The following is a 263736-nucleotide window of genomic DNA, read 5'->3' as shown; positions in this document are numbered from 1 at the left end:
TCATGGACACCTCGACACTTGGTCAAGTGGAACCGGGGATTGAACCACCAATCTTTCGGTTTGTAGACAACCTACATGAACCACTGAGCCACTGCCACCCCCGTATTTTTACAACATGTAAAAATTCACCCAGAAAGTGGCCCATTTTATCAATGTTTATAAACTTGCAACAACTTATATAATGGCGAGTTGTTGAAAAGACAATATAAATGTGACTCAACAGACTTAGTTGTCCATGATGCAAATACATCTGTGTATGTTTTACTGCCCTTCTGCTCTGAGGGAAGTTATGCTTAGGGTTAGGGTTAGGATCTCAGTAAAGGGGTAATTTCTCACAACATAGCAACACTGCTTTGTTAACTGAATGCATTACTTACATAATAATGACAGCAACACGTACTTTGCAACATTAAACAGTTTTTAATATGGGCTAAAAAATTGTCCAACCACAGCGAATCCTGCGGGTGCCAAGGGAAGGTCAGAGCCAATGACAACCCAACTGAGCAGATGCGTCACACTTACTTGTCCATATATGGTCATTTATGACAGAATCTTCCAGGTTCTTGAGGTGAATGAACAGATTATAATTTAAACATTTATTTGCCCCCATTAAATATCAAACTAAAACGACAGATTGCCTTTTGGGGTTAACCTGATGCCGCAAAAGATTTGTTGATTACAGTGAAACTTTTTCTTCCTTTGCTTACAAAAAAATAGTCTCATAATTAATAAAGCATTGCAGTATTTCTTGACCAAAGTGCAGCTACTCAAATGAAGTGCTTCTGTAATATTTAGTGTATCTACAGTCAATTAAAGGTATACATTTATTCACTTCTGTGTTTCCTGCATTTTTTTACAAAAGTTTTTTTTTTTAAACTTTTTTTTCAATTTCTTAACAATACATCTTAACAATAGGCCATTATCACGCTGATACGTAGTACTTCCGCATTCAGTGATCTTTGTGCACTGCCACTTCCGGTGAATCACTCATCACTCTGGCGAACCCACAATGGACGACCCTAAGTTTAGTTATACTGCATCCCTGGTAAATTTACCCAAAATAACTTTTTCTGACGTACATCGACTAACTGAACAACATTCCATCACAGCCCGCTCCAAAGTGGACAAGGGATACAGTTTCTTTTTCGAGAACTTCATCTACGATTATGAAGGTGAGTGGCTAACGTTACTAGCTAGCTAACATAACATTGCATTAGTAACGTTAGGTTAGCTTATCCTAACGTCAGTTTGGCGTCAGCTCAGATGTTCGTATGGTTATAAGATGTTTAACCTACGTCAAACACAACTAAAGTAAGATTATTCACATTTAAATGAGTCTGAGTCAATACTACAGAGTCCGGGAAGTCATCACAATCCGTTCCCCCGTGGACACGGTTTATGAATTTGTGCGTACAGATTTCAAAAACTGAAGGCACGGTTTACAAAATCTGAGAGCGCGGATTATAAACTCGTGGGTACGGTTTATTAATCCGTGGGCACGATCATTTGTTAAACCGAGGTAACAGTGAGAATTCGTGAGTACGGTTTATAAACTGAGAGAAAAAATTGCAAAACCGTCGCCACGGATTGTTTTTTTCTCTCCGACAGGTGACTTCCCGGGCTCCGTACTATTCACCCATTTCATTTGTATTCTGATAGGAAGAAAGAAGAATCCACAGTATATGCATTAATTATAGTTTTGTCTACCAGTGTCCAACATCATTGGCAGGGCGGTGGTTGTCAGGTCTAGGTGTTACAGGTCGATGAGGAAGAGAGAACAGCCCCATTATTTGAAGGTTTTTTTAGGAAGCTAAGGCATAATGGCAAGAAGTTTAACCCCTTCCACTGTTGCCTGTTTACATTAAGTCAGTCAACAGCCATGTGCAATAAATTGCTATACCTTTGTGACATACTACGGAATGCAAATATCAATATCATGATAATGTGACTTTGCATTTAAATTCTTTAATATCCTGTTTGTTGAATCCAACATGTTAATGGTGTAAGGGGTTAACTAACTCTACTGCGGTTGCAGATTTCCTAGAATTTTTTGTTAATTGAAATGCTCTTTCTTAAATAACTATATTATTCGCAACAAGATTTTCATTTTAGTTTTTACTCTACTGCGGTTGCAGATTTCCTAGAATTTTTTGTTAATTGAAATGCTCTTTCTTAAATAACTATATTATTCACAACAAGATTTTCATTTTAGTACTTTATCAACTAAAATTATTAGTGTTGTGTCTTTAATGTAGATTGTTTTCCAAGCTGATGCAGCCGAACTTCAAGAAACCTCATGCAGCTGTACAGCAGGCAAGGTTCTGTGCAACCATCTAGTGGCCTTGTTGTTCCAGAGTGCCCATTACAGCATGTTGCAGGTGAGGGCTGTGGTCTGGAATAATGTTTACATGGGCAGGTTGATTGGAGTAACACTGGTTCTAGAGGTCTACCTTTGATTGTTAACAAGCACATCCTCAATCCCGGTTTGCTGTTCTATCTCTTGTTCTGCAGTTGAGAGCTGTACCACCACCTGTGGCCTGCACAAGCTCTCTGCAAACATGGCATCGACCAAGGACAAAGGTAAGATTGTAGCCGCGCATTGCTGCACCGCATTGAATAGACTTCCAGTCTATTTTTCAGCTGTGGCATGAGCTGCTCCGCGTGCCACCCTTCGCTCCGCGAGCAGTGTGTCCCAAACGTTACACCTGGGACACACTTTTCGTGGAGCGAAGCATGGTGCGCGCGGCGGCTGAAAAATAGACTGGAAGTCTAAAGCGGTGCAGCGCGAGGGGCTGCGCAGCTGTACGTCTGGCTACATTAACATGGGGGTGAATTAGAAACGTTGCCACTCCACGTGGCTACCGTGAGCAGTGTGTTTACACCATTACAAGCAAGATACTATTACAATCATGGCTACTTGTTTATATCATTCCCAGGGTATCCATGCAGAGCCGGTTCAGGACTTGGTTGTTAGGAGACCAAAGCCATCTGCCAGGAGTGTATGCAAATCAACACTCTATCAAGCATACACGGGTAATGTTACTACTGTAACTAATATCATACTGTTGGCTGCCGTATAATACATAATTGTATCTTGCCACTTTTATACACATAGATTATGTAGCAAATATAACACTGCAGTGAGCAATTCTCCAGAAAAACTCTTAACATCAGAATTGAAAACCAAAACAAGCTTAGGGCTGGGTACCGACCGAATTGCCTCGATACTATCGAGTATCGAAAAATTACTTGTATTTCGGTACCAGATTTCGATACCTAAGTGAAGAGATACCTTGTTGATCACTCTGACAGTGTTTATATTGCAATAATGACCTACTGAATGTACACTGCCGTTCAAAAATGTGTTGGTTGTCAGAATTTTTTTTCAGTAAGGATGCATTAAAGTGATCAAATTATCTCAAGTCATCTTCATTTATATAGCGCTTTTAACAATGTAGATTGTTTCAAAGCAGCTTTACAGAGATAAACGTATAATTTAAGGTAACAGAGATTGTTTTGGCTTTGTAGCGGTTCTTTAAAGTTATTTTCGAGCTAAAGTTAGTTTTGATTGATTCGCTTCCATCGCAACGATCATTTGTTATTAAATTAGGGGCCGCTAAGACGACACCATTTTCTCTACAGACTTTAAAGGGATACTCCACCGTCTTTTCATATTAAACTATGTTATTCCCTTAACTAAGACGAGTTGATACATACCTCTCTCGTCTCAGTGCGTGCACTCAATCGCTCTGGCGCGCGGCGAAACTTTGTTCACTCAGTTCATTCAATATGGGCCAAGCAGAGAAGCTACCAAACACCTCCACGTTTTCCCTATTTAAACACAGTTACTCGCGTAGTGTAACTCGACCTAGGACAGTGACACAAAACAAAACGTTGCGCTTTTCTAAGCGTGTAAAATGGATAACTATATTGTATGGCGGAATACCATAGCAAGTGCTTATGAGCACTTCGACTTGGCGGAGTAATATCTTCACTCGTGAAAAATCCTCTCACCGGCCCCCGCTCCCTCTGGTGAAGATATTACTCCGCCAAGACGAAGTGCTTACAAGCGCTTGCTATGGTATTCCGCCATACAATATAGTTATCCATTTTACACGCTTAGAAAAGCGCAACGTTTTGTTTTGTGTCACCGTCCTAGGTCGAGTTACACTACGCGAGTAACTGTGTTTAAATAGGGAACACGTGGAGGTGTTTGGTAGCTTCTCTGCTTGGCCCGTATTGAATGAACTGAGTGAACAAAGTTTCGCCGCGCGCCAGAGCGATTGAGTGCACGCACTGAGACGAGAGAGGTATGTATCAACTCGTCTTAGTTAAGGGAATAACATAGTTTAATATGAAAAGACGGTGGAGTATCCCTTTAAACGCGAACCTGTGAGAAACGCTGATGGCGTTCACATGCACATCAAGAATTAATTCTATAGTTATGTGCGTTTGAATATATGTGCGCAGGTTTGTAATTCCCTACAGACCAAGTCTAAACAAAGTACAAGCTGCAAGAGATGTGTAGATAATTTAACTCTTACTGTTTTTAATTTTACGTTTCAGGATCCCTCCCTGACCCGCAAGTGTTGTCTCTTGGGAAAGGACTGAAAAACCTCAGGCCGCAACCACTAATATCCTCAGTGCTGCTTGGCTTGTCTCAACTCTCCATGGTCGACTCCAGGTTCGGACCTGTGCCGCGAGGTTCACCCCTGTCCTACCAGTGTCCTCCTGTGGTCAAACGCGGAAATTATGTCCAACACCCAGATACACCAACATTCCCTAAACTGCCTTTAGAGGGGTCAACATTTCCCACTACTTTTCCAAACTTTGACCCAAACTCCCAACAGTTTCTCCATTTGGACAGCTTAACTGTGACGCACGAGATGGCAGCTGGGAGAGAAGAGCAGACACGTGAACAGTCTGAGTGCCCATTATGGCAAGCCTTACGCAAGCCTAGAGTGACAGCTAGTAGGTTCTATGAGGTTAGCCATGTGAAAGGGCCATCTTCTGGTCAGACCCTGGCAGGGCGGATACTTAAGGGAGTAGGCCAAACTCCCGCCATGAAGAGGGGCCTTGAACGCGAGCCACAGGTGCTGGAACAATATTCAAAACATTTTAATGTAAATGTCTCACGCTGTGGATTTGTTATCCATCCTGATGCTCCTCACCTCGGGGCTAGCCCCGATGCAAGGGTATATGACCCTAGTGCAGTTCCCTGTTTTGGGCTTGCTGAAGTTAAATGCCCAGACATCTCTAACATTTCTGAGGCAGGACATGTAAAAATGGTGAATGGTCAGGCAAAACTGAAGCAGAATCATAAATACCACTGGCAGGTTCAAGGTCAATTGGCAGTAACTGGATTGAGTTGGTGCGATTTTATAACAGACACTGAGGGAGACTTCACCGTTGAAAGAGTCTGGAGGGATGATGAAATGATCAAAGAGATGAAAAAGAAGGTGGACCTGTACTTCTTTGGTACATATATGAATGTGTATCTTCAACAGAAAGTGAAATGAACTGAATGAATAAAGGATTTTATTAATTACCTTTTTCTGAGTACATTATTTACAACATTATTATATATTTACATCATTTTGAATACTTTCAGGACAGACTGACCTGAATTGATTATAGATGAATGACTTCTTATTCAACTATATACATCTTGTTCAATTATATACATCTCATTTAATTATATACATCTCATTCAATTATATACATCTTGTTCAATTATATACATCTCATTCAATATATACAATGTTTTCAGTATACAGTTAAATGCATGTGATCGGGGGAAACACTATTCAACAGGGATGTAGCCTTTTAAATCAAGTGGTCCCTGGAAGTTGGTCATCACACAGCAGACGGTCCACAGCTGGTTGACTGTCCCAGACAAGGTTAGAGGGACAGTGTGTTGCCAGATGCGGTATTCCTTGACTCTGCGTATTGCTCTTTCCACGAGGATTCGAAGTCGGGCGATTGCTTGTGTTTTTAGAGCATCCTCTTTGGTGAACTGCGCTGTGGTTAGAGATGAAATAAGTTAATTTCTATTAATTCAGTGAGTGCCTCAGCACTTTATAAACATTTGTCTGCACATCTTAATGATTATCATTTTGATCACAGTTTTAATTTGAAATGTTCATTCTTTTCATGCCTACCTGTCATCTTGAAGGGTGGTATAATCAGCGTTGCCCCACGGTCAGCTAGCAGCTTCTCGATGGTGAAACCCTTGTCTGCCATGCAGCCATCTCCTGGCTCCAGTAAGTCGAGCAGTCCACTTCGTTCAGTCAGCTCTCGGTCAGAGATAGAGCCGGTGAAGAGACTTGACACAAAAGTCACAGCACTACATGGGGCAATTCCAATTAATCCCTTCAAGGTTGTCGTGTTTTTGTACGATGAGAAAACCTCTGACTGGAGAGTGAGGGATGATGGATTCTGGCATCGCACCTCGGTGCAGTCGATGATTACCCGAACATCTGGACTGTACTGCACAAATTTGCTTGGCATGGTGTTCTTGACTTGCTGTTTACTCATCCAGATGGGAAGGGAGCCAAGGAGCAGGTAAAGGTAGTTGGCCCACGTTATAACAACACGGGAGACAGTGGACACACTGACCTGAAACATGTCAGCCAGCACCTTCTCTTGCAGGCCTGCAGCAACTCGGCAGCAGAAAAGAAAAAACTCATCAACCAGTTGCAGTCTACGCGTTGGACTGGGAGAAAGGGGTTCAAATGTCTGTCCCTTTTTCTGAGCTTTCGGCCAATAAACCACCATGGAGGCAGATGGTTGAATAGCCTCCCAGAAGTCACAAAAAACATATCTTGAAGTGAATCTTGTGTAAAAAAGGATGTCCTTGTCTGAGACACAAAATCGGTGAAAAAGCACTTGACTCACTTTCAGCTGTGACAGCTCTGTTGTCAGCTCCTTGACTTCGTCTTCCAATTGCTGTATGCGTGCAGCAGCAGCATCCAGTGCACCTGTATGAGATGAGAATGAGAGAAAAAAAATATTTATTTTGTCTTTGACTTGCATATTGGAAGTAGTTTGGACCTCTAAAGCAACATGAAATAGCTTTTTATAGCTCAATATTCACTTTTACGTTTAACCCTTGTGTGGTGTTCATATTTTTGTTATTCAGCCAGTGTTCGTGGGTCTGGTGGACCCACTTAATGTTTGGGTTTTTAATTCAACATAAAAAATTTATGTTAAAATACTCAACAGATGTTTACTTCATCCCAATTACAAGCAATATAAACTGCATATATGGTTAATATTTTCTCTTTACCTTTGTTAGATCACATTTAAGAATTAAAACTCTGTGCGGGAACGGCAGGGAAACACAAAACTCACTCTTGCACTCACACTTACACACACACTCTCATTCGCGCGCGCGCGCGCGCACACACACACACTCGCTTGGATATGTGGTTTACGGGGACTTTCCATAGGCGTTATGATTTTTCTAATGTACAAACTGTATAATCTACCCCCCTACACTAACCCTACCCCTAAACCTACCAATCACAGAAAACTTTTTGGCCTTTTTTGAATTTCAAAAAACACCATTTAGTATGTTTTTTTTAAGCCGTTTGGTTTATGAGGACACAGATGTCCTCATAAACCACATTTCAGAACACAAGCAAGGCGGCAAACAATGACATACCTGGTTTAGGAGCAGAACCATAATCATGTTCAGTCATCACCACCGCAGCTGCGACCTCCTCCATCGCCTCTTCCTCACATGGCAGGGACTGCTCCAGAGGAAGGGCTGGGCAAACGTCATGGCCTAAGCGAGTTGATGCTCTTTTATAAGCGGACTCCCTTCTTGGCAGTCCCCAGTTGTTCCACTGGAAACGGGAGGGCACGGACCCGATTTTCAGACGCTTGATGCGACCCCGGTTGGTAAAGTTAGCCATGTCAGCTAACGCTAGCCTGCTAACGTTAGTGTAGTAGTCTGATTCACTAAAGTGCCGGCTACAAACAAACGTGCTACCTTGTTTTATTTTAAAGTTTGGCCCTTCATCCCGGCGAACCGCTTTAATCCACTTCTTCCTTAGACTCAATTCAGTCGGGAATCCATGAAAACTTAAGTAGGGTTGGCGTTGTTTGTTAGATTTACAAAGTGGAACAGAGCAGTGACATCTAGCCTTCGTTTCAGCCATTGTAGAACTGCGCGCCGGAAGTGGATATGCACAGAGTTGACAAACCCCGCCCATGAAACCCGGAAGCGTGATAATCCCCTATACATTAAAGGGATACTTCACCTCTGGAAAGATGAATGTGTATTTAAAATAGGTCATTTATGTAGAAGAAATGTGAAGAAATTTTTGAATTTGGAGCTTTCTAGACTGAGAAAAGCCAGAAAATGTATTTTTGGCTTATGTGGATGAAAGACAACAACTCCCAGAATGCACTTGCTTCGCTGCCCTACGAGGCCACTCCCAAGCCACGCCTACCGGTAAGAGAGCGCAGCCGCAGTTGAAAACAACAAGGCTAGGCTACTATTGAGACTCCGTGATGAGTTTGCCAGGGATTTCGAGATCGCCCAAAATGTCCGGGATTCGGCTTTTGCGTTCTACAGTCGCCATTCATCATGTTTACTGTGGCGAGCAGGACGAGACTGACGGCCGCGGGAGAACGGCGCGAGGCCGGTGGCGTCATTACTGAGACGCGCCGGTCTCCTATCTCTCACGGAGGAGCGGGAATTTTCTTAGCAATGGTAAAACGCACATCAACTGATCACTTGTTTAGCGTTCATGTAAACACTAAATTCAGATTCACCAATCGGAATGAATTCAGTTAGATTGAAACAAAAGGTGTGCATGTAAGAAAAAATGCAGAAAGCAAAAGCCGAATCCCGGACATTTTGAACAATCTCGCCCGCCGGACAAGTCCGGGAAAAATAGGATGATAACCCCTAGGGCTGTACTCAACCAAAGAAAATCTTGGTCGACTGAAGTCCTGAAATTTTCGACTAAAAATCGACTAAAAATTACGTTAGAAAAAAAAAACGTTAAATTAATTAGATGCGCACTGTGCGCAGTACTTGGTAGCCTTGTTGTCCGCCTAAATGAATTATAAATAAACATAAACAACTAGTAGGCTATTTGCAGTATATTAAATCGTTTTTGACCTAATTATTTTGCACTGAAATGAGTCTGACACTCGAGTCTGTCAGCTCTGACAGCGCTGCATCACGTGCACCTGCGCAATATCATAGCTTATGATTTCCGAAAATAGTACTATGTTGTCAACTAGTGATATCATCACAAGAACTGTTGAGGAATATGCAACATAATTTAGACAATTATTTTTGTCATATGTTATAATAATAAGTTATAACTGTCAGACACTATCATTTCACCGTGCATGTCCTCGCACCGAGCGAGGCTGAACATGAGCTCAGCTTCGCAGCTGAGACACGAATAGACTATTAACTAAAGCTTTTACTCTTAATAAACACAAAAGGCACGTCCACTTTAATAAAAAAAGAATATTTATTAAACAAACCAGATCAAGAGCAGAAACGAAAAAAAGTGCATAACTGAAAAATAAAGCATCCTAGGCTCAAAACTAACACAACCAACAGCACAGCGCAATTGCGCATTAGGCTCCAAATAAAAAAATAAAAAAGTTAGGTTATCACACTAAAACATTGAAATATTCAAATTCTGATATGTTCATATAGCCTACTTAAAACAGACAGGGCAAGCTAACGCAGACAAGTGAGCTTACCACTTTTAGATGATATGTCATGTTTGTCGTCGAGCTGTGGAAAACTGTTGCTTGCAAACTTTGCATTCGACCTTTTTCCTGTTATCAATTTTAACAAAATGCTGCCACACTGTCGATTTCTTTGTTGTTGACATGTTAGAAGAGGACTGACTATTAAACGCTCTCACAATTAAATAAATAATATTCAGCATCAAACCTTCTACGCTCGACGCTCTCTCTTGGGTTGGGCTAATCCAAAAAAGGTGAAAACAAGGGGGGTGTTTTGAAGACAGACTGTTACAGTGAAACAAGGGTACTCTGAAAACACCCCCATTAGCAGTTAGTGCTTTCCACCTGATGAAATGAGCGCGCCTCAGCGCGGCAAAACTGATGAAATAAACGCGGCAGAAAATCGACCAATCAGAATTTTGGTCGAACCAGAACGTATCGACCAATTAATCGACTAATCGACTAGGACAGTACAGCCCTAACCCCTACTACTCAGCTTTCTCCTACTTCTCAGCTTTCTTCACAGAACAAGAGCCTGATAGCTTAGCTTCCAAAGAAAGACGGCTGAAACTGTGTGTACATTCTGTGAGTGAGATCCCACCCTCTATGGGCGGGTTGAACACATGCGGAACAGCTCCTCCTACTGGCTGGAGTCTTTAGCCTCTGGCCAGAAAAATATTTTTTCCAGACAAAAAATACATAAATCTCTTGTCTCAGGGGGATATGAGGGTGGAAAGGTAATTCGAAAATACTACAGGTTTTCTACTAATACAATGCTTAATGCTAAATCCTGAAGTATCCCTTTAACTATAACTTTTTGTCACCCAATTGAATTTTATCAGAAGGGATGAGTAAGAATTATTATTTGAAAAACCTCTCTGTTTTGTATTATTAAAAGAATTGTTTGACTATACAAGGGTAAATATTTGATAATTCTACTATGGTATTTACCAAATATTCTTATGCATTAATGCAGTAGTGATACTTCACTTTCTCTAGACTCAATCGCAATCTGTGTCTATGTGCTAATATATGACAATATAATATACCTTGTACATCTAGCCTCTAGTCTAGAGAGAATATGGTTGTTCAAATCCACATATTTACTGATAGACAAGTATACAGTGAGGAAAATAAGTATTTGAACACCCTGCTATTTTGCAAGTTCTCCCACTTGGAAATCATGGAGGGGTCTGAAATTGTCATCGTAGGTGCATGTCCACTGTGAGAGACATAATCTAAAAAAAAAAATCCAGAAATCACAATATATGATTTTTTAACTATTTATTTGTATGATACAGCTGCAAATAAGTATTTGAACACCTGTCTATCAGCTAGAATCCTTACCCTTAAAGACCTGTTAGTCTGCCTTTAAAATGTCCACCTCCACTCCATTTATTATCCTAAATTAGATGCACCTGTTTGAGGTTGTTAGCTGCATAAAGACACCTGTCCACCCCATACAATCAGTAAGAATCCAACTACTAACATGGCCAAGACCAAAGAGCTGTCCAAAGACACTAGAGACAAAATTGTACACCTCCACAAGGCTGGAAAGGGCTACGGGGAAATTGCCAAGCAGCTTGGTGAAAAAAGGTCCACTGTTGGAGCAATCATTAGAAAATGGAAGAAGCTAAACATGACTGTCAATCTCCCTCGGACTGGGGCTCCATGCAAGATCTCACCTCGTGGGGTCTCAATGATCCTAAGAAAGGTGAGAAATCAGCCCAGAACTACACGGGAGGAGCTGGTCAATGACCTGAAAAGAGCTGGGACCACCGTTTCCAAGGTTACTGTTGGTAATACACTAAGACGTCATGGTTTGAAATCATGCATGGCACGGAAGGTTCCCCTGCTTAAACCAGCACATGTCAAGGCCTGTCTTAAGTTTGCCAATGACCATTTGGATGATCCAGAGGAGTCATGGGAGAAAGTCATGTGGTCAGATGAGACCAAAATAGAACTTTTTGGTCATAATTCCACTAAACGTGTTTGGAGGAAGAAGAATGATGAGTACCATCCCAAGAACACCATCCCTACTGTGAAGCATGGGGGTGGTAGCATCATGCTTTGGGGGTGTTTTTCTGCACATGGGACAGGGCGACTGCACTGTATTAAGGAGAGGATGACCGGGGCCATGTATTGCGAGATTTTGGGGAACAACCTCCTTCCCTCAGTTAGAGCATTGAAGATGGGTCGAGGCTGGGTCTTCCAACATGACAATGACCCGAAGCACACAGCCAGGATAACCAAGGAGTGGCTCTGTAAGAAGCATATCAAGGTTCTGGCGTGGCCTAGCCAGTCTCCAGACCTAAACCCAATAGAGAATCTTTGGAGGGAGCTCAAACTCCGTGTTTCTCAGCGACAGCCCAGAAACCTGACTGATCTAGAGAAGATCTGTGTGGAGGAGTGGGCCAAAATCCCTCCTGCAGTGTGTGCAAACCTGGTAAAAAACTACAGGAAACGTTTGACCTCTGTAATTGCAAACAAAGGCTATTGTACCAAATATTAACATTGATTTTCTCAGGTGTTCAAATACTTATTTGCAGCTGTATCATACAAATAAATATCATACATTGTGATTTCTGGATTTTTTTTTTAGATTATGTCTCTCACAGTGGACATGCACCTACGGTGACAATTTCAGACCCCTCCATGATTTCTAAGTGGGAGAACTTGCAAAATAGCAGGGTGTTCAAATACTTATTTTCCTCACTGTATATATATATATATATATATATTATACTGTACACACACAATGAGCTGACACAATAAGCAGCCCTTCCTGATAGTTTCCCCAGTGTTGTGACTTTCCTGAGTACACCAGTGTCCTCCGCACTCCAAAAACATGCAGGTATAGTTAATCAAGAACTACAGGCTATATTGTACGTGTCATCTCTGTGACAGACTGGTCACCTGTTCAAGGTGATTTTATACTTTTGGCTTGTGGTAGCTGGGATAAGCTCCTGGATATTTCAGGCACAAAAATGGTCAAAAGACGTAATTGGACATTGTGAAAACAAAAACCTTTATTTGTCCACTATAACAGAAACTGTGGTTCAAAAACAAACAAACAAACAAACTGTCTTCATGTACCGGTAATGTAATTAGCATTGATTGAGAGTAATTTGAACATGATCTTCAGGCTGCCAGGTGGGTGGCCATGTCTTCTTACTGGAAAAAAGTAAAAACAACAATCAATAAATGAGAAATTTACAGAGGTGAATTAAGTTGCCATGTAGGTTTACTTATTCTTACCAGGATGGACAAGGCAACCAATGCACCAACACCTCTTTACGTCCCTGTGAATTAGGTAAAAAATAAAGAGCCAAACAATTACAATAGTGTTGGGTCCGAGTCCACCATTGTCGAGTCCGAGTCGAGTCCAAATCCTTAACAATCGAGTCCAAGTCCGAGTCCAAAGAGGGCCGAGTCGCACTTGAGTCCGAGTCCTTAACATCCGAGTCCGAGTCGAGTCCGGCCGAGTCCACAAAGATTTAAATGGTTTTAAATTGACCTTTCACAAAGACCCGCCCCTCTTACTGTCTTTAGTGACTTTAATCTACTATCTGGTTTGGTTTGTTTGTCGGACAAAAATGGCAGGTATCTGCATTATGATTGGTCAGATCGCATGTCAATCAAATTCCAGTGAAAGGTCTCAACACTGAGCTCTTAAATTAATATGTTAAACCTTACAAAATGACTCCAATGTATAGTTACAGTCATACGTTTACCTATCGTACATCTTTCAGATTCTGCAAGGTAATGCTCAAGAATATAAGAGCCAGGAGTAAACTTTTGAGCAAGATGACGTTGATTTTTAAAATTTTATTTATTTTGATTATCTTATTTTGTTTTACATGCTAATATCTTATTTAGCCTCTAAATGGCAGGACTAAATTAATTAATGAATTTTTAAATAAAATAAGAGCAATTTACACCAATGATCCAGTTCAAAAATGTACACTCCCTGGCTCCTAATGGTTGCTTCACTCTTGAGCATCACTAAATGTTTGCAGGGTTTGTAATAGTTGTGTATGAGTTGTCTTCAGTGTGACAAATAAATTAATCACGTTATTAACTTAATTAAGCCATCACTTACTTACCGCGTTCTGCACTCTCACTGAAACTCTCGTCATAAACACTGAAGTTGTCCGCACTGCACAGCGAATCTCTTATTTATATCGCGTCAAGACTTTGTCGTTTATGAGGAGATTTGCGAAAGGATAAAACTTGCGCTGATTCTGAACATACGTTTTGAGCGACTTCTCCGCATGGTGACTCAAAACGCCTCTGATTGGCCACTGTGTTCATGCGCTTAATATACATATCTGTGATTGGCTACAATGCTCAACACTGACACAACACAATGTAAGCAGTTTCGTTTCGTTTTTGAATAATATTGTGTCCTCCAGTGCCCGGACTCGACTGTACTCGGCAAATTTTCCGAGTCTAAAATGTCCGAGTCCATGTCAAGTCCGAGTGCAAATTCATCCGAGTGCGTGACAAGTCCGAGTTCATTAAAAATTGGACTCGAGTCCGAGTTCGAGTACCCCAACTCTACTAAATTACATAAATACATAAAAGATAGACGTCAAGTACACAACTTAAATTAAAGATTAATTTATCTTTGATAAGTATATAGTTTTTGAGAGCTGTGTGTGTATATACATAACACACACACACACACACATACAGACACACACACACACACATATATATATATATATAGATGTGGTGCCTCTCAAAAACTACATACTTATTAAAGACTAATTTATTTTCATTATCATCAAATGTTTTCAGGATTGGCCAAGATAAACAGTATTGGATGATTTTGCAGGGCTGTTAAAATCCACACATCTGTGATCTACACGTAATGCCTGGTATTGACTTAAAGTAGTGCAGTTATCTCATCATAAGGTAGCCACAAACATATGGTGCATCAATAAAAAGCAATTGTTGCGCACAGCAAACTCTTACACTACATTCTAACCTAAAATGTTTAATAATGAATTATTTTAAACAGACATTAATCGCCTGACAACTGTAGGGCTATACATGTGCATGCTCACTTTAAAGAATAACGTTTGATGCTGACAGCATTGAAAAGCATTAGATATCGGAAGCTAACACTTGCATTTACAATAATTTTGTGTTAACAAGAACTGAAATGTTTTATTCTTTTGCTAAATACTTACTTGTGTATTCTGATGATTCAATGGAAGAGACGAACTTGAGCACTGCATTGAGGGGCGGGAAGTGATGAGGGCGCTGAAAATGTTTAAACATTTGATTGGTTTCCAAGCGGTAGTGGGTGTTTCCTGGAGCAGCGAATGACTAAAATTCAGGCCAATGTACCTTTTTTATTAATTTATTAATTTATTATTATTATTATTATTAGTTAATACTTTTACCATTCCAAATACAATCACAAACAAAGAAACAAAAATGCGTGTATGAGTCAAAAAGACAAAAGCAGAGAGCAGAATGAATAAAGCAGACAGATATATAACTACAATAACTAGCATAAATTATTCACACTGAATTATTGAAAATTCTGCAAACATTTTGTTTCCCGGAAATGGATTGTTTAAACTGTAAAAACAGTCCCCTGACTATTAAAGGTGCTCTAAGTGATGTCACGCGTTTTTTAGGCCAAAATATTTTTTGTCACATACAGCAAACATCTCCTCACCATCCGCTAGCTGCCTGTCCCCTGAACACACTGTAAAAAAAACGCGGTCTCTCTAGACACCGCAGGCTCCACAAACAGCAACAAAAACAAACTGGGCTAACCTGCACCACGAAACATAACAACCTGTTCCAGCCAATAACTGACAAGAATGATTTGGGGGTGGGGTTTGGGGGGTTAGTGCGCGGATGAGGAGGAGGGAGGGTCTAGCTAGCCTCCGTTTTGTTTGACAATACTTCGAACGTCAACAAGAAGTGACGTCACCCAACATCACTTAGAGCACCTTTAATGAGCAAGCGTGTAATATTAGATGTAGTAACAACATTCGCCCCCATTAGAGATTATGAGTTATGTTTCTGTACAAAAAAATAAAAAAAAATAAAAAAAAATAAAAAAAATAATAATAACGCGTATTTCTGCATGCACCTTAGGCATCTGCACGAGATGGAATCGTGAATCTTCGTACGATTAAGGGGCGGGACGATGACGTTGACTATAATACATTTCTGCGTGCAATCCATACGCATTTTTCATCAATAGAAGTTTAACGGGAGGGTTTTGCGTACCATATGAATGCAAAATGTGACTTTGGCGTGTAAATACTACGCCAAATGAAAATGAAAACTCGTGGTATAGATACGCAGTAGTAAGAGACTGTTGGATTAACCGATGGGAAAATTTCCTCACGGCAGGTTTTGAGGTTGAATGTCAGAGAAAACGATGGCATTTTCTAGTAAATATCATTGAACTGCAACACATTATTTACAAAGGGTATTCCTGTACTTTGTGCCAAAAGAACTGTAAAACTGTTTATGCCATTAAAATATGATGCTAGCAAATCTGTAGAAGAAAATCAACCACATAAACCTCATTAAATATGATGTCAGAAGCCATATATCTGAATACAAAAAAAAATGAAACTAGTGTTTTTAAGCAAACAGCACAACACCGTTAAACCCCTTCTGTCTGTATCTTTTTCTAACTCGAAGTCTTGGCGTTCTAAATGCAAATTTAAACTAAATATGTATAATTTAAAACAAGTAGACCTCCTGTGGAAAGGTGAAAAAAAAACATTGTGTCTGTAAGACCTGTGTGGAAACGTATCTGTGGACAGATCTTCATGATGCTGACCTCCGTGATGTTCCATCAATCCACAATCTAAATGAAGAAAACTCAACACTTTGATAATGATAATAGTGTCAAGATGTTTCTGTTTTCATAAAATGCCAACATAGGCCAATATATTGTTAACCACTTCAGGTGAACAGAAAAGTGGTGTTAACAGGAAGCGAAGTGAGAGATAGAAAGGGGCGGATTGCTGGCAACAGGCATTTTAGGATTGTTTGTGATTCGGGGCAAGAGCAAAACGGAGGTGAGCATCCCTATGCCCTACTCCCTTCGAAGTGTAGTAGAGCCCTTGAATTGGGGACTTAGGAGGGAGCAGAGCACTTATTGCGTGCCGTTATGCTTATGTTATGCCGTTTGGAACGTACTTGGAGAAAGCAGAAATGAAAGACAATATATTTCCTCATTATCTTTACCTGGGATGTTCCAATGACAACGCAGCACGGTGTCCATCAGCTGTTCTCACGACAGAAATTTCTTATTATTGCTGTTATCATATGCTGTGGCAAATCAATATAAATTTTATATTAAAAAAAAAAGTTTAAAATAAAATAAAATAGCTTGAATGTAACTAAAATGCTTTGTGAAATACTCTTAGATCAAAAATGTAGGAGTCCTAAAATTAGGATTGAAGCCCATTATTTTTAAGTTTTTCAACGAAATCTGCAAGTTAGGAGCAACTTTTAGCCTTAAAATGGTTTGTGAATATGGCCCCTGATGTCCTGAGCCCGTATTCATAAAGATTCTAAGAATCCTCTCAGAAAACTCTTAATTTAGCTTAAAAACTTTTACGTAGGAGTCTTAGCTTAAGAGCGATTCGGGACCGATCTGAGAGCAACTCTGAGTAAGTAAAAGACAAAAACTTTCATCTTATTGAGGAGGCGGGGTTGACCCCGTTGCTATGTATGACACAATCTTTTGAAGACTGTGATTGGTTGGTTGTCCAAGAAAGGGAAAACAGTGATTTTAAGTATAGGGTCTATTCTAAGCCTTCACTTTGAAATTACATGCGTAATTTTTCCTATTTGACTGTTCACACACACACACACACACATTATATATGTGTATATAAATCCTTTTTTTTTATTTATTTACCATACTGTTAATTTCCTATAAGGTATTTGATTGGCTTAGAATGATAAAAATTGTTCCACTCTTTCCAGTTACACTGATAGTTGGCATGTCTATTTAAATGGTGGTTTGAATGTTGGTTTTAATGTATCAAACATGGAATTTTCCCAGTTGCCAAATATCGTAATGTAGTGATTACTTTCATTTCAGGCGCTATAGCATTTCTGCGCTGTGTCGGAGATATTAGCGTGTCTCTAATAAGATCAGTCACAAACATGATCCCTGCACTATCTAATCTATAGCGTCTTATTAACTCACTGTCATCCATTGTCTGCAACACATTTCTTCTCCCTCTTCGTCTTTCTGCCATTTTCTCCTCTGCTAAAGAAACTCTTAAGCCTCTTAAAAGTCCTCGTCCGTGCTCCTAACAATTTTGACCTTAAGTCCTCTTTTAAGGGTTAAGATGCTTCTGAATTACTTTTTTCTTTACTAGGATTTTTTCTTTAATTTTAAGAGTAAACGCCCACTTTTCTAAGAATTTTCTTAGAATTTTGTCACTAGGAGCTACTCTATGCATTAAGATTCTTTATGAATACGGGCCCTGATACGTAAAAGTATTCTTCTTTCACATTATAATTCATAATTCTTTTTTCACATTATGCATATTATATATATATATATATATATATATATATATATACATATATACTATTAGTAATAAAATATTATTTAAAAGGTTCTTAACAGCACTTTAAAAACATTGTTCTTTATGGAATTTTATGAAAAATGATTATATTTAGCAAAATGTGTTCTGCTATTGTTATAAGAACTCTAATCTGGCAATGTTAGACAGTTAACTCTTAAAAAACCTTTTAATTCTGAGTAAAGTATGATTACCTGGATGTTTGATTTGATAAAACAAAACAGAGAAAATTGTTTTAAAACTATTTAGAAACATACCAAAACCTTTTTATTACATTTTTTCCAAAACTGAGAACTCATTGTACCAAAACAGTTATTGTTGTTTTTGTTATAGAGATTCTTCATGCGGTTTCTTCCAGAAGGATTTTTTGTTGTTTCAGTCAAAAGTAGGCTTCACTCTACAGCGGGAACACAGTCTGTTGAGTTCGCGGGACGTCCTCAATCGCTGGTAAGAATGGAGACCTCCTCCAGATGCTGACGCACGACGCCGTCCAGCACTTTACTGAGGCCTTTGCATGCGGTGATGGCGGCCTCCATCAGCGCGTCCAGGTGGTCCTGGTGGAGCCGGGCGTCCATCTGCAGCAGGGCGATGTTCCCGCTGCGGGGCAGCAGCGCCAGGGCCAGAGCAGTGCCGCCTCCGCTCTCCTCCGCGTGACACAGGTCAGCCAGGGCCGTGTCCTCCACGAAGCCAGCGCTGCAGGCGCACACGTAATCCCGCATGGGGATGCCGGCGTCCACCAGCGCCAGAGTCGCAGCGTTCACACACGCGCTGTAGTTTCCTCCGTCCGCCTGCAGGATCTACACAATCACAACAGAGACAGACAGAGACTTTATTAGCTAATGGACCCTTTTTGGTTAATAAATGGTTTTCATTTGATGTGACTTGTTTAGATTTATAATATAACAAGAACTGATAAGAAAGTAAATGTGTACTTGAAATGCAATTTAAGTTGCTTTGGATAAAAGCGTATGACAAATGAATAAATGTAAATGTAAATAATGTTATATTTTGTTAACTTTGGCAGTAAATACTGTGACTGAGGGAGTGACGACAATTTTCTCCCGACATATTTCTCGCTATATATATTAGGGCTGTCACAAAATATATTACGTCTGTCACAATATATCGCAATTCAAAAATGCAACAGTATGTATCATTGATGGTGACAATATGTGTTGTGTATAGTTTATAGTAAAATTACTGTGTGAGAAAAAAAATTCAAGTTTTTAGAGTTTTAGTGTCAGTACTACATTAAACTACTATATATAATGTTGAATATAATGTATAATAATGCAATTGGGAAATGGGTAAAAATTGGCCTACATTACTTTAAATATATCTAGTCAGTGAAAGAGTGCAAGCATTTTCGTCTAAAATAATTCTGTATTTTCAGCTTCAGGATCATGAATATTGTTATTCTGGCGTCTCTATTGTCCTGTGCTTTGGGTTTCAGCACCAAGTCCAAGAATATTCATTTACACACACAATGTAACACCAAATTTAGCATTTTAATCAACAGTACATTTTTGTTATCCTTTTATCATATGTCCTGGAGAATCACAATAATATCATATCGTGAGTTCAGTATCGTGAGATGTATCGAATCGTGACACGAGGGTATCGTTACACCCCTAATATAATGTGATCTACTACTGTAATAAACTCACATTTTTGACTAATTTGATAATGCTCTTGCATTCATCTTTTGAATAAATAACTGCATCAAAGGAATGGATTTGCTTCTGTGCCCAGTGGAAACTCTGGGATAATCATGTGGCCAGTGCTGTTTAATGGGTCCTTGAGGGGAAAAATCAGAATAAACGCTCTTCATTTCAGATCGCACATTTCTTTCCCAGCGCAGGTCAGTAAAGTGTGTGACACCAGCATGCACACACACACACCTTGACGTAGATGTCGATCTGCGAGCGGGGGTAGAGCTCGGTCAGCACCGCGGCCTCGAAGGTCTGCTTGAGGTGCAGGCTCATCTCGCTGGACTTGCGGTCCCCGTGTGGACGCCGCTTCCTCTCCGCCGTGCTGAACGTGGCCATGCTGTACTGGCAGTTGATGACCGCTCGATCGTGCAGGGACTTACTGCGAGAGCCGCGCGTCTGCAGAGCAAAAACACCTCGCATCATTATACGTTATTACACGGCTCTGTGGAATACCAGATTCTGATTGGTCAATCGCTTTATCCAGTGGTGTGTTATTCCCAGATAACAGCCGCTGAACACAGAAACACCGGCTCATCCGGGTCACTGGCGTCAGCAGTGCTATACACTCGCTAGGAACGGCTTTCTTTGTGGAAGTTTTGCATTTGGTGAGCTAATAAAGTATTAAAACTCAAATCAATATTTTGTGTACAGTTGTTTAATTATGCCATCCAGTATCGTGGACTCGCTCTCTCTCGTTTCATACAAACACATCGGCGGCCATTTTGTGACTATTGTTTTGTATACTGTTGGATTATGAGATACAAACAGGTACGATTTTAAAACAATTTAATCTGAAATCAATATCTCTTATCCCCATAATTATTAATGGGATGAAATGCTGTGTAATAAGTGTATGACTGTATGCCATACCTCTTAAATGTCCGTCTAGTTTGAACTTTAACTTGAAACTGCTCTCTCCGCGAAAGCTTTGCGTTTAAAGAGCTAATAACATATTTGCTTCCAACACATATCCATTACTTTTAATTAATTTTACAAATAAAGTAGCTTGAAAACCTGCTTAAAACCTCCTGAATATGGAAATCACTTTTACTGTATCTTCTGATCACACTGCACAAAGTGATGTTCTTCCTCAGTGTTTTTTTTCTTCTGGTTTTCCAGTGCAAATGTCTAGAGATTCTTAAATCAAGATGAATTTACTTGAACTGCAATATTACACAAAATATGAAGTCTTGTTTTCTATGAAATTGATCAAAATTAAGTGAGTTTATGATTAAAACAAGAACAAACATCTGCCAATGGGCTCAGTAAAATCTACATAATTCAAAGGGAAGTTTTATTTTGCATTGTTGACTCAAGTAACCGTATCTTGCTTTAAAGATGTTTAGATATTTGTATATTGACAAACAGGACAAAAAAACTGAGGAAGTTTTTTTTTTTTTTTGCAGCGCATGCAACATTTAATACCATGACGATGACTTTATGAATTTAAAACTTTCTAATCTGATGAAAAACACACACAACTAAAACCAGTCTAAGCTGGTTGGCGGGTCTAGCCTGGTTTCAGCTGGTCTTTTTATTTTTTAGCTGGCCATTCTGGTCAAGCTGGGAGACCATCTAAAACCAGCTTGACTAGCCAGAAAGACCAGCTTACACCAGGTAAGACCCGCCATCCAGCTTAGACTGGTTTTAGCACTCTTGTTCGGCAGGGTTAGTCTGTGCCAGTGCGAATTAAGACTTTCCAAGAGCAGAAGCTCTGCTGATACATCAATGACTATCATAAAGGCTGTGAATGAACACACTGAGACAGTATCTCTCTCTCTCCCTCTCCCTCTCTCTCCCTCTCCCTCTCTCTCCCTCTCCCTCTCCCTCTCCCTCTCCCTCTCCCTCCCTCTCCCTCTCCCTCTCCCTCTCCCTCTCCCTCTCTCTCTCTCTCACACACACACACACACACAGACAGACAGACAGACACACAGACACACACACTCTCTCTCTCTCTCTCTCTCTCTCTCTCTCACACACACACTCACACACGCGCTCTCTCTCTCTCTCACCTCGTGTGGCCCGTACACCACGGCCAGGGCTTTGGTGTTGCCCTGCTCCAGGTAAGCGGACCCGTCGGCCTGAGCGAACACACTCATGCGGGCCTGCACTTTGCGCAGCTCGGGCGCTTTCCGTCCGTCCAGCCGGTATCCCTGATCCGACAGCAACTCAAGACCCGCCATCGTTCAGCAACAAAACGCGTGGGTCTTCTTCTGCTGCTGACTTCAGTCTCCGAGTGTGTATACCTCCGCCTGCTGGACAAATAATAACATTACAGTCTCCTAATCTAGTGTATACCCAGCTAACAATTTTAGGTTATAAGAACGTTTCCGTAACGTTCCCATTAAGTTATAAAAACGTTATTTCTGAATGTTCTAGAAACGTTCAAAGCGTCCAGTTTTTTAGACATTGTATTAACGTTATTTCTTAGTTATAAGAACGTTATTCAAAACGTTATTAGAAAGTTCAATTCTCCTGTTATATAAACGTTGTATTAACGTTCTTGCTTGGTTATAAGAACGTTATTCAAACGTTATTAGAACGTTCAATTCTTAGGTTATAAGAACGTTTCCGTAACGTTCCCATTAAGTTATAAAAACGTTATTTCTGAATGTTCTAGGAACGTTCAAAACATCCAGTTTTTTAGACGTTGTATTAACGCTATTTCTTAGTTATAAGAACGTTATTCAAAACGTTATTAGAACGTTAAATTCTCCTGTTATATAAATGTTGTATTAACGTTATTTCTTAGTTATAAGAACGTTATTCAAAACGTTATTAGAACGTTCAATTCTCCCGTTATATAAACGTTCTCTTAATGTTTTTCTAAGATTATGAAAAACGTTCTTAAAACATTCCATTCACTTGTTTAAATATTCTCAATGTTTTTGCATATAATGTATATATGACAATCATTTCATGAAAGCACCTTATGAAGAACTTTCAGATTTTAAAATTAAGACAAAAGATCTAGAAAGATAATTAAAATCAAAAAGACCCATGAATCATGTCTGTAATATGTGTAATGTAGTCCAATGAAGATGAGCTGAAGTGAACCAAAGTGTAGTTTATTTCAAGATACAGATACAATTGAAACCGACTTGGGTTAAATTGAAATATGAAATTAACATGAAAATAAACCTGGACTAAAACATAGAACAAACTGATTAAACTTCAAAATAATGAAACATGAAACAAAACTAAAACTACCTCTTTACCTAACCCTAACCTATCAGCAAGCTAAAAAATACAAACAAAAAAAACATTTTAAATGACATTATCCACAATCACATCAGCTTCCACTTCCGGCACATCGGACTGGACTGGACTGAACCCTGAGAGGATCTCCGGAGACACTGCAGGGAGAAAATAAAACAGTGTTGTATTAAAGTGTGGTGAGATTAGTATAAAAGCACTGGGATGCTGTACTTGCTCATGCACAATATCTTATTAGATTTTCTGACAATTTACAAAAAGTTTAATCTGCTTTGGAATATTGGGAGAAAACATGAAGATACAAGACAAGCTCTCTGCTCTTGTCCCTAAGCCCAGAGCCAGATGCTACTAAATTTATATTGCTTTTCATGCTCAAGGACTTTGCATTGTTTCTATTTTAATGCACTCTTAAAGTTTAAATTGCATTAATGAGCCGTGCCACACCCCAAAACTGCAATCTAATGATAACTTTGCTTAAATCAAAATTATTTTAAATGGTCATTAATGGATCATAATTATTGCACAAATATTATTAAGTAACAAAAAGATTAAAATATAAAATAATTATTGAACTAAAATATAGTACATTTATTGAATTGATGAAATGGTACACTTAAGGTGTTTGGTCACTTGAGTGTGACCCAATTATCATATAGGAAAACACGAGGGTTAAACTCAAGAAAAACATTAATGTTGTCTCTCCATCACTCCCCAGAATAAAATGCCCCAGTTAATGTGGTCCTTGTAGTAATCAATGCATATTATGCGTTAATATTTAGCAAAAATTGCTGCGAATATAATGAAAGTGCTCTCTATCCTGCTTAAACCATTTAAAAAGATTGAGCGCAGTTGTTTCGCACTATAGCTAGCCTAAGTCCCTCCCCTCTGCTTCCGGCTCATGGGACCTTATTTCGGAAAAAAATATGTATGGTAGTCAATGGCGAGAGACAACTTATCTTTTTATTCCATCTGAACTGTGCCCTGAATTACACATATGATGTTTGTCAATTTAAAAGATAATTGTGAAAATCGCTCAATGAACTACATCTCTCGTCTCGCACTACGTACGTCACCATCCGTTGCTTGTATGTGCAGTCTGGTACAAAACACTCAGGCATGACGGCGTAATGTTACGATTATAATGCAAGACTATAGAAAAAATGACAGACGTTAGCTTCAGTAAAGTTAGCTTCATTCATTGAGCGAAAAGGTATGACGTCACATGTGCGCCTTTTGGGTTTGTAGTCTTTGTAATTACGTATTTTCACAGTCTTATACCTCAACAGTTTTACATCAAACTGCAACTTTCTTGACTTTAAAATGTATCTTTTAAATTGACAAACATCATATGTGTAATTCAGGGCACAATTCAAACGAGATCAAAACATTTGTTGTCTCCACTGGTCTATATAGATCAGTGGTTGTCTCTCGCCATTGGCTACCATACAATATTATTTTATAATATTTATATAATATTATATTATTTTAACATTGAACTCATTTTTTTGTACATTTGGAGTGCTGTCAGTACAGAGAACAACGACAAATATCGGTGTTGCCTACACCATGTTATCCTCTTTTTAAAATTTGCACCCTGTTGACTTCAATAGGGCAAGTTTTAAACCTGCTTTTAGCCTCTTAACATCCTTGATGTGTCATTACAAGTGCACAGGTCATGTGAGTGATTCCTTCAGAGTGAACACGGGTGAATCTGACTGCAGTAGATGTGAAAGATATGAATAAAAATGATAATAATTCAGCCAGCGCATATACCTGTATTTACATCCTGTTTTCGGTCGAAGTCCATAGTAATCGATTGTCGAGTTCACGCGCATAGGTTTAGTACCTATGATCACGCGCGTGAACTCGACAATCAATTACTTTGGACTTCGACCGAAAACAGGATGTAAATACAGCTATGAGCGCTGGCTGAAATAACATCACTTTTATTCATATCTTTCTCATCTACTTCAGTCAGATTCACCCGTGTTCACTCTGAAGGAATCACTCACATGACCTGTGCACTTGTAATGACACATCAAGGATGTTAAGAGGCTAAAAGCAGGTTTAAAACTTGCCCTATTGAAGTCAACAGGGTGCAAATTTTAAAAAGAGGATAACATGGTGTAGGCAACACCGATTTTTGTTGTTGTTCTCTGTATTGACAGCACTCCAAATGTACAAAAAAATTAGCTCAATGTTAAAATTGACCGGAGTTCTCCTTTAAGGTCCCATGACTTAGGCTCTCTTTTGAGAGCTACATGAACCACGTGACCACAAGATCAAAGTTGTGAGCAACTCTCTTTCAACGGCTCTGCATCACTGCAATGCCAGAGGCGCAGGTTACCATAGAAACTCGCGCCTACAACTGCTGCACCAAGCCAAAAATACAAATTTTAACGCAATTTGAGCAAGAGAGGCAAACAGTGTTGTTCTCAGTGAAATATGTTATTTAACAGAGTTTGTTAAGCAGTTTTTGAGATTTCAGTATTCCCCAATTCAAATAGATAACGTTAGTACTTTCCCAAAAATAGCTGCCTGGAGGAATTGAAAATAGAGATGCACCGATTGATCGGTTGGTGACCGGAATTGGCCGATTTTCACGTGATCGGCCGTGACCGGCGACCGGCCGGTCAGTCTGACAAATGTCGATTTTATGCCGGTCAAATGCACTTGGGCGCCGCGCCGCATGATTAACATCGCGCAACATCAGCATCACACGTGCACACGGTACACACATGTAGAAAACCTCGTGAATTAGCGCGTAATTTTTTTCGCCGTGTATGTTAATCAATGAGTGCATTCACAACGGGAGCAGGAGCAGCGCGTGAGCGTCAAGCAGGAGCGTCGCGAGCAGTGAAGCGCGTGTTTCGGCGCCGAGTCTATTTGCTGCACTGCTCACGCTCAATTAAAGGGAAAGCACACTTTTGATGGACAAAATAGCCTAAATAGGGTTTCACAAAAAAAGTGCCCAAAATGCACAGAATTTGCGTATTTTAACAAGAACTGGAATAGGCTATGTCAGAAAAGAAAACGAAGACTAATATTTATAGAATGTACCCATTTAAACTTGTTTTATTATTCAGTTTGTAAGTGATTGCAATAGGCCTGTGTGTGTGTGCTTTGAGAAATATCTTTGTACTGCAAGGCTATATTTATTTTATTTTTTATTTATATATTATTTTATTGCCATTCCCTGTTTTCATACAGACGTTTAGTTTGCTAAATACATATATAAAAAAATTATTGGATATTGAATGTGAAAAGGAAATGGTTCTTCCATAACACTGCACTTTAGATGTGTGTGAATTACCCACACCTGGAGTAATTTATATAGTTCTATTTTATAGCGTTTATCGGTTAAAAAAATATGTACTATGCAAATTGTAAAATGTTCTATTACAGAAAAGATATAAAATAAATATTTGTGTGCTGTAAAGTGGTTAGAAAAAATGAAATCGGAATCGGCATCGGCAGGTCAAACTCAATAAAAATCGGAAATCGGAATCGGCCCAGAAAATTGTAATCGGTGCATCTCTAATTGAAAATATGGCCTTCCATACACTGTATATGATAAATTAGGACAATTTACGATACTGATGGTTGTTAAAACGCATAATTACAGTCTGTGAAAAGAGTCCATTACTGTTGTCAAGTGCTCGATCCAAATATCAAATTTAAGAGGAGCCTGGGGATATCCTTCCTTTTTTAAATGTCACATAGGAGCTTGTTATAACCTGTAAAACTGCAAACACTGTGGACAACTTACACAATAAAATTACAAATAAGTTACAGATTTCAATATGACGAACTTGACACATGAAACAGATAACTGGAGGGGGAAATACCCGGGCCATAGCTAAGCTAATTGAGCTAACGTTAGCCGATTAACTTTTGAATCTCAAGAACGCGTTCAAATTAAAATCAGTTTAGCTATATTGAAAAGGCGAACAAGGACACTGGAAAGGGTGAATCTAAATAAAGACATCAATGTAATTTCGCCTTTATTCTTCAGTTTTAACTACATATTTGTGTGTTGTTAACTGCTCTGTGGACTACGGGAGCAGTTTAACTTACGTTACTCAAGACAGTTCATGCAAACTGTTGATCTAGTTAACTTTATTAAAACAGTAGCAACTGCTGCAAAACTAAGTTAATTAGCACTGATTTCATACAACACGCAAAATTCAACTTACCTAAAAGCTGTCGTCTCCGTGTCCGACATCTTGTCCCGCTGACGCAACGCTGTGTTTGATTGACGGTGTTACAATATATTCGGTTCCTGAAATATTTGGTTCCAGTGGGTGGAGCTACCATGAATATTCACGAGACCATAGCGTGGGCGGGACGACAAATACCCAGCTAACACAGTTACGTTGTGAAGACGTAACCGGACCGGACCATATTCGTCGTAGCGACGTACCACATAACGTTCCAGCGACGTAACTTTGTGATTCCCATAATCGTCGTGGCGACGTTATAGTGGTACGTCGCAAGAACGTGATGAGGACGTCTCAATGACCAAACTGGCATGTTGCGAGGACGTAACATCAAAGGGCCATATTCGTCGTAGCGACGTACCACATAACGTTCCAGCAACGTAACTTTGTGATTCCCATAATCGTCGTGGCGACGTTATAACTGCACGTCGCTATAACGTGACGAGTACGTCTCGATGACCAAACGGGCATGTTACGAGGACGTTTCCTCAAAGGACCACATTAGTCACAGCGACGTGCCAAATAATGTTCCAGCGACGTAACTTTGTGATTCCTGTATTCGTCGTGGCGACGTTATAGTGGTACGTCGCTGGAACGTGGCTGGTACTTCCTAACGACCAAAATACAACGTCCACATTTATTTTTAATATACTTCTCACCTTTAGTCCTGGGAATTAAGATGTGCTTGATCCATAACTTCGAAATCCACATAGAACTGATAAACTCAAACATTTCATTCTCTGCTGTAAAACCTTATAAATTCTAATAGGGAATTGTGTACTATCGTTTCCAGTTAATACATTTAGGGATCAATACATATATGTAATGGAAACCAACCCCTATTAAATTCTAAATAGAAAATGGCCCAAAACCCACACTGTATTCATTTATTAATCAGAATTTATTCAGTGCTACTTTGTACAATTACTAAGCCAATACATTTTGAACATTAACGAATTTTTAACCATGTAAAGTGTTAACAAGTTATGAGTGCAGAAATGTAACATCAATTAATTAATCAAAAAACATAATCAATGAATAATGTAACCAACTATTAAAACGTATTCTTTTTATTGAAAAAAGTGTTGTATCATCAGGGGTGTAGTTAAATAATAATCAATACTCTTATTAATACTACTTTTTATAATTTGGTGGAAAAACAATAAAGACCTTAAAAAAAAAAAAAAAGATTCAGCAGTTTCTTTATTATTAATTTTATTTGCAGAAATAGGTTAAATTGTTTCCTGAGTGTCCTGTGAGGCTCCTGCTACAAATGTCTGGTGGTAATGTGCTTCATTGCTTCACTACCAGTAGCTAAACCTGAACAATGCAAATATTTACAAAGATCTATAGTCCTTGAGCTTCTCTGAAGCTAACAAATAAAAAATTATTGTTAGTAAAGAGTAAAGATATGTAAAAAATTAAAATAATTCTCTCCAGTATTATTTCACCCACCCAAATATACATCCAGAGTTTTTTGTTCAAGAAAATTAGTATGATGACTTTCTCAGAGAGAATCTGAGACCTCTCTTTCCTGACTGTGTCCCAGCTCGGCCAGCTGTGGTAAACGCTCCTTCAGACAGTGTTGAGGAGGCAGAGGGAGATGATGGAGAGCTGTGGGAGAAGAGGAGGAGTGTCTTTCTTACCCCACCAGCGGAGGGCAGGGTCTTCTGAGGCACGGATAGGCGGAGGGTCTCGCTCTATATATTCACTGGAAGCTGAAAAATAAATTGTACCATGCTATTGTAGTCAGGTTTATAGCTTTTTGTTAGAAAGGTATAAGAAAATTGTCTAACTTACGTGTTCCTCCTCCTCTTCCTTATCCCGGGCTGCACTCACCTCATCGTCCTTCTAGGCAGCTAAAACAGAGGAGAACTTTATTAATGTTGCTAATCTACAGCTTTTAATGCTTTTGAAAGTAATTTATGCTCACCAAGGCTGCATTTATTTGATCGAAAATACAGTAAAAACTGTAATATTGTGAACTTTTATTACAATTTAAATAACTGTTTTCTATGTGGATATATGTTAAAATGTAATTTATTCCTTGTGATCAAAGCATTTTCAGCATAATTGTGTGAATATATAGTGAAGATCAGTCTTCAATGTCACATGATCCTTCAGAAATCATTCTAATATGATGATTTGATGCTCAAAAAACATTACATTCTAACATTTCTAATACTATCCAGTCAAGTAAGTGACGTCATCGATTAACAGCAAATACATTTATCAGTTGGTTAAATTAATTAGCCAACTTCCAATCACCCATTCAACTGCCAGCAAATCCTTTACAAAACTAACAAAAAAATATCACCTACACATAAAGATGTGATTAAAAGCCCAAACTTTTATAAACAAGAGCTTAGGTTAGCCTGACAGTTAACGTTAGGCTACCTCTTCAGAACACGGTTGAGATGCTAACGGAGTTTTTCGAAGACACTAAACTATTTCTATGAAGTAACGTAAAATTTTCAATAGATGTGTGTCAATAACACGTAAGAAAAATGTCAGGAACAGTAGTGTGCATTATTTGTGTGATTTTAGATTAAACTCACCTGAAAGTAGTGAAAACAACAGCGAGAAATGGATTTCTGCTTTTTGTCAGTTGCAGAGGTCCTGCGCCGTTTCCATGGCAACCGCTCCAGTGTTTGAAAGCGACTCGCATGTTGAGTTCAACGCGCACGCCCATATCAGCCAAGCAGCATTTACATAAATAAACATCTAACACATTAGGCTACATTAATAAAAATCTCATGAATTTAAAACTCATTTTGAAGCTCGACCCGCTCATATGTGCAAAATGCCGCCACTCCACGTGAAGTGTCACTTTTATTTAAGATTTTGTATTGTTGTTTTTACTAACACTCAACCTCCTTAATAATAATAATAATAAAAAATACATATAATATTTTAATATATATATATATATATATATATATATATATATATATATAACGTTGTATAACTACTACGATAGTACTTGTAATGCAATTTTCTGGAAAATTATCTGCGGACCAGATGGGAAAAAAATGGAACTTTACCACGACGTCCTCACAACGTTCTCCATGGGATAAACTAGCGACGTCTTTTGAGGACGTGCCCACAACGTTTCTGGAACGTTACCCAAGATTCTAAAAAATGGAACTTTACCACGACGTCCTCACAACGTTCTCCATGGGATAAACTAGCGACGTCTTTTGAGGACGTGCCCACAACGTTTCTGGAACGTTAGCCAAGATTCTAAAAAATGGAACTGTTATGTTTGGGTAAGGATCACACGGACACAGGGAGTAGCATCAACTTATCATAACTTTTACTACCATATCACTGTCTTTTCAGACCCAAGTAAATGAACGCATACATTCGTCAGGCATAACAGAATGATTCAGCACAATCGAACTCTATGCATTACTGAACACTAACTCAATGCATTATTAAACCCCATTGAGAGAACACAACATTTCCCCCCCTCCTACGGGTTTTCAAACATGAAATGTTGACACAAAGTCCTGTAAGTGCCCCGGACGGGAACGAGTGCGAACAGGCCGCGGTGAAAGACGAGGATGAGGCTGGGCAGACTGTGATGGGCAAGCACACATCTCAGCTGGCAGGTTGATAGGGATATCTGGAGCCTGTGCAGGCGCTATCTGAGGTGTTGGCTGACTCGCTGTGTTGTTCTGCCAAGCTGAGGGTGTGGCTTGAGATGTGACACCTGTTGTATGTGCCGGGGCCGGTACTTTACGGAGACGGCTTGCATGCCACCGCGTGCCGTCACTGAGCAAGAAAGTGGCTGGGCCCAGCTGATGACTAACTTGGAGAGGGGAAGACCAATACGAAGCGAGTTTATGGTCTCTGTGGGGCCTGCGAACCCTGACCCAATCTGCGGCCTGTATGTCAGGGTCCTTTGCGTGTGCTGAGAGATCGAATTTCTGCTTCATCCGCCTCTGCTGGCGTTCAACAGAGGCCTTGACCCTTGGTAGTGGTCCCTGAGGCAGTGCTGGGCTGAGCCTGTCAAGGGGAAGGTGGAGCTCACGGCCAAGCATAAGGAAAGCTGGAGAGACCTCCGTTGTAGAGTGTTGGGTGGCCCTGTAGTGCAGCAGTGTGTGACGGATGGCCTGTGAGAAGGTCCATCCCTGGAACAGGTGTGCTCTGAGACTGTTTTTCAGCGACTGGTGGAAGCGTTCGACGCCCCCGTTAGCTTGGGGATGATAGTATGCCGTGCGGATGTGGCGAATACCCTTGTTTTTGAGGTATGAGGTGAACTCAGCTGAGATCAGCTGCGGGCCATTGTCAGTAGTGATAGTATTTGGGAGGCCCCAGCGGGAGAACAGAGAGTCCAGAAAGTTGATTATGACCAGAGAGGTCACAGAGCCGGTGGCGATGAGTTCGGGCCATTTCGAGTGCAGGTCATAGACAACCACTAGAAAGCGTTGGTGATGAGGAACTCCCTGTATCTCACCACATATGTCCAGCTGCAGGTGATCCCAGGGCTGTGATGGCCAAGCAAGAGGTTGTAAGGGTGGGGGGGCCTGGTGACCCGTCTTACCGCTCAAGAGACAGGCGGCACAGTCTTTCACCAAGGCCTCAATGTCTTTATCTATCCCTGGCCACCAAACCCGGTCTCTGCAGCGTTGTTTCAACTTCACAATACCCAGGTGGCCTTCATGAGCCATTGCCAAGACACGTGCACGTAGGGTGCTGGGGATGACTGTGCAGAGGCCGCGTGCCACACAGGTGTCGTTCCAGCAGGACAGCTCCTGCTTTATTCTGGCAAATGCTGCCAGCCCCTCCGATATCTCCTGAGGCCAGCCATTCAGAATATAGACACGGAGCTGAGAAAGAATTGGGTCCTGTTCAGATGCGTCCTTCAGTTCTTGTAATGATACGACGGCCTGTAGGGGTGTGTGTAACATCTGGACAATGTCCCGTTCCACCTGGTCCGTGTCGGTGTGTGTGTGTATGGCAGGGTGGGGTGGAGTAGCGCGGGACAGTAGGTCAGCCACAACGTTGTCCCTGCCAGGGGTGAACTTCAGGTCAAAGTTATACTGGCGAAGACGGTCGGACCAGCGGTGTAGCCGCAGTGGTCTGTGGCCTGTCCCAGACGTAGAAAGCAGTGCGGTCAGGGCCTGGTGATCTGTCCTCAGGGTGAAGGAGCGGCCATAGAGATACAAGTGCCACCTCTCGCAGGCCCAGATGCAGGCTAATGCTTCACGTTCCCCCACCGAGTACCGTTGCTCCGTCTGATTGAGGGCCCTCGACGCAAAGGCGATGGGCTTCTCCACGCCCCGCTGAGTCTGTGACAATACTGCTCCTATGGCTGTAGCCGACGCATCGCAGGTCACCAAGGTGGGGCTAGAGATATCGAAGTGAGCCAACACTGGAGCTGTGGTTAGCTGCACCTTGAGTGCCCGCACTGCCTCAGAGCATGCCTGTGACCATATCCAAGGCTCATCCTTACGCAGCAGACGTCGTAATGGGGCAGTGGTATCAGAATAATGTGGGAGGAACTTCAGATAGTAGCCCGTCATGCCCAAGAAGGAGGCGACCTGTGCAGCCGAGCTGGGTTCAGGAATTGCCAGTATAGCATCTACATTTGACTGAAGTGGTGTGATGCCATCCGCCGACAGTCGGAAACCCACATACTCAATGGTCGGTGCAGAGAAAACACATTTTTCAGCATTGACGGTTAGTTTGTGTTCAGCTAGGGCTGCAAAAACTCTGCTGAGGCGTTCATCATGACTCGCAGGGGAAGGCCCATGGATAACCACATCATCCAGGTAAATGGCCACCCCCGGTATACCAGCCAACACCGACACCATGATTTTTTGAAAGCAGCTGGGGGCGGAGCTAAGCCCAAACGGCATGCGTGTATAACGAAACACACCTGCATGGGTCACAAAGGCTGTGAGGTTTCTGCTGCTGGGGTGAAGCGGCACTTGTAGGTAGCCCTGTCTGAGATCCAGTTTAGAGAACACAGTTGAGCCATGGAACTGAGCAGTGAGCTCTTCAGAGGTAGGCAGTGGGAACCTGTCCGGGATCACTGCCTTATTCACTGCTCGCAGGTCGACACACACCCGTAGGGCCCCTGATTTCTTCTGAGCTACCACCAGGTTTGAAACCCAGGGCGATGCATCCACTGGTTCGATAATGCCAGCGTCCAGCAGCTGCTTAAGTTCAGCTGAGACACCATCACGGAAAGCCAGAGGAATGCGGCGAAGTGGTTGAATGACTGGTTTAATGGCGGGGTTCAGGAGAGGTTGGTGGGCAAAAGCAGTGAGGCAACCCAAGCCTTCAAACAGGGACGGCCATTTTTGCTGCCAAGGCGTGGAGACTGTCAAGATCGCAGCTCCCTTTGTGTCCACTAGGGAGAATCCCAGAGCCGAGAACAAATCCAGACCCATCAGATTGGCCCCGTGACGGGCAACATGGAAGGTAAAGTTGGGTACCAATTTGTTGCCATACCCAACAGTTACTTGCAGGGCACCCACTAGGTCAATTTTTGAGTCGCCATAGCCGCAGAGTGAAGCAGAGGGTGGCGAAAGTGGCAGCGACCTGAAAAAAAATCTGTATGTGTGCATGTTCAAGAGAGACACACTGGCACCTGTGTCCAAAAGCAGTGGGATGCACACATCATTTAGGCGCACTGAGCATGCTTTAAATGAGACTGGTCCAGAGTAGACATTGTGAATTATAGTGGGTGACTCAGCTGGAGCCGAGCGACAGACTGAAGCAAAATGGTTGCGTTTGCCACAATTGCGACATGTTTGGCCACGGGCTGGGCAGTTCTGTGCTCTAGACGGATGAGATGAAGATCCACAGTTATCACAGGGCCGTGACGCTAGTGTTTGTGGGCGTGGCCGAGACCGCTGCGGGCGTCTCAGTAGCATAACTGCAGAGGAGTCTGCTGCCGCCAATGTTTCGTTCTGGCCGGGCTGTAATATTGATGGAGGCACGGGGAAAGGGGCTGGGTAATCCGTGATTGTTTGCTGTTTAGTCAGCGCCGACGCACATGCAGCTGCACTCTCTATTTGTAATGCAATCGTGATTGCTCGGGATAGTGATAGATCATCCGGTTCTAATAGCAGAGTTTCACGTACTTTCGCGTTGTTGGTATGTTCAATTAACTGGTCGCGAATCATTTCGTCCTGCAACGCACCGAACTTGCATGTGCTGGCCAATCCACGCAAGTTGGCTACATACTGTTGCACTGACTCACCGGGCAGCTGTTGTCTTTGGCGGAACAGAAACCGGCGCAAGAGCGCACTCTGTGGGGCCGCAAAGTGCGCGGTCAGTAGTTCCACGGCTGTGTCATAATCGCTTGTGGCACCTGACTCAAGTGTTCCCAGCACCCGCTGACCCTCGGCTCCCAAGCAATGCAGTAACAGCGCCTTTTTGCGGGCTGTGCTCACGTCAGTCAGCCCCACTGCCAAGATGAAAGTTTCGAAGGACTGTAACCAGCGAGTCCAGGGAATTGGAGGCTCGCCAGGTAGAGCGAGGAAAGGAGCAGGAGGTGGTAGTGCGATATCAGCCATCCTCGTCGCCAATGTTATGTTTGGGTAAGGATCACACGGACACAGGGAGTAGCATCAACTTATCATAACTTTTACTACCATATCACTGTCTTTTCAGACCCAAGTAAATGAACGCATACATTCGTCAGGCATAACAGAATGATTCAGCACAATCGAACTCTATGCATTACTGAACACTAACTCAATGCATTATTAAACCCCATTGAGAGAACACAACAGGAACTTTACCACGACGTCCTCACAACGTTGTCATAAAGTAATGTCACGCTGACCAAATGACGACTAACTGACGACGTCGTCACAACGTACTGTGTTAGCTGGGTACAAGCGAGTGGAACGGAAATTATTATCGTGAGCGCCTGCTCGTTTTGTTTTATGGATTATTTATTTAAAACAGGTAATAAAGTTGAACGAAGTTATCTTAAACTACTCCTATATATATTATAAATAATTCATCGTTTTGTAGCATGCGTTTCAGTACTCTGAGTTTACCTGAACTGAACTAATCCTGTAGGAAGCGTTGCAAGACCTACAATAAAGGCATATTTCTCCAAATTTTCCCAGATTAGTTGTTGCTGACATTATAGAACTGTTGGGGATTGTTAAAGGTGTGTGATTGATGTTTAAATAAATATTTACAAATATATTCTTGTGTTTTTATTCTGTCTTCCAAAGTTGTCTGCATATTATTAAAATAGCCTTTAAATTATAGGCGACATAAGAACTTGGAGTTGCATGCTGTATGCTTTGGATGTTGCTTTATACTGACTTAACTGAAAATCTTTTTGATACACAACCTTTACTTTATCAAAGGTTGTCATAAATGTTAAGTTTCTGATGCATTAACAGTTGTTTTCTCTAGCAATGCTTTAGAACAGTTGTCAAATTAATTGATAATAATGACTAACCATTAATCATAAAAATTAGGCCTACATCTTATCAGTTTAATAATGTTATCATTCTTATGTAATCTTTTTGTAAACATGTGAACAGAAAATCACACTGGTGTAGAAGGCATGGGTATACCAAAATGTATATTTATAAATACATATTTAAATAATATAGTAAATATTTTATTAGTCCTGCTGTATTAATTTTGTCCTTGATCCCATTTTTTCTCTTATCTAACATTCTTGTTTTTACAGCTGAATATGAATAAAATATGTAATTTTAAGACACTGTATCTTACTATAAAAATAATTCCGAATTAATGAATGAATGCTTTAAAAAAAACAGATGTTTTTGTTAATCAAATTTAAACAGTCTAGATCATATTTAGGATAGGTATAACTTTATGCATATAGTTTTATATTATGAAAATTATATGTATTATATTCTTTAAATGAGAATACTTTTTAATTATATGTCCATATCCCACCACACCTGAGAAACTTCTTTTCTGACCTCTATGTCTGTGCAATTTACTATTGTACACATTTTTGGCCAATAAATAATTGGTTCAGTACATATAGTTTGTGAAGCATTCAACATCCAATTAGATATGGTGATGTTTTAAAAGAATAACGAGTCTCAACACTGTAAAAAAAAAATCAAGTCAAAAATTTCTAGTGACTGGTCACATCTAAATTTTTCAATTAGTCTGACGTATTATTTCTCATTGAGCCAATGTTAACAGACTATTGCAACAAGAATTGCACTTGGGCCAATTTAAAAATTTAGATGTGACCAGTCACTAGAAAATTTTGACTTGGAGAGGATAGATTTTTTAGCGCAATTTTCCAACGGACAAAATTGCGATTGTTAACTCATGATTTCTGTTCTGTCTGTGCGCACCAATCTTGCACTTCTATCTCCTCCTCAACCAGACCACCTAGAGACTTCGGGTTTTCGGCATTATGTTAAGGAAGGTCTAATCTCGGGAACGCACAAAAAAAAAAAAAAAAAAAAAAAAAAAACATAAAAAGATTTACTATCTCTTAGTGTTGTGGTCCCATGACGTCAGAAAATTGCGCTAAAACACTCACTGAGTTTTTATTACTTGTTTTACAGTGAACCACAATTCATATAAATAAACCTACCCATCTTTGTTGAATTTGTCACTTGGGCTGTCAATATAGATAAGGAAATGTTTAAAACCTTGTATGAATTGAAAAAATCTGGAAAGGTTCCTCATGGTGTTTCTAAAATAAATGAAAGATATGTCCTTCTTAGAAGGGCACAGAACTTCACAATGAGAGGTGAGTTATTAAGTAACACTTAGTGATTTCTGTCTCTTCATGATCAAAACATACTACTTTTAAATGAGGTCTTATAATATATTATAGTGAGGTTTTTATTTGCCCTAGATGCAAACACCCTTAATTTTGTACTTCCATGCATGATATCAATGAAAGAAAATTTGAAATTTTGAAAATAGAAAAAACTAAATTAAATTAATCAATTTGCTAGAGTTTTGTCTCTGTTTTATTACAATTAAGTGCACTTACCTATGGAATGGTACATTCAAAACTACAAATAGCGCAAACTGAGTAAAAAATTACTTTAGTTGGACCTTGCTATGTATACATCAATACAATTGAAATAATTATCACTTAATTTGACCACTGTTCTAAAGCATTGCTAGAGAAAACAACTGTTAAAGCAACTGAAACTTAACATTTATGATAACCTTTGACAGTTGTGTATCAAAAAGATTTTCAGTTGAGTGTAAAGCAACATTCAAAGCATGCAACAACATGCAACTCCAATTAGCCTATGTTGTCTTGAGCTATCATCCTATAAAAGCTATTTCAATAATATCCTACAGACAACTTTGAGACAGAATCAAAACACAATAATATATTTGTAAATATTTATTTAAACATGCAATAATAGACATTTAAAAAGCTTTATCTCAGAAAACGCGATCTGAGGCGCTAACGCTAATAATTTCTGTTCCACTCGCTTGTATATGCCCCGCCCATGCACGCTATGGTCTCGTGAATATTCATGGTAGCTCCACCCATTGGAACCAAATATTTCAGAAACCAAATATATTGTAACAACGGGTCGTGCCGTGCGCTGCAAAACCACGCCCATCTTAGGTAATAGGTCGTTCGGATTTGGGGAATGATCAGATAAAACTACAGTCTATGGATATAACACATTCCCTGTTTTCTCTTTGACTGTAATTGCAAAAGTTATTTAAAACGCTAGTTGTAATTTTTGTTTTTGTTTTTGGTAAAACCAAATTTATAATTGACTGTACTTTTTGAATTATTTCTTGTTGAATAAATAATTATTTTATATCTGGGATTTTTTTCTAAACTAATAATAATATTTTAATAAATATTTTAACCCCCCCCAAAAAAAATTTCAGTGTGTCACTGTATATACAAATTATGTTTCTGAAGTTGTTTTGCAGAAGATAAAAGCTGTATGACTAATTTGTAATTAGCCTACTAATATTTGTTTTAATTTAGTAACGTTTTTAAAACGTTCCACTAACAAGTAAGAATAACGTTTTGATGCTAACGTTTTTAGAACGTTTATCAATGACATGTTGGCACAACGTTAATTTGGTAACTTTGAGAGAACTTTTATCTAAGTTAATCAGCATTGTGATAAAAGTGTCTAATTCATACAACAAGCAAAATGCACTCAACTTAAATGAATACTGCTATTTTCCTGTACATAATTCTTTTATATTCTGGGATTTTTTATTCTGACCATAAAAAAATATTTTAATGAAATGGTTAAATAATGTCAGTGCATTGTGTCATTAGTTGTGTCACTGGATTTACAAATTATGTTTCTTAGGTTGATTTGCAGAATAAAAAGCTGTATAACTAATTTGTAATGACTAATATATATATATATATTTTTTTAACATAATAACGTTTTTAAAACGTTTATCAATGACATGTTGGCACAACGTTACTTTGGTAACTTTGAGAGAACTTTTATCTTAATATATATTTTTAAACATAATAACGTTTTTAAACCGTTCCACTAACAACGTAAGAATAATGTTTTAATGCTAGCATTTTTAGAACGTTTATCAATGACATCTAACGTTGGCACAACGTTATAATAACATTACAGCAAGAACGTTTTTGATAACTTTTAGAGAACTTTCAGAGAACGTTAGCCAATGTTCTAAGAACGTTCCCTGTTAGCTGGGACCCCGGCATCCTGGCCAAATTTGTCCCTTGGCCTCTGTCCATCATGGCCTCCTAATCATCCCCATACACTGATTGGCTTCATCACTGTCTTCTCTCCACCAGTAAGCTGGTGTGTGGTGAGTGTTCTGGCGCAATATGGCTGCCGTCACATCATCCAGGTGTAGCTGCACATTGGTGGTGGTTGAGGAGACTCCCCCCTTCCATGTAAAGTGCTTTGAATACCTAGAAAAGCGCTATATAAATGTAACAAATTATTATTATTATTATTATTATTATTATAAATCTCCCATTGAAAAACGAACTGCAGATCTACAATGGAGAATTCTACATTGGGCAGTAGCTACGAACAGACACGTGGCACATATTGATCCCACTGTAGAAAAGAAATGTCCCTTTTGTGATTTAGAAGAATCAATAGGCTATGTGCACAAGCGCCGCGACGAACTTCCGCTATTGTCAGTTGTCGGCATATCAGTTTCCGGTTTACGGCCGCTTCATCGGCATCCGCTGTAAACAAACAAGATGAGTGCTGCTGTTGTACGAAATAAAGAGATACTATGTGCGTGACACATCTAAGTTTCTAAGAACTGTAGGTGGATCTTACGGCCGTTTCCCACATACTCCGTGTGCAGTGTGTGTGTGTGTGTGTGAGTGCGGTGCAGGAGCAGCACGCGCTATAGTGCTTCATATATGCGTTCGCAGTGAATAACTGATTCACGGCTGTACCACAAACACTTACTATTTTTATTTAAAATCCAGAAGTTACGCTGCAACTTTTATTTAATAAAATGTTTTTTCAGCATTGCGATTCTCTTTGTAGCCTACACATATAACCTACACTCTTTAATGGACGCATGCACGTTTAAACACAATTTAAACAACGTAGGGCTATTATTCCATGCATTACTTATATTAAGTTGCTCAAGCAAGTGGTCAAATATTTAACTGTAAATTGACAAAAACAGCCGACTCTCATGCCTTTTCTTTTCCATTTAAATTTTAATAAAATAAATCTTGCATGTCACAAAGAACTTGTTTTTCCACCTCCACGAATGAGAGTGTTGATCATTATGTCGCCTTGTTGAAGTAAATTGTAGTTTACCTTGCTTTACCCCGGTCTTCTAAAAGTAAAAAGATGACTGTGAAAAATAGTAGGCCTATAGAATTAAATGCATTTATGGTGAGATTACTACAATTTATTGACAAATTAAAATTTATCTAGATCGTTTCCGTACCGAGTCTATTTCTGCTGTGCTGCAAACGCTGAATTGAAGTGACAGCGTATGTTTCGTGGTCAAAATTAACAAAGATTGACATCAAAATGTAGTAATTTCACCATAAATGCGTTTAATTAAATAAATTGTAGTCTCATTCGTGGAGGTGGAAAAACAAGTTCTTTGTGACATGCAAGATTTATTTTATTAAAATTTAAATGGAAAATAAAAGGCATGAGAGTCGGCTGTTTTTGTCAATTTACAGTTAAATATTTGACCACTTGCTTGAGCAACTTAATATAAGTAATGCATGGAATAATAGCCCTACGTTGTTTAAATTGTGTTTAAACGTGCATGCGTCCATTAAAGAGTGTAGGTTATATGTGTAGGCTACAAAGAGAATCGCAATGCTGAAAAAACATTTTATTAAATAAAAGTTGCAGCGTAACTTCTGGATTTTAAATAAAAATAGTAAGTGTTTGTTGTGGTACAGCCGTGAATCAGTTATTCACTGCGAACGCATATATGAAGCACTATAGCGCGTGCTGCTCCTGCACCGCACTCACACACACACACACACACTGCACACGGAGTATGTGGGAAACGGCCGTAAGATCCACCTACAGTTCTTAGAAACTTAGATGTGTCACGCACATAGTATCTCTTTATTTCGTACAACAGCAGCACTCATCTTGTTTGTTTACAGCGGATGCCGATGAAGCGGCCGTAAACCGGAAACTGATATGCCGACAACTGACAATAGCGGAAGTTCGTCGCGGCGCTTGTGCACATAGCCTATTGATCATCTGTTCTTATATTTTTCTAGACTGAGAGGTGTTTTTCAGACATTAGAAAACTGGATTGAAACACTAGGCGAAGAGTTTAATGACACTGGTTTTATTTATGGACCGAAGTATAAGGCTTCTGAAAAGAGCAGAATAGGTATAATTCATTTTTTAATAGCGGAAACCAAAATGGCAATCTGAGTAACATGAAAAAAAAAAAAAAAAATGATAAAAGTTGATAAAAATGATAAAAAAATGATAAAAAATTATCAATCTTTAGTTGATCCAGAGAGAATGTTAAGAGGTTTTGTGACTTCAAGGATCAGAGCAGAGTTTGTTTATTTTAAACTGACAAAAAATCTGGTTAGTTTTAAGGAAACATGGGGCTTAAGTGAAGTGTTGTGTACTATAGAGCATGAGGAAAACCTATTTCTGAATGTTTAAAAAAGGTGGTAGGTAATTTTTAAATTTTTTAAAAATTGTAAAGCAATATAGCCTATGCATTTTTTATTTTTTTTATTTTTTTTATTTTTTAGTGTCTTGGAATTTGATGTTTTTATGTGAGATGTTTTTTGTTCAATTGTAAAAGAAAAAAAGGGGGGGAATTTTTAAAACCAAAAACTTTTGGTAAAAAAAAAACAAAAAAAAGATTTTTTTTTTTTGCATAAATAAAGAGATTCAAACGTCTCTCTCTCTCTCGTTAATTTCATTTTAACGTGTTCCTGCCGAACTGTGTTAAACATAATTTAGTGTTTGTGACAATGGAAATTGTCCCTCATTTCAAATATCTTTTGCAAATAATTTTACTTGAATACTTGTTTATGCATTTTTTTTATCATGCTTCTTCTAACGGCACTGTTATACAGGTATAAGAATAGTTTTTTACTCGTTTACTGTTTAGATTGCATTTATGTCCGCATTCATGATCTTTCTCACAGAGCTATAATGTGTGTTATGGGTTAGTGATACAAAACATGGTTTTTGAAAAGGGCTGGGCAATAAACTATACCATATCAAGATCACGATTCTAACACTGAGCTCTGGTCATTTGTACTCTATATGGATTAATCAGTCTATCACACAGTATAAATCAACATGACAACAGCCAGTCAGTGCATGTTGCTAATAAATCTGCATGTTCTGCGTGTCTCAGTGTGAATGAGAGCATAGTTTTGTCTATGATCTAATCGAAGTTTTCAATGAAAATAATTGAAACTAAATAAATTATCTCTAAAACTGAAAAAGAATAAATCGCAGGCAAATTTTTTTACTTCGTTTTTAATACACTGCATGTTTTGCTAACTATTTCTCATATTTCAATCGCTGATCTGAACTTACAAATGCGCTTCCAGAGTTTTCATTTACGCTTCTGAAGTTTTCGTTTACGCTCCCAGAGTTTTCGTTCGCCGTTCTGACACATTTCTCTCGTGGGGGCGGGGCTAGTAGCAGTGTGTTCTCATTGGTTACTGAGCTTTTGATTGATAGCTTCGTGACCTGGAAGTGAAGACGTCAGTGGTGTGTTTATGTGTGGATGTGAGCGTCTGTAATCGCAGCTTTCTATTTCATTTTAGTGATATTAAGTTATGTTTGTTTTTTAATTTTATCTGTATTTACATGCTGCTACTACTTAGTTGGCAGAAGCTTTTTAGGAGCACAAGAGATCTATTCAGTCTATTCATGTGTAATTGCACATTAAAGTACTGTCTGTTTTCGGAGAATATTTGTTTATTCCTGATGATTATTTTGCATGTTAGGCTGTGATTAGGTTCAGCTGTTACAATTTAAAGAGAATACTAGCAAACGTGTGTGATATATTCAGCCGTCAAGAAAGTCAAACTTCAACCAAGTAATCAAGGTTGGCAACCATGGCCATCACACTACTCATCGTTAGCATGATATACGTTTACACCATCAAAATTAATGATCACTTATATAAGAGGAATTTAAACAATATGAAAATTACAATCGTGGCCTGCTGTCATTTCATTACATATGTCACACAAAGAATGTTCTTGTTAGTGGTCGACCGATATGGGATTTTTAATGGCCGATGCCGATATTGAGAAAGTAATCTGGCCGATTGGCCGATATGAGGCCGATACAAAACATGTGAATACAGTAAATGAGAGACATAAAGAATATTGGTGAAACTAAATGAACATTTATTGTACATACTATTCATGCAAAATTCTTTTTGCAATAAAAAATATTTACTAAGAAATTAAAATGTAAACAAAAAGGTAAGGTAACACTTCAATAAATAAAGTTTTAGTGCAGCTTCTTGTCTGCTTTAATATTTACAGTCATTTTTTCAGTCACATAAATAATTACTGCTGCTTACTGCAGGTTACAAATAACATTTATCATTAATGAACCAATCTGAACAATATTCATAAATTAATGACAAAATAGTATGTGAAATTACATACATTTTATGTACAATAGCTACATAGTTAAATATTAATCTCACATAGTTTATTTACACTATTTACTTTAAACAGGTTGTTTTACTTCAAGTATATTTAAGTAATAATGATTTATGTGTTTAGTTTTGCTTGTTTGTTTCTTTAAAACGTTAAGCCGTCACATGTATTTGCATGACATACATGAACATATGAAAATGTATACTACACACGATATTACGCCAATCATGGATAAATAAATACAGTAGATAGTGAATAACATTTTCAAGGATTTATTTTCAAACGTAATATTATTACATAGTGTTCTCTCATCCACCTCACGCGACCACTGATCTGTAATGCTTTTACAGATGACCCAGCTTTTCCGTGCACGCGAGTCCGTTGGAAAACAGCATCTAGCTTAAATGTAACCCGAGAAACAACGCGCGTATCTGAGGAACAGCCAGTCACAGGATTTTTGACTGTTTATGAGGTAAAATGTTTTCAGTTTTGTTTGAATTCATTTATATCACATCTGTGACCCCCACTGGAGCTACCGCTGGGCTGCGGATCTGACATATCACGGTACTGTTTGAATAGACTCTGCTGCACGCCAGAGTGTTTTTGTGTGTAACACAATGTAGCGTCAGGTTAGAAAGCGATTGCGAATGGTCATTTACTGTGTCTGTCAGATGTCTGCTTCACTTCTGAGTGGCTTGTCTTACGGTGCTGGGCGGAGCCTCTGTTCGCTTCAGTGGAAAAAAGCGCTAATGCACAGTCACAAACTGTTTTGAAATAACGTTATATCGGCCAAACGGAAAGATTTATCGGCCGATGCCGATATCTAAAAAATTCCAAATATCGGCCGATATATCGGCCTCGGCGATATATCGGTCGACCACTAGTTCTTGTTGCCATTTTTTTAAAATTGATAATTGTGTAGCAGCCCTTGGCATCAATAAAACCGCGTAGAGTTCGACCGGTGCAAATATCTTTATTGTTTCTGAGTTTGCTTATATTAGTTCCGGGGTGCGTCTGTTACCCGGACGTGACTAACTCATACTAACGACACAAGCAAAGTAACGTGCACTTACAAATTGTATTTAGTTATTTCATTTAATTAACACTATCTTCTAACATTTAAAATTGTAAATATATTTTAACAATCATCAACCGTTTCAATCGTGACTTATACAACCAGTTAAATTAATGTAATTGAAAATATGAATTCAAATAAATTTACATTCTTTATTGTCACTAAAGCATATACACAAGTATCAGAGTGAAGGTCTTGGATGCAATTATGTTGTGACCGGAAAGACCAGAATCCACAAAACATTAACTGCATAATATACATGTAATGCACAGTATTCTCATGATATACATTACTATACAAAATGCACAATTACAAATACAGAATACATTTAAAAAATTCATATACATTTTAAATGTTGCAATGATTCTTTGAGCAGTTCCTGTTGCAGTACAAGTAACAAAGCAGTGACTGGACACAAGCAGTACAAGGATAGTCCACCCAAAACATGAGCATTCTCTCATCATTTACTCACCTTTATGCCATCCCAGATGTATATGACTTTCTTCTTGACATAAACATAGACCAAGATATTTAAGGAAATAATCCATCTCTGTGAGTCCATAATACAAGTGGATTGTAACCCATGTACGTAAGACAGTTGGTCGGAAGTGATTTTTAATAGTTAAAACAGTCATATTATTAGTATTTTTCTTATCTAGCCTATATTGTTTGACTTCAGAAGGCATTGATTCATCCACTGAGGTCGCATAGATTACCGTCACGCTCACTGTGTGTGGTTTTTAAAGCATCTTTAGGACTCGCAGAGATGGATTACTTTCCTTACAATCTTAATTTGTGTTTATCTGTAGAAAGAAAGTAAAATTCATCTGGGACAGCATGAGGGTGAGTAAAATAAGTGAGAATTGTATTTTTGGGTGAACTATCCCCTCAACATTCATATGCTATTGGTATGCTAATCCAAGATCAGCATAGATTAATAAGAATGAAGTGAAACCTCTTGTGTACTTGTGAACTATGTTTGTTCAGGTGTCTGAAGATCAAGATCCCAGTCATTCAAAGGTGATGTGTCTGAACAGAGTAAGATTATTGTCTGATAGGGACAGTGGATCTCTGGTACTATCACTCCATCCTCTGTGTCAGCATCAGAATTTTGTTTATGGAAAAGTTGCTCCACTCCCTGGAAAATGAGAGAGGAAATGTATTATAATCTAACAATACAAACTGCTTTGAACTCCCCATACAGTAACAAGTTGCAGACTTAAAATATTTAGTATATTTATATTTAAGGGATTTTACAGTACTAAATATTTAAATATTCAAGCAGCATTTATCATCTGTAATACTGTTGTGTAACCAGTAGATGGCTGTATTGCCCTATATATAAACATATGGCTGTGTATTCCCTAGTTGCTGGATGTTTTCAGTCATAATTACTTGCATGTATTAAGTTTTTAATTTGGACATATATTTATTTTTAAAGACTATTAAAGATTTAACATTTGTCTCAGAAATGTTCATTTGAAGTGCACTTTTTTTCATTATTATTAGTCAAATATGGACACAGAAAAAGCAATTTGTTACTCATACTAGATACATATCATAGCTTTATCAGTCATCTTTATCACACAAATGTATTTAGAATAAATATTGCAACCAGGGCGATACTTCAAAATAATTGAGTGTTTACATATTACGAACAGAGACGTGGTCTGTGGTCAAGTCGTGTCTCTCCTCTTTCAAAAACTTTGCATCGCAAATTAATCAGCAATTGAGAAATTCAGGTTTAAATAGCTTTATCGGCATGGTATAAAAGGCTTTACATTGCCAAAGTTGAATCAGGCAGTGATTGACAGCGCTCTCGTCCTATGGCATCGGTCATTGACTGATACAGTACAGATAGGCTACTGTACAGTACTCTAGCCCAATGTTGTTTGGGGTGGCTGGGGTGAAATATGATCTTATCGAAGCAAATATGATCTAATCGAAGACTGTAACCGAATGTAGATAAACAAGTCATGTAATGATTGGGCTAACAGTTAAATCAAGACAACACAGCTCAGCTGTATAATGTTATGGGCTCTCACTGAGCTCTAAAATGCCTCTCCACCTGAAAAACGCCAGTACTGTATTATAAATAGTATTAGTATATAGTATTAAAAAAAAAAAAAATCAGACTTACCACGAGTAGGCTAACGTTATCCAGTATCCTCCTGATATAGCGACGATGACTAATGATAAATATCATTCGTCTGTACTATTCCTTCTATAGAGCTCGGGCGTAGACGTTATGGAATGATGCATTGTGGGTAACGGCGGCCATTTTAGAGGCAACGCAGAAGCGTTCGGAATAAAGTAATAGCGTAGCCGACCGGTCTCCACCGGCACCGAGAAAGAAAGAGAAAAAGTTATGGGCCGTGACAAAAAAAGTTGGCTATACCGTATACTTACAAACTTAATAATGAAGCCAAACAACGCTACTTAAAAAACAAATTAGATTATAGGCGAATCGATCCCTATGAATAAAGTCTGGAGTAGGCTAATATCAAGCCTCAGTTTCCCTGATATTTTCCTACCTGGTCTGTGGAGTGAGCGCTTACACCTCCGATCCAGAGCCGGATTTACAATTTCCTGTGCCCTCGGCAACAACATTCACACACACATTTTAATTGTTTAATAAACAAATGGGTTTTTTTTGTCACAGTCGGCTGCAAAGATGAGGTTGACGATGCTGATTGGCGATCTTCGCTGTAAGTGAACGCGCCAGAGAGAAATGCAAATTGCATACGGATTAACTTACATAAGCAGAGAGCTGTCTGTTTTCTTTCGTTTTGAATTGTTTGTTTAAAAGTAGACACTTTTAGAAAAGTAGAACCTGTCACTGGAGGCTCACTTGCAGTTCACAAATGGATGAGTGCAAGATCTCCAGATCTACAAAGTAAACGCGGAGAAAACAATCGTTCGCACCGTGAACCAAGCATCAGTGGTGACACACACACACACACACACACACACGCACTTGTCAGATTCTGTGAGCTACGAAGCTTGTCTATGTGGGTTTGTTACACTTCAGGAGTTATTTATTATACGTGCAATAATCCACTGTTTTCGTCCGGTTGACGACCAGCGGCGACCCAAGCCATATAGGGAAAACTAATATGATTTATGAGGCGTTTGCCCTGTCGATCATGAGACCGATTACAGCAGTTCACAATACAGCAATACTGAACCATTTTCCAAAAAATAACCTAAATTAATGACCAAATGATCAACGTTACCTACTGCCTACTATACGCTACTATACAGTACATCTACTTCCGTACCGTGATTCCCACAATGCATTGCGGCGTGACGCAACGATCCCGAGCTCTATATCTCAACAATATAGTGTAACAGCAAATAAATACAGATATAAACTTAATATCAGTAAAATGAAATAGAAAGCTGCGATTACAGACGCTCACATCCACACATAAACACACCACTGACGTCTTCACTTCCAGGTCACGAAGCTATCAATCAAAAGCTCAGTAACCAATGAGAACACACTGCTACTAGCCCCGCCCCCACGAGAGAAATGTGTCAGAACGGCGAACGAAAACTCTGGGAGTGTAAACGAAAACTTCAGAAACGTAAATGAAAACTCTGGAAGCGCATTTGTAAGTTCAGATCAGCGATTGAAATATGAGAAATAGTTAGCAAAACATGCAGTGTATTAAAAACGAAGTAAAAAAATTTGCCTGCAATTTATTCTTTTTCAGTTTTAAAGATAATTTATTTAGTTTCAATTTATATTTTCATTAGTTTCTTGAAAAGCTACGTTCATTTTTATTGGCACAAGAATAGCTCCATAACAATCCACATGATCTTCATCTCCAGAGCTGCTCTTCAGAGTCACTTCACAAGCTTTTCCCCGTTTCATCTGAGAAAAACCACTGACAAATACACACTGAAACTGATTAATTACATTTTAAAAGAAAGTTTTAATTCATTTCAAAAGTTTAAAATTTAAAATTAAAATTTAGAGATATATGTGGTATAATATCCCGCTCCAGTGCAGTAGGTGTCGGTGTGCAACTGTTCAGCTGTTCCAAACCCTCCTGTAAAACACACGAAGAAGAGGAAAACGAAAGTAATTTCTCAATCTGTGGGTGCTTCTCATTTCTTATTTGTGCATCCTCGTTTCCTTTCCTCGCTTCCTTTCCTCGCGTCTCAGCTCCGCCCCCTGTAGGATGCGAGGGAAGGTTGCAAGGAAAAGACGCGAGGATGGAGGATTCGAATGTAACTTTTTTTTATACATTGGAATACTTGATCACTCAAGCGTCACTTCATCGCGTCATCAGCAGCGCTCAAAGGATCTGCCCTTATGTTGTTGAAGTTTGTTTATTTAAGAAATTCATAATAAATAATAATAAAGCAAGATACCCTGTTGAAATATGTGAGATGTGTGGTTTATATAAACTGCAAAGGTAAAGTATAAATTAAAATGATTGTGACCGATGTGAAGGGGGAGGAGAATTTAGACGTGCGTCACGTTTAAGTCAATAAAACTCTTCCGCATAGGATACACCTGTGTATCCTCGCTCATGACTCCTCAGGAAGCCTCCTAACTCCTCGATCCTCGACTCCTCGCGGTGCAATTAGAGAATTGAGATGTCCTTCAAGATGGCTGAGCTCGATCGGTTTCCGGGTCATAGGATGGAGGACGGAGGAGCGAGGAGACGAGGAGGGATATTGAGAAGCACCCTGTGTTCTTGTCTGTACTTGTGTTCTTGTGAAACGTCATCTTTTGTGGCCCAAGTACTGTCCCAATACACAAGTTTGCATTTTGGCAAGAACGGTTAAAAATCCCGGAAGTGTTCTTGACACGCCCATTTTACCGAGGATGCATCGGTTGGTAACTTGTGTGAACTTGACGGCAGAAATATCTCAGCATTCATTTCGGCAGTCGAGGAAGGTAGAGGCAATACAGTAAGTCGTTTTTCTACAATTTCATCACTAAATTCACTTCTGAGAACATTTGATGCGAGAGGGTTAGGGTCTGCTCACAGACTCGAAGCAGAAGTATAAACAACAGAAGCAGAATGAATGGAGACAGGCGTTGCTTTACTGTTATGAATATACATTACATTGTAGTGTACACTACAGAGTTAGAGTAATCCCTTGAGCTGAGGGTAGGCTTGGGCGATAAAGCCTGGCTGTTATCGTCAATAATTCTCGTTATGTTTGGGTACTGCAGAAGGCGTCTGTGCGGGGGTATTATTGCGCAATACTAGCAAGAACACATCGTCTCAAACTGTCAGCAGCGTTCTGTGTGCTCGTCACCTTGTGAGTTCATTCTTCCAAGAACAACTAGCAAGAGCGTTCTCCCCAAGAACACAAGTCCGTTCTTTGCATTCTTGGTTTTGAGAAACAAACCTGTTGCTCACTAATAACACTCGCGGGCATTTATGAGTTTAATCCACAATCCATCGAGACCAGGAAGAGATTCTGAGAACGACGCGCGCGGACTGACAACAAGCGTTACTGAGTTTAAAATACTGATAAATTCTCTTCTTAGTGGACAAGACTGCAAGTAAGTTTAATACATTCTCCATTAAAGTCATTTGTAATTATTAGGAACTTAATATTGTATATTAAGCTTGATTTAAATGTGAAGTTACAGAAGGCTGTTCTTCTGCTACTCCGAACAGACGAATAATCTGCCAGAAATTACAATCTTTGTAATTGATTAGGTAATTTGTAATTTGCAGTAGGTTGTATTGAGAAAGGTTTATTGAAAAGGGTTATTGAAAACAAATATGTTTCTGAAAGTTTTCTCCCATTTCCTCGTTTTAGGCTGTTGTTTTTGTGGTGTGAAATCGAAAGTATTTTTGAAGCAGACATTTACAGTAGACAGAGATGAAGCCTAACGTCAATGAACAATCTGATATTATTAAACTTAATATTTCATAGTTCATATATAGCAATTATGATTAGTACTTATACAGTATGTCTATTATAATTCTGGTTTCTTTTACTTAATCAGTTATTTCAGGATCTTTTGAAAGTAATGAAATCAACCATCATTGTGAACTTGAAGTAATGATTAAATGACAAACGATTCAACAATTAATAGAGACTGGGTAAATATGATTGTAAAATGATATTATACTGTAATAGAGAATATGACAAATTGGGTTCAGTTTTCCCAGCACTGTGTAAATTTCTGTTCCCCAATGTATTCATATTTAGAGTCAGTTAAACTCATTAAACAATCAGAAATGATTAAGACCATTCAGTTATTTTACATGGCAATATATTTGTTTGTAACTCACTTTATTTTATAGATTGTTTTTGCTGTTGCTGTTGTTGATGATAACTCAGCATTCTTCATTATTGTCTTAAATAAGATGTTCTTCATCTGTGTAAAATGGTGTCATTTCCAGGTGATGCTGAAGGATTGAGTGTTTTCAGAAACCAGTGCTGATCAGTTTTCAGTGTCAGTTTAGCTGCAGTATGTCAGAGGAAAGAGGAAAGGACTCTCTCTCTCAGATGAGGCTCTCAGAGAAACACAGGTAAGACTGCGTCTGTTTTCACACTATCAGTTTAAACTCGACTGGACTTTGTGTTTCCGTCAATAACAAAACTTTAAGCATTGGTCTATATTTGCAAATATTTTGCACAACTTGAATTTTGAACTTCTTAAATTAACACTGACATTATCTATAAAGCCCTGTTTGCTGTATAGAAAATATCACAGTTAATAATTTGTTAATAACCTTCTAGACGCTTAATTAATCCAAATAAATGACTTTAGATTTTAGAACATAAAATTATTGGCAGACATTAGGAAACAACTATACACTTAATTTAATTTAATTTTCACAGACATTTCTGCTCTCCATTTCTGTCAATAAACAAACACTTGAAATGTTTTCTTAAATTAAAGTATTTTTTAACCTGATTAATATATTAAATAAATTGTTAAACCAGTGAGAGCCAGTAAATAAAATCACCGTTAACTATAAAACTGTTGATTATGTGAGTGTGTGTATTTCTGTGGAGGATTAGATAAAGACACAGATGTGTTTCACACACAGTTGATCCTCCTTTACTAAAGTGTTTTCTCTCTCTCTCTGTTCTTTGTGTCATCAGTGTAAGATCAGGCTCACATGTGTCCAGCTCTGTGTCTCTGAAGAGTGATCGGTCTAAAGGTAATCCACCAGACTTCAGTGAGAAAACACCATCATCTAATAAAAGGTATTTTGTGTTACAATTTTTTTGTCACACGTTGACTGTGTTTAAAAGTTGTATCAGTGAATACCAATCATGAAACATGTTTAGATCAAATATTTGTCAGAGTATTCACAGCTAATGCTTATTTCTCTTTCTGTAAGATATCTGTTAGTATTTTATTTTACTAATTTGATTACAGGCTTCAATATGAGACATTAGACTCAGACGTTCAGACTCACAGGAACCACGAGAATTTCAAAGACAATCTTCTAGGGATCTTCCAGGTAGGAAAACACATTTTTATAAATGTTTAATATTTCTAACAAACAAATATTTTATTGAACAAAGAATTTTTTTTTTTTTTTGATCACTTATTTTTCCTTTTAAACACATTTTAGCACAACATGGTTAGCATGTTAGTCTTTTAACTGGGTTTTGTTATGCACATGTATTATAATTATTGAATAAATAGTGTTGACCAAATGTAGATGTGCAATTTGGCTTAAATTGTGTTATTCTGTCTTTTCTCCTACTTTTGTTTGTAGGATCTTGAGAGCAAAATAATCACATTTCTGAAGAATGAGCTGGAGAAGTTAAAGAAAATATTACAAAAAGAGAACACGCAACACTTTGTGAAGGACTTTAATGAGAACAGATCCAGTATCAAAGAATCAGCTCTTGATCTCACACTACATTACCTGAGAGAGATGAAGCAAGATGAAGCTGCTGATACTCTAGAAGGTAAGATACTCATGATCATCTGTCAGATTGTCTCTTATAAATGTAGGAGAGAAAATGAAGACTAAAACTATCTATTGTCTGTTCCTGTGTTTAGATGAGCTGCTCTTCATTCCTCAGCTGAAATGTGTCCTAAAGAACAAGTGTCAATGTGTGTTTGAAGGAATTGCGAAGCAAGGTGACTCCACACTTCTGAATAACATCTACACAGATCTCTATATCACTCAGGGCGGCAGTGAACAGGTCAATACTGAACATGAGGTGAGACAGATTGAAGTTGCTTCCAGGCGTCATGAAGCACAAGAGATACAGGTTGATTGCAAAAATTTGTTTGAAGCGCCTGAACAAGACAAAGAGATCCGAACTGTACTGACAAAAGGAGTCGCTGGCATCGGGAAATCAGTCTCTGTACAAAAGTTTGTTCTGGACTGGGCTGAAGGAAAAGAAAATCAAGATATCAGCTTCATATTTCCTCTTCCATTCAGAGAGATGAACTTAAAGGAGAAAGAAAAACTAAGTTTGATGGACCTTATAACTCAATTTTTCCCAGAGACAAAAGGACTGAACCTTACAAGAAGGAATCAGTTCAAAGTGCTGTTCATCCTTGATGGACTGGACGAATGTCGCCTTCCTCTGAAGTTTGACAGTAATGAGACGTGGCGTGATGTATCGTCACCAGCCTCTCTGGATGTTCTCCTAACAAACCTCATGAAGGGAAATCTGCTTCCTTCTGCTCTCATTTGGATCACCACCAGACCAGCAGCTGCCAGTAAGATTCCTCCTGACTGCATCGACCGGCTGACAGAGATACGAGGATTCAGTGACGCACAAAAGCAAGAGTACTTCAAAAAAAGATTCACGGATGATATTCAAGCCAACACAATCCTAGATCACATTAAACGATCAAAGAGTCTCTTTATCATGTGCCACATCCCAGTCTTCTGCTGGATTTCAGCCACTGTTCTCCAGAACATTCTGGAGGAGAAAAGAAATAATGATGTGAAAAACACTCAGGCTGATGAAATCTCTAAAACACTGCAGGAATCAAACACTGAAGACACTCCCAAGACTCTGACACAAATGTACACACACTTTCTCCGCTTTCAGATCCAACAGAGCCGCCGAAAGTATGATGGAGAATACGCACCAGATGTTTCCTGGGATAAAGACGCCATCCTTTCACTGGGAAAACTGGCATTTCATCAGCTGGAAAGAAACAACCTGATCTTCTATGACACAGACCTGGAAGCCTGTGGTATTGACGTCTATAAGGCATCAGTGTACTCAGGCATGTGTACCCAGATCTTTAAGGAGGAAACAGGGATTGTTCTTGGTACCATGTACTGCTTTGTTCACTTGAGCATTCAAGAGTTTATTGCAGCCCTTTATGCACATCTGTTTCTAGACAACAACAAGACAAGTGTGTTTGATCATGAGTCTACTGAACAGGAAAACAGAAATGAAACCATGATTGATTTTCTCAAGACTGCAGTGGACAAGGCGCTCGAGAGTGACAATGGACACCTGGACCTTTTCCTTCGCTTCCTCCTTGGTCTGTCACTCCAGTCCAATCGACGACTCTTACGAGGTCTGTTGACACAGCAAGACAGCAATGACCAGAGCAACAAGGAAATAGTTCAGTACATCAAGCAGAAATTAGAAGATAATCTTCCTGCAGAGAGATCCATCAATCTGTTCTACTGTCTGAATGAACTGAACGACCAAACTCTGGTGAAAAAGATTCAGACCCACCTTAGCAGAGGAAGTCTCTCATCTGGTGCCCTTTCACCTGCCCAGTGGTCTGCTTTAGTCTTTGTGTTGTTGACATCAGAGGAAGAGCTGGAGGAGTTTGAGCTTCAGAAATTCAAGAAATCAGACGAGTGTGTCATTAGATTATCGGCAGTCATCAAAACCTCCAGAAGAGCTCTGTAAGTCTTTTAATATATTTTGTCATGTTTAGCTCTCATCTGAAAAATGCATTTATCTACATTACTCTATAGTGATTCCCCATCATAAACATGAACCTATCCCTGTAAAGCCTGACATTAAATAGTTTGTTTTGTGTGTGTGTGTGGAGGCAGTTTATCAAACCTTAAGACAAAAAATAAAATACCATAAAAAATGTTTGCATGTTTCATATGATACACCAGACTTGTATGACTTATATAGAATTATATATATATATAAATATATATATTATATATATATAATAATATATACTAGTGCAAAGTGCCCATGCAAAATCAGTTTTTGTGTGTGTTTTTAGTAATTGTTGGATTGGTGTATTTGAGTGCTCATTGTTACAATTACACAGCAAAAGTTCAGTGACATTTGTATTTGTGCATGGTAGAAAGCAAAAACTGAGACTAACATAATGACATACAATAAATATGGAAAATTGAACTACACGATTGAGGGAGCAGGCTACACAGTGAACTCTGAGAAAACGCTACGCTTGAGCAAACAGTTTGTGAATAGGCTACTACAAATGATGGCCGTGAAAGAGACTGTGAATGCATTGAATTAGGCTGACACAAATTACAAAATAAGGTGACACAAAATTGGGGGAAAATGTTTTCGCACTTTAAAAAAAGGGAAAAAATGTTTTTCGCAATTTTAATCACATTTCCTGCATTTACATACCTTTAGGGATTATGGTGATACAAAATCCAGAAAATAATTAAGTTGATTATAATGATAAATTCGGCCAAAAAGAAAAATGTCTTACTTTCTTTATTGTTTAATAGGGGCCGATTGCCAAGACTTGAGATAATCATTTTATAATGTCAAAAATGTGCACCATTAATGTTTTGTGTGTAAATAAAATTTAAATAATGTGAGACTCAATTTCCACTGTAATGTAGAAACAACATAAAGACAGTATATTTTAAATAATTGTTTAATGGCATCTTTTTATGAATGAAGGCCAGTAACACTGATATTAATATAGCTACTGATGTCTCAATGAAAATTATTTTTTACTTTTGAAAATTATAACAACTTTTAATGTAAGTGAACTTAAAACAATCCTCACGTAAACCCAAATAAATGTAATATTTACCTGTGCCCCTCCTGTCCAACAGGTATGAAATATACAGAAATTGAATATGGTTATCAAACAGTCCGCACTGCATAAATTATAAATTAAATATAGATTAATACTTATTAAAGCTACAAACGTTCTTTAGTCAAGAGCAGTGAGTGATTTTTCTCTGTTCCCTTTGTTCTTTGGTTAACTTTACTGACAGACAGAATTAGTGGCTGCTGTCACTTTAAGATCTGCCGCTGATGACAGGATCTTACACATTTCATTTTCTTATTTACTCTTGTTCATTTAAGACTTTATTTAACTAATTTAAGACTGCTTTTCTGTTATGAGGATACTCGACAAAACGGACATTTTGGCATAAATGTGTGTTATTGTTCATACAAGCACGAAAGAGAATTGACCAGCAAAACTGATTCTGGCACGCTGTCTGTGCGCTCGATACTGGCGTGAGTCTTTCTGTGCATCGTGTGTGTGAGTGTGTGCATCAGGACATTCACAGACATCGCAATACCTGCTCATTATAACTTTCAGTGAGGTATTTTTAGTGTGTGCAAGCGATGTTCCTGGACGCGGCTGCGCGCATTGACACAGGCAGGCTCTCAGGCTCTCTATTGCACAGTAGCGATAACGTTAAGAGCACCAGAATAAAATATAATATTCAGAAGTAAATAGTGTAGCTGACTTACAGATTCAGTTAACATCCACAAATGAATAAGCGTGACGATTGAGGGAGCAGGCTACACAGTGAACTCTGAGAAAACGCTCCTTAAAGGTGCCTTGTGTAATGTCCGGCAAAAAATCAATTCATACTCAACATTCCATACCAGATGGGGGCAGTATACCTCCAGAAAGTGAGTTGGTCTACTCTAGAGTAACAACCGAGAAACGGCATAGTCTCTATGCTCCGCCCCTACCTTCACAACGACCCTAGAGCCATAGCCGAAGCCGAGCCAACTCCTAACTGTACGTTCACACCGCCGCCGACTTGAGCTTCTAAAGTTACCGGAAGTCATTCATTTTCAGTGGAAGCTGGCTTCTCTTAGCTGCAAGGAGTGTCAAATCCATCGGCGTCGCATTTTGGGCGTTTTGAGTGTCAATCAGAAAGTTGAAAGTAGCTAAACTTTATGGTAATGAGCTACGACGCGGTTCAGCGGCAAGCAGCGGCAAACGCCAGCAACCAATCGGTATATAGACATCCTTCGTGCTGGCTGATTCCGGAGAAACATACGATGTAAACTTTCGTTCCTACCAAAACATTAGTTCTGAGAAAATGGAGGAGAAGCTGATCATCGCCGTTGCTGGGTTTCCTATCATTATCGGATTAATTGCACAGTTTAACCATCATAGAGTGAAAGTTTAGCATTTGTATGTGTTTTTAAGTCCTGTCAGTTTAACAGGGCGCGCTTGACAGGGCATATATAAGAACAAGCAGAGAGAGAGAGTGCCCCGCACTCACTATTAATAATAATAATAGCTAATTTTTCTTTTTTCCGCGACCAAATGTGACCAAAACAGTTATACAAATGCTGTCATTATAAAAGGTTTCTAGTGTTAATATATTGCTTGTTTTTTCTGTTTACATTTCATGGTGTGACTCTTCTCTTCTCCCATGATCGAACATAGAATGCTGCTACGTCACAGCGGCCAAAGCGACAACAAGCGTCAACAACCTTCCCCGTACTTTTTGACAAGCGTCCTTGACAGGGCGGCCAGAGCTTCTTTGCAGCTCAAGTCGGCGGCGGTGTGAACGTACAGTAATAGAGGACGTTTTGACTCCAGAGGAACGTTGGTTGATGTCAAGTGATTTTGAAATATGACATCTTCAAGCTACTCCCCTTCACCTTTACCAGTGAATATGTTCATATTCGTTTTGTTCATATTACATTTTTATTGTTAGTTTGAATTAAATTTGACAGACAGTATGTATTCCTCATACATAATATCGATCAATCAGTGTTTTTTATCAGCGTGAAGAGGTCAATAACATAGCTGGAGAACAATTCAGGAAAGCCATTTAATAAACATAATATAGGTCTCTTCACTGAACTGAAATGTAGTAGTGGGCTGTACTTTCCACACGATTGACATCAGGTTCAAGTACGCCCACAAGCCGTGCGAGTTATTCGTGTATTGCAGTTTGGCTGACCGTGTTATGTTGCCCGCATACTGCCTCCCATGGCCGAAACTGGTATTATGACACCTGTCGGGCTGTGGCTAGTAATTTAGCATGCTAATTCAGGTTGATATCTCTGCAGCACTATAACTTGTCATTTCTTTAATGACATCATCGCCCTTATTTCTTCTCATTCTTTTGATGCGTGTAGCTCATTTTTTGGATATTTTTACCTCAATTCTTACACATGGCACCTTTAAGCTCCGCTGCTTGCTTCGACCCTCTCTGTCTATGGTCCTGCGTTGTGCTCATTCAGTGTGCAGTGTGAGAGGGGGAGTGGTCTCTGGACCTGCGCTGTGCTCACTCAGTGTCAGTGTGAGAGGGGGAGTGGCCTCTGGTCCTGCACTGTGCTCACTCAGTGTGCAGTGTGAGAGGGGGAGTGGCCTCTGGTCCTGCACTGTGCTCACTCAGTGTCGGTGTGAGAGGGGGAGTGGCCTCTGGTCCTGCGTTGTGCTCACTCTGTGCAGTGTGAGAGGGGGAGTGGCGTCTGGTCCTGCGCTGTGCTCATGAGAGGGGGAGTGGCCTCTGGTCCTGCGCGGTGCTCATTCAGTGTGCAGTGTGAGAGGGGGCGTGGCCTCTGGTCCTGCGTTGTGCTCACTCAGTGTGCAGTGTGAGAGGGGGAGTGGCGTCTGGTCCTGTGCTGTGCTCACGCAGTGTGCAGTGTGAGAGGGGGAGTGGCATCTGGTCCTGCGCTGTGCTCACTCAGTGTGCAGTGTGAGAGGGGGAGTGGCCTCTGGTCCTGCGCTGTGCTCACTCAGTGTGCAGTGTGAGAGGGGGCGTGGCCTCTGGTCCTGCGTTGTGCTCACTCAGTGTGCAGTGTGAGAGGGGGAGTGGTCTCTGGTCCTGCGCTGTGCTCACTCAGTGTCAGTGTGAGAGGGGGAGTGGCCTCTGGTCCTGCGTTGTGCTCACTCAGTGTGCAGTGTGAGAGGGGGAGTGGCCTCAGGTCCGGCGCTGTGCTCACTCAGTGTGCAGTGTGAGAGGGGGAGTGGCGTCTGGTCCGGCGCTGTGCTCATGAGAGGGGGAGTGGCCTCTGGTCCTGTGCGGTGCTCATTCAGTGTGCAGTGTGAGAGGGGGCGTGGCCTCTGGTCCTGCGTTGTGCTCACTCAGTGTGCAGTGTGAGAGGGGGAGTGGCGTCTGGTCCTGTGCTGTGCTCACTCAGTGTGCAGTGTGAGAGGGGGAGTGGCGTCTGGTCCTGCGCTGTGCTCACTCAGTGTGCAGTGTGAGAGGGGGAGTGGCCTCTGGTCCTGCGCTGTGCTCACTCAGTGTGCAGTGTGAGAGGGGGAGTGGCCTCTGGTCCTGCGTTGTGCTCACTCAGTGTGCAGTGTGAGAGGGGGAGTGGTGTCTGGTCCTGCGCTGTGCTCACTCAGTGTCAGTGTGAGGGGGGGAGTGGCCTCTGGTCCTGCGTTGTGCTCACTCAGTGTCAGTATGAGAGGGGGAGTGGCCTCTGGTCCTGCGTTGTGCTCACTCAGTGTGCAGTGTGAGAGGGGGAGTGGCGTCTGGTCTTGCGCTGTGCTCACCCAGTGTGCAGTGTGAGTGGCGTCTGGTCCGACGTTGTGCTCACTCAGTGTGCAGTGCGAGAGGGGGCGTGGCCTCTGGTCCTGCGCTGTGCTCACTCAGTGTGCAGTGTGAGGGGGGAATGGCCTCTGGTCCTGCGCTGTGCTCACTCAGTGTGCAGTGTGAGGGGGGCGTGGCCAGCGGTTAGAGCAGCAAAAGCCAATGTGTGCTTCTTTTACCGATATATATTTTAACGAATCTTTTGCATTTCTAATCCAAACAACTTCAAACTTGGCACTGCACTTACTTGTGCCCGTAGCAAGACATCTGTCAAGTTTGAAATCCATCCGACTAATGGTTCGAGAGATATGACATTAAAAAAAGACAGCTGAGCAGCGACATGTGAAGACGTGTTCTTGCGAGCTCTGCTTGGATTGAACATTTATTTAATTTTTCCACTCTCCTTTTCGTTCTTTCTGGTGCGAACCTGTCTCTAGTGTGCCTAGTTCTTCGAATTAGTAGTATATATATTTTTTTGATTTAAGTCCAAAGCTGCTCAAAATGCCTAAATCGCACAAGCCGAGGCCAGGGCCTGATGCCCCAGACTTGCCTGATGTGGATCCGACCGCGGAGGTGGGGTCAGGGTCGGATCTCGGCGCAATCATGGCTGCCATTAAGCAAACGGAGCAGAATGTGCTAGTCAAGATCGACTCGTCTGTGATGGCAGCTGCAGGTGAATTACACAAGAAAATGGACAACTTAGCGAGTGATTTAAGGACAGAAATCCTGAATGTGCGCGCAGAGTTTGCGAAGGTTATTGAAGAAATACAGAAAGAAAGCGCCACATTATCAACCCGCATTGATGATCTTGAGGAGGAAGCTAATGGCCAGGCTAACCGTGTTGTAGCACTTGAAGCTCAAGTTGATACGCTATCTACTCAAGTTGCCCGGTTGGTAGATAAGACCGATGATCTGGAGTCACGACAGCGGCGAGATAACTGCAGACTAATCGGAGTAGAAGAGGGATTCGGAAATATACGACCGGAGAGAGCCGTGGCTGAATTGTTGAAGGAAGCGCTAGCCCTCGACTATACGCCGACGCTTGATCGGGCGCATAGGAGCCTGCAGCCGAGGCCAAAGGATGGGGATGCCCCGAGACCAATAATCGCCAAGTTCCACTACTTTCAGGAGAAAGTGGATGTTCTTCGGAAGGCCATGGGAGCAGGTCCCATCACCCACAATGGGAAGCGTTTTTACATCTACCCAGATTACTCGGCCGCCGTCAGGAAAAAGAGAGCAGCCTTTACCGAGGTGAGAGGATTGCTTCGCCGGTGTACGGGCGTGAAATATGGTCTCCTGTATCCAGCTACATTGAAGATCACGGCCCCAGCTGGCGAGCAGATGTCTTTCGAAGAGCCGATCAAGGCAAAGCACTACATCGAGACCAACCTACGCTCACGGGAGACGGAGGGAGAGTGACAGTTAATTCACGGACCATAACAGGTATCACACTGCACGTTAGCATTGCTGTAGTTTGTGCAGGCTTTGACTGGTAAACGTCGCCACGCTACAGTTGGATGCATTTTATGTTTGGACAATGCATAGTTTACTACAATATGTTGAGGGTTTATGTGGACATCATGTGGCCTGGAGAATATTTTATTTAAGAATATCTTTAGCATCCTCATTGGTTTTCCCTTTTCTCTGCCACGTCAGTGTGGATAACGCTGAGTCTCAACTTGACACTATAACCCTAATTGTACTTTTACTTTGTTTTCTAATTTATTCTGTTTAATTAATCCCATTATTACCACCAGTGTCATTCATTTTATTTGATTTTACTCTTTTCTTGTGGGATTATCTTCCAACTGTGAGTGTTTGAAACCGTATCAGCCTGTAAACAGATGGGTACCGGCATGCATGTAGCAATAATAGTGTTGAGACAAGGGTCCTATTACATTTTGTTCTACCTTTGCTGAGTTCATGTAAGAGTTGAAGTTAGTGTAAACGTGTTATATGCCTAGGAGAGAGAGGAGAGTTTTCAGGGCGGTCTCAGGTTTAAGGAAGACCAGCCCAGGGGCCCAGGATGGTAAGAGGTTTATCTATGTTTATCTGTTCGTTTTTGTCAGTTTTGTTTTGGGTTTATTTGTGGTTTATGATTTGACTCAAACAGGCATTGAAGTACTGAGGTATAGCCAATGTGTAGGACCGGTTCATTATCAATTGTGGCACTATGATTCTGGATAATGTAAATAGTCAACAAGAAGCGGTTTCATTTATTAGCTGGAACGTCAAAGGGCTGAATAATATGGTTAAAAGGAGCAAAGTATTTAGTCATTTGAAATCATTCAAACCTGATGTAATTTTCCTACAGGAGACGCACTTAAATATTAACTCCCATAAAAGACTAAGCTGTAATTGGATTGGACAAATATATCATTCTCGTTTTAACTATAAAGCCAGGGGAACGGCAATCCTAATTAGGAAGGGGATTCCATTTAAACACTCTGAATATACACTCTGAATATATTGTTGTAGTGGGCAAGCTATTTAACACACCATTAATATTGGCTAATATTTATGGACCTAACTGGGACAATGCACAATTCTTTCTTAATTTTTTTTCGACTCTCCCAGACCTTAACTCCTACAAACTAATTCTAGGTGGAGACTTTAATTGTGTCCTTCATCCTCAGTTGGACAGGTCAAGCGTAAGGTCGAACAATATTTTCTCGTCAGCTGCAGTGGTTATCAATTCTCTCCTTCGTTCTTACGGCTTATCAGACCCTTGGCGTATAAAAAATCCAACTACGAAGCAATTTTCTTTTTTCTCCCCTGTTCATAATAGTTACTCCAGGATTGATTACTTTATTGTCGATAACCAGCTATTACCCTTAATTTCCAGCACCAAATATCACAGTATAGTGATATCAGATCACAGCCCAGTACAGATGGATTTAGTTTTCCCAGGCAATGTAGCGCCCCAACGAACATGGCGGCTAGATCCCCAATTACTTTTATGTAAACACTTTAGAATATTTCTCAACAATCAGGTCGACTTCTTTTTGGAAATTAATGACACTCAGGATGTGTCAAGGGAGTTTTGTGGGAGTCTATGAAAGCCTATATTAGGGGCCAAGTTATTTCTTATGTGGCACATAGAGATAAGGAGCGTTCTAAACAACTTAAAGGACTGGCTGACAAAATTGCAGATATTGACAAGCGCTATGCTCTTTCACCTACGCCAGATCTTTTTAAGGAGAAATTACTGCTGCAAACAGAATTTAACACGCTTATGACATGGAAAGCCGAAAAAAATATTTTTAAATCCAGACAGGTATATTATGAGCATGGAGATAAGGCGGGGAGGCTCCTTGCACTGCAGCTCAAACAGCAGTCGGCTGAACAAATGATTTCAGGAATTGAAATAGGTGCTGACTCGATATCCCACAACCCCCGAGTCATTAATGACCAGTTTAAACAATTTTATTCTACCCTATATCAATCAGAGGTGGGTAGTAACTCGTTTGAGATCTACTCATTTCTTGATTCGCTGGATCTCCCCAAGCTTTCTCCAGATGCTCAGTCATCTCTAGAACAGCCGTTGTCGCTTGAGGAGATAGCGAGTGCCATCTAGATGTCTCAGACAGGAAGGGCGCCAGGTCCGGACGGTTTCCCCATGGAGTTCTACAAGGAATTCTCCTCTAAACTCACACCCATCCTGAAATCAGTCTATGATGAAGCTTTGGCTACTGGAAATCTGCCGCAGACACTTACCCAGGCCACGATTTCAGTCTTACTAAAGAAAGATAAGGATCCTGTACAGTGTAGTTCATACAGGCCAATAAGCCTTCTGTGCTGTGATTATAAGATTTTAACCAAAACTCTTGCACAAAGGTTAGACCCTATTATTTCCACCATTATTGATGAGGACCAAACAGGCTTCATTCCCGGACGGCAATCATTTTTTAATGTGAGAAGACTATTTAGTGTGATATTTTCCCCCCATTCAACAATACATCCGGAAGTTATTCTGAGCCTTGATGCTGAAAAGGCATTTGACAGAATCGAATGGACCTATCTTTTCGCAGTTTTAGAAAAATTCGGCATGGGGCCTACTTTCTGTAGGTGGATCAAAGTTCTATATTCAACACCTATGGCGGCAGTCAGGACAAATGGTCTGATTTCGGAATATTTTCCGCTCTACAGAGGAACAAGGCAGGGTTGCTGCCTGTCGCCCTTCCTGTTTGACATTGCGATCGATCCACTGGCAATTGCTATCAGATTTGATGGGAGGATTAAGAGTATATCCAGGGGTGAAATAAAACATAAAACTTTGCATTATGCTGATGATTTCCTTTTGCAGATATCAGACCCAATTGAGAGTATGCCCCATCTTCTCCACTGGCTACAAAAGTTTAGTAACATATCGGGGTATAAAGTTAATTTGTAAAAATCTTTATTGTTTCCATTAAATAATCTGGCAAAACAGATCACTTATGAAAATTTGCCTTTTAAAATTGAAAATGACAAATTTACTTATTTGGGAATAGAAATAGCTGGCTCAATTAAGGCTATTTTCCAGTATAACTACAGGTCTATCTTAGATCGTACCAAAACTGATCTGGATAGGTGGTCAAAAATTCCATTCTCCCTGGCAGGATGGATAAATGCAGTGAAGATGACTGTAATGCCCAGGTTTCTTTATTTATTCCAAATGATTCACATTTTTCTCCCCAAATCCTATTTTGCTCAGCTGGACCGCTGTATCTCTTTGTTCATATGGAACAAAAAACCTGCACGTATGAAGAAAGCAAGCCTGGAGAGAGCTAAATCTGATGGGGGTTTGGGTTTACCTAATTTCTTGTTTTATTATTGGGCAGCCAATATTGTTAAGCTGACATACTGGATAACCATGTTCGCAGATAAGGAGGGTCCAGTCTGGACTGATATGGAACTGAGAGCTACACTCCCAGTTTCTCCGATTTCGATCTTAACTGCCCCTCTCCCACTAAATATTAAATCAACTGAGCTGAACTCAAATTTGGTGGTTCAGAATTCGATTAAGATCTGGGGTCAATTCAGGAAACATTTTAATTTGACAAATACATGTAGCTTCTCTCCAATAATGTTTAATCATCTTTTTGTACCATCTCAAATAGACCATTCATTTGCAGCTTGGCACAGAAGTGGCTTGGTCTTCTTTCGAGATCTCTTCACTGAGGATGGCTTTGTTTCATTTAAATCTTTATGTGAAGACCATAATTTACCTAAGTCTCACTACTTTAGATACCTTCAGGCTCGGAGTTTTGCCTCTAAATTTTTCTCAGGGTACCCATCTCCACCCTCTAAAGACCTACTATATTTAGTTCTTAATGTGAGTCAACCTACTAAAAGAGCAATATCAAAGATCTATGCATTAATTCTTGATAGCTGAAGAGGTGATACATGCACCCAACACTTTCTTTCAATCTTCAATTGACCATACTTTGTCTGCATCAATGTCAAATTTCCTTGTTAAATTCAATCTGACTTGCTCAGTCACTATTGTGTCCATGTGCTCTGATAACAAAGACTTAAACTCCTTGTCTGTCCATAACGGTGTAGCTCGTCCAGCTTTTTCAGTTGTGGGAAATAGTCTCGCATTCCTTCTAACCATTTTGTGAGTTCCTTTGTTACTTCACAATCACAAAACACTAAAACTTCTCTCTACTGTCTTACAAACAGAGGGTACAATCTTGTTAACACAGCTTAACTATTGTTAACTTTGCAAATTACCACACTTAACTTCCCTGCCGACAAGAACAGAGGATCAACAGACATAACTAGCACGTAAAGCTAATTCTTCTCTGCCTAAAGCAAAGGATACCAACTATTAGCACTTGATGCTAACTTTCTCTAGCTTACAGATAGGTCTTCTCTAGCAAGAGCATACACACAATATTAACATGTAACTGTTAATCTTCCCTGCCAACAAAAGAGGATAAATTTCATCTCTAAAAGAAAAACTTTTTTAGAGGCTCATCTTTAGTTAACCAAACTCTACAGCTGTTTGTTAACTACTTCTCTGAACGGCGCAGAGGAAAAACACATTTGTACTGGTCTGCATTGGTTCTTTGAATGGAGTGAAACTCACCGAATCGTTGGTTGTACAGAAAAATTTCGTCTGGAACTCAGTCAGCTTTGTTGAGATCTTTGAGCTTGAAGTTTCAAGATTCAGTCTGGAACTCAGTCAGGCATTGAGATCTTTTTGGAGCTTGAAGTTTTCAAACTGGAGGAAGCTGCTTGAAGTTCTTTGAGTTTCCTTTTTCTCCATCCGGGTCACGGCACCATCTGTTGTAAAGTTTTCTTTCATCGACGCAAGACCAGGAGACAGCTGGGATCACGTTCAACAGAAGTTATTCTTTATTGAGAACTCTGCTGTACGTTGCTGCAGTACTTCCAACATGATCTAACTCTAATACTGTATGCATTGTAGTTATATACATTCCAAGGGGGAGGGATTACATAGAGGTGGAGATTCTGAACAAAGCATGCAAATTAAGTATACAGGTTAAGGTAACACCCTAGACTGTGAGGGTCTGGCCAATCCTAATTCAATCAGCATAAGGCTCCGAGAGCCATTTGGGTCCGAAAGCCATTTGCAGAACAAAAGGTGAGATTCTCAGTGAATTATTCGTGTGCTAATCCCATCAGTCTGACAATAAGGAGAGAACAGAAATTGCAACTTTGCTGAGATCTTAACCTTAAAAGATTCTTTACCATGATGTTATGTACAGAAGCATATTTGAAATAGATTCTTAAATTTGTAACCCTTCAAGGGATACAACTACGTGCTGCCTTCCACAAGCAACAACTTCTGATATAAACAGGGAACTTCAGAACATTCTGATGAAACATAAGACTGCAAATCGACTCATCATTCATGTGGGGAAGAATATTCATAAAGAGCAGTCAGAACTAGAGGTCTGCGTGGGACTGTTTTTTAAGTCCCGCTCCCGCCCGCTCCCGCTGGGGTTATATCCCGCACCCACCCGTTCCCGCTATATATACACTATTTGTTCACCCGCTGTCTCCTTAGAATAATTTTCTTCCCGACCCGACCATCCCGCTTAATATAGATCTCCCAGAATTTCACATGTACATTTTCACAGAGAAAATAAAAATGTAGTCTGCACAAACATTTTTTTATTATTATTTTATTCGCCTTGTCAATATACAAAATTTAACATTTTGCTGCAGACAGTAGGGGAAAAAATGTCGCAGCGAAAAAAAAATTAAGTGTAGGCTATTATTTTTATTCGTATTATCAAAATTCGTAACATTTTGCTGTCAACACAGGAAAAGTGTCAGAGAAAGAAAGAAAATATGACGTCATTAAGCAAAATATGTAGGCCTTAACCGAACAATATGTAGGCCTTAACCTTCTCATCCCTGAGAAGAATGTGCTGACATACGTCTCTCCAACAAAATATATAAATTCAACAATAACAAAAAAAAATAATTAACAACTCAAAATTGTAGGCAAAATATGTAGGCCTTCCATCGCGAAATTAAATCACTTTTTAACCAAACAATTTAAGAAAAGAATATGCCGACATCGATTTCAACGTCTATAAACGAAACGAAATAAATTCAACAATAACTAATAATAAATTAACAACTCAAAATTGTAGGCCTTCCATCGCGAAATTAAACCACTTTTAAACAATTTAACATCCCTGGGAATGTGCCGACATCGGTTTCAACGTCTCTCCTACAAACAAAACATAAATTAAATTCAACAATAACTAATAATAAATTAACATCTCAAAATTGTAGGCAATATGAAATGAACGAAAGCCGTACTTACTTGGAAAAATCAGCTTTTTCCAGACTATTTTAAATATCCATGCAAGAAAAGAATGTCATTGACTGATGACGGTTTCAATACCGAACGTCTTTCTTCCAAAATCCGACCGCAAAGGCTGAATGCTCTCTCGGAAGGTGCACTCGTGGCCGGAATGCAGAGGACATATCTCGCAAGGTTGCTCAGAGCAGGAAACTGGGACTGATGTGAATCCCACCACTGCAAAACTTTTTGTTGACTTGATAATTCAAGTCTCATGGTCATGTACTCCTGAATCTGAATATCTAGTGATTTCGATCCAACTGATTCTTCATTGTCCTCCCAATCAGAAAATTTTGAGAGAACAGTAGGCCTTTTGGCAGGTGTTGGCTCAACATCCTCCTCACCATGGGTATCAAACTTTAAATCTTCTATTATCTCCTTGACACCCTGTATCACCTCCTGACGCCCTCTTTCATCCAACATTTTCAAACTTCGCAGATTTGGCGTAAGAAAGGTTGCTATTCTATAAAGCATGTGAACTGAATTTGGCAAAGTGGTGTCTGTTGACAGTAGTTCTTTCAGCCGTTTCACACAGACTGTTGCGATTTCAGAGAGCAGAGGGTCTTTTGTGGCTGATGTACAGTGCTCAATTAATCGCACAGACCACGGAAGAACTAGTGAGGCACTTGGAGTTATGTTGTCGGTTTCCAAGTCGTCAGTTGCCTCTTTAAAGGGTTTTAGGAATGATACTAGTAACTTGAGCGTGCTGGCGTTGATGCGTAAGATCTTGTCATGATTTTTGCTCTCAGTCAGCACAGATGCGATGTCTTCGTACTGTTCCAAAACGGAATTCAGCATGTCAAAATTTGAGTTCCACCGTGTCTCTACGGATTGTTTCAGTGACATTTTTAGCTTGGCCTGCTGTCCTGAGTGTTTGAAAAATGTGACCAATTTTTTAACATCAGTTAGAAGCCCAGCGATCTCTGGAGACATTTCCATTACGGCAGGACCAAACGCACTGGACAGAGTCACGTTTAGTATGTGCGCTGTGCAGTTTAGTCTCGTGTATCCTCGTAAGGCACTGATCATGTTAGCTCCACGATCTGTCACAAAAACTATCTTTCTGCCCATTTCTGTCGCATCAATGCCAAATATTCTGAGATTCTGCAGCAGGTGGATTCGAATATTTTCACCCGTCTTTGAGGTGCTTGGGTCAAAGGGGACAGCAAAAAGCACTCTAGAATGTAGCTCAGATTGCTCATTAACATAATGGATGGTTGCCGACAAAAATGACGTTTTGCGATAAGTTTCTGTCCATATGTCTGTTGTAATTGCACATCCGAATTTGTGTATTACTGCAGTGATTGCGTCAACAACATGTCTACGCAGACTCTGAGCCCTATTTTCAACATTTCTTGACACTGTTGTTGGATGTGGAAGTATCTCACTGACATTAAACTTTCCAATTTTTGCTGCTGTGTCGACCAAATGTTGGGCCAGCTGATTAAAACCTTTTCCGGACACAGTATCATACGGTCGAATGTCTTGGCAAACAAAGTCAACACATTTTTCTGTGGTCTCTTTTTTTAAACTGCTCTGGCACCGGCCTAGACTTTGTAAATGCCAGTTTAGTTTGACCCTTTGTGATGATGCATGAGTGCCGCCTTAATCCCGAGGTTCCAGTCTTGTGACTGCTGAACGGGAACACTTTTAGGCATTTATCACATTGCGCAAAGGGTATTTTTTTCCCATCTGCGTCTATGATGCATGAAAAAGACTCCCATACATTAGACTTGCCTGACGTGGGTTTCTTAGCAGTAAACTGACCATTGTCCAGTCCAAGTTGAACGTCCTTCAAGGACAGCGCATCCACACTTTGCTCCACACTTTGTTCTGCCATTTTTTTATTTTGAGGGCCGTTTATCACATACAGTCTGCCCTGAGGAATCGGACCGTTATGCACATGCTGCGCGCGCGCACAGGTCCAGCAAATACAATCAATGCATGACAGAAAGAACCGTTACTGGTCCGTGCGTGCAGCGCGTGCATAACGGTCCTGAGTACAGGGCAGACTGTAGCCTATACCCGGTGGTCGATAAGATTAAGATTAGGTAAAGCGAAGATATGCTGTTCTGAAAGAACGTCGGCGTCGGGAACGTGATATTGAATGACCGACCGCTCCCGTTCAAATTACACCAGAGTTACCGACCGCTGCCGTTTTTTAGTCGGAAATTTAATCCCGCGGCGCAAAATATCTGGTCGGGTCCCGCGGATCCTGCGGGACAGCCGCGGGAATGCAGACCTCTAGTCAGAACTCCTTAAGAAGGATTTCAATGAACTTTTTGAAACACTTAAAAGACTGAAAGTTCAAACATTCATCAGTGGACCACTCCCAGCAAGAGGAACAAACAGGTTTTCACGGTTGCTTGGGCTTAATACATGGCTGAAAAAAAACTTATGTCTTTTCTGGAGTCAGAGACAACTGTTTTATCAGGATGGCCACCACTCAAACAAACTTGGTTCAAGAGTGCTAAAGGACAATATCTACTTCTCCCTCAATCATCCTTCTGCAGTGTGTGCCAATCCACTCAATCTGAACGGCACACACACACCTGGACACATTATGAATGACCACAGAACTTCACTTCAGCAGCAAAATGGACATGCGGTTGACATATCACACAAGGACAATGATAACACCACTGAGCCACAACAACCTCTGCTCACGGACACAATCTCAGCTGAGCCCTGCCCACAGAGCTCACCACAGACAGACATATTAGAACTGCTCCAAGATTCAGCACCCAAGGACGACTTCCTGGAAAACAGCCAGGGAAGCCAGGACAGCATATCACAGCCTCCGATAACACCAGAGCAACAGCCCTTCTCACCAGACACTTTATCCCTCTCTCCAGCATCTCCACTTCTGTGCTTCTCACAGAAAATGGAAGAACTGGTGATTGCTGGAACCAGACTATCCCACTCTTTTGCTGCAAGCCCCCAGATATCAACCAAAAAACGGAAGGCACTGCAACCACCAAAGCCTGCGGGCCCAGCTCACCCTCCCCCTCCTGTGAGAGCTCTTCGGCTTCTGCCACAACGCCAGGGCCCACACCCTCCTCCATCTGCTCGAGGTGAACCAAAAACAACTGATACCAGCTCTCAGTGATATGTGTTGGGTCCCTGCTATGATAACAGTAACTTTCTCGAATGTTTACAGAACAAGCGGGAACCCAGTGTGCCTGTATCTTTCTCTATTGCTGTTCTATTATAAGATAGAAAGTCTAAGGCCTTCAATAGCCGTACAGCAAACCCAACTAATCTGGTGCCTATTACACGTCAAACTAAGATTGTTATGGGGACAAAAAGTAAGACTGTTAAGTTAGCACTTTTAAACATCCGCTCACTTAAAAATAAATCACTTCTAGTCAACGACTTAATAACCACAAACAACCTGGATTTTATGCTTCTAAATGAAACCTGGCTAGAAGACAGCTGCAGTGCAACAATCCTCAATGAAACAGCCCCTCCTAACTTTACTTTTATGAGTGTCTGCAGAGCTGTTAAGAGAGGTGGGGGTCTAGCTGCTCTTTTTAAAGATATCTATCAATGTAAGCAAATATCATTTGGGAATTACCCGTCTTTCGAATATCTGGGTATTGTGTTAAAAGGTGCTCCACGCATTTTACTTATCATTATTTACAGGCCTCCAAAATACTCTCCAGCCTTTGCTGAGGACTTTATAGAACTGTTATCAACAATTACCTCAGAGTTTGACTGTTTTGCCATTGCTGGAGATTTTAACATTCACATAGATAATGCAGAAACCAATATGGCAAAATAAATCAAAACTGTTTAAAAACTTTTGATATGACTCAGCTTGTACATGGACCCACACACAATCGTGGACACACTCTAGATTTACTTATCAGTAAGGGTCTAAACATTTCATCGATTGTTATTAAGGATGTAGCACTGTCTGAACATTTCTGTATTTTCTTTAATATATTGATTTCTCCTGCCGTTGAAGCTAGATATGTGTCTGTCAAGAAGAAATGCCTAAATGAGAAAACTAGTGTACTATTTATGAAGGCTATATCCTTAACACCAAGCATATCTGCTAACTCTGTCGATTTTCTCCTTGATTCTTTTAACTCAAAAGTTAAAAGTGTAATTGATGATATTGCTACTGTGAAAGTCAGGAAGAAGAGTGGCAGACAAAAAGCACCTTGGAGAAACTCAACAGCAGTGCAAAATATGAAAAACAATGCAGAAAAGCAGAGCGCATGTGGCGGAAGACAAAACTTGTAGTCCATTATAACATCTACAAAGACAGCCTTCATGCTTTCAATATGGAACTAGGCAAAGCTAGACAGACTTTCTTCTCAAATATTATAAACAGCAATTTAAACAACACACGCACTCTTTTTGCTACTGTAGAGAGACTGACAAACCCCCCCAAGCCAGATTCCCAGTGAAATGCTCTCAGACAGCAAGTGCAGTGAGTTTGCTTCTTTCTTCTCTGAGAAAATCAATAATATCAGAAAGGTGATCAGCACATACTTGAGTTGCGCTGGGGTCAGACAGATCAGACCACCTGAGAAAGTAGTTATTATGTCTGATTTCAAAGAAATTGATGGCAAAATTTTGGAATAAACCGTACAGCACCTTAAAACATCAACCTGCGCTCTTGACACACTTCCCACATCTTTTTTCAACAGTGTGTTTAGCAGTTTAGAAGCAGATCTTCTAGAAGTGGTAAATGCCTCACTTCTCTCTGGGAGTTTTCCAAACTCCCTGAAAACTGCAGTTGTCAAGCCCCTCCTGAAAAAGAGCCATCTGGATAAGACCATATTAAGCAACTATAGACCGATCTCAAATCTTCCATTCATAGGCAAAATCATTGAAAAAGTTGTCTTCAGTCAGCTGAACAAATTCTTATGCTCGAATGGATACTTTGATAATTTTCAATCTGGTTTCCGACCGCACCACAGCACAGAGACAGCGCTCATAAAGATAATAAACGATATTCGCTTAAATACTGATTCAGGCAAATTATCAGTGCTGGTATTACTTGACCTCAGTGCAGCATTTGGCACTGTCAATCATAACATACTTCTTGACTGGCTGGAAAACTGGGTGGGGCTTTCTGGGACAGTCCTAAAATGGTTCAGGTCATACTTAGATGGGAGAGGTTATTATGTGAGTATAGGAGACCATAAGTCTGAGTGGACGTCCATGACATGCGGAGTCCCTCAAGGCTCAATTCTTGCGCCACTCCTTTTCAACCTGTATATGCTCCCAATGAGCCAAATAATGAGAAATAACCAAATTGCTTACCACAGCTATGCAGACGACACACAGATCTACTTAGCCCTATCGCCTAACGATTACAGCCCCATTGACTCCCTGTGCCAATGCACTGATGAAGTCAACAGTTGAATGTGCCAAAACTTTCTTCAGTTAAACAAAGACAATACTGACGTCATTGCGTTTGGAATCAAAGATGAAGTTCTCAAGGTGAACGCATACCTTCACTCTAGGGGTCTAACAACTAAAAATCAAGTCAGGAATCTTGGTGTGACACTAGAGTCAGACCTTAGTTTCAGTAGTCATGTCAAAGCAATAACTAAATCAGCATACTATCATCTGAAAAATATTGCAAGAATTAGATGCTTTGTTTCCAGACAAGACTTAGAGAAACTTGTTCATGCTTTCATCACCAGCAGGGTGGATTATTGTAATGGACTTCTCACTGGCCTTCCCAAAAAGACCATAAGACAGTTGCAGCTCATACAGAACACTGCCGCCAGGATTCTGAGCAGAACCAGAAAATTTGAACATATCACACCAGTCCTCAGGTCTTTACACTGGCTCCTAGTTAGATTTAGGATTGAATTTAAAGTATTATTACTGGTATATAAATCATTCAATGGCCTAGGACCTCAATACATTGCAGATATGCTCACTGAATATAAACCCAACAGATCATTAGGATCATATCAGCTAGAAATACCAAGGGTTCACTCTAAGCATGGCGAGTCTGCTTTTAGCTACTATGCCAGCCTGTGACGGGGCGCATAGCTACCGTCACGGCAGCGATGCGCTACCTATTCCAGTTCACAAAGACTGAGTGAAAATGTTGCCTGTATTTGTTTGTCAAGCGTGTCAATGTGTTCTGTTAATCCTCATACTGTTTCAAATCAGCGGTAACCTAGCCTTTTATCAAAACCCCCACAGTAATCCCGTAGCTTTCGTGTGCACACTTTTAATATCTAATACTACGGTGATTTATATGCTATAGCTACTACTATCAATACATATCTTACTGTTTAAAACCATGCCATTTATTTCACAATCATAACCAGTTTCAATAACCACGCAACATATGTTTTCGTTAATTATGTATCTGTTTATTTAGTTTAAAAGGAACATAGCTTTGACATACCATCTTTGTGTCTTACTGGCGTCTCCGGTTTGTTTGTGTAAAGGAATTTTTGCCGCAATTGTGGGGTTTAAATGACGCTATGACTTCCGGGTCAATTGGAAGTGACCCGGAGTTTGAGTTATTAATTTTTTGGCTGTTAATATGACTTGTGGCTTTGCCAGATGTTAGCTGGAACCATATAAATAATATTTTGTAATTTTCTAGTTTTAAAGATGTAGCATTACGGCTGTTTTGAAGCATTTATGGTCTATTCACCTGAGCCACCCCTGCATTGTAATATTGTGTTGGTATGTGCCAATTTCAGGGGTGGCTTCAGTCCTATAAAGACTAGTAGCTTTATTCTCTCTGGGGGAGTGTGAGATGAGAGGACATAAGTCTGTCGATGCTCTATGTATAGTGGCTTGTGCAAAGGTCAATTTCTAAGCAGCTGCAAAATTGTGATTTTTTTTTTGTTTTTGACTCTCATGTCAATTTACTTTATTTACTAAACAGTATTTTTTTTTTTTTTTTTTTTTTCTTGTAAATTTGTATTGCCTTTCTTTGGCCTTAATTGGGGTAAATCAAAGAACTTGGACTTCAGCGCCGTCCGCGATACATCCACAGAAGTTCCCGTCGAAAGTTTGTTTACCACCAGCCTGGCAATTCTGCTTCAAACATTCCCTCCTTCTGGACCACTGGTGCACGTCTACCGCGTCATCAGAGCAGTGCCGCTCTCGGTGCTAACAACACTGGAAACATCGCGAGCTCTCAGAACGCTCAGCTGAGCAGCACGGAAAACATCGCGAGATCTCTCCACATTAAGTTGGACAGAAAACGTGGAGTGGATCCTGGTGTACTACGGCCTCTACAAAGATCCACTACAGCATCAACACTCAAAATAGAACTTTTCAATACACAATCTCTTACAAATAAAGCAGCTTTCATACAAGACCACATCATGGAAAAGGGATTAGACTTAATGTGTCTGACAGAAACATGGCACCAGCCAGGGGTTTACTCAGCGCTAAATGAAGCCTGCCCCCCCGGTTACAGCTACCTGGAGAGAGCACGCAGCACTGGTCGGGGTGGCGGCCTAGCTGTCATATACCAACAAAACTTGGAGCTATCCCCCCTCCCCCTGCCTACATTTTCCTCATTTGAATGCCTTGCATTTAAATGTCAACCTCCCTTCCCCATGGCAATACTTCTGATCTACCGGCCCCCCAAACCAAACTCAGCTTTCATCCCAGAGATACGTGACCTTCTCACAACACTCTGCACCACCTCTACCAACATTACTATACTTGGGGATATTAATATTCATGTAGACAACCCCTCCTGCCACTTTACAGCTGAGTTTCTGCAAGTACTAGATTGCCTCAACCTCCAACAACATGTCGATGTCCCCACACACTCCAGGGGGCACATACTGGATCTGGTCATTTCGAACTCCGCCCCTATTAGCAACCTTCTGGTGTATGATTTGGGTGTATCTGACCATAAGGCCGTCTCAATGGAGCTGTCAATACTGTCCCCACACAACAAAGTCAGGCGTCAAATCTGTTATAGGGACCTGAGAAAGATCAGCCTGGACACCTTGACCATCGACCTCCAACATCTCTCCTCTGCCGACTTCTCTTCAGCCACTGAGTCAGCTGACTTCTACAACAAATCTCTAAGCAGTCTCCTGGATCTCCATGCCCCTGTCAAAACTAAAACTGTAAGCTTCTTACGCTCAGCCCCCTGGTACACAAATGAACTCCGGCAAATGAAAACAGCTGGGCGTGTCCTTGAGCGTCGTCTCAAGACCTCTGAACTCAATGTTCATAAGCAGGCCTACAGAGAACATCAGAGGTCCTATGCAAGGTCCTTGAGAAATGCACGTTCACTGTTCTTTTCCAACATTATCAACAACAGCCCTGGAAACTCCAAGCAACTTTTCTCTACCATACATGGCATCCTCAAACCGCAAACTCATTTTCATTCAGAAGCAACAGAGGAGAGGTGTAACAATTTCATTACTTTTTTCAGAAAAAAAGTAGACACCATTCGCTCCCTGCTATCTAGTTTCTCCACACTGCCTGCCCCGACTACTGAACCACAGCCCGAGATTTCCCAACATCTCTGTTGTTTTTTGGCCATCTCACAGCGAGAGGTTGAGGACATTATTAAAAAGATGAAACCATCCACCTGTGCCCTGGACCCCTTCCCCACAGCTCTGGTAAAATCCAACTCCCATGCCATAAGTCCCCTGATCACAAAGGTCATTAACCACTCCCTCCGGGCTGGCTTTGTCCCATCAACACTGAAAACCGCTGTCATCAGGCCAGTTCTCAAAAAACCCACCCTAGACCCTGAAGTCTTCGCCAACTACAGGCCTATATCCAACCTTCCATTTCTCTCTAAGGTGATGGAAAAAGTAGTTGCCGCGCAGCTCCAGGACCATCTAAAACAAAACAACCTATTCGAAAAGTTTCAGTCTGGTTTCCGCCCTGGCCACAGCACAGAAACAGCCCTGGTCAGGGTCACAAATGACCTGCTGATGACTGCTGACTCTGGCTCTCCATCTCTTCTCATCCTACTGGACTTGACTGCAGCATTTGACACTGTGGACCACAACATCCTCCTCCACCGGCTAAATTCTGTTATCGGTGTCTCTGATTCTGCCCTTGAGTGGTTCTCATCTTACCTAACTGGGAGAACTGAGCATGTCGCCTTGGGAAATACTAAATCTCTGTCACACAATGTCACCTGTGGTGTCCCTCAAGGTTCAGTGCTCAGCCCCACCCTGTTCATTCTTTACATGCTCCCCCTTGGCCACGTCATCAGCCGACACGGAATTTCATTCCATTGCTATGCTGATGACACTCAACTTTACATCAGGACAAGCCCAACTTCCTCTTCCGCCTTGATATCATCCACTCTGACCACCTGCCTGGAGGAGGTAGAGGCGTGGATGAAACAAAACTTTCTGCAGCTAAACAGCATGAAGACTGAAGCCATCTTAGTTGGCACTCCACACCAGGTTCGGTCATCTGACATTACTAGCATTACCTTCTCTGGCCAAAATATTCCACTTTTAACATCAGCCACAAACCTGGGTGTTAAAATGGACTCCCATCTGACATTTGAGCCTCACATTAAACATCTCTGCAAGACCTCCTTCTTCCACCTCAGGAACATTGCCAAACTTCGTTCCATACTCACCTCTGCAGATGCTGAAAAGCTTGTCCACGTCTTTATCTCCTCCAGGCTGGATTACTGTAATGCGCTCCTTACCGGGATCTCTGAAAAAAGCCTTCAGAAGCTACAGAACATCCAGAACAGCGCCGCTAGGATCCTGCTGAGGGTACGCAAATATGACCACATCACCCCCATCCTCAAATCACTTCACTGGCTTCCTGTCTCACTCAGGATTGAGTACAAGGTCTCTCTACTTACCTACCAGTGCATCCATGGTGAAGCCCCCCCCCTACCTCAAAGAACTCCTTACTCCACAGACCTCAACACGTGCCCTCCGATCTGCCTCTGCGTATCTCCTAAAACCTCCCAGGACCAAGCTTCGTACAATGGGAGATCGGGCTTTCTGCTCAGCTGCCCCTAGTCTGTGGAATGCTCTCCCTGACTACCTGAGGACACCACAGACTTTGGATGCTTTTAAACGAGGCCTTAAAACCCACCTTTTTAAGAGAGCTTTTGATTGAACTCCCCTTTTTCTGTTTTTTATTTTTATTTTTTTTTATCATGTAGCACTTTGAGATTTTCTTAAATATAAAGTGCTTTACAAATTAAATTTATTATTATTATTATTAAATAAAAAGATCCCATCTGTTCAAACTCATCCAACTTCTCCTGAGTGTTTACATCTGCTCACGACGACTCAGCCACATTTACCCTCAACACAGCCGCAGCTGGAACCAGCTTCCAGAAGAGATCAGATGTGCTCCTACAGTAGTCACATTCAAATCCAGACTCAAAACACATTTGTTTAGCTATGCATTTACTGAATGAGCACTGTGCCGCTGTTCGTCCGACTGTTTGTACTGTACTGTTTTTATTTTTTATTTTATTTTTCTAAACTGTTTTAATTATTCATATTTGTTTTAATTATTTTAATTTCTTCTATGTAAAGCACTTTGAATTGCCATTGTGTATGAAATGTGCTATATAAATAAACTTGCCTTGCCTTGCCTTATCGTACATATGGTTTTTGTGTTTGGTTATCGTGTTTATTGTTTCACATTGAGAAAAAAAAAGAAGAAATCCACATATTCGAGTGAGAAAATGCACTGCTCTGACCAGGGTTATTATAGTTTTGCATTTTTCATTAGTTTTTATTTTTATTTCGTTTTGACTTTTTGTTTTCGAATTCAGTTTAGTTTTAATTAGTTTTTAAAGTGGGTTTGCTAGTTTAGTTTAGTTTTTATTTTTTTGAAAATGCTTAGTTTTAGTTTAGTTTTTATTAGTTTTAGTGTTAGTTTTAGTCTTTTTTTGTCATTTGGGTTATTTGTCAGGGGCAAGATTCAAAAAGGTCAGAAAAAGTATTGTGTAATAATAACTCAACAAAAACATCATACAATATTAGAAAGAAATTCACACCCCATTGAAATGCCTTTAACTTACCTCTTACAAAATCCACACGCTGTACCAAAAATCTACACATCTTCTATACAGAATGCACACCCTATACAAATACCACAGCTGTACAATTTGTACACCCTACTAAATTTACCCTATACAGTGAGTCAGTAGCCTACTCATCTGGATTGAAGCAGCAAGCATTCAGTGTAAAAGTAAAAAAAAGACATAACATTATTTAATATCTGAATCGCAGCTTATATAACTTAGTGTTTTGACATCGACAACCACAACCAAAAAGTGCATTTTACCTCAAACTTGCGACTAGTTAACTTTCTAAAGAAGGCGCAATCGCTTCTCGGGTCGACATCAACACACTGACAAAATTATATTCAGAATTTAAAATATTTTAATACCACTTTTTAATGTGTGATTGTGTAACGTTAAAGGTATTCACGAGATAGAGATACCAACCTTTCGCGAACATGCTTCCAACGTCGAACGAACACTCGTTCTCATGGAGACGCGGTGTGCACGGAGGGGAGGGGCTGTGTGTGTGTGCGCGCGCGCGCATGTGAGAGACGCATGGGGAAAGGAAATGCCGCTGAACGAATACGCTGCGTGTTTTATGAAAGACATTGACAAAGACGAAAACTAAGGACATTTACTCTATAATTTTATTTTATTTTAGTTAGTTTTGCCAAACACACATTACAGTTTTAGTTAGTTATCGTTTTTTTGTAATGCCTCGTTTTTATTTTTATTTCAGTTAACGACAATGTTTTTTCCCACCTAGTTTTCGTTTTTTCGTTCGTTTTCGTTAACGATTATAACCTTGGCTCTGACAGACGTAGCAGGGACACAGATAACGGTGTGCTAAGCGAAGTTTCTAATGGCAGTTTGCGTTTTCTGTTATTAAACCTGTCTCCCTTAACGAAACTTAAAGGAAGCATAGTCTATGTCTCAAAATAATTTTGTTATCAGTTAAGTTGTCATCTCAGCTCACTCGGGGTACAGCGCTTACCTGCAGTCATGAATGCAGTGATGGACAGCTGTCTTTCCTCATTCGACTGCTGTTTGGATTTCATGTCATTTCTCGTTTTGGTGGTGATATGATAATTCAGTATAATTAATTAATTTGATCCATTTTGTAATATAATTTATTAAGATCATTTTCATCTAAGTAAGTCCAAACTTCGCGAGGCAGATGACGACATTATGTGAACAAATACAATCAACACGCTCCACAGAGCCACCCAGTGCATTTAATTATAACTGTGAGTTAGTGCTCGGATTTATCATGGATTCACAGCATTTACGGCCAGCAAAGCAATGTAGTAAAATTCTAATAGTATTTTATTTTTCAAATAATAATTAAAGATGTAATATTCGTGCACACCCCTAGTACTGACACTCTGTGTTTGAAGGACTTGCTCTGGTGCATCAAATCAAGCACTCCGTAATCACAGGTAAACTGTCTGACCAGTCAGGTGTTTGTCATGAGAAGTGTTCCACAAAATAGCTATGTTTTGCAGACAGTTATACAAGTTTATTTTACAAATAAATTTGTTCTCAAGAAATTATCTTGTGCTTCCTTTCCACCCTTCTGAATTATGTTGCATTGATAAGGAGTTATCACAAACTAAGACTGTTTAGTTGTGCTATCTTACAATCAATATATAGGAAATGTAAGGTGTCACCAATGTAAGGGTTAAAACTTGAAGTGGCGATGAGGTCTTAAAATGTATGGAAGGGGTCTTAAAAAGTATTCATTTTAACTTCATCATTCCTGAATATACCCTGCTCTAAGATATCGGCATCAGCCATCGGTTGACCTTAATCTTGAAATATTAAAAACAAATAAAATTTCTTAGGTTTAAGTAATCTTAGCTTTACTTAAATCATTAAAGATTTTATGTCAAAAAGACATGTACATGTGAATGGAAGCATTTTTAGAATTATAGAGAAAGGCCTTTAACTTGCCATAAAAGTGTGAACTGTCTCATAAAATAGTGTCGGTGCAGTCAAGTCAATAAAATTGTTGAATATTAAGTGTCCCCAACTAAGCAAGACAGAGGCAACAGTGGCAAGAACCTAAACTCCATCAGGTGACATAAATAGAAAAAAAATACAAAATTTTTTTTAAATCATTTTATCTAGGAAACCCCCCCCCCCCCCCACTAATGTACAGGAAATAGTATTTTTTAGAAGATGAATGTTAGTTTAACTTGGCCTCTTTGCTGTATATGCTGTTCATGTAAAAAATACATGTAAAATGTATTTAATATTTGTATATAGAACATGTATTGTATGTGTTCCATCTAATTCTGCGTTGTGACTTATTGTAGGTTAAATGATTGTAACTTAACAGACAAAAGCTGTTCAGCTCTGGCTGCAGTTCTTGGATCAGATACCAATCTGAAAGAGCTGAACATGAACAATAATAATCTGCAAGATTCAGGAGTGAAGCTGATCTGCACTGGACTGAAGAATATAAAGTGTAAATTGGAGATACTGAGGTAAGTTGAGCCACAGGAGTCACATGACTAGAGTGAGGTGCGATGACTGACAGGACGATGCCGGAGGCAAAAGCGCAATAGATCTTTTGTGAAAAATTCAAAGATCTTTTATTTATTTGTTACAACGTGGGTATACCATATCAGTCCTGTCATTGTGCTATTTTATTGTTGTTGTGTTTTTTCATCAAGTAATATTGAAGTGACATTAAGCATTAATTTTGTTCCAAGAAAAGGAAAGATCTAACATTAACTATCAGAATAAGAGCTACAGATCCTGAGAGTCATTGGGAAATATCCTTTCTTGTAAAATAAGTGCTCCACCGGCTCTGGGGGGTTAATAAAGGCCGGAAGCTAGTTATTTTAGTCGATAAAGTTTTATATAAGGATGTTTACATTTGAAAAGAGGTTTCTGCCTTGGTCTGAGTATTTAGGGAGATGCTGAAGAAGGCTTGTGGTGATTTGTAACTCAAATTTGCCTGTGATGCAGAGTGTATGCAGGCACTCCGCATCATGTATTTTATAATGTCAGGTACGCATCTTCTTTCTTCATTCCAGAGCATTTGGGGTTTTGCATTTTTTTATATTTGAACTGATTATGTAATTGGCATGATACATTTACCTGACATAATAAATTGTTACATTTGATTTTATTACGACTGACTCTGAAATTGTTTTCCCAAGTTAAAAGGATTCGTATGTTACCGCAAGTTTTGCGTCAGATTAGTGACGACTAATATTTTGGCGCTAATTCAAGTGTGCGTGTTTTGCAAAGACAAGAAGTGAATTTCCGTTTAGGGCAGCAAAAGTGCTGCTTGACCAGCCTAAATCTGGGTGTGTCTTACCTCTGTTTTAATTTAATGTTATTTTAGATAAGTGTACGTGGGAAACCACGGCATGGCCAATCCAAAGCTATTATAAGACAAGTAAAGTTGGTTGACTTATATGTGTAGTAGTGGCCATACCTCTACTGAAGTAAACGTTACTTTAATTTCAAGTGTATGCAATCACGGGGGCTATACCAAAGTATCTTTGATTGTGTAAGCGTTAATGCGACCAATCTCAGGTATATAGCAGTTACTTCTGTTTAGTGACCGAAGCTGGCGAGATTGTGATCGTGAGACCCACGTTAAACAAGGCGTGAGGACCTCTGAGTGACATAGCTTCCTAATATGAATGGGTAAAATATAAGTAAAGAGTTAAAAAGAACAATCAAATGTATTGCTAAACTATTATATTATTGACCAATAACCAATTGGCAATCTAACTTAAATTCGAGGTCGTGATAAAATGGAGTCAGATATAAAATGGAATCAGATAAAAGCTTAAATGGAATTAAATTACTTTGCCACGCGGAAAGACAGTAACACAGAGAGACCTTCACCCGTTCTGGCGGAAACCCCCATTTGGACCGATAAACGGGCTTACACAGTTTTAAATAATTGTAATCTCGAAAGTGATGTTGATGTCTAACATATTAAAGATTTCTGTGCCTTTTATTTGCCTCCATATTCAGTTGTCAGTTTTTGCAACTAACTTTCAATGCATTTCTGTAAAGAACAAAATAAAATTCAAGTTTAAGGATTTATATTGTTCAGGGTTTAACTGATTAATCAGCTGAATGTTTTCCTCTCTGTTCTAGACTCTCTAACTGCAGTGTAACAGAAGAAGGTTATAAAGCTCTGGCTTCAGCTCTGAGATCAAACCCTTCACACCTGATAGAGCTGGATCTCACAGGAAATGATCCTGGACAATCAGGAGTGAAGGAGCTCAATGATTTACTACAGGATCCAGACTGTCAACTGAAGACACTGAGGTGAGACGGGATCAAATAATTAACTAAATTACTTATATGGAGGCTAAATATTCATAACTAATATATTATTTTAGCTATACAATTAGCTTGACAATTTGTTGCATCAAAATGATCAAGATCAGATCAGATGCTGCAGGTTCTGTCATGATGATAAACGTCAACACAGTTTAGTTGTGATTAGGGATGGCCCGATACCGATACTGGCATCGGGGATCGGGCCGATACTGTCCTCATATACTCGTACTCGTACTCATAAAAATTTGCCGATACCACGCACCGATACCTTGTACATTTTGCGAAACGAAACTGGCTGCAGCGAGTGCTTTGTCGAGGTGAACTGAGGCATAGACGCGCGAGCTGGTCGAGCACATCCCTTTAAACAGACATCAGTGGAAAGTTTGTTCAGTCGGATGTCAATGGCAAAGAAAATAAAACGAGGCATGTAGCTTATTATTAACGTTAACTGACGAGAGAGAGAGAGAGAGCGAGCGAGCGCACTTCTGTTGAATGCTCTTGATTGCTGATCGTTCACTCAGCACATGTTATTTGGATGAAAACTAAATCGCATATGTAAGTAAAGTAAAACATGAACTGTTACCTGATTTATGTATAACGAGTGGTTCCCTACATTATTACAGGATGTGTGCAGGTCAAGAAGTTCCATGAACGCAAACATCCAAAGTGCGCGCCCCGCAAACCAGCGTCTGAATTAAATTGTATGAAAAAATTTACTGAATTAAATTGTCTTTCACGTCTTGCGCTTGTACGGACGAATTCACACAAAATTATGTAAAAACGCCCATCTGGGCGAGTATCCTATAGTAAACAAAGTCGGTTATATCTCAAATGAACGTAGCATGTTCAAATGCGGTCTGTGCGTTCGGTCTTAAAGGGGCAGCAGTCTAATAATCCTGCTTCTGTGTTTTAATGTTAATCAAACAAAGGACAAAGAAATTACTCACTGCTCTTGACTAAATAGGCTACCCTTTACAACTTTACAAAAATATCCATCTATATATAATTTATACAGTAATGAATATGCTTTTTTCACATTTGATTACTTTATTCAAATTTCTGTACCTGTTAGATCTACCTGAAAAACTCTAAAAACACTGTTTATTTCATTTGTAGTCTTTCTTTGTTCTATTGTATTTATTTGTCCTATTTGTAATTCGATTGTTCTTATTTCGTTACTGACTGCTTACTTGTTTAAATTCACATTAATTAGGCTGGTAGTTTTTGTTGTAGTATCAAAATTGGATTAAATAATTTATATTTCACTGGTTTTGACAAACATTTGAACCGCTGACCCAATCCTCAGCACTGAGCCCTGCTGAAGCTGCTCTAAATATGTGCTGTGGCTATTAAATGAAAGATAAAATATGATAGAGCAATAGAATGAACAGTGACAGTAACAGAAGCTCATACAATGCATTTTAGCAGGCTTAATTAAGCATGAAAATAACTGAAAGAAATATATATTTGATGAACAAATTAAGACAACTAATATGATTTATATTCTTTTGGTTTATCTACTAATACATTTAAAAATGGCAAATGCAGTGAAAATTCAGGGATCGGTTACGGTATCGGTATTGGCGAGTACCAAAAATGAAAGTATCGGTATCGGACTCGTTCTGCAAAAAGTGGTATCGGGGCATCCCTAGTTGTGATACGAGCTAAAGGTCAAATAGACATTATGGGTCAATATATGGGCTGCTACAGTATTCTGGAGTATACCTTGATAATTGAAATGCACAATTTTATTTTTTGTGCACACTTCTCATCAAAATTCTAGATAACCTTTTAGTGAAATAGTTTTCTGAACACAATTGTTTTCCATCAAGCCCAGATTCACTGCATCTCTCTACAGCAGGTCTATGAGTCTCCAGATGTTCACAATTATGCAGCTTCACAAGCCAGTTTTCTCTGTGCTGATGTTTCTCACTCCTCCTGCTTAAAAGCCAGAAAGATCTTAATTTCACACTCTGTATTCATACTGAAAACCATGATCTACTGAGCTTTTGCCCTTCTGATCTGTGAGACGTTTCTGTTCTTATGGGTTTGCTTTAGGACTGAGTGTCGCTCTAGTTTCTTTTAAATATATATTTATTTGCGTTTTTAAATGTAAAAAAAAAAAAAATTATTGTATCAATCATTTTTGTAATGCAACAGACATTTAGTTGAGAACTGAATTGACTCTTCTGCAGGTTTTTGAGTCCTGCTGCAAAGGAAGCCTGTCAGTATGTGAATAGAGTTGTGGGTAAAAACCCGTTTCTCCAGAAAGAGCTGAATCTGAGTGGACATAAACTAGGAGACACAGGAGTGAATCAGATCGCTGCTCTACTGCAGGATAAACACTGTCAACTCAACACACTGACGTGAGTATTGCTCATTTACTTATAATATTACTTTACTTTTAGTTGTAATGTTAGCAGATGATAATATTTCCTCCCTTGTTTGAGTCAGAGCAGTTTTTTCCTCAGAGTCACACAGAGCCACAACAATTTAAAGTAATAAAATTAAACATCAAATTAAAAAAACACAATTAAAACATGATATCAAGCTTTAAATATTTGGTTAAGACAGACAGTTGGATCATGGGTCAATAATTATTTCAGTTACTGTAGGGGGGGGGGGTGATGATCTCTGTGAACCCAAGTGCCTGTGAGTTTCAAGGGTCATGAAACCTTAAACCAAATTTTCTAAGATTTTAACAGAGGTATGTGTTTTGAACATCATTGAAGACAATGTTAGCATCTGTTAGATTTAATAGTAGGGTGAAAATGGTAACATTTTAGTTTTTTCTGCTATTTCCGTCTTCCGAGTTTAAAATCTTTTTAAACAGGCTGTGACGTGGCAGAGCACTGTAGTACTTTGATGACTCATTGGTGTCTCATAATTATTCTTGACTCTGAGTTCCCTTTCGAGGGAACTCGCACTGCATCGTTAAAAACGTCTCTTTGGGGACGCTCCCTGAGCTCGCGCCTCTGAAGTATGAATGAAACTATTCCAATCCTGATTGGTGTTGCGTCATGACGTAACATGTGGCGGCATACCCGTAAGTATAAATAGACACCGGCACACAAACGCGTTAGCTTTCGCTCCTCAGCAAGCGCTCTCTGTTCTGTCTGTTATATTTGGTGTTGTTTGTCACATATCTGATCATTTATTATGTCGAGTGAGCAGTTCAAGAAATGTGTACACCCCTGCCCTAGATATATCACGGGTGGGGACACACATCAGTTATGTGTGGACTGTTTGGGAGTGCAGCACGCCCGGACAGCTCTCGAGGGAGCTGCTTGCGGTCATTACGAGTCACTTTCTATCAGAGTGCTGCGCTCCCGCCTGGCTGTCTTTGATGAGGATGACCAGGCTCGCGTTCCCTGCGGTTCGTGGATCGTGGGGTTCGCAAAGGAACCTTGCAGACGAGAATGAGACTGCTGCGGCACCTTCTCATTCTTCATCTGAAAGTTCTGAAGCCCCTGTTCATGGTGCAGAAGCCAGCGCTGCAGCTTCTTCTGCCTGTGACGAGGGTCCAATGCTTGAGTTGTCTGCTTCCGAGGAAGTGGATGTACTCAGCATCGAGGCGGACGAACGTGAATTAGACTCGCCAGTTCACGTTCCCGCTTATGAGGAGCTCGTTGAGGTTGTGACGCGTGCAGTGGCCACACTCAACAGGAAGCGCAAAGTAAAAGCAAATTAGATGAGTGCTTCCTGCAGCACCGCTCACAACCTCAGTGCCGGGGCTTACCATTTTTCCCTGATTTACACAAAGAAATCTCGAAATCATGGGAAAAACCCCACTCATCTCGTGTCTCCTATCCTTCTGCTGTGGATTATAGCCATGTGGTAGGTGCCGAGAGAGTTGGGGTATGGGAAGATGCCGCAGATGGAGGAGGCTCTTGCCAGCTACCTCTCTCCTGAAGCAGCATCATCCCTAAAAGCCCCGACGCTGCCCAGCAAACCATGCAGAGATACCTCTGCATTGGTGGGCAGGGCATATATGGCAGCAGGTCGGGCTGGTTCATGTCTGCACACTATGGCCTAGGGGTGGGAATCTCTAGGCACCTCACGATTCGATTCGATTACGATTCAGAGGGTAACGATTATCGATTATTAATGATTTTTATTTTTTTGGACTTGGTACTTTTAAAGCAAAGTATTTATGATGATCCATAACGAACTTACTTCCAATCTTCCTATATTAATTTTATTAATAAAACAAATGGAAGTGATTTGGCAAGTCAACTGTAAGGTTACATTTGCCAGCATATGTCCCAACATTGCAAAGAACCAACATGAAAATAAATGTGCCTGTACTAGCAGCATACTTGTAGTAAATTAATACAAACTTCAGGCATATTCTGAATCTCTAGCATTTAATAATAGACTTCTAACCAACATCCTCTTGTTATTTCCAATGAGCAATATAATCCTTCAGACAAAAAACATTTTGCTGTAGCAAAATCACAAACAGTTTTCGTTCAAAAATATAGAATTATGTACCAGCAGCTCTCATATAATACTTGTGGACTTATGCATATTCTGAATAATTAGTAACATACAAAGCCGCTCTTATACACAACTAAATAATAAATAGTTATGACTTGAAATGTTTGCTGTATACCACAATCAAAAACAGCTTATACAAAAAAAGTGAATGAACATCTGCAGAGAGCACAGTCAAAATGTAACTTTTTGTGACTGGCATTGCACATATTGCAGGGCAGTATAACATACGTATAACAGATCGGTTTACAGTATATTGATGTGAAAACTAAACAATACAGAAAGCAGCTCTCATACAAAAAATACTAAATAGGTAACAATGAAATTGCCAATTTTCCATACGTTAGCTTTTAACGAAGAGGGTGCCGTTCGAATTTGGCGCTCAGCCATCATGCCAGGCCATCACTGTAAAGCAATTTCAAACACTGCACCTAGATGCTGGCCTTTCAGCTGGAGTGGTCGAGACTAGTGATGCGCGGGTCGTCTCATAACCCGCGGGCCCCGCGGGTAGCCCGCGGGTCGGGTTGGGGCGGGTAAAGAAATTGTCCCTTTATTTGCGGGGCGGGTTGGGGCGGGTCATTAAAAACAAAATAAAATAAAAATCCATTAATGTTGCATGCAATGTCCAGCCTATATTAAATATTTGGGAATATCAATCTAATCATATTTTAGTAGGTTCTTTGATAAGGCCGTAGCAATGCAACTTGCGTGATTTCCCCAAACCTTTGGCGTCACGTGACACAGCTCACGCAAAGCAGCTCGCGCCAAGCAGCTCCCCCCGCCAGCCACAACAACAAAGACGGAGAAATAAAAGTGAAGATGGAAGATGAGGTGCGGGAGAAATTGAGGTCGGGATTTTACATAATTAAAAGAAAAAAAGGTGAATGATGAATTAGATGAATACAAACACTGCATTGTAAATATTGAAAATGTTTAAATCATTATCTTATTAATATGACCTGATTTATGGTTCATATTCAGAATCGTCTGTTATTGCCAGTTTACATGGCGATGTTTCCAAGCACTTTCAGGCTGAAATAAAGGCTGTTTTCATTTACATTACAATGCCTAGTATGTCTATTTAATGATCGCGGGTGCGGGGCGGGGCGGGTTGTAAAAATAGATACAGTGGTGCGGGGCGGGCTGGGGCGGGCCAAATAATTTCATAAAAGCGGGACCCGCGGGTTGGAAAAAAAGCCGACCCGCGCATCACTAGTCGAGACCATACTTAGCTCCAGAGCTCCTTCCACGAGGAGATTGTATGGCCTAAAGACTGTATGGCAGTCTCTGGTGAAGACTGCCATAATGGACTCCGTGCAGGACAGACTGGATCCTTTACAGTTTGCTTATAGACCAGGTCGAGGTGTGGATGATGCCACGGGAACACTTTTAAATCTGTTTTTTAAACATCTCGAAGGGGCAGGTTCTCTGGTCCGTTTGCTTTTTGTTGATTTTTCTTCCGCATTTAACTGTATTCAGCCTCATGTTTTAGCTGATAAACTGAAACAAAACTTCAACATTGATCCAGGCTTGATCAGTTGGCTGATGGACTTCCTAACAGAGCGGCCTCAGCGAGTCAGGGCAGCTATCCAGGTCATCATGTTATTAAGTTTGCAGATTACTCTGTCATCGTTTCATTTCTAAGTCAGAAAGACTGTGGCATGGTCCTGTTTTATCAGATTTTGTTGAGTGGTGTGAAACTGCCTTTCTAAACATAAATGTAAACAAAACTAAAGAAATGTACATCAATTTTGGCAGGTCACCTGTGTCTCTTCCACCTGCTCTTATCAACAGCCAGGCTGTGGATCAGGTAGAGAACTACAAATACCTGGGGACGGTCATTGACAATAAGTTGCGCTTTGAGTCCCAGGTAGATGCTGTCTGCAAGAAGGCTCATCAACGTATGTACTTTTATCGGAAACTTAGAAATTTTAACCTGGACACTACCTTTATGAAAATGTTTTATTTTTGTTTTATTGAATCAATTCTTACTTTCTCATTTATCTGTTGGTACGGTTCCCTCTTGGAGAAGCAAAAGAACCGTCTTAATGATGTCGTCAAAGTGTGTAGTAAAATTGCTGGAATTGCCTTAAATGACCTTAGCGAGGTGTACAGGGTCAGATGTGTGAGGAAGGCTAAGGCTATCATTGCTGACCCTTCTCACCCCTTGTGCCAAGAGTTTTTACTGCTTCCTTCCGGGCGTCGTTATAATGTTCCACGGGGTAACACCAACAGGTTCAAAAAGTCCATGATCCCCAGAGCGATTAGTCTTTTAAATGAATGAGTATATTTAATGTATTATTTTATTATGTGATCTTTGTTTTGTGTTGATGGTACGTTGTATGTGACTGCTGGCTGTAAACTAAATTGCCCCATGGGGGATAATAAAGCTAAACTAACTAAACTAACTAAAGTGGAATGTGTTTACCACTTGGTGTAGAGAACATGAGTTAGACCCAGTTAACTGCCCAGTGGCTTCAGTTCTGGAATTCCTTCAAGATCGTTTCTCTGCTGGTCTCACCCCTTCCACCATTAAGGTGTACGTGGCTGACATTGCGGCTTTCCATGCACCACTAAATGATGGGCCGCTGGGGAGGAACCAGCTGGTCATACGTTTTCTCTGTGGTACATGGAGGATGAGACCGACAACCAGGACAAGAGTTCCTGCCTGGGATCTGGTGGTGGTTCTTGAAGGGTTATCCCTGGCCCCCTTCGAACCACTTCAGTCGGCTTCACCTAAGGACTTGACGTTTAAGATGGCATTTCTCTTAGCCATTACCTCACTTAAGAGGGTGGGAGATCTCCAAGCCCTGGCAGTTTTGCCAGCTTGCTTGGAGTTTGCCCCGGGAGGAGTTAAGGCCATCTTGCATCCGAGCAACCGAGGTGCCTTCCAACATGGCAAGGTCTATTGTCCTGCATGCATTTCATCCTCCACCACATGTGTCGGCAGAAGAAGAGAGACTCCACGTGCTTTGTCCTGTCAGAGCACTGAGTATTTACCTTGAGAGGTCCTCTTCTTGGAGGAGGTCGGACCAACTTTTAGTGTGTTTTGGGTCATCTAAGAAGGGGCTCTCTGCATCCAAGCAAACAATCAGTAACTGGATTGTACAGGCTATTGTCTCGGCTTAACAGGTGCACAGTCTGCCTTCACCTTTGGCCATAAGGGCTCATTCCACTAGAGGCATGGCCTCCTCTAGGGCCCTCTACTTGGGGGTGCCCCTCCAGGAGATCTGTGAGGCAGCCGGTTGGGCTACCCCACACACTTTTATCAGATTTTATAGTCTGCACCTCCCTAATATGCCCAGTGCACAGGTGCTCTCGCCCTAGCTTGTGCCTGATCAGTTTCACACAGGGGCAGGCATTTTGATGCGTGGCATAGTGGGTATTCGTTCCCAAAAGAGTCATTTTTAACGACGCTGTGCAAGTTCCCTCGAAAGGGGAGAAGGGAACGAGACACTGCGTCGCCTTGCCACACCCTTTCATGCCTGGGAGCGGCTTGCTTCATCACGAGGCTAACGCGTGTGTGTGCCGGTGTCTATTTATACTTCCGGGTATGCCGTCACATGTTACATCATGACGCAACACCAATCAGGATTGGAATAGTTTCATTCATATTCATACGCTCAGGGAGCGTCCCCAAAGAGTTGTTTTTAACGATGCAGTGTCTTGTTCCCTTCTCAGGGAACAAGGGTTACAGATGTAACCCGAGACGTTTTCTTATCCAATGAGAAGACACTTTCTCTTAATTATTCATGACACCACGTGGATGTTTCCAATGACAGACATGTCAAACTGTGATATCGCATAGTAGATGAGAGAAGTTCCAGTGCATCTTTCCCCTCGATGCTGCCAGAGCTAGACTCTGGCTGCGGGCGCTTGGTTGGCGCATCAACCATGGACGCAGGCATTTTTCTCGAGAGAGCTTCGATAACTGGAGAATGGTGGACTTCGGTCTTGTTCACCAATGCAGATTGCGTCTTGCGAGTGATGCGGTACCAAGTCCCGAGGACTTTTCTATCCCCTATCCCCTCAGAGTTGTGTGTGTGTGTCTAAAATGTAACACTGACCGTTTTACTTGCCTTTTGTTAAATAAGCACTCGTTATTAAAATGTAGATATTTCGATAATACCTCAATTGTACGGAAAGTACGTTTAATTTGTGCAAATTTTTATGTCACTGTCCATCTTAATTATGGGGGTTCAGGGGGCGCGTAGATCTAGGCCATGTACGGAACGTTTTTTTTTGTTTGTTTTTTTTTAAGCGGGAAATTAATTATTTTCAAATATATGCATTTATAGTGTGTATATAAACAAATATATATTTTATAATGACATTATAATTATACATGTACATTAATATGTTTTAAATACTATAGGCCAATATATGTAGCAGTGCATTCAGTTACTTTTGAAAGGACAAAAATAAGGTGTCAGTGTATTTCATTAGACTTTAACTTTGCCAGCTAAAAAAAAAATCCAGCATTTCCTCACGTTTTACCACTGATTTTTAGTGACAGTCGATATGCATGGGCCACTGGCGATGACAGTTCCCCCCCCTCCCCTGCCGTGCCACACCACACGCACTCCCCTCCCTTCTTCTCACAGCCATCCACGCCCATTGAAGTTGCATTTTTCAAAAAGATTGTGAGCTAGACTTGAGCTGAAAGAGGGGAGTTTCATGACCCTTTAACCTGATCTCTGATCAGTTTTATACATTTGTATATGTTTTAATTAGACATTAGTATAATTAAAAGGAATAGTAGTAGTTAATGGTTTCTTATTGGCCTGTTTAGCTGAGCCATCCATAAAATAAACAAAACAAGCACTGAAAATTTATAAAAGAGCACATATTATACAGACACTTGATATTTAATCATATTAGATGATTAGTTAATTGCATTTGATAGATTTTACTTTCAATAAAACAATTGTAATGGGTTTGTAGAAGGTGTTTTTATGCAGTTTTTGGCCAGCATGTGTCGTTTCGAAACTACACGCTTGCACGCTTAGACTACCCTTACGAAAAAGAAGTATACTTCAAGTTAATTTTATTAAGTATACTTAAGTAATGTTCAAGTATATTTTTAAGTATACTTTATGTAGTAAGTATACTAATATCAATGTATACTTGTGGTAAACTTGTAAGTGTACTATTTCAATACTGCTTGGGACTAAATTGGCCCACTTTTAGTATATAAAACTATAAGGCCTGGTTTCACAGACAGGGCTTAGATTAAGCTAGGATTAGGCCTTTGTTCAATTAGGACATTTAAGTAGCTTTTATAAATGTGCCTTAGACAAAAACATTACTGGTGTGCATCTTGAGACAAAACAATGACATTGACATATTTTAAGGTATGTCAGTGCAAGTTGCTTTCAGTTAAAACAGCTCAAATGGGCATTTTAGTCTGGGACTAGCTTAAGCCTTGTCTGTGAAACCGGGGGAATGTGTACTATAAGTGCAACAGTAGTAAACTTTAATTACACAACTAGGTTTGTCATTTGTAAAGCATCTGTACTACAAGTGAACTTATAAGTATACTTGTAGTTTACTATTTTAATACAAGTAGTTCATTTTTTAGTTTATGAACGTACACACTGAAGTGTACTCTCAGTAAACTACTAGTTTAGTAGTTTATACTGCAAGTATACTTGTAAGTTTTCTTTAAGTGAACATAACTGTGAGAAAGTGAACCTCACTTCTCACTGTTACGCACTCTCGCATTGACTGTGAATGACGTTACACGCGAGAGCGGGAGAGACTCTGGACATTTGAACACGCACACACATACACCTGCACGCTCCTTTATAAACATGATGCCATGCTTAGGCTAATTGTGTTATTTTGTGAAGGGGTATGGATGGCTAGTGAACACAGGGGGGGTTGTGTTTAAAGAGAAGGCTGGCGCGGGGCTATGCGCCATTAACGCATTCGCGTGCATTTGTTTGTAGAACGGTTAGTCCGCGATTTCATTCACAACACTCAAAACTAATTTGTCACTGCTTATTACTTCCTACTTTACCACCTTCATGACATGTAGTGCGGTACCCACTAGTTCATGTCTCATTTACTCCCTGTTTCTGTCTAAAAATCCTAGTTAATTCATACATATTGTGACTCACGCATTTCCTGCATCCCGGTCCGATTCGACTGCTCCTATGCGGATGCGCGCGCCGCTGTAGGGGCGGTATTTATCTCGGTCACAGGGCAGAGGGTGCAGAGCATTGTTCACAGGGGTGTCTGTTTGTAATAATGTGTTGTATGTATATGTGGGGTGTGAATAGGTGGTGTAAATGTTGTATAAAATGTTAGTGATATGATAATAATATTTTGTTTTCATGTAATGTTTATTTTCTACTTAGCTTATAGCTTATTTATGGCCTTAGGCTAAAGATAATACCCTGAATGTTGGTATGGTCCAATTTGGCTTAATGCTTTGGCCTATTTAAGAGGGCCTCATTCTGCATTCGGGAGAGTGAGGGTGAGTACTAGCTTGCTGTGAGGCTATGTACAAAGTGTTTGCTATTGTTGGAAGCTAAAAGCATTGTGCTATTCCGATTTATTTTTGATTATTTTGTTTTCTTGAATTCTGAGTTAAAATATAAATAAACTTTATTTTATTTTTTGGAACAATTGAGATCTGGTAGCCGTCTTTTCCACCTCCACCATCGCAAGCCAGTGAGCCTACACATCCCAATACTTGGGGTGACGCTCGGTTCCCCACAATAACATTATACTTATAGTTTACTATTCATATATTATTTTTGCACTTGCAGTATACTACTATGTTCAAATGTAGATATTATGTTTTATACTTGGAAAAATACTTTTAACTGTACTTTAATTTGGAAAACATTTTATTAGCTTCATGCATCCTTTTTTAATCAATACTTAAATGTCGGTAAGTTTCATAAAGAAAGGCAACATTTTAAACAAAAAAGTTGAGAAAATCACATTTTTGTCAAAGACTACGCCTTGATCAGATTCAGAACGATGATCAAAACACAGATGGAGGAGATCGAGTCCAACACCCCCACAGCTTCACAGTCATTTTCTCTTCATGGGTTCGACATTTCATTTGGTAACATTAAGCAGATTTGATTTACATGCTGTTTAATGTTTGATAATCACGTTATTTTACATTTGTGTGAGCAATCTTGTTTCAGCTTCTTCTCCTGTGTTTTGATCCGGAGATTCTGTACTAGAAGATGTGTCATAGCGCCCCCACCATATAACAGTGAAAACATGGATAGCTGGAATATTCAGTCAATGGTGGGGAAAGAGTAAAGTAAAATTAAAATAAATTCCTATGTACACTACCAGTAGACTAGCCTACACAAAAATTCAGATACACAGAGAAACATATCTGTTTTACTTCAATATTCGAATAAATATTTTCAAACAATGTAAGTTTCATAAGACTGTATATGAAAAACAATGTAAAAAAGGTATATTTAATAGGCTACTCGATCAAAAGAGTTAACACAACTACAAGGCCAGTATACTTTGAATAATTAATTATACTTTTAAGTATATTTTGATCAAAAGATTTAGTACATGTACAGGCCAAATATACTTGGACTTTTCTCTCAGTATAAGTCAAGTATAGGGCTGCACGATTAATCGCAATTTACATGTAATCGCACTTAAATCGAGATGGCTTATCGCGATTTTAAAATCGCAAAGGCTGCGATTATTTTTTATGCGCAGTTTGTCATTGATGTACGGCTCTGTAAACGTTGCTCCATCTGAAAGCACTGTGAGTTTGAGTCACTTATAACGTGCATTTGAAAAAACAACACGCGTCTAACATCTTTCCAAAACATGATAAGCATTTATGAGCCTCTTTTTTAATAACATGCAACATTTAATAACATGCATTTACTCCAAACTCACTTCATAACGACAGTTGAGCTCCTCCTTCTGTGAGATGATGTGCCTTCTTACACAGAATAAGGCAGTCGTGTATTTATAAGTCATGTTTAATCAAAGCGTTTCAATCTTCTGTTTATTCAGCTACAGCGATAGGGATTTCCTGGAATGATGCGCCGTTATTGTACTTCTGCGGCGGGGCAGTATTTACTACCAATCAGCCGCACTCCACTGACAAGCTGCGCATAAAATAATCGCAGCCTTTGCCAAATCGCGTGCGGTTTTATTGCGATTAATCGTGCAGCGCTAGTTAAGTACACTTAAGTGTAATTTTAAGTATATTTCTGAGAAGTACATAAAGTATATTTCTGAGAAGTATATAAAATGTAGACTGAAAGTATACTTTCTTATTTTTAGTTTAAAAGAAGAATTATAATAGAACACTTAAATAAACTTCTTTTTTGTAAGGGTAACGCTTCAAAACAGTGAATCATTTTTCAAAGAAATTGGTTTAATTGATTTGAAGCTTTGAAAAGCTTAGTATGGGGATAAATCAATGCCAAAACCATTGAAAATGGACAGACTAAAAGTCACAAATAGATATTACAACTTGTAAACACAAAACACAATCTACAAATAGATTAAAAATCCGGAAACAAACGCTTTGTGATCCACAAATATAAAGCATGATCTACAAAAAGATTAAAAATCCACAAATAAACACATCCTGATTCACAAATAGAAATCAGTGACTTGTACTTGAAAACCAGAATTTGAATGAATGTAAAGTGACTTGTTTGCAGGTGAAGATCATGTTCTGTTTGTAGATTGTGTCACATTTGTTTTCAGAATTCTGACACTATTGTTTCGCTGTTGTGACAAAATAATGCCATAATCATTGAAAACGAAGAGACTATGAGTCAAAAATGCATATTACAATTTGTAAACACAAAACAAGATCTACAAATAAATTTGCAAACAAACTCCTCATAATCTGCAAATGTAAAACACAATCTGTAAATAGATTCCAAATCTGCAAACAAACTCCTCATGATCCGCAAATGTAAAACAAGATCTACAAATAGATAAAAAATCCACAAACAGACTTTTCATGACATACAAATATAAAATGCGATCTACAGATAATTTAAAATCCGCAAACAAACTCTTTATGATTCACAAATAGAAATCAGTGACTTGTACTTGACAACCAGAATTTGAATGAATGCAAAGTGATTTGTCTGCACATGAGGGTCATTATTTGTTTGTAGATTGTGTTGCATTTGTTTTCAGAATTTTGGCACAACTGTTTTGCTGTTTTTTTCCCCCTGTAAAAACCACTGTAAAAAGACATTCTTACTGTTATGATCAGGCACACTGGCCACAACATAAAATGACCGCAAAGTCAGTTGGACTCGTTTGTCTAGGGGGTTTATTAAACAATTGAGTAAATTATAGCCTAGAAATCTAGACGCACCCTAGCGGCAGCAAAATGTATTTTGCAGCCAGGGCAGTCTAGCAACTCTCCATTGACTTTCGAGCTGCAAAAACCTAAATTGGGTCAGGCCAATCACGTCGTGTATAGAGTAGGCGGGGCGGGCTTAACATAATGACGACAGAGTTGCGACGGTTACCTGCCACTTGAAAACAAAGAATGACGGCTGCTGCTGGCGAACATCTTTCGAATCGGCTTTGTCCGCGACTCTGGAGGACTTGGAGTTAGGTTTTTCTTTGAGAAAAGAGCATAGAACGGCACTTAAGTCATTCTTAAAAAAAGGAAGATGTGTTTGTAGTTTTGCCGGCAAGATATGGCAAAAGTTGAATCTATCAACTAGCTCCGCTGTTGGGAAAACGCTCTGGTTGGTTGAAGCGCTGTCCTATTGCGTGCAGAGGGAATTTGAAAGACAGCCGTTTATCCCGCTCCTCGGATTGAGCCGTGTCTATGGTGAGTTGCCAGACCCAACATCTTGATGTAGGTCTGGCTTGCCAGGCTAAGTAAATTACCAACAAAACAGAAAATGGGAGATTAACTACAACAGAATAAAAACAATGCAGGAAGATCAATCACAGGCGTGGTTGCCAGAACACAAATCTCCGCTCTCTGCATGGAGTGCCTGAGATTTTAAAGGGTGTCTCTCCGCCCACTCGTTACAGATCACACCTGCACACAATAACAAATGAAAACATACTACAGAGCAGCCAAACATTAGAAAAGGAAACAGAGCCACCACAGGTAGTGGAGGGACATAACACTTACACATACTGTGCAAAGCTCAGCATGCAAGTGTTGAATCTGTGTTTGCAGATCACAGGGCATTCACAGATCCCTCTGCACACGTCTACAGATCTTTTTGGCACTATCTTTCCGCAGAGTGTGTGACTACGATCCACACGTGTAGTCAGCCAGTCGGGGTATTGCTTCAATGTGATGTCAAGCCCCCTCAATAAGCCCTTTTCAAAATAAGAGCTGACACTTCTCGGATGGGTGGGCTGGGCTCACTGCCATTTACCGTTGCCGGTGTTGTACCGAAATCCGACTCCCCGGACAAATCGCACTCCCCTTCGCGTGCACGCGCAAGCGAGTTTAAATGCACTTCCTTTGCTATATCCGTTTATCGATCGATTTTTCACACAGCAAGCACCCAGATCCTGCATGGAAGCTTTGTCTACACTTAAATAAATTAACAGAAAGTGAACTAGTGTGGATAAAAGATGCAAAAAACAAACACAAACAAACAAAAAAACATGGCAGATCGATTCAAAATATAAACTTCGACGGGTAAGGAATAAAGCTACCAGCTATCAAAACAAAACTGTTAATTTCACTTAATTTAACTGAACTTATCGTTTGTGTGTTAAACACGCTGTGGTTCATAGGAAAATATTGTATTACTCTCCCCATTGCACATGAATGTCATTAAAAAAAATAATATTTAACCTTTTTTCACGAAGATAGACTTTAAGAGTTCATCAAATACATATTGTATATATATATGAGGCAAATGTTTTGCTTAATTGCGTCTTAAAAATAGAAATAAAACAAATTATTAGTGATAATTGACACTTAAAGCTAAGAATGTAAAGAAACCTTAGACATTTTTTTTAAATTAATAGTTATTTTCCAGCACATTAGGGCCCCAAAAAGCATTATTTATTTAATTCATTCTTTCAATTTTACATCTTACATAGCTTATGGATATACAATTAAAATAGCTGTAGCAATTGCTTTGCGGTCAGGTGCCCTTTTTAAAAAAATAAAATAAAAAATGCTAAAAAACAAGATGGGTTTAGCAGGGGGTGTGGGATTTTCACAGCATTAAAATACGGACTGGTGAAATCACACTCCTCTCACCAGCACAGGTATATAAGGTCATAGACTCACCACACTACTGCCACTGTCACATCTTGGTTTAGAGATTGTGTGGTGACAAAAGCATTTGATTGTAACTTCATTAAGATGGGTTTAGCAGGGGGAGTGGGATTTTCACAGCATTAAAATACGGACTGGTGAAATCACACTCCCCTCAAAGCCTAGGACGGTCATCATGGTACTTTAACTCGTCGTCACGGTACTTTACCTCGATGCCGTGGATTCAAATAATGTAGCTAATAAATATGAATGTGGATATTGCATATGCATATCTGTAAATAAACATATTCACATAAATTGGGAAACTTGGAACTTTTAACACAACTGCAGTAGCCTACTGAATTTTAAACAAAATATAATTTAAAAATATTTTGTTGTGTGTATTAGAAGTAAAACTAGTAAAATTATGTATTCTTTATTATAGCTTAATTCAGTTATTCTGTTCTATTAAATAATTTAACTAAATCCTGATAACGCGGTGTGTATGAGCTGTATGCTATAAAGTGTACGGTAGGCCTATATTGAATTGGTGAAGCCAATGTAAATTTATATGAAACATTTTATGATATATCAATTACTATATATACTCTGTCAGGAACAGAATAGGTTTTTCACCTTTCTTTATTATTGTTTTTCTTTTGGTAAGGGATATATGCTTGAATGCATGGCTCTGTTTAGAGCAAAAAAATACTTTATATTTTATTAAGCTGCTCCATAGGTGAAATATCCTTTTCAGGCCCTTTTAGCACACCTCAGTTTCCATTTCGCTGCCTGTCGACCTAAGTTAATTTATTGATCAAGTCATTATTATATACAATAATAGTGCAGCTGCTAAGCGTAATATCTGATGCACCATGTACATGCAACTGGTTGAAGGTCTCTCTCCCTATGAACTTTCTATCTGAAGATGCCATGAGGAGTTTTCACCATCAGGTCCATTAACACTGATCCCCCTCTCACATTACCCTTTCAAAAAAGACGGCAACGGTAAATGGCAGTGAGCCCAGCCCAACCATCCGAGAAGTGTCAGCTCTTATTTTGAAAAGGGCTTATTGAGGGGGCGTGACATCACATTGAAGCAATACCCTGATTGGCTGACTACACGTGTGGATCGTAGTCACACACTCTGCGGAAAGATAGTGCCAAAAAGATCTGTAGACGTGTGCAGAGGGATCTGTGAATGCCCTGTGATCTGCAAACACAGATTCAACACTTGCATGCTGAGCTTTGCACAGTATGTGTAAGAATGTCTTTGTCATGATCCTGGTCTCTTTTCCTCTTTCTTTGTCTCCCTCTTGTGGTCACACACTCACTCGCACACACAATCACGCACACACATCCATTCCTCCGCTCATTATCTCTTACAGCTGTTTCCCCTTTCGTTCCCTTCTCACCTGTTCCCTTTTACCTCTTGATTGTTTCTGCCTCTTATTCTCTCTTCCTAGCCCTATCCTGTTGTCGGATTATTCTATGACCTCTCGTGAGAAACGTCAGCTCTCTAGTCCTGTCCTGTCCTGTCCTGTCCTGTCCTGTCCTGTCCTGTCCTGTTTGTGGAAAGAGAAACCATTATTTCTGCTGTGAGTAATACTGCCATCAGACTGTGAATTACCCAGCTGTGCCTGTTTGCAGAGTACCTGTTCTGTGCCTGCTCTATGCTGCTCGCCCTTTTCTGCTGCCTCACATCTCCTGACTGGCTGTGTGCTTCTCGGGGTCCCTGCCTCTGTCCTCGTGGAGGTTGATGCTGTTTTTCTAAAGTTCCAGTCGTCTGGCAGTTTCTGTTCTGGCTCTGATTTAAGCCTGTGATTTGTGTTCTATTATTGAGGACTATATCCTTTATTCATTAAAGACTGTTAACTGCATTCCGCCCTGGTCTTCCATCATTCTTACCATAACAGTCTTTTTACAGTGGTTTGAAAATACAAGTTAGACTGTGTTTGTTTGCAAATTGTGAGGAGGGCATTTGTAGATTTTTTAATAAAAAAAAAATTAAAAAAAACGCGAAACAGTTGTGCCAAAATTCTGAAAACAAATGCAACACAATCTACAAACAAATAATGACCCTCATGTGCAGACAAATCACGTTGCAGTCATTCAAATTCTGGTTATCAAGTAGCCTACAAGTCACTGATTTCTATTTGTGAATCATAAAGAGTTTGTTTGCCGATTTTAAATCTATTTGTAGATCGTATTTTATATTTGTATGTCATGAAGAGTCTGTTTGTGGATTTTTTTATCTATTTGTAGATCTTGTTTTACATTTGCGGATCATGAGGAGTTTGTTTGCAGATTTGGAATCTATTTACAGATTGTGTTTTACATTTGCAGATTATGAGGAGTTTGTTTGCAGATTTTAAATTTATTTGTAGATCTTGTTTTGTGTTTACAAATTGTAATATGCATTTTTGACTCATAGTCTCTTCATTTTCAATGATTATGGCATTATTTTGTCACAACAGCGAAACAATAGTGTCAGAATTCTGAAAACAAATGTGACACAATCTACAAACAGAACATGATCTTCACCTGCAAACAAGTCACTTTACATTCATTCAAATTCTGGTTTTCAAGTACAAGTCACTGATTTCTATTTGTGAATCAGGATGTGTTTATTTGTGGACTTTTAATCTTTTTGTAGATTGTGCTTTATATTTGTGGATCAAAGAGTTTGTTTGAGGACTTTTTATCTATTTGTAGATCTTGTTTTATATTTGCTGATCATGAGGACTTTGTTTGCGGATTTTTTATCTATTTGTAGATTGTGTTTTGTGTTTACAAATTGTAATATCTATTTGTGACTTTTAGTCTGTCCATTTTCAATGGTTTTGGCATCAAGTGCAGCTTTATTCAAATAAACGTGAACAAAACTAAAAAAACAAAGACTTGACTGAGAAACATGAACGGCGGTTACAGGGAACAAAGCCAGACAGAAGATTCTTAAACATGAGAATCAGGTTAAATGTTGCAATGAATGATCTACACTACAAAATTGAAATACAGAAATGTTATGTTTATTGTTGACAAAACACAATCACTTATTCCAAACAGGAATGATAAATGATTCAATGATTATTTTGAATAGATGTTACATTTCAGTCAAACGCCAATGTAATCCTTCTGTGTCCAGAGGCATATGAGCAATAAGTATGAGCATCAGGGGCGTAGCACAAGATCCCGGGCCCTATGCATAGGCAGTCCTGATGGACCCCATGTCCCCCCATGTCCCCCATGAATCTGTAGGCCTAGATGTTTATAGGGTAATAACTATTAACTATAAACTGTAATGCTTAGAGTAGCCTGATAATTTGTCATGTGTGCATATGTCTACACACATTTCAAACCTCCTTTCCCAACATTCTCTAGCCTACTTTACTGTGGTTACTAAGTTTAAGCTAAATGATATTACAATATTTTTTTGTATATATAACACCCAACGTAGGCTATAAAACATCTTAAAATACCATTTTAGTTTTCTAATCCCTACATGAACAAACTGCTTACTGTATGATAACCAAACAAGACTTGATTCAGTCATACTTTATTTGCAGAATGAACAAGACAAAAGGAACAGGTAGCTTATACTGTACATGACATTGGAGTTTTCCCCCCAGTAAATGTCACTGAAGGTAGCCTAATATTAATGCCACATGTGCTTAAGTCATCATTTCAGACTTTTTTAACATATCTCTTGACATGATATGTAGCTACTGATGAGCTACCAAGCTACCTATGACACTGATTAGCCTATTATTGCTAATTTTAGATATTACAGCCCATTTATATAAAATTAAATATGTTTCAAATTAGGCTATTAAAACGGTGTGTTGTATGCAAACAGCATTGTTAGTGTACAGTTTATTTATTTAGCCTTTACCTCAGATTATATGTATAACCAATTTATCATGTGAAAGTGTATGTTCTGCTCTTTCAATGCTTAATTGTCTCAGTTAATTTTTAGCACTAATGATCGCAGAGATATTCAAGCAGTTTAGCACTATAGATTTCGTGTTCTAGTTTGTGCTCACCTTTCTTTGAAAAGAAGTCAGTTACCATTTTTTCCCCCTCATTTTGTTTTCTTTCCTTCTCCTGTCTTTCCTTTCTTTTTTGATGGCCTGATTTGACTTTCTTTGAGAAAGACATTTCTACAGCAGAAGTTTGCGCTCCACCAGATGCTCAACTAACTAATGCGTGCAGATGGACTAAACCATTTCGCACATTAGCAATGGGTGGGACCGTGAGACATTAGATAGTCTTTACTTTTTTGTACAAAATGTAGTCAGCCAATCGCTAACTTTACATTTAATCTGACATTCATTATGAAATTTAATTAGGAAATGAAAATATCCAGGTAAAATAAAATATATTCCAGACTTTTCAAGGGCCCTCTCTCCCCTTGGGGACCTGGTAATCAGTACTGGTTTTATCCCCAGTCCGATGCCCCTGATGAGCATCAAAGATCAGTTTCAGCAACTTGTTTCTTTCCTGAATTAATCATTGTTTTTGACACTAATCAGTTCAATTAATGGTTCAATTGCTCACTCATAAAGACAGTCACGTGTCGCCCCCTTCTGGCTTAATGATGCAAGTTGCACAAACACAGACAAGTGGAGTAATACAGTGAAAAGTCCCAGTGCTGATACTGGTGAAAAATTCAAACATATATTTAATATATTTATACAATAATACTATTATGGAAGTATATTTAATAGGTGCTTGTGCTGTTAAATTGAGCTTATATTTCGCGCTGTAATAGGAAGAACATATATCTGTGTTAAATATGAATCCATTGTAATAATGCTAATCTCACCCTGGGCACAGTGTGCAATACCTGCTCTTCCTCTCTCATCTCCATCACATTCTCTCTTTCTTCTTCTCTCAGTCTCCTTATCTTCACCTGTATATCTTCCCTTCCCAAAGCTGAGCTTTGATTGATACAGTCTTTGCAAACTGATTATTTCTGTGGGTTGTTTAAAACTTCTATCGTAAAACAGCTGTTTAGTTTCGCTGCTTACATCATATCTCACACTTTATGAGCGTTAACTGAAGCGTGTCGTGAAGCGTCGTGCTGGAATTCACGCTCGACTCGCAGCTTCTGTGAACATAAAGCCCGCCTACTTTGATTTGATTGGTCATCTCAAACATTTTGACATTGACGAGTGTTGTTAGTCCGCTGAAGCAGCTCAGATGAGGTTATTTATCGTGGTGATGTGCAATATCATTACAGCACCAAAGTAGAGTTAATAGTAGGCAATTATTTCACAACCTTCATTATATAGACCATATATAGCCCCTTTTCAGCTGCGCTCATTGTCTTTTGACTTCCGGTCTGCATTTTCACAGCGATCTTGCGTATTTATGAATGAACGGCTTGTTTTAAAATCTTCCCGGTCTGCTGACATTTGTTAAGACATCTGCTTAAAACATGACCATGCTCATGATAACTTTCATTAACTCTACAATAAGTAATTCCACTTCTCCAGCTAATTACCTTACAACCGGCGGGAAGTATCAGGAAGTATCGCGTGATATCAGGTCTCGCGATGTAACGAATTGCTTTACGGCACTGCACACATACATTAAAATGCTAGCCTTCGGTGTATCATACATACCTCAGTAGACATGGCTGTCACATGAACCACATATGTCCCAGTGAGCAAACCAAAGGTGACACTGACACGAAAGAACCTTAAAGTGTCATGAAACCCCCTGTTTTAGCTGGTCGTTCACATCTCAGAGCTGAAAAAGTCTGAGGAAATGTGTGTGTAAAGCTGTGAAAAAGTGGGAGTGTAGAGGGTGGGAAAAGGGGAGACAACAACCAATAAAACACAGACCTGCAACACACTCATTATACAGACACATGAATATTAAAATATGACTGCAGAGGGAAATAAATAAATGGATCTGAAGGCACCTTGATGCAGTTTAAAAATATAACCCTATATAACACACTCACCAGAACGAGGGAGAATTGCGGAAGAATGTTTAAAAGATCTAATAATATTTTCATTACATTTATGAGCACTGTAGTCTCTGAGTCTGAACAAACGACACGCGTTAGTTTAACACAGAAATAATAAAGACACAGTTACTTTTTTGTCCATTGTTCTTTTAATTGTCGTCTACATCATTGTGTTCTGTGTATCATAATAATCCATTGTATCATCGCATTCATGATCAGATGTACGGCTGTATCAGTGTCTTTATTTGCACATATATTTAATTTGAAGAAGTGCGGTGCTGGTTCATGTTTAGAGCACTAGAGTATATGAAATATGTACATAAAAACTTGAAAAGCGCTTGCTCTGGTCCGTATATGAACTATATGATCCGCGTTGCGAGCGTTGTTAAACTCATCATGGCAGAAACCGCCTTCATGCTCCACATGTTGTTTGAATTCTCCGCTGTGATGCGATGATTGAACAAGCTCTTTCTCATGAATAAATGCAGAGAGTCGCTCAGAACCGGCTGACGTACAGAATCGTTCTCTTCAGCCCCGGCAGCCAATCACACGCTCCGAAAGCACGTTTCTACCTCACATTCAGCCAATCACACGCTCCGAAAGCACGCTTCTTACTCAGATCCCGTGACGTCGATTCCACTTTACTTTTCATCCTGGAAGAACCAAATTGCTCAGAAAAACACAAAAATAACCAATTTCGAATACTTATGAGTGCTTTTATTATTTTCAGTGATGTGCAGCCTGTACATATTGGTTCACATCTCAAAATCGGATCTCAAATTGTTTTAGGGGGTTTCATGACCCTTTAAAAATGATATGAAATGAATGTGTAAACTAACATAAATAGATCAAGACAATCTTTGTATTGTTACAAAGTTGGTAGTATATTTAAATGAACAATGTGTAGTCTTTCTGTGTGTTACCTGAACCTGGATATCCCTGTTTATTTGTCAGCAAAAGTCTGCTGGATGAAGCTAAACACGTTAGTTGATCATCATAAATCTGATTCATTTTCTTTTCTCTTTCTGTCTTCAGTCTGTATAGATGCAGAATTACAGAGAAACAGAGTCTCATCCTGACTTCAGCTCTGAAATCAAACCCGTCATACCTGAGAGAGCTGGATCTGAGCTGGAATAAACTAGGAGACTCTGGAGTGAAAAACCTCAGTGATCTACTGATGAACCCACAATTCAAGCTGGAGAAACTACAGTTAGTATCATTATACTGTAGACCAGGGCTATTCAATTAGTTTCATTCGAGGGCCGCATTATCAAATCGAAAAGTTGAGGTGGGCCGGTGGGTTGGTTTGGGGGTTTATCTTATTTATTGAAACATAACAGTTTCAATAAATACGTTAAAGTAACCCTAAAAAAATGTGGTATTTACTTGGAAATGTGGTACCCAACAGTAGCCTATGCAAATATATAAAACCATAATAAATAAAAAACTTGATAATTTACAGCTGTGTACAACTATTTTCCTTGGAACAAATAAATTATTTATACAAACTTATAGCTGTTGGTGAGAAATAATAATTATTTTATTTATAATTGTTATGCTTAAATGAAAATATTCTGACAGTGAGACTTGTTAACCACAGGCTACTCACTCCCAATGTATAAAAAATGCCTAAACAAGTTAAAAACTATATGCACATTTACAAAGAAACTGACATAATTTCATAACAAGCATTAATTATATATTCCTCTACCCACCTAATAAAACTAATGCAATATAAATCACTATATTTACTATTATACTATATAATATTATAGTATATATATATATATATATATACTATATTTATTTATTACTACATAGTATTCAATATAAATATTGCACATTTCTGCCCAACCATGGTAAATTACTACAGTACATTCATGGTAAATGTTTGTAAGGGTGATTAGGGGATTTAAAGTCTTCTAATTTCGTTCATGCCACAATGTTTCTCCTGCTTTCCTCATCAGTCTTGTTGGGAATGTTGAGGCTGTTTCATCCGATTTAATACTAGTTAAACCATCGAGTGATTTGTGGTTTGTAACAGAGAGGTTTCTGTCGAACTGAAACGCTTCCCACTGGTTTTCGCAACGGTGTTTAATATAGTGTCCGGGACCGGGAGTAAACGCAACTCCGTGCTGGGCCGTGTTGAAACAACTAGTGAAACAACTGAAAACATCGCTATTTGTTGTTATACTGTACTGAACGAGAAACCGCTTCAGATGATTCAGTGACGGAGCGGTCCGAATGAATCCGAATAGTTTTAGACCGTTATCCAAGCAGAATCGAATTGGTAGCCTATTGCTGGTTCAGTCAACATAAATTTGGGACACATATAATAACTGCAGAAATATTCGCACGTAAAACGTTTCTCAGGTCAATCGGAGCGAGTATCAAACTGAATTAGCCGCACCGCCAGGAAAAGAGGAGGAGGGAGGTTGGTGCCGTCCGGCCGCATGGAGATGATTGGCGGGCCGCATTTGGCCCGCGGGCCGCCAATTGAATAGCCCTGCTGTAGACTGAAGTTTATTTATTTGAAGACAGCAGGGCTTATGTTTCATTGTTTATAGCAGTGCACTTTCTGGGTTTTCATTTTTGTGTGTTTTTTATCTAGATAGTAATTGTTTAATTTCCAGCATTTGATACAATGTACTGATTGCGTACATGCAGAAATCTGCCTTTTCAACAGAGAATAAAGAAGAGAGACATCAAATAAATAGTTAAAAAAGAAAGAGAAGAAACAGTGTCTTCCAGCATGAGTGTGAACTAGTGTGACTGGGTTTCAGAACAGACTATTGGAAACTAAATGCTGCTGTAGCTCTTCAATAAGATGATCATCATAGATGTGAACTATTGTTATTTCTCTGTCTTCAGTCTGAGTTATTGCAGTATTACAGAGAAACAGAGTCTCATCCTGACTTCAGCTCTGAAATCAAACCCCATCACACCTGAGAGAGCTGAATGAAACGGATTCGTATGTTACCGCAAGTTTTGCGTCAGATTAGTGACGACTAATACTTTGGCGCTAATTCAAGTGTACGTGTTTTGCAAAGACAATAAGTGAATTTCCATTTAGGGCAGCAAAAGTGCTGCTTGACTAACCTAAATCTGGGTGTGTCTTACCTCTGTTTTAATTTAATGTTACTTTAGATAAGTGTACGTGGGAAACCACGGCATGGCCAATCCAAAGCTATTATAAGACAAGTAAAGTTGGTTGACTTATATCTGTAGTAGTGGCCATACCTCTACTGAAGTAAACGTTACTTTAATTTCAAGTGTGTGCAATCACGGGGGCTATACCAAAGTATCTTTGATTGTGTAAGCGTGAATGCGACCGATCTCAGGTATATAGCAATTACCTCTGTTTAGTGACCGAAGCTGGTGAGATTGTGATCGTGAGACCCACGTTAAACAAGGTGTGAGGATCTCTGAGCAACATAGCTTACTAATATGAGCGGGTAAAATATAAGTAAAGAGTTAAATAGAACAATCAACTGTATTGCTAAACTATTAAATAATTGACCAATAACCAATTGGCAATCTAACTTAAATTCCAGGTCGTGATAAAATGGAGTCAGATATGAGTCAGATAAAATCTTAAATGGAATTAAATTACTTTGCCACGGCGAAAGACAGTAACACGCAGAGACCTTCACCCGTTCTGGCAGAAACCCCCATTTGGACCGATAAACGGGCTTACACAGTTTTAAATAATTGTAAACTCGAAAGTGATGTTGATGTCTAACGTATTAAAGATTTCTGTGCCTTTTGTTTGCCTCCATATTCAGTTGTCAGTTTTTGCAACTAACTTTCAATGCATTTGTACAAAGAACAAAATAAAATTCAAGTTTAAGGATTTATATTGTTCGGGGTTTAACTGATTAATCAGCTGAATGCTTTCATTCCTGTTCTAGACTCTCTAACTGCAGTGTGACAGAAGAAGGTTATAAAGCTCTGGCTTCAGCTCTGAGATCAAACCCTTCACACCTGATAGAGCTGGATCTCACAGGAAATGATCCTGGACAATCAGGAGTGAAGGAGCTCAATGATTTACTACAGGATCCAGACTGTCAACTGAAGACACTGAGGTGAGACGGGGTCAAATAATTAACTAAATTACTTATATGGAGGCTAAATAGTCCTAACTACTATATTATTTTAGCTATACAATTAGCTTGATAATTTGTTGCATCAAAATGATCAAGATCAGATCAGATGCTGCAGGTTCTGTCATGATGATGATGATAAACGTCAACACAGTTTAGTTGTGATACGAGCTTAAGGTCAAATAGACATAGCGCCCTATCTTGCACCCAGCGCAGTTGACTTTGTACACTGACACATGTATCATTCCTATTTTCCCTCCACAGACGCACGTCGGTAAATTAGGGAATGAACTTGCGCTCCCGGGGGCGGTTCAGCGAAAAGAGGAGGCGTGTTCCGGCGCAAAAGTTCCCTGATGCTATTCTGCAGGTTTAGAAAACAATTCCGCCACAGACCAGGAAAAACCTAGTCTAAAGTCAGCGGGGCGTTGCGCATGTTATTCATATGCTATTTTGAGGGCGCATGCTTGGCCATAATGTAGCGTGTGCACAACGCGTATACACTTTGATTCTCTCATCTACACAGAAGCAGCAGTTTTCATTTTTGCAAATCATAGGCTACATTATTACAAGGAAAAATATTAACACACGAGGGAAATCATTGTTGTGTCCATGAAGATGTGAAAAAATAGGCATAAATCTAGCTTACACATTTACCCAAATTATCATACGCCTGTTTAACCGAAGCTAATTTGGGTGTGTTTCTTCCATCCCCAATGTCACTTCTCTGTGTTTTACGGCCCTGACGGGAACGTCGGTCTCCTCGGCTGTGAACCGCTCCTGGCGTGCGCCTGGCAAATCCGCTGTATAATACAAATCCGCCATGGAACAAGCGCGCCTGCTCTTAAAGGGAATGTGAGATGACGCTCTGATTGGTTAATTTCACGTTACGCCCAAACCACATCTATGAGTAATGTCACAACTTCAGACCAACCCATTTTAGATTTGCGTCGGGTGCAAGAGTCATTTATCCTGCCGGTATAATAGCAACAGCACCCGAGATCCGCCCACAAAGTTACTTGCGTTTCAGATCGTTAAAATAGGGCCCATTATGGGTCAGTATATGGGCTGCTATTCTGGAGTATACCTTGATAATTGAAATGCACAATTTAATTTTTGTGCAAACTTCTCATCAAAATTCTAGATAACCTTTTAGTGAAATAGTTTTCTGAACACAATAGTTTTCCATCAAGCCCAGATTCACTGCATCTCTCTACAGCAGGTCTATGAGTCTCCAGATGTTCACAAACATGCAGTTTCACAAGCCAGTTTTCTCTGTGCTGACGTTTCTCACTTCTCCTGCTTAAAAGCCAGAAAGATCTTAATTTCACACTCTGTATTCATACTGAAAACCATGATCTAGTGAGCTTTTGCCCTTCTGCTCTGTGAGACGTTTCTGTTCTTATGAGTTTAAATTTATATTTATTTGTGTATTTAAATGTTCAAAGAAAAATAACAAAATGTTATCGTATCTATCTTTTTTGTAATGCAACAGACATTTAGTTGAGAACTGAATTGACTCTTCTGCAGGTTTTTGAGTCCTGCTGCAGAGGAAACCTGTCAGTATGTGAATAGAGTTGTGGGTAAAAACCCGTTTCTCCAGAAAGAGCTGAATCTGAGTGGACATGAACTAGGAGACACAGGAGTGAATCAGATCGCTGCTCTACTGCAGGATAAACACTGTCAACTCAACACACTGACGTGAGTATTGCTCATTTATTTATAATATTACTTTACTTTTAGTTGTAATGTTAGCTGATGATAATATTTCCTCACTTGTTTCAGTCAGAACAGTTTTTTCCTCAGTGTCACACAGAGCCACAACAATTTAAAGTAATAAAATTAAACATCAAATTAAAAACACACAATTAAAATGTGATATCAAGCTTTAAATATTTGGTTAAGACAGACAGTTGGATCATGGGTCAATAATCATTTCAGTTACTGTAGAGGCAGAACAATGTTTTTTGTGACATCAGAATCAGAAATGTTCATAACTGCTTTCAATTCAATGTTTGTATTTCACAAAAAGTAAAATGTCTAATTTTGGTGCAGCATATACTGTAACTTGTAAAAATGTAACAAGTGCATGTTAAAAGTCTGTGATCAGTATCTGCCTGTAATAAGATCCACTGAACGCTAGTGATGGGCGCTTTCGAAACACGCTTCATGATGCTACGAAACCTTTACGAATCTTTTGTTTCGAATCAGTGGTTCGGAGTGTGTATCAAACTGTCAGAGTCACATGATTTCAGTAAACGAGCCTTAGTTACGTCATAACTGTTTCGAAACGTTTGGAAATGTCAATGGTTCACCACTGGGGGGGGGCGATGATCTCTGTGAACCCATGAATCATGCAGATTTACTGAGATTGAACAAGTGTTTGTGGGTTTAACCTGATCTCTGATCAGTTTTATACATTTGCTGACGTTTTAATTAGACAATAGTATAATTAAAAGGAATAATAGCAGTTAATAGTTTCTTTTTAAACCAAGAAATTGGTTTAATTGATTTGAAGCTTTGAAAAGCTTTGTTTCTCCCATCACTACTGAACGCAAGTGCAGCTTTATTCAAATAAACGTGAACAAAACGTACTCGGTTACCTAATGTAACCTCGGTTCTCTCTAGAAGAGGGAACGAGTATTGCGTAAGTAGCTTACGCTTCGGGGAAAGTTTTCTTTCTTCGAGATCTGAAGCCAAAAAATTATCCTTAATTTTGCATTTATTGTCAACGCAGTGCAGCAGCAGGCAGACCAAAGCAAGCTGTATAAGCGTATATTGGCTGCCAGGCGGCAACTGCTTAAGCCTACCAGTGAGCCCGGCGTGACGTCACACCCAATGAGGGTGTGCTTCGCGCCCTCCACACCCTTCTAACCGTCAAGAAGGGTGTGGCCAGTGTGTATATATTGAGGGCTCACAGGCTGAACTCTGGTTTTCATAGTCTGAAGCGCAAAAGCTCGTGGCACGTCACGGCAGGTTACGCAATACTCGTTCCCTCTTCTAGAGAGAACCGAGGTTACATTAGGTAACCGAGTACGTTCTCTTACGAGAGGTTCTCTCGTATTGCGTAAGTAGCTTACGCTTCAGGAACCCATTGTCAACGCCGTGCGCGCCGAGCATCCAACACATGAATCCCAGGGAGACCGGGGAAAAACATAGCGTTGAAACAGGTGGCCGGTGGGGCCAACACCTGTACCAAGCACTTCACTTCACATAAATGATAGAGCGGCATAGCCGGTCTGTATACATCAGTGTAAATGGTGTGGCCGGCAGCGCGGGCCCACACAGTGCATAAACACGTATAGGGAAAGGGAATAGAGCAGAAACACTGGTCTATTTGTGGAAAAGAATCCTTCCCCTGGTGCCAACCAGAAAATGAACCAGTATGTGGACATAGTCTGCACTTATACTGATAACAGTTTAGCCTGCAGGGCGGGAACTTCCAGGTTATAAAACCTCACGAATGTAGATGGGGAGGCCCAGCCTGCCGCCATACAAATATCGTGAATAGAAATTCCGCTGGACCAGGCCCACGAAGAGGCCATGCCTCTAGTGGAGTGGGCTCTGACACCCAAAGGACACTGCAGGTGTTTGGAGGCGTAAGCTGCTGCAATCGCGTCCACTATCCACCTGGACAGGCTCTGTTTCGAGGCGGCGAGACCCTTGGTGCGTCCGCCAAAAGAAACAAAGAGCTGCTCGGACCGCCTGAAAGCGGCGGAATGCGTGATATAAACTCTCAGCGCCCTAACAGGGCATAGGAGGTTATCACTGTCCCCGTTATCGGATATTGGCAGAGCCGAGAGGGAGATGATTTGTGCCCTAAAGGGGGTACCAATCGCTTTGGGAATATACCCGTGTCTCGGTCTGAGAATGACTTTAGAGTCATTCGGTCCGAACTCAAGACATGCAGGGCTAATAGATAGCGCGTGCAGGTCCCCCACGCGTTTTACTGAAGACAGAGCTATCAGAAAAACGGTTTTGAGCAAAAGGTACTTAGGATCCACAGATTCAAGCGGTTCAAAAGGAAAAGCCTTCAGGGTCTCCAGGACCAAGGACAGATCCCAAATAGGAACCGAGGGGGGCCGTGGGGGATTCATCCGCCTGGCTCCTCTGAGGAAACGGATAATAAGCTCATTCCTTCCGAGTGCCAGGCTGCGTGTCGTCTCAGCGAACGCTGCAATAGCCGCCACATACACTTTGAGCGTGGAAGGGGACCTGCCCTTTTCCAACAGCTCCTGTAGGAAGGAGAGCACTTGCGGAACCCCACATGTGCGTGGATCAAAGCTCTTAGTAGCGCACCATTTAGAGAACACAGACCACTTAGACGCATTGAGCCGTCTCGTGGAGGGAGCTCTAGACTGCGTGATCGTGTTCACGACCCCTTCTGGCAGGTCAACGGGTATCCGTTGATTACCCATGCATGCAGAGACCATCGCTCCGGATGGGGATACCAGATTGACCCACCGGCTTGAGAGAGGAGATCCTTTCTCACCGGGATCGGCCATGGGGGTGAGTGCGACAGCCTCACCAGCTCTGGGTACCAAATCTGGTTCTCCCAGCGCGGGGCTATAAGGAGCACTGGGTGCTGTGTTTCCCTGATCCTTGTTAAAACCTGAGGTAACAGGGAGATCGGGGGAAAAGCGTACAGCGGGAGGCTGGGCCAGGTCTGGGACAGCGCGTCCTCGCTTTTCGAGAAAAATATCGGGCAGTGAGCGTTGTCTTTCGACGCAAAGAGGTCGACCTCCGCCCTGCCGAATAGGCGCCAGAGGAGCTGGACTGTCTGAGGATGCAGGGACCAATCTCCCGGGGGAATGATGTCCCTGGACAGTCTGTCTGGGCCCACATTCAAGTGGCCCGGCACGTGCGCGGCTCTCAGCGAGCGCAACGAGCGGTGAGCCCACACGAGAAGGCGTTCTGTCAGTTTGCACAGGCTCTTGGATCTGACACCGCCCTGTCGGTTCACATAGGATACCACTGACATGTTGTCCGAGCGGACTAACACATGAAGATCCCGTATGAATGGGAGGAAGTGCTTGAGCGCGTTCTCGACCGCTATCATCTCCAAACAATTTATGTGGAGGCATTTCTCCTGGTCCGACCACAGGCCAAATGCCGGCTTGCCCTCGAAAAGAGCGCCCCAACCTGAGGTGGAAGCGTCCGTCGAGATAACTTTGCGGCACGAGACGGCTCCCATTGTCACTCCCCGCTTGTACCAGTCGGCCGCTAACCAGGGCTTCAGTGCTGAAACGCAGCTCTGAGTCACTCTGATTCGAATGCCGCCGGAAGCCCAGGCTCTGTGAGGCACTCGGGCGTTCAACCAGCGTTGAAGCGGGCGCATACGCAATAGACCCAGCTGAAGCACTGCTGCAGCTGAGGCCATGCAACCCAGCATCCTCTGAAATGTCTTTAGAGGAGCGGTGCTGCCCGACCGGAAGGAAGCGGCCAGGCGTTGAATGCAATGCGCGCGCTGTGTCGACAGACGGGCCGTCATTGCCACAGAGTCCAGTTCCAAACCCAGAAAGGAGGTTGAACGACTGGGCACTAATGAGCTCTTGGTCCAGTTGACCGTAAGCCCCAGGCTTTCCAGGTGGCTGAGGAGCACTGTTCTGTGAGCGATGAGCTCGGCCTCTGACTGTGCTAGAATCAGCCAATCGTCCAAATAATTCAAAATCCGCATTCCCCGACCTCTCAGGGGAGCGAGAGCCGTGTCCATGCACTTCGTGAATGTACGGGGTGCTAGAGACAGGCCGAATGGTAGGACGGTGTATTGATATACCTGACCGTCGAAGGCGAATCTCAAGAATGGCCTGTGACGGGGTATTATCTGCATCTGAAAGTATGCGTCTTTTAGATCGAGAGAGATAAACCAGTCCCTCGGGCGAATTTGCACGAGGATCTGCCTGGTTGTGAGCATTTTGATCGGTCTTCTCATGAGAGCTTTGTTCAAATATCTCAGATCCAAAATCGGTCTGAGAGCTCCGTCCTTCTTGGGAACGAGGAAATAACGGCTGTAAAAGCCCGACTCGCTCATAGAAGGGGGAACCGGTTCTATAGCCCCTTTGCACAGAAGTGTCGCTATTTCTGCTCGAGGCAGATGTGCTACTTCCCCATTCACTCTCGTCTCGGTACGCGCCTGAAAGCGCGGGGGGCGGCGAGTGAACTGCAGAGTATAGCCCTGTTTTACTGTGTTTAGCACCCATTCTGATGCACCTGGGATAGCCTCCCACGCTTCTGCGTGCGCAGCCAGGGGCAGGATGGCCTCCGGGCTCTGATCGCCGCACATCGCGGGCTCGAGAGCTCGAAACGGAGGGGCGGGTGCAGCGCGCGCGCTCTCTGTGCTTAGACACACAGCGATAACTGGCCGTTTTACACGTGGTGTCCCGGTGGCTTTGGACGGGGAACATACAGCGTGAGGGGCGGTGTCGGGGGCGAAATGTTCGTTAGTATGTGTGAGCGCAGGGGAGCGGGCACAGCATTTGTATTTAGAACATGACCGGTTGTGAATGGCCGTGTGACAGAGCGGGCAGTGAGTAGACGGGGGCACCGTGAGGTGGACACGTGACCTACTTTCAACACTCGAGCGGATTCTACTCGCTTTATGAGAGTGGGCTCTGTGAGAGACACGGGATTTATAGTGCTTGTGTGCAGGGGTGAACACAGAAACGTGGGCACATTCACTGCATTTGAAACACATGCGGCGCGCCGTGCAACCAGACATAATGCTCTTTTTGAGATTTCTCTGGGTCGCCGTGAGAACGGCGGTTGTATGCAGGCGAGAGGGTGAAATTACCGGCTCGTTGGCTGCGAAATGAGTGTCCGCAGTAACCGTGGCAACGGGGACTGACAGGACATGAAGCTTTAACGGTGGCCCGGCCGCAGCGGGACACAGCCGTCGCTTCTTTCCTCGGGCTAGGAGGTCTTAGCGGGCTCAGGTTTCACCGTAATCCTCTGCCGGGGTCCCCGGGGAGGAGGCGGTCTGTTTTGGCTGGAAGAGCGCGATCTAGGGCGGCCGCCCTGTCGTCGCTGCGAGGACAGAGGTCGAGCTGGACGCTGGGTGGAACTTTGCGCAGGCTGGTCGTGAGGACCGCGTGCTGCAGAGCTAGAGCGTCGAGGCAGAAAGAGATTCATAGCCTGTGTAGTCTTCTGTACCTCCGAAAAACGGTCAACAATCCCGCTAACCGCTGGACCGAACAGGCCGGTGGGAGAGAGAGGGGCGTTGAGAAACACCGCGCGCTCAGACTCTCTCATGTCGGCGAGCGTCAACCAGAGATGCCTCTCTGTAACAGTCAGAGAAGCCATGCACCGTCCGATGGCCTGGGCAGCGGATTTCGTAGCGCGAAGGGACAGGTCCGTCGCGCTTCTTAGATCCGTAATGGAAGCAGATTCCAGACCTTTCTCGTCCATATCACGGAGGAGATTGGCCTGGAGAATATGCAGCACGGCCATAGAGTGAAGGACAGAAGCAGCTTGACCGGCGGCGGAGAAAGCGCGGCCGACAAGGGCTGATGTGGTCCTGCAGGGCTTAGACGGGAGGGCAGCCTTTGAGCGCCAACGAGAAGGCGGGCAAAGGTGCGCTGCTACCGCCTCTTCCACAGGGGGAATGGCATTATACCCCTTCTCAGCGGCGCCGTCAACCTGTGAGAGCGTCGATGAGGCGTGTGAAGAGACCCTCGCGGAAACCGGTGCATTCCACGACTTAGAAAGCTCGCTGTGGAGCTCAGGCAGGAAAGGCGTGGTTCTGGAAGCTGGCGATCGGCGGCGGCGATGAAGAAAACAGCCGTCGAGCCTGTTTGGTGCTGGCTCCTTAGGAGGAGACCACTCGAGGCATAACTGGTCAACAGCCCGGGTAAGGAGGCGCAAAAGTTCCGCGTCCTCGCCCGCTCGAGAACGGCCAGAATCCTGGACTGTAGAGGAGGCGGTGGACCAGTCCTCGCTGTCAGACGCCAGGATGGAGCAGCTGTCAGCGGCGCGTTCGTCAGACTCATCCGCCTCGTCCCCTGAAACGGCGGCGGCGCGGGCGAGAGCCGGCGGTTGAGCGGCCGGGAGGGGGGGCGGAGAGGGCGAGAGAGAAGCGCCCTCATTGGGTGTGACGTCACGCCGGGCTCACTGGTAGGCTTAAGCAGTTGCCGCCTGGCAGCCAATGAGCACGCTTATACAGCTTGCTTTGGTCTGCCTGCTGTTGCACTGCGTTGACAATAAATGCAAAATTAAGGATAATTTTTTGGCTTCAGATCTCGAAGAAAGAGAACTTTCCCCGAAGCGTAAGCTACTTACGCAATACGAGAGAACCTCTCGTAAGAGAACTAAAAAAAACAAAGACTTGACTGAGAAACATGAAGGTCACCAACAGCAGTTACAGGGAACAAAGCCAGACAGAAGACAATGGTAACATGAAGGCAGGGCCGTACGCAGGATTTTATAAAAACTGAGGTCCCAATTGATGTTGATGGTGATGTTAAAATCATGTCAGTGGACAGTAGCATAAATTATTTGTCATGCAGAAAACAGATTCTTAAACATGAGAATCAGGTTAAATGTTGCAATGAATGATCCACACTACAAAATTGAAATGAAGAAATGTTATGCTTATTGTTGACAAAACACAATCACTTATTCCAAACAGGAATGAAAAATGATTCAATGATTATTTTGCATAGATGTTACATTTCAATCAAACGCCAATGCAATACTTCTGTGTCCAGAGGCATATGAGCAATATGTATGAGCATCAAAGATCAGTTTCAGCAACTTGATCTTTCCTGAATTTATCAATGTTTTTGGACTAATCAGTTCAATTAATGGTTCAATTGCTCACTCATAAAGACAGTCACGTGGCGCCCCCTACTGGCTTAATGATGCAAGTTGCACAAACACAGACAAGTGGAGTAATACAGTGAACAGTCCCAGTGCTGATACTGGTGAAATATTCAAACATATATTTAATATATTTATACAATAATACTATTATGGAAGTATATTTAATAGGTGCTTGTGCTGTTAAATTGAGCTTATATTTCGCGCTGTAATAGGAAGAACATATATCTGTGTTAAATATGAATCCATTGTAATAATGCTAATCTCACCCTGGGCACAGTGTGCAATACCTGCTCTTCCTCTCTCATCTCCATCACATTCTCTCTTTCTTCTTCTCTCAGTCTCCTTATCTTCACCTGTATATCTTCCCTTCCCAAAGCTGAGCTTTGATTGATACAGTCTTTGCAAACTGATTATTTCTGTGGGTTGTTTAAAACTTCTATCGTAAAACAGCTGTTTAGTTTCGCTGCTTACATCATATCTCACACTTTATGAGCGTTAACTGAAGCGCGTCGTGAAGCGTCGTGCTGGAATTCGCGCTGGACTCGCAGCTTCTGTGAACATAAAGCCCGCCTACTTTGATTTGATTGGTCATCTCAAACATTTTGACATTGACGGGTGTTGTTAGTCCGCTGAAGCAGCTCAGATGAGGTTATTTATCGTGGTGATGTGCAATATCATTACAGCACCAAAGTAGAGTTAATATTGGGCAATTATTTCACAACCTTCATTATATAGACCATATATAGTCCCTTTTCAGCTGCGCTCGTTGTCTTTTGACTTCCGGTCTGCATTTTCACAGCGATCTTGCGTATTTATGATTGAACGGCTCGTTTTAAAATCTTCCCGGTCTACTGACATTTGTTAAGACATCTGCTTAAAACATTACCATGCTCATGATAACTTTCATTAACTCTACAATAAGTAGCCTAAATCCACTTCTCCAGCTAATTACTCCTCGACAGCGATGCCATGGAAATATACAGAGCGACCGCAAAAACGAAGTTCAAAGACAATATTCTAAAGATGCTGCGTGCTTGTTTCTCTGGCGTATAAGGTCTATACATGTCGAAAAATGACCAAGGTCTGGACCTCAATGGTATGTACGGCCCTACATGAGGGCTAAATATACACACAGACACTATTAAGCACACAAGAAACACCTGAACACAATGAACCACATTTGTCCCAGTGAGCAAACAAAAGGTGACATTGACACGAAAGAACCTTAAAGTGTCATGAAACCCCCTGTTTTAGCTGGTCGTTCACATCTCAGAGCTGTAAAAGTCTGAGGAAATGTGTGTGTAAAGCTGTGGAAAAGTGGGAGTGTAGAGGGTGGGAAAAGGGGAGACAACAACCAATAAAACACAGACCTGCAACACACTCATTATACAGATACATGAATATTAAAATATGACTGTAGAGGGAAAAAATAAATGAATCTGAAGGCACCTTGATGCATTTTAAAAATATAACCCTATATAACACACTCACCAGAACGAGGGAGAATTGCGGAAGAATGTTTAAAAGATCTAATAATATTTTCATTACATTTATGAGCTCTATAGTCTCTGAGTCTGAACAAACGACGCGTGTCAGTTTAACACAGAAATAATAAAGACATAGTTACTCTTGTCCATTGTTCTTTTAATTGTCGTCTACATCATTGTGTTCTGTGTATCAGAATAATCCATTGTATCATCGCATTCATGATCAGATGTACGGCTGTATCAGTGTCTTTATTTGCACATATATTTAATTTGAAGAAGAGCGGTGCTGGTTCATGTTTAGAGCACTAGAGTATATGAAATATGTCCATAAAAACTTGAAAAGCGCTTAATCTGGTCCGTATATGAACTATATGATCCGCGTTGCGAGCGTTGTTAAACTCATCACGGCAGAAACCGCCCTCATGCTCCACATGTTGTTTGAATTCTCCGCTGTGATGCGATGATCTCATGCGTAATACAGTGCAGTGATTGGATTGAACGAGCTCATTCTCATGAATAAATGCAGAGAGTCGCTCAGAACCGGCTGACGTACAGAATCGTTCTCTTCAGCCCCGGCAGCCAATCACACGCTCCGAAAGCACGTTTCTACCTCACATTCAGCCAATCACACGCTAACGAAAGCACACTTCTACCTCACATTCAGCCAATCACACGCTCTGAAAGCACGCTTCTTACTCAGATCCCGTGACCTCAATTGACCCTTCGCTAAACCATGCCCGAAAACCGCCACAGGCCAATCGTGGCTTAGCAACCGTAACTAGGCGCGGGTGGTCTGGCAAGCTTTCGAGCGAGGGAAACATGCCGAAGCGTTGTGCGTATGGATTGTGCAAATCTGATACCCGGTATCCTAAAAGTTTGGACGGGGTGGTGGATTTTGTTCCCTTCCCGAAACCTAAAACCCAAAGGGAGAAATGCCGGGCGTCATCTTCATTTATATAGCGCTTTTAACAATGTAGATTGTTCCAAAGCAGCTTTACATTGATAATAGGAAATTAAAAGTAAAGTGTTTTGGCTTTATAGCAGCTCTAGAATAAAGTTATTGTCCAGCTCGTGGATCAAGCAGTGTGAGTAAAGGCAAGACGGATGCTCACTGACATAATTTAACGTTACTTAAAAATATATTTCAGCATTTTGTTAATCGACGGCCAAACTAGTAACGTTACCCCAATCCGATCGCGACTCTCCCGGTGTTAGTAGTTAGTAAAAGAAGGGAACATCAGGGGGCTTGCCGGAGATCTCCAAGGAAAAGGTTGGTATGCAAACTTAATCCGTTCATAACAGTAGTCACTTATGTGACCCACGACGTGTGAGCAGTAACGTTAGCCTGGCGCACTACAAATATAAGCGGGAGAATGTTATCATTGCAAAGTGGTCAAGCTAATGTCTTGTGTTTATTCCACAATACTTATGGATAAGCTGTTTGATTTATAAATATTATAATATTTTCACATTTCACTTACCCTGCTGTGCATGCACTTGTGTTGCATGAAATTGTTCCTCAATTTGTGTTTCCCATTTGAATGGGCAGCGTATGAGGCGGCTGCTGCGTGCGCTATGACCTAACGTTATAGGCTTTAGCTTCAATTTTGATGAAATTATTCTCTAATCGTTTGCATATTATGTCGTGGATATAGCCCTCGAATGCATACTGCAGTCTTGCTCTCTCATATTTTCACCTGTTCGCCAAAAATGACTAATTATCTCCTTAGGAATGTCTGAAACCAGTGCATACATACTGTAATAGACGTGCCAGGCGCAAAAGCTTGACAGGCGTAGCAACAGTAACTAAGGAGGGCGGGGCTTAGCGAAGGGTCAATTCCACTTTACTTTTCATCCTGGAAGAACCAAATTGCTCAGAAAAACAGAAAAATAACCAATTTCGAATACTTATGAGTGCACATCTCAAAATCGGATCTCAAATTGTTTTAGGGGGTTTCATGACCCTTTAAAAATGATATGAAATTAATGTGTAAACTAACATAAATAGATCACGACAATCTTTGTATTGTTACAATGTTGGTAGTATATTTAAATTAACAATGTGTAGTCTTTCTCTGTGTTACCTGAACCTGGATATCCCTGTTTATTTGTCAGCAAAAGTCTGCTGGATGAAGCTAAACACGTTAGTTGATCATCATAAATCTGATTAATTTTCTTTTCTCTTTCTGTCTTTAGTCTGAGTGGATGCAGTATTACAGAGAAACAGAGTCTCATCCTGACTTCAGCTCTGAAATCAAACCCGTCACACCTGAGAGAGCTGGACCTGAGCGGGAATAAACTAGGAGACTCTGGAGTGAAAAACCTCAGTGATCTACTGGTGAACCCACAATTCAAGCTGGAGAAACTACAGTTAGTATCATTATACTGTACAGCAATTACAGTGTGACTGAAGTTTATTTATTTGAAGACAGCAGGGCTTATGTTTCATTGTTTATAGCAGTGCACTTTCTGGGTTTTCCCTATTGCTCACATTTTTTCACTGATTGTGTACATGCAGAAATCTGCCTTTTCAACAGAGAATAAAGAAGAGAGACATCAAATAAATAGTTAAAAATGAAAGAGAAGAAACAGTATCTTCCAGCACACAGAACTAGTGTGACTGGGTTTCAGAACAGACTATTGGAAACTAAATGCTGCTGTAGCTCTTCAATAAGATGATCATCATAGATGTGAACTATTGTTATTTCTCTGTCTTCAGTCTGAGTTATTGCAGTATTAAAGAGAAACAGAGTCTCATCCTGACTTCAGCTCTGAAATCAAACCCATCACACCTGAGAGAGCTGAATGAAACGGATTCGTATGTTACCGCAAGTTTTGCGTCAGATTAGTGACGACTAATACTTTGGTGAATTTCCATTTAGGGCAGCAAAAGTGCTGCTTGACCAACCTAAATCTCTGTTTTAATTTCATGTTACTTTAAATAAGTGTACGTGGGAAACCACGGCATGGCCAATCCAAAGCTATTATAAGACAAGTAAAGTCAGTTGACTTATATCTGTAGTAGTGTCCATACCTCTACTGAAGTAAACGTTACTTTAATTTCAAGTGTATGCAATCATGGGGGCTTTACCAAAGTATCTTTGATTGTGTAAGCGTGAATGCGACCGATCTCAGGTATATAGCAATTACCTCTGTTTAGTGACCGAAGCTGGCGAGATTGTGATCGTGAGACCCGCGTTAAACAAGGTGTGAGGACCTCTGAGCGACATAGCTTCCTAATATGAACGGGTAAAATATAAGTAAAGAGTTAAATAGAACAATCAAATGTATTGCTAAACTATTAAATAATTGACCAATAACCAATTGCAATCTATAACCGATTGCAACCGATTGCAATTGCAATCAATAAGCAATCTTAACTTAAATTCCAGATCGTGATCAAATGGAGTCAGATATAAAATGGAGTCAGATAAAAGCTTAAATGGTGTAGCGTCTGGACCAATCGGACACACACAAATTATTCATTTATTTAATGAATAATCCAGCAAACTCACTGTGAAACCTTCACCAAAAACTAACATCCCAAATGAGGCTAACACACTGGCAGGACGGTGTCTTGTTACAGGGAACACAGACAGTTTTTACGATCGAAAGGTATGTGGCCGCATGTGCAAGAGAGAGACAATGGGAAGAAACAATCTTCCATGCAGACTTCGCTGCATTAATCAGAGACGAACTGAGCTAGAAATGAACGTGCATCCCAGAAACTGTGTGAATGAGTGTGATGTTTTGTGTCCTATTATGTATACCCCATGGTATGTATTTTATTATACAACCAACGGTCAATGTAACTTTACCTGTTTCATGTCTCCTATCTAATTAATCCTCATTTGATGACTCATGCTTTGATGTACATCACCTTCTCTTAGAATGCAGTGTGGATTTGTTATATCTATCTGAGTATTAATTAACAGAAAAGAGGTAAGGCAGATTTGAGATAGCGTCATAAATCTTCACCACAGAGGAAACTCCCGCCAGACAGTCCACCCTTCTCATTGGTACAGCAAACCCAGAGAGGGGTGGCCATTCTCAGGCTTTATTAGAGACTGACCACAGTGACCGCCCTCTCTTCTCAGCGCTTCTCATCCGACAACAACGCAGTTTCTGCTGTTACTGGGGGAGGGGTAACAGCAGGGAGCTGGGCACCAGTGGTGGTGGTGGGGGGGCTCCCTGGGCCCAACAGGCCTGAGCAATGCCTGCCATGCTTTCATATTCCCAGAAGGGAGTCAGACTTTTCTTCAATCCAGAAAACAACTGCAACTTTACCATCACTGACGCAACGATCCACTCCTGGTCTTCTCGGCACTTGGGGACGCCGCGCTGTCCAGCGTGCCCTCAGCAGGCCAGGGCAGCAGGCTTCGACTCACAACAGCCATGTGCTCGAAGCCACCATGCTCTTCTTCAATGCCACAGACCCATCAACGAATTCAATCTTCAACCACTTCAAGAATTTTCCACGATTGCAACTGCCATGCAAGTATTCTTTGATGAGATTGCTCTGAAGATAAGCTTATGGTTCTTTTCATACTGAAATAGATCTTGCTCCATAGTTCTATTTCCTGTTTCCGGTTCCACATCACTCACCCCTTTACCTATGCATGTATGTATGGATGTATGAATGTATTTATGTTTGTTTAGTGTTAATTATGTTTGTGATTTAGTTAATAAAACTTGTGCACAATTATGAATTTGATTTCTGATCCTCTGTTTGCATACAAAGTCCCTTTTACGATTTTGATTTTGTTACAGTATGCTCTAATTTCTGTACATGCTAAGGAATAATTATTTTTCAGTGACGATGAAAGATACACTTTTCTTAGAATAAATGAATAATCAAAGAGTTCATTGGAACTGATTAATTGATTGTAATATTAATTAGCTTACCTCAAAGTTAATCTAATTAACTGACCCAAATATTAATAATTAATCATAATTGGTAATTATGGATTATTATTAATATTTCCCCTTTGAGCTAATATTGTTACATATGGTGGAGAATCGTAGGCATCGTATTAAACATTGTATGCAAGCAGACAGTAATCAATCATATGTTGTCCCATAAGTTTTTATTAACATCTCATACATGCACGTACAAGTTTCTGATTAAATCAGCAAAACTATAGCTTGAATATGCCTTCCTACGAATGGCAGAAAGTTTCTCAAAGGCTATAATGCATGTTTAAATCGTATAAGAAACTTCTGATATTAGCGAAGAAATCCTAACTTCAGATATAAATCGAGCGTAAGCCTTCTCTGACGAAGAAATCTCAGATTAGCCGCGCGTATAAATGGTTCCTGATATTAGCGAAGCAACCCTAATTTCAGTTCTAAATTGAGCGTAAGCCTTCTCTGACGAAGAAATCTCAGATTAGCCGCACGTATAGATGGTACCAGAACAAATAAAATGAGATGGGCGAAGAAATCCCCATTTTCAGCAATTTTTAAGGTGATTGAGCGATGTTCCTCCTCACCGATTTAAGGCCATATTATTATTCGTTACGTCATTGTATTCATATTAAACTGCTAAACCGCTCATATGAAACAATCGCGTCGAATTAGTGGTATAAATTCTAGCCTAGCTAACTAGTAATTTGCCATTGTCTGTGAAAGAACGGTGCTGTTTGATTTGTGAAAGAATCACTTACATGCAACGTCATGTGTCTAAACGACTCAGTGCAAATTTTCAGCACAACGCGAGCGCTGCTCCGGTCGAGTTGTGTTGTTGGTTGGCAGTGTGTCTGAAATGCGAGCAGGCATTTCTGTTTACCTGAGAACAGCACCAAATCTCACAGACCCTTGTTTAAACAAGTGAATGCGTGTAGCCAAAGCCAGCTTTCTAGCAACCCTACGCGCATACAAGTAAAGCCCTTTTACCTCGAGTGATAGCTTTTAGCACCGACTAAAACTTAAGACACGTGCGAGCATAAAGTGTAACCTTTAAACCAAAGACTATAGACTTTGAACCTTGGCCCTTGAAACAAAGGGATAGTGATTTGAACACAAGAGTCAAAGCTCCTCGAGGCGTTGAATCAAAGGAGTCAATTGCGTCACAAATGATTCTTTGTTTTGAAGCGCCCTCGTTGGCGACCCCCGCTGGTCAGAACAGTGTAAGTGTAGAGAACTCAGCTTAATGAAACACCTTTAACAAACCAATCGCAAAGGTTTGATCAAAGGTGTAAGCACGTTATAGCAACGCACAAACTATCTAATACTATGAGGTGTCTTTCAAGGCACGATAACTTAGTAAACTGTAGGGCTCGTGTTATGAATGCCTGGTCAATTAGACCAATAAGAGACTATTAAATTCGCCTCTTCCTTTATCAAATGCGGCATTAAATGTGTACAAATCTGTAAAGTGATACAAAATCACATAGAGATCAAATACACACTGGTTCACGAACCGTTGAAATTTAGAATGATTTCGAAACAGCTCTGACTCGCAACGAAGCCCGTTTACTGAAATCCCGTGACTTTAGCAGTCTGATACACGATCAGAATCACTGATTTGTGACAAATGATTTACACTGGTGTCAGAGCTTCATGGAGCATGTCTCAGAGGCGGTTGAAACTACTCCGTCCTCTCTCTCTCTCTGTCTCTCTCTTTCTCTCTCGACCCCCTCCCTTTTTGGTTTCACTTTTAGTTGAAACCCAGATACCTTGGTTTTTATTTGTGTTTCATTTATTTCGACTTAAGTCTACCCCTATTTTTATTTTGTGTATTTACACCTGATGAGCCTGAATATTCCTATTCAGTTAAGTTGAATTTAATTAAATTTGAAATTTAATTAAATCAATTTGCTTATTCAATTTCCCTTTTAGTTACCAGGGCTATGAGGACAATCCCTGTTTACTTTTGATTTTGATTTTATTTCAATTTATTTACTTACTTTATTTCAGCCTGAATTTCCATATTCAGCTAAATAAAGTTTAACTAAATTTGAGATTTAACTAAATCAATTGTTTTCCTTTCCTTTGGTTTTTGAGCTATAAGGACATTCTACCTTTACTTATACCTTATCTTAGGTACTTCCTATCGACATCTTCCCTCTCTCTATAGGATTACAGTAGTTCTAGCAACTGTTTTTTCTGTAACGACCCAGGTCATTAGAATCCTAACCCCTGTCTGTGCTTTAACCCTCCTCACTCCTTAGCACCAAGTTAAGTACATGAAGTACGGTTAATGTAAACGCACAGTAGGCCACAGACAGAGCGGGAGACACTTCCCGCTGTTTCTTCTTCTTTTGATCTTTTGTCTGATGTTTGATGTGTCCCTGCTAGCTTCGTCTAACAGCAGCTTAACCCATACGTGACACCTGTTTACCTATGTCTCCTAGCTAAACTTAAATAGGTAGAACACTCCTTCCTTCCCTTCCCTTTCGGATTTCTATTGTTTCTATTTTGTTTTTCTCTATTTGCTACTCTCGTAGTAAAACATGTGAAAAGAACCATCAGTTTTGAGTAATAGTTTTAGGACATGTAAAAGGCCAGTCATCAGTCGATGCTGCTTAAAGCACATCAACTTGAATACTCAAAACCCTTTTGTTGTGTGCTCACCAACCCTAAATTTAATGGCCCACATAGCTGTTCTCCCACAGAGCTTACCACCTCTGTAGAAACTTGCATTGGCCTTTGTCACTCCTCTCTTGTGTTCCGACAAGTATGCCAGTAGGCCTCAGACATCCAGCCCTGCCACTCACCAGAACCACCTGGAAACCGGCAGAGCCACGTCCTCAACATCCTCCAGCCTGAAGCAGACAAAGACCTGCCGAGGCAGAGAAGGGAACCGTTAGACGACAACGAAAGCGGACGTCTGACACCCAGCCTGAGCCACCAAGAACTGACCGGCATCATCTTCTCCTTGGCCACGCTCCCTCAGGCCTCAAACAGGAGGTAAATGAACTTAAAGAACTGGTTGAGCTCAAAGAGAGACACTAAAGCCATCAGTGTCCAGCCAGAGCTGAAGTCCAAACACTGACTCAGCAATGCTGCAACATTATAGACCAACGCACTGTGGTCCTGAACAGAACTGAAACAGTCCAACCACCTGCAAATGGACCCCGCAAAAAAAGATGTATCCTGCTAAACTTCACATCAGCCGTGTAAGCTCCCCCAGCCCTGCACAAAGGGAGGAGGAGTCAAACCCTCGGCTCGACAATCACCCGCCAGTGTCCTGAGAGCCTCTGCAGGCGCAGAGGAAAAGGTTTAATTCAGACAAACCCTGAAACGACACATGAAGTGATGCTCCAAGATCTCAAGCGAATGGTCAGAAACATCGCTGCCAATCCATGAGACATTGATTTTCACCTGCAGTCTTCGACCGGTGTGACACACCAAGACAGACTCCATCTGCTCTGGATCACATCCAGCCCAGAGTGGCACCGCATTCTGGCTTTGGCTGTGGCACCACCAGCAGCTGGAACAAGCCATCATAAAAGGATTCTCAGACTTAACCCTTTAGGCGCCAGAGGTTTTTTCCTAAAACGTTCGATTTTGACATCTTAATTTTAAAAGGCTATATCTTAAAAGTGATAAAAGATAGAGACTTTCTGTAAATTAGAGAAATATTAAGGATGACCCAAAGTTTATGTAGGGATTACATTTTCCCATCTAATTTGCATATTATGACATCATATGGTGGCGGCCATCTTGGATTATAGAATTTTCATGAAAAGTCACATGTTTAAATGATAAAATGCAGCACTTCTTTCCCCCAACATGTCCCTCACCTTCTTTATGCTATATTGCACAATACTGAATGCTCAGGTAAATAGTAAGTAGTAAACAAACTGTGTAAATCACTACTAATAAATAGTAGAAACAAACCGAATGCATGTAGCGGTTGGCCTTTTGCTGTAGAGATTTTCCATTTACTACATACAGTAGGCACTCTGATTCCATGTATGGGGCACATATATATTATTCATATGACACACAAACACAAGTAGACAAGACCTGTTTAGTTCAAAAGCTCACTCACCACGGCAAGGCACAGATCATGAGTGAGATGACGAGACAAGACGAGAGACAATGTTAGTATTTTTTTTTTTTTTTTTGGTTTTTGTTGATGTTTTTTTGGTTGGTTTTTTTTTAGCTGACAAAGACGCACACATCACAAGAACATGAACACACAAAAAAGAACACATAGTACACTACTAAATGGTCAGGGAAATAGATAGTAAATCAACAGTGTAAATCATTACTAATAAATGGCAGACAAAAAAAAAAAAAAAAAAATTATGTAGCAGGCCTTTTGCTGTAGAGATAAGGGGCCCTATTTTAACGATCTGAAACGCAAGTGTCAAAGCGCAAAGCGCAAGTAACTTTGTGGGCGGGTCTCGGCGCTGTTGCTATTTTCCCGGCGGGATAAATGGCTCTTGCGCCCGGCGCAAATCTAAAAGGGGTTGGTCTGAAGTGGCTTCATTATTCATAGGTGTGGTTTGGGCGTAACGTGAAATAAACCAATCAGAGCGTCATCTCACATTCCCTTTAAGAGCAGACGCGCTTTTTCCTTGGCGTATTGCTATTATAACGGCGGATTTGCCAGGCGCGCGCCAGGAGCGGTTCACAGCCGAGGAGAGCAACGCTCTCGTCACGGCCGTAAAACACAGAGAAGTGACACTGGGGATGGAGAAACACACCCAAATTAAACAGGCATATAATAATGTGGGTAAATGTGTAAGCTAGATGTATGCTTTTATAATAAATTGTCTATCTATCTATATCTATCTATCTATCTATCTATCTATCTATCTATCTATCGTTTGTAATAATATGATTTGCAAAAATGAAAACTGCTGCTTCTGTGTAGATTAGAGAATCAAAGTGTATGCGCGTTGTGCACGCTATACATTATGGTCAAGCATGCACCCTTAAAATAGCATAATGAACAACGCGCGATGCGCCACTGACTTTAGACTAGGTTTTTTCTGGCCAGTGGCGCAATTGTTTTATGGAACAGTAAAATAGCACCAGGGATTGTTTGCGCCGGGACACGCCTCCTTTTTTGCGCTGAACCGCCCAGGGAGCACAAGTTCATTCCCTAGTTTAGCGACGTGCTTTTGTGGAGGGAAAAGCGCGCTTTGCGCGGGTGCAAAATAGGAATGAAACATGCGTCGGTGTACAAAGTCAATTGCGCTGGGTGCAAGATAGGGCCCAATGACTCCCTATCCATCCAGGTGACATTTTTTGTAGTGTTTAATGGTGTGGTACCTCTCATTGCAAGGCACAACACAAAGACCCACCCCACACTGCCTGCACATGTATTTTGTCTGACGGCGGCCTTTAGGGCGGGTCTGATCAGAACAAACTACACAATCTGGGTAACCATCAGCCTGGCAGATAAAGTGGCGCTCAGTGAGTCTCTGTGGCAAGTCTCCCAGTGAGGACGACTTTCGGCCTTTGTTGCTCTCTTTCCTGGAGAAGCCTTCCAGTAAAGCAGTGATGACATCCTGCACAAAGACTTTCAGGGGCTTGTGAGGAGCAGCAGTGCAGCGGCAGTAAATGATGTGGGCATTCACCATGCTTACACTGAGAATGGCATTAAAAATCCTGTAGTACCATTTCCTTGACCTATGGGGAAAGAGGTAGGTCTTCATTCTCTGGTCTGCTGTGTCGACACCCCCCATGAACGAATTGTAGTCATCAACACAAACAGGCCTATTTATCTCCCTATAGCCACTATCAGTGTGTTTGGTCCTGATGCGCTTTCTGACACATGTGTTGGAATGCAGTGTAGAGAGCATTGTGAGGCGCTTTGTATCATGCCACGCACAAGCTAGCATTTTCCCCTTCCTCATGAAGACTGGGTCATCTCCCTTACTCAACGGTAACTGTTCACGGGTGAGGCCCTTTGGCATCCCCTTCCTCTTACTGCTGACAGTCCCACACAAACCCGAATCATTGCTTGCCAGCTCATCTGCTATGGCTGGCGAGGTGTAATAGCTGTCCATGTACACCTCATGCCCTTTCCCTGTGTACGGGGCCATCAGCTCACGGACAATAAGGTGTGTAGCACCGAAATCACCTGCATCAGGCCTACTTTGTCCAGTGTACATGGACCACTGTAGCACATAGCCTGACTTGGCTTCACTCAGAACAAATACTTTGTAGCCATATTTGTCTGGTTTGTTTGGATTGTACATTTTTAGAGTTGATTTTCCTTTGAACGCAATGGTCATTTCATCCAATGACAGCTGCTTAGATGGACCATACATTGCTGAAAACCGGGGGATGACCAAATTGATGATTGGGAGGATTTTGAATAGCCTGTCATACCCTGGCTGACCCCTGTCAACACACTCTTCATTATTGGTGAAGTGAAGGAAAGACAAAATCATCTCAAATCTATTCCTGGACATCACCTTGCCAAATCCAGGTGTTGCTGTTGGCCAATATTCGGCCCAATAATCCTCCAACTCTGAAGATAATATAGCCCCTCTTCCCCGTGTCACACCGCCTCTGCTCCTGCTATGAGCAGCGCGGGCGCGGCCAGATCTGCCTCGCGCGCGCGCCGAGTGTGCACAGCTCGGACTACTGTTATTGTCATTTCGACTCCCCACCCTGCCTCCACGTTGCCCCCGAACTGTCCTATGAATACTTCGACCTCGTCTAACATACCCAGTGGCATTAGACAGAGTATCCACCACAATACTGTCGCCGCGATCGCGGATGGGCACGCGTTCAGAAGACAAAGCTACGTGGCTAGCGCGGTAAAAATCTCCCGCCTCGTTCCCCACAGCACTAACACGGCTGCTAACTTCGCGATGAACACTCCGACCCCGGGAAACATTGTTCCCACCACTGACATCGGGCAAAGGACCATCTAAAGTGACATTGGGCAAAGGATTCACCGTTTGTGCTTGGTGTAGGACTACACTTTCACTTTCAGAATCACCGTCATCTTCTGAAGGCAGATATTCCCCTTCAGAATCAGGGTCCGCGAATAAAACACCCAACACTTCATCGCGGGTAAGCTTTATTGATGTCATTATATAATAATAATAATAATAATAATTAATAATAATAATAATAATCTAATGTAAATACTCGCTGACGTTGACAATACTGCTCTGATAAAATGGCTCACTCTTACACTAGCTCCACTTTTGTTCGCACTGATTCAATGCGCTCTAGCTCGTAGATTTTGTATAGAAGCATGATGTTTTTTTGAGTCGGGGATGAAGTATAACATGTCTGACATCTAGTGGATGGGAGGTCGAACGAAATTTGACACCCTATTTGACAAAATCGGCCGTTTTATTCAGTGCCGCATCTTGTCGAGTAAACTCGACCGTGGCGCCTAGAGGGTTAAGAGTCTGAATGCAGACTGGGCACTGCCCAGACACCAAACAGATCTAAAAGTGCCTGTGCTACTACCACAGACTCCGAACGAGCTTACCCTGGAGCGTGCAACAAACCTGTGACAGAGGAAAACACCAGCTCCAAGAACCTTTTCCTCCAAAACCAGTTAGTCACCATTTCTGGCAGCTCCATGCAATGCCCACTCAACGATGTGTGACATGACGCAGAATGCCTTTAACACACAAGGTCTCCTCAGAAAGGGTTCCTAAACCCCACTGACTCTGAACTGCAAAGATCAGAAGACACACAGCACGACCATAATGCAAGCCGCTGCTACAAAGTTCATAGTCAACATAGGACTTTTAAAGTAGATGAAAATGTGTGCTCAAAAGAAGCAGGAAGCAACATTAGTAAAATTAGAATTTTACTGACTTAAAGAAAATCTTGAATGCATACGTAAGCCCCACGTGCCAACTGACTATGCACTGCTTTCGAACCATACAGACATTTGCCACCATCTGGTTGAAATTGGCCCTGCTGCATATTACTTTACATGACAATGACTTGTTACAGGAAATCCTAACCTCAAATAGGGCATGCGTCACCCCGACGCCAGAAAGTAATCAAACCACCTGAACTGCGTAAACTAACACAACCTAGCGTCCCTTCGTTTAAACTACTGTTATCCTAAAAGTGCGCATTTGAACATTCCGATCCAAACAGGATACAACATGCGATACGCATTTTGATCACTAGTTACTGGCTTGTTTAAGTGCAGATAAAACGATAGCTGTAATTGACATCTCTACTAAGAATAAAAAGTCTTAGATTTTTAACTAGTATCGGCAATTTCAGCATTAAAGCGTAAGTCTGTTTGACAAAGGAAGCTCAACTCAGCGGCATGCTGTACCGGTATTTATTATTCTGCTTGATTGGAGAAATCCAAAGTGCAGCATTGTTTAATCTGTTCGGACGAAGAAATCTCAGTACAGTGTTATATACACGTAGACTTGGGTGATGCCCCCTCCTTTCTACAATGTAAAGGCCTTACAAATTGTTCCACCGTCCCACCCAGGCGGCTGACATCCTACAGCACCAGAGCCAAACGTAACTGCACCTTGAGAGAAGAGGACCAACGACCCATGACCCAAACCAGAGTTATAGCCTCACCAGGCTGATCAAGAGTATCATCTCCTTACCCCACCTTATGGGTGTGGAACAGAAGGTACACAACCTTACATAAAGATCACAGCGTCCCACAAGGCGCACCTGTGCTTAAAGCCTCACATACCAGCTAGAGACTGAGTTTCAAACCAGATTCAACGCAGCTGGACTGAGCATGCCCAGCACCAGCGCAGAACTGTCACCATGGCAACAACCCAGGTACCAGCCAAGCCCCTTGGAGAAGCCATGGAGGACAGCACCCTCCACCTGCAAACACCACAGGATGACCAACGGCTGTCAACGACAGCATCCTCCTCCACACCATTCACACAGGTGTCAATCGGAGGCTCCACAAGGACAGCTGGACACACCGGACGCAGAGCTACAGGAGCTGCTGACACACACAAACCAGCTCCCTGAACAGGACTCACCAGAGGAGTCCTGTAAAGTACAGGCATTCAACTCCTTGCCTACCCCAGCATAGGCAAGCTCACATCGGCACCGCCATAAGGACAGAGCAACACTCCAATCCTTCAGACTTCTCGTGACTGAGAGGTTAACAACTACCTTCTGACCTCCTGCCACCAGCACTAGGTCGGCCTGAAAATCTCTCTATGCTACATAGAGACCTAACAACTTCCTGCAACCACAAGCAAACACCTGCCCCAAAACTAATGGGCTTCAGAATGAGAGGTGACACTCTGTCAAGGCACCTACTGCCTCGACACCTGCTGCACCAACTCAAAGACCTGTACTTGGCTACTGTCTACATCACCTGATGGAACGACCCCCGCTCCAGGAAACACAAGCAACCAGTGGCCACCATGGCCTTCCAGCCTTGTATGACAGAGTTGTGTCTGATTTTTCTGCACTTTAAACGTCGTTCGTGGTTGTCCTTGAGAGGGACAACAACGAGCGAAAGGGGGGAAATATGTAGCGTTTGGACCAATCGGACACACACAAATTATTCATTTATTTAATGAATAATCCAGCAAACTCACTGTGAAACCTTCACCAAAAACTAACATCCCAAATGAGGCTAACACACTGGCAGGACGGTGTCTTGTTACAGGGAACACAGACAGTTTTTACGATCGAAAGGTATGTGGCCGCATGTGCAAGAGAGAGACAATGGGAAGAAACAATCTTCCATGCAGACTTCGCTGCATTAATCAGAGACGAACTGAGCTAGAAATGAACGTGCATCCCAGAAACTGTGTGAATGAGTGTGATGTTTTGTGTCCTATTATGTATACCCCATGGTATGTATACCCCAACGGTCAATGTAACTTTACCTGTTTCATGTCTCCTATCTAATTAATCCTCATTTGATGACTCATGCTTTGATGTACATCACCTTCTCTTAGAATGCAGTGTGGATTTGTTATATCTATCTGAGTATTAATTAACAGAAAAGAGGTAAGGCAGATTTGAGATAGCGTCATAAATCTTCACCACAGAGGAAACTCCCGCCAGACAGTCCACCCTTCTCATTGGTACAGCAAACCCAGAGAGGGGTGGCCATTCTCAGGCTTTATTAGAGACTGACCACAGTGACCGCCCTCTCTTCTCAGCGCTTCTCATCCGACAACAACGCAGTTTCTGCTGTTACTGGGGGAGGGGTAACAGCAGGGAGCTGCCCCCCCCCCCCCCCCCCCCCCCACCACCACCACTGGGGCCCAGCTCCCTGGGCCCAACAGGCCTGAGCAATGCCTGCCATGCATTCATATTCCCAGAAGGGAGTCAGACTTTTCTTCAATCCAGAAAACAACTGCAACTTTACCATCACTGACGCAACAATCCACTCCTGGTCTTCTCGGCACTTGGGGACAGCTGGTCAGCAGGCCAGGGCATTAGGCTTCGACTCACAACAGCCATGTGCTCGAAGCCACCATGCTCTTCTTCAATGCCACAGACCCATCAACGAATTCAATCTTCAACCACTTCAAGAATTTTCCACGATTGCAACTGCCATGCAAGTATTCTTTGATGAGATTGCTCTGAAGATAAGCTTATGGTTCTTTTCATACTGAAATAGATCTTGCTCCATAGTTCTATTTCCTGTTTCCGGTTCCACATCACTCACCCCTTTACCTATGCATGTATGTATGGATGTATGAATGTATTTATGTTTGTTTAGTGTTAATTATGTTTGTGATTTAGTTAATAAAACTTGTGCACAATTATGAATTTGATTTCTGATCCTCTGTTTGCATACAAAGTCCCTTTTACGATTTTGATTTTGTTACAGTATGCTCTAATTTCTGTACATGCTAAGGAATAATTATTTTTCAGTGACGATGAAAGATACACTTTTCTTAGAATAAATGAATAATCAAAGAGTTCATTGGAACTGATTAATTGATTGTAATATTAATTAGCTTACCTCAAAGTTAATCTAATTAACTGACCCAAATATTAATAATTAATCATAATTGGTAATTATGGATTATTATTAATATTTCCCCTTTGAGTTAATATTGTTACAATGGAATTAAATTACTTTGCCACGCGGAAAGACAGTAACACGCAGAGATCTTCACCCGTTCTGGCGGAAACCCCCATTTGGACGGATAAACGGGCTTACACAGTTTTAGATAATTGTAATCTCGAAAGTGATGTTGATTTCTAACATATAAAAAATTTCTGTGCCTTTTGTTTGCCTCCATATTCAGTTGTCAGTTGTTGCAACTAACTTGCAATGCATTTCTGTAAAGAACAAAATAAAATTCAAGTTTAAGGATTTATATTGTTCAGGGTTTTACTGATTAATCAGCTGAATGCTTTCATTCCTTTTCTAGACTCTCTAACTGCAGTGTAACAGAAGAAGGTTATAAAGCTCTGGATTCAGCTCTGAGATCAAACCCTTCACACCTGATAGAGCTGGATCTCACAGGAAATGATCCTGGAAAATCAGGAGTGAAGAAGCTCAATGATTTACTACAGGATCCAGACTGTCAACTGAAGACACTGAGGTGAGATGGGGTCAAATAATTAACTAAATTACTTATATGGAGGCTAAATAGTCATAACTACTATATTATTTTAGCTATACAATTAGCTTGATAATTTGTTGCATCAAAATGATCAAGATCAGATCAGATGCTGCATGATGATGATAAACGTCAACACAGTTTAGTTGTGATACGAGCTTAAGGTCAAATAGACATAGCGCCCTATCTTGCACCCAGCGCAATTGACTTTGTACACCAACGCATGTATCATTCCTATTTTGCACCCGCACACAGCAGACTTTTCCCTCCACAGACGCACGTCGGTAAATTAGGGAATGAACTTGCGCTCCCGGGGGCGGTTCAGCGAAAAGAGGAGGCGTGTTCCGGCGCAAACGCTCCCTGATGCTATTCTGCAGGTTTAGAAAACAATTCCGCCACTGATCAGGAAAAACCTAAGCTGCGTCCGAAATACGTACTATGTGAGTAGATACTACATTTAAATTAGAACGTACTTCGCGACCGTTAAAAAAGTATGTTCTATATAGTATGAATACGGGTAGTATGAATGGAGTCCGGACGTACTACATGCGCCATGTTGGTATTGTCACGTAACATACGCGGGCACATCAGCTTGAAAATTTAAAGAGCCCATTCCACTGACTGCACCAACTTAGAGCAATGTTTTTAGTTCTTCTTTCCGCTTTCGTCTGCGTTTTTACATCGTTTGTGCTCACAATTCAGAGGAGTCGTCGGTCAGCTGCTTGCAGATCACGCCTTTGTTGAGAGCTTTTGTGTAATTTCTCAAATAAGTTAAATATCATTTGGCCAATACATTTTACCTCAAAAAAAAAAAATACACACACACAAACCTGTGAACAATGACAGATGTTGATTTTTGGTAAGGAAAAAGTAATTTATTTGCTTGTGATATTACCATCAACGAATAAACATGAATGAATCAATAGTATGCTTTTGTGTATCTCTATTGATTCATTCATGGATGGCAATATCACAAGCAGTGTGTGTGTATGTATATATATATATATATATATATATATATATATATATATATACACACACACACACACACACACACACACACACACACACACAGTAGGGTAACACACTGAGGTCAGATACAATACACACATTTACACAAACACATTCATATACATGTGCATATATGAAGACTTCAGATGTAAAAGAAAAAAAAAATCTTCTAAAATGAGCATTTTTATCAAGCTTGTATATTTAGGTTCAGTAATTTCACTTTAATGACAATTAATAGGTCCTTTTCATTGCCATTAAAGTGAAATAACTGAACATAAACATACAAGCTTGATAAAAATGATCAAACTAGAAGAAAATTTCAGATGATACTTAGAGGCTTTTACATCTTAACCCTCTGGGGTCTGAGGGGTTTTCTGGCCCTGGAAGTGTTCTGACATGCTCTGACATTTGTGCTTATTTCTGTTACTTGTGACATTTTTATGGCTAAAGTCTGATTACACTGTATTCAGCACAAACTCTGCTACAATAATATATCAGCAGCATGTATGTAAAAGTTTGTAGTTTTGAGATAATGACATTTATGCGTGGTCTGTGAAAATACAAAAAAAATTGTCACTGAAATAAGGTCATGAAACCCATACTGATTATTTCTTCACAAGACTTTTGAAAATTGTATCACGTAGCCTAGAATATTTGCTCCAAAACTATGTGAAAATCACCCTGACTGCTCATTCAGATAAGACTAAGATAAGATTGATTTAAAATTTATAAGACGTGTTTTGTGTAAGAAAGCTTTATGCGAGGAGGCGTGATCACATCATTAATATGTATTGTTTTCACACCTGAGAAAGACAAAGACCCTCCCTAATGGCCCTATTAGGAGCTATCAGGCCCTGTCATTCTGAGCAACCTTGCACAAAGAATGAGGAGATTTAAAAAAGAATGGCTGTTTGATTGTTTGGATTTATTTACAACACAACATAATCCAAAGATACACAACAAATGACAAAAAAGCACATTTTTGAAAAAATGACCCAAAGACAGAGACCTTTGTGCCATTCCTAAAAACATTGTACATGCCTTTCATTTCCAAGGTGTTTGATTTTCACTTTACCATGTTCATATACAGAGACTCATGTGAATGTTGAAGTCAGCAGGACTCAGTGGCATCTGGTCACTGAAAGAAAAAAAAAAAAGTGAACATACTGATATCAAGAGAAATATAGGGCTGCACGATTTTGGGAATAAATTTTAGATTTTTCTGGTTAAAATTGCTTTTTAAAATTCACAGAATACACACACACAAATGTTTCCAACAATATATAATATAATGAACACCAGGTTTGTTGTGCCTTGTAGGCATAGGCTACGCGCAGTGCAACATAAAATAATAATACCAATAACCTATAGCAGCCTATAAATCTTCCAAAAGATTTCAGTAACAACTACGCTAGAAAAAAATATATTGATTATCATATGTTACTTCAAATGTTTCCATTCGTTGTGATTATATGAAATGAGATAATAGTAAAAACATGAAGCCTAGTGTTTGGTGCGTTTTGCTTTTCAAACGCGATCGCGCTCCAAAATATGAAACATTCAAACGCGATCGCGCTCCAAAAATATGAAACATTCAAACGCACAGCATGCTCCAAAATATGATACATTCAAACGCACAGCACACTCCAAAATATGAAACATTATGGTTACCATATTATACATATCTACGTTTGAGCAGATATCCACAAACACAGTAACAGTAAACACGGGTCTAAATATTATAATATTCACCATATATCTAGCAACAGTTCAACTGCAATGTGAAGTTTATGCAACAATAACATAAACTAATAAGTAAGAATTTCTTACCTTACATCTTTCTTGTCTTCAAATCGCGTTCTTCTTCTTCTGAGGTAAATCCAATGTAAGCTCACGGCGCGTCTTTCAAACTCGATGAAAAGCAGAGACTTGTGTAGTGTTTTGGTGCTTTGTGTTTGAAGGTAATGAGCGCGATCGCGTTCCATGTGGAGATTTGCATGTCAATCTCTTTTGCGCGCGTGGGCGTGGTCAAATTAAAAATAATGAGCAAGCGTTTGAGATACTGGACATCTTGTTGGTTTTATACAAATTACTTAAACAGAGAATATTTGTTTTCAGTTTGAATCCAATCATTTAAAAGTACACACTTAAATGTTTATAAAGGTATATGGCTCATAAATGTGTGACAAGTATTCGCTGAATTTTGTTTCAGTTTATAGACGTGCTCAAGAAAAAAAAGTTCACCGCGACGGAGAGCCAGAAAGCACACCCTGTTTATTTTCTTTATTTTATAAAAGCACAATGTTTTGATTTGATTGTAAGTGGACACATACAAAAGTAGAAATATCACAGATTGTTTTTTCATATTTCTTTTTTCTGTATGACCATAAATGACTGAGTAATTTAAGTTTATTGTGCTACAATGTGAAGAAAATCCAGCAAAACGCGCCAGCGCATTTGCCGACCTCAGAGGGTTGAGTATTCATGTGTGTGTGTGTGTGTGTGTGTGTGTGTGTGTGTGTGTGTGAGAGCCCTACAAGCTACTGTGCCAATTCTTCATCTATATTTTAAAGATGGAGCTGACCTCCACCCCAAAAAAATGGATATCAAGGTGCTGGTGTTCTAGCTACAGTGAGGAAAATAAGTATTTGAACACCCTGCTATTTTGCAAGTTCTCCCACTTAGAAATCATGGAGGGGTCTGAAATTGTCATCGTAGGTGCATGTCCACTGTGAGAGACATAATCTAAAAAAAAAAATCCAGAAATCACAATGTATGATTTTTTTAACTATTTATTTGTATTATACAGCTGCAAATAAGTATTTGAACACCTGAGAAAATCAATGTTAATATTTGGTACAGTAGCCTTTGTTTGCAATTACAGAGGTCAAACATTTCCTGTAGTTTTTCACCAGGTTTGCACACACTGCAGGAGGGATTTTGGCCCACTCCTCCACACAGATCTTCTCTAGATCAGTCAGGTTTCTGGGCTGTCGCTGAGAAACACGGAGTTTGAGCTCCCTCCAAAGATTCTCTATTGGGTTTAGGTCTGGAGACTGGCTAGGCCACGCCAGAACCTTGATATGCTTCTTACAGAGCCACTCCTTGGTTATCCTGGCTGTGTGCTTCGGGTCATTGTCATGTTGGAAGACCCAGCCTCGACCCATCTTCAATGCTCTAACTGAGGGAAGGAGGTTGTTCCCCAAAATCTTGCAATACATGGCCCCGGTCATCCTCTCCTTAATACAGTGCAGTCGCCCTGTCCCATGTGCAGAAAAACACTCCCAAAGCATGATGCTACCACCCCCATGCTTCACAGTAGGGATGGTGTTCTTGGGATGGTACTCATCATTCTTCTTCCTCCAAACACGTTTAGTGGAATTATGACCAAAAAGTTCTATTTTGGTCTCATCTGACCACATGACTTTCTCCCATGACTCCTCTGGATCATCCAAATGGTCATTGGCAAACTTAAGACGGGCCTTGACATGTGCTGGTTTAAGCAGGGGAACCTTCCGTGCCATGCATGATTTCAAACCATGACGTCTTAGTGTATTACCAACAGTAACCTTGGAAACGGTGGTCCCAGCTCTTTTCAGGTCACTGACCAGCTCCTCCCGTGTAGTTCTGGGCTGATTTCTCACCTTTCTTAGGATCATTGAGACCCCACGAGGTGAGATCTTGCATGGAGCCCCAGTCCGAGGGAGATTGACAGTCATGTTTAGCTTCTTCCATTTTCTAATGATTGCTCCAACAGTGGACCTTTTTTCACCAAGCTGCTTGGCAATTTCCCCGTAGCCCTTTCCAGCCTTGTGGAGGTGTACAATTTTGTCTCTAGTGTCTTTGGACAGCTCTTTGGTCTTGGCCATGTTAGTAGTTGGATTCTTACTGATTGTATGGGGTGGACAGGTGTCTTTATGCAGCTAACGACCTCAAACAGGTGGATCTAATTTAGGATAATAAATGGAGTGGAGGTGGACATTTTAAAGGCAGACTAACAGGTCTTTGAGGGTCAGAATTCTAGCTGATAGACAGGTGTTCAAATACTTATTTGCAGCTGTATCATACAAATAAATAGTAAAAAAAATCATATATTGTGATTTCTGGATTTCTTTTTTTTTTTACATTATGTCTCTCACAGTGGACATGCACCTACGATGACAATTTCAGACCCCTCCATGATTTCCAAGTGGGAGAACTTGCAAAATAGCAGGGTGTTCAAATACTTATTTTCCTCACTGTACATATCACATATTTGAGCTTAATTTTTTACAAATTATTTACTTTAAATTTGGGTAGGAAAAATTAAAGTGGAAATCCAAAAATTACCCAAGGTGTAAAGTTCTCATCTTGTACACATGCTTTTAACCCCCTGGGGTCGGCGGTATCGCCGGCGATACCAGCTCGCTTTTTTCCTTATCAGTGCAAAAGAGACTCAAAATACTCTGTTGATTTTGATCTTACATACTTGTGTTATACATCAATCGATCCTGTTAAGTGTGTTTTTTTTTTTTGTGTATACTCACAATAAAAACAAACTGTTGTGCTTTTCGCCAAATAAAGAAAAATAAACATGATGCGAGTTCTGCCTACTCTCTGTCAGTGAATTCCATTCTGAAACGCGTCTGAAAATGAACTATAACTCAGCGAATACTCAGTCAAACAGGCATACAGACACACAGGCATGAAGCTTGAATTCTCTTCTTTTAAATGGAGTATTTTTTATAAAAAACAAATATTCTCAGTTTATGTAATATGTATGAAAAGAGAGAGCTGTCAGTCGTTCTCTTTCAGCTCATTATGTTTTAATGTGACCCCGCCCACGGAGAGCGCGCGCTATTCAAATGCAAATGATCTGAGGTGATCCATGCAAACATGTGAACGCCCACACGCTGGATAACACACACAGCGAGTTATCAGAGTCATGTAATTTACGCTGTGAGGAATAATACTATCTTAATAATAATCCTGGAAAATTTACCTCAGAAGTGCTGGAAGTTTCATTTTGAGGAGCAACGGATCCAGCTGAGGAATAGGTCAGTTCTATATTTGCTTTGTTCCAATCGCAATAGTGTCTGTACACACAAAAAGACTGTTTAAATATGAATCACGTTTCTGTGTGTGAATGAATGAACAGCTTTACCAAACTCTATTGCTATACTGAGATGAGTAAAAATCGACTACAAAAATCGGATAGATTATAAAGTTTTTACTGTAAAATACTGCCACATCTCTCTCTCTCTCTCTCTCTCTCTCTCTCTCTCTCTATATATATATATATATTTATATATATATATATATATATATTATGTTTTGTCAAAAATTAAGTCATCAACTAAGATGTTTTTGTTTCAATGTAGGCTATATTCAAACTAATGAATCCTTAACTTTAAAATACGTATGATAAAATGTATACTTTAGTTTTTACAAAGAAAGATTACACTGGAAATATTGTTAAAATTTAAATGGTTAAAATAGCAATATATCTATATATATATATATATATACAAGGATAGAACAAAATCTTAAAAGGTCAATATAAGCCTTCTCTTTAAATTATTTTTATTGTGCTTTATTAGACACTTTTGGGTAGAGAATATATTCCAAAACTTACTGAAAATACAGTATGACAACAATTAACTGCACAATTACTAGAAATGTTTACCTTGGATATTATACAATTTGCAAGCACAATTTGTGAAAAAAACAACAACTGTGTTTCCAACTGTGAACCAATTTTATATTATATATATATATATATATATATATATATATATATATTTTTTTTTTTTTTTTTTTTTTTTTTTTGTCCCTGCATTCTTTCTTGTGGCTCAGTGACACACCTGAATGAAAGGCTAATTATGCGAGTCGTTGTCTTCTCAGGTGTGAACTACTCAATATTCATGATGGTGTTGGAACGTTTACGCCCACCCGCATATTGCCTTTCCAAACAAAAAGTGTCTTACAAAATTTAAATCAATGTATTGTTTTATGTGAATGATTAGGCAGGATGATTTTCACATCATTTTGAAGAAAAAACTCTAGGTGACAAAATGCATTATTCAGAAGTCTTGTGGACACATATTTAGTATGTGTTTTGTGGCCTTATTTCAGAAACTTTCGATTTTTGTTTTTTCAATAACCATGCATAAACATTATTCTCTCAAAAATACAAACATGTACATACATGTTGCTCACATATTATGGTAGCCCTGTTTGTGCTAAATAGAGTGTAATTACACCTTTTCCCTTAATATGTTTATAAGCAACTGAAAAAAGCACAAATGTCAGGGCATGTCAAAACATCTCAAGGACCCCAAAAACACCTCAGACCCCAGAGGGTTAAAGAAACAGATTTTGAATTATTTTAAAGTGATGCCCTTCAAATGAGATTGTTAGTAAAAAAGTCCCTTTAGATTTTTTAGAACTTTTGCTTTTGGTGGTGCTTTAAGCTCTATTATACTACTTTGTGCCAAAGTTTTGTGGTTTTGTTTTAAGATTTGTATTCTGTATCCATTTAAAAGTTAAATAATATACAAAAATAAAGCAAATACATTTTAAAGGTGTCTGGAGTGTGTGGGTATTTCTCTATAGTGCGGCACTCATATTTTCAGATATACCTGCAATTTGCTTGTTTCAAAAACCATCTGGAATCTGCCACAAAATAAGTGCATACACAACACCCTTTACAAATATTAATTACTCAATGCCACATATTAAACACTTTACAACTGACAATCTAGCTACTGTAAATCCCTGGGAATTACGTGTTTGTAATAAAACTTGCTAAAACAGCATGACAAAATGAACTTACTAACAAATAAATGGAAAGAGAGTGTGTAACATTTGTTTTCTTTATAAAACAATTTTTTTTAGCAATTATTTCTAAAAGCTGAAGGAATCTTTCCTCTCTCTCTCTCTGGCCTCCTGTTCTTGTCTCTCCTCATGCTCTCATCGCTCTCTTTCTTTTCTTTCCTCCCTTTCATTAGCCACTCTCCACTCTACAAGAACACAGGTGTGTTCATCAGCCCCCTGCAAAATCAGCACAGAGTTTAACATTAGTGATGAACCATGGTCAATTTATATTATTATATTAATATTAATGTTACATGGACAAGTTGAGGTACACTTGATAACAGTAGCTTGCTACGTAGCCAACACATATTAACTACAACACTGGTAAAGGAGAAATAAAATCTTTGTAAAATAAAAAATAAAAGTTTTGTAACTATCTAATTTAACTGAGAAACAACGTCGTTTAAATAAAACAGTGTTAACTAGCTGACAGGCATTAGCTCGTTCTGTTCGGTAATAATAATGATAAAATTGTCATTTTGCAGCCAATTCACAAAATTGTACCCTCGATTTACATTATTTAAACTTTTAACAAGTCAATCGTTCACTTATATGATGTTAAACAAATACAATTTAACCACAAAGAAACAAGAAGTGTTTTGTAAAATACTTACACTTGAAAACAGCCGCGTCTCCGTTTTCCACCATTTTCAAATATAACGACGACAACTCCTCTCCCGTGGCATCATGGGATAGTAAAGTGACCATCTTATGCGCACTTCAGAATCTCGCCGAAAGTAGTAGGTCATCCGGGTACTTTTCGCCTACTGCTTTTCGAATTCTATGATTTCGGACATAATACTCTGCTTGCATACTGTTTTTCACATACTATATAGTAGGGAAGTATTAGATTTCGGACGCAGCTCTAGTCTAAAGTCAGCGACGCGTTGCGCATGTTACTCAAATGCTATTTTGAGGGCGCATGCTTGGCCATAATGTAACGTGTGCACAACTCTACACAGAAGCAGCAGTTTTCATTTTTGCAAATCATAGGCTACATTATTACAATGAAAAATATTAACACACGAGGGAAATCATTGTTGTGTCCATGAAGATGTGAAAAAATAGACATAAATCTAGCTTACACATTTACCCAAATTATCATACGCCTGTTTAACCGAAGCTAATTTGGGTGTGTTTCTCCCATCCCCAATGTCACTTCTCTGTGTTTTACGGCCCTGACGAGAACGTCGGTCTCCTCGGCTGTGAACCGCTCCTGGTGCGTGCCTGGCAAATTCGCCGTTATAATAACAATCCGCCATGGAACAAGCGCGCCTGCTCTTAAAGGGAATGTGAGATGACGCTCTGATTGGTTTATTTCACGTTACGCCCAAACCACACCTATGAATAATTTCACAACTTCAGACCAACCCATTTTAGATTTGCGTTGGGTGCAAGAGTCATTTATCCCGCCGGTATAATAGCAACAGCGCCCGAGATCCGCCTACACAAAGTTACTTGCATTTCAGATCGTTAAAATAGGACCCATTATGGGTCAGTAAATGGGCTGCTATTCTGGAGTATACCTTGATAATTGAAATGCACAATTTAATTTTTGTGAAAACTTCTCATCAAAATTCTAGATAACCTTTTAGTGAATTAGTTTTCTGAACACAATTGTTTCCCATCAAGCCCAGATTCACTGCATCTCTCTACAGCAGGTCTATGAGTCTCCAGATGTTCACAAACATGCAGTTTCACAAGACAGTTTTCTCTGTGCTGACGTTTCTCACTTCTCCTGCTTAAAAGATCTTATTCTGTATTCATACTGAAAACCATGATCTAGTGAGCTTTTGCCTTTCTGCTCTGTGAGACGCAGAGGTGGACAAAGTACACAACTTCCTTACTTGAGTGAAAGTACAGATACTACTGGTCAAATATTACTCCGTTACAAGTAAAAGTTGTAAAGACCGATTCTCACTTAAGTAAAAGTACAGAAGTACTCGTTTTTAAAAGTACTTAACCCTCTGGGGACCAAGCTGTTTTTGGGGTCCTTGAGATGTTCTGACATGCCTTGACATTTGTGCTTTTTTCAGTTATTTATAAACATGTTAATGGCAAAGGTGTACATTCACTCTATATAGCACAAACAGGGCTACCATAATATGCGAGCAACGTGTATGTAGATGTTTGTATTTTTAAGAGAATAATGTTTATGCGTGGTTATTGGAAAAAATTAAAATGAAAGTTGCTGAATTAAGACCACAAAACACATATTAAATATGTGTCCACAAGACTTTTGACTAATGGATGTTGTCCCTTTGAGTTCTAGCTTCAAAATGATGTAAAAATAGTCTTGCTTTATCGTTCACAAAAAAAAAATACATTGATTTAAATGGTGTAAAACAGGTTTTGCTTGGAAAGCCAATATGCGAGGGGGAGGAGTAGTTTACACCTTAGATTATGAATGTCCCACCCACTCTGCATAATGAGCCATTCACTCAGGTGTGAAACTGACTGAGCCACAATGCAAGGACAAAAGATGTATTTAGAAGAAGACTTATATTGACCATTTAAGATTTCGCTTACATCTCTCTTGTAAATATGTTTTGCTATTTTATTAAAAATGTTACAATTACAACAATAATTACAATTTCAACAATATTTCAAGTGTACTCTTTCTTTGTAAAAAAAAAAAAAAAAAAAAAAAAGATTATAGGCCTACATTTTATCATATGTATTCATTAGTTTGAATATAGCCAACATTGGAACATCTAACATCTTAGTCTATGAATTTATTTTTGACAAAAATAGTATTTTTTTTTTTGCAGTTTAATACGTTGCTTATACAAATACATTTTATTTCAACATATTCCAGTCGATTTTTACTCATCTCAGTAGGCTATAGCAAAGCAGTTTATTCTTTCACACACAGACGCGCGATTCATATCAATCTGCTAAACAGTCTTTACAAATATGTCCCCTTCATTCATCTCACAGAAAGGCGAGTCATATTATAGAAATGCGATTCATCTTTTTGCGGTTTACATAGGCCTACACTAACGTTATTCCATAACGTTATTCCACACGTGAGAAAAGAAAACAGCCTACCTCACTCCTCAGCGGAATCTGCTCCTCATTTCAGGAGATATTGCTCCTCATCAGCACTGTTCTGAGGAATCTTTTCTCCATAAGGTAGGCTATAATGTCTCACTCGCGAGGAGTCGCGACGCGCTTTGTTTACAGCTGATGTGGGCGTTTCACAGCTCTGAAATAGTTCTCAGAATTTGCGTTTGAATAGCACGCGCTCTCCGGGGAGTGGTCACATTACTGTGAATGAGCTCGTAATGAGCTCGACAGGAGTCGCTCTCTTTTTATACAGATTACAGAAGCTGAGAATATTTGTTTTTTATATAAATGACTTCATTTAAAAGATGCGATCTCAAGCTTTATGCCCGTGGGTCTGTTTGCCTGTTTGACTGAATTTTCGCGGAGTTATAGATCATTTTCGAACGTGTTTCAAATGGGAGTTTACTGACAGAGAGAAGGCAGAAATCGCATCATGTTAATTTTTCTTTATTTGTCAAAAAGCAAAACACTTTATTTTTATTGTGAGTATACAGAAAAAAAATAGAAACTGAACAGGATCGATTGATGTATTACACGAAAATGAAAGATCAAAATTAACAGAGCATTTAATGTTTATTTTCATTGCTAAAAAAAAAAAAAACGAGTAAAACGCGCGGGCGCGTTTGTGGTCCCCAGAGGGTTAAGTATCAAAAGTAAATGTCAATGCATTGTTTTATTATTGTTGCATTGTTGAATGTAATACTTACAGTACCTTATGCCTCTGAATCTACGCCTGCCCTCATATCAATATCACATTTATTTCTAAACACAGTTCCAGTAGTGGGATTGAATATGAGATTGAATAAGTGCACTCAATAACGTCTACAATGGTTTCGGACACCCAAATGGCTGTTCCCTCAAATAGTGCCCTTGGCTTAGTTTTTTGGCTTTGACGTCAACCCGACTTTCATTTCCAACCAAAATCCAACGTCTGTCCGACGTCGGGTTCTGACGTAAATCTGACGTCGGGTTTTGACGTCAACCCGACTTTCATTTCCAAACCAAAATCATCCCCTGACTGAAATTACTACTTTCTACTCAAGGACCTTGACAGAAACGTAGTGGAGTAAAAAGTACGATATTTGTCTTTCAAATGTAGTGAAGTTAAAGTAAAAAGTTTCCAGAAAAGATAATACTCAAGTAAAGTACAGATACTCAAAAAGTGTACTTAAGTACAGTACTCAAGTAAATGTACTTTGTTACTGTCCACCTCTGGTGAGACGTTTCTGTTCTTATGAGTTTGCTTTAGGACTGCATGCCGCTCTAGTTTCTTTTAAATTTATATTTATTTGTGTATTTAAATGTTCAAAGAAAAATAACAAAATGTTATCGTATCAATCTTTTTTGTAATGAACAGACATTTAGTTGAGAACTGAATTGACTCTTCTGCAGGTTTTTGAGTCCTGCTGCAGAGGAAGCCTGTCAGTATGTGAATAGAGTTGTGGGTAAAAACCCGTTTCTCCAGAGAGAGCTGAATCTGAGTGAACATGAACTAGGAGACACACGAGTGAATCAGATCGCTGCTCTACTGAAGGATAAACACTGTCAACTCAACACACTGATGTGAGTATTGCTCATTTATTTATAATATTACTTGACTTTTAGTTGTAATGTTAGCTGATGATAATATTTCCTCACTTGTTTGAGTCAGAGCAGTTTTTCCTCAGCATCACACAGAGCCACAACAATTAAAAGTCATAAAATTAAACAGCAAATTAAAAACACAATTAAAATGTGATATGAAGCTTTAAATATTTGGTTAAGACAGACAGTTTGATCATGGGTCAATAAATATTTCAGTTACTGTAGAGGCAGAACAATGTTTTTTGTGACATCAGAATCAGAAATGTTCATAACTGCTTTCAATTCAATGTTTGTATTTCCCAAAATGTAAAATGTCTAATTTTGGTGCAGCATATACTGTAACTTGTAAAAACTTGAACAAGTGCATTTTAAAAGTCTGTGATCAGTATCTGCCTGTAATAAGATCCACTGAACGCTAGTGATGGGCGCTTTCGAAACAGGCTTCATGAAGCTACGAAACCTTTACGAATCTTTTGTTTTGAACCAGTGGTTCGGAGTGTGTATCAAACTGCCAAAGTCACATGATTTCAGTAAACGAGGCTTAGTTCCGTCATAACTGTTTCGAAACGTTTCGAAATGTCAATGGTTCACCTCTGGGGGGCGATGATCTCTGTGAGCTCATGAATCATGCAGATTTACTGAGATTGAATAAGTGTTTGTGGGTTTAACCTGATCTCAGATCAGTTTTATACATTTGTAGATGTTTTAATTAGACAATAGTATAATTAAAAGGAATAATAGTAGTTAATAGTTTCTTTTTAAACCAAGAAATTGGTTTAATTGATTTGAAGCTTTGAAAAGCTTTGTTTCTCCCATCACTACTGAACGCAAGTGCAGCTTTATTCAAATAAACGTGAACAAAACTAAAAAAAAACAAAGACTTGACTGAGAAACATGAAGGTCACCAACAGCAGTTACAGAGAACAAAGCCAGACAGAAGACAATGGTAACATGAAGGCAGGGCCGTACGCAGGATTTTATAAAAACTGAGGTCCCAGAATTGATGTTGCTAGGGGGGTTCGTGGGAAAAAAATTATTTTCCTGATCTACACATGTGCAATTTAAGGTTTTTGAAGGACAAAAAAATTGGATATCAATAGCTTTAAAAGCATGTCAGTGGACAGTAGCATAAATTATTTGTCATGCAGAAAACAGATTCTTAAACATGAGAATCAGGTTAAATGTTCCAATGAATGATCCGCATTACAAAATTGAAATGAAGAAATTTTATACTTATTGTTGACAAAACACAATCACTTATTACATACAGGAATGAAAAATTATTCAATGATTATTTTGCATACATTTCAATCAAACTCCAATGCAGTCCTTCTGTGTCCAGAGGCATATGAGCAATATGTGTGAGCATCAAAGATCAGTTTCAGCAACTTGTTTCTTTCCTGAATTAATCAATGTTTTTGGACTAATCAGTTCAATTAATGGTTCAATTGCTCACTCATAAAGACAGTCAAGTGTCGACCCCTACTGGCTTAATGATGCAAGTTGCACAAACACAGACAAGTGGATTAATACAGTGAAAAGTCCCAGTGCTGATACTGGTGAAAAATCCGAACACATTCGAGGTAAACAAATATATATTTATACAATAATACTATTATGGAAATATATTTAATATGTGCTTGTGCTGTTAAATTGAGCTTATATTTTCCGCTGTAATAGCGAAGAACATATATCTGTGTTAAATATGAATCCATTGTAATAATGCTAATCTCACCCTGGGCACAGTGTGCAATACCTGCTCTTCCTCTCTCATCTCCATCACATTCTCTCTTTCTTCTTCTCTCAGTCTCCTTATCTTCACCTGTATATCTTCCCTTCCCAAAACTGAACTTTGATTGATACAGTCTTTGCAAACTGATTATTTCTGTGGGTTGTTTAAAACTTCTATCGTAAAACAGCTGTTTAGTTTCGCTGCTTACATCATATCTCACACTTTATGAGTGTTAACTGAAGCGTGTCGTGAAGCATCACGCTGGAATTCGAGCTCGACTCGCAGCTTCTGTGACCATAAAGCCCGCCTACATTGATTTGATTGGTCATCTCAAAAATTTTGACATCGACGAGTGTTGTTAGTCCGCTGAAGCAGCTCAAATGAGGTCGTTTATCATGGTGATGTGCAATATCATTACAGCACCAAAGTAGAGTTAATACTAGCTAATTATTTCACAACCTTCATTATATAGACCATATATAGCCCCTTTTCAGCTGCGCTCATTGTCTTTTGACTTCCGGTCTGCATTTTCACAGCGATCTTGCGTATTTATGAATGAACGGCTCATTTTAAAATCTTCCCGGTCTACTGACATTTGTTAAGACATCTGCTTAAAACATTACCATGCTCATGATAACTTTCATTAACTCTACAATAAGTAAATCCACTTCACCAGCTAATTACACCTCGACAGCATTGCCATAGAAATATACAGAGCGACCTCAAAAACAGAAGTTCAAAGACAATATTCTAAAGATGCTGCGTGCTTGTTTCTCTGGCGTATAAGGTCTATACACATCAAAAAATAACCAAGGTCTGGACCTCAATGGTGTGTACGGCCCTGCATGAGGGCTAAATATACACACAGTCACTATTAAGCACACAAGAAACACCTGAACACAATGAACCACATTTGTCCCAGTGAGCAAACCAAAGGTGACATTGACATGAAAGAACCTTAAAGTGTAAAACCTTGTTTTAGCTGGTCTTTCACATCTCAGAGCTGGAAAAGTCTGAGAAAATGTGTGTGTAAAGCTGTGGAAAAGTGGGAGTGTAGAGGGTGGGAAAAGGGGAGACAACAACCAATAAAACACAGACCTGCAACACACTCATTATACAGATACATGAATATTAAAATATGACTGCAGAGGGAAAAAAATAAATGGATCTGAAGGCACCTTGATGCATTTTAAAAATATAACCCTATATAACACACTCACAAGAACGAGGGAGAATTGCGGAGGAATGTTTAAAAGATCTAATAATATTTTCATTACATTTATGAGCACTATAGTCTCTGAGTCTGAACAAACGACACGCGTCAGTTTAACACAGAAATAATAAAGACAGTTACTTTTGTCCATTGTTCTTTTAATTGTCGTCTACATCATTGTGTTCTGTGTATCAGAATAATCCATTGTATCATCGCATTCATGATCAGATGAATCAGGCTGTATCAGTATCTTTATTTGCACATATATTTAATTTGAAGAAGAGCGGTGCTGGTTCATGTTTAGAGCACTAGAGTATATGAAATATGTCCATAAAAACTTTAAAAGCGCTTTCTCTGGTCCGTATATGAACTATATGATCCGCTTTGCGAGCGTTGTTAAACTCATCGCGGCAGAAACCGCTATCATGATCCACATGTTGTTTGAATTCTCCGCTGTGATGTGATGATCTCATGCGTAATATAGCGCAGTGATTGAATTGAACGAGAGCTCTTTCTCATGAATAAATGCAGAGAGTCGCTCAGAACCGGCTGACGTACAGAATCGTTCTCTCCAGCCCCGGCAGCCAATCACACGCTCCAAAAGCACGCTTCCACCTCACATTCAGCCAATCACATGCTCCGAAAGCACGCTTCTACCTCACATTCAGCCAATCACACGCTCCGAAAGCATGCTTCTACCTCACATTCAGCCAATCACACGCTCTGAAAGCACGCTTCCACCTCACATTCAGCCAATCACACGCTCTGAAAGCACGCTTCTACCTGACATTCAGCCAATCACACGCTCCGAAAGCATGCTTCTACCTCACATTCAGCCAATCACACGCTCCGAAAGCACGCTTCTACCTCACATTCAGCCAATCACACGCTCTGAAAGCATGCTTCCACCTCACATTCAGCCAATCACACGCTCTGAAAGCACCCTTCCACCTCACATTAAGCCAATCACACGCTCCGAAAGGACGCTTCTATCTCACATTCAGCCAATCACATGCTCTGAAAGTACGCTTCCACCTGACATTCAGCCAATCACATGCTCCGAAAGCACGCTTCTACCTCACATTCAGCCAATCACACGCTCTGAAAGCACGCTTCCACCTCACATTCAGCCAATCACACGCTCTGAAAGCACGCTTCTACCTGACATTCAGCCAATCACACGCTCCGAAAGCATGCTTCTACCTCACATTCAGCCAATCACACGCTCCGAAAGCACGCTTCTACCTCACATTCAGCCAATCACACGCTCTGAAAGCATGCTTCCACCTCACATTCAGCCAATCACACGCTCTGAAAGCACCCTTCCACCTCACATTAAGCCAATCACACGCTCCGAAAGGACGCTTCTATCTCACATTCAGCCAATCACATGCTCTGAAAGTACGCTTCCACCTGACATTCAGCCAATCACACGCTCCGAAAGCACACTTCAACCTCACATTCAGCCAATCATATGCTCCGAAAGCACGCTTCTACCTCACATTCAGCCAATCACACGCTCCGAAAGCATGCTTCTACCTTACATTCAGCCAATCACATGCTCCGAATGCACGCTTCTACCTCACATTCAGCCAATCACACGCTCCGAAAGCACGCTTCCACCTCACATTCAGCTAATCTCACGCTCCGAAAGCACGCTTCCACCTGACATTCAGCCAATCACACGCTCCGAAAGCATGCTTCTACCTCACATTCAGCCAATCACACGCTCCGAAAGCACGCTTCTACCTCACATTCAGCCAATCGTACGCTCTGAAAGCATGTTTCCACCTCACATTCAGCCAATCACATGCTCTGAAAGCACGCTTCTACCTCACATTCAGCCAATCACACGCTCTGAAAGCGTGCACGCTTCCACCTGACATTCAGCCAATCACACACTCTGAAAGCACGCTTCTACCTCACATTCAGCCAATCACACGCTCTGAAAGCACGCTTCAACTTCACATTCAGCCAATCACATGCTCTGAAAGTACGCTTCCACCTGACATTCAGCCAATCACACGCCCGAAAGCACACTTCAACCTCACATTCAGCCAATCACACGCTCTGAAAGCATGCTTCAACTTCACATTCAGCCAATCACACCCTCTGAAAGCACGCTTCTACCTCACATTCAGCCAATCACACACTCTGAAAGCACACTTCTACCTCACATTCAGCCAATCACATGCTCCGAAAGGAGGCGTCTACCTCTGATACCGTGATGTTGCTTCCACTTTCCTTTTCAGCCCGGAAGCAAAATTGCTCAGAAAAACACAAAAATAACCAATTTTCCACTTATTTATAATACTTATGAGTGCTTTTATTATTTTCAGTGATGTACAGCCTGTACATTTCTGTTCACATCTCAAAAAATGTGTTTTAGGGGGTTTCATGACCCTTTAAAAATTATAAAACGGATAGTTTCGGCCCTTGATTCTGATTGGTTGAGCACGCTTGAAGGGCAACGGCACGTTTGGCAACGGCACGTTTGAAGCCGTTGTAAATTACTCCACAAACACACACCTGTGAGCGCATCACATTAGTGTTACTGCGCAACTGCCGCTTGTGATGCTTTGTTGCTGCATGTGTTGCTTGGAAACCTCTTTGGAACTACATTGCAGAGGAATAAATGTGTTATAACATTATATTTTTTGTTGCTGGTGTTTATTTTATGAATGAAATAAATTTTAGAATGAATATTTTTATGGAGTAACCGTTTTATAAAAGCAGTAAAGCCCTTGAACTCGTGATTTACAGTGGATTTAGAACAGCTAGGGGGGTTTTAACTCTGCTCCACGTCGTGCCTAAAAACGCCTCTTAGCTGTTCTAAATTCACTGTAAATCACGGCTTCAAGGGGCTTATTGCTTTATGAAATGAATGTGTAAACTAACATAAATAGATCAAGACAACCTTTGTATTGTTACAATGTTGGTAGTATATTTAAATGAACAATGAGTAGTCTTTCTCTGTGTTACCTGTACCTGGATATCCCTGTTTATTAATTTTGTGAGTAACGCGAGTAATTTTCTTTTCTCTTTCTGTCTTTAGTCTGTATAGATGCAGTATTACAGAGAAACAGAGTCTCATCCTGACTTCAGCTCTGAAATCAAACCCATCCCACCTGAGAGAGCTGAACCTGAGTGGGAATAAACTAGGAGACTCTGGAGTGAAAAACCTCAGTGATCTACTGATGAACCCACAATTCAAGCTGGAGAAACTACAGTTAGTATCATTATACTGTACAGCAATTACAGTGTGACTGAAGTTTATTTATTTGAAGACAACAGGGCTTATGTTTCATTGTTTATAGCAGTGCACTTTCTGGGTTTTCCCTATTGCTCACATTTTTATGTGTTTTTATCTAGATAGTAATTGTTTAATTTCCAGCATTTGATACAATGTACTGATTGTGTACATGCAGAAATCTGCTTTTTCAACAGAGAATAAAGAAGAGACACATCAAATAAGTAGTTAAAAATGAAAGAGAAGAAACAATGTCTTCCAGCACACAGAACTAGTGTGACTGGGTTTCAGAACAGACTATTGGAAACTTAGGGTGCTTTCACACTGGAAATTTAGTTCGGAACGGGGCACGGATCGCATGAAAAATCGCTAATGTGAACGCTGTCATGTGGACCCGGGTGCGCACTGGGGTACTGAACCCGAGACTGCCTGGAGGAGGTGGTATGAGTTTGGTTGCACTCGAACCATGCCGCGGTTCGCATGAATGTGAAAGCAACACGAACTCAGGTGCGCACTTGTTCAGGAAGAAAAGTGACATGTGCATGCGTTTTAGCTGATTATGATGAATTTAGTTAAATAAAACACATGTAAGGGATTATAGTTAGGGATGTCCCGATCCGATCACGTGATCGGAAATCGGGCCCGATCACGTGGTTTCAGACTCGATCGGAATCGGACGTTACCTCCCGATCAGGACTCGGATATATATGTATATATATTCTCATTATTATTTAACACATCTATAGTTATGCGGTGGCACAGAGTTACGCCGGTTTCACACTGCACGCGTTAGCAGAGCGTAAGCAGCGCAGGAGCAGTGCGTATGGTGAGCAGGAGCAGGACACGCGCGTTTTGCTTTCACACTGGCAGCGTTTGTCACGCGCGGCTGAACCGCAGGTTGTGTACAGACAGAGTAGCCTACTCTATAATGGATAAGTTGGCATTGCTTTATTTCGTTTTCAAATACATTTAAGAGAAAATACTTGTCAAGAAGCTTATTTTATTAATAATTTCATAAATATAACTTTTGGTTCATCTTTGTTTTTATTGTTCTGGCAACAAGTTTGTTTTTGGACATTTGTTTTCTTTTTAAATTGATGTTGGTCATTTGATCGACTGTTTAAAACACAATAGATATCATCAATGCACTTAGAATAGAATAGAATAGAATAAATCTTTATTGTCCACCGGGGTGGAAATTTTTCTTTGGCTCACAGCAGCATACAAAACAGATAAACATACAAATAATGTCTCAGACATAATAAAAAAAGATATATCTAGATAAACAGAGAAAGATACAATGTAAAATATCATATTGAGAATAAATATACTTAAATACATTAAAATAGCAGCTTACTTTTTGGATAAAACTGCGGTGTATTTTGGCCATGATCAATGCATATCACTTTAATTCAGCGTAAGCGGCGCAGCAAAAATAGACTCTGCGCCGAAACGATCGCGGCACTGCTGCTGCTTCTGCTCTGCTCCTGCTACGCGCTGCCGCGCCGCCTCTGCGTGCGGTGTGAATGCTCTAATCTGTTAACATGGGCGCAGAAAAAAATACGCGCTGCACGCTCTGCTAACGCGTGCAGTGTGAAACCGCAGTTCCTAAAAGCACATTACTGGCTTTGCAAACACTGTGGCACTTTATTTTTTTATTTGTTTACATGCCTGCTGGGTATTTTAAGTTGAGGTGCTATTTGTTTATATATTAGATTTTTTTTTATATTTACTGTTGCACTAAGTCCAAAAGTGAAGAATTTATGTTATTTATTACTTGATTGTTCAAGCTACCTCACAGAAGTGCTCTGTTTGTTAACAGAGTTGTTGAATGTAATAAGGTGAATTAAATAAAAAATAAGGAACATCCTGGATCTGTTTTTTGCTCATCTTTATTCTTTTTTTATGTATTATAGAAGTATCGGATCGGGACTCGGTATCGGTAGATACTCAAAATCAAATGACTCGGACTCGGACTCGAGGGCAAAAAAACCTGATCGGGACATCCCTAATTATAGTGTTGATGATTTACTTTGAATATGAGCGAGAGTGATCCTGCAGTGCACTCGTGCATAGAGCGTGGAATCAGGGCAACAAATTAATGGAAATCCACCATCTCCTCAAAAGAGTCCGTTTGCAAGAAGCAGAAAACCACCTTATGCATCACACACACACACAGTAAACTTGTGTTGTTCACTCAGCTGTGCATAATAGCACCAAAATAACAAAAAAACACAATATATTGACTCGCGTTCTATTTTCTATCAGGCGCCATGCACGTTTGCGATGACGTAAGATGCACGCAAACGCACCAGGGTTCAATAGAATCAAGTTGAGTGTGAAACCAGACCAACGCTGTGGGGGGCACCGGGAACACTCGGACTCGGACCGCAGCAAACAAGCCCAGTGCAAAAGCACCCTAAATGCTGCTGTAGCTCTCCAATAAGATGATCATCATAGATGTGAACTATTGTTATTTCTCTGTCTTCAGTCTGAGTTATTGCAGTATTACAGAGAAACAGAGTCTCATCCTGACTTCAGGTCTGAAATCAAACTTGTCACATATGAGAGAGCTGAACCTGAGCTGGAATAAACTTGGAAACTCAGGAGTGAAGCACCTATGTGACATACTGAAGGATTCACACTGTAAACTGGAGAGATTGAGGTCAGTCACATTCATATATAAGAATCAAAATGCTTAAAATCACTTCAACAGTTTAAACTAAAACACTTTATACTCAAAATCTCACAATGAGTCTAAATTCACATTATATTTCTGCAAACATTTTCACCTTAGTATTTTGTGATCTGGTGAAATAAAGATGAAGATCTCTCTTCCTCTGTTTTATTCAACAGTTTAAACTAAAACACTTTATACTCAAAATCTCACAATGAGTCTAAATTCACATTATATTTCTGCAAACATTTTCACCTTAGTATTTTGTGATCTGGTGAAATAAAGATGAAGATCTCTCTTCCTCTGTTTTATTTGCTGATGAAGATGATGTGACTTTACAGAATAAAGAGTTTTCTTTTCTTCTGTCTTATTTTCTTCTCTCTCTCTGCTAATTTAGTTTAAGATACTGTGATATGACAGATGGAGGTTGTTCTGATGTGACTTCAGCTTTGAAATCAAACCCATCACACCTGAGAGAGCTGGACCTGATCGGGAATAAACTTGGAGACTCTGGAGTGAAAAACCTCAGTGATCTACTGATGAACCCACAATTCAAGCTGGAAAAACTACAGTTAGTATCATTATACTGTAAAGCAATTACAGTGTGACTGAAGTTTATTTATTTGAAGACAGCAGGGCTTATGTTTCATTGTTTATAGCAGTGCACTTTCTGGGTTTTCCCTATTGCTCACATTTTATGTTTTTTTTATCTAGATAGTAATTGTTTAATTTCCAGCATTTGATAGAATATACTGATTGTGTACATGCAGAAATCTGCCTTTTCAACAGAGAATAAAGAAGAGAGACGTCAAATAAATAGTTAAAAATGAAAGAGAAGAAACAGTGTCTTCCAGCACACAGAACTAGTGTGACTGGGTTTCAGAACAGACTATTGGAAACTAAATGCTGCTGTAGCTCTTCAATAAGATGATAATCATAGATGTGAACTATTGTTATTTCTCTGTCTTCAGTCTGAGTTATTGCAGTATTACAGAGAAACAGAGTCTCATCCTCACTTCAGCTCTGAAATCAAACCCATCACACCTGAGAGAGCTGAATTAAAGGATTCGTATGTTGCCGCAAGTTTTGCGTCACATTAGTGACGACTAATACTTTGCCGCTAATTCAAGTGTACATGTTTTGCAAAGACAAGAAGTGAATTTCCGTTTAGGGCAGCAAAAGTGCTGCTTGACCAGCCTAAATCTGGGTGTGTCTTACCTCTGTTTTAATTTAATGTTACTTTAGATATGTGTACGTGGGAAACCACAGCATGGCCAATCCAAAGCTATTATAAGACAAGTAAAGTTGGTTGACTTATATCTGTAGTAGTGGCCATACCTCTACTGAAGTAAACTTTACTTTAATTTCAAGTGTATGCAATCACGGGGGCTATACCAAAGTATCTTTGATTGTGTAAGCGTGAATGCGACCGATCTCAGGTATATAGCAATTACCTCTGTTTAGTGACCGAAGCTGGCGAGATTGTGATTGTGAGACCCACGTCAAACAAGGCGTGAGGACCTCTGAGCGACATAGCTTCCTAATATGAACGTGTAAAATATAAGTAAAGAGTTAAATAGAACAATCAAATATATTGCTAAACTATTAAATAATTGACCAATAACCAATTGGCAATCTAACTTAAATTCCAAGTCGTGATAAAATGAAGTCAGATATAAAATGGAGTCAGATAAAAGCTTAAATGGAATTAAATTACTTTGCCACGTGTAAAGACAGTAACACGCAGAGACCTTCACCCGTTCTGGCGGAAACCCCCATTTGGACCGATAAACGGGCTTACACAGTTTTAAAAAATTGTAATCTTGAAAGTGATGTTGATTTCTAACATATTAAAGATTGCTGTGCCTTTTGTTTGCCTCCATATTCAGTTGTCAGTTTTTGCAAATAACTTTCAATGCATTTGTACAAAGAACAAAATAAAATTCAAGTTTAAGGATTTATATTGTTCGGGGTTTAACTGATTAATCAGCTGAATGCTTTCATTTCTGTTCTAGACTCTCTAACTGCAGTGTGACAGAAGAAGGTTATAAAGCTCTGGCTTCAGCTCTGAGATCAAACCCTTCACACCTGATAGAGCTGGATCTCACAGGAAATGGTCCTGGACAATCAGGAGTGAAGAAGCTCAATGATTTACTACAGGATCCAGACTGTCAACTGAAGACACTGAGGTGAGACGGGATCAAATAATTAACTAAATTACTTATATGGAGGCTAAATATTCATAACTACTATATTATTTTAGCTATACAATTAGCTTGACAATTTGTTGCATCAAAATGATCAAGATCAAATCAGATGCTGCAGGTTCTGTCATGATGATGATAAACTTAACGTCAAATATATACCTTATAATTATATATTATAATTATATATATAATTATAATTATATATATGAGTATACCTTGATAATTGAAATGCACAATTTTATTTTTGTGCACACTTCTCATAAAAATTCTAGATAACCTTTTAGTGAAATAGTTTTTTGAAAGCAATAGTTTTCCATCAAGCCCAGATTCACTGCATCTCTCTACAGCAGGTCTATGAGTCTCCAGATGTTCACAAACATGCAGTTACACAAGCCAGTTTTCTCTGTGCTGACGTTTCTCACTTCTCCTGCTTAAAAGCCAGAAAGATCTTAATTTCACACTCTGTATTCAAACTGAAAACCATGATCTAGTGAGCTTTTGCCCTTCTGCTTTGTGAGATGTTTCTGTTCTTATGAGTTTGCTTTAGGACTGAGTGCCACTCTAGTTTCTTTTAAATATATATTTATTTGTGTATTTAAATCAAAATAAAAAATAAAAAAAATTATTGTATCAATCTTTTTTGTAATGCAACAGACATTTAGTTGAGAACTGAATTGACTCTTCTGCAGGTTTTTGAGTCCTGCTGCAGAGGAAGCTTGTCAGTATGGGAATAGAGTTGTGGGTAAAAACCCGTTTCTCCAGAAAGAGCTGAATCTGAGTGGATATGAACTAGGAGACACACGAGTGTATCAGATCGCTGCTCTACTGCAGGATAAACACTGTCAACTCAACACAGTGATGTGAGTATTGCTCATTTATTTATATTACTTTACTTTTAGCTGTAATGTTAGCTGATGATAATATTTCCTCACTTGTTTGAGTCAGAGAAGCAGTGTCACACAGAGCCACAACAATTAAAAGTAATAAAATTAAACAGCAAATTAAAAACACACAATTAAACGTGATATCAAGCTTTAAATATTTGGTTAAGACAGACAGTTTGATCATGGGTCAATAATTTTTTCAGTTACTTTAGAGGCAGAACAATGTTTTTTTGTGACATCAGAATCAGAAATGTTCATAACTGCTTTCAGTTCAATGTTTGTATTTCCCAAAATATAAAATGTCTAATTTTGGTGCAGCATATACTGTAACTTGTAAAAATTGAACAATAACATTTTAAAAGTCTGTGATCAGTAGGGCTGTGCTCAGAATATCGATACAACGATACATGTCATTAACTCCTGATGATGCGCGTATCGATACTGTTGTGCTTATGTAGCCAATTCATTATGTAGCCAATAAAATATTACCATGCTCATGATAACTTTCATTAACTCTACAATAAGTAAATCCACTTCACCAGCTAATTACTCCTCAACAGCGATGCCATAGAAATATACATAGCGACCGCAAAAACAGAAGTTCAAAGACAATATTCTAAAGATGACTGTGCGCTTGTTTCTCTGGCGCATAAGGTCTATACACGCCGAAAAATGACCAAGGTCTGGACCTCAATTGTGTGTACGGCCCTGCATGAGGGCTAAATATACACACAGACACTATTAAGCACACAATAAACTCCTGAACACAGTGAACCACATTTGTCTCAGTGAGCAAACCAAAGGTGACATTGACACGAAAGAACCTTAAAGTGTCATGAAACACTTGTGTGTAAAGCTGTGGAAAAGTGGTAGTCTAGAGGGCAGGAAAAGGGGAGACAACAACCAATAAAACACAAACCTGCAAACAAACTGATTATACAGATACATGAATATTAAAATATGACTGCAGAGGGAAATAAAATAAATGGATCTGAAGGCACCTTGATGCATTTTAAAAATATAACCCTATATAACACACTCACAAGAACGAGGGAGAATTGTGGAGGAATGTTTAAAAGATCTAATAATATTTTCATTACATTTATGAGCTCTATAGTCTCTGAGTCTGAACAAACGACACGTGTCAGTTTAACACAGAAATAATAAAGACATAGTTACTTTTGTCCATTGTTCTTTTAATTGTTTTCATCATTGTGTTCTGTGTATCAGAATAATCCATTGTATTATCGCATTCATGATCAGATGTACGGCTATATCTGTCATGATCCTGGTTCTTGCTTTCTCTTTTTCTTTTCTTTGTCTCCCTCTGCTGGTTGTTTTACGCCCTACCTTCTCTTTTCTTACACGCTTACGCACACACCCATTATCCCTTCCTCTCATTACCATCAGCTGGCTCTCATCCACCTCTCATCATCACACCTGTTCTCTATCTTTCTCTTTTGTCTACACTATATCTAGCTCTCTCTTTCGTGTCTGTGTTGTCGGATTATTGTTTGACCGTGATGCACGTCGAAGACTGCAACCGTTACTTTTCAGAAGTTTTTTCCTGTCTTGTCCTGTCCTGTCTAGTCCTGATTGTTAATGTGCTACAGTTATCTGCTGCAGTGATTTACCACTTCTGTGCTGTATCCAGTTGCCTCCGTAGAGTGTAGCAGAGGGTTCCACATCTCACCTGTTTTCCAGTCCACGCTGCTCAAGAGCCGTCCGGATCTACGGCTGATATCATCTATATCTGTATATAGAGAAGGCAGCGAAGTACTCCTTGGTTACTTTATGAGAAGAGATTTTCTGTTTATCAGCCTGAACGGCGTTGCCTAATTTTCTCATTAAAAGACTGTACCGGCTTTCGTCTCTGGACCCCTCTGTTTCTTGACAGTATCAGTGTCTTTATTTGCACATATATTTAATTTGAAGAAGAGCGGTGCTGGTTCATGTTTAGAGCACTAGAGTATATGAAATATGTCCATAAAAACTTTAAAAGTGCTTGCTCCGGTCCGTATATTAACTATATGATCCGCGTTGCGAGCGTTGTTAAACACAATGCGGCAGAAACCACACTCATGCTCCGCATGTTTTAATTCTCGGCTGTGATGCGATGATCTCATGCGTAATACAGCGCAGTAATTGGATTGAACGAGAGCTCTTTCTCATGAATAAATGCAGAGAGTCGCTCAGAACCGGCTGACGTACAGAATCGTTCTCTCCAGCTCCGGCATCCAATCAAATGCTCCGAAAGCACATTTCTATCTCACATTCAGCCAATCACACGCTCCGAAAGCATGCTTCCTTTTTATTAACAGATTGTAAAGCACTTTGTGACTTCTTGTCTGTGAAAGGTGCTATATAAATACATTTTACTTACTTACTTACTTCCACTTCACATTCAGCCAATCACACGCTCTGAAAGCACGCTTCTACCTCGCATTCATCCAATCACACGCTCCGAAAGCACGCTTCCACCTCACATTCAGCCAATCACACGCTCCGAAAGCACGCTTCCACCTCACATTCAGCCAATCACACGTTCCGAAAGCATGCTTCCACCTCACATTCAGCCAATCACACGCTCTGAAAGCACGCTTCCACCTCACATTCAGCCAATCACACGCTCCGAAAGCACGGTTCCACCTCACATTCAGCCAATCACACGCTCCGAAAGAACGCTTCTACCTCACATTCAGCCAATCACACGCTCCGAAAGAACGCTTCCACCTCACATTCAGCCAATCACACGCTCCAAAAGCACGCTTCTACCTCACATTCAGCCAATCACACGCTCCGAAAGCACGCTTCTACCTCACATTCAGCCAATCACATGCTCCGAAAGCACGCTTCTACCTCACATTCAGCCAATCATACGCTTCGAGAGCACGCTTCTAACTCACATTCAGCCAATCACACGCTCCGAAAGCACGCTTCTACCTCACATTCAGCCAATCATACACTCCGAAAGCACGCTTCTACCTCACATTCAGCCAATCACACGCTCCGAAAGCACGCTTCTACCTCACATTCAGCCAATTATACGCTTCGAGAGCATGCTTCTAACTCATATTCAGCCAATCACATGCTCCGAAAGCGCGCTTCTACCTCACATTCAGCCAATCACACGCTTCGAGAGCATGCTTCTAACTCATATTCAGCCAATCACACGCTCCGAAAGCACGCTTCTACCTCACATTCAGCCAATCACACGCTCCGACAGCACACTTCTACCTCACATTCAGCCAATCATACGCTTCGAGAGCATGCTTCTAACTCATATTCAGCCAATCACACGCTCCGAAAGCACGCTTCTACCTCAGAGACCGTGATGACGTGCCGAAAACACAAAAATAACCAATTTCCACTTATTGGTAATACTTATGAGTGCTTTTATTATTTTCAGTGATGTGCAGCCTGTACATATCTGTTGACATCTCAAAAAAATGTGTTTTAGGGGGTTTCATGACCCTTTAAAAATTATATGAAATGATTGAGTAAACTAACATAAATAGATCAAGACAACCTTTTTATTGTTACAATGTTGGTAGTATATTTAAATGAACAATGTGTAGTCTTTCTCTGTGTTACCTGAACCTGGATATCCCTGTTTATTTGTCAGAAAAAGTCTGCTGGATGAAGCTAAACACGTTAGTTGATCATCATAAATCTGATTCATTTTTTTTTTCTCTTTCTGTCTTCAGTCTGAGTGATTGCAGTATTACAGAGAAACAGAGTCTCATCCTGACTTCAGCTCTGAAATCAAACCCATCACACCTGAGAGAGCTGGACCTGAGCGGGAATAAACCAGGAAACACAGGAGTGAAGCACTTATGTGATGTACTGAAGGATTCACACTGTAAACTGGAGAGATTGAGGTCAGTCACATTTACTTAAAATAATTAAAATGCTTAAAATCACTTCAGAAGTTTAAACTAAAACTCTTTATACACAATATCTCACAGTGAGTCTGAGTTCACATAATATTTCTGCGAACATTTTTACTTTAGTATTTTGTGATCTGGTGAAATAAAGATGAAGATCTCTCTTCCTCTGTTTTATTTGCTGATGAAGATGATGTGACTTTACAGAATAAAGAGTTTTCTTTTCTTCTGTCTTATTTTCTTCTCTCTCTCTGCTAATGTAGTTTAAGATACTGTGATATGACAGATGAAGGTTGTTCTGATGTGACTTCAGCTCTGAATTCGAGCCCGTCACACCTGAGAGAGTTGAACCTGAGCGGGAATAAACTAGGAGACTCTGGAGTGAAAAACCTCAGTGATCTACTGATGAACCCACAATTGCAGCTGGAGAAACTACAGTTAGTATCATTATACTGTACAGCAATTACAGTGTGACTGAAGTTTATTTATTTGAAGACAGCAGGGCTTATGTTTCATTGTTTATAGCAGTGCACTTTCTGGGTTTTTCCTATTGCTCACATTTTTATGTGTTTTGTATCTAGATAGTAATTGTTTAATTTCCAGCATTTGATACAATTCACTGATTGTGTACATGCAGAAATCTGCCTTTTCAACAGAGAATAAAGAAGACAGACGTCAAATAAATAGTTAAAAATGAAAGAGAAGAAACAGTGACTTCCAGCAAGCAGCACTAGTGTGACTGGGTTTGAGTGTGACAAAACAGACTATTGGAAACTAAATGCTGCTGTAGCTCTTCAATAAGATGATCATCATAGATGTGAACTATTGTTATTTCTCTGTCTTCAGTCTGAGTTATTACAGTATTACAGAGAAACAGAGTCTCATCCTGACTTCTGCTCTGAAATCAAACCCATCACACCTGAGAGAGCTGGACCTGAGCTGGAATAAACTGAATTAAACAGATTTGTATGTTACCGCAAGTTTTGCGTCAGATTAGTGATGACTAATACTTTGGCGCTAATTCAAGTGTACGTGTTTTGCAAAGACAAGAAGTGAATTTCCATTTAGGGCAGCAAAAGTGCTGCTTGACCAACCACAATCTGTGTGTGTCTTACCTCTGTTTTAATTTAATGTTACTTTAGATAAGTGTACGTGGGAAACCACGGCATGCCCAATCCAAAGCTATTATAAGACAAGTAAAGTTGGTTGACTTATATCTGTAGTAGTGGCCATACCTCTACTGAAGTAAACGTTACTTTAATTTCAAGTGTATGCAATCACGGGGGCTATACCAAAGTATCTTTGATTGTGTAAGCGTGAATGCGACCGATCTCAGGTATATAGCAATTACCTCTGTTTAGTGACCGAAGCTGGTGAGATTATGATCGTGAGACCCACATTAAACAAGGCGTGAGGACCTCTGAGCGACATAGCTTCCTAATATGAATGGGTAAAATATAAGTAAAGAGTTAAGTAGAACAATCAAATGTATTGCTAAACTATTATATAATTGACCAATAACAAATATTAAAGATTTCTGTGCCTTTTGTTTGCCTCCATATTCAGTTGTCAGTTTTTGCAACTAACTTTCAATGCATTTGTACAAAGAACAAAATAAAATTCAAGTTTAAGGATTTATATTGTTCTGGGGTTAACTGATTAATCAGCTGAATGCTTTCATTCCTGTTCTAGACTCTCTAACTGCAGTGTGACAGAAGAAGGTTATAAAGCTCTGGCTTCAGCTCTGAGATCAAACCCTTCACACCTGATAGAGCTGGATCTCACAGGAAATGATCCTGGACAATCAGGAGTGAAGAAGCTCAATGATTTACTACAGGATCCAGACTGTCAACTGAAGACACTGAGGTGAGACAGGATCAAATAATTAACTAAATTAGTTATATGGAGGCTACATATTCATAACTAATATATTATTTTAGCTATACAATTAGCTTGACAATTTGTTGCATCAAAATGATCAAGATCAGATCAGATGCTGCAGGTTCTGTCATGATGATGATAACCGTCAACACATTTTAGTTGTGATACGAGCTAAAGGTCAAATAGACATTATGGGCCCTATTTTAACGATCTGAAACGCAAGTATCAAGCGCGAAACGCAAGTAACTTTGTGGGTGGGTCTTGGGTGCTGTTGCTAGTATACCGGCGGGATAAATGACTCTTGCGCCCGACGCAAATCTAAAATGGGTTGGTCTGAAGTAGCTTCATTATTCATAGGTGTGGTTTGGGTGTAATGTGAAATAAAACAATCAGAGCGACATCTCACATTCCCTTTAAGAGCAGGCGCGCTTGTTCCATGGCGGATTGCTATTATAACGGCGGATTTGCCAGGCGCGCACAAGGAGCGCTTCACAGCTGAGGAGACCAGCGTTCTCATCAGGGCCGTAAAACACAGAGAAGTGACATTGGGGATGGGAGAAACCCACCCAAATTAGCTTCGGTTAAACAGGCGTATGATAATTTGGGTAAATGTGTAAGCTAGATTTATGCTTTTATAATAAACTGTCTATCTATCTATCTATTGTAATAATGTTTTATGATTTGCAAAAATGAAAGCTGCTACTTCTGTGTAGATGAGAGAATCAAAGTGTATGTGCATTGTGCACACGCTACATTGATTATGGCCAAGCATGCGCCCTTAAAATAGCATTTGAATAACATGCGCAACGCGCCACTGACTTTAGACTAGGTTTTTCCTGGTCAGTGGCGGAATTGTTTTCTAAACCTGCAAAATAGCATCAGGGAACGTTTGCACCGGAACACGCCTCCTCTTTTCGCTGAACCGCCCCGGGGAGCGCAAGTGTATTTCCTAGTTAACGACGTGCGTCTGTGGAGGGAAAAGTCCGCTGTGCACCGGTGCAAAATAGGAATGATACATGCGTCGGTGTACAAAGTCAATTGCGCTGGGTGCAAGATAGGGCCCTACGGGTCAGTATATGTGCTGCTATTCTGGAGTATACCTTGATAATTGAAATGCACAATTTTATTTTTGTGCAAACTTCTCATAAAAATTCTAGATAACCTTTTAGTGAAATAGTTTTCTGAATACAATAGTTTTCCATCAAGCCCAGATTCACTGCATCTCTCTACAGCAGGTCTATGAGTCTCCAGATGTTCACAAACATGCAGTTTCACAAGCCAGTTTTCTCTGTGCTGACGTTTCTCACTTCTCCTGCTTAAAAGCCAGAAAGATCTTAGTTTTACACTCTGTATTCATACTGAAAACCATGATCTACTGAGCTTTTGCCCTTCTGCTCTATGAGATGTTTCTGTTCTTATGAGTTTGCTTTAGGACTGAGTGCCGCTCTAGTTTCTTTTAAATTTATATTTATTTGTGTATTATGTTCAAAGAAATTTTTTGTGGATTGTATCAATCATTTTTGTAATGCAACAGACATTTAGTTGAGAACTGAATCGCCTCTTCTGCAGGTTTTTGAGTCCTGCTGCAGAGGAAGCCTGTCAGTATGTGAATAGAGTTGTGGGTAAAAACCCGTTTCTCCAGAAAGAGCTGAATCTGAGTGGACATGAACTAGGAGACACACGAGTGAATCAGATCGCTGCTCTACTGCAGGATAAACACTGTCAATTCAACACACTGATGTGAGTATTGCTCATTTATTTATAATATTACTTTACTTTTAGTTGTAATGTTAGCTGATGATAATATTTCCTCACTTGTTTGAGTCAGAGCAGTTTTTTCCTCAGCATCACACAGAGCCACAACAATTTAAAGTAATAAAATTAAACAGCCAATTAAAAACATACAATTAAAACGTGATATCAAGCTTTAAATATTTGGTTAAGACAGACAGTTGGATCATGGGTCAATAATTATTTCAGTTTCTGAAGAGGCAGAACAATGTTTTTTGTGACATCAGAATTAGAGATGTTCATAACTGCTTTCAATTCAATGTTTGTATTTCACAAAATGTAAAATGTCTAATTTTGGTGCAGCATATACTGTAACTTGTAAAAATTGAACAAGTGCATTTTAAAAGTCTGTGATCAGTATCTGCCTGTAATAAGATCCACTGAACGCTAGTGATGGGCGCTTTCGAAACACGCTTCAAGAAGCTACGAAACCTTTACGAATCTTTTGTTTCGAATCAGTGGTTTGGATCATGTTTCAAACTGCCAAAGTCACATGATTTCAGTAAACGAGGCTTCGTTACATCATAATTGTTTCGAAACGTTTGGAAATGTCAGGATGATCAATGTTTGGATGATCTCTGTGAACTCATGAATCATGCAGATTTACTGAGATTGAACAAGTGTCTGTGGGTTTAACCTGATCTCGGATCAGTTTTATTAATTTGTAGTCGTTTTAATTAGACAATAGTATAATTAAAAGGAATAATAATAGTTAATAGTTTCTTATTGGCCAGTTTAGCTGAGCCATCCATAAAATAAACAAAACAAGCACTGAAAATTGATAAAAGAGCACATATTATATAGACACTTGATATTTAATCATATTAGATGATTAGTTAATTGCATTTGATAGATTTTACTTTCAATAAAACATTTGTAATGGGTTTATAGAAGGTGTTTTTTTATGCAGTTTAACTGGCCAGCGTGCCATTTATGGAGTTTTTGGCCAGCGTGCGTCGTTTCGATACTACATGCTTGCACGCTTACTGTTCGTTCACACCTCCGCTGGTGAGAGCGGCAAAATTCGCCGCCCTGCCAACGACTCCGCAGAAAGATTCAGGGATGCTCTGACATAGATCAAATTACTTGACTGAGTTCTCTGGAATCCTCTCAAGCGGAGGACTTCTACATTCCGATTGGTTGCCGCCAAACCGCGTCATAGCTCATTACCATAAAGTTGACCTGATTTAAACTCTTCTCGCCGCTCTCGCCGTCCAAGACGCGCCATGCCGCCCTCGCCGCAGCTCGCCGCAGCTCGCCGCCGACTCACATTGAAAATGAATGACTTCCGGACACTTTTGACTCTCTCATCGGCGGCGGTGTGAACCCACAGTTACACTAACGCTTCAAAACAGTGAATCATTTTGCGAAGAAATTGGTTTAATTGATTTGAAGCTTTGAAAAGCTTTGTTTCTCCCATCACTGCTGAACACAAGTGCAGCTTTATTCAAATAAACGTAAAAAAAAAAGAAAAAAAAAAAAGACTTGACTGAGAAACAAGAAGGTCTCCAACAGCAGTTACAGGGAACAAAGCCAGACAGAATTAGAATTAGAATTAGAATTTCTTTATTGTCATTGTACACAAGATACAACGAAATTGCAGAGCTTCTGCATAAGGTGCATGGTACATAAAAATAAATAAATAAAAATATACATAATACGAAGTGATGTACAATTAAAATATTTAAGCTAAGACAATGAATAAAGAAAAAGAACATAGAAAGAGTTGCTTGTATATATATATATATATATATATATATATATATATATATATAAGAGTAATAATAATAATAATAATAATAATAAGCCACAGTTTGTCAAAATGGTTAATGCCCTAATATGAGGTAGACTTCTGGCTCTGAATGAGAATATAAAAAACATTGCACAAAAAGTGAAGATATTTCACAGAAATACAAGACTGTACTAGACTGAAGGTATAAAGAAATGGAGATTGCACAGAAATATGATACATAAATACACATATTGTACTGAGTAAGATGTCAGTGCATCCGAGTATTCAGTACATATGTGTGTTCAATGTAATTATCGCTCTGGGGAAAAAGCTGTCCTTGAGTCTATTGGTCCTTGACTTAAAGCATCTGTAGCGCCTACCAGAGGACAGCAGTTTAAACAGGTGGGAACCAGGGTGAGAGTGGTCTTTTCCAATGTTCTGGGCTCTGCTGAGGCAGCGGGAGTTGTAAAGGTCCTTCAGGGAGGGAAGAGGGCAGCCAATGATCCTCTGCGCGGTGTTAATGATCCGCTGTATTCCCTTTCTCTCTGCCTCAGTACAGCTACAGTACCATACTGAGATACAGTATGTCAGCAGGCTCTCCACTGCAGAGCGATAGAAAGTCTCCAGCAGCTTCTCCTTTAAGTTGTTCTTCTTTAACACTCTCAAGAAGTGAAGGCGCTGCTGTGCCTTCTTGATGATTGCTGTGGTGTTGGCTGACCATTTCAGTCTGCTGAGATGGTTGTGCCAAGGAATTTGAATGTTTGAACCCTCTCTACGCAGTCTCCATTGATGTAGAGGGGAGTGGGGTCTTCCCTGTGCCTTCTAAAGTCGAGGATGATTTCCTTTGTTTTGGTGGTATTTAGTGTCAGGTTATTGGCTGAACACCACTCTGACAATCTCAGGATCTCATTTCTATAGGCAGCCTCATCCCCCTTTGAGATTAGACCCACCACTGTAGTATCATCTGCGAATTTGATGATGTTGTTCTGGTGATGGACTGGGCAGCAGTCATGCGTATAGAGAGAGTACAGAATTGGGCTCAGCACGCACCCTTGAGGGGAGCCAGTGCTGAGCATGCGGGTGGAAGAGAAATGGGGACCGAGTTTAACAGTCTGAGGGCGGTCCGTCAGGAAGTTCCTGATCCAATTAGAGGTGAGTAAAGGAAAGCCCAGATCTGTGAGTTTGCTGAAGAGGATGTCCGGTATGATAGTATTGAAGGCTGAACTATAATCAATAAAAAGCATCCTCACATAGCTCTCCTGATGTTCCAGATGGCACAGCGCATTGTGGAGAGCTATGGCTATTGCATCCTCAGTTGATCTGTTAGCTCTATAAGCAAACTGATGTTCATGGAAGGTGAAGGGGAGGCAGGTTTTCAGGTGGTGCAACACCAGCCTCTCAAGGCACTTTGTGATGATCGGTGTAAGGGCAATAGGGCGATAGTCATTGAGGCTATCCATGGCTGATTTCTTTGGTATGGGGATAATTATGGAGGATTTCAAGCAGGATGGAATTGAAGCTTGTGTAAGAGAGAGGTTGAAGAGGTTTGCGAAGACTCCTGAGAGCTGATTAGCACATCCCTTGAGCACCTTCCCTGGAATGCCATCAGGGCCAGAAGCTTTCCGTGTGTTCACTGTTCTAAGCACCTGCCTCACTTCATGCTCCTGGACAGTGAGTGGGGGGGTACCAGGGTCTGGTGTAGGCTGAGGTGGTGTGGTTTTTTGCAGCTGTGGTTTGTCAAAACGAGCAAAGAAGCAGTTCAGTTCCTCTGCCAGTGGAGTCGAGCTGTTTCCTGCTGCACAGCTGCTGCCTCTGAAGTTTGTTAGGTGCTGGAATCCCTGCCATACCTGTTGTGGTTTGCAGTCTGTGAAATGATCTTCTACCTTATTTTTGTAGTCCCTCTTTGCATCATTAATTCCTCTCTTCAGGTTGGCTCTAGCAGCACTGTAAAGAGCTCTATCACCTGACCTGAAAGCAGCTTTCCGGTCTTTAAGGAGCTTGTAGACTTGGCTGGTCATCCAAGGCTTCTGGTTGGGAAAAACCCGGATGATTTTATTCACTGTGACGTTGTCCATGCAGTACTTGATGTAGGCCAGTACCGCCTCAGTGTGAACAGCCAGGTCATGATGTTTAAAGACTTCCCAGTCAGTGTGTGTAAAGCAGTCCTGGAGCTGAGAGAGTGCATTTTCGGGCCATATAGAAACAGTCTTTGTGAGTGGTGTTTTCCATCTTCTGAGGGAGATGTATGCTGGAGTAAGAAGCAGAGAGAGGTGGTCTGAGTGGCCTAGGTGAGGGAGAGGAATAGCTCTATACGCATGTTTAATGTTGGTGTACACACGGTCCAGTGTGTTATCCCCTCTGGTCGGACATTTAACATGTTGGAAGAAATGTGGAAGTACTGTTTTCAAATCTGCCTGGTTAAAATCTCCAGCTATAATGTGTACTCCGTTGGAATGAGCACATAGCTGTTTATTTATGGCATCTAGCAAGAGAGCGAGAGCTGTGCTAACATTGGCGTCGGGTGGTATGTAAACAGCGGTGACAATCACTACTGTTAGCTCTCGCGGTAAAAAGAACGGTCGGCATTTAACAGTCATGAATTCCAGGTCCGGAGAACAGTGGCTATCTAGGATTATACTATTGTTTGACCTGTCATTGTGCACAAATATACACACACCACCCCCTTTGCTCTTACCAGAGTCGTTGTTTCTGTCACAGCGATGTAAAGTGTGACCCGCCAGCTGCACTGCAGCGTCTGGGATCCTTGGGTGAAGCCAGGTCTCAGATACTATCATAATGCAACAATTGCGGATGTAGTGGTTCCCGGCGATGTAAAGCTCCAGTTCGTCCATTTTGTGAGCCATGGATCTTGCATTGGTGAGAAACATACTTGGTAGAGGAGGCTTATGTGGTTGTTTTCTGAGTCTCGCAAGAAGGCCGGCCCGGCAGCCCCGCTTTTGTTTTCTTTCCCGACGCCATCTGCGTCGTCTGCCAGGACCGACAACAATCCACGGAGATCCCGGTGGTCTGGTGATATCCTTCGAGATATTGTGTGTGCGATAAAAGTCAGGTGTGACTGTAATCTTGTGTTGAAATCCAATGTCTAATAAGTTCTGACGGCTGTAATTATGCTTCACAGAAGCAACAAACAAAAAACACACGAGAAAACAAACAAAAATGCACCAAAAGCGAGAGCTGTAAGCCGCTGCGTCCGTACGCACCGCCATTTCTGCCATATATTCCGCCATATAAGACAATGGTAACATGAAGGCAGGGCCCTACGCAGGATTTTATAAAAACTGAGGACCCAATTGATGTTGATGGTAATGTTAAAAGCATGTCAGTGGACAGTAGCATAAAATATTTGTCAAGCAGAAAACAGATTCTTAAACATGAGAATCAGGTTAAATGTTGCAATGAATAATCCACAATACAAAATTGAAATGCAGAAATGTTATGCTTATTGTTGACAAAACACAATCACTTATTACAAACAGGAATGAGAAATGATTCAATGGTTATTTTGCATAGATGTTACATTTCAGTCAAACGCCAATGCAATCCTTCTGTGTCCACACTAGAGGTCTGCACGGGCTTTAAACTGAAGCCCGAACCCGGCCCGTACCCGCGGTCATTTAACCCGACTCGACCCAACCCGACAATTACATTTACATGTTAAGCCCGAACCCGACCCGAACCCGAGGTCCACTCTGTTTCTCACAGCAAATACCATTTTTGCAATATGTTGTATTTAATGATTGCTTGAAACGGTAAACAAATACATGTAGGCGCAGCGGCCCTATCAGTACAGCAGTAAGAGAAAAACTTACCAATTACGTAACTTTGCTGAGGTCGAACAGGTGTAACAGTCACAAATTTCTCTGGAACTCAAACTTTAAACTTTAAAAAGTTCACGCAGTGTTGCAAAACTATTTACACAAATATATCCTTCTCAGTATGAGTTATGAAAGAAGAGAACGGCATCGACAGTCTGTGTAGCCTATGCACATTGCACATCTGCGCACGCATGTACTTTCTCTCGCGCGCGTGCCGGTCACCACAACACAGCAAGCAGGAAAAAAAAAACCTATTTAGTTTTTCTTAGTTACAAACCGGAACCCGACCCGAACCCGAGGCTGTTCATTAAACATTAACCCGAACCCGACCCGAAACCCGCACATTTTTCGGGACCCGTCGGGCTCGGGTCGGGTAGCAGACCTCTAGTCCAGACGCATATGAGCAATATGTGTGAGCATCAAAGATCAGTTTCAGCAACTTGTTTCTATCCTGAATGAATCAATGTTTTTGGACTAATCAGTTCAATTAATGGTTCAGTTGCTCACTCATAAAGACAGTCATGTGTCGCCCCCTACTGGCTTAATGATGCAAGTTGCACAAACACAGACAAGTGGAGTAATACAGTGAAAAGTCCCAGTGCTGATACTGGTGAAATATTCGAACACATTTGAGGTATACAAATATATTATACTATATTATTATACAATAATACTATTATGGAAATATATTTAATAGGTGCTTGTGCTGTTAAATTGAGCTCATAGTTTCCGCTGTATTAGCGAAGAACATTTATCTGTGTTAAATATGAATCCATTGTAATAATGATAATCTCACCCTGGGCACAGTATGCAATACCTGCTCTTCCTCTCTCATCTCCATCACATTCTCTCTTTCTTCTCTCAGTCTCCTTATCTTCACCTGTATGTCTTCCCTTCCCAAAGCTGAGCTTTGATTGATACAGTCTTTGCAAACTGATTATTTCTGTGGGTTGTTTAAAACTTCTATCATAAAACAGCTGTTTATTTTCGCTGCTTACATCATACCTCACACTTTATGACCATTAACTGAAGCGTGTCGTGAAGCGTCGCGCTGGAATTCGTGCTCGACTCACAGCTTCTGTGAACATAAAGCCCGCCTACTTTGATTTGATTGGTCATCTCAAACATTTTGACATTGACGAGTGTTGTTAGTCCGCTGAAGCAGCTCAGATGAGGTCGTTTATCGTGGTGATGTGCAATATCATTACAGCACCAAAGTAGAGTTAATATTAAGCAATTATTTCACAACCTTCATTATATAGACCATATATAGCCCCTTTTCAGCTGCGCTCGTTGTCTTTTGACTTCCGGTCTGCATTTTCTCTGCGATCTTGCATATTTATGAATGAACGGCTCGTTTTAAAATCTTCCCGGTCTACTGACATTTAAGACATCTGCTTAAAACATTACCATGCTCATGATAACTTTCATTAACTCTACAATAAGTAAATCCACTTCACCAGCTAATTACTCCTCGACAGCGATGCCATGGAAATATACAGAGCGACCGCAAAAACAGAAGTTCAAAGACAATATTCTAAAGATGCTGCGCGCTTGTTTCTCTGGCGCATAAGGTCTATACACGTAGAAAAATTACCAAGGTCTGGACCTCAATGGTGTGTACGGCCCTGCATGAGGACTAAATATACACACAGACACTATTAAGCACACAAGAAATACACACAGACACTATTAAGCACACTATTAAGCACACAATGAACCACATTTTTCCCAGTGAGCAAACCAAAGGTGACATTGACACGAAAGAACCTTAAAGTGTCATGAAACCCCCTGTTTTAGCTGGTCGTTCACATCTCAGAGCTGGAAAAGTCTGAGGAAATGTGTGTGTGAAGCTGTGGAAAAGTGGGAGTGTAGAGGGCAGGTAAAGGGGAGACAACAACCAATAAAACACAGACCTGCAACACACTCATTATACAGACACATGAATATTAAAATATGACTGCAGAGGGAAATAAAATAAATGGATCTGAAGGCATCTTGATGCATTTTAAAAATATAACCCCTATATAACACACTCACAAGAACGAGGGAGAATTGCAGAAGAATGTTTAAAAGATCTAATAATATTTTCATTACATTTATGAGCACTATAGTCTCTGAGTCTGAACAAATGACACGTGTCAGTTTAACACAGAAATAATAAAGACATAGTTACTCTTGTCCATTGTTCTTTTAATTGTCGTCTACATCATTGTGTTCTTTGTATCAGAATAATCCGTTTTATCATCGCATTCATGATCAGATGTACGGCTGTATCAGTGTCTTTATTTGCACATATATTTAATTTGAAGAAGAGCGGTGCTGGTTCATGTTTAGAGCACTAGAGTATATGAAATATGTCCATAAAAACTTTAAAAGCGCTTGCTCCGGTCCGTATATGAACTATATGATCCGCGTTGCGAGCGTTGTTAAACTCATCGCGGCAGAAACCGCTCTCATGCTCCACATGTTGTTTGAATTCTCCGTTGTGACGCGATGATCTCATGAGTAATACAGCGCAGTGATTGGATTGAACAAGCTCTTTCTCATGAATAAATGCAGAGAGTCGCTCAGAACCGGCTGACTGACAGAATCGTTCTCTTCAGCCCCGGCAGCCAATCACACGCCCTGAAAGCACACTTCTACCTCACATTCAGCCAATCACACGCTCCGAAAGGTCGCTTCTACCTCACATTCAGCCAATCACAAGCTCCGAAAGCACGCTTCTACCGCACATTCAGCCAATCACATGCTCCTAAAGCACGCTTCCACCTCACATTCAGGCAATCACACGCTCCGAAAGTACGCTTCTACCTCACGTTCAGGCAATCACACACTCCGAAAGTACGCTTCTACCTCACATTCAGCCAATCACACGCTCCGACAGCACGCTTTTACATCAGATACCGTGACGTCGCTTCCACTTTACTTTTCAGCCCGGAAGAACAAAATTGCTCAGAAAAACACAAAAATAACCAATTTCCACTTATTGGTAATACTTATGAGTGCTTTTATTATTTTCAGTGATGTGCAGCCTGTACATATCTGTTCACATCTCAAAAAATGTGTTTTAGGGGGTTTCATGACATTTTAAAAATTATATGAAATGAATGTGTAAACTAACATAAATAGATCAAGACAACATTTGTATTGTCACAATGTTGGTAGTATACTTAAATTAACAATGTGTAGTCTTTCTCTATGTTACCTGAACCTGGTTTTCACTGTTTATTTGTCAGCAAAAGTGCTGGATGAAGGTAAACACGTTAGTTGATCATCATAAATCTGATTCATTTCCTTTTCTCTTTCTGTCTTCAGTCTGAGTGATTGCAGTATTACAGAGAAACAGAGTCTCATCCTGACTTCAGCTCTGAAATCAAACCCGTCACACCTGAGAGAGCTGGACCTGAGAGAGAATAAACTAGGAAACACAGGAGTGAAGCACGTATGTGCCGTACTGAAGGACTCATACTGTAAACTGGAGAGATTGAGGTCAGTCACATTCACATACAAGAATCAAAATGCTTAAAATCACTCCAACAGTTTAAACTAAAACACTTTATGCTCAGTATCTCACAATGAGTCTAAATTCACATATTTCTGCAAATATTTTCACCTTAGTATTTTGTGATCTGTTGAAATAAAGATGAAGATCTCTCTTCCTCTGTTTTATTTGCTGATGAAGATGATGTGACTTTACAGAATAAAGAGTTTTCTTTTCTTCTGTCTTATTTTCTTCTGTCTCTCTCTCTTTTCTAATGTAGTTTAAGAGGCTGTGATATGACAGATGAAGGTTGTTCTGATGTCAATTCAGCTCTGAAATCAAACCCGTCACACCTGAGAGAGCTGAACCTGAGTAGGAATAATCTAAGAAACTCAGGAGTGAAGCACTTATGTGACGGACTGAAGGATTCATACTGTAAACTGGAGAGATTGAGGTCAGTCACCTTCACATACAAGAATCAAAATACTTAAAATCACTTCAACAGTTTAAACTAAAACACTTTATGCTCAATATCTCACAATGAGTCTAAATTCACATTATATTTCTGCAAACATTTTCACCTTAGTATTTTGTGATCTGGTGAAATAAAGATGAAGATCTCTCTTCCTGTGTTTTATTTGCTTATGTAGATGATGTGACTTTACAGAATAAAGAGTTTTCTTTTCTTCTGTCTTATTTTCTGCTCTCTCTCTTCTAATGTAGTTTAAGAGGCTGTGATTTGACAGATGAAGGTTGTTCTGATGTGACTTCAGCTCTGAAATCAAACCCGTCACACCTGAGAGAGCTGGACCTGAGCTGGAATAAACTAGGAGACTCTGGAGTGAAAAACCTCAGTGATCTACTGATGAACCCACAGTTCAAGCTGGAGAAACTAGAGTTAGTATCATTATATTGTACAGCAATTACAGTGTGACTGAAGTTTATTTATTTGAAGACAGCAGGGCTTATGTTTCATTGTTTATAGCAGTGCACTTTCTGGGTTTTCCCTATTGCTCACATTTTTATGTTTTTTTTATTTCTTTTATCTAGATAGTAATTGTTTAATTCCCATTATTTGATACAATGTACTGATTGTGTACATGCAGAAATCTGCCTTTTCAACAGAGAATAAAGAATAGAGACGTCAAAGTTAAAAAATAGTTAAAAATGAAAGAGAAGAAACAGTGTCTTCCAGCGCACAGAACTAGTGTGACTGGGTTTCAGAACAGACTATTGGAAACTAAATGCTGCTGTAGCTCTTCAATAAGATGATCATCATAGATATGAACTATTGTTATTTCTCTGTCTTCAGTCTGAGTTATTGCAGTATTACAGAGAAACAGAGTCTCATCCTGACTTCAGCTCTGAAATCAAACCCATCACACCTGAGAGAGCTGAACCTGAACGGGAATAAACTAGGAGACTCTGGAGTGAAAAACCTCAGTGATCTACTGATGAACCCACAATTCAAGCTGGAGAAACTACAGTTAGTATCATTATACTGTACAGCAATTACAGTGTGACTGAAGTTTATTTATTTGAAGACAGCAGGGCCTATGTTTCATTGTTTATAGCAGTGCACTTTCTGGGTTTCCCTATTGCTCACATTTTTATGTTGTTTTTTAAACTAAAACACTTTATGCTCAATATCTCACAATGAGTCCGAGTTCACTTTATATTTGTGTAAAATTCTTCACATTCATGATTTGTTTGTAATATAATCTCTCTTCCTCTGTTTGTGTCTTTCTAGTCTATATGACTGTGGCATTACAGGTGTTTCTTCTTTAACTCAGTCTTTGACTGACTCAAAAGCACTGCAGTTTTTAAAAGAGCTTAATCTGAGACTCAATAAGATAGGAGACTCAAAGCAGCGGCTCAGAGATGTAATACGAGACTCAAACTGTGTCCTGAGGTGAGGAAACATCACTTTGAGATATTAAAGAGATCTTCATTTACCTCTGATATGTGAACAAACCTTTCAACCATTTGTGAAAGGAAATTATCAGTAAGCTTTATTGCAACAAAGGGTTTGTGTGAGAACAAAATGTGAAGTTATTGAAATGTTTAACACAAAGGAGGAAAGAGAACAAAAGCTCACTGTCACAGCTTTATAAATCAACACCTGCTTTATTAACTGTGTCAGTAGAAGTGAATCATTTCAGTGTGAAAATAGACTTGGTCAGATTGTAGGAAAACGCTGCACACACATCAGTGCAGTTCCAGCTTTAGCTCCAGCTCACATGAGAAATGTCTCTGTCTCTAGTGTGTTTTTACTGTGACAAGCAACACGTCACACTACTTTACACTTACTTTACTCTTAGTTATTTACTTAGAGCCTACAAACATGTTTAAACTAAGAGGACAAACGGCTTTAACTAAAGGTTTGTGTTTGAACTCAAAATAACATTTGTATTTGCTCCCTGTGGTTTATTCCATACACCGTACACTTTGTTCCACTGAACACTGATTGTTTTCTCTTCTGTTCCACTTTACAGAGTAGATGAAGATCAGTGGCCAAACGTCAGTGGATTGTTTACATCAAGGTTTAAATCTATGAAATCATCATGAGAGGAACAGAAACCATCAGGTGATCCACAGAAGAGTCTCACTACTGTCTATGAGGAGAAATAAATGTGTAAATGTGTTTCAAACAGGTGGAAGAGACTCAGACTTCACAATTAAATAAAGCAGCGTGTGTGTTAGCATGCGTATTAGAAACATGTGATATTGAATGATTCATGTTGGTTTATTATTCAGCCAAATGATGGTTTAGTTGTAATTAAAGGTGGAACAGAGGAAGAAGCTCAGATGAGTGTCAGCAGAAATCTTCAGTATCAGGCCTGCAAATATAATAATGTTTGGATTGAACTCATCCATAATTATTAAAATATTTCTAATCATGAACGTGATTGTCAAGTATAGCACATAAATGTTTCAAAAGATATAAAGTTTACATGCAACTTTTAAACATTTACATTATCTCTCTAACATTTTATACACAGAATATCTTTATTGTTATTGTTTTATTGTATATGAAGTTAGTTATGTGTGTGTCTGTTGCTGATGCACAGATCTACAGTATATTGTCTTTGTTCTGTGGATGAAGTCTCTTCTCCTTGAAGAATAACAAATTTTAAGAATCTATTTCAAATATGCTTCCATACATAACATCACGGTAAAGAATATTGTATTTAGCTTTTAAGGTTAAGATAATGATTCAGCTCAGCAAAGTTGCAATTCCTGTTTTCTCCTCATTGTCTTTAATGGCCCTTGGAGTCCCAGTTTCACTCAGACTGATGGGATTAGCACACGAATGATTTGTCTATGCAATTTGAATGATAGTGTTATGCTGACTGGGCCTGTTTCTCTTGAGCAAGCCAGATAACCTGCCTAACCGGTTTTCACTTGATATGAGTCTGATCACTGAGAATCTCACCTTTTGTTCTGCAAATGGCTTTCGGAGCCCAAATGGCTCTTGGAGCCAAAGTCCCAGCTCCAGACGTTGAATCGTTAGGCTGATTGGATTAGCAATGCAATAGACTGTTATGCTGATTGAATTAGGATTGGCCAGACCCTCAGTCTAGGGTGTTTTACCTAAACCTGTATACTCATTTACATGCTTTGTTTGAATTTGTCTCCACCTTCAAAAGTCCCTCCTCCTAAAATGCCAAGTTATGTTACTTTAGACTTTGGTGACTGCAGCTACCGACAGCTCGTGTTCTCAATAAAAAATCCTGCTGAAGAAAGAACCAAGTCTCCTGGTTTTTGCTTCGAAGAAGGAAAAAGTTTCCTACATCCTCTACAGACCGACTAAACATTTTTACCAGTGTAACACTGTCAAAGTCAACCAAACACCATAAGAGTTGTATCACTAAATATTTAGAACTAGGTTCGACTCTTGGGAGGATAAAAATTAAGTTTAGGCCAAATAGTGTAGATCAGCAACAGCCAGCACATTTATTGTACATAGAACAAATTAAATAAAAAAAATGCCAAATATATTGAGGTCTCGTCACAACACTCTGAAAAGGGGAAAAGCAGTATTTAGTCTAGGTTGTGTACGAAAAGTCCAAGAATTAAAAAAAATGAAAATAAGAAAAATAAAATGTCCAAAGTTCTCCTCGTTCCTTGGAAAATTGGTGTGTGTGTAAAGTTAATTGTATTTAAGGCCTTTTTTCTACTACCCGGGTAGTGTGTGTATAAAGCAACAGCTTAGCTGTAATTGAATGGAATCCCACGATGCAAACAGATGCAAACTGGTCCGGGTTGGACGTCAAGTAGAATGCAGTAGGACCTTCTCTAAATCATGGACTGGCTCGCCTTGGCTCACAGCTCATTTCACAGACCTTTTCACAGGATGGAATCAGGCAACAACAAAAAAAAAACAGTCTACACAAAACACAATTTACAGTTCACAGTTAACATCTCTCAAAATTCAAATATGATTTTTTCTTCATTCAATAAACTCCTTATGAAATCGCAAAAGCATCACTCACATGTTTATACACGTGTTAGCTCAGCTAATTAACATCAGTACACGTGAGATTAACGTCAGTACACGCGAGCATACTAATTAAGCACACAGATTTATCATCTGCAACTTCAAAATACACTTTCATGTATAAATACATTATTTGTCCTCCATATGTGTACAGGAAACATCATAAAATAAATGTATCAAGAATCAAATCTATCAGTTTCCCCGATCTCCGTTTGTATAACGTGAATTTAAATACAAAAAAAACATTTTGACTTTCATTAAACATCACATTTTAACTCTGACTGTTTTTTTTCTATTCAGTATAACATATATACAATTTTGATCGTTAATCAGTTAAAGCACATCAACTAAACATTTCTTTAAACACAGAAACTCACCAGAGTTCGCAGAAGTTTCTCAATAGAATCAAATGGAATTCCTTTTGGACTCACAAACATACTTCATAAGACTTATGGAAAGTTTAAACTCTTTTTGTTCAGAAAAAACACACTCTTTTTAGTAATTGCGGCACTGCAGGCCTTCTTATGGCCCGGACTAAATGTATGTGAGCCTGAAGTGGCCCATATGATAAATAATGAATGTGAACCTAAAGTGGCCCACACATGTCATAGCAAATATGGCCCGATTACATTGCAAAATAATTTGGACAGCATTTGGCAAATGAATGGCACAGTCAGCACTGGCTAACCAGGGTGTAAGCCTTATGGCACAGTAAGCAACGTGTGTGTGTGTGTGTGTGTGTGTGTGTGTGTGTGTGTGTGTGTGTACTGTGCAGCACAAACACAGACGTGCACTAGCTCTTACAGTCAGTTAACTAGTTGTACATGTTGGTAGAGTGTCTGACTGAGATTTTTTATTTTATTTTTTATGGTCTTGGAACGTAACTGAATATTACACTGAGATACTTTGTGAGTTGCTGTATGTAAAAATCTTTGCTGTGGTTTCAAGCAGGACATATTCTTGGGTCAATTTTTTTTTTTTTCATCTTGGAACACAATTCCTGTCCAGAAACCCTAACCCTACACATAACTTATCCTTAAAGAGGGAAATGACAGGTAAATAACCAGCACCAAACCCTGGTTGTAAGCATAAACTTAACATAAAGTGTAAACTTGTCACTCAAATATGATTTGTTGATTGAAATGCAGGATTAACAAAGATGTTTATCCAGAAACATATTTGTTGAAATCACATTCACCTGTAAGGCAGTGTCATCTTATAAACTGCTTGACTCTGATATTCTTAAAATAAAAAAAAATAAAAAATAAATATTTAATTTGTCTTACATTTTGTCTAAATATTGAAATTTATATGATTTTTTTTTATAAATAACAATAGCCTATCTGTATATCAATTGATAAATTAATTTATGAGTGAGTAAATTAATGACAAATCAGCACAAACTGGTATGAGAGCATTTTACTTTTATTTTAAAATTAACCTTTTCCAACCCTTTTTTATTATGCATTCATGAAAAAAAAAAAAAAAACCCTAGAAAACCCTTAGGCTTCTACTTTGTTAGAGATAAGTTAAGTAAATTGTAGTTGATCTCTCTTTTTTTTTTTTTAATTATCTCCACCGAATGCAAAGACGGCTTCCGACGCACCGGATGTAACTGGGCGATTGTGCATGGAGCCTATTGTATTTGTAGCTGGCTAAATTCAAACTGGTTGGAGGTTTCTTATTTCCGGCCCTTTAAATGTAAAATTAGCCACAGAAAAGAGAGCGGAGGATTGTTGTTTGGAGAATTGAAAGAAGTGGAAAACTGCACAAGTAAAGTTAAGGTAAGATTTCATAAAAAATAATGGATAAATGTTGGCTGTTGGCCAAATCTTGTAAATCTTTCTGTTGACGATTTATTCAGTTGGAGTATTGCATGTTATGTGATATTAGAGTTCTCTTACGAGAGGTCTCTCGTACTGCGTAAGTATCTTACGCTAGGGGAAAATCTCTTTTCCGCGAGATATTGAAGCCAAAAATTATCCTTAATTTTGTAATAATGTAAAACGCGTTGCAGCAGCATGCAGCTCGCGTGCCTATTGGCTGACCTGCGGCAACTGCAGCAGCCTATCGAGAGAGGCCTCTCGTGACATCAGATCCAATGAGGGCGCTTTGCGCCCACTGCATCACGTCCCACCGAAACAGGCGTGGCTTAGGCCTATAAATACAGCTCGACAGGCTGATAGAATCTGATTTTTCATCTCTTCAGCGAAACTCTCGCATCGCTGGATCCTGTGAGGAAGAAGCCGCGCCGTCAGAAAAAGCCTTCTGCGGGACGAGCCTTTGCATCTGAAGCCGCTGGTCGACAACTCGCCGCCTTCAGTCACCGTTCCTGCTACGCTATCCGGCGTATTATATCCTTTTCTCTGCTAGTGTGTTCTCGCCGCTGCAACACACTCTTCTAAAAGAGTAATTTCCTCCGAGTCGTTGTTTCAAATGCCTCGCACCTCACTTCCCGCTCTCTCTCTCCCTCTGTTCGAGCCGCGCAAACTGCGCCGTTCACAAGGGATGTCAGAAGCAGACAGTCACGGGGCTAGTTTTCTTTACGTTACAAGAAAGCTACCCCGCCCTTGCGCCCCATTCGCGCGCGTCACTCACCGGCGAAAGGAGAAAAGAGAGTGTTTTAGTCCCGCCGAGGCCGGACCAACCTCCATTTCTCACACATTTCTCAGTCCCCTCTTAAGTTCAGGTGACTGGAAATATCAATATTGCAGCAAACGAGCCTGTTATAATACATGCACGCCTGCAAACAAACGCCGACGCAAAACATGATGACGCTCTTCCCGCTCTCTCTCCCTTTGCTCGTGCCGCGCAAACTGCGCCGTTCACAAGGGATGTCAGAAGCGGACGGTCACTGGGCTAGTTTCTTTACGTTACAAGAAAGCTACCCCGTGCGTCGCCGGCGAAAGGAGGAAAGAGAGTGTTTTTAGTCCCGCCGAGGCCGGACCAACCTCCATTTCTCACACATTTCTCAGTCCCCTCTTAAGTTCAGGCGACTGGAAATGTCAATATTGCAGTAAACGAGCCTGTTATAATACACGCACGCCTGCAAACAAACGCTGTCACAAGACATGTTGACGTTCTCTGGCTATTCGCCTATTACGACCCCTCTTCCCGCTCTCTCTCTTTGCTTGAGCCGCGCAAACTGCGCCGTTCACAAGGGATGTCAAAGTGGACGGTCACGAGCAATGTTCAGCACCCCGCGTGCCTCACTCACCGGCGAAGAGAGGAGAGAGAGTGTTTTTTAGTCCCGCCGAGGCCGGACCAACCTCTAATTCTCACACATTTCTCAGTCCCCTCTTAAGTTCGGGAGGCTGGAAATATTAATATTGCAGTAAACAAGCCTGTTATAATACACGCACGCCTGCAAACAAACGCCGACACAAAACATGACGCTCTCTTATATGCTCACGCGAACTGGAAGCTTATGTGTTTCCCCCTGTGGCTCAGTGGCGGAATCTTAGGCTTTCGCGCCAGAGACCTGTGTTCGAATCCTGGGTCTGGCGGCAGATAAAAATTATGCCGTCAAAGCTTTTCGCTCTGTCAGTCCCCTTAAAAGGCGACTGCAGATGTGTATTTTGCAGCCAACGAGCGCGTTGTACAACCTGCTCGCCTGCACCCAAACACCGTTTCTATGGCAACTCAGATAAATCTCATAAGAGTACAACTCTGGTTATCCGGCTCACGCCGATGGTGTCTTGAGTGTACAAAATGTGCCCGCTTCCCAGTGTTCACCCCTACACACAAGCACGGTTCCCCCTGTGTCATTCACTCATGCAGAGCCCACTCTAGAGCTGGCGTATGCCGCTCGAGTGTTAAATGTAGGAAATGTGCCCACAAAACAGTGCCCACACCTACTCACTGCCTGCTCTGCTACACTTTTATCCCAGGGGACAAAACCTATAAAGCCGACACACACCGGCTATGTTGTAAGTCTTGTGTCCGCCCGTGAGCGCCCTCCAGGGCTCGCACTCATAAAATCGACTCATTTCGATTGTGCAGTCCTGCCGTTCGGCTTGTCCCTAGCACCCCGTACACTTACGATGTGCATGGATGCGGCGCTTGCACCCCTGAAACTTCGGGGTATGCGAGTTTTGAACTACTTGGACGATTGGCTGATTCTAGCTCGATCACACTCAGAGCTCATAGAACACAGGAACATATTACTCAAACATCTCGAGAATCTAGGTCTCAAAGTCAATTGGGCGAAGAGTTCACTGTCTCCCAGTCAGAGAATATCTTTTCTGGGCACAGAACTGGACTCGCTGTCTATGACAGCACAACTGCCACAGTGCAGACTGAATAATCAGCGCATGACGAAATCCTTCCGCTGCGGCACTATAGTCCCGCTCAGAGAGTTTCAGAAAATGCTGGGTCTTATGGCCTCAGCATCATCAGTACTCCAGTTGGGTCTGCTTCGCACACGCCCACTGCAGGTCTGGCTGAAAGCGCGAGTACCGCGTCGAGCGTGGACCTCCGGTCTTTTTCGCCTCAAGGTCGATCAGAAATGCGTCTCAGCTCTGAAATCTTGGAGAGCGACCGACTGGTACCGGTCAGGTGCAAGCCTGAGGACTTCCTCGAGTGTGAAGGTGGTGTCTACGGACGCCTCCACCTCGGGATGGGGAGCTCTGCTCGAGGGCAGACCGTTCTTCGGCCAGTGGTCAGAACGGGAAAAGCTTCTACACATAAACTGCCTGGAGATGATGGCAGTCAACAACGCGCTGAGGCGCTTTTGTCCCCAGATAAAAGGACACCACGTCTTGGTCCGTTCGGACAACATGACGGTGGTGGCCTATATAAATCGCCAAGGAGGTATCAGGTCCCGAAACCTTTACAGGCTGACGGAGCGCCTCCTGGTCTGGGCTCAGCACAATCTGCGCTCGCTGAGAGCAGCGCACGTGCCAGGCCACCTGAATATAGGACCAGACAGACTGTCCAGGAACAATGTTCCGACAGGAGAATGGTCTCTACACCCGCAGACAGTCCAACTGCTGTGGAAGAAGTTCGGCAGAGCGAAGGTAGAACTGTTTGCGTCTCAAGAAAACGCTCACTGTCCGGAGTTTTTCTCCAAGAGCAGGGATGCGCTGGCCCATGTCTGGCCCCGCTGCCCGCTCTATGCTTTTACCCCCGTCACGCTCAGTTATTAGAGCGAATCAGGGAAAATGGATGCTCACTGCTACTCGTGGCTCCGCTCTGGAAGAACTAGGCCTGGTTCCCAGTTCTGATGTAGCTGACAAGCACTGCCCCATGGCCAATACCAGTGAGGAGGGACCTCCTCTCTCAGGCCGAGGGCTCGATTTGGCATCCTCGCCCAGAGCTATGGTCCCTACATGTGTGGGTTATCAACAGGTACCCGCTAACCTCCCGGTGGGAGTGTTAAACATGATCACGCAGGCTAGGGCCCCATCTACCAGACGGCTCTATTCCTCAAAATGGTCGGTGTTCTCTAGCTGGTGCACAGCTCGTGGCATATCACCCCCAGACTGTGGGGTGACGGAGGTTCTCTCCTTCCTACAAGAGCTGCTGGATAAGGGCAGGACCCAATCCACGCTCAAGGTTTACGTGGCGGCCATAGAAGCGTTTACTAAACCGGCGCTCGGCCAGTCACTTGGAAGGAACGATTTAGTCATCCGCTTCCTTAAGGGAGCTAAGAGGCTGAATCCTCTTAGACCTCCTTCAGTCCCCGTGTGGGACCTTTCTACGGTTTTGGAAGCCATGAAAGGTGCCCCATTCGAGCCAATCCAAACGATAGATATTAAACACTTGTCTTTCAAGACAGTGTTTCTTCTGGCTCTCGCTTCAGTGAAGCGCATAGGGGACTTATAAGCGCTCTCAGTGAGCGCGACGTGTATGGAATTTGGACCAAATGACTCGAAAGTCATACTCAAACCAAGGCACGGGTACCTTCCAAAATCCCTCAACACACCGTTTAGGGCGCAGGTGATTTCCCTGTCAGCCCTGCCGGCCTCTAATGAGGAGAAGGACGCAAGCTTCCTTTGCCCGGTCAGGGCATTAAGGGCTTATGTGTCTCGCTCGACTGTCTTCAGACAGACGGAGCAGCTCTTTGTTTCGTTCAGCGGACGTTCTAAGGGACTAGCTGCGTCGAAACAGAGTCTATCCAGATGGATAGTTGATGCTATAGCGCTGAGAGGCATGGCCTCGTCGTGGGCCTGGTCCAGTGGGATTGCCTAGCAAGATATATGTATGGCGGCAGGCTGGGCCTCCCGGTCTACATTTATAAGGTTTTATAACCTAGAAGTTCCCGCCTTACAGGCCAAGCTGCTGTCGGTCTAAATCAGTATAGTTTGTTCTGATGCTATCGGCTCAGAATACTGAAACTGCTGAGCGCTGCTCGCTGATCGACTGAATAACTCTATGGGCAGTGTGTAAGACCCACAATATTCATCAGTTCAGGCCGAGTTTTTTGCCCTGTCTGTATGGAATACTATTAATGTAATTTGCGCCTTATAGGACGCTACTAAATCTGGGAAAAAATGCTGTTCTAGCCCCCTTTTTTCCCGGACTCTCTGTGAGTTCCCTGGTGATCGTGCACTATATGAGCCCCGGGCACCTGCCCTTGGGACTTTGGTGTTGGATCTCAGCACGCACGGCGTTTTACATTGGGTTCCCCTAGCGTAAGATACTTACACAGTACGAGAGACCTCTAGTAAGAGAACGTACTCGGTTACTAACGTAACCTCGGTTCTCTCTAGAAGAGGGAACGAGTACTGCATATCTTAGCCGTGCATGCAACATGCTCTGGTTCGCTTCGGCGATGAAAAACCAGATTCTATCAGCCTGTACCAGCTGTATTTATAGGCCTAAGCCACGCCTGTTTTGGCGTGAATTAATCCAAATAAATGACTTTAGTTTTTAGATCATAAAATTATTGATAGACATTAGAAAACAACTATACACTTAATTTAATTCAAGTATGCTAACAAAACTGTGTCGCACAGACATTTCTGCTCTCTGTTTCTGTCAATAAATAAAAACTTGACATGTTCTCTTAAATTATGGTCAAGTATATTTAAAATCCTCAACATATTTAATCTCACTCATGTATATTAAAGACATTGTAAAAACTAATGTGAGCCAGTAAAATAAAATGATGGTTAACTATAAAACTGTTGATTATGTGAGTGTGTGTATTTCTGTGGAGGATTAGATAAAGACACAGATGTGTTTCACACACAGTTGATCCTTCTTTACTAAAGTGTTTTCTCTCTCTCTCTGTTCTTTGTGTCATCAGTGTAAGATCAGGCTCACATGTGTCCAGCTCTGTGTCTCTGAAGAGTGATCGGTCTAAAGGTCATCCACCAGACTTCAGTGAGAAAACACCATAATCTAATAAAAGGTATTTTGTGTGTTTACATTACATTATAGGGTTGTATTATTTGTCCACTATTTGCAACATTAAACCTTTTCAAATGAGACTAAAGTATCTCCTGTACTAAAGTGTTTTCTCTCTGTTCTTTGTGTCATCAGTGTAAGATCAGGCTCACATGTGTCGAGCTCTGTGTCTCTGAAGAGTGATCAGTCTAAAGATTATCCACCAGCCTTCAGTGAGAAAACACCATCATCTAATAAAAGGTATTTTGTGTTACAAATTTTTTGTCACACATTGACTGTGTTTAAAAGTTGTATCAGTGAATACCAATCATGAAACATGTTTAGATTAAATATTTGTCAGAGTATTCACAGCTAATGCTTATTTCTCTTTCTGTAAAATATCAGTTAGTATTTTATTTTACTAATTTGATTACAGGCTTCAATATGAGACATTAGATTCAGACGTTCAGACTCACAGGAACCATGAGAATTTCAAAGACAATCTTCTAGGGATCTTCCAGGTAGGAAAACACATTTTTATAAATGTTTAATATTTGCAACAAACAAATATGTTATTGAACAAAGAAATGTAATTAAAAGGAAAAATAAGTGATCAAGAAAAATGTAAACACATTTTAGCAAAACTTGGTTAGCATGTTAGTCTTTTAACTGGATTTTTTATGTACATATATTATAATTACTGAATAAATAGTGTTGACCAAATGAAGATGTACAATTTTGCTTAAATTCTGTTACTCTGTCTTTTCTCTTACTTTTGTTTGTAGGATCTTGAGAGCAAAATAATCACATTTCTGAAGAATGAGCTGGAGAAGTTAAAGAAAATATTACAAAAAGAGAACACACAACACTTTGTGAAGGACTTTAATGAGAACAGATCCAGTATCAAAGAATCAGCTCTTGATCTCACACTACATTACCTGAGAGAGATGAAGCAAGATGAAGCTGCTGATGCTCTAGAAGGTAAGAGACTCATGATCATCTGTCAGATTGTCTCTCATCAATGTAGGAGAGAAAATGAAGACTAAAACTATCTATTTTCTGTTCCTGTTGAAGGATTCAAATTTAAGAATCTATTTCAAATATGCTTCCTTACATAACATCACGGTAAAGAATATTGTATTCAGTGTTTAAGGGTAAGATAATGATTCTGCTCAGCAAAGTTGCCTTTCCTGTTTTCTCCTCATTGTCTTTAATGGCTCTTTGAGTCCCAGTATCACTCAGAACTGATGGGATTAGCACACGAATGATTCACTGAGAATCTCATCTTTTGTTCTGCAAATGGCTTTCGGACCCAAATGGCCCTTGGAGCCTTATGCTGATTGAATTAGGATTGACTAGACCCTCAGTCTAGGGTGTTACCTTAACCTGTATACTCATTTACATGCTTTGTTTGAATTTGTCTCCACCCCCAAAAGTCCCTCCTCCTAAAATGCCTATAAGATACCATGTAAAGTTATGTTAGATTAGATCATGTTGGACGTTTCTACAGCCGCGTACAGAGGAGTTCTCAATAAAGAATAACTTCTGTTGAACGCGATCCCGACTGTCTCACTGGTCTCTGCTTCGAACAAAGAAAAACTTTACAACAGATCAGTTTATTGCTAAGTTAACCGATCAGAACAAACAATTGCAGACTCACATGTCCTGTCTCAAGACAAAGGTGGGCCATAACAAAGCCTCAACCAAATGTGATTTAGAAGACCAACAGTCAGATGAAAGCTATCCTGATTTACAGTCTTTTGATAGTATAGAGGACAAGGTCAATGCAGATGTAAATGCAGTTGAAGTGTGCGGAGCTAGACAAAAGCCTCAGGGAAAAGGTGTTCATACAGTTTCATTTGCAACCCCCATATTGCAGCCACAAGCAGTCAAAACATCTTTAGGTCCTAAGGATATAGATAGACTCTCCCAGAGTTTACCCTCAGCACGCACACATTTTTCTGAATTTAGAAGAGCATTGTTCAGTAAAATGCATCTTTACGACATGTCGTTGCCGGAAGTCACACAGCTGATGTCACAAATTCTAACTGAATCTGAATTCAACAATTTTGAGTCTGCTGTTACTTCCGAACTGCAACATGTCAGTAAAGGCGATTTGAGAGAAGGTGTTTTGAAAATCCTAAAGAATATCTTAGGACCCAAAATCGATTGGTAGAAAATTACCAATTGTGTACAGAAGAAGGGGGAAACTGTTTGTGAGTACACAGAAAGATTTTGCCAGACCGCTGCCGCTTACAGCGGAATCGCTGACACTTCAGAGCAGGTGCTAGGTGATAATGGTCCCCTAGTTCGCGCATGGTTTCAGGGTCTTCTGTCAGAACATAAAAAGGCCTTGCCTTACTTAGAACTAACATGGTCCAGTAGAACCCTGCAAAGCAACTTGGACAAGTTAGCTACTTGGGAAAGAGACTCTGATGTAAAGGCAAGAGTAAAAATTGCAGCAGCTTCTTTTAAGGTCAATTCAGAGAAACAGAAACGCAAAAGTCCTAGAGAAGCCAGTTGTTCTTACTGTGGCAAGCACGGACATTTTGGAAAAGAATGTAGAAAAAACAAAAATAACTTAAGACAAGTTAACAACGTTATGCAGATTGCACTACATTTGTTTGCTACTTTGAAGCAACCCCTCCCCTCGTCACTGGACTCGTGGGTAAGCTTTTTGAGGTGTTAACCATTTGGGCTGTGATTGCTTAATCTCCCCAGTAACTCACAACAAAGATGAAAGACTTATTGACTGTCACAGCCTTTGTTTGGGGGACATTCAGTATAGTCACGGCCTTAAATGTTTAACTGCAGAACATTACAATCAGACATCATCCTCTGTTAATGATGTTTATTAGGACTGATGTTTCACTGGAGAATGGAAATGTGCCAATTTTCTCACACACTGTACAGTGTGTACACAACACAGGGACAGAATAGGACACGGACAGTGAGGAGCCCAGGAAGAACTGGAAGCAACAGGCTTTCGGGGGCCAACCCTGTGGTGAAGATTCCCTTATAGGCCCTTCCCAACCATTAGTCCATCCTTACCTCACTGGTCCATAGGTGTCAAATAAATTAAGAAATAGGGAAAGAATGAAACGACAACAGTAGACTCTGAAAACGATAGAACCATAGTGTTTAAACTGCTACAACCGTAGTGTTTTGAAAAAATACTGCTCTCTGTTTTTCTGTTTTCTGTCTTACAGTGTGCAGATAAAACTTGATGGTCTTTTTTTTCGAGATCCATATGCAACGAATGAACGAATATTCTGCGTATGAAGCCCCAACCTCAAGAAGACAACCAGACCCACTGCTGAACGAACTATCACAAGAGAAAATGAAAAATACACAACGCAGAGAAAATTCACGGACCCTAAATTGCATGTTTGTTTCTGTGTCAGCATGCAATTACAGATGAACAACACAGAGCAAGTTATATGTGCCTGTAACTTACACCAGTTACAAGAATGAACTTTACGTGTCTAAATTTGTATTTTTGTGAGAGTTTTTAAGAACTATCAAAGAGGGGACTGAAGGATTCAAATTTAAGAATCTATTTCAAATATGCTTCCTTACATAACATCACGGTAAAGAATATTGTATTTAGTGTTTAAGGGTAAGATAATGATTCTGCTCAGCAAAGTTGCCTTTCCTGTTTTCTCCTTATTGTCTTTAATGGCTCTTTGAGTCCCAGTATCACTCAGAACTGATGGGATTAGCACACAAATGATTCACTGAGAATCTCACCTTTTGTTCTGCAAATGGCTTTCGGACCCAAATGGCCCTTGGAGCTTTATGCTGATTGAATTAGGATTGGCTAGACCCTCAGTCTAGAGTGTTACCTTAACCTGTATACTCATTTACATGCTTTGTTTGAATTTGTCTCCACCCCCAAAAGTCCCTCCTCCTAAAATGCCTATAAGATACCATGTAAAGTTATGTTAGATTAGATCATGTTGGAAGTTTCTACAGCCGCGTACAGCAGAGTTCTCAATAAAGAATAACTTCTGTTGAACGCGATCCCAACTGTCTCACTGGTCTCTGATTCGGTCAAAGAAAACTTTACAACACTGTGTTTAGATGAGCTGTTCTTCATTCCTCAGCTGAAATGTGGCCTAAAGAAGAAGTATCAATGTGTGTTTGAAGGAATTGCGAAGCAAGGTGACTCCACACTTCTGAATAACATCTACACAGATCTCTATATCACTCAGGGCGGCAGTGAACAGGTCAATACTGAACATGAGGTGAGACAGATTGAAGTTGCTTCCAGGCGTCATGAAGCACAAGAGATACAGGTTGATTGCACAAACTTGTTTGAAGCACCTGAACAAGACGAGGAGATCCGAACTGTACTGACAAAAGGAGTCGCTGGTATCGGGAAATCAGTCTCTGTGCAAAAGTTTGTTCTGGACTGGGCTGAAGAAAAAGAAAATCAAGATATCAGCTTCATATTTCCTCTTCCATTCAGAGAGATGAACTTAACCCTCTGAGGTCTGAGCTGTTTTCTGGGCCCTGGAGGTGTTCTGACATGCTCTGACATTTGTGCTTATTTCTGTTACTTGTGATATTTTCATGGCTAAAGTCTGATTACACTGTATTCAGCACAAACTCTGCTACAATAATATATCAGCAGCATGTATGTAAAAGTTTGTAGTTTTGAGATAATGACATTTATGCGTGGTTTGTGAAAATACAAAAAAAAAATTGTCACTGAAATAAGGCCATGAAACCCATAGTGATTATTTTTTCACAAGACTTTTGAAAATTGTATCACGTAGCCTAGAATATTTGCTCCAAAACCATGTGAAAATCACCCTGACTGCTCATTCAGATAAGACAATATATTGATTTAAAAATTGTACAACGTGTTTTGTGTGAGAAAGCTTTATGCGGGAGCTCATTAATATGTAAGCTTTTCACACCTGAGAAAGACAAAGACCCTCCCCTAACGGCCCTATTAGGAGCTATCATGCCCTATCATTCTGAGCAACCTTGCACAAAGAATGAGGAGATTTAAAAAAGAATGGCTGTTTGATTGTTTGGATTTATTTACAACACAACATAATCAAAAGATACAAAACAAATGCCAAAAAAGCACTTATTGAAAACAATGATCCAAAGACAGAGTCCTTTGTGCCATTCCTAAAAATATTGTACATACCTTTCATTTCCAAGGTGTTTGATTTTCACTTTACCATGTTCATGTACAGAGACTCATGTGAATGTTGAAGTCAGCAGGACTCAGTGGCATCTGGGCCCTGAAAGAAAAAAAAAAGTGAACATACTGATATCAAGAGAAAGGCCTGCACGATTTTGGGAATAAATTTTAGATTTTTCTGGTTAAAATTGCTTTTTAAAATTCACAGAATACACACACACACACACACACATGTTTCCAACAATATATAATATAATGAACACCAGGTTTGTTGTGCCTTGTAGGCATAGGCTATGCGCAGTGCTGCATAAAATAATAATAACAATAACCTATAGCAGCCTGTAAATCTTCCAAAAGATTTCAGTAACAACTAAGCTAGAGAAAAATATATTGATTATCATATGTTACTTCAAATGTTTCCAATCGTTATGATGATATGAAATGAGATAATAGTAAAAACATGAAGCCGTTTGGTGCGTTTTGCTTTTCAAATGCGATCGCGTTCCAAAATATGATACATTCAAACGCGATCGCGCTGCAAAATATGATACATTCAAACGCGATCGCATTCCAAAATATGATACATTCAAACGCGATCGCGCTGCAAAATATGAAACATTATGGTTACCATATACATATCTACGTTTGAGCAGATATCCACAAACACAGTAACAGTAAACACGGGTCTAAATATTATAATATTCACCATATATCTAGCAACAGTTCAACTGCAATGTGAAATTTATGCAACAATAACAAACTAATGTAAGAATTTCTTACCTTACATCTTTCTTGTCTTCAAATCGCGTTCTTCTTCTTCTGAGTTGAATCCAATGTAAGCTCACGGCGCGTCTTTCAAACTCGACGAAAAGCAGAGACTTGTGAAGTTTTTTCGTGCTTTGTTTTTGAGGTAACGAGCGCGTTCGCGTTCCATGTGGAGATTTGCATGTGAATCTCTTTCGCGCGTGTGGGCGTGGTCAAATTAAAACTAATGAGCAAGCGTTTGAGATACTGGACATCTTGTTGGTTTTATACAAATTACTTAAACAGAGAATATTTGTTTTCAGTTTGATTCCGATCATTTAAAAGTACACACTTAAATGTTTATAAAGGTATATGGCTCATAAATGTGTGACAAGTATTCACTGAGGTTTCAGTTTATAGACGTGCTCAAGAAAAAAAAGTTCACCGCGACGGGGAGGCAGAAAGCACACCCTGTTTATTTTCTTTATTTTACAAAAGCACAATGTTTTGATTTGATTGTAAGTGGACACATACAAAAGTAGAAATATCACAGATTCTTTTTTTATATTTCTTTTTTCTGTATGACCATAAATGACGGAGTAATTTAAGTTTATTGTGCTACAGTGTGAAGAAAATCCAGCAAAACGCGCCGGCACGTTTGCCGACCTCAGAGGGTTAACTCAGCCTCTTTGCTGTATATGCTGTTTATGTAAAAAATAAATGGAAAATGTATTTAATATTTGTATATAGAAAATGTATTGTATGTGTTCCATCTAATTCTGTGTTGTGACTTATTGTAGGTTAATTGTTTGTAACTTAACAGACAAAAGCTGTTCAGCTCTGGCTGCAGTTCTCGGATCAGATTCCAATCTGAAAGAGCTGAACATGAACAGTAATAATCTGCATGATTCAGGAGTGAAGCTGATCTGCACTGGACTGAAGAATGTAAAGTGTAAATTGGAGATACTGAGATAAGTTGAGCCACAGGAGTCACATGACTAGAGTGAGGTCCGATGACTGACAGGACGATGCCGGAGGCAAAAGCGCAAGAGAACTTTTGTGAAAAATTCAAAGATCTTTTATTTATTTTTTACAACGTGGGTATACCATATCAATCCTGTCATTGTGCTATTGTATTAGGGGCCAAGCACCGAAGGTGCGGAGGCACCTATTGTATCTGTTCCCGTTCTTCTTCTTATTATTCTTCTGCTTCTTCTTCCGCTCTGGGAGTCTATGGCAGCGCATAGAACCGCTTGCGGGAAAGTTATGAAATTTGACAGTCCAATCTGTCACCATAGCAAATTTGGTGTCTTAAAACCAATCCCTCTAGCGCCACCAACTGTCCAAAGTTGCACTCATGTTTATGCTAATAACTTGGCAAGGGCTAGAAACTTTTTTCCTCTGATTCCCTAGCTCAAGACGATTCGATTGCACCCTATGACCCCATTTTGAATTTTCAGAAAAACCTACTTTTTCGAACTCCTCCTAGGCTGTTGCTCCGATTTTCATGAAAATTTAACCAAATCATCTCCTGACCAGGGTGGGAATTATGTAATTTTAGGGGCAAGGCCATTTGGCCTCCACCTTTTTTTTTTTTTTAGGGGGCACCAAGGCCATATGACAGGGCACAAAGGCCATCATACAATTCTATGGTTTTCCCATTTAGATTGATAGCATAACATCCTAATTTGGAATAAGACATGGATTATGACTTTTTTAATAAAAAAAACATTTTTTAATGAGAGAGAGAGAGAGCGCCATTACATCCAGAAGGTATACACCCTCACACAACAATAGAAACAACATAAATGCCAATAAAAGCATTCAGAAACAACACAAATGCCAATAAAAGCATTCAGAAACAACACAAATGCCAATAAATTAATAATTTCCTGCATTGTCGAACGCTCTTCTTCATGTGTTTCAAATATGGACTATAATGTTCAGTAGAGCGCCCTCAGGCTGCTGGTATGAATTGAAAACACAGCACATCAGTATACAGCGCTCATAATGATTACATCGACGCATTTGGCTATAAATTCAATAAAATATTATTCCTGTCAATAGAAATCTTATGTAAACTGAGAATATATCAATATTTCTCCAAATCTGCACACTTTTGAGCTAAAAGCCGTGAGGGACGTTGTTTTGTGAATCGCTTTCATGACGACAGCACAGGAGTTTTTTATGAATGGGAGCGTCTGACGCTCATAATTCATATTAAAGGTATCGACTCATTTTTGCATTTCATAACTCCTGACACAAATTAAGACATAACTGTCAATATAAATTTCTCAGAATACAATAGTGGTCAAATACTGAAACGTGAGTCTTATATCTTTTTAATGATGTAAGTTATAGTTTGTCAAGGTAATAACATTAAATCTTATAGTAACTTTGAACTATTAAAAAAAAAAAAACGCTTCAGTGCGCCGACGCCGTTACCTCTGGAACCTTGCATAGGGCCCTTTTCTGAAAAGGGCACTTATCTACTAGCAAATAGATTTTGATATTTTTAGGTCAAACCGTTCTTGTCTGTCAGTCATATAATGCAGGTCTATGGTCACGGTCTCAGAGAGCATCCACAGAGTCCAAATTAAAACAATTCCCCATCGTCCAAATTAAACAATTCCCCATCGTAAGTACACATTGATGGCCTAAGACACGAAACGAGCGGTTTGTGTGAGAAAACGAACAGTATTTATATCGTTTTTACCTCTTGTAACACAGCGACGTCCAAGTGATCTGAGGGCGCCCGCGCTTCCTGCTGTGTGACGTGTGCGCAGACTGGTGCATAGATAGACATATAGATTTCGCCTTGGCTACGGCAGTTCATGAACGAATGCCATAGCCAAGGCGAAATCTAGTGTATATATCTATGCACCAGTGTCGACAACAGAGTGTCGTTCTTCTGTTGGTGCTGACGTTACATGCTTCTTGCACTGCTGTTTTGATGCGTGAGATCATCGATGTGATTATGACACTGCACCTGCGCGAATCCACAAACTAATTGAAGTTCAGAGACTACTTGGGTGGAACTTGGACAGGGCCAGGGCACACAGGCCACTGTGGCCGTACGATGATTTTTTTTTCACGGGGCATGAAGGCCAAAGTGTAGGGCAACGGCGGCCATGGCCGCGGTATAATTCCCACCCTGCTCCTGACCATGCTGGCAAAAAGTTATGGATTTCAAGTTGATTCGTCAAACTGTTTTCGATAAAGCCATTTACAAATTTTACGTAGCGTTTGCGAAAACAGACATAAGGCTGTATCTCTGCAACACTTTATCGGATTCAGACCAATCTTGGTACATGTCATCACAAGATTGACCTGAGGCTACATGCTGCGTTTCGGCGCAGCGCCACCTACTGGTCCGGAGATATAAAAAATGCTTATATCTTCTGAACAGTTTGTCTAACAATCATAAAATTGGTCTCGTTAGATTCAAGGCAACATGCCGAGTCGACATGATATCCAATTTTACCATATCGGCCATTTTGGCTGTTGGCCATTTTGAATTTTGTGCAAAAATCCTGTATTTTAAGAACGCATGAACGAATTGTTACGAAACTTGGTATGGGTCATCAGCACGATGCCCTGAAATAGCGTGATAAGTTTCAAACCAGCGCCACCTAGTGGTCAAAAGTTATAACAAAATTTCTAAAAAGCTTTTGAATAAATCTGGCTATTGAAATGCCACTGGTCTTAATAGATTCCTTGGGTCAAGCCGAGAACATAGATACCATGTTTTCCTTATTTGGCCGAACTTCCTGTCTATGGAGGGATTATTGGGTCAGATTTAAAACTAAAAGTCTAAAACTAAAAGTCTAAGTCGAAAATGAATTTGGTATTTAGGATTGGGCATTTGGTATTTAGAATAGGGCATTTTGTATTTAGGATTGGGCATTTGGTCATTTAGGATTTAGGATTGGGCATTTAGGGATTTAGGATTGGGAATTTGGTATTTAGGATTGGGCATTTAATCATTTAGCCATTTAGGATTTAGGATTGGGAATTTGGGGATTTAGGATTGGGCATTTGAGGATTGAGGATTGAGGAGTGTATGCAAATAAGGAGGCGTGGCCCAAATACTGGAGGCTGGGTTTGAAATGGCTGGTGCGCAGAGGCACTTTATGGACAGCAGAGGGAGCTCCCAGTGCTAAGGAGCACTGTAATGAAACCAAACAGAGCAAGTGAGCAGGGCTGGAGCGAGGACTGTACTTTACAATGTGATAACTTCAACTTAATGACAGCGTTGTAACATTTATGTGGCCTTACACACAAAGTCACCAGTGAAAGGAGTGCTATCGGTCTGACGACGAGAATAACTATTATTATTATTATTATTATTAATAGTGAGTGCCCGCGCGCGGCCGGGGCTCTCTCTCTCTGCTCGTTCTTATTTATGCCCTGTCAAGCGCGCCCTTGTTAAACTGACATGCAAATGATAAACTTTCACTCTATGATGGTTAAACTGTGCAATTAATCCGATAATGATAGGAACCACCAGTTTAAGCATACGTTGTAATAGATAGCACACAGCACAGGTATAGTAATAAAGAAGCTTGTCTCTTGCCACGGCTTTCACAATATCACTGTGTACTGTTACAATAGATCTGCACGCGCGCACTCACTATCAACAACTGTTGTCATTGTCAACAAGCGTCAACAAGCTTCCCCGTACTATTTGACAAGCGTCGTTGACAGGGCGGCCAGAGCTTCTTTGCAGCTCAATTCGGCGGCATTGTGAACGTACAGTTACTGTTTCCTAACCTTGTTTTTTCTGATGCGTTGCATTAAAATATATATATATATTTTTACTTGGCTTGGTTGAATTCCAATGTAGAATAACAGACCGCTGCGAAGTATAACACACCGTTGCCATGAAAAACAGAGCGTTGCTATGGACGCGGAACGGACTATTTTCTTTAGCGGAAGCAATACAATCGTTTTTAAATCAATAAACTCCTTTTTAAATCAATATTTTGTGTCAAATTATTTATGTATTTTGTAGGTAGCCATGTAATAAGTGGAATAATGTATAGCGAGGCAGTTGTTATAGTGAATAACAACCCCGACGACAGGCTGATTCAAGTTCAGCCTGTCGGGGTTGTTATTCGCTATACCAAATGCTATACATTATCCCTTACATAAAGTACAGTCCTCGCTCCAGCCCTGCTCACTCGCTCTGTTTGGTTTCATTACAGTGCTCCTTAGCACTGGGAGCTCCCTCTGCTGTCCATAAGGTGCCTCTGCGCACCAGCCATTTCAAACCCAGCCTCCAGTATTTGGGCCACGCCTCCTTATTTGCATACACTCCTCAATCCTCAATCCTCAAATGCCCAATCCTAAATCCCCAAATTCCCAATCCTAAATCCTAAATGGCTAAATGATTAAATGCCCAATCCTAAATACCAAATTCTCAATCCTAAATCCCTAAATGCCCAATCCTAAATCCTAAATGACCAAATGCCCAATCCTAAATACAAAATGCCCTATCCTAAATACCAAATGCCCAATCCTAAATACCAAATGCCCAATCCTAAATACCAAATTCATTTTCTACTTAGACTTTTAGTTTTCGACTTAGACTTTTAGTTTCAAATTTAGACTTAGTTTTCGTTTAAGACTTTTAGTTTTAGACTTTTAGTTTTAAATCTGACCCAATAATCCCTCCATACCTGTCCGCCATCTTGATTTTCATTCAAAACATACTTTTTCGAACTCCTCCTAGACCGTTTGTCCGATTTTCACCCAAATCGAATCGTATCATCTCCAGACTGTGCTGAGTAAAAGTTATGGATTTCGTGTCGATTGACAAAACCGTTTTCGTATACCGCAGCAGCAAAGTTGAGGCATGATGCCAAAAGGACTATTCAGGCTTTATCTGCAATGCCTTGACATATTGATACCAAACTTTGTATGTGTCATTGTCACTTCACTCTGACCACATCACATCAGTTTTGTAAATGCGCCACCTATTGGTTGAAAGTGATAATCAATTAAATATTTTTTTTTTATTACTGTTTATATGATTTTTAAGCTATTTTGCCTAAAATCATCTTTAAATGTCTTTAATTGCTCATTGATGCAGTTGGTCTGACACGTCTTGTCATCTTATTCTGCTTGGCCCCAATAATTGCTGCTTGCAGCTATATTTGTTGTTGTGTTTTTCATCGAGTAATAATGAAGTGACATTAAGCATTAATTTTGTTCCAAGAAAAGGAAAGATCTTACATTAAGTATCAGAATAAGAGCTGAGGGTCATTGGCAAATATCTTTTCTTGCAAAATAAGTGCTCCACATGGCTCTGGGGGGTTAATAAAGGCTGGAAGATAGTTATTTTAGTCAATGAAGTTTTAAATATTTTTCTTACACGAATGCATCGCTTCACTTCAGAAGGCCTTTATTAACCCCTCAGAGCCGTGTGAAGCACTTTTATCATGGATGGATGCACTTTGATGGACTTGAAAAATATACAGCCATTCACTGCCATTATAAAGCTTTGAAGAGCCAGAACATTTTTTAAATATAATTCCGATTGTATTCATCTGAAAGTAGAATGTGATATACACCTAGGATGACTTGAGGGTGAGTAAATCATGGGCTAATTTTCATTTTTGGGTGAATTATCCCTTTGTATATTCTACTTCTTATAAGTTAACACTTAAATTGTGCTGTTTTTGTTTATAGTAATTTATACTTTAGTAATGTAATCATTACTTGCATTCCTAGTGTTGAGTCATAATTCAGATGATTCTGTTAGAGCTGGTAAATCTGCCACAGAATGGAGGGCGATATCTGGTAGAGATCACTTCTCTTAATATTTTATGTGACAGGGTTAATGTATTTTAGTGCTTTTGAGGGAGCTGTGTATCTTTGATTCTGCTTTCAGCTTTGCAGCTAGTCTCGACTAAACACTTCCTCTAGTTTATGAGTGTTTTACACCACTGTGAAGGTATTTTGGTCCATTTGTCCCACTCCTCCTTACAAAGCTGCTTCAGCTCAGTGACATTTGTAGACTGAAGAAGGCTCATGGCGATTTGTAACTCAAATTAGCCCGTGATGCAGAGTGTATGCAGGCCCTCTGCATCATGTATTTTATAATGTCAGGTTTGCATCTTCTCTCTTTATTCCAGAGCGTTTGATGTTTTGAATTTATTATCTTTGAACTGATTATGTAATTGGCATGATACATTTACCTGACATAATAAATTGTTACATTTGAATTTATTCCGACTGACTGTTTTCCAAAAGTGCTGCTTGACCAACCTAAATCTGGGTGTGTCTTACCTCTGTTTTAATTTAATGTTACTTTAGATAAGTGTACGAGTGAAACCACGGCATGGCCAATCCAAAGCTATTATAAGACAAGTAAAGTTGGTTGACTTACAGTGAGGAAAATAAGTATTTGAACTAGAGTCCTGCACGGGTTCGGGTACCCGCAAATTTTGCTCAAACGGGTGAAAAATATCCAACTGTGTCGGATACGGGTGCGGGTCGGGTCGGACACGGGGGAAACACGGGTCTAAACACGGGTTTAAAACGATCACGTGCAAACGTAAAAATATATGCATATTTTTAGGAACACATCTACAAAAATATTTCTGTATTTCAAGTTGATAAAATAATAAAAAATCCACATCAGTTTATTTGTGCCCACGCGCCACGCCCTACCAGGATCTATAACGTTACCTAGGCTACTACTTTCACTTTTAAAAATTCCTCATAACCGCGAGCGCGATCTGCAGTCGTCGAGATGGATGCTGAGGAGTTGAAGAAAAGAATAGCTAGTGGAGATTGTAAAGTTGTCGACAATACGTCATCAAAAGTCAAGTCCAGAGTTATCTGAAGAAAACAATATTGTGAAAGGCTTTGCTGCATGCATTTTTGTGTTGGATAGCCGCAAATGTGGAACTTCATCGCTGAGGAAGCACACAGATAACTGTGGTAACAAACCAAGCAGTTCTATTGAACAGTATTTTTCAGATTTAACACTGTTCAGTATGTGTGGTGTGCAGTGTTTGAACCCAAAATTGTCAGATGTAGGCTAGACGAAATTGCGTGGCAGATATAGGGCCCTATTTTAACGATCTGAAACGCAAGTGTCAAAGCGCAAAGCGCAAGTGACTTTGTGGGCGGGTCTTGGCGCTGTTGCTAGTTTCCCGGCGGGATAAATGACTCTTGCGCCAGGCGCAAATCTAAAAATGGGTTGGTCTGAAGCAGCTTCATTATTCATAGGTGTGGTTTGGGCGTAACGTGAAATAAACCAATCAGAGCGTCATCTCACATTCCCTTTAAGAGCAGGCGCGTTTGTTCTAAAGCGGATTCCTATCAAAACGGCGGATTTGCCAGGCGCGCGCCAGGAGCGGTTCACAGCCGAGGAGAGCAACGCTCTCGTCAGGGAGGTTGGGGATGGAGAAACCCACCCAAATTAACTTCGGTTAAAAAGGCGTATGATAATTTGGGTAAATGTGTAAGCTAGATGTATGCTTTTATAATAAATTGTCTATCTATCTATCTATCTATCTATCGTAATAATGTATGATTTGCAAAAATGAAAACTGCTGCTTCTGTGTAGATGAGAGAATCAAAGTGTATGCGCGTTGTGCACACGCTTCATTGATTATGGCCAAGCATGTGCCCTTAAAATAGCATATGAATAACATGCGCAACGCGCCACTGACTTTAAACAATTTTTTCCTGGTTAGTGGCGCAATTGTTTTCTAAACCTGCAAAATAGCATGAAGGAACGTTTGCGCCGGAACACACCTCCTTTTTTGCGCTGAACCGCCCAATGAGCGCAAGTTCATTCCCTAGTTTAGCGACGTGCTTCTGTGGAGGGAAAAACGCGCTTTGCGCGGGTGCAAAATAGGAATGATACATGCGTCGCTGTACAAAGTCAATTGCGCTGGGTGCAAGATAGGGCCCATAGTGTTGTAGCCGCGTCTGTTACTCAGTTTTGTGGTAACGTTAGCCATGTTCTTCATGTACCGGCCTTTTGACAGCTTCGGCTGAAGTTGTCCTTGTGTTAATTGTCGTTATAACTTCTGTTTGACCTGGCAATAAACATTTTTGTAAGTGTGACTATAATGTGATTGGCTAAACTGATTTTATTTCGGGTGCGGGTCGGGTGTCGGTTCTATTTTAAGCGGGTCGGGTCGGGTCGAGTGCGGATTTTAATTGGTGCTGTTGACGGATAACGGGTCGGATGCGGTTTGAAGCACTGCGGGTACGGGCGGGTGCGGATTTACAAAATCGGACCCATGCAGGACTCTGATTTGAACACCTGCTATTTTGCAAGTTCTCCCACTTGGAAATCATGGAGGAGTCTGAAATTGTCATCGTAGGTGCATGTCCACTGTGAGAGACATAATCTAAAAAAAAAATCCAGAAATCACAATATATGATTTTTTAACTATTTATTTGTATGATACAGCTGCAAATAAGTATTTGAACACCTGTCTATCAGCTAGAATTCTGACCCTCAAAGACCTGTTAGTCTCCCTTTAAAATGTCCACCTCCACTCCATTTATTATCCTAAATTAGATGCACCTGTTTGAGGTTGTTAGCTGCATAAAGACACCTGTCCACCCCATACAATCAGTAAGAATCCAACTACTAACATGGCCAAGACCAAAGAGCTGTCCAAAGACACTAGAGACAAAATTGTACACCTCCACAAGGCTGGAAAGGGCTACGGGTACTGGGGGTGGTAGCATCATGCTTTGGGGGTGTTTTTCTGCACATGGGACAGGGCGACTGCACTGTATTAACCCTCTGAGGTCGGCAAACGCGCGGGCGCGTTTTGCTGGATTTTCTCCACATTGTAGCACTATAAACTTAAATTACTCCGTCATTTATGGTCATACAGAAAAAAGAAATATAAAAAAAAGAATCTGTGATATTTCTACTTTTGTATGTGTCCACTTACAATCAAATCAAAACATTGTGCTTTTGTAAAATAAAGAAAATAAACAGGGTGTGCGTTCTGCCTCTCCGTCGCGGTGAACTTTTTTTTCTTGAGCACGTCTATAAACTGAAACAAAACTCAGCGAATACTTGTCACACATTTATGAGCCATATACCTTTATAAACATTTAAGTGTGTACTTTTAAATGATCAGATTCAAACTGAAAACAAATATTCTCTGTTTAAGTAATTTGTATAAAACCAACAAGATGTCCAGCTTCTCAAACGCTTTCTCATTATTTTTTAATTTACCACGCCCACTCGTGCAAAAGATATTCACATGCAAATCTCCACATGGAACGCGAACGCGCTCATTAGGCCTACCTCAAAAACAAAACACCAAAACACTTTACAAGTCTCTGCTTTTAGACGCGCCTGAGCTTACATTGGATTTACCTCAGAAGAAGAAGAACGTGATTTGAAGACAAGAAAGATGTAAGGTAAGAAATTCTTACATATTAGTTTGCTATTGTTGCATAAATTTCACATTGCAGTTGAACTGTTGCTAGATATAGGGTGAATATTATAATATTTAGACCCGTGTTTACTGTTACTGTGTTTGTGGATATCTGCTCAAACGTAGATATGTATATGGTAACCATAATGTTTTATATTTGAGCGCGATCGCGTTTGAATGTATCATATTTTGCAGCGCGATCGCGTTTGAATGTATCATATTTTGCAGCGCAATCGCGTTTGAAAAGCTGAAAAACGGCTTCATGTTTTTACTATTATCTCATTTCATATCATCATAACGAATGGAAACATTTGAAGTAACATGATAATCAATATATTTTTCTCTAGCTTAGTTGTTACTGAAATCTTTTGGAAGATTTATACTGCTGTAAGGTTATTGTTATTTTATCCAGCACTGCGCATAGCTTATGCCTACAAGGCACATTATATTATATATTGTGTGTATTACATTTGTGTGTGTGTGTGTGTGTGTATTCTGTGAATTTTAAAAAGCAATTTTAACCAGAAAAATCTAAAATGTATTCCCAAAATCGTGCAGGCCTTTCTCTTGATATCAGTATGTTCACTTTTTTTTTTCAGGGCCCAGATGCCACTGAGGACTTCAGTGAACATGAACATGGTAAAGTGAAAATCAAACACCTTGGAAATGAAAGGTATGTACAATGTTTTTAGGAATGGCACAAAGGTCTCTGTCTTTGGATCATTGTTTTCAATAAGTGCTTTTTTGGCATTTGTTGTGTGTATCTTTGGACTGTTGTGTTGTAAATAAATCCAATCAATTTAAAAGCCATTCTTTTTTAAATCTCCTCATTTACAGTATTGTGCAAGGTTGCCCAGAATGACAGGGCCTGATAGTTCCTAATAGGGCCGTTAGGGGAGGGTCTTTGTCTTTCTCAGGTGTGAAAAGCTTACATATTAATGACCTCCCGCATAAAGCTTTTTCACACAAAACACGTCGTAAAATTTTTAAATCAATATATTGTCTTATCTGAATGAGCAGTCGGGGTGATTTTCACATAGTTTTAGAGCAAATATTCTAGGCTACGTGATACAATTTTCAAAAGTCTTGTGAAGAAATAATCAGTATGGGTTTCATGGCCTTATTTCAGTGAGAATTTTTTTTTTGTATTTTCACAAACCACGCATAAATGTCATTATCTCAAAACTACAAACTTTTACATACATGCTGCTGATATATTATCGTAGCAGAGTTTGTACTGAATACAGTGTAATTAGACTTTAGCCATGAAAATGTCACAAGTAACAGAAATAACCAGAAATGTCAGAGCATGTCAGAACACCTCCAGGGCCCAGAAAACAGCTCAGACCTCAGAGGGTTAAGGAGAGGATGACCGGGGCCATGTATTGCGAGATTTTGGGGAACAACCTCCTTCCCTCAGTTAGAGCATTGAAGATGGGTCGAGGCTGGGTCTTCCAACATGACAATGACCCGAAGCACACAGCCAGGATAACCAAGGAGTGGCTCTGTAAGAAGCATATCAAGGTTCTGGCGTGGCCTAGCCAGTCTCCAGACCTAAACCCAATAGAGAATCTTTGGAGGGAGCTCAAACTCCGTGTTTCTCAGCGACAGCCCAGAAACCTGACTGATCTAGAGAAGATCTGTGTGGAGGAGTGGGCCAAAATCCCTCCTGCAGTGTGTGCAAACCTGGTGAAAAACTACAGGAAATGTTTGACCTCTGTAATTGCAAACAAAGGCTACTGTACCAAATATTAACATTGATTTTCTCAGGTGTTCAAATACTTATTTGCAGCTGTATCATACAAATAAATAGTTAAAAAATCATACATTGTGATTTCTGGATTTTTTTTTAATAGATTATGTCTCTCACAGTGGACATGCACCTACGATGACAATTTCAGACCCCTCCATGATTTCTAAGTGGGAGAACTTGCAAAATAGCAGGGTGTTCAAATACTTATTTTCCTCACTGTCTGTCTGTAGTAGTGGCCATACCTCTACTGAAGTAAACGTTACTTTAATTTCAAGTGTATGCAATCACGGGGGCAATACCAAAGTATCTTTGATTGTGTAAGCTTGAATGCGACCGATCTCAGGTATATAGCAATTACCTCTGTTTAGTGACCGAAGCTGGCGAGATTGTGATCATGAGACCCATGTTAAACAAGGTGGGAGGACCTCTGAGCGACATAGCTTCCTAATATGAATGGGTAAAATATAAGTCAAAAAGTTAAATAGAACAATCAAATGTATTGCTAAACTATTATGTAATTTACCAATAACCAATTGGCAATCTAACTTAAATTTGAGGTCGTGATAAAATGGAGTCAGATGTAAAATGGAGTCAGATAAAAGCTTAAATGGAAATAAATTACTTTGCCACGCGGAAAGACAGTAACATGCAGAGACCTTCACCCATTCTGGCAGAAACCCCCATTTGGACCGATAAACGGGCTTACAGAGTTTTAGATAACTGTAATCTCGAAAGTGATGTTGATGTCTAACATATTAAAGATTTCTGTGCCTTTTGTTTGCCTCCATATTCAGTTGTCATTTTTTGCAACTAACTTTCAATGCATTTGTACAAAGAACAAAATAAAAGGATTTAAGGATTTAAGAAAAAGTTTAAGGATTTATATTGTTCGGGGTTAAACTGATTAATCAGTTGAATGCTTTCATTACTGTTCTAGACTGTCTAACTGCAGTGTGACAGAAGAAGGTTATAAAGCTCTGGCTTCAGCTCTGATATCAAACCCTTCACACCTGATACAGCTGGATCTCACAGGAAATGATTCTGGACATTCAGGAGTGAAGAAGCTCAATGATTTACTACAGGATCCAGACTGTCAACTGAAGACAATGAAAATGAGTTATATGGATGCTAAATATTCATAACTGATATATTATTTTAGCTATACAATTTGCTTGACAATTTGTTGCATCAAAATGATCAAGATCAGATCAGATGCTGCAGGTTCTGTCATGATGATGATGACTGTCAACACAGTTTAGTTGTGAAATGAGCTAAAGGTCAAATAGACATTATGGGTCAGTATATGGGCTGCTATTCTGGAGTATACCTTGATAATTGAAATGCACTTTTTTTTTGTGCACACTTCTCATCAAAATTCTAGATAACCTTTTAGTGAAATAATTTCTAAACACAATTGTTTTCCATCAAGCCCAGATTCACTGCGTCTCTCTACAGCAGGTTTATGAGTCTCCAGATGTTCACAAACATGCAGTTTCACAAGCCAGTTTTCTCTGTGCTGATGTTTCTCACTTCTCCTGCTTAAAAGCCAGAAAGATCTTAATTTCACACTCTGTATTCATACTGAAAACCATGATCTATTGAGCTTTTGCCCTTCTGCTCTGTGAGACGTTTCTATTCTTATGAGTTTGCTTTAGGATTGAGTGTTGCTCTAGTTTCTTTTAAATTTATATTTATTTGTGTATTTAAATGTTCAAAGAAAAAAAGAAAAAAAAGATCGTATCAATCATTTTTGTAATGCAACAGATATTTAGTTGAGAACTGAATTGACTCTTCTGCAGGTTTTTGAGTCCTGCTGCAGAGGAAGCCTGTCAGTATGTGAATAGAGTTGTGGGTAAAAACCCGTTACTCCAGAAAGAGCTGAATCTGAGTGGACATGAACTAGGAGGCACACGAGTGAATCAGATCGCTGCTCTACTGCAGGATAAACACTGTCAACTCAACACACTGACGTGAGTATTGCTCATTTATTTATAATATTACTTTACTTTTAGTTGTAATGTTAGCTGATGATAATATTTCCTCACTTGTTTGAGTCAGAGCAGTTTCTTCCTCAGCATCACACAGAGCCACAACAATTTAAAGTAATAAAATTAAACAGCAAATTAAAAACACACAATTAAAATGTGATATCAAGCTTTAAATATTTGGTTAAGACAGACAGTTTTATCATGGGTCAATAATTATTTCAGTTACTGTAGAGGCAGAACAATGTTTTTTTGTGACATCAGAATCAGAAATGTTCATAACTGCTTTCAATTCAATGTTTGTATTTCCCAAAATGTAAAATGTCTAATTTTGGTGCAGCATATACTGTAACTTGTAAAAATTTAACAAGTGCATTTTAAAAGTCTGTGATCAGTATCTGCCTGTAATAAGATCCACTGAACGCTAGTGATGGGCGCTTTCGAAACATGCTTCATGAAGCTACAAAACCTTTACAGATCTTTTGTTTCTAATCAGTGGTTCGGAGCGTGTATCAAACTACCAAAGTCACATGATTTCAGTAAACGAGGCTTAGTTATGTCATAACTGTTTCAGAACATTTGGAAATGTCAATGGTTCTCCACTGGGGGGCGATGATCTCTGTGAACCCATGAATAATGCAGATTTACTGGGATTGAACAAGTGTCTGTGGGTTTAACCTGATCTCTGATCAGTTTTATACATTTGTAAACGTTTTAATTAGACATTAGTATAATTAAAAGGAATAATAGTAGTTCATAGTTTTTTTTTATTGGCCTGTTTAGCTGAGCCATCCATAAAATAAACCAAACAAGCACTGAAAATTGATAAAAGAGCACATATTATACAGACTTGATATTTAATCATATTAGATGATTAGTTAATTGCATTTGATAGATTTTACGTTCAATAAAACATTTGTAATGAGTTTGTAGAAGGTGTTTTATGCAGTGTAACTGCCCAGCGTGCCATTTATGGAGCTTTTGGCCAGCGTGCGTCATTTCGAAACTACACACTTACTGTGCGTTCACACCTCTGCCAGCGAGAGCGGCAAAATTTGCTCAACACGTCTGCCAACGACGCCGTAGAAAGATTCAGGAATGCTCTGACGTAGATCGAATTACTTGACTGCGTTCTCTGGAATCCTCTCAAGCGGAGGACTTCTACACGCCGAACCACGTCATAGCTCATTACCATAAAGTTTACCTGACTTCAACTCTTCTCGCTGCTCTCGCCGTCCTCGCCGCTGACTCACATTGAAAATGAATGACTTCCGGCCACTTTGACGCTCTCGCCGGCGGCGGCGTGAACGCACAGTTAGACTAACGCTTCAAAATAGTGAATCATGTAGCGGATGAGCAGATCATTAATTTCATTGGTTCTGAATTAATGAATCATGGCGCGTTGAATCTGAACACAAATGCACATTCCTTCTTGCTTTCACACTCTGAACCCCCGAATGCAAATCATTTGTGTTGGCTCCAGCTAGTCTGCCATAGACGCATTAATTGCTTGGCTTGGTGGCCACTTTTATGGCTCTCCCGACACTTTATGGCACCCTGGAGTATTAACAGGACAACACACACCGCATCTCCTAGCTTTGCAAAGTTTCAAGGAATTCCAAACCCCCTTTCTCTCAGCCAGAGAGATAACGAAACTTTCTATAGACACACCACACACACACACAAACGTCCTGTGTATGTAACTCAGACTTGTATCTGACCTTCCTGTATGCATGCATGTTTGATTAGTTTTGTTTTGATCATATAGTTATGATTTTCTGATTTGTAACTTGGAAGTGTTTCTCCTATTTAATGTTCTCAAATAGAATCATGGTCTTGTAACCCGACCCCCTGCTATAGGATAACACTTTACAACCCCCGGGAGACTGAGAAGTCACCTCACACACACACACACACACACAAACACCACACATGGACCCCTTTTGATGAAAAGGACCTGTAAATGTAGTAAATGTATTCCTTTTGTGCTTAGATGTCTTCACATGTCACCCTGGAAGTATCTACAATTTTATCGTGACAATTTTAATGTAAAATGCCTATAATCGTGCATTTGATTGTAACTTTGTATCCTTAACTGTTTTATATTTTATTCTTGGTATCTGTTTAACCGTCTTGTTTTGACTGAACCACTCATACATAGGAGATTACAGTAAAATGTATTGTTCTGTGTGTACAATCTTTCTGGGTAGAAATGACGAAATTTTATACCATCATAAACTATGCGAATAAGTTCTCCTGACAAGACTAAGAAGAATTTTTCCCGCTCGAGATACTCTAAGGTGATTGGTCCACGTACGCGAAGTAGGCGTAAGTTAAGAAACTCCATAAAAGACCGACTCAGGAAATTTCTCGTGAGCACTTCGTCTGAGAGAATTTCTGGTTCCATGGCTCCTTAGAGAGCTCTCATCTCCGTTTTTCTTTTCTTTTCTTTACTAAGTTTTATTTTAATATTTGCCTCTCCCTCCACGAGGGAGATGAACTCTGAATTGTTTCTTTGGTAACTTCACGTTCGGTGGACCTTTAAATCTTCCCGCGAGTCTGCTCGCCCCGGAAGACACGAGAGAACACGCCCCGCTCTGAATGAACGACACACGCGCCGCCTTTCCTCAGCAAATACAAAGAGAACCATATGCAAGTATTGATTTTTGATTTGATTGATGTGATTTCTTGTTGTCTCTCTCAAAGGTTACCTGGTCTGTGATTTTTGCCTAACTGTGATCTTTCTCTGATCGCACATGTTGCTTTCACTTTCGCTCGCTCGCTCATCCTCTCTCTTTTTCATCTCTCTCTCTCTCATCTGTTATCCGTTTTGTCTTGTATTGTTTTTACTGTTTGTATATACATGTATTCCGTGTGTTAACTGTAGTTTGATGTATTCTTAGTTCAATTATTAAAACCTAATATATCCTCGATTGACTGTTTTCTGCTCACATTACGAAGTCAATGAAATGTTGATCCAAGCTACAAAGCTTTACGATTTGTTACTTTTCAGTAACCTAAATTTTATAAGGACAGGAGAATTTTTTCCTGAAATTATGAGAAGTGATAACTTTATTGAGTAGTTGATAAGTTAATCTTACGGCCGTTTGCTGGACAAACAACTGTTTGATAATTACATTAATTTCCATTAAGGGTTGAATGTGTATTAAAATTGGGTCATTTATGTAGTAGAAATGTGAAAGTTGAAGTTGGTGCCTTCTAGACTAAGAAAAGCCAGAAAATATTTTTTTAGCTCATGTGGATGAAAGACAACAACTCCCAGAATGCACTTGGTTCGCTGCCCTACGAGGTCACTCCTAAGCCACGCCTACCAGTTACAGAGAGCAGTATCGGAAGAAATGATGCAACTAGGCTACTCGAAACTGAAAAGACACTGTTTTGACACGTACGTGCCAGCTTTGCAGGTCATGCATTCTGCTTCACACGGATCCCGACCGAGACGAAAACACAGGAATTTTCTTAGCAATGCTAAAACGCACATCAACCGATCACTTGTTCAGGGTTCATGTTAACACTACATGCGAATTCACTAATCGGAATGAATTCAGTCCGATTGAAACAAAAGGTGTGCATGTAAACATAATGAATGAACCACATTTGTCCCAGTGAGCAAACCAAAGGTGACATTAGCCGCGTTTCCATTACCCTTCAAATTGCGCAAATTTAAATTGCGAATTGGAAATACGCTCAATGGAAACACGTCAATTTCGCAAAAACTCCCATTTATCGCAAAAAAGTTTTCACGCTCGCATGAGGTGGTTTTTCAGGCAATTCGAAAAAGGAATATTTCGCAAAACTGCAATGGAAAGTTTTTGCACATTTACAGGTCACCTGACTTAGAAGGCGCGGTGTGTTTGGACAGAATACGAGACAGAGTTCTTTATTAAATTCATAAAAGACAAAAGAATTACAGAAATACTGGATTCTAAACCCCATAGAGGTGCCACAATCAAGACCTCAGAGCAGAAATAGTGAGAAACACCCAGAAACACCTCATATGTGCTGTAAATAAGGGTCTTTCCTTGACATTAATTCTTGGATAACAAGCCTACGTTTCCTTCCATTAATAATATTAATGTCTAGTGCGGTACATGCAGGCCCGGCGCCACGAGGGGGCAAAAGGGGGCATTGCCCCCCCAGATCTGATTTGTGCCCCCTCAGTTTCATTTTTGTATTCATGGTTACAAATGAAATGTTTAACCTTTTGAGCGGTACAGTCCCATATATGGGATTTTTTATTTCTGTGCCCCTGAGAGTACGGTCCCACATGTGGGATTTAGAGTGTTCAGTGACGACATAACTGCCAGATTCAAACTGTGCTTTCGCGCGTTGGTTGGCACTGAGCCAGAGTCGGACGCGCTCAGCGCTGTCATATATCACAACTATGCAGTGTTTTCAACCGCATCAATGTTTATTTTAGGTTTCAGACATTTAAATACACATTAAGCACTAGTAAAACAATACATTTGGAGTTTGTAAAATACACACTGATGTCTGTGGAAGCAGCAATAACAATCTATTCAAATATAATTTGCCGACGTGTGTTATTCATATCAGACAAACACAGTGGAAGTAACTATAAAGTAGTTTACTCTATTCTTCTATTCCACTTTCTTGCATGTATTTCGGGAGAAATTGATGACTCACAGCCAGGATTCTCTGAACTGCGGCGCAAAGAAACAGCCATCTCACGTTATAGATCAAGATCAAGATTATTTATAAAGGTTTTTAAATGACCAGACACACTCACAAACACATTTTCGGAATCGGAATATCAGATAGTTGATGACATGGTAAGCAAGTTTGTGAATATTTTGAATAAAAAAGGGAAAAGGAAATAAAAGCGATACATCCGCGGTGTGTCACGTGACAAATATGACGCGTTGCCATGGAAACATTAAGGGGGAACGTTCTAAATTCTCACTATGGGGAGTCAGTTAGAATTTTTAAATTAAGCGCGAAAGGGTTAATATATGCATAATAAATGACGCTGGCTTATCTTTTTTTACTAAGCAAGTTATCAGTGTGTATTGTTCATTGATGGTATAAAGTTAAGCCCCCTTAACAATTTCACATGCCCCCTCAGTCATTTCATTCTGCAGCCGGGCCTGGGTACATGGCTGTGATATATATAAACCTACCAACGTCCGTTGCCATGATTTTTGGAATGACTTATCGCGAGAGGAAAAAATTACGCTGTAGTCGCATAACATCGGTTAATGGAAACGCTGTCATTTCACAATAGTTTTTTATCGATATTTTAAAAAAAAATCGCAAAAGTTTTGCGTAAATCTGTAATGGAAACGCGCCTATTGACACGAAAGAACCTTAAAGTGTCATGAAACCCACTGTTTTAGCTGGTCGTTCATATCTCAGAGCTGGAAAAGTCTGAGGAAATGTGTGTGTAAAGCTGTGGAAAAGTGGGAGTGTAGAGGGCGGGAAAAGGGGAGACAACAACCAATAAAACACAGACCTGCAACACACTCATTATACAGATACATGAATATTAAAATATGACTGCAGAGGGAAATAAAATAAATGGATCTGAAGGCACCTTGATGCATTTTAAAAATATAACCCTATTTAACACTCACAAGAACGAGGGAGAATTGCGGAAGAATGTTTAAAAGATCTAATAATATTTTCATTACATTTATGAGCACTATAGTCTCTGAGTCTGAACAAACGACACGCGTTTAACACAGAAATAATAAAGACACAGTTACTTTTGTCCATTGTTTTTTTTAATTGTCGTCTACATCATTGAGTTCTGTGTATCAGAATAATGCATTGTATCATCGCATTCATGATCAGATGTACGGCTGTCTTTATTTGCACATATATGGCGCTTTTCCACTACACAGTACCAGCTCGCCTCAGCTCGCCTCGGCTCGACTCGACTCGGCTCTGTTTGGTTTTCCACTGTGTAAAAGTTGTACCTGTACCTGCTTCCAGGTACTTTTTTTCGGACCACCTCCGGCGAGGTTCTAAGCGAGCTGAGGCGATACTAAAATGTGACGTGAAAACACGGCAGACTGCTGATTGGTCAGAGAGAATCACTATTCACTGCGTCATCATTGCACGCGCCAGACGGAGTATCCCGAATAAAAAAACAGCAAAAACAAAAACATCCAAAAACAGCATACACTCGATTTCCTCCATTGTCCTGTGTGTGTGGGTAGCGGGTGTGTCTTGCGCGTCTCGCGTAAAAGATTAAGTCACGGCAGTTCCCTGCGGCGTCGCTATGACGACCAGGTACTATTGTGGAGGTACTATCTGCAATGGAAAACGGAGCGAAAAGCGAGCCGAGCCGAGCTGAGTCGAGGCGAGGCGAGTCGAGTTGAGCTGGTACTGGTAATGGAAAAGCACCATTATTTAATTTGAAGAAGAGCAGTGCTGGTTCATGTTTAGAGCACTAGAATCTAGAGTATATGAAATATGTCCATAAAAACTTGAAAAGAGTTTGCTCTAGTCCGTATATGAACTATATGATCCGCGTTGCGAGTGTTGTTAAACTCATCGTAGCAGAAACTGCTCTCATGCTCCGCATGTTGTTTGAATTCTCCGTTGTGATGCGATGATCTCATGCGTAATAGTAGAGTGACTCAGAACTGGCTGACTTACAGAATCGTTCTCTCAAGCCCCGGCAGCCAATCACACGCTCAGAAAGCACGCTTCTACCTCACATTCAGCCAATCACACGCTCCGAAAGCACGCTTCTACCTCACATTCAGCCAATCGCACGCTCCGAAAGCAAGCTTCTAACTCACATTCAGCCAATCACAAGCTCCGAAAGCACGCTTCTACCTCAGAGACCGTGACGTCGCTTCCACTTTACTTTTCAGCCCTATTCTGCTCTTGCTTTGACAGGTTAGCGTAGCAGATAGCTAACATAATATCCATGAAATAAAGACCCAGGAAACCGGAGTAGAGAGAGGCCTTTAGTAAGGATCTTTCCAATTTTGTAAAACTGTAGAAACCTAATAATATGGCATTACAAACTGCCCATATATACATATACATGAATATGCAACTCAAGTCTAACATATATAGCTATCCCATAAGAAAAATTAGCCATTATAATGAGACTTGCAGGACTAGTAAGCATTTTAAGCTAACTTTAACATGGGTGTCTATGGAGAAATGCTAATCGCGATTAGCATCTATTAATACAACATACATATTATGCTAAAACGGACAATACACAAAGACTATAGCAAAGTAGATATACTTCCTACAGAAATACTTACAGACTTAGACTTTCAAAAACTACCAAAGGCAAAGAGAAAAGAGTAACTGCTGCATGTCCTCTCAGTAGACCAGAGTCAGAAGCAAACAGGAAACCAACGGCAAGAGAGGAGCGACTAAAATATGAAAAATCAAATGCAATACAACTTTACACCACTAGATGTCTCTAATGCAACACAAAGTGGGGGCAGAACACTCCCCGCCTGGTATTAAATAATACCACTATGTCACTTTACTGAGAAGCAGCACAACGTCTGAAACAGGTCTTGAATACACCTTGGGAGTACCCTGTCTCATGATCTTCACATTGACTTTCCGAATCCTGCCATCACGGCTGGGGATGGTTTCCACAATAACACCTGTGGGCCACTCATTCCTTTTCACTTGAGTATTTTAAGGAGTACCACATCTCCAACTTGCAGGTTCAGATTTTGATTTCCACTTCTTGCGGGGCTGGAGCGTCTCCAAGTACTCTTGCTTCCAGCGTCTCCAGAAAGTTTCAGCGAGGCTTTGGACTTGCCTCCATTGCTTGCTATAGAGATCTTTGAGATCCATGTTCCCCACAGGAGCAGATACTGGGTCAATCTTCTGAGTGAGCAGCATTGCTGGTGTGAGAACAGCTGGCATCCTTGGATCAGAGGACACTGGAACTAGAGGTCTTGCGTTCATGATTGCCATGACTTCAGCCATGAGAGTCACAAGTACTTCATGAGAGAGGCGACAGTTCTCCTTCAACAACATGGCATCCAAAATGCGGCGTGCAACACCGATCATCCTCTCCCACACTCCACCCATGTGAGAGGAGTGTGGAGGATTGAATGTCCAGGTGCAACTTTTTTCTTGCAGGTGAGCTTTCAACTCTGGATCTTCTGAGTTTATTGGCAGTTCTTTGCAAGCTCCAACAAAGTTTGTGCCCCTATCGGAACGGAGTAGTCTCACAGGACCTCTGATAGCGGTAAATCTCCTCAAAGCGACAGGTGAACATAACTGCCCAGCGTTTGTTTTCTACATGACCACCTCTGGTCCTGCGCAGCGAGATGGTCCAAGGTCCGAAAACGTCAAGTCCAACATTCGTGAACGGAGGATCCATGGTGAGTCTATCTAGAGGTAAGTCAGACATTTTTTGTTCTTCCAACTTTCCTCTTAATCTTTTGCAGATCACACACTTGTGAATCACACTTGACACCAATCTCTTACTTCCTGTTATCCACAGTCCAGCTGTTCGAACTGTGCCTTCAGTGAAGTGTCGTCCTTGGTGAGCAACCTATTCATGGTAATGTCTTACTAGCAGAGTAGAGACTTTTTAGGAAGAAGGATTGGATGCTTTTCTTCTCAGGGGCCTCATTTATAAAACTTTGCGTAGGATTTGCATCAAAAGTGGCGTACGGATGAAACATAGGACGTGCGTACGCACAGAAATATTCGGATTTATAAAACCGGCTTTGCGGCTTCATGTCACGCCCATAGTTGCCCATGAATAGTCCGTGAAACGCCCACAAATTAATATTCATCGATTGCGAAATCATGGCAAACACAGAGAGGAAAACCAAGAAACATCTTCTAAGAGCGCAAGATCAGCCATTGTGCGTCATTACGCATTTTGATGGCATCATGGCATTTTATTACCATCCATTTGATTGCATCTGACAAGCTACAGATGTGTTATGAGGATGAATTGCATAACATGCCAATATTATTGCAGAACATATTTCACTTTTTTTTTGCAAATATGTGTTCATTTCCATTTCTGTTGTAATCTTCGTTTTGATTTTGTTTGTTTTACACTGCAGATCGATCAAACGGGTGTTCGTGTAGGCTGTTAATTGTAAGACTTGCTTTGTGAAGTCTTCATGTTATTTATGAGAGGCAGTATTGCCATTTCTTTTACACAACGGTCTACATTTTCACACACTTTCACACACTTTCATGTGTTTCTTCCATCTGCCGACAGTGTCGCCATTTCTCATTTCACCCGTTTTTGTGCGTACGCCTGGGTCAGAGTTTGCGTGAAGGACCGTGCATTTTTCTGTCAAGTTTGCTTTTTATAAATACCAATTATTGCGTAGAGAGCGGCGTCAGCCTTCTTTTGTGCGTACGCAACGTTTATAAATGAGGCCCCAGGACATGTCTGCTGACGATATTCGGCCTCCAACTCTCAGCAAACCATTGTCATCAATGATGGGATCCAAACTTCTGATTGAACTGTGTCTTGAGACTTCTTCACCCTTTGAGAGGTTTTTAATTACCCTCTTTAAAGAAGTCCTGTTGTACGCTTCTCATAATTATGAGTTTTGCTTGAGGAAGCTCACCCATTCTCTGTTTATGGTCAGTATTTTTGGAGTAGGCTCTGGCCTTTTGGATGAGCCTGGCTGTTGCACGGGTAAGTGATTTCCAACTGGAGAATTTACTAAACCGATAAGAGCCGATACCTCCACCTGTAGCTTTTGTAGCATAGGTTGAAACGTGAGGGCGAATTTCTGCATCAGACTCTGGATGTAGAAGGTCAAATATCTCTGGCTGAAGAGACTCATCCAACTCAGGTTTTGTCAGAAAAGTTGGACCTGAAAACCAGTTGGTGTCTTTTAGGAGAGCAGCTGGGACAGACCTGGATCCATGATCTGCAGGATCATGGCTGGTGCTGATGTAGTGCCACTGATTAGGGTGCAAGAATTTCCTGATGCTTGTCACTCTGTTTGCGACATAGACATAGAAGTTCCTGGACGTGTTATGAATGTAGCCAAGTACAATCCTGCTGTCCGTGTAGAACTTGACTGTGTGAATCTCCACATCGATTTCATCCATTATCAGGTCTGCAAGCTCTGTTGCCAAGACAGCTGCACACAGCTCCAAACGAGGGACAGTGTGCGCAGGACGTGGAGCCAGCTTGGACTTCCCCATGATGAACCCGACATGACTGTGTCCTTCTGTATCAACTGCCTTAAAGTAGGCTACAGCTGATATAGCTAGAGTCGATGCATCCGCCGAAGACACAAATTTCTCTGTGTACAGTGGCAAGCAGAGAAACAGAAAGGTAGCTTAAGTTCCATCAGGGAATCTTTCCAGGCTTTCCACTGGATTATTTTGTCGTCTGGTAGTTAAGTGTCCCAATCGTACTCTTCTGTGGAGATATCTCTCACCAAAGCCTTTCCCTGAATCGTGATTGGTGCCACAAACTCCAAGGGATCGTATAGACTGTTGACCGTCAAAAGGATGCCCCTTCTAGTGAATGGCTTTTCCTCATCAGACACGCAAAAGGTGCAGCTGTCTGTTTGCAGGTCCCATCTGAGGCCTAGACTGTGTTGGAGAGGCAAAGGATCAGATGACAGATCCAGATGCTTAAGATCTTTGCCACGATCTTCAGATGGGAAAGCATTCATAACAGTGATGCTGTTTGATGCTATCTTGTGCAACATGATGCTTGACTCATCTAACATCTCCCTTGTTCTTTTCAGAATGTCGATGGCTTCTTCTGCAGTGGAGAATAAGGCGAGTCCATCATCCACATAAAAGTTCCGCGTGACGAACTGCTTAGCATCTTGGCCATGTTCTTTTTGTCCTTCTTGCGCTGCCCGTCTCAAGCCATAAATGGCCACAGCTGGTGAAGGGCTGTTACCGAATACATGTACTGTCATTCGGTATTCAGTCACTGGTTTTGTGAAGTCGTTATCTTCGAACCACAAGAACCTTAGGAAATCATGGTGGTCCTCACAGACTGTGAAACAGTAAAACATCTGTTGCACATCTGCTGTGACTGCAAAAGGCCCCCTGCGGAAACGAAGAAGAGTATTATTGAGGTCTGGTCCCTTTAAGAGGATGTCGTTGAGGGAGACACCTTCGTGCCTGGCACTGGAGTCAAACACCACCCGTATTCTTAGGGTGGTAGACACCAAATGTTGGTAGATACCAGCACTCTTGATTCTCTTTCAATGGCGGAGCTAGTTCTGCCTTTTTTGACTCGAAGATTTTCTGCATGAAATCCATATATTGTTTTTTCATGTCTGGCTTTCTTTCCAGTGTGCGACACAGAGATGAGAGACGTTTGGCTGGGAGACGGCCAAACGTTTTATTATTTGGGAGACGGCGCCTTGAGGAATGGAATGGGAAGGGAGCTACCCAACTGTTTGCATCATTCATATAGACGTTTTTGTCCATGATCTCAAGGAAGGCTTGATCTTCAATAGACAAAGCTATTTTCTCATCCTCTTTTGTTCTTTTGAATACTGTGCTTCCAAGATCATCGGTGTCATCTGCCAGTATGCCCATCTCTTTCAAGGTTTGTATACTGTGACTTGATCTCCTCTTGTCAAACTTTTCTTGGATGTGAATAACACTATGACATGGTCTAAGGAAAGACATACGCCCAGTAGGTAGGACGTCGGTCCTGTAAACATTAATGCTGCTAGGCTTGTGGGCTCCTCTGAGACATACTTCTCCAACAATGACCCAGCCGAGGTCAAGTTGTTGAGCATATGGAGCATTGTTGGGTCCATTATACTGTTTACGTACTTTGTGTACGCGCAGTATGTCTCTGCCGAGTAGAAGAAGAATGGCTGCATCCGGATCAATGGCTGGGATTTTATCCGCCACTGGCTTGAGGTGGGAATAAATTATGTGCTATTTCTGCTGAGGGGATCTCTGAACGGTCGTCTGGCATCATGTCACACTCTATGAGTGATGGAAGCGAGATCTGTATATTTCCATCTATTGACTCAACTATGAGGTTGCTTGCACGTCGTCCTGATGTTTCCACAATCCCTGAGCATGTTTTAAGGGTGTATGGTGCAGCATTTGCACCAATGCCCAAAAGGTCGAATAGCTCGGTCTTGGCCAGGGACTTATTACTCTGCTCATCAAGGACAGCGTATGCTTTAACAGCTTTCTCTCTTTGGCCTGCAGGGTAGACTCGGACCAAATATATTTTGGAGCATGATCGGGAGCCGAATGAGTCCCCACAGACTTCTGTGCACTTTGACATAACCTCTGGAGTCTCATCTTCCTGCTGCTCCCCGCTGTGATCCTCCTTAACAGCAGAGCTCAATGACTTCCATGGCACTGGCCCTGGGTGAAGTGCAGCTAAGTGTTTGTTGCTGTTGCACTCTTTGCACTGCACAGATTTGTCACAGTTCTTGGCGAGGTGACTTGTTGAGGCACAACACTTGAAACAGATATGTTTCTCTTTGATGTAAGCTTTTCGTTCATCTAAGGTCTTGCTGCGAAAGCCACAACATTTTCTTAGAGGATGGGGCTTATTTATTATGTAACGGACATAATCTATCTGGATCCTCAACCCTTTTCTCCATAATGTTTTGCTTATCACCACTTTCTGAAGAAACCTCAGTCTTCCTGGTGAACACAGATGATTTGGTGGGTTTCAGAGGTTTATCCATCTTGACTGAACCACTCATGGTCAGTTCGGCAAAGCTGGGGTTCTTGTCTTTGCTTGGTCTCTGATGAACGTTACAAAGATGCAAAAGGGGGGATATTGAACCTGATGGTCGTCTTTATATTTAGAGCCAACTGAGATCCATTTCTCCAGAAGGTTATAGGGGAGCTTCTGTGCAATGGGATTCCTTGTGGTGTGTTGAGGTAAGATATTCCAGGTAAGAATCCATCTTTCCTAGCTGCCTCCAGCTCTAGCAAAAGGTCCCCTAGCTCCCATAGCTTCTCATTGTCCTTGTTTGATATTTTTGGAAACTCCTCTAACTTCTTAAGCAGAGCATTTTCTATCATTTCTGCTGATCCAAAGCATTCTTCCAATCTCTGCCACACCATTTTGAGTCCTGAGCTGGCATTGTTGATGTGAACTGCACGGATGCGTTTGGCCTGCTCTGCAGACTGTGGTCCCAGCCATTTAGTCAGTAAATCTAGCTCTTCCCTGGGGGTTAAGTTCAGATCACTGGTGGAGTTGACAAAGGAAGCTTTCCAGGCCCAGTAGTTCTCTGGATTATCGTCAAACTTTAGGAGCCCAGAGCTAACTATTTCTTTGCGAATCAGGTATCTGGCTAAGTCTGTTGTGTCTGACTGATCATGCAGGGGTGCTCTAGAGGGCATGAAGTAGGTTTTACCTTTAGATTGTGTGACGTGAGTCTGTAGAGGGCGGCATTCGTCTTGGTAGAACTTCAAAGGGCGTGCATGGCTTTGCTGAGCGTAGGCTGTGCTCGTGCTCTGGCGTTGTGCTGGTAATTCTTGGAACATGACATCGCTAATTTCTTCCATACTGTGTGTCTGGATTCCACGATTATCTGTATCACCGTTGTCCATGTTTGGCTGGTGCTCTGGTGAAAAGATGGGTTGTGGTTCCATGAGCTGAGACTGTTGCTCCCCATGCTCCTGAGAATGTTGTTGCACATACTCACTAGTGCGTTGATGTGAGTGATACGGAGCTAATTTGGTCACATTCTGCTGTGTTGGTTTTCCAACTTCTTCCTCATAAGCTGCTTCAAGGATTTCAGCCTCTGTAATAGCTGCTTCAGCAGCGCCCTGTATTTTCAGTGCTTTGAGGTTGGCCTGTAACCAGTGGCGGCTGGTGAAAAATATCTTAGGTGGGGCTGTCATATTCAGCCGGTTTCAATAGTCTGGTAACCATGGGAGTATTAGGCCTACTTTCTGCCCTTGCTATGTGTATTGTGCTTTGATGTTTATTTTGTTCTATTCCTTAACCCAGTCCCAGTGGTTCTCAATTTTTTTAGAGTTGTACCCCAAGAGGCTTTAATATCCTTCTGCGTACCCCCACTCTTCAGTCACACCTTTTTCAGTAAGGGACCATATTTGCCCCCTTAAATCGATTTTTTCAAGTGCATTTTTACCTTTATAAAATAAATAATGCTTTGAATAAAAAAAAGAAAAGTTAAATAGATAAATATGCAGTGATGGTAAAAACGAAGTGATGCTTTTAAATATTAAATTAAAACCGCCAGTAGGTGATGAGTCATCGAGTCATTCATTCAGTAACGAAGCAAGTTGCTGTATTTATGAATTAATCATTGAATCATTGACTCTAAAGATTCGTTCACAATCATTGCTGTGTGCTGCAGTTCTGCTGTGGCTTTCATTGGAGCTATTCATTTATTGTAAAAATACTGACAACTCTGTTGAAAATGAACATCACTTAATATTAATATTTCGTTTGTTGAACTGTTGTATAAAATCAATGTCACATTCGCAATCATGTGGATCTTATGTGATCAACATTAAACACAGGAACTCACACAGGGTCCTATGTACGGTGGCCGAGAGAGCTCAACGCGCTGCAACTGAAGAAAACACATGCAAATAGAAAAAACACCCGCAAATTAAGAAAACATCTTCATCAGTTTCACAACACATGTGTGCTCCAAATACTCACAACACAACCAAATACAGAAACGCGCTGCAAATAGGACAGAACACAACGGAAATGTTTCCGGGGAACCCAATAAGTGACGGACGGACGGCTGGGACGTGCTTATTGATCGTGAGCTTTACCTATGCCCTACTCTCTTAAAAGGGCAGACGGCAGAGCCCTTGAATTGGGCACTTTGGAGGGAGCGGGGCACTTGTGTGCCATGTTGATGAAGGGAGCAACGAAAGACAACGTAATTTCCTCATTATTTTCACCTGCGATGTTCCCATGACAACGCAGCGCGTGTCCATCAGCTGAATAGCTGTTCTTACCAGAAATATAGTATTATTGCTGTTAACATAACTGTTGCAAATAAATATACATTTTATACAACAAAGTTTTTAAAATATGCGTTATATCTGTGTGTGAGTGTCTCAACTTTAAAACTTGCCGTCTCATATTTGGACCATATATTAGCTGCATTCTAACATTTCTTATGAAACTTATTTTAACATAACATGACAAAATGTGTACAATGTAACTGATGTATAGATTAATGTCTTTCCCTCATGTTCTTTTTCTCTATCTTTTTTTATTTATTTATTTTAGTCTTCAGCTCATTGTTCTTTTTAGTATTCTTATGACATTGAACATATTGTAAATACATTTTGTATATTGTATACAAAGTTGTATGTCATAAACGTGTCATCTCTGTATGTTTTGCAAAAAAATTAAATAATAATAAAAGTAGACAGCTGTAAGCACGTCCTAGCCGGGTCCGTCACTTTTTGGGTTCCCCGGAAACATTTCCGTTGTGTTCTGTTCTATTTGCAGCGCGTTTCTGTATTTGGTTGTGTTGTGAACTTTTGCAGCGCGTTTCTGTATTTGGTTGTGTTGTGAGTATTTGGAGCACACATGTGTTGTGAAACAGATGAAGATGTTTTCTTAATTTGCAGGTGTTTTTCTATTTGCATGTGTTTTCTTCAGTTGCAGCGCGTTGAGCTCTCTCGGCCACCGTACCTATGTGTTTGTATCGAAGAGAGTTTGAATCTTATATCGATCTCCATGCTCAGCCTGTGTCTATATTTGTTCTTCATGCTAGTAAGTGCTAACTTAAATCCCTACTTTTACAAAGGTAACGTACATTGTCGAGAACGGCAGTATAGCGCGATTTGCTGAGGCAGCAATCTGCACGAGACCTGTCATACACGCTGCTTAAATGCAGAAAGTTTTGACCGCAAAAGATGAGGTAATTTGATCGTATGTCATGTATTTACAGCATTTAACCTGAGAGAAATGCATGCTCAGTTTAAATCTTATTTTAAGATGAGGTAGTATTAACGTTAAAGGAACGGCAAAATTCAGCATTTTGTTCCCGCACCACCTTCTGTCACCTCACGGTTTGAGAACCACCACAAACCCAGTTTGAGAACCACTGCCTTTACATATCTTTGTAAAACGAATAATAATAATAATATTACAAATAATTATTAGTATTAACGACCCAAACACAATTTAACACAAACTGCATGATACCAGCGCTCTGTGAAAGTAATTATTTAATGCCATATTACAAGACTGAAGCATTCTTACACAAGAACAAACAAATTGCACAAACTTTCCATTTGCATTTGAAATTTAACTCAAAAAGTTTAGTTACTTTCTCAGACAGGTCCCTCACTTCGGTAACTGTCCATGCTGGATCTGTCCCTGTTGTTTTAAAAAGTAATCACGGAAAGCAAAACAAGGCATTAGCATGACGCATCCAGCTAGCCAGGCCGATAGACCGCTGTCTGATGGAGATAGGCGCGCATGAGCGCGGGCGGGCACGCGCAGCTTGGGGCGCTAACAGAAGCGCCCATAGCTGACTAGATTTGAGCTCGCTGATTGGCTACAGTTTATGTCAAACATGTATATCTTAAATCAGCAATTGGCTAAGCTGCTCCACAGACCCGCCTCTCTGGGGCGATTTCTCCAGCGCCCCAGAGCTGATGAGACGTGCACGCAGATGGAGGAGATGTGTTGAAAAAGCAGAAATGTTTAATTTATATCATATTTTTCACATATACTGGGTGTATTTAATATCTTAAACACACAAATACTGACAATTTGTATGTATGATTTATGTATGTGTTTACTTATTTATTTTATGAGTGTGGCTCATAAACTGTGGTCTGGCTCATGGGGGGGGGGCGGTGCCCTAGCACCCTCTATTGGCCAGCCGCCCCTGCCTGTAACTCAGTTGCCCTACGTTTCAGTTCCACTTCAAGCTCAGTTTTTCTCTTAAATTCTTCTGCTTCAATCCGTGCATGCTTTATTCACATGTCTGCTGCTTTTTGTGCATATGAAGCTTTGACTTTTGCAGCTTCCGCTTTTGCTCTAGCTCTTGTGGCAGCAGAACCGTGTGATGAGGCACGACTAGAACGGGTTGAGCGTCTGGAATGGTAGGAGTATTGAGACTGGCCATCTTTTGTGTATAGCAGAGGTTTTTCTTTGCTTTGTTCCTCCATGATAGATTGTTGAATCTATGCTGAGCTTCTGGGCTGCAGTGTTGATAACTCACTCTTCTTATGATAGCAGACTGAATTTTAAGTCTTTCTACTATTCTGCTCTTGCTTTGACAGGTTAGCTAACATAAGATCCATGAAATAAAGACCGAGGAAACCGGAGTAGAGAGAGGCCTTTAGTAAGGATATTTCCAATTTTGTAAAACTGTAGAAACATGATAATATGGCATTACAAACTGCCCATATATACATATACATGAATATGCAACTCAAGTCTAACATATATAGCTATCCCATAAGAAAAATTTGCCATTATAATGAGACTTGCAGGACTAGTAAGCATTTAAGCTAACTTTAACATGGGTGTCTATGGAGAAATGCTAATCGCGATTAGCATCTATTAATACAACATACATATTATGCTAAAACGGACAATACACAAAGACTATAGCAAAGTAGATATACTTCCTACAGGAATACATACAGACTTCAAAAACTACCAAAGGCAAAGAGAAAAGAGTAACTGCTGCATGTCCTTTCAGTAGACCAGAGTCAGAAGCAAACAGGAAACCAACGGCAAGAGAGGAGGGACTAAAATATGAAAAATCAAATGCAATACAACTTTACACCACTAGATGTCTCTAATGCAACACAAAGTGGGGGCAGAACAAGCCCGGAAGAACCAAATTGCTCAGAAAAACACAAAAATAACCAATTTCCACTTATTGGTAATACTTATGAGTGCTTTTATTATTTTCAGTGATGTGTAGCCTGATGTGTAGATGTATAACAGAGATGATCTGTTCTCATCTCAAAAATGTGTTTTAGGGGGTTTCATAACCCTTTAAAATTATATGAAATGAATGTGTAAACTAACATAAATAGATCAAGACAACGTTTGTGTTGTTACAATGTTGGTAGTATATTTACATGAACAATGTGTAGTCTTTCTCTGTGTTACCTGAACCTGGATATCCCTGTTTATTTGTCAGCAAAAGTCTGCTGGATGAAGCTAAACACGTTAGTTGATCATCATAAATCTGATTCATTTTCTTTTCTCTTTCTGTCTTCAGTCTGTATAGATGCATTATTACAGAGAAACAGAGTCTCATCCTGACTTCAGCTCTGAAATCAAACCCGTCACACCTGAGAGAGCTGAACCTGAGCTGGAATGAACTCGGAAACACAGGAGTGAAGCACTTATGTGCCGTACTGAAGGATTCACACTGTAAACTGGAGAGATTGAGGTCAGTCACATTCACAGACAAGAATCAAAATGCTTAAAATCACTTCAACAGTTTAAACTAAAACACTTTACACTCAATATCTCACAATGAGTCTAAATTCACATTATATTTCTGCAAACATGTTCACCTTAGTATTTTGTGATCTGGTGAAATAAAGATGAAGATCTCTCTTCCTCTGTTTTATTTGCTGATGAAGATGATGTGACTTTACAGAATAAAGAGTTTTCTTTTCTTCTGTCTTATTTTCTGCTCTCTTTCTCTGCTAATGTAGTTTAAGAGACTGTGATATGACAGATGAAGATTGTTCTGATGTGACTTCAGCTCTGAAATCAAACCCGTCACACCTGAGAGAGCTGAACCTGAGCTGGAATAAACTAGGAGACTCTGGAGTGAAAAACCTCAGTGATCTACTGATGAACCCACAATTCAAGCTGGAGAAACTACAGTTAGTATCATTATACTGTAAAGCAATTACAGTGTGACTGAAGTTTATTTATTAGAAGACAGCAGGGCTTATGTTTCATTGTTTATAGCAGTGCACTTTCTGGGTTTTCCATATTGGTCACATTTTTATGTGTTTTTTATCTAGTTAGTAATTGTTTAATTTCCAGCATTTGATACAATGTACTGATTGTGTACATGCAGAAATCTGCCTTTTCAACAGAGAATAAAGAAGAGAGACGTCAAATAAATAGTTAAAAATGAAAGCGAAGAAACAGTGTCTTCCAGCACACAGAACTAGTGTGACTGGGTTTCAGAACAGACTATTGGAAACTAAATGCTGCTGTAGCTCTTCAATAAGATGATCATCATAGATGTGAACTATTGTTATTTCTCTGTCTTCAGTCTGAGTTATTGCAGTATTACAGAGAAACAGAGTCTCATCCTGACTTCAGCTCTGAAATCAAACCCATCACACCTGAGAGAGCTGGACCTGAGCTGGAATAAACTAGGAAACACAGGAGTGAAGCACTTATGTGCCATACTGAAGGATTCACACTGTAAACTGGAGAGATTGAGGTCAGTCACATTCACATACAAGAATCATAATGCTTAAAATCACTTCAACAGTTTAAACTAAAACACTTTATACTCAATATCTCACAATGAGTCTGAGTTCACATTATATTTGTGTAAAATTCTTCACATTCATGATTTGTTTGTAAGATAATCTCTCTTCCTCTGTTTTGTGTTTTTCTAGTTTACAGAACTGTGGCATTACAGATGTTTCTTCTTTAACTCAGTCTTTGACTGACTCAAAAGCACTGCAGTTTCTAAAAGAGCTTGATCTGAGACACAATAATATAGGAGACTCAAAGCAGCGGCTCAGAGACGTGATACGAGACTCAAACTGTGTCCTGAGGTGAGGAAACATCACTTTGAGATATTAAAGAGATCTTCATTTACCTCTGATATGTGAACAAACCTTTCAAACATTCGTGAAAGGAAATTATCATAAAGCTTTATTGCAACAAAGGGTTTGTGTGAGAACAAAATGTGAAGTTATTGAAATGTTTAACACAAAGGAGGAAAGAGAACAAAAGCTCGCTGTCACAGCTTTATACATCAACACCTGCTTTATTAACTGTGTCAGTAGAAGTGAATCATTTCAGTGTGAAAACAGACTTGGTCAGATTGTAGGAAAACGCTGCACTCCTGCTAAAATCAGTGCAGTTCCAGCTTCAGCTCACAGCGTCCAGCTCACATGAGAAATGTCTCTGTCTCTAGTGTGTTTTTACTGTGACAAGCAACACGTCACACTACTTTACACTTAATTTACTCTCAGTTATTTACTAAGAGCCTACGAACATGTTTAAACTAGAGGACAAACGGCTTTAACTAAAGGTTTGTGTTTGAACTCAAAATAACATTTGTATTTGCTCCCTGTGGTTTATTCCATACGCCGTACACTCATTAGTTTCTCCTTTACAGAGACTCAATAGGAGTCGCACCGACACACACAGACAAACATATGAACATGATTCAGGTTTTAAATCTATTATATTTAAAAACACAAATATCTATGCAAGATCATGTAAAGTCGATAATTAATCTGATTACAGGAATTCAGTTTAACTTATTTTTACTAAAAAAAAAAAAAAAATCAGTAATTGAAATAGAATAATTTGCACTTTGTTCCACTGAACACTGATTGTTTTCTCTTCTGTTCCGCTTTACAGTGTAGATGAAGATCAGTGGCCAAACTCTGATGAAGATCAATCACCAAACTCTGATGGATGCGTTATATCATAGTGAGAAATGATCATGAGAGGAGCAGAAACTATCAGGTGATCCACAGAAGAGTCTCACTACTGTCTATGAGGAGAAATAAATGTGTAAATGTGTTTCATACAGGTGGAAGAGACTCAGACTTTACGATTAAATAAAGCAGCGTGTGTGTTAGCATGCGTATTAGAAACGTGATATTGAATGATTCATGTTGGTTTATTATTCAGCCAAATGATGGTTTAGTTGTAATTAAAGGTGGAACAGAGGAAGAAGCTCAGATGAGTGTCAGCAGAAATCTTGAGTATCAGATTTGCAAATTTAATAATGTTTGGATTGAACTCATCCAGAATTATTAAAATATTTATAATATTTCACATTCACCTGTAAGGCAGTGTCATCTTATAAACTGCTTGATATTCTATAAAAAATAATAATAATAATAAAAAAACGAATAAATATTTTAGTTGTCTTACATTTTGTCTAAATATGACATTTTTTTATAAATAACAATAGCCAATATCAGTATATTAATTGATAAATTAATTTATGAGTAAATGAATGACAAATCAGCACAAACTGCTATGAGAACATGTTACTGTTACTTTAAAATGAACCTTTTTCAACCCTTTTTTATTATGCATTCATAAGTATTGCATGTTATGTGATATTAGAGTTAACAATGATAACTCAGCAAATTGTTAGCAAACACTAGTTATTTTGTCAATTCAACTCTTGCCATCTCAGGTATTTCAGGGAAAATGTTTAAATATGAATGTTTCTGCAGAGAAATTAGCTGAATGATTTTGTAAGTAACCATGACAGTACTTCGCGATGTGTTAACCTTACAGTGCCCACGTACAGTAACAGTAGGCACTGTGGATGAGAGCATCAATTAACAAGATATTTCATTATGCTATTTGCATATTTCAAAATGCTATATTTCATTTTTACTTAAAGGGTTAGTTCACCCAAAAATTAAAATTCTGTCAGTAATTACTCACCCTCATGTTGTTCCAACCCTGTAAGACCTTTGTTCATCTTCGGAACACAAATTAAGATATTTTTGATTAAATCTGAGAGCTGGATCACTCCTCCATAGGCTTCTAAGACATTATAACTTGCTGGCCCAGAAAATGTATTAAAGACATCGTTAATATAGTCCAAGTGACTACAGTGGCTCAATCTTAAGTTTATAAAGTGACGAGAATACTTTTTGTGCGCAAAACAAAACAAAAATAACGACTTTATTCCACTATTCATTTCCTTCTCTCTGGGCCTTGAGTTTTGTCACGTAGTATAACTGTGTAGCGCTTCTGGGTTGTACGTCACACGTAGGCTCACTATTGGCCGACGCTGGTCATGTGTGTGATGCGTGTGACGTACAACACAGAAGCGCTGCACTGTTTTATTACGTGAACTCACTCGAGGCCCAGAGAGAAGGAAATGAATAGTGGAATAAAGTCGTTATTTTTGTTTTGTTTTGCGCACAAAAAGTATTCTCGTCGCTTTATAAACTTAAGATTGAGCAACTGTAGTCACTTGGACTATATTAACGATGTCTTTAATACATTTTCTGGGCCAGCAAGTTTCAATCCCTTAGAAGCCTATGGAGGAGTGAGCCAGCTCTCAGATTTAAATATCTTAATTTGTGTTCCGAAGATGAACGAAGGTCTCACGGGGTTGGAACAACATGAGGGTGAGTAATTACTGACAGAATTTTCATTTTTGGGTGAACTAACCCTTTAAGACTCTGCTATGGCCAGTAGTGATGGGTCGATCAATAATGATTAGTTCATTGTTTTTTTAATAAACTTTTATATGGCTCGTGAATAAAGTTGATTAGTTCACCTCCCGAGTCACGTGATGTGACATATGGGCGAGCGGGGCACAACCTAACGCTTTTTGAAATTCTCAGTTTGTGTAAATCTACTTAGGGTTCAGAGTATTTATTTTTCCCACATTAATTTCACGCATGTCTAGTTCAAATATGTGGTTTTGTTTTATTAATACAGTTTATACTTTTTTCTTAATATAGCCCGAAAGAATGGAAGTGAAATGTGACAACATGCCCCATAGGTGTGGTACATTGTAACATGACCATATGACAGATTAAAATGCTATCTGATCTAATCAAAAAAATATACAAGACAAACTAAAATATTTTCTCAATAAAATACAATTATTAACTTTAATATAAAATAATGGCATTTTTTTAATAATTAAAAATAAAATAATTTGAGTTTGACAACGAACACAAACTAAAACAGTTGATTCTACCGCTATTAAAAAAACTGTTGCTTTAATTAGCTTTAAAAAAACTGAAAATCATTAACAAGATCTTTGTCTCAAAATTTTGTCAATAATTTTAGCGATTCTCATTTGCTACTTAAATCAACAACATAAAAATACAAAATAAAATTTCATGTATCAGGCCCAAATTATTTTAGCTTTAACAAGGTTGTCACAGGGGTGGTTGTATACACACACACACACACACACACACACGAGGATGATGATGAAGGTAAATATCTGATGTTTAATAAATCCAACAGGTAATCTAAATGGACCAGAGCAACAACACATCCATTTACTGACGACACCGGACACTGAAGTGAAACCGAACTGAACACACTATATATGCAGGTGATAATGATGGTGATGGATGAGTGCACAGCTGAACATAATTAGTGTCCGGGACAACAGATGAATGAGTAAGGCAGACGATGACGAAACACAAAGAGTCCAAACTAGAAGTAAATTCCTCCCTGTGTGGTGCGTATCAGGCAGACGGAGAGTGGTTTTGTTTTAGGAGTTTTCTGTATGTTGTAATGTGCATACAGTATACTGGTGGCATGTGTATGTATATGAATGTTAAGTTTATTTTTGTATGTGTACATATGTGTGTATGTGTACATATGTATGTATAAACAGCCTATGAACATGTAGTTAATAACTGCAGAGGGAATTATTACTTGTGTTTGTTTTTTGTTTGCATAAGGAGAATACGGAGGATCTTCGGATTCGATTTCTGTTAAGTTTATCTGTAGGGGACACCGGAACAGTTGAAACACTTTTCAGATACATGTCGTTTTCTAAGATAAGGTTACAGATAGATTTTTTATTTTTATTTTTGTGATCAACAACTCATATATGTGTTCTCTTAGTATCATGTGTTATTCGGTAAATATAGAATGATTTAAGTAAAACCAAACCGTAGGTGTGCTTTGTTTCAATCGTCCCGCCTGAGCGGGAAAAAAGAAAAAGAAAAGAAGAGGAGAGGAAGAGGATGAAGCACAGAGAGGTAGCAGGCGGCTCTGGAGGAGGACGGACAACAAAGTCCAGGGTGGTGATGAATTATTATAAAGCCAAAATGATATTTAGCGTCCATTCATTAACAACCATATAAACATTCACTGCGTTTACTAGATATTCAGCTTGCTGACGAATCAGAATTTTTGGTCAAATACAGGCTATATTTAAATCAAGTATATCAAATCAAGTATATTTGTATAGCGCTTTTCACAATACAGATTGTATCAAAGCAGCTTCACAGTATTAAAATAAAATAATACAACAAAGTTTGTTTCTAGTGGAATTTATTGATTGATAGAATAAAATTAAATATCCCCAAAATATCCCCAACTGAGCAAGCCAAAGGCAACAGTGGCAAGGAACCGAAAAAACTCCATCAAGCGGCCTAATGGTGTCCTAAAACTCCATCAGGTGACCTAATGGAGAAAAAAAAAACCTTGAGAGAACCCAGGCTCAGTCGGGGGCCAGTTCTCCTCTGGCATTTATGAACTAGAGGCCGGATTGTAGTTTGAAACTGTGAGATTAACAATATTATATGAATGCCTGGCTGAAAATATGCGTCTTTAATCTAGTTTTAAACTGGGAGAGTGAGTCCGAGCAACGAACAGTATCAGGAAGGCTATTCCAGAGTTTTGGAGCCAAATGTGAAAATGCTCTCCCTCCTTTGGTTTATCTGGATATCCTAGGTATGACCAAAAGCCTTGAATTTATTGATCTTAAAGAGCGCGATGGATTATAGGGTGATAGAAGATCCGCTAAATAGACTGGAGCTAAGCCGTTTAGGGCTTTATAAGTCAGTAGCAATACCTTGTAATTAATACGGAACTTTATAGGTAGCCAATGTAGTGATGATAAAATTGGTGTTATATGATCATATTTTCTTGATCTAGTAAGAACTCTAGCAGCTGCATTTTGGACTAACTGTAGCTTGTTTATTGAGGATGCAGGACAACCGGCCAACAAAGCATTACAGTAATCTAGTCTTGAGGTCATGAATGCATGAACTAACTTTTCTGCATCAGAAACTGATAGCATATTACGTAGCTTAGCAATGTTTCTAAGGTGGAAAAAGGCTGTTTTTGTAACATACGAAATATGATTTTCAAAAGACAGGTTGCAGTCTAATATAACACCCAGGTCTTTTACTGTAGAGGATAAAGTAACAGGACATCCTACGATGTCAAAGTTGTATTGTGAGAGGTTCAGTCTCTTCACTCACGGCCTGATCCCCTCCCCCTGTATCGGTCCCTGTTCAGTCGGATGGAAGCTGTAACGAGTGGAAATAAGGTGTGTCCCCTTTAAGAGCTGCGCGCGCCCTGTTTAACTGTCGGCAGTCTGTATTCATTGTATGTGCGCCTCGAACACCCATAAGCGGGTTCTTTCTGTTTGATGCTCATTCTTGTCCTATTTTTGTCTATCAAGTAATGCTGTGGACGATAGAACGTGTGACAGACAGTTACACGAGTTCGATTGGGGAATAAACACAACGCGTTACAAATCGTCGGACATCGAACAAGCACAGCTAGCCTCCGAAGATGTCTAAGTTACTAATCCATCAACAATAACGCCAGGTGCTTTTTAGCTCACACCACCGAGTGAAAGCTTGTCCGAGTGATATACAATATAAGCAATATACTTACAAGTCCAACATGAGGACGTGTTGGGGGAAGTGAGGTAGCCTATGCTGTAAAGCAGTCGAATTTTGTAGTTCTTTTTGTGCTCGGGTTACCACCCGAACCCCGAAGTTTAAAAGTACGATTAAAAACGATACAGACCCCGTCAGGCTATGGCAGACGTGTCATTCAACCTATTGTAAGTCGATGTACCATCAAAACAGTCTTGGAAATATATTATGAAGGTTGAAAAGTTACCTGGTGCTGCTTTAAAATGATGGACAGAAATTTAGATTTTGCACGGGTCATTTCCCTTGATAAAATCAAGTAGATTATTAAATAAATGAGTAAATAATCAAGTGCGCAGATCCCCGAGGAGGGCCTCGGACTAGCGGGTCGCAGGGCCCCGTTGATTTGCACTAAAACTGATCCAGAAACTCCTCTAAATGCTCCTCGAGGGAGCGTTCCCCTGATCAAGGCACATTTCATAATTACATTTATTAGTTAAATAAATCTTATTATTTAAGCAGCCGTTGATACTGGATTATTGGAAATTGACAATATTCAATTTGGGGAATAACACATGTTAACTTATAGACTGTTTTCCACTGACTTATAGATCTTTAATAACATTTTAATCTCGATAAAGAACAATCATAAAATGATTGTATGAATGACTTTTGAGTCTTGAATGGTTTAGACTTTTTTTAGATGAAAAAGATTAGATGTTCCAGTTTTATAGTTTTATATGAATTTATTTGTATGACTCTGTATTCCTCTACTGTAAATAATAAAATCTATTGAATCGTAGGCTACGACACAAGTTAGTATAGAAGAATAAAACATCAGCAGCATGTGTTAGTGGTGAACAAACAGAGCAAGATGAATCTCACTTTGGCAATTGTGTTTTTTATGTGTGCTGAAAAAGAGGAGGAAGCGAAAGAGAAGAATATGGACGTGTTCATGGAGAAAGAGGACAACCTGACATGACAATTCTGCAAACGGAGCTTGAGGAAAGTAGTTTTAAGTTTTAGAGCCAGGTGGCGCCATTTCATATTGCATTTTTATTAGCTAGTCAGTTTACGCAGGCCGTAGCAGCAAACACACTGTGAGATGATCATGCTGAATTTATGACACTGTCAGACAATTATCACAGGCTATTTTTGTTTGCAAGACTGTGAGAGTGACCGTCTTTTCTTGAGAAGCTGCTTCAGGAAGTTGGATATGGTGAAGATCTGGAAATCACAGCAAACATGAAGGTCATTGTGTCTAAATTGCAATTTAAATTTCTTGACAGATGTAGATCTGTTGCATGCATACAAGAACATGACAAACGGAAGGATCTCCTCGCGTTCATAGAGAAACAAACACAATTATTGTATTGATCCAGTTTTTGGAGAAGTCCAGGGGCCCGTTCTTCGTACGTCGCTAACTCAGTTAGCTGGATTTGATTGTTGACGATTTGGCTTGATCTTGGATTGTTTGGTTCTTCGAAGCTCATCCTGGACTTGCTGTCATAGCAACAGGTGCGCAAACTTAAACCTGCTCGCGAGCAGGCTTATTTCATGTAAACAGGATTAGATCGCGGCTTCACAAGCGGAGCTGATACGGGAAGTCCAGCGCAGCGCGATAGTGCACTTTCTGAGATATATATTTTTCTCGTCACTCGTGAGATTGTCGTTTACATTATTAATTTGTTGGAAACGCACATTTATTTTCGACTTGTCAGAGTCGGGCTTTAACTACAGCACACACTGTGCCCTAAGATTATTTGCGAGTGGCTCTTTCCTTTACACTATTGGAGACGGGGAGAACTTGATGGAAAGTGCTGTCTGTCGTTTTTAGGTTTACAAAACAGTTTTATGTTTTTTTGTGGCATTTCCAAGCCACTTAAGACCCAATGTTGTAAAGCAGTTTTTTTAAGCAGTTTTTTTTTTTTTTTTTTTTTATTATTAGGCTATCATATTTTTTTATGAAGATCATGCAATCATGACCATGCTGATTACAGTATATGTCACTCAGGTTTATAGGCCATAGACTGCCATCAAGGCCTCAATGAAGGGGATTATGTGAACAGAAAGGGGGTTCACAATGTAAATGTGCAGCCCAGTTACTATTGTGATTCTTAATCTTAATATTCCAGATTAATAATATTATATCAAATAAAAAAGGCAGTTGACAAATCTTCCATATCACAAATGTGAAAGTAAAATGGCCAGGATCTGTGCATGACTTAAGAATTTTCAGAAATTCACATTTATGCACATTATTTAAAAGTGGTAAGGAAAGTTCCACAATTAAATATCAAGCTCACTGTATTACATACACTTATGCTGATCCTAACAGAACTGCATTTTTTCATAGGTGATTATGACATGTTCCTGCCTGCAGACAGGTGTTTTATGACCCCATTCCCTGACCCAAACCAGTTACAATGCAGCATAGCCAGGACAAGGGCACACAATGAAATTAACTTTGGCTAACTAAAGGGAAGATTTCAGTGTCTGAAAAGTCTGAGGGTTGCACACCTGACAGGGCCTGTGACATTGTTGCATGTGCCATATTACACAACACTGCCAAAAAAACACTTTTCATTAAATGTTTAATAAAAGACAAATAGCCTATGCTTAGTTCCTTGAGTTTTATTTCAATTGTTCTTTGTAAAGAAAAGCCAGTGGTCAAGTGCCTGCAACAAGAGATATTAGACACATGCCTCATGCAACAAATAAAAAGGAAAAGTTGGCTATACACTGCCCACCTGTAGGCCTATGTCTGCTCTGTCTGTGCAGACTCTTCTGTAGGCCTTTCTGTAGATGTGGAATCCTGCAACTTATATTGCAGCCATAAAGCATTCAAGTATAAATTAAGTAAAGTTATTTATGCACTTGCAGGTAGGCTAGTTCCTCCATATGACAGTTATCTGAGAGGGTTTATTCACTGTCCAGTGCAATGGAAACAAATAGACATTACAAAGTCCTTTTCCTTTGGAAAGTTAGAAAATGTCCACTTACTGCACATATTTCAGCCACCACTTTCTTGGGAACAGATACAAGTGTTGGTGTATTTTGTAAAAGTGCACAAAAGAGGAAAACACAATGTCATTACAATGAACTACACTGGGGAAAAATGTGATCAATAACATTTTTTTACATTAACATAAGTTTATCAGTTTTCACTTTCACAAGTCAAAGCAATTCATACTCAAGATTTAACAGTTGAAATGACTATACGGCCTTAATTTAATGCAGCAAAAATTATTTTACAGTGTAGGCTACTAAGATATTTTTTCTCAGCCTTTTTCTTGGTTGCTTTTATAAACAGACAACCATTTATTTAACAGTGCCTTTTATAAAAGAGACTATACTATAACTAAAAATTACCATTATGTAGAATATTTTTGTACTTCACTTTTATTTGTTCCCGTGTTCTAGTGTGGTGACTCTGACATTACAATGAACAAAGTAATTATGCAATTATTAAAATACAAAAATATAGGTGATATTAAGTAATAAAAACATCTAACATGGCCACTTCTAACGGATTTAAATTGTCTACTACTTTTTGCCAGCCCTCTATCCTGGCCTTTGCAGACTTTGAGGTGTTCCCTGGCGTTTTGATTAAACATTAAAAATCCGAATAAACTTTTAGTTCTTGCTCGGCTGAGGAGAAAAACTGAGCGCCCTCTTTGGCCACGCTGAACAGCCAATAGCAGCGTTGCTGGTCAATGTTTCTACTATCGATACATATCCCCTTTTAAGCCAGCGCATGAACGCGCAATTATCTCAGATAACTCAATCCAGCTATACTAATCATAAACAACAGGTGAGTTCGAAGAACCCAATTAGCCGGATCATGATTAGCACGATGAAATCATCTTGGATGTGTCATTTGATCTCGGATGTAATAAGCAACGTACGAAGAACGAGCCCCAGCAGATAATAGATTAATTCCTAAACATACATCTTCAAAACTCAACTTCTCCTAGCAGGTGTTTTATATGGAACAATGGTAATATCATTCCTCTTACTGACAAGAATGGGCAAGTATACACATAGCCTACCCTAATTTTATTTTAAAATGTTTTTTTTTGTTTTTTTTTAATGTTTTTTTTTGTAAATGAAATAGAATTTAACAAAGTAATAATATTAACCAAATTCTCAAATGTAAATAAATATTAATAATACAACCTTACAAAATTCTCAACTTTTTGTAAATGGTCTCTCCTTTTTTGATAAGCATTTTAATAACAATTGTATAAGAAATTCCTTTAATGTCGGATCCAATCCTCCATGTAAATCAAAATGGCTTAAACCTCATTGTATGCTGTTTCTCGGCACAGCATTTGGACATTACCATATAAATCTGAATAATTTTGTAAATTATTTATTTTACTTTTTTAGAAATAATTTACAAAATTATTCATAGATGTTATCCTGTAAATGCAGCCATTAGTAGATATATTCATACTGTTTGTGATAAATTTACTTTTTGTAACGCATCATTTGAAGATATTAAACATTGATTCTTTGTATTGCACCTTTGTCTATTTCTTTTTGAACTGACTTTAAAATAGACATGACAACCTTTTAATTTAGAAACTCATGACATTTTTCTCTGTTTTGAAAATCCATATTTTTCTGAAAAACTAAATTGTATTATTCTTTTGGCAAAGTTTTAAATTTCATAAAACAAAAAACCCTCATCTACTACCTTTTATAATATTGATCTCACAGTATACATTGAAACATTTCAAACACAAAATCACAAAACAAAAAGCTTATAAAAACAATAAAACATTTTCAAAATGTAACTGCCCTAATATTATATAGCACCTTTTATCCCAGTATTTTTTTTTTACATGTTATATTTTAGTTTTTGTTGTTATTCTTTGTTTTACATACTATGAACTGTACCACAATGCCTTGTATTTGTCTTGTACTTTTTGCATTGCACTTGTCTGTAAGTGAACTAAATAAATAAAAAGATAAAATAATAAATAAAAAAAACTTCAAAACTCATCACTAAAATGGCCAGCAGAGGGAGCAGTTTTGCCACGGCAGTCACTACAGAAGCTGGACAATCTAGTAGTTAAACTAAATTAAACTTCAAATAAAGACCAACGTTTCCTCAAATTATGTTTTTTTGATGACAAATGATGACAAATTTTGTGTATTTTGTGTTAAAGACCACACATATGTGCACAAGGAAATTCAGTTGAGAAAAGGTGGAGTTTAAGGGGCACATGAGCATCAATTGTCAGAGACATTTGACATGTCAGATTTGTAATACCCATCATCCTACAGCACTTCGTATTGATAGAAAGGAAAATCTAATGAATCAAAAGTTGGCAAGTTTTAATCAAAAGAATCATCACTGTCAAGTGCTTTAGTTTCCATGGACCGGCTCAAAGTACTGTGCACAGTTCCAGTTATAAAGAAAGGGAAATAAAACTGTACTGACTTACACATTTCTTGATCTAGGCAGCTCGGCTAAATTTTGCAATGAGCAACTGATGACAGAATTGAACGCTCCTGGAAGGAAGATTGATGTACTTTTAAAAACAACGGGTCAGGAAAAAACAGTTTCTAGCTACAAAATCTCTTGACTTGAAGTAGCTGCACTGAAGGGAGACACTTACCTGACATTACATCACAGTTTAAAGTCCACAGATGAAGAAGAGTCAAAAAGGTTCCAATACGAATATATTTAATAATAAAATAAACTCCGATAGTGTGTATGTAACACAAACAATAACCGACAATGAACAGAGGAAACACAGGAACAAACAAACTCAAATACGAACAGCAGCCATGATTAAATAAATATACATGGTAACAAACAAGTGTCAGGAAACGTGAACAAAGACAACAGGAAATAATGACAATCAAACCAAAAGTCCATGAGAATGAAAACTAAACTGACAGTTCGTGACACATTTCCTGATGTTTACAATCCCAGTCACCAAAATTAACGTTCCCAAAATGGAAGACCTGTAAAAGGTGGATTTTACAATCTCTTTCTGATCTTTTTGAAGCGTCAAAGTGGTAGTTGCATAGCCGTCAATGGAGGAACAGAAAGCTCTCAGATTTCATCAAAAAGATCTTTGTGATTCGAAGATGAACGAAAGTCTTACGGGTTTGGAACAACATGAGGGGGAGTAATTGATGAATTTATCATTTTTGGGTGAACTAAACCCTTTAACACCATTCGATGTAGGCATTGGGTTACTTATTGGAGTAAATGCTCAGGAAGCCTTGAATCCTTGGAGTGATTACCAGCGAGGGCGGTGGACCGAACGCTGACCGAACGCTCCTTGGGTGGGACATTACTGGTGCATTGAGTCGCAGTGTGGATGGTGATGTATGGGATGTGCCAACAGTTCAAGTCATAATATTGAATATCATTACTTGGAGAGCTGTTAATTAGACAGTATAACCAAGACTTTGCAGAACAGCCGTATGAACGTCAACTTTCTACGGTTTCTGTGGTGGCCAGATGGAAATATCAATGCAGAGCTTGCAATGCTCGTACACATTTTCTGAGCTGTATCGTCCCCAAGCTGGGCCACATTTGCTCTTCTAAAGGGTCATGAAACCCCAAAACACATTTTTTGAGATGTGAACAGATACACACAGGCTGTACATCACTGAAAACACTAAAAGCACTCATAAGTTTGATGATTAATTGGTTATTTTTACGTTTTCCTGAGCAATTTTCATTCTTCTGGGTTGAAAAGCAACGTCAGAGCAAGGTCAGGGAGTGTGAGGTAGAAGCGTGCCTTCGGAGTGTGTGATTGGCTGCAGGCACGATCCTACGTCAGCTGGCCCTCGAGTGACTCTCTGCATTTATTCATGAGAAAGAGCTCATCCAATCCAATCACTGCACTGGATTACTCATGAGATCATCGCATTACAGTGGAGAATTCAAACAACATGCGGAGCATGAGAGTGGTTTCTGCCGCGAAGAGTTTAACAACACTCGCCACAAGGATTACATCGTTCATATACGGACCGGAGCAAGCGCATTTCAAGTTTTTATGGACATATTTCATATACTCTAGTGCTCTAAACATGCAGCGTGACACTTTAAGACAGCAGATGCTAATCAGGATTATTCAAATGATGTTATAAGCACAATCAGGCAAAAGTTCTATGTTGATGACTGCTCAAAATCTGTTAGGAACCGGCAGTGTCCCTATATCGACAGCTAACAGAGTTGTGTGCCAAACGGGGCTTTAGATTTTGGCACTTGCTGTTGTAACCCAGTCAGCATCATAGTGTCGGCCCTGATCCGTCCCAGTGATCCGGAAGTGATCCACTGAGGCAAGTTGAAGTGAGAACCCAAACGCAGCTTTATTGAACTAAATCCATAATATTAAAGGTCCCGTATTATGCCCCTTTTCACAAGATGTAAAATAAGTCTCTGATGTCCCCAGAGTGTGTATGTGAAGTTTCAGCTCAAAATACCCAACAGATCATTTTTTACAGCATGTTTAAATTGTCATTTTTTGGGGCACAGAAAAACGTGCTGTTTTAGTGTGTGCCCTTTAAATGCAAATAAGCTGCTGCTGGACGACCCAGGGGGCGGAGCTTCACAAGCTCGCGCTCAGTCTGTCAGGACAATTTCATCTCACGGAATGATGATAATATCAGAAACTCTCAGTAACGGTGTTCATTTCGAGTCGGACAATAATGCCTACAGAGTCAGAGTGCTGTATAGAGATGGAACAGGTATAGTTTAGTAGTTTAATTACGGTTATTATAACGTATTTGTCATCTGCTTGTATGTATCCATTATTTATTAATAGCCTACAAGTCTGCTGTCTGAATGATGATCAAACATATACTGATGAGTTTAATAAAGTTTATTGTACATCACACAAAAGATGAAGCGTCAGTTTTACTTCAGAAAATCACCGTAAGAGCTGAGTAAACACAGTAAGTTATAAGAAGTGCGCAAGTACATAAACGAATTTCGGTAGAGTTGAGGGAGCATTCCTGTGGGCGGAGCTTAGTCAAAAAACGGTTCTAGTGACGTCATTAAAGAAGGAAGTAGAGGGATGTAGTCCAAACGGGCCGTTCGATGTAGGCGACTTCTGTTAAATAAAATATCTCGCTTGGCATTGAACTTTGAGCTTTATAATTTTACAGATATTATTTATGCTCTAACAGCAACATTACACACTAACTAAAGTTTGAAACATGGGATCATGAAGAATGGGACCTTTAACAAAACTATAACTAGACTAGACTAGACTAATAAACATGAAATAAACTTGACCCTAAACATGAAACTCACGAACAAAAGTAACTAGGGGTGTGCACGAGTATTCGAATTTTCTAATATTCAACCTTTAATTATTATTCGAAAAATAAATTTTACTACGTTGCTTTGCTGGCCGTAAATGCAATAAATCCATGTGGATCCCATGCGCTAACTCGCAGTTATAAGTAAATGCACTGGGTGGCGCTGTGGAGCGTGTTTAACAATTTGTTTGTAGTTGATCACATAATGTTGTCGTCTGCCTCGCGAAGTTTGGAATTACTTAAAAATGATGAAAACTATCTTACTAAATGATCTAACAAAATGGAATTACATTTGATCAAATAAATTAATGAATCTGAGTTATAATATCATCACTACAATGAGCAATCACATGAAATCCAAACAACAGTCGAATGAGGAAAGACAGCTGTCCATCACTGCATTCATGACTGCAGGTAAGCGCTGTATCCCGAGTGAGCGGAGATGATTATTATCTGATAGCAAAATTATTTTGAGACATATGCTTCCTTTAAGTTTTGTTGAGGGAGACAGGTTTCACAACAGAAAACGCAAAGTGCTGTTAGAAACTTCGCTTAGCACACCATTATGTGTCTCTGCAACGTCAGCGCAGCACAGTGCGTTTTCTCACTTGAGAATGTGGATATTAGGCCTATTGTTTTTATCAGCATAAACGTGTAACAATAAAAACACGATAATCATGCACTGACTCGAGTCAACATGTACGATAACTGGTGCAGTCTGCTTTATTAGGCTTTTTTTTTTTTTTTATTCGCGCTGCTTGAGCAAATGCTTTTGTTCTTTTTATTTTTTGTTTACACATTATGTTTTCAACTAAAAGAAAACTTGACATTTATTGTAACCTTGTTGTGTATATTGCCAGACACATGCCAAACATGAGAGCTTAAATACACACAAGGACTAATGACTAACAAGACACACCTGAAAGCAATGAACACAAAGACCCAATGAGAACCTGACACAAGAGACTAGGGAAGACGAAGGATCACATGAGGGCAAGGGAATCACATGACAAGACAGGAAACATTACTGACATGAAACATGAACCAAAACCAGACAGCTGTGTGAACACACACACACAAAAAAAAAAATCATGGGCATGATTCGAACAGGTTAAATGGGCCTGTAAAAAAATAGTCACACTTGTGCTCCTCGCGGTCAGAGCGTATTGGAAATTAATGGGAGACGAATTTCATCTAGTGGAAACTTTTGGTACTGCGGCCAAACACAATCTTACTGAAAGCTAATTTTTGTAGATACCAGGCTCAAATTTTGAACACAACTTGTTTAGGTTTATGGCTTTGATTTTCTCACCGTTTTAGAGTAAAACATTTTATTTTAAATAAATAATTCATATAAAAATGTATATAAAATTTTTTCATAACAATACACTTTTAAAAATATATATTTTTTGTAAGTTTACTTTTTAAAACTTTTTCATTTCAGCAATAATCTGCCAAATGTCATCTTTGAAAAGACATCAAACTTAATAAGTCTGTTGCTCTAAAGCATTCAAGATTTACGACAGTTTAAGTTGGAAATTTTATTTTCAGGTCTATATGCTCAAAAAGTGAATAAATGGATTATAAATACAGTGTAAATATAATTTAGCACCATAAAATCCCCTAAAAATACAAAATATTAAATAAAAAACATAATAAACAAATCGAATATTTAAAATCGAACTAATATATAGTACATACATTTCATTGAAATAATTTTTTTTTTATTTCTGTCATTTTTGACCGACACGCGAAGAGCACCAGAGGGTTAACAGGGTTAAATGCACTTAGTGTAAATTGGTGCTTCATTCCCCAAGGCTCAGCAGAGTTGCCCCGTGTTTGAGATGAGGTTGCCTTTGGTGCAGTGTCTTACCTGTGAACTTTAGACAGCAGTGGTGAACATGATGCTACATCTGTCATGGGAATAGCTGTTCGTCTTAACAAAACCCTGAAAAGCGAGTTGCAATTTCAGTTAGATGAATCTGGTCAGACAGCACAACAGTTCTGAGGTGCATCAAAAACACTACAAAGGGATTCAAAACCTTTGTAACATTCATTCAGTCCCTCTCGACAACAACTCATTGGAGACTGTCAGACACATCATTTCCAAGGTGAACCCGCGGAGGCATGAGGACTGATGTCTTTCTAAAGTTTAAAAGCTTTCTTTCCCAACCACATAGTCTTTTCACAGACTCTGGCCTTTAATGAAGGTTGTTATAGACCTTCATCAGCAACAAATGAATCTCTTTCATCTTTGATTACTTTTTTATCAACATTGAATTTTAAAAGTCCCCCTGTATTCAATCATTTTATCCCTTAAAACTCATCTTTTATCACCAAAATTACATATTTAAACGTTTCGTTTTTTTCCTTTTTTCCAAAAAAACCTTGTCATGTCTTAAAATAGCTTGAATGTAAGGCAACGTTCAGACTCTCAGTCCAAATCCAATTATTTGTGTATCCGATTGGAATCTGATTTAAAATGATTGACGTCAACACTGTGTATCATATCTGTTCAGATCCGATTTGTGTCCATGCCAACCTTAGTTTTGCGGAATATCTGCATTGGTTTCTATGGCAATGACGTTGCGATGGTATGCAAACCACATATGAATGTAGCTTGAAACGGATTTGTAAAAATCACATCTCATGTGATTTTTTGCCGTTCACACCAGCTAAATATGATTGCATTTTAATCGGATATGCAAAATAATCAGATTTAGACTGACAGTGTGAACGTAGCCTTACTCTACACCCTTGCCTCATTTAGTATTCGCGGTTCTATGAATATGCAAATTAGCCCCGCCTCCACCCACTCAGCTCAGAGATCCACTGGTTGACGATCACACGTTGATCTGATTGGTTACAAGGTAGTTTGTGACGTCAGAAACACCAGCGATTTCAAAGCGTGTTTTTGAGACTGTCTTTGGTTCACTGCAGTTTTAAGGAGGAAATACTCAGCAATGCTGTCGACTTATGAATTTACACATGGATTGTCTTAAAGCATATTAAAAACACCACGTAGACACATAAACAACAGCTGGATTTTCACCACAGGGGGACTTTAATAAAATAGTTTTAAGTGGAATTGGCTGCAGCCTTTATCTGTTGAGGTTAAGTTATTTTGTCATATCCTACTTTTAATATTCAGAAACTTTTTTTCCAAGGATTAAACCTAAAAAATCATTATTTCTTGATCTTATTTATTTATTTATTTTACAAATGTACTTCATAGATATTCAGTAGCATCTGTTATGCACATGATATTGGTGATCATTGTGCCAGTGTAATAGTTAGAATTAGAAATGCAAAATTACTTTTTATTATCTCTAAGCAGTGAATGTCTCAATTTAGTGAACACGGTTTTGTTCATGATCTTGCTCGGCTCGATAGATGTGCTCATCTCAAAAATACCATGTAGAGGGCCATGACAACCCTTGGTTTACACCAACATTATCAAACTTGATTCATGAGTGTGATGTTTCTGGGCTAGAGCGAGGCATTCTGATCTTACAACTATATAACAGATGCACTGTATAGGAGAGCTAAAGCTGAGTACTTTTTAAATGAAACATCAAGCCGTGTCTGCTTTCCACATTGTGCAACCAATGCTTTGTTGCTTGAATTTTATTTTTGAATGCTAAGTCATGTTATTTTCAAGATCAAAGAAACAAGCAGCACATCTATGATCCGTTGTTAAAAGAAGATGTGACAGAATACAGATATCTTGGTTTTATATTTGATGAAACACTATCTTTTAAATGTAATGTAAAACAATTAGGGACTAAACTCAAGCTAAATCTGGGGTTTTATTTTAGAAACAAAACCTATTTTTCATTTGAGGCAAAAAAGCAATTAGGCAATTAGTTTCTGCCAACTCAATGCCAGTTCTTGATTATGGAGATGTTTTGCACAAAAGCATTAGCAATGATATTATACACAAATACTCAAACACCTTACAATGGCCTTTTTCTGGATTTTGACCATGCAAACTGGCATTCAATGTCTTCAAAATCCATGCCCCTAACCAGCTCAGATTCAAAGGCAAGCAGGGAAAGGGCAGAAAGCGGTGTCTGTGTCATTGTGTGTCATTTTTCACTCATTTTAGAGTAAAAAAGACCTCTCTCCTTCACAGTTAGACACAGGCAGGGTTAACAATAGTCTCAGTGCAACAAAACATTAGGAAATGTTGTCTTAAGTCCATTATGATCAACAATTTACAGTGTAAATTTCCGTTAAATTTACAGTAAAAAAATGGTAGCTGTGGTTGCCAGAAATTTGCCGAAAAAAAATATGGTAAAAACATTTCAGGTTTTACAGACTTTACTCAAATTTACAGAAAAAAACTTATGCCATTAACAGATATAATGTTAATTTACCGACCTATTGAAATATTAATATCTGTTTTGTACCTGTTATGATGTGGCAGGAATGAAGCGGAGAGAGAATCCATGTGCAAGCATTAATTTTAATAAAACAAACAGGTAATCCAGGCAGACAACAGAACACAGAACTTAGGACAGGAACATGGAAACAGCTACAACGACCGACAAACAACAACTGAAGCACAGCGGTTTATATACACAGGCAAACAAGCTAAACAAGATAACAAGGGGGTGTGGTTAATCAGAAACACCTGGGGAGACTAATAAACAAGAAAAACTACAAAGGACTACAAAACATGGCACAGAACAGGAAATAACAACAGTCCACACAAGACAAGGGAAACACAGACAGGAATCATGACATAGCCCCCCACTTAAGGAGCGGATTCCAGACGCTCCTCAGGAAATAGTTCAGGAGGGTGGTGGAGCGGAGGCGGACCCGGGGGGCGGGATGGAGGGCCAGGCCCGTGGAGCGGAAGAGGGCCTGGAGACTGCAGTGGTACGGGAGGCCAGGGCGGAGCAGGCAGTGCAGGCGACCAGGGCGGAGAAGACCCTTGAGATGGAGACGACCATTCAGGCAGCCAGGGCGGAGATGACCCCTCAAGCGGAGACGGCCCCCAGGGCGGAGACGACCCTTCAGGCGGCCAGGGCGGAGACGACCCTTCAAGCGGCCAGGGCGGAGACGACCCTTCAGGCGGCCAGGGCGGAGCTGGCTGAAGAGGCAACCATGGCAGCGCGGCCTCCATGGTCCAATCGCGGGACCTACTGCCCCCCCTCAAAATTTTCTTGGGGACAGCTACGGAGTCATAGGCTGGAGCAGGCACCGGCTCAGGAACAGACACCGGCTCAAGAACAGACACCGTCTCAAGAACAGACACGTCGGCAGCCATCTCTGGTGACGGCTGAGGTTCTGGCATGTCGGCGGCCCTCTCTGGTGAGGGCTGAGGTTCTGGGATGGAGACAGACTCAGGACTGGGCAGAACCAGCGGCGGAAAAGTCTCTGTGCTGGACGGGACCAGCGGCGAAGAAAGCTCTGGGCTGGACGGGACCAGTGGCGAAGAGGGCTTTGAGCTGGGCAGGACCAGCGGCGAAGAGGGCTTTGTGCTGGGCAGGACCATCACAGACTCTGGCTCGGCGGCCATCTTGTCCAGAGACACTGGCTCGGCGGCGGCCATCTTGTCCGGAGACATTGTCTCGGTGGTGGCGGCCATCTTGTCCGGAGACACTGGCTTGGTGGCGGTGGCCATCTTGTCCAGAGACACTGGCTCGGAGGCGGCCATCTTGTCCGGAGACACTGGCTCGGCGGGCGTGACGTGAACAGTCTCTGGATCGGCAGACGTGACGTGAACAGTCTCTGGATCGGCAGACGTGACGTGAACAGTCTCTGGATCGGCAGACGTGACGTGAACAGTCTCTGGATCGGCGGAAGTGACGTGAAGAGACCCAGGCTCGGCAGGCATGACGCGAAGAGACTCAGGCTTTGCAGGCATGACGCGAAGAGACTCAGGCTTTGCAGGCATGACGCGAAGAGACTCAGGCTTTGCAGGCATGACGCAAAGAGACTCAGGCTTTGCAGGCATGACGCGAAGAGACTCAGGCTTTGCAGGCATGACGCTAAGAGACTCAGGCTTTGCAGATGTGGCGGCAGGCATCCTGAGGATAAGAATCAGGCGTAGACGCCTACTTGGCTGGAGATTACCATTTAAAGCTGCTGGATTCATCGTCTGGTCGGTCGTTCTGTTATGATGTGGCAGGAATGAAGCGGAGAGAGAATCCATGTGCAAGCATTAATTTTAATAAAACAAACAGGTAATCCAGGCAGACAACAGAACACAGAACTTAGGACAGGAACATGGAAACAGCTACAACAACCGACAAACAACAACTGAAGCACAGCGGTTTATATACACAGGCAAACAAGCTAAACAAGATAACAAGGGGGTGTGGTTAATCAGAAACACCTGGGGAGACTAATAATCAAGAAAAACTACAAAGGACTACAAAACATGGCACAGAACAGGAAATAACAACAGTCCACACAAGACAAGGGAAACAGACAGGAATCATGACAGTACCATTGTAATACACTGACAACCACCAATCACAGTGGTGATGAGAGTCACATGACGAAAGCTCATCACAAGCAGCTTTTCCACATGAAAAGTTGAAAGTTAATATAACTATTTAGAAGGTGCACAGTGTCACACAAACACTAAACACAATCATGGTAACACACATGACATTTTAAAAATGAAAACACGAAAATGAATGAATAAACATTAATTTAACAACATTAAATGTGACATAAAACCTTAATGTACATAACTGATTAGAAAAAATGAAACATTTTCAACACAAATAGATCAAATGTGAAGTGTCACGCAGGGAATTGTGGGAATGTCAATTTAATTTTTTCACTGTAAATTATACAATGACTTGTTCTTTTTCACTTCCAAAAACTGTAACTTTAATGGTATTTTACTGTAAAATTACTTTAAATGTACAATTAGATATATCACAGTTATTAACCATATATAGTATAGTATTAACTGATTAACAGTTTTCCACCGTAGCATTTGTTAAAAATTTTACAGTTAAAATCACGATAATTTTTTAGCGACTGGAACACTTTACAAAATATCATGCAAACCGCCATCATAAATCATTAGATCCGCGTTAAAGGAGAAGTTCACTTTCAAAAAAACTTTTGCTGATAATTTACTCACCCCCATGTCATCCAAGATGTCCATGTCTTTCTTTCTTCAGTCGCAAAGAAATTAAGGTTTTTGATGAAAACATTCCAGGATTTCCCCCCATGTAATGGATTCTATTGGGACCCAAACGGTAGAAGGTCCAAATGACAGTTTAAGTGCAGCTTCAAAGGGCTTTAAACGATACCAGACGATGAATAAGGGTCTTATCTAGCGAAACGATCGGTCATTTCCAAAATAAATAAAAAAGTTTAAGTTTTATAAGCACAAATGTTCGCCTTGCTCTGTTCTGTGATGCGCGTTCGTGACGTCACGTAATACGCAATTACGTTGAAAAGGTCACGCTTGAAAAATTTCTGTCCTGAAGAAAATGTTCTTTTTGGCTTTTTAATATTAAAACACCCAGGATACGCACACGAAATGGGCATTTTAAACGATAAACTGACACAAATACTTTTGAAAATGTGTATATGGTCCTCCTTCTGCACATTTGTAAACACGTCAAGCGTGACCTTTTCAACGTAATTGCGTATTACGTGACGTCACGAACGCGCATCACAGAACAGAGCAAGGCGAGCGTTTGTGCTTATAAAACTTAAACTTTTTTATTTATTTTGGAAATGACCGATCGTTTCGCTAGATAAGACCCTTATTCATCGTCTGGTATCGTTTAAAGCCCTTTGAAGCTGCACTTAAACTGTCATTTGGACCTTCTACCGTTTGGGTCCCAATAGAATCCATTACATGGGGGGAAATCCTGGAATGTTTTCATCAAAAACCTTAATTTCTTTGCGACTGAAGAAAGAAAGACATGGACATCTTGGATGACATGGGGGTGAGTAAATTATCAGCAAAAGTTTTTTTGAAAGTGAACTTCTCCTTTAAAAGCGATATTATAGAAATGTGGTTATTTTTAAATTGTACAATCTGATTATAGGTGTTTATTCTTAATCTATGCAGTTTACAATATAAGCAATATAAGTATGTTAAGAAAGTTTGAAGCTGCTAACGGGATATCAGCAAACTAAAATGACACTTTTAAAAGTTGAAGTGTCAGTTTTGAAAATTGGCCCTCAAAACATTTGCATATACACAATAAAATGCTTCTTTGCAGCGGGATACGCGGGACGGCTGCAGGCCATGGAGATGGCCACCAAAACACAATAATTGTGAGTCAAATGTTTCTTGACACTGATCCTGTCTTGTATGGGGACTGTCCCAGAATGAGGCGTCCTTGGCAGCTTGTTCCTGTCGTTCTGTGTCGTTACGCGTCTGTGTGCTGTATAATTTTCTGGCACCCTTATGCCAAACCAGCCCTCCCTCGATTGTTCGCGGTGACATAATCTATTTGTCAGCAGCCACTCCTCATCCTCATTGCTACATTTCAACCTGACATTGCTTACTAGCTAAATTGTTCAGTTTTCATGCAAATACAGCTGTCAATAGCAATTGGTGCGGGCAGTAAACAAAAACACAAAACACAACACGCCTGGCTAGCGCTAGTTAGACAAGTAAAAACAAACACAAAACATGGAACAAGATGCTAAACCAAATCACCACGGCAAGGATGTCAAAAAATTCTACATCCAATTCACTGAGATTAGTGTCAAAGCTTCTGTCAAGCTTGTTTGAAAGGTAAAATCACGGCTACACACAAGCAAATGTCAAATATCAAAATCTTTTTTTCAAGGTGCCATTTTGAGAAAGCAACAGACTTCTAACCAAACCTCTTAGCATGATATACATAAAAACATCAATGTAGAAGAAACATTCATGCATAATGAAAAATACTAGCGAAAAGAAAGAACAAAGTATATTTAGGTAAAAGGGGCTTATTTTTTCCGAATGGTATCTATATTCTAAGTTATTTTGTTAAAAGAGCGCAATATTCATTTTAGCAAATGATGAGTATCAAGCATGACTTATTTAATTTGAAGGTGTAATTTATTGACTTTAAACCGGCTGTGAACATCATAAGAGTTCTGAGTAGAAGGAGATTATCTGATTATGTTCATTTGTTTGTTTTTATAACAGTTTAAAAAAACTGAAAAACTGGAAAAAAAATACCTAGTTACCTGGTTGCCTTAACATTTTGAGTTCATTGAAATTAAAAAATTGAGTTAATTAAACTTATGTTATCTGAACCACATTAATTATCTAAGTTGATTTGACAAATGTTGTGATAAATCATGAAAATCTTTCTTTTCTTTTTTTACAGTGAACAATATGAGCACAGCTGGTAAGTGTTTGATCTGATGTAGTTTAAAAATACAAAAATATTACAAATTAATTCATATTAATTTTGGATGACTATTGACAAAGCCTTTTTAGGAACCAGATTAGTTACAGCCTCTTAGACGCTGAAGACTTTTGTTTTTCTCATTTAGTATAGTGGTCTAAATGAATAAGCCTACCTTTCTTTCTTTCTTTCTTTCTTTTCTTTGATTTGGTGTCGCCCACATCCATTTCCCGCACTTGATTCTGTTTACTTTTCCCCCTTTCTTTTTTTTATCTGTTCCAGGCTGTTGGAAATAGAATGAAAGCATTGTCATGAAACACTGTAACATCGGTCAGTAGTGGCCAGGATTAGGCTATATGTTATAGGGACAGTGGTAAAAAAAAAAAAAAAAAGTACAGCTATTATAAATCATATAGCTAACCTAATCTTACACAAAAATTACAAAATCTGTCTAATTATTATAACATTTTTATTTATAAGTTTTATAAATTGAACTTTTAGCCATCAAAATAAAACACATTTGGAAAAAAAGAAGCCAAAATGAATTTAATTTAATCCAATCCCCAATATTTTCAATATATATATATTTTTTTTTCTTTGATAGTTTTTGTTCCTCTCCCATATCTGCAAAGGACAAACAAGGAGAATAAAGATTATTCTTGTGATAATGTAGTCTTAATGAGCAGCAGACTCAATCTCTTTAAGGGTTTATAGTCTAATCATTATCACCAAGCTCATTCTAAAGCGTTTTTAATAAAAATAACTCCACACTTCTCTCACAGTGAACGGTAAAGACTTCGAAAGGGAATATGATGATCATTTCTGAACGAAACGCATCTTCGTTCTCTCTCAGAATTTTCCTCTTTCAGTCCCTCAGAAGTTAAGTACTGAAACCTGAATTTTTATAAATAAATAAACACATATTTATAGTTGGTAAATTATTAAATGTAGAGAATTTTAATATTTTATTTCCATGGCAAGTTTTACATAATGCACATGACACTATTCATCTTAAGAGGATGGTCAGGGGTGTTTTTATAGAGAGGATGCTTTTTATCTTTTTTCTTCAACAAGGTGGATGGATGCCATATATGTTCAGTTAAGTTAGGCCACATCCACATGAAGCCAGAGCTTTCCCTATCCGATTTTCTTTTCCCTCGTTCTAAAAAAAACAAAACAAATTCCATAAACACGGCGTCATCTCAATATCTGCGTACACACGAAATCACTGAAACCGACTCAAAATGTTGAGTCAAAACTGACCTGAACAAGCTAATCAAGGTCTGCTGGATTACCAGAGAGCTACTACTATGTATACTTAATAATTACTATATAATAATTGCAATAACTGGGTAATAACTAACCCTGAACCAACCACTAAACATAACCTTAACCCATGTAGTTACCTTATATTATCAGTACTTTCTTAGGTAAGTACACTGTAAGTACACGTACTGTAAAATAAAGTGCAGGCGGCAGGTGAGTTTGATCAGGGTTGGACAATGGATCTCCACCTAGAGCTGCTTATTGCCACTTTTGTCAGCAATGTTCAATTTTATGCTGTCTAAAGAAAATGCACTGCATTATAAATTGGACAGTCATGTAGATTTATGGGTAAGGGTCAACTGTAATTACCATGGTGGTCCTGATGTAAACATAGTGGACACCATGCATGAAAGGGTTAATTAAAGAAACCACCATATGTCGGTTGCATTTTCTTATTTTGTGATTTCAAATGATTACCATATTTTTATTATTAATAGGTTATCACAAAAAAAGTGCTTCCTATTGTTTCATTATCAGTTAAATTTTGAATCATAAAGCCTGAACTGCTCCATATAAATCTGCAGGATTTCTGGCTTCCAGTAGTGTGTGCATAAAGCTGTTCAGTGATTACAGATAACTATAGATTCCAGTCCCTAGAGCACGTTCAGTTACAATCGGAGGAACGCTAAATCAATGAGGACAGCTAAATCTATTCAAATTGGTTTTTAAAAGGGGCCATGAATTCTTCTGACATATAAGAGGTCATTTATAATGCTGTAGTAGAGGATGTGTGGTGTGATGGGCTGGTGCAGGTCCTGATCTGCTTTTTAGTCCTGGTTAAAAGTGGCAGAGCTGACTGTGTTCTTAGTTCTGAGGACAGTGTTTTAGGAAAGGCAATATGCTGGATTTATGGATATGGTGATGCCATAAGAACCTAGTGTGCCTTACCACACACTGCCGGCAATTTTCTATAGCGCTACTACGAATCTCCCAACATTACCTCCTTCAAACAGATCTGCCACATACAGTACGTTCCTCTTGGCACTTACTCAAGCCAAGACACACTTTTACTGTAACATAAAAATAAAAACAATTATTGAGTTTTGAAATGTTTAAAAATGTCATATATGCTTGTTTTCTTTATAAGGTCTGGCATGGGCTTGCCTCACCTCCGTTAAATGAATTTATAAAACAGAGAACAGATTGTGGTTTTGGTACCAGGTCTATCATTAGAGAGGATTGCGAGATGCCATAGGCGAACATCTTTTGGTCAGAAAGCATTATCTTTAATAGGGAGCAAATCCTGGAATAGTTTACCGCAGTCATTAAGACAATGTTCTACTTATCACACATTTAAATATCATCTGAAAAAGTTGCTTATGACGAATCAGTTGTGTAAACATTTTACTTAGATATTTTAATAATGTGTTTGGGGTATTTGTCTCTTTGTAGTGTTGTGTGTATAGCTGAGTATCTGTTCTTGTGTGTACCTGACTATCTGCGGATGTAAATTAGCAATGTTGCTATAGATAGATAGTTGCTTTTATAGATAGTTGCTTTTAGATAGTCTGTCTATGAATTAATTTGTGTTTATTTTGTTCATTTATTTGATAGGCACAAAGCATGTTAATTAACATTAGTATAAAACACAAAATGTAAACAAGCCGGATTATATATAATCCTACTATACTAATACTATACTAATGTTAATTAACATGCTTTGTGCCTATCAAATAAATGAACAAAACAAACACAAATTAATTCATAGACAGACTATCTTAAATAGTGATTCTTTGACTATGTGTATTATATTAAATATAAGCTCTTTCAACGTGGTCCTAACCCTAACCCTAACCCTAAAGCATAAAATATTTACGTATGAACGACTTTACAGACGTAGAAATTTGTATGTATTCCTATTTTATGAATATTAAAATCGTGACATTAATGTTTTGACTATTGTATTCAATTGTCATATCAATGACGTTTTCAGTCGCATTTAAACGCATTTTACTCATTTACCTAATAAGAAATAACATTTCGCTCTGTGTGTGACTTCGAAACCCGTTTCGATAAATTGTGATTATTACCCTTGTCTGTCTGCTACGTTTTTCTTCATAACTGTGCATAGTTTTAAGAAATGGCTATGGCTATGGCTATAGGTTTAGGGGTAGGACCTTTTATTCTTTTTATATTCTGTATAAAATGGGTGTGTTTAGGTTTGGGAGTAGGGTTAAGGGATCTTACATTTATCTATAAAATGGTAAAAGGGAAATTATACATATCTTTATGATAAGGAAGATTAGTAAATATTTAATGTTTTGTAGCTGTACAAACGTAATAATGCTATGTTTAATTGTTGTAGATACATCCATATTATACGTCTCAGCATCTATCTAAATGTACAAAAAAGTATGTTTTATGTCTTTGAAATGTACGCAATACGTATTAACTAGGCTCTTTTCACATTCCAGAAGGTCAATTTAAACCAGTCTGGGAAACTATACAACAGTTCTATCATATAATTCTATCATCTGGATTTTCATATTTTAAGATTGAAAGTCCGGGACAAAGCAAAAAAAAAAAAAAAAAAACCTCTACATAAAACTGGAATGTAAATACACAGAAAGAAAGTTTCTGAAAAAGAAAAAATAATAATTTTATAGCCACAGATCTTTATTCTATTGCACAAATGTGACTCATGTGTAGTCGCTCACTGCATCCATCCATTTTCTAGATCATTTCTAGACACACACACACATACACACACACACACACACGCACACACACCTCTGGGGCACCCGAAGGAAACTAAAACTTTCAGGAAACTAAGAATTAGCATTTTCAAAAATTCTTTGCAGCACAGAATACTTGTAGAGTGTCTTTTTAAGCCATATATTTATTCCTTTGACAAGTCCCCCAACTTCCTTTTTGCCCTTCAAACCAAAACACATTCTATTTGGCAAATCATACTTAATCCTGTTGGTTGCATTCTGAATCAGGACAAAGAAAGAACATTAAAGTAAGGTTTGGCTGGGTAACAATCAAGCTTTTGTTCCAACAGTTGGGTGCGCAGCGATGAGGAGTAGTCCCGGGGTGGCAGCTACGACGCGAGGAACAGATACTGAGCTTAAAGATTCCAGTGTCCAGAGCATTTTCCTCGGTGTACAGGTTTTCCAGGCCTCAGTCTCTGTCTGGCATCTTACCCTCAGCACATCCTGTGGGAGAAGAAGCCTGGTTTGAAGCAAGGCTCTGCGGCCACATCAAACAATGGCTTTTTGTTGTAAACAAAGACAGGGCAGGCTGCCTGGGGCCTCCATCTCTCTCTTTTCTGTCTTTCTCTTTTACTCCACACACCAGTCATTCCCCTTTTGCTCTCTTTTTCTTTGCATAGCTTCTAGCCCTCTGGATTGTGTCCAGTCTGCTTCCCCATATGCCACCAGTCCCAACAGTCTGTCTTACAAAGTCACTCTGGCTTTCCCTTTTATTTGTATGCATAAGCCCACAAACTTGTCAAACAAAGAGAAGTGTGTGGAGGTGGAGGAAATCAGGAGAGAATGTAGCAAATCCATCAAAGCACTAAAACAAAACTAATCATATTTACTAAATATTAAAGGGAGACTGAGGCCAGTTTTATATATGTGTATTTTTTTTTTTATAGACACACACTTTAACATCTTGGCTACAAAACAGCTAGTGAACATTTTCACCTGTCACAAACCACACAGAGACAGGATTCAACTCTGTGGCTTCTTGTAAGTATTCCAGATTACGATGGTCAGTGATTAGCTGAAAGGAATGACAGGAACACTCTTTCACATCATTTCCAAATGTCTTGCGCAGTGCTTAACCAGAGCACTCAAATTTGATAAGAGACAAATAAATAGATAGAAATTATGATTACTTGGCAATACCATATGGCCTGACAAAGAAGACATTATGCATGTAACAGTGTGCTGTGCTCTATACACAACCAACACCAGACATAGAACAGAGCAAACTGAGGGCAATAATTACACAGCAAACTGATGAACCAAACAAGGAGCAGGTGACGGAAATCAATCAAACAATGAGTAACTATGACAATGAATTAGAACATACTTAGAAAGCAAACAAACTGAAAGGAAACTCAGAAAACATTTTGAGTCCATTAAAACTAAAACTAAGGGGCTATTTACACGAAACCATTTTCAACTAAAAACGTAAAACATTTTATGCGTTTTGGCCGTTCGTTAACACCACAACAGCGCTTTGCGTGTCTGAAAACAGTCTCTGTGTAAACAACAAAAACGTGAATCTCTGAAGACAATGGTGTCATGCACATGCGTATTACGTGTTCAGTCTATAGTGTTTCATCGCCATCTAATGGCCTGACAGCAGAAAACAGTGTTTTTAGCCGTTTTCGCGGAACCGAGTGAATAGGGATTGTTTTGACAATGGTGTCATCTGTACGCAGAAAACTCAAAGGAAAAACTTCTCCATTTTAAGCATATCGTTGTCGTATAAACGTACCCTGAAACCAAAACTTCACGTTTCACGCTTCAAAATTTTCCCTAAACAAAACCACAAATGAGGAGGGAGTGGCAGGACTGGCGAAAGAAGAGACCATAGGGGAGCAGATGGTGGCATAGACAACAGAAGAGCCGGTGGTGGACGAGAGCCCAGAGCGACCCAGAAGATGGTAACCCATGAAGGAACCAATGCAGGGAGGAGCCAGAGAGTCATGAGATTGAACTTTAGGAGAGGTGGGGACCCAGGCGGAGAGACCGGATGACATCGGAGGACCAGGAGGCCAAGGTGGAGCCGTGGTGATGAGCAGCCGAGATGGAGGCAGGGTGCCGGAGGACTGAGGCGGAGCCAGTGGGAGTGAGGACTGAGGAGGAGCCGTAGGGAAGGAGGAGCCCTGGAGGAGCTGAAGGGGTGGAGGGGCGAGGCGCAGGCAAATGCCCGGATGTCTGTTGTAGAAGTAGAGCAACGACCGACTAAGGTGGAGCCGGAGGGATGATGTCCCAGGTGGAGCTGAGGGACAAGGACCAGAAGTGGAGCCGACTGGTTGACGGGCAGAGGTGGAGTATTGGGCTTGGAAGCCAAAGGCGGAAAATTAGCTGAAATCAAAAAAGAACCAAAAACCAAGAATTGCCTAATATAGGGTAACTTAAGCCGAAAGTCTACTTCGGTCATCTGTAATTTTCCTCATCAGAAGGGTCTGAGGACGTCCACACACCCCATCTGCGTGCAGCCCAATTTGGCACGTGCACGTACAACAGCGCATGTGCAAGTGACTTGAGCGCTTGAAAACAAAATCCTCTAGATAGTGCGCACGTGCCAAACTAGCACACCTGTACATACAAATTTGTCTATTTTTGTTTATTTATATATTACATATACATATGTGTCTCTTATTTATATATCTTTATTTTTTTTTATTTTGCTATCTGTGTACTTATGTTGTCTCTGTGTATTGGAAGCTTCTTCTGTCACTAAAAACAAATTCCTTATGTGTGCAAACATACAGTACTTGGCAATAAGGATCTTTCTGATTCTGATTTCCGATTTCACCTTTTTTACTCATAATAATGGCATACCTTGTCTGGTCAACCGCATCTTATTTCCTTGATCAGGTTAACCTCAAATTTGATTAAATATTTGATTTAAAATCATAAACATACTGTAAACCATAATAATGTAGAAAATCGTCAGAGGACTCAGAGACAGAGACAGAAGATGAAATCAGATGCAGGGTTTATTGAACTTTATGGTGAATAACAGAAATGCAGGTGAGTAGACAGATGAATAGCAGGTGAATGAGATACCAAGGCAATCTTTCTTTGGAAATGCTGACAGGAACACAAGAGAAAACGTGGACAATCAAGGATGAAAAGAACAGGTGATGGGAATTAATTATTAACATGGATTCCAAGTGTGTGTGATTTAAAACTCTGGAGAGAGTGAGCAGAGTGTGTTGGGAGAGGGTCCATGACACCAATGTAGTTAATGGTCAATTAATTTACTCTGTGTACAGTGGACATGAAACACACCTCAAATTATAGAGGGACTCATAGACTCAAAGTACTTAGCACATTTAATATTTAGGCCTTAATAAAAAAATATCCTTAGGAAAAAAATTCTTCAAAAACTTGCAGTGCACAGGGCCCTAATCCACTTCTGAGGTCTTGACATATCGATTACGAGTTCAAGCCTCTTCTCCATTTGAGAATACCATCTCAACAGCCTTTTATGAGTACAGTTCATTTATAGCACACCTTTAAGCGTAGCTTTTATAAACTCACAGTGGACGCGACAGTCTCTTGGCATGGTGTCCTAGACACCAATATTTGAATGGTTTCGAAAAGATGAATCACTGTCTGGTTAACTGAGATTTTGATATAAAGGTTTAGGATCATGATTTTTCAGTGGCAATACAACACACACACGAGTGTACACTAACACCGTTTGTGACATCCGACTTAACATCGGCATGAAACGGAAGTTGCAATTGTCTTTTCTTCCCTATTGGGCCGTATATCCCAGTGAAGCTGCTTCTGGAACAAGAACAAATGTAGGGCGGGCTTGGTTTTGTCTGTGGGGAATTGATTGGATGGTTGTGGTTTGCTATTGGTGGATCTCATGTGAGTGACAGGTTGCCTCGTCATTAGAGAAGATATGTCGCTGCAAGAGGGAGGGGAAGTTATTCTGATTCAAGATTATGAATAATTTCTAATAAAGTAATATTCCATAAACAAATAAGAATTGTCGATTTTGATTTCATGTTAACTTTAAAAACCGGATAAAATCAGTACAGATACAAGAGGGTTCCAGCAGACACTGACTCAAAAGACTTTTACACTGAACTACAGAAGAGATCTGGCTCAGTAAAGTTTGGTTAATTAGTGTTGAAATCAGCATAACTGTTTTCAGCCTCTCATAGACGTACGAGCAGGCGGGTGAAAGATAGAGTCGACTTCAGCAGCAAAGAATGCGATTTAAAAAGTGGGTCATGAAAGACAGTTTGTGGGTGGAGTGCATGGTATGTGCTTTGTGTCCCATTAAAAGGCACAGAAATGTGTTTCATCGCAAAGTTTTGATGGAGAGTCATCTGCACAACATTGAATGTGTTTTATTTTACCCCAACTAACCAGTGACTGACTCATTTACCACCGACATATTTTGCCACAGTTCTCCAGTGCTCTCTTATTAGCGGCGAAACGCTCTCTGAAAAGTTCTCTGTTCTTCGTGAGGTTTTCCCAACATAGAGAACAATGTCTAAAAGGGAAACATATGTCTAGAGAGAGTACAAAGCAGAGGCTGGTGAGAAAATGAAACCCTGTGCATGTGAATGGAAAATGTTTAATATTTTCCTGCTGAAAGTCTTTTTTAGTTGTCATCAAACTCGATGTGTCAAACTATGAGAATAAAAAAAAGTTTTGTGATTTTTTAGGCTACACCTATTGGCTTTCTATATGTTATATGTAGTCCAAAAAGATCAACCTAACTAACCTTCATAATTTAAAATGTACATTTTCACTTTTCCAGGGAAGTGGAAAAAAAAACAAAAAAACAAAAACAAACATTGAACACATATTTAGTTCAATTAAAAACTATATCTAGAATGAAAACGTCCCTCCTGCTAACATCACTACTGCCACTACCTACAGTAGTAAGGGGCAATTCATGTTCACGGATATGACATAAAAACATAACACTGGCAATTAAAGAAGGGGCCATCCCATCTAATTGATGTTTTTTAAATTGATGTTCAATTGTCTCTTCACTAGACTCCACAGGTGCAAACTACATATTAAAATATATTTTATGCATGACAAAAATGTGAGCAATAAAATCACAACAAAACAATTTGAATTATTATTCTTGCATACATGAACTTGTACTCTTCGACATCCCAGCAGCTTTGGCTTTTAAACGGCTGGACTTGGTGAGATTTGCCACTTGCAGTCGAGGAGGAGTTGAAAACTGAGAAAAACTGAGGAAAATCAGACACTTTCTGCTTCCAGCAGTGACGTCCATCACAGATTAAGGGGATTAGATGCACTATTTGCTAAATACACAGACATTTCAGAGGTTTTCATGTAGCATTATTAACACTTGTAAGTACAAGAATAAAGTTCAGCATAAGCCTATACTATTTAAATACCAAAAAAATGGGGTTTATATTTTTATCAGGTTTTTTTTTTTTTTTGATAAACATGACACGATATACATAAAAAGAGTTTTAATGCTATTAAGGATTTGTGAGCATTAGCTGAACCTGAAAGAGTCAGAATAAACACAAAACATACACTGCTCTCGAATCGCTCTCGCTGTACTTTGAGGGAATACGTGACGAAAGCTGCGTTTCAATTACAAATTGAAATTGCAAATTGAACATACGCCCAATGGAAACACATCAGTTTCACAAATAATCCCATACATCATATATATCATATATAAGTTTTTACGCTCGCATAAGGTGTTTTTTCAGGCAATTCGAAATGCAAAACTGCATTGGAAACAGTTTTTCGCATTTACAGGTCTCCTGACGTATGTTAAAGTCAATCATTCTTTATGACGCGGTTTGTTTGGACAGAAGACGAGACAGAGTTCTTTATTAAACTCATAAAAGACTAGAATTATGGGAATACTGGATTATAAACAACAAAGAAATGCCACAATTTATCAAGAGCTTGAAGCAGATATCCAGGAAATCTCTTTCGCAAATCTGTAATGGAAACACAGCTAGTGGCATAGCATCGGTGCCGTCTCAGAAATTCTAACCAGCATGCACTGCTTCAAGTCAGACACTGACTGGTCTGTGCAGCGCTGCATGAAGTCAAACACACCTTAGGACTAGATTAGGAAACAAGCTAGAGCAGAGAAGAATTAAAAGAAGAGAAAGAAAAGGATTTTCTTAAGTGAAAGTGCATTGGTTACCAGTCGAGTGATTTAGTGTTGGCAGAAAATGTGTCTTCAGCTACTTCTTGAAAGTTTTGTTGGTCTCAGCAGTTCAGGTGGAGGTTGGCAACTTATTCCACCAGAGAGGAGCAGAGAGGGTGAAGGTTTTGGAGAGCAACTTTGTGCTTGCCTCCATTCATTCCCTGACAGGATTGAGGACCAGAGGTGCTGCCGGATTGTGGATCTTCTGCAGAGGCTTAGTCGTGCTGGCTGGAAGGCCTGCCAGTAGAGTATTGCAGTAGTCAAGTCTTGAAATGACAAAAGCTTGGACAAGGAGTTGCGAGGCGTACTCTATTCCTTTTTTTTTTTTTTTTTTTGCTGAGCTGTAGATGAGGCTCCTTCATCCAAGCTGAGATGTCTGGAAAGCAAGTAGAGATAAAAGCTGAGGCGTTTCCACCGTCGGGCCAGAAGCTCTGCAGCGCTTCATTAAAACCCACCCGTAACACGCCTCTCTGGAACAACGTCACACAAACCCATCGTTTCACCAACAAGTGCAAGATTGATCAGAAAACTAATCAGAAAGAAATCACAGGAAACATGATAAAAGCGGCAGTTTATTGACGTTGTTTACCTAAAGATTTCAAACCCAAGCATCGATGTTTTCCACTAATAAGTGATACATTGACCATAATACATTTATGTATGCCAAGATTGCACATTAGTCACACAGAAATAAAGTGGTATTTACAGTTATTTCACAAAAGACAGAGGACACACGTACTTATTATTTGTACTCAGAGGACAGTATGCTTATGTCACATTTAGAAAGAACGAGGATTTCTACAAATTGTCCACCAATAAAACGACCTGAGGAGCTTTAGCACTCTCTCCCAATACAGTTATATTTTCAGTCAGAGAAACAGAGGAAGCTTTCAAATTTTATGACATATGTGGAGCTAAATCTGGATAACAGACAGTCCGGTATAAAGAGACGAGACGAGACGTACTGACAGATCAAATAAAAACATGATCGTGATGGACAATATGATTTGTCGGTTACACTTTATTTTAAGGTGTCATTGTTACAATGTAATTATACATTTAAGTACTGAGTAATAATAATTAACTACATGTACTTACTATAGGGTTAGGGTAGGATTAGGATTTGGTTTAGGGTTAGGATTTTGGTTTAGTTGCATGCAATTATGCATAAGTTACTGTTATTACTATGGTAAGTACATACATGTAACATGTCACAAGGACACTCTAAAATAAAGTGTTACCGATTTGTCTTGATTTCTTCAAGCGGTCATATTTATCATGTTTACTATGGTGATGATTAGCGTGCATAGTCTTTAGCATTGCATATAAATGTTTCTGCCTCCACATCAGATCACAAACAGAAGTTATATCCAACACTCGCTGCTGTCTGAAAGTGATTTTTGAGCTAAAATTATGTTAAAAGTCTTTAATGCTGATGTTAGCTAGTTAATAGTATATTGAATCATCCGGCGCTGCCTTCTCCCGACTCAGGTAAACTAGTCCTCTGTTCATGACCATTCCTCAAGCCCCTGTTGGCCCGCTTTGGACCAAGGTATTCAGCGGGCCAGAAAACCCTGGCCGTTGGCCCCGAGGGAGCCCTGACGAGGCCCGATCAAGCCCCGGAAGTGACAGTGGAAACACGACTGGCACGCACCAGCACACTCACTTTTGGCCCGACAGTGGAAACACGGCTATAGGGATCATCAGGTTGAAATGACAGATAAAGCTGCATATCCTCTGCATAGCAGTGTTAGGAGAAGCCATGTGCCTTTATTATCATTCCCAGTGTAAATGGAGAAATAAAGAGGTCCGAGCACTGAACCCTGAGGCACCCCAGTGATTAGCTGACGTGACTCAGTCACCCCTCGTCTCCCTGAAACCTTGAAAGATCTGCCTGTGAGGTCGGACTGAAGCATCGCACCTGTGATGACTTAGTCATGAAGCTTAGACAGGAGGATCTGCTGGGTTACAGTGTCAAAGGCAGCAGGCAGGTCCCGGAGAATGAGAACAAATGATCTGGAGTTTGCTCTTGCCAGCCGAAAAGATTCAGCAACAGACAGCAGGGCGGTCATTCGGTCAAAGGAAATAAGAGAGATGACTGAACGCAACTCTTTCAAGAGTTTTTGACAGAAGGAAGAAGAAAGGCTGGTCTGTAGTTTTCAACTGCTATAGATATCAAAGAAGTCGTGCTGTACTGTATACTTGTCACAGCAGAAGCTGTATTTAAGTAATTGTATGTAATGCAATAATAGATTTGTCATTGTAGCAGATCAAGGTCAAGGTCAAGATATTCTCACTGTAGATAAATTGTGGTTGAATTGTCTTGACAAGGTATGAATATTTACCCATTTTTGTTCACATTCATACATTAATTGTACTTTCATTTAATT

General features: G+C 40.0%; 3 protein-coding genes across 6 annotated transcripts; 2 read left to right on the top strand and 1 right to left on the bottom strand.

Annotated features, from left to right (window-relative positions):
• Positions 1-1034: 1034 nt before the first annotated feature.
• LOC311087735 (uncharacterized protein) lies at positions 1035-5519 on the top strand (the record flags this gene model as incomplete). Its single annotated transcript, XM_084121138.1, has 5 exons — positions 1035-1172; positions 2256-2378; positions 2512-2580; positions 2937-3033; positions 4567-5519. Exons 1-5 carry the CDS (start codon positions 1167-1169, stop codon positions 5517-5519), a joined length of 1248 nt encoding a protein of 415 aa, XP_083977264.1. The 5' UTR covers positions 1035-1166.
• Positions 5520-18561: 13042 nt separating this feature from the next.
• Positions 18562-22265, bottom strand: exosc4 (exosome component 4). Its single transcript, XM_084120344.1, has 3 exons — positions 22042-22265; positions 20219-20425; positions 18562-19114 (listed from the first exon to the last, which is right to left on the bottom strand). Exons 1-3 carry the CDS (start codon positions 22210-22212, stop codon positions 18755-18757), a joined length of 738 nt encoding a protein of 245 aa, XP_083976470.1. The 5' UTR covers positions 22213-22265; the 3' UTR covers positions 18562-18754.
• A 26580-nt stretch (positions 22266-48845) lies between these two features.
• Positions 48846-228891, top strand: LOC311087281 (uncharacterized protein). Of its 4 annotated transcripts, XM_084120580.1 has the most exons (31): positions 48846-49550; positions 51008-51136; positions 51717-51821; positions 51997-52081; positions 52343-52538; positions 52633-54463; positions 80436-80606; positions 82246-82419; positions 84630-84800; positions 105165-105338; positions 108041-108214; positions 109760-109930; positions 120730-120903; positions 134820-134993; positions 147339-147509; positions 153531-153704; positions 156217-156390; positions 156800-156973; positions 158418-158591; positions 159299-159469; positions 163201-163374; positions 163644-163817; positions 165073-165246; positions 166831-167001; positions 175939-176112; positions 176385-176558; positions 176828-177001; positions 177417-177590; positions 177855-178016; positions 178600-178614; positions 228592-228891. In XM_084120580.1, the coding sequence occupies exons 2-31, from the start codon at positions 51078-51080 to the stop codon at positions 228605-228607; spliced, it is 6279 nt and encodes a 2092-aa protein (XP_083976706.1). In that variant the 5' UTR covers positions 48846-49550; positions 51008-51077; the 3' UTR covers positions 228608-228891. The 4 variants fall into 4 exon arrangements, with proteins under 4 accessions (XP_083976706.1, XP_083976704.1, XP_083976705.1 ...); XM_084120578.1 differs by lacking the exon at positions 228592-228891 and having other exon boundaries at positions 48847-49550; positions 178600-180914; XM_084120579.1 differs by lacking the exon at positions 228592-228891 and having other exon boundaries at positions 48847-50154; positions 178600-180914.
• Positions 228892-263736: the final 34845 nt, after the last annotated feature.

Source organism: Abramis brama, assembly GCF_963993115.1.
Source record: "Abramis brama genome assembly, chromosome: 7".
In the NCBI taxonomy this organism is placed as follows: domain Eukaryota; kingdom Metazoa; phylum Chordata; class Actinopteri; order Cypriniformes; family Leuciscidae; genus Abramis; species Abramis brama.
Note: the sequence above shows the minus strand (reverse complement) of the source record. Positions and strands in the feature narration are given on the sequence as shown.

What these genes read in the sequence shown, in the direction of transcription:
- exosc4 (XM_084120344.1), bottom strand. Translation starts at nt 22,212, where the DNA reads ATGGCGGGTCTTGAGTTGCTGTCGGATCAGGGATACCGGCTGGACGGA. An exon ending in TGGTGTACGGGCCACACGAG is followed by an intron (nt 20,426 to 22,041) that starts GTGAGAGAGAGA and finishes TTTGCTCTGCAG; the next exon opens with ACGCGCGGCTCTCGCAGTAA. An exon ending in AGATCGACATCTACGTCAAG is followed by an intron (nt 19,115 to 20,218) that starts GTGTGTGTGTGT and finishes GTGATTGTGTAG; the next exon opens with ATCCTGCAGGCGGACGGAGG.
- LOC311087281 (XM_084120578.1), top strand. Translation starts at nt 51,078, where the DNA reads ATGTCAGAGGAAAGAGGAAAGGACTCTCTCTCTCAGATGAGGCTCTCA. An exon ending in TGTCAACTGAAGACACTGAG is followed by an intron (nt 165,247 to 166,830) that starts GTGAGACAGGAT and finishes CCTCTTCTGCAG; the next exon opens with GTTTTTGAGTCCTGCTGCAG. An exon ending in TTCAAGCTGGAGAAACTAGA is followed by an intron (nt 177,002 to 177,416) that starts GTTAGTATCATT and finishes CTCTGTCTTCAG; the next exon opens with TCTGAGTTATTGCAGTATTA.